At 46.3% G+C, this 250,423-nt stretch overlaps 2 protein-coding genes and 1 non-coding gene across 11 annotated transcripts; 2 read left to right on the plus strand and 1 right to left on the minus strand.

Moving 5' to 3' along the window:
• Positions 1–5,031: 5,031 nt before the first annotated feature.
• Positions 5,032–11,963, plus strand: ITPRIPL2 (ITPRIP like 2). The gene has a single exon (XM_067706529.1). It carries the CDS (start codon positions 5,756–5,758, stop codon positions 7,352–7,354), a length of 1,599 nt encoding a protein of 532 aa, XP_067562630.1. The 5' UTR covers positions 5,032–5,755; the 3' UTR covers positions 7,355–11,963.
• A 13,893-nt stretch (positions 11,964–25,856) lies between these two features.
• SYT17 (synaptotagmin 17) lies at positions 25,857–171,687 on the plus strand. Of its 9 annotated transcripts, none has more exons than XM_067706521.1 (11): positions 38,383–38,480; positions 58,099–58,116; positions 58,764–58,912; positions 65,108–65,256; positions 68,030–68,649; positions 101,000–101,120; positions 103,410–103,565; positions 159,023–159,188; positions 165,245–165,338; positions 168,872–169,004; positions 170,993–171,687. In XM_067706521.1, the coding sequence occupies exons 1-11, from the start codon at positions 38,421–38,423 to the stop codon at positions 171,070–171,072; spliced, it is 1,746 nt and encodes a 581-aa protein (XP_067562622.1). In that variant the 5' UTR covers positions 38,383–38,420; the 3' UTR covers positions 171,073–171,687. The 9 variants fall into 9 exon arrangements, with proteins under 9 accessions (XP_067562629.1, XP_067562622.1, XP_067562623.1 ...); XM_067706522.1 differs by lacking the exon at positions 38,383–38,480 and adding an exon at positions 54,355–54,515; XM_067706520.1 differs by lacking the exon at positions 38,383–38,480 and adding an exon at positions 56,580–57,958 and having other exon boundaries at positions 58,094–58,116.
• Positions 171,688–220,870: 49,183 nt separating this feature from the next.
• On the minus strand, positions 220,871–220,977 carry LOC137208261 (U6 spliceosomal RNA). The gene has a single exon (XR_010935577.1). It is a non-coding gene; the product is annotated as a U6 spliceosomal RNA (small nuclear RNA).
• Between the last annotated feature and the right edge of the window lie 29,446 nt (positions 220,978–250,423).

Genomic DNA, 250,423 nt, shown 5'->3' on the forward strand with positions numbered 1-250,423 from the left:
CCGGCAGCTGTAGTGCCCCAATATCAACTCTGACACTCACCATTCTCAGGTGAGCTGCTTACTCTCCTGGCTTCTTCCTACCCTCCCCTGACCTGCAATGGTTTCCGTTTCCTCAAGGCCTCTGCCTATTCCATCCTTCTGCTTATATATGGCTTCAGCTTAATTCTGAACTCTGCTTCCTCACGGCTTCTGTGTCCCATTCAGACTTTCCAAGACAGAAGATAGGTTTGAGTCACTTGGTCACCGTCAAGTACTGGATGGCACTGTTGGCAAAGCTGGGTGTCAGGCCCCCTTGTTACTGGCCGCCCTGATCCAGTCACTTGATAGGAAGTGTTCAGGCACATCTGCATCAACTTGACCTTGCCTTGGCATTCACCAAAGTGATTGATGGGCACATCTCTCTGAAGAGAGGATAGACCCGTGTGGGTACTCTGAGTTACATGACGTCAGCTGTGCAGTAGTCAAGCACAGTAGGACACACAGGAAAGTTTAAAAAAACGGCAACGGATCATTTATCACAGACACTTTCAGAACCACTGGGAAAACTGCAGGAAAGGGCTCTGAGCCCAACTTCCAGAAAAGATTCCTAAGCCACACAGCAGAACCGGGTCACCAAGGGAGCTGCTGCCTCTGGCCCCACAGCTGCCTGTGGAAGGCTTGTTGGAAGAAGGCTGGAATGGCTGGCCAGTGAATGCCACAGTGTCCATTCACAAACACCAGACTTCGTAACAACGTTGACATCCTGTTCACCCAGCTGTCACATGCTCCTCGAGCATTTGCACATTTTGTTTCCATTACCTGGAATGGCCTCCCTGAATTTCTGCTGGTCAAAATCTCCTCCCTTCCCTCCTCCCTTCCCTCCTTCCTGCCTTCCTTCCTGCCTTCCTTCCTTCCTGCCCAAATCTCCTCCCTTCCCTCCTCCCTTCCCTCCTCCCTTCCTTCCTTCCTGCCTTCCTTCCTTCCTTCCTTCCTTCCTCCCATAAAGCTCTATAAAGTAGCAGGCATGATGTTGGCTGATGGGGATACCAAGATGAATATGTCCCTGCCCCCAAGAATCTCATCACTTGGTTAGGGAGCTAGAGACAAACATAAATTAACCTGCCTTCCCAGAATGCGCTCTTTCTGTCCTATACGGGCACACCCCGGAGAGACCGCAGGTTCAGTTCCAGAACACTGCAATAAAGTGAATATCGCAATAAAGTGAGTCACATGAATATTTTTTTTTTATCTCCCAGTGCATATAGACATTATGTTTACATGATACTGTAGTCTATTAAGTATGCAACGGCATTATGTCTAAAAAAACAATGTACATACCTTAATTTAAAAATATTTTATTGCTAAGAAATGCTAATCATCATCTGAGCCTTCAGTGAGTCAAAGAAGTAACATCAAAGATCACGGATCAGGGCTTCCCTGGTGGCGCAGTGGTTGAGAGTCTGCCTGCCGTTGCAGGGGACAGGGGTTCGTGCCCCGGTCCGGGAAGATCCCACATGCCGCGGAGCGGCTGGGCCCATGAGCCATGGCCGCTGAGCCTGTGCTCCGCAGCGGGACAGGCCACAACAGTGAGAGGCCCATGTACCGCGCCAAAAAAAAAAAAAAAAAAAAAAGATCACAGATCACCATAACAAATATAATAATAATAAAGGTTTAGGGACTTCCCTGGTGGCACAGTTGTTAAGAATCCGCCTGCCAACACTGGGGAACATGGGTTCAAGCCCTAGTCTGGGAAGATCTCACATCATGCGGAGAAACTAAGCCCATGTGCCACAACTACTAAGCCTGTGCTCTAGAGCCCATGAGCCACAATTACTGAGCCCATGAGCCACAAATACTGAAGCCCATGCACCTAGAGCCCGTGCTCCACAACAAGAGAAGCCACCACAATGAGAAGCCCGTGCACGGCAACGAAGAGTGGCCCCTGCTCACCACCACTAGCGAAAGCCCGCACACAGCAATGAAGACCCAACACAGCCAGAAATAAATAAATAAACTTTAAAAAACGTGAGATATTGTGATAATTACCAAAATGTGACAGAGACACGAAGTGAGCAAATGCTGTTGGAAAAAATGGTGCCGACAGACTTGCTCACAGGGTGACCACAAACCTTGCTTGTTATAAATGCAATATCCATGAAGCACAGTAAAGCGAAGTGCTATAAAACGAGATGTGCCTGTAAAACCCTTTACAATGTGAAAGGGAGTGAAGCAGAGGGGTGCAGAGTCCAGCCCTGGAGTCAGCCTTGCCAGCTGTGTGACTCTGAGTAAGTTTCTTGCTCTCTCTCTGCCTCACTTTGCCCGTACGTAGAATGGCATTGATGGCAGCACCTCCCTCACTGGCCTGGTTCTGAGCATTTCAGGAGCCACCACAGGGGAAGAGCTGCGTCCAGGAGGCACACGGTATTTCTCAAAGGGCTCCCGGGACTCACGCCTCAAGCATCTTTGCACAGACATTTCCACAAGCATTTTCACTGCGTAACTAATTGGTCATGAGGCAATTTTGCTGTAAAAGATAAAATAACTGGATGACAGTTTGGTTTGACAGTTTGCTTTCAATTGGTTGACAGTTTGGTTTTATTTCTCCACTGACATAGAACTCTCATTTTAATATTCCATCAATCTCAGCCCTTATGATGGTTTGTACAGTGATGAGTAGACGTGGCGGTCTTAAAATAGAGGATGATAACAACTACATACGTGAACTTGATAGAAAATATGGTGATAAAAGTTACTGGAAGTGCGAAGTAAGACAGTATGCCAGAGCACATACTGTACCAGAAAATGATAACATATCAGTTTGCAAATCCTTCAGTGATTTGAAGGCACAGAGTTGAACCTACACCTTTCATAGAACTTTGGAACGTCTATCAGTAGACATGTGACAACCTGCCAAAAACAAACAGTTTTCCCAACTCGATACAAGGCTCAGGTGCAAATATGCATCCTGGTATTTGGAAGCTGATGCCCCTCTTAAGGATGGAAGAAATTTTAGAGAAAAAGTGCAAAGCTGAATGGGGAGATGAGTCAAAAGCAAAATCTCTCTAAAATACTATAAACAAAAGACTTGAAAGGCAATTGCTTAGGTACAACTTACAAAACAAAATCAATTATCTGTGCAGTATTGCCATAAATTGACACACATTTTAAATGTACTCAATATTTTTGCATTTTGCAATAAAGTCTTTTTAATTTTGTTATTCATTTCTCATGTTTCATTATGTCCTTTTTAATGCCCCTCTTTTCGTTTTCATTATTTTATCTTTTACAGCAACATTGCCTTAAGGCCAATTAGTTATGTGATGAAAATGTTTGCAGTGGAAATACCAGACATGCTATCAAACACACTGTCCCTTCCCATCCTTCAAAGCCTGATCAGATGTTCCCTCCCAGGAGCCTTCCCTGGGCCTCCCATGGGAAATGTCACCACCTCGTTCCCTTTTCCCCTCATCAATGTTGCCATTCTTCCTCCACAGGACACACCTCCGGGATATCAGAAATGTTGGGAGGGGTGTGTATATATATTTGCTGAGCTGTTAAAAAAAACCCAGGAGTGGCCTTTGTCAACTATTAAACATTAAAGGAGATTTTTAATGAAATAATGATCAAAAGTCAATGAAACAGTGGCAGTTTTCTGACTCCATCCACCCTGTGTGGCGTTTTAGTCCATAAGTGTAGAGCCCCCTCTTTTCCGTCACATCCCCCTCTGCCTGGCATTCTCTTACTTGGTCACTTTTAGAGTAGGACCCAACGTTATCCCTAGGCATGACATTTGCTACAACTCTCAGGCAACCGAAGCTCTCTTTTCTTCTTCATTGAGGAAAACATAAGGCTGGAGCAGCCAGGGGCCTATGGAGAGAGGCTCGCAGAGAGTGCAGCCCACTGAGAAGAAAGCAGAGCTAAGAAGTGGATTGAGCGTACCTAGATCCAGCCATACTGAAGCAGGAGCCCCATGGACGTCTCAGTTAATACGACAATAAAATGCTTTCTAAGCTGTGTTTCTGTCACCTGCAACCCAAAGAATCCTGACTAATAGACCGTGATCTCACAGCTAATAGTAGTGGGAATGCGGATCTGAAAGCATTTCTGCTCAGCTCTGAGAGGCTTTCCTGGGAGTCATCTTGGTGCTTAAGCCAGGAGCATCCTGAGTCCTGATTTCCAGATGGCATGTGGGTTCTGACATTTTTAATCTATTTACCCTTGCTCTCCGGGAGCAAGGAAGGTGCAAGAAGTGTAAATAAGTACAGTTAATTGTTTAAATAAATTCGGATAATTAAATAAATGCCGATCATTTCAGGGAGCTCTCCCTGTTATGAAACAAAACAAAGCTTCCTGGACTGAGGTCCCAGGGTAGGTCCTGACAAAGGACACTTCTCAGCAGTTGAGGAAGGGACTCCCCAGTCCCCTTCCCTGAGTCCTGCCTCCCAGCTTCTCTGGAGACAGGTGTTCAAGGCACAGCTCTGCTAAAAGCTGTGTGACTTTGGGCAAGGGGTGAACCTGCCTGCACCTCAGTTTCCTCATCTGAAAAATGGGGAAAGTAATAGTGTCCCTTTCATAGGATGAACCGGGGAGCGAATGTGTAAGGTGATCAGCACAGTACGGGCACACAGTATGACCTTTGTAAAGGCTGTGATTATTACTTCAAGGCTGGATCCTCCTCATCCAGGTCTCAGACCCACAGAGAGCCTCAGGCTTCCACAGGGCAGCCCCTACCTTCACACTCCCTCACACAGTTTTGCTTCTTTCAGAGCATTTTCTGCTGTGGATCCCTTGTCTTTCGGTTTCCTTTTCTCAAAAGGCAGTAAGCTTTATGGAGGGCAGAAGCCTTGTCTATTTTGTCAACTGCTATTTCGCCAGCACCTGGTCTCCCGCCTGGCACATAGTAGGTACTCAGTAGATACTGGTTTGAATGAAGGACAGCGGCACACTGGCAAGGGCAGCTTCCGTTCCAGGGCCTGCCACGCCACCAACACCACGCCACCACGACTTGCTGGGGGGGGCGGGGGATGGACGGTTCCGTCGTGCGCTCTTTTTCCCTCCTTTCAACTTCCCAGTATAACTTTGTGTGAGTACAACTGCAGAAGCTCCCTGGACAAGGCTACCGCCCCGCAATCAGAGCCTTCCTGGTTCTGCCTTCGGGGAGGGAGGATAGGGATGGCCCGCGGGAGGCCAGTTGCCAGCGCGTCCTGAAGTCCCTCCCGCCGCCTCGCGTCGCTTTAAGGCGGAGGCCCGGGAGGGGGTCGACCCCGCCCGCCCGCTCGCCTCGCGGCTCCAGACTTCGGCATTTCCTCCCCGCTAGCTGGCGCGGCCTCGCCTCCCCTCGGAAGAGGAAACTCCCGTGGCAGAGTAACGGGAACAAGAGCGGAGGGGAGCAGCGGGGGACTCCGGGGACCCACGGCGCCGGGAGGGCGGCCCGAGGTAGGAGGCGAGCGCAGCGGGACCAGAAGCTGGCCGAAGGCGGCGCGCCGGGGAGCGGGGCGGGGAGGGCCGGCGGGCCGGACGCAGCGCGCAGTCGGCACGGGGCGCGGCTGGGAGCTGGAGCGTGCAGGGCGGGCCGCTGCTGGAAGGAGCGCTTGAGCTGGGAGAGGAGGCCGAGCTGGAGGGCTGCTTTCCCCGGCCCTGCGACGGGGTCGCCGCCGCGGAGGCGAAGGGAACCGGGACAGCGGGGCTGCCCGGGCGCTGCGCGCATGCTGGGCCTGGGACGCCGCCGGGGCTCGCGCCCTGGGCTGTTCGGCCGCCGCTGCCCCGGGCGCCCGGCATGTCGGTGCACTACACCCTGAATCTGCGCGTCTTCTGGCCCCTGGTGACTGGCCTGTGCACCGCCCTCGTGTGCCTCTACCATGTCCTGCGGGGAAGCGGGGACGCCCGGACCGAGCCCCCCGAAGGCGCGGACGGCGGCTTCCCGCTGCTCAAGGTGGCCGTCCTGCTGCTCCTCGGCTACATCCTCCTGCGCTGTCGCCACGCTGTCCGGCAGCGCTTCCTGCCGGGGTCTCCCCGCCTGGGGGGCCACTCCGCCTTATCTCCTAGACACTTAGGAGAGCCCAGCCTCGACATCTTGCTGGAGAGTTATTACGAGCACGAGGTGCGCCTGTCGCCGCACGTGCTGGGCCACAGCAAAGCACACGTGAGCCGGATCGTGGGCGAGCTGGTGCGGGCTGGCCGCGCCCGAGGGTCCCCAGGCCCCATCCCCGGGGGAGCGCTGGCCTTGGCCTTTCGCGGAGATTTCATCCAGGTAGGCAGTGCCTACGAGCAGCATAAAATCCGCCGGCCCGACGGCTTCGACGTGTTGGTGCCGCTGCGCCTCCCTCCCCTGGTGGCGCTGGAGCCGCGGAGCCTGGGCGCGGAGCCCGCGCTGGCCCCAGCCTTCCACGGCTGCTTCGTGTGCGCACTGAAGGCGCCGCCAGGGGCTTCCGGGGGCCACTGGCTCCGGGACTGCAAAGCCTTCGCCGACGGCTTCTGCGTGGATGTGCGCGGGCGGCGCCATCTCTCGGCTACGCTGGTACTGCGCTGGTTTCAGTCGCACCTGCAGCGCTCCCTGGCCACCGTGCGCTACAGCCTGGAGGGGCGTTGTCGGGTCAGCCTGACCCCAGGCGGCCTGGAGCAGCCCCCTACCCTACACGTCCTCCCCTGCCGCACCGATTACGGCTGCTGCCGCCTTTCCATGGCCGTGCGTCTCATCCCTGCCGTCCACTTGGGCGACAGCGTCTTCCTGGTGGCCCCACCACTGCCACCCTCACCCGTCGGGCCCCTGTCGGAGCTCCCGGGAGGCCTGCGCGCCGATGCACTGTGGGGTGTGAACACGGCGCGCCAGGAGCAGAAGCTGCTGAGCTGGCTGCAGGAAAGGGCCCCTCCAGGTGCCTGCTACCTCAAGTGCCTGCAGTTGCTTAAAGCTCTGCGAGACCTGGGCGCCCGCGGGCTGGACCCGACGGCCGCCACCCAGTGGGGACGCATCCTATCCTCATACGTGCTCAAGACAGTGCTGCTGGCAGCGCTGCTACGCCAGGGGGCTCCCGCACAAGGCTGGGACGAGGCGCACCTGGGCGAGCGCTTGGAAGAGCTAGTACAGTTCCTCAGGGATTGCCTGCTGCGACGCCGTACACTCTTCCACTGCCTCCTGGGCCCTGGAGGGGCGGCCGCCGAGGTGGGCCCACTGCCCAAGGTACTGCGTGAAGCCACCCCGGTTGACCTCCTGGCCACTTTCGACAGGCAGGCCCGGGAACTCGCAGCGGCACGGTTGCTGTCCACGTGGCGAAGGCTGCCCCAGCTTCTCCGGGCCTATGGGGGTCCCCGCTACCTTGCCAGGTGTCCCCCACCCCGGAATCAGCGCCCCCAGGGGTTCCCTGAAGATGAACCGTAAACCCTGCCAGAGCCCCAGCCTGGCCTGGTGCTCCTGAAGCCCCACCCACCAGGTGGGGGTGGGGATGGCAGTGAAGCCAGTTTAAGGCAAGGAAGATGACCTGCAGAAGGTGTTGGAACATTCAGAGGATGACATTTGGTGGCTTCGGCATCACCCCCTGGCTCCACAATCCAGATAGCTGTGGCATCTTTTTCACGCCCACCAGAGTGTCCTGGGCAAGCTACGGAAAGACGTTCAACGTTAGCAGCTAAGAGTTGGTCCAAATGTTGGTTTGTGTGGAATGATTCTGTAGAAGGATCCAGCTTTTAGGGAGGATCAGGAAAGGAAGGGATTGTGGGTTGTTTAGACAGATCTCTCTGGCCCCCAAATTTAAAGAAGCTAATGTTTTTTGACACAACTACTTGGTAGGTCCTGGGTTCCTGATTGTCTTTTTAAAAATCTGAATCTTGATCTACAACTGGAATTGTAGTTCTATTCTAGAGGCTTATGTTCTGAAGAACATAGTTTCCACTGTTCAAATTGGTATTAATGTATTTGTTAAAGGCCCATCACAGGTGTTTGACAGGATTATGAAGAATTAAGTCACAGGTGTTGAAAGGCAGTCGGGAGTTGGTTAGTGAAACTTCCAGAGCAAATAGCACTTTATTTTGATCAGTTCTTTCATTTTGTGGTAATCGCTAGTGCCAAGTGTGGCATCTGAAAGGGAGGCCAGTTACATCGACTATTAAGAAGGGTGCAGTCTTGAGGAGCAGGCTTGCTCAACGTCCCTCTAGGCACGCGCTGGGATGTGCACCAGTCAGCGCTGATTCATTGAGCGTCTGCTGTGAGCCAATCACAGTGCAGAGTGGCAACAGGATACGTGCTTCTGACAACACCGGTGAGGGCATGAAACATGTTGGGTCTCGAAAAAGATGTACTGATATTTCACTCTTTGCCTAGCAAGATGTGTCACCAGGACTTGCTGCTGGCTGGAGACAGAAACCTTTTTTTTTTGTTTTAAGTCTTTTTGGCAAACCCCTTTGCATGGAGATTTCTTTCCGAGTTTAATGAGATAATGAAGAGGCAATGCCTGCTTTCAGCCAATGCTCAGTGATCCTCCGTAGTTGGGAAGTTTTGCTCTCATTGCCCAAGCGGCCTTTAATTGGCCCGAAGCCCACCTTTGAGGAGGGGTTGGTTCAGCACAGGTCTTGCAATGCATTTCACTTAGGGTTCGGTATCTTGAAGATCAGTTATTTCCCAATCAGCTGACAGAGGAGAAAGACAGCAGAGGAGGGCAAGTTAGGGGGAGATGGAGGGAGACATCCTTTGTCAGCTGTCTGTTCTTTCTTCTCTCTGGGCATAAATATCACCAGGCTGGGTGTATTTTGCAGCTAGCGCATTCTGAAATCCCTCACCGTCCTCCCAAATTTCTAACAGCTCTCAGTTGCATCAGTCGACATAAAACTCAGTTGAAGTTTAGAATGGTCCATCATCTGCTGAATAGAAAATGCAGCCAATCCCAGTGATATACTTTGGGATTTCTATAGCTTTGGGATTTTTTTTTTTTAACAGAGACTCTTAAAGGTAAAACTTGGAAGACAGAAGTAGCCACATGAATTGGGCCATTGTTTAATTTCTGAGCTATTTTGAGGGAACTCTTTAAACTTTCTTTCTTTACGGGACCTGCTTGGCCACTGTGGGGAAATCGTTGTGAACAAATGATTTATAGGGAATCCTTCTCATCAGAGCTACGGAGATTTCTTATGTCCTTTGCAACCTTGGGCTGTAAGAGAAACAGTTGCAAATGGTGTGCTGTGTCTTTGAGGTTGTTTGGGGACATTTCCCCTTGATTCCACAAAGTCATTCCTAGCTTTTGAGGTCAGTGTTAGGTCATAAGGTACTGCATTTAGCACAGGAATCAGTCTACCAACTTCCTGCGAAGATATAAACTGCACAGTGTTTTTTATAATTATTTTTAAAATAAATTCCAAGAGTAGGTAGATCTTTATATAAATCTATATATTTATAATGTTTCCATACTCAGCTACAATTTCCCCAGTAGTTGGAGTGGGGGAAAGCGAGGCTATTAGAGGATTTATAAAGCTTTAAAAGCTGAATTTTCCAAATATTTCTAGCTGAGTTGATAGGTTCCTCTTTTATCTGAATAGCATTTTGAACTTTGAATCTGGTAACATACAGTTCTTGTAGTTTCTTTGTGGGTTTTTTTTTTTCAGGTTAATTACCCAAAGCCTCATCCATCCTCAAGATTTTTAAATTTTATTTTTTTTAATGAATGGGGCATTGTGTTTGTGAATTTTTAAAATATTAATGTTTTATTTAAATGCCATGCTGAGCAATTGTTCTCTGTACATGGTAACCAAAAACTTAGAGATTTCGATCAATTTTGATCAATGTTTAGTAATCCAAAACATGTACTGTGTACAAAGAAAATAATACGGCATATTAGTCAGGTGTGATGGTTGCCCAAGGCACTTAAATTAAGCTCGATTCTGTATTTTATTAGGGCTCCATCATGTCCTTGATCTGAAATATATACATTTTTGGTGTATACTTGGTACTGGAGGTTCATGTATTGCAAATATTCTCATACAAGAAAGCTCAGAATTGTTCGTGCTTTTAAGAAAAGATTAACTGTCCAGCCGGTGTCCGAAGAAAGTGTTTGGGGAGATGACTCAGCCATTTTGCCTTAAGACACCCTTCAGTAACTCCCACTGACCAGTCTTGGGAGTCATCCCGGAATGCTCGTGGGCTGAGAGGAGGAGACTGTGTTTTTGCAAAATGAAACTGAAGCTAAAAGGGAAAATGTGAGCAAACCAAGAGAAATCCGAAGATTTCAGGAAGGAGGACTTAAGATGGACGTGAAACGAAGAGCTGGGCAGAAGGGGAGATGGGGTGGAAATCACATGAGGGTGCGAGAGAGGTCTGGGTTAGGAAACACATTTTCTAGATATGTGCTACTTCAAGCCAGGGGTCGCAAACTCAGCAGCCTGCAGAAGCAAGTTAGGGAGGTAAATAAGAGAAGGGTTGGGTGGTGATGGGGGGCTGTGCCGTCTTCAGGGGCCACGTGGCTCAGCTCCATGCGGGGAAAAGGGTAGGGTGGGGCTGGAAATAGAAAAAAAAAAAAAAGAAACTTTCTGATTTTTAAACAACATAATTAAAAAATATCCAAAACACAAGTGGGCCAAAAAACACATTTGCTTGAGCCTGGGGGCCACCAGTTTGCGACCCCTGCCTTAGACAGTAACCCCTCAAGTATGTATAAGGTTATATTTATTGTTATGGATATGATGTTGTTATACATGGTGGGGGGGCATGATATTTCAAGTCTGCTTTATCGCTCAGAGCTAAGCTTTATTGTAGAAACAAACCCCCCAAATGAACACGGCCACAGATAACACTTAACTCACAATTCCCGGGAGGATTCTCCACCCTGGACCCGTAGGAGTCAGGTGGGACATCAGACCACTAGGGGCCAGCTCTTGGCATTTCCTTCCTGGTGAGTTGGGGCCAAACTCCTTGGCTCTGTCAGAGTCTGCAGGTGAGTGATCAGGAAGGATTGCAGAATAACTTGTTTTCTTCTTTATTTGTATTTTTAAATTAATTGGTTTTTTTTTAGTAGTTTCCTAGCCTTTGCAATGATGGTTGGTGGCCATGAACACCAGCAAAGTAGTGCTGGGTCTCCCAGCCAAGCTTCTTAGGCTTGTTACCAGCCCCAGTGCCAAGAGAACTGTTCTGATCATATGTTTCTATCCCTTTCTGACTCCGTGGCTCCCACCAAAACTGACATCCTAGCCTTCTGAAGGAAGGAAACTAATAGCCTTCCAAAGTGTCTCCTTTAACCTCATGGAGTAAGTCACCTTTTCCGTAAAATGTGGCATTTGACCGTGACGATGCCTTATCGTATCCACGTGGAGGAAGGTTATTACCTCCCTCCCCAGTGGTGGGAAAAATGAACCTGGTGAACATTCCCAGTATCCCTTGGGAAGGAAAAAAGTTCAGTGTTATCATTGTGGCGTTTGTTAGTTTTTATAAAAAATTGCATGTCTGTTTCTTAGACACTACTGTTTATTTTTTCTGTACCTACATAGCACATGATTTGGTGGGGATGAAGCAAGTATAAGCTGGGAGAGGACGAAGATGTATGTGAACATCAGTACAGAGAGAACAGACTAAAACATGCAGCTAAATTATATGTAATCTGGTTTTTGAAGTATCAGATATTCAGGAATATTTTTAGCACCCTTTGCTTAAAAAAAAAAATGCCTTGATTCAGTCACTTGACTTTAAAACATTCCTCTTATTTTACTGTTATTTTTAGTGTGGATTTTGACCCCAAACTGTGTATTATGATGCAGTCTGTTGGCTGTGGTCATAGTGTATGTTTTGTTCCAATAACAGAGACCAAAGAGGTAATCAACTATGGTTCAGCTGCTACAGTTGTGTGATTAAAAGGCGTTCTAATCACACCAGATTTCCACGGCCCAATAGTCGAGGCCGGCCATTTGTTTTCTATTTCAGGTTGGAGTAAATTTGCACTTTTAATCATATGGGTCATTTGGGGACCTTGTTCTTTCATACTTTGCTTTATTAATAAAGGAACTTGTAGAAACCTGTGAACTGAACATCAGATTTGGGGAGGGTTGTCGTCTTCCCGGAGAGCAGCCTGTGGCTACACTGGCTTGTGATTCCTTACACAGGCCCACCTGCTTTCAGTGAGTGGGTGTATGGGACTTTTTCCCACACAGCAAAGCTGGGATCATTGTACAGAATTGGCACCGTACACAGGTGGGAAAGGATGCCAGTTCATGGCTCTGTAGGCATCCGGGGGCCTGCCTTCAAGTCTTTTTCTGATCGAGAACATTCTGGCCCTGCCCTTCCTCTGTCACCCACCTCCACCCCCTCCACCCTCGGCTCTCATACACCAGCCCAAACACAACTCAAGTCTTGGCCTGTGGCTAATTTATAGCTCAAGAATTTTGCCCAGAAATCTCTTAGGCCCCCAGGTCCTCTCCAAATGGTAAACATTTGCTAATACGAAAACCCACCAGGCTTCATGAGAGATGGAATCTTGGAGGCCACGTAGGACTCTTCAAAGCCTCGGAGCCAGGTGGAGGTTTGGGGAAACCTGCAGCCACTGGCTGGCTAAGCTGCTTGTGGAGAGCACTCTCCCAGGGGAAAGGTGTGGCCGGCTGTGTTTTGTTTAGTTTTCAACAATTAGTTCTTGAGTGGCTACTGTCCCCAGGCATTGAGGACACACAGAGGCAACCACAGATACGGCCTCTCATGAGCTCACAAACTGCTGTGACAGGGCAGGCAGTTAAAGAAGTCATTTCTGTGCAATGTGGTGGGTGCTAGGTGGGGGAGGGGGTCTGGAAGCACAGAAGAGGGGCACCTCATGCAGTCGGGGGTTTCAGGGAGGAGGGCTGCTCGGAAGAAGTGTCGCAGTTGAGATCCAGAGATAGATAGGAGTTTGCTGCGTGAAGGGAGCTGGGCTGGAGAGGAATGCATCGGACACAGAGGTGACAGGAGCAGTCAGTTTGGCTGGAAAGTGGGGGTGGGCGGGAGCGAGGAGGCTCCGGGGGCAAAGGATGAGGTGGGAGAGGTAGGAAGGCACCAGGGCACAGGGGTTCTGGAAGCCAAAGCTTCTCAAACTCGAATGTGCAAACCACTTGGGCGTCTCGTCCGAATGCAAGTTCTGATTCCGCAGGTCTGGATGTGACCTGAGAGCCTGCCTTCCTAATAGATAATGGCAATGCCACTGACGCAGGGGCCACTCTTTGATCACAAGTTTGTAAACCACACTGAAAGTCTGGACTGGTCCCCAAGATACTGGCAGTCCACCTTAGGAAGGAATGACAAGGTCACATTTGAGTTTGGCCCACTCTGGCTGCAAGGTGGAGAATGGGTTGAGCAGGGGGTGGCAATTCATCTATTTTTGTAAATAAAGTTTTATGGGAACACAGCCACACACATTCATTTACATACTGCTCTGGCTGCTTTCTCTCTCCATTAGCAGGGTTGAGTAATTGCAAAACAACACTGAAAAGAATTACTATCTGACCTTTTATGGAAAAGTTGGCTGGACTTAACCAGACTGGAAATCATCAGATGCTGCAGTGGTCCAGGCCCAGGCAGGGGAGTGGGGACAGAGACACAAGTTACTCTGGAGACAGACCAGTGTCATGTTAGGGCCAGCACTTTAACACCAAGAGGCCTGTCTTCAAGTCTTGCATCCTGCACTTCTCATCTGTGTGTCTCTCTGCAAGTTACCCAATCCTGTCTGGACCTCAATTCCCTCATCTGTAAAATGGAATTAATAATAGGACCTCCCAAAAAAAAAAAATAAAATAATAGGACCTCCCTCATAGGAGTGAATGAGATTAAGTTGATTGTGCCTGCAAAGGACTTGCCGCACTTTAGGCACGCAGTGTGCGTCAGTGTGGAAGCAGTTTTCGGGGTGGAATTTTCATTTAGTCAGTGTCTCCAACCTCTTCCTCTGCTCCCTTTGGGCTCATTCTTCCTCCTCTGCAGGGTGCGTTTCCCTTTTGTCCACCCAACCATCTCTCTGCTACCCAGATTTTGTTTATCTTGCTCCTTGATGCCCATGGTGTTCCCCTGTAGGAAAAGCTCTTACTCTGGGTACCGTGTAGCCTGATTACAAACGTAGCCGCCCCTGTTCTCCAAAGCTTCCTATACCTCTGCCCCTGGCGAAGTGACTTTGCAGTCTCTCCCGTCACGAAGGAAGCCTTTTTACCTGCACGTTGAAATTGGAATGGCTTTGTGACTTTCTTTAGTCAGTAGAATGTGGCGGAAGGGGCACTGTGCTAGTTCCCGGCCTAGGCCTGTCTGCCTCTGATTGTTCTCTTGGAAACCTGCTGCCCCCACGTGAATAACTGGCCTTGCTGGAGGATGAGGGACCACGTGATCCTGTCGCCAGAGCTGACAGCCGCCTTTGACACACGACCGAGACCATCCCAGACCAGCTCCGTTTCCCCTTCTCCCCCGCAACTGACCAGACAACAGAATGATTGAAACACTTGAAGGAGCCTGGCCAAGACCAGCCAAGCCTGGCCCAGATCAGCAGACCCACCCAGCTGGCCCACAGACTCGAAGCAAAAATGAACACATTGTTTTAAGCCACTGAGTTAGTGGTAGTTTGTAGCTCAGCTGTAGCTAAATGATTTGGAAACTTAAAAAAAAAAGAAGAAATCTGGAGAGGCTGCCGGTGGAGTAAATACAGGCAGCCTCGACTTCTGTGCGTTTGACTTTCAGACAGCCAGACTTTGATGCAACCCACCTTCCCGCAGTGAATCCAGGTTTCCCTCATCTGCTGAAGCACAGTGTTGGCTGAGTTGTGGCAGTGTTGCCATCTTTGGGGGGGCGTGTTTACACGGCTGTTTGTGTTCCTGCATTTGCCCTGATCTCATAAAAGCAAGTGGAAGCTGGAAAATGAAAGTGCTGATTCAGGTGACAACATGCCATAGGTCTCAAAGGTAATACGGTTGAGACACTGATTCAGTGTCCCCTCTTGGCTAAACTTCAGCTTCAGTCAGGTACTGGCTGGTGTTCAGCTGGTGGGTGGCGTGTTCAACTGTAAAGGAAAAGAACAGCAATGATAAAGGGCATGTGGGAAACTGTATCACTTAGGAAGACATTTGGCCACAACTTGTGAAAACCTAATCTATAGTAACAAATTCTTTTCTCTCATCATCCAGAAGCCTGGAGGTAGGCATCCAGCAGTTTAGGGATGAATCAGGGATCCAGGCATCTCTTTGCTCTGTCATTCTGGGTATTTTCACCTTTATCTTCATGCTTGTCCTATCAAGATCCCACAATGGCTACTACAGCCATGGAGAAGAGAAACTGGATTAAGGAATGCAGTAGACTTCCCTTACATCTCATTGGCCAGAATGGTGTCACGTGACCACTCCTAGCTGCAAGGGAAGCTGGAAAGAGAGCCCGGCACATGGCACACAGCAGCCCTGAGCAAAATATGAAAAAAGAATGGGTATTAGTGAGTAAATAAGATTCTGCCACAGAAATGCTAGAAACAAATAGCAGAAGATTATGTCACTGAAGTGAGAAGTAATTGGGGAATTTATAATTCCATAATTATATAATTTATACCCATCCTGAGTCCTAGCATATAGTAAATGCTCCATAAATGTTAGGACTGAAGTCCCAGCTCTACCATTCCCTGGCTGTAATCTTTTAGGCAAGTCCGTTAAGTTTTCTGGACATCAATTTCCTCATTTGCAAAATGGGGTTGATAATCCCTCCTTTTACAGGCTAATCGGGAGAATCAAAGGGTAATGCACATGGGATTGAGAAGCACTACCAAACGTTAGTTGCCGTATCTTAGGAGTGGTGCCCCAGCATCTCTGGAACAACAGGAAGGTGAATCCGTATCTTAAGGGGTAGGGGTCACCCTCAGGCACTCTGCTCAGAGCCTGCCCATCACCAAACTTCCTTTCCCACAGGACTGTGAGTGAGTTAGCACTTATGAATATTTGTTGTTCATGTTCCCAGGAGGGAGGACATCCAATGAGAGAAACGACCACCGTTATGTCTCTTTCTTTCTTTTGAATTGTGCCATCTTCTAAGACTTCTCCCCACTTCATTTCTCAAATGATATTTGAGTCCTGGTGGAAAGCTCAGGCTAGTAGTTCTCAGTCCTGGCCCTGGCTATACAAGGGGCTTTGTAAAATTATCCATGCTCAGGACTCTACCCTGGCCCAGTGATGTCAGAAACTCTCCAGGTGCAGCCCAGGCATGGCTACAGCTCTGTGGACGATTCTAGAATGCAGCTAGTGTTGTGAACCACTGACTTAGGTCAGATGGCCTCTCTGGAACCTTTCAGCAGAGAAACTGGGATCTCCCCACCAGGTGCTGTGGAACCACCAGCTGGTGTGTGTAAGGTTTGCTTTGGGACAGAGACAGGCAGCTGAAGGGTTGGCGGTGGTGGTGTAGGAATAAAACCCTAGGACAGAACTCTTCAGCTGGGGCATACAAGGCAAAATATTGCCAAGCAGGCGCAGGATTTAATCCCACTAGCAGTTCCCTTTTTCTACAACCCCAGGGATACGAAAACATTTTTTTTTTAATTTTGAATTAAAAAAAATGTCATCAGAGTCACCCTGAAACTTCTCAGCAAAGAAAAGCCTCTATAATAGAAGTGATAGTTCCCTCATTCTTTTTGTCATCTAGCCTGGAGAGGACATACATCATATACAGCCTAAGTTCACAAAATGCTGGCTCTTTTCATGAATATTCAGTGGTTTCTCCCACGCTTTATCTCAGTGTCTCCCCTCCCCCCACTGCCATCTTAGACGCAGTGACTTTAAGCCAGCACTTAAGAAAAAGTACAGTCCATCAGGTCACCTTCCAATGAAACCAGGAAAAAAAATACTAGGCATCCCACTGTGTGCCAGACTCAACCAAGAGCTTTTAAGGACCTTATGTCATCAAAAGATCTTTATCTTTATTGTTTATTTAATCATTGGTCTCCTGAATTAGGAGCTCAGCCTCTGATGGGCGGCTGTCGATCCTTATCAAAGTGAAACCATTAAAACGTATTTCAACCGTGGAGAAAAATGCTTTTGACATTTGGAGATGGGGGGCCCTCAGGGTCTTGCGTGGCAAGAAACTGCACTGAAAACACTGCTCCGTATTTTAGGCAAAGGATCTGTGATGATTGGTTATTTTTCCTCTGATAAATACCTGATTTTCAAAGAACAGTCTAATTAGTAGGAATCTCCACTTTCCAAGCCTTCAAAGTGCATTTGGCAGTCCTCACACCAGGACCTGGGAGACCTGGGAGTGGCCAGCCAAGAAGTCTGAGCCCTTCCTACACGTGGCAGAGACTCTTCGGCTACCTGCCGAGTAGCCCCGAGGAACCCAGTGTCTCCCAGCACCCCTGCAGTTTGATGGGGCTGACTGACTGGTTATGATCCTGCAGAGGCAGTAAAGGCCACACACGAAGATGCCAGCAGCACAAGATGGAACCGAGAAGAGCTGCCCTTGCCAGTCACCCGATTCATACTGGCCTTTGATTGAGTTAGAAATCCACCTGTGTGCTGTTAGGCCTCTGAAACGAAATGTCAGGGCTCTTTGTTTCAGCAGCATAGCCCAGCCTAACCTAACTAATACAAGAGGCTGCTGAAGAGGGCTCCTATCCTAACCCCGTTTTGGAAGACCCTATCGGAAGCCTCTCAAATTCATGTGTTGATTAAAAATGAGGAGATGTTCTTCCCTGGAGCCCCAGAAATGTCCAGATTATGAAGTTTTCCATCTCCATTCACACTCATTCGGTAACTAATCATTGAGTGCCAGGCCCTGTGCTGGCCCTGGGGACGGAGTGGTTAGCAAAACAGACACCATCTCATTTGGCTGCAGCTTTCAATCTGCTGGAGGAGGCAGAGGCTTAAGCCTGCCAACGAATGCTGAATAACAAATAGAGGTAGAAGCTTTGAAGGCAAGAAACAGGTTTCAATGACACTGTAAATCCAAAGGAGTTTAAGGCAGCCCCGGGGGGTTAGGGAAGACTTCCTGGAAATCTTGGAGCCCAGCACAGGAACCCATGGGGTCTGTGTCAGAGTGTCACCTTGCAGAGCATTTACTGTGTGCAAAGCTCCTTACCAAAGCCTGGATGCACAGTATCTTCATTTGATTGTTGTAACAGTCCTAGGAGGTGGCGCTAATATCATCCCCATGATACAGGTAAGGAAACTGAGGCTCAGCAAGATGAGGCTGAATGCCCAATGCCACTTAGTAAGCAAGTGCGGACAGGGATTTGAACCCACATCTACTGGCTCCCAGGCTAACACTTGATGCATTTCTGGCCCCTGCACACTGACCCAAGACGGTTAGTCATGCAGGAAGTAGCCCCTCTGGAGTCCCACAGTGGGAGAACAAAACGAAACCAGCAGGCAGATGTTTACAGGTTGCCTAGAAAAGCCACCCCCCGCCACCCCCTCCACACACAGGAGCCTCCCCCCAAGCCCCTCCTTAAAAGCTCTAGAGTTCCTTTTTCATTTTTATGGCCTCCCCTCCCCCTCCAACCAGAGAGCTTACTTCACCGTCCTTCCAGCAGACAGGAAGGCGTGGGTGTCACGCTACAGTAGCCCAGATGCAAACCATGGGACAGGCCAGCTCTCTCCTCTCTTGATTTTCTCTGATGCTTTGCTTTCTCCTCAGAATAGAAGCAGGAACCCCGGGCGGAGGTGCTTTGAAACGTCAGCTGGTACGGGCTAGTTGCTGTGTTTTTACAGAAGGACTAAACAGATTCCACACACGTTTCCACTCATCCAGTCACATGCAGACACGTGTGTACATGATGCACTCACAGACGTACACACTCTTGAACTCACACACGTGCACCCATAGCTAACACTTCTATAGCATGTACCGTGTCCCAGGCAGTTTTCTAGGTCTGGGCCAACAACTGCCTGTGGGCCAAATCCAGCGGCTGCCTGTTTGTGTAAATAAAGTTTTATTGGAACACAGTCACCCTCATCATTAATGCACTGTCTTAGCTGCTTTTGCACCGCAAAGGCAGCACTAAGTAGTTTCAACTGTGACCATATGGCCCCCAAACCTAAAGTATTTACTATCTGGCCCTTCAAAGGAAAACTTTGCTGACCCCATGTTCTAAGTGCTTAAAAACTCTATATAGTATCAGTTATCTATTGCTGCATAAACCACCCTAAAATTTAGTGGCTCAAAAATAACCACCACCATTATTATCTCTCATGAGTCTGTGTGTTAATGAGCTCTGCTGGCAGTTCTGCTGTGGAACTGAACTCAGGTCCACAGCACAGCAAAGCCAATCGACTGATACCAGCTTACAGTGAAGGAAAGTGCAGTGTTTATTGCAGGGCAGCGAGCAAGGAGAATGGGCAGCTTGTGCTCAAAGACTCAAACTTCCTGATAGCTTTTAGGTGAGGGTTTTTTGTTTTTTTTTGTTTTTGTTTTTGTTTTTGTTTTTGTTTTGCGGTACGCGGGCCTCTCACTGCTGCGGCCTCTCCTGTTGCGGAGCACAGGCCCCAGATGCACAGGCTCAGCGGCCATGGCTCACGGGCCCAGTCGCTCTGCGGCATGTGGGATCCTCCCAAACTGGGGCACGAACCCATGTCCCCTGCATCGGCAGGCAGACTCTCAGCCACTGCGCCACCAGGGAAGCCCCTAGGTGAGGGTTTTTAAAGACAACATTAGGGGTGAGGGTTGCAGGGTGTGTGATCAGCTTGTGGACTTTCTCCTGATTGGTTGGTAGGGAGGTAACGGGGGTGTTTCAGGAATCTCAGTCATCAGCCTTCTGGTTCCAACCAGTCTGGGGTCCACATGCTTGTGGTCAGCATGTATCACCATCCTCTACCCGGTTGGTGGGGGGTGTCTTAGTTTTTGCAGAACACCTCAAAGATGTGCATCAGGTTGTTATCTGTACCCCTTCAGGAGGAAACCAGGAGTCCTGTGACCTTATTGTTCTCATGTCTCCGGTCATTAACTGTTGAGCCTACTCTTTGGAACTCAGGGAAGACCTAGGAGACTAAAGTTTTTTCTACAAACAAGAAGTGGGGACGTCGAGGGGCTTGTACTCAGGAGGGCCCTGAGGGTCCTTCTCAGTTTCAGTTCTGCTCCTTGTGATGCCAACTGGGACCACAGGCCTGTCCGGGAGGGCTCACTCCTGTAGTGGGCAGTTGGTGGTCCTGTGGGCTATGAACTCAGCTGGTGCTGGACTGGTGTGCCTCAGTTTCCCTCCATGTGGCCTCACCATTTGGCTCTAGCTTCTCATGCCTCGGCCACTGGACTCTTCCAGGGGAGGTGTTCCACGTGTGCAAATGCAGAACTGCAGGTCTTGTAAGACCCAGATTCTATTGGTCAGAACAAACCACAGGTCTAGCGCAGGTTTAAAAAGAAGCGACATGGACTCCACCTATCAGTGGCAGGGGTATAAAGAGCTTGTGACCACTTTTAACCTACCACGGTAAGTACTTGTCTTCATTTTAGACATAAGGAAACTGAGACACAGAAAGGTTAAACAACTTGCCCACCAGCACCTAGTTCACCCTCATGCATACACCCTCATACACACTCACTCACACAAATATGCCTGTGCATTCATAGTCACACATTACCATTATACATATATATCCATCACGTATGTCCACAATTCACATATATACGTACACCTACGTCCTCATATAGATACAAAATCCTCCTGCAAATTCATACATACACACATTCATATTCGCACACAGGCATTCACACATACACACTCCACTGCATACACACACTCCTGGTATATATGCCCTCACAGACACCCCCCCCATATGTACTCACACCTGTTCACACGCATGTACACACATATGCCTACACTGTTTCCTCCCTCTCCACTGACCATAGTAATTTCCACCAGTGACTCAGAAGACCTTCTCCTCCCCTCTTTTGCACAGGGTATTGTTCTAATGCCAGAAAACCCCGCTGCCTTAGCACCATTGTGCAAAATCTCTCTCTACCACAGCAAAGCCTATGGGTCCAGGACCCTGGATCCCCAGCCCCACTTGGAGTGTCCATACGACTTGAGACCCAGGCACCTCAAGCTGATGTTGACATGGAGGAAATCACTGAGACACAGGAAGGCTAAGTATATTGCCCAGTGTCACACAGCAGAAGCCATCCCCCTGCAGCACACCCTGATCTCCCAGCATGCAGCTGGGTCAGGCACTGGGTGCTCAGTGGTGCCTGACGAATGAATGAGTTGGAAGCACTTCTTCAGTCTTGATTAAAAAAAAACAACAAAAAGACTCCATTCTTTTAGAGGCAGTTATAGATTCACAACGAAATTGACTGGAAGGTATAGAGATTCCCATGTACCCACTGTCCCCACTCCCTCCTTATCATCATCCCTCACCAGATGGTACATTTGTTACAACTGATGGACTTACACGGACACATCATTATCACCCACAGTTTGCATCAGGGTTCACTCTTGGGTTGTACATTCTTTGGATTAGGACAAATGTCTAGTGACACGTACCCACCGTTCTAGTATCATACAGAGTACGTCCACTGCCCTAAAAGTCCTCTGTGCTCTACTATTCATCACTCTTCCCTCCCCCCACCCCCTGATCTTTTTACTGTCTCCATAGTTTTGCCTTTTCCAGAATGTCCTATAGTTGGAATCATATAGTATGTAGCCTTTTTTTCGATTGGCTTCTTTTACTTAATAACACGCAGTTAAGGTTCCTCCATGTCTTTTCATGGCTTGGTAGCTCATTTCTTTTTAGTGCTGAAAAATATTCTGTCATCTGAATGTACCACAGTTCATTCAACTACTGCAGGACATCTTTGTTGCTTTAGAATTGATTTTTATTAGTGGCTGTAAAGAGCAGGTAGACCAGAAATGCTCTTCAAAGCTTATAAGTCAGACACCAAGGCTGTTTTAGAGACACACCAGGTGTGGAGAAGAAATGTCCCCCTTTCCTCCTTCATCTCGTCGCCCACTGCATCTGTCTTCAGCCCTAGCCAGACATTACAGCCACCTGTGGAGATTAAAAAATATAGCAACTCCTGAGTCCCACCCTCAGAGACTATGAGTCAATTGTTGTGGGCCGGGCCTGAGTATCAGGATTTTGTTAAAGCTCCCCAGGTAATTGCAGTGTAAGCTTGAGAACTATGGGTCCACTGGACTCTGCTGTAGGTAGACAATTGTTCTGGTGGCTCTAGAGTAGGAGTTGAAGGTTGCCCGTTGGAAGTTTAAAACAAGTGGCTCTGGTCCGATAGTGCAGCACTGCTTGTTATGTTTATTTCACCTGAATGTGAGGGTCCAGGTGGGACACGCTCTCTTCATCTGTCTGCTCTCAAACACCATCTCCTACTGCCCATTGCGGGCAACTTCAGACATTTAGGTACTGGCTTGATACCTGGAGACATTTGGTTTTGCTGCCAGTGGGACCTGGCTTCGGCCAAGGTAACCAACACATCTCAGTTTGCCCAGGGCTTTCAAAGTTTTATCACTGAAAGTCCCATGTCCCTGGAACACCCTCGGTCCTGGGCAAACTGGACAGTTATTTACCCTACTTTGGTCCTTCTTATGAGAAAGTGAAGACAGACCTCAATCTTAGCTGCACGTTGAAATCGCCTGGGGAGTGTTAATAAACACTATTGCCGGGCCTCCAGTATTATACTCCATCCTACCCCCAAGTTACTATTACACCCTCGGAGATTCTGCTGCCATTGATACAGAAGCAGCCAGGAAACAGGATTTTTTAACGTTCCCCATATGATTCAAACGTGAAGGCAGGGGCAAAGAGCCCTGGGCAAGGTAAGTGAGAATCAGCTCAGAGAGGGACCACGCAGGGAGGTGACATTGGACTGAATTCAGACTTGAGGGAAAGACGTGCCGGGCAGAAGATGCAATGTGGTTTGACTTCAGATCCTTGGGAAAGTCCCTTTGCCTCTCTGAATCTCATTTTCCTCATCCGTAAAATGGGAACCTCTCTCTCAACCAAGCATGCAAGCGCGGTATTTGGCACAGAACGTAATTAAGACTCATGAATAGTAACAGAGGGGTCACGTGTTGGTGCTCACTAGGTGCTTGGCTCTGTGCTAAATAATCCTCAGCCTATGACCCCTTCGAGCCTGAGAGAGCAGCCTGAATTTGAAGGAACCAGAGAGAGACTCCCGGACTGTTAGGTTATTTTCACAGAGAGCCAGGCCAAGGAGCAAGTGACCCAGATAGGCCGGAAACTGACCCTGGGAATCTAGAAAAGTGCAAACTGGCCCTGGATTGTTTTTTCAAAATGAAAATAGCTTTCTTGTTTGTTTTTGATCATAGAAATAATCTATGCTCGCTGTAAAAATTGCAAATATCACAGAAGCATGTGAGAAAGAAGTAAAGATCTTTGGACACCCCTGTGAGCGACCCGGAGTGGGAGAGAAGGGCTGCCCTCCGAACGCCCCTCCCCCCAGCCTTGCCATCCCTTCCGACAAAAACATCAGTTCCCATGACATCATTTCCTGCCTTGAGGCCAGCGTATCGGGGACAATGGCAGGATGTGGACTTCCAACTTAGAATTCTGACCTCAGCTGAGTTGGAAAGGGTTTGGCCTGGAGCTGAGACTTGCCTCTGATCAAGGCCTCAGTCTTCTCCGTGGCAAGCCTGGGCTACCAGCTGAACCTCCTTCTTAGGCTCTTTGCGAACTGGGAGGAGCAGATGAGTTACTAGATGTAAAGTCCTTACACAAGCCTCAGTGGTGAGAGTCTCTGGTATTGTTACTGTCACCATCATCACCATCAATATGGGAAAGAATTTGACGTTTTGGTGGATAATCCCAAATCAGAAGAAGAGAAAGCAGAATAGCTCAGAGTCTAGCAAGAGTTTCTAGGATGTGACTACTTTTCTTTTCGGCCCCGAGATGGTTTCAGTGTTTACTTATTCTCTCTCTTTAAAAGTGTTAGCAGCTCATTTCATCTGAAAAGGATGGAGCTGCCTTTGATCTCTTCAATCAGCTCACAGCTTTGCCCTTCCCAAAGGCAAGAGCCACCCTTGGCTTCCTGCCACAAGGCGGTGGGGTCTAATCTGTCATCACTCCTCTGTTGGGCTGGGGCAACGGGCAGGGCTGCCAGGCCCTCTGAGGAAGGGCCATTCCAGGTTAACCTACAGTAGAGAGGAGAGAGGGACTTTTCCTTTGTGTCCTCTTTTCCCTGAGGCTGGCGCCTCCCAAGGAGGAGGCAATAAAACGGGGGCATTTTGTGGCATAACCCAAGGCTGGGAAGGAGACACTGAGGTCTAGGGGGGATGGGCTGGCAGCATGTGTAGCGAGGCTGCACTCACCTCCACACTGTGAAGCCTGCGTCCTGTGAACACCTGCAGCTCCGCCGGAGGACTCTTAGCCAGCTGTGGCAGGACACTCCACCCACATGCAGCACCAGCAGAAGTGCTGGAGAGTTAGAGCCCCTAGCAGCCCTCAACCTCCTGAGATCAGATCCTGGCTTTCTGATTCACAGGCTGTGTGATCTTCAGCAAGTTACTTAACTCCTCTGAGCCTCAGTCATCACTGTGGTGAACATTCCTTGTCTGAGTCTCCTTGAGCAGTGGGCAGGAACTTCTCGAGAGCACATTCCTGAGGTCCAGAGGTGCTGAGTCGTGGGGTGTGGGCCACCTTGGCATTTTTAGTGAGGACGCTGTGCGGTGATTAACAATTCACACTCCCATCAGTAGTGTGTGTGCTTCCCTCCCCCCGCCCCCATGCTTCCGGAAATACGTTATAAATGGAATTACAGCATTTGTGTTCTTCAGCTTGCTTTTCTTCCCACTTACCATGTGTATTGGAGATTTTTCCATATCAAGCCATGTAGATACGCCTCATTTTTTAAAAACCATTTTTACTGAATTATAACATAATTATGGAAAAGTGCACAACAGGATGAATTTTCAGAGTGAAAAACACCTGAGTAATCAGTACTTCAATCTGGAAACAGACTGTTACTTTCATCCCAGAAGCCCCTTGCCTGTGCCTTCTTTCTCCCAACAAAATGGGTTTATAAATAATATGTACTCTTTTGTTTTTTTGGCCATGCCCCACGGCATGGGGGATCTTTGTTCCCCAACTAGGGATCGAACCCGTGCCCCCTGCAATGGAAGCGCGGACTGCCAGGGGATTCCCAATATGTACTCTTTTTGTGTGTGTGTTTTTATGTTTGTGAGATTTATCCATGTGGTTGCATGAAGCAATATTTTGGCAATGTCTGGAGACAGTTTTGGTTGTCACAACTTTAGGGGGCAGGGGTGCAACTGGCATTTATGGGTGGCACCCCGGGACGTCCATACATATCCTACAACTCACGAGACAGCCCCCCACTACATAGACTATCCGGCCCCAAGCGTCAACAGTGCCCACGGTGAGAAAGCCTGGTGTAGGCCAGGCTGAGGAATTTGGATTTTTTTCTGAGAGTGACGGAGGCTGAGGAAATCCTGGGTTACGTGTGAGTTCATCTTAACCAGACTAGTTCCCAAAGTGGCTGGGTCCTCGTTCTTTATTAACACTTGCGTCCTCTTCCATTCTGTGGGCATATCATCCTACCAGGTCCCATTGATTAATTTTATATTGTTTCCAGTCTTTTGGCCATTATACTAGCACCAGAATGAGAATCCTTGTAACCATCAATTTGAGAGAATATCATATTTGGATATAAACACACATACTCTCTCTCACACACACAGTTACTCTTTCTGGAGACTCTGTACAATGGGAATATAACTAAAATTTAATTTAAATGTAAATTTCCTTCCTCCAGCATGTTTAACATCAAACTGACTTACAGAAATAGCTCCTGTCATCTTGGCTTCTGCCACGGATTCACATCTTTGTGCAAGTGGACACACGATCTGGAAAGATAAACAGGAAACCCCTGAAGGCATGGGAAACGGTGCCGGCCTCTGCTCCTCATAGAGCTGGGACCTGGAAAAGCTGAGGGCCAGCCCAGTGGACCCTGGGGGCCCAGAACTGACCCTCCTCTCTGCCTGCAAGTAGGATTGACCTGCACTGGGAATCACTTACATTTTTTTCCCCCTAAATATTTCATCTGAGCTAATCCACTTTGAAAGTAATCTCTTACTTTGAAAGTAATCTCAGTGCCTTTTATCTTTGTCTAAAATTCAAGTAACAGGTAATGTTTTGATTTCAAATGTACTGCTTTAGCCTATATATAGTTGACATATAACTACATAATATGTCTTGACTATTTTTACCTACTTTTCAAGAGGCTGGATTACTAATTTTTTTATGTTAACTCTAAATGTTACAGGACAATAAAGTCAATAGAACAGAAATTTTAAAATGCATATAGCATAAAGGAAGACTAAGCCTAGACTCTGTTCTATCCAGTTACTATGAATAAGAATGGAATTTAGCTGTGAGCTTTCTGGTAGCCAAAGCAAAAAGGGAAACACAACACATCACACTGTTTCTTGTTTTCTAATCAAAGGATAATGACACATCTTTAGCTGAGATAATTATTTTTTGATCCTAAGCTCTGAAAGGGCAAAATATACAAAATTTAAATTTATTCTTTCTGTTTGTGTTTCTATCTCTGCTCTTCTTCCTTGCCCCCGTGCGGTGTAGATGCACTGTTGTTGCTGTCACAAAATGATAGATGCCAGGTCCTGGGGTAAGTGCTTTTCACTCGGGATATGGGCTGTTATTGTCTCCATTGTACAGCTAAGGGAACTGAGGCTCAAAGAGGCTAAAGAACAACCCCCAGCTCACACTTGGCCAGCACTGGAGGTGACAGACGGGCAGGGTAGTCCTCTGAGAAGGTAAATAACGTGTCCAAAGTCACACAGCTAGGAAGTGTCAGAGCTGGGATTCAAACAGAATTGAGATGCCTTAAATATCTTTAGCACCTGCTTAGTGCCAGGCACACCTTAGCGCGTTTTGTGTAATTATGAAAGGGTGTAGGTGGAAGTTGATTTGGGCTCAGTTCTGTCTCTTAATAGCCACATGACTCTGGGCAATTATTTAACTCCATTGAGCCTCAGTTTCTTCATCTAAAAAATGGGTAGATAATAGCTCCAGACTCAGAGGGTATTGTCGGGATTCAGTGAATTGATGCCTGGGGAGGGCTTAGTACCAAATCTGGCAAGGAGGGGGCCCATTATTGTCAGCTTTCGATACCAAGAATCCTTGATGATAAAGAAAATGTGGTATATACATATGATGGGATATTATTCAGCCTTAAAATGTAGGAAATCCCGCCACTTGCAGCAACATGGATGGACCTGGAGGACGTTATGCTAAGTAATAAATCAGACCACAGAAAGTCAAATACAGCATGATCTCACTCATATGTGGACTCAGACATAATCAGATTCACAGTAGCAGAGAGTAGAATGGTGGTTGCCAGGGCCTGGGGGCTGGTGGTCCAAGGGTTTCAGTCATACAAAATAAAGCTCTGGAGATCTACTGTATAACATAGAGCTCATGACTAACAGTGCTGTATTATATACTTCAAAATTCACTAAGCGGATAGATCTTATGTTAAGTGCTCTTACCACAAAAGAGAAAAAAAACAAAAACAAAGGGGGCAAGAGGAACTTTTGAAGGTGATGAACAAGTTTATGGCATCGACAGTCATGTTGGTTTCACGGGTATATACTTATCTCCAAACACATCAGGTTGTATGCATTAAACATCTACAGCTTTATATATGTATGTGTGTGTATAAAGGATCCTTGGTGAGGCAGGAATGGCCAGTTCTGCGCCTGAGATGGGGTCAACCTCTCTTCCCATTTTTATAAGCCTTTCTTCTCCCCAGCCTGCACCTTCCCAGCTCTCTGATGGCCCTGGGGATTGAGGGGAAACAAGCAGGACAGGGACTAGAGTTTAATAAACTCCCTTTGAAGTGGCCGGAAGGCCCCAGCTATGAGCTGTCTGCAGTAGTTTTCACTGCAAGCTTCACAGTAATACCTTCCGCTTTTATTTATATTACATTTCCCTGTTTACTAAGCCCTGTTGCTACACGCCCTCATCTGCCTGCCGATTGCCTCACTTCACTTCTCTGCCAGTTCTGTGAAGGGGCAGGATTCTCATCTCCATTTTATAGATGAAGCAGAGAGGTTAAGTGACTTCTTCAAAGTCACTCAGCAGAGTAGATACAGAACCCAGCTCTTCTGGTTCCAAGATCAGGGTTTTCCTCTGTGACTTCCTGCTGCAAGCCATCAGTTAATAAAACCACTTCTGGAAATAGTTGAGAGCCAGAGCCAGAAAAAAGCACATTTTGAACTGGCCAAGAGGGATTTGAAAAACAACACGTGTCAAATCCTCAGCTTTTCTCCTGATGTGGCTGCTTGTTCCTTGTCCTTTGTTTCTCTTCATGTTTCTCTGGCTACCTTCACTTTCTCACCCAGAAGCAAAGCAGCAGACTGGTTCATCTGTTCATTCATTCATTCACTCACTGTTATGGACTGAATTGTGTTCCCCTCAAAATTCATTGTGTCGAAGTCCTAATGCCCAGTACATCAGAATGTGACTGTATTTGGAGATAGGACCTTTAAAGAGATAATTAATGTAAAATGAGGTCAGATGGGTGGGCCCTCATCCAATATGACTGGTGTCCTTAGAGGGAGAGGTTAGGACACAGACAACACGTAAATGGAGAGACGACCATGTGAGGACACAGGGAGAAGGTGGCCATCTGCAAGGAGAGAGGCCTTAGGAGAAACCTGCTGACACCGTGATCTGGGACTTCCAGAACTTTTCAGAAAAAAATGTTTGTTGTTTAAGACCGCCAGTCTGTGTTATTTTGTTTTGGCAGCCCTGGCAGACTAATACGCTCATGTATTCCTTCATCACACTTTCCTATACATCTTGCCATTTGCAGGTATTTGCTTAACTGTCACCCAGTGAGGTTTCCTAACCACCCTCTTTAAAATCGCAACCCCACGTCCCCGTGCCTCATACCCACTAGTTTCCTTTTCTGCTTCATTTTTCTCTGTAGCACTTATCACTATCTGGAAATCCATATATTTGCTTATTTCTGTGTTTATTGCCACCCACTCCCCACACCGGTATAGAAACACAGTGAGGGCAGGGATTTGGGGGGCTGTTGAGTTCACTGCTGCATCTGCAGTGCCTCGGTCACAGAAGGTGCTCCGTAAGTGGCACCCCCCGCCCTGGTTTGCCATCCATGGCTTGCAGAACTTTGAGTTGCTCTTTTAGAATTATGTGTGTTTGCCTTTCATTTTACCCTTTTAGATATCTTTACAAAGGTGAAGATCAGCATGGATGAGAAAAGCAGGAACATGAGAGCACTTTCTGGGGTGATGGAGATGTTCTGTATCTTGATAGGGGTTTGGATTGCGAAGCTGTGTGCCTTTGTCAGAACCCATTAAGTGCTCTACTAAAGCTTTGTGCGAACTACCATTTGGAATTTTACCTATACACAAATATTGAAGTCTGGGGAATAATAATCTTGCTGGGAACGCACTGCAGGTGTGAATATCTGAGCTTCAGTTAGAGTAGTAATATTATTTGCTGAGCAATTACTATGTGTCAGACACTGTAATGTTATGATTATGATCAAATCATGAGCTCCATGAGGACAGAGACAATCCTTTACTCATTTTTGGAACCACAACACTGTATATGGCATATAGTCTGTGCTCTGTAAACATTTACCAAATAAATGAGGTATATAACTGTTCTCCCCAGGTCCATCACCACCAGTGTAACTGGTTTAAATGTTTAGATTTTAGATTAGTCAGGTGAGGCTAAGTTTTGTAGTGGCGATAAGTGAATCCCCGAATCTCAGTGGCTTAAGAAGACAAATGTTTATTTCTCGTTCCTGCTACACATCTGAATTAGGGTATAGGAAGCAGGGGTGGGGCTCTGCCTCACTCAGTCACTCAGAGACTCAGGCTGACAGATATTCAGACACCTCCACCCCTGCACTCTTGGTCGCCAAGCCAGGGGAAGAGAGAATGGATGTTTGCACCCTGCTTCTTCATGACACTGGTCACTTCTGCTAGAGCCCTTTGGTTAGAACTAGTTACGTGGCCCCACCCCCCAAAAAGAGGGAACTAAAAGGTGACTTGGTGGACCCATGGCGTTTTGTGCCATGTTTCGTCACTTTCCTTGAAGTGGAGCGCCCTTGTGATATGTGGCTAAACAGTTCCAAGGTGGAAAGAAATCGTCCATTTCTTTTTATCTATTTATTTATTTTTGGCTGCGTTGGGTCTTCGTTGCTGCGCGCGGGCTTTCTCTAGTTGTAGCGAGTGGGGGCCACTCCTCGCCGTGGCGCGTGGGCCTCTCGCCATGGCGCGTGGGCCTATCACCGCGGTGGTCTCTCTCATTGCGGAGCACGGGCTCCAGGCGCACAGGCTTCAGTAGCTGTGGCACGCAGGCTCAGCAGTTGTGGCACACGGGCTCAGTAGCTGTGGCATGTGGGCTCTAGAGCACAGGCTCAGTAGTTGTGACGCACAGGCTTAGTTGCTCCGCAGCATGTGGGATCCTCCCGGACCAGGGCTCAAACCTGTGTCCCCTGTATTGGCAGGTGGATTCTCAACCACTGCGCCACCAGGCAAGCCCAGAAATCATCCATTTCTCTTCACTTGCCTGAACTCCCAGCAGAGACTGGCACAAAAAAGGTGCATTGTCAGGGTTTGTGGAATGAATAAATACATGAATAAATCAAATGATCATCTAACTTTTTGCTTGGCTTTGAAAAGCACACACTCTGAGTCATAGTTAATTCCCTCACTCCCAGGCTGAACCCTTTAAAAGATCCTAATTAGATTCTTAGAAGAAATAATATCCATCAGACAAACAAATGACAGGAGGTTGCCTGTGGAGCTAAACTCCAGGCTGAGAAAATGTAATAAGAGGGCCTATGCCTCTGGGGACTAGACAGATATGAGGGGGAAAGGTCATGCCAATTCACAGCAGCCACCATGCCCAGGAAGAGTGTCCTTCAAGGATCAGCACCCTATTCGCTGCTAGTCTGACAAGGAAGAGGCATCACTTTTATGTGACCATAAGGACGTACTTGGTTTCTGAAAAATTAAGCTCCAGAGAGTTCTGGGTTGTTGACAAGGGTGTTTTACAACCAAAAGGGCTGTATTATGGGCAATATGGGGAATGTCAGAACCATCTCTACGCTGCACTTTGGCAAAGCACCAGCAAGGCCTCCTGGGAAAGCATGACACCTTCCTGTACTGGCCTATTTGTTATTCTCCTGTGTGAATACACATGGTTTGTCACAGTATCGTCAGGTCTCACAAGGGACCTCAGAATCATTCCAGAACAACCAGCTCAATTTGCAGATGAAGGAACTGGAGCCCAGACAGATTAAACATAGCACCGTTCGATATCTGTGGCTGGGCAGGTCGTGCACTGCACAACTTAGAGGGTGCTGGTAACACAGGTCCCGTGTGAGTAGCGCCTCCTGGAGGTGTGAGGTTTGATCGTCCTACATCCTTCCATTGTGAAGAAAAAACGATCTGCTGCTTTGAATGAAAAATGTGTACAAATTTCAAGTATCTTTGAACTGAGATGATTTAAAAATGATTAGATTCCCAAAATTCTGAAGAGTCGCATATTTTTGTTTTCTTTCTGAAAGTCAGTGTTTCATTGCAGCTAAGAGCTCAAACTCGGGAATCAAGGGAGAAATGTAATTTGACCATTAATTAGCTGTGACCTTAGGCAAATCAATTTACCTCTCTAATATCAGGCTATTCATTTGTAATATGGACGATGTTACCTACAAGTTACCCATCCCCCCTATTTCTTTGCCTACTCTGAATTAGTTCCAGGTAGGAGTGGGCTCATCTTAGACTATGGGTCACTAAGCCAGTCAGTTGGGAAATACTATTCCCTGCTGTCCCAGACGTCTTTGCAACCAGGGGTATCTGTGTGATCCTGTTTTGGCCAAGGGGAGTGCTACTTCCATTTCCAGGAGATTCGATGCCACTTGAGTACCTTTCATTCTTTTACAGAGTTGATAAGTCTTGGAGACTGTGTCCAGCTGGAAAGAGAATCCATCTGCCAAGCTCTGAATCAAAAATCAGAAACCCAAGTTCTCACTCCAGCTGTGCCGGTGGTCCTGTTGTGTGAGCCACTTTTCCTTTGGGGATCTCGGTTTTCTCGTGCAAAGTGAAGGGGGTTGGGTGGTGCCTGAGAGGTTATTGATTTATTTATGTCCACATAGAGGACTCTTCAGACATCATGCCTGACCCCAGTGCCCATCACCCTTTTAGTTCCTCTATGAGGGGAAGGTGCTAGTCGGCTCCCTGAGAGTCCAGGACACTCCCTGGGCCGTGGGTCACTAGTGGGAGGGGTCACTGTGTGGCGATGGCTGCAGCTCTGTTCAGCCCCTCCCCCACTCCATGAGGCTGGGCAGGCTCCAAGATTTATATTCATGGATGGGGGCGGGGATTAAGAAGCCAGTTTTATTCTAGAGCTTAAACTGAGTGCTCTAGAAAAGTGCTCCCTTTTTAAAGGGAGTTTTATTTTTTTCCTTTTTTAAGATGGTAGTATAGTTGATTTACAAGGTTGTGCTAATTTCTGCTACACAGCAAAGTGACTCAGTTATACACTATATATATACATTCTTTTTATATTCTTTTCCATTGTGGTTTATCCCAGGAGATTGGATACAGTTCCCTGTGCTATAGAGTAGGACCTTGTTGTTCATCCATTCTACATGTAATAGTTTGCATCTACCAACCCCAAACTCCCAGTCCATCCCTCTCCCTCCCCCCTCCCCCTTGGCAACCACAAGTCTGTTCTCCATGTCTGTGAGTCTGTTTCCCTTTTATAGATTGGTTCATTTGTGCCATATTTAAAGGAAATTTTACACTGGTGATTATTAGGTCTAGGTTCAACTATTAATAAAGTGTCTTGATTCCAGTCTAGCTACTATCCCTTGCACGTGGCTCCCTAAGTAACATTGGGAATGAGGTGGAGTGAGCGGGTGGTATAAGGAGATTGACAGGGGCAAGATTCAGGCATTCCTGGATCCCGGATCTCAGTAGCATCTAAGAGATGAGCAAAATCTCAACCCAAGCTAATTCCTGCTGTAACCAAGCAGGGTCCTATGAGGCCTTCCCAGAATAGACCCCATCCATGTCTTCTGCCCGCCTTCTGTCTATAGAAAAACTTTAGTCAAAGAAAATATTTAATCAGAGAAGTGAGAAAATGCAGAAAGAAAGGAAAACAGTCAAGCAAGACAAAATAATAATACTTTAGCCGTTAAACAAAGTCAAGGACCTTTAGCTCCTCCTCAAGCACTGTGGATAATATTCTGAGCCATGTCCTTTGAGCTGTTTTGCAAATACTGAAATCCCCACCAGGTGGAAGAAGTTAACTGTACGCTGCCCACAAGCACGTGGACCCCACATGAGTTAGAACTGGAGGGTTGATGATGCTGACTCCCGATTACCTCACCACCAACCAATCAGAAGAGTGTCCACAAACCGATCACGCCCTGCTCCTTGAGCACTATAAGACTCCTCACTACCCCCTCCAGGAGGGGACACACAGTTTTAAGGGCATTAGCCCACCGTGGCCCCCTTTGTCTGGCAAAGCAATAAAGCTATTCTTTTCTGCTTCACCCAAAACTCTGTCTCCACATTTCTATTTGGCACTGGTGAACAGAGGCTGAGTTTTGGCAACACTGCTAAACTTTTTTTTTTTTTTTTTTTTTGCGGTACGCGGGCCTCTCACTGTTGTGGCCTCTCCCGTTGCGGAGCACAGGCTCCGGACGCGCAGGCTCAGCGGCCATGGCTCACGGGCCCAGCCACTCCGCGGCATGTGGGATCCTCCCGGACCGGGGCACGAACCCATGTCCCCTGCATCGGCAGGTGGACTCTCAACCACTGCGCCACCAGGGAAGCCCACTGCTAAACTTTTAAGAAATATTTCTGAAACACTCATCTTATGCCATGTCACAGCCAGCTCTGATGTTTTAAGATTGTAAAATTCTTAATCTGATGTGCTATTCGACATCCTCATTTTCAATCCTCCTTCCCAGCAGAGTCCCAACGCGTCTCCTAGTGTAAAAATTCTGGGGCTACCTCTGCTGAGTAGTCTCCAAAGATTTACCCTTCCTAAGATAGCAGAATGGGTTCCATTCAGAAAAATTACTTTCCTGAAGAGCAAACATCGGAACGGCACAGCTGAGTGTTGGGCCCTGGCTTTCAACAACTTTGGGGGGTTAGCTCTGCAACCAGGGACTCCAGGGCATTGTCATGCCTTTTAAAGTGGAACAGGCTATTGCTGAGGACACAGGCAGATGTAGTAAATTGGCTCTGTGCAGTGGATTCTTGTTCTTTTCCCTAGGCAGGGTTTAAAGAAAAAAAAAAAGGAAGTAGGCTGCTTGATAAAAACTCTAATAGGCAGGATGAGAACTTGATTCAATACTGTTCCCAGCAGTTTACTGTGCGAAGCTCTGTAATAGGTGTTCAGGAAACAGAGAAGTGAAAGAGGTGCAGTATTGCCCTTGCGGGGCTGGTGGCCTAGGGATGAAACAGACATATAAACAGGTAACTAAAATACTGACTAGCCTCGGCCAGCACCTTTCATAATTTAATATTCACATGAACTACCTGGGATCTTCTAAAAATTCAGACTCTCAGAAGTAGATTTGGGGAAAAGCCCGAGATCTGCCTTTCTCACAAGATCCTAGGTGATGCTGCTACTGGTCTAAGGACCACATTTTATTAGCGAGGGGCCAGGCATTGGAAGCATGGCCTCTAGAGCCTGACAGCCCTGGGTTCAAATCCTGGTTCCTCCACTAACTAGCTGAGTGAGCTTGGAAGCTCCTTTAGCTCTCTGAGCCTCAGTTTCTTCCTCTGTATGAGGACAATAATTCCTACTCAGGGTGTAGTGTCAGCATCAAATGGTATAGTTCAGGTTATGTGCTCAGCCCAGTACCTGGCACACAGAAAGCACTCACTAAGTGGTAGCTGTTTTGGGGACAGGCTATTAAGAACAACTTAATTACTTTATTTTTGTGTGTGTGTTTCGTAGAATTTTAAAAAATATTTATTTGCTTATTTTGGCTGTGTCGGGTCTTAGTTGTGGCACACGGGCTCTTCGTCATGGTGTGCAGGCTTGGTAGGTTGTGGTGCACTGGCTTAGTTGCCCCACGGCACATGGGATCTTAGTTCCCCGACCAGAGATCGAGCCTGCGTCCTCTGTGTTGGAAGGTGGATTCTTAACCACTGGACCACCACGGAAGTCCCCTAGAATTTTTTAGTTTTATTTTTTAGAAGTTATTTCATTGAAGTATAGCTGACTTACAATGTTGCATTAATTTCTGCTGTACAGTAAAGTGACTCAGTTATGTATATATATTCTTTTTCACATTCTTTTCCATGATGGTTTATCACGGGTGATTGAGTATAATTCCCTGTGCTATACAATAGGTCCTTGTTGTTTATCCAGTCTATATATAATCATTTGCAGCTACTAATCCCAAATTCCCAATCCATCCCTCCACTGTCCCTCTCCCCCTTGGCAACCACAGTCCGTTCTCTATGTCTGTGAGTCTGTTTCTGTTTCATAAATAGGTCATATTTTAGATTCCACATATAAGTGATATCACATCGTATTTGTCTTTCTCTGTCTTACTTCACTTAGTATGATAATCTCTAGGTCCATCCATGTTGCTGCAAATGGCATTATTTCATTCCTTTTTATGGCTGAGTAGTATTCTACTGTATATATATGTACCACATCTTCTTTATCCATTCATCTGTTGATGGACATTTAGGTTGTTTCCATGTCCTGGCTATTGTGAATAGTCCTGCTGTGAACATAGGGCTGCATGTATCTTTTTGAATTGTAGTTTTGTCTTGATATATGCCCAGGGGTGGGATTGCTGGATCATATGGCAACACTATTTTTAGTTTTTTGAGGAACCTCCATACTGTTCTTCATAGTGGCTGCACCAGTTTACATTCCCATCAACAGTGTAGGAGGTTTCCTTTCCTCCACACTCTCTCCAGCATTCGTTATTTGTAGACCTATAATAATGGCCATTCTGATCAGTGTGGGATGGTATCTCATTGTAGTTTTGATTTGCATTTCTCTAATAATTAGTGTTGTTGAGCATATTTTCACATGCCTGTTGGCCATCTGTATGTCTTTAAGAACTGTTTTAGAATTCTAAAGTTAGTGCTATGGGCATTCGAGGAAGGCTTCACAGAGATGGCAACATTTGAGCTGTTGGGCAGAATGGGAAGAAGTATAGGGCAGGTAGAGAGCATGAGCAGATGTCTTACAAGCGGCAGAATGCTGGGCACAGTTGTTCTTGGGTCAAGATTCTGTGTGACATATGGTTGGTGGAGGCTCTGCTCTTTCTGCTCCTTCTGCTGCTGCTTTTTTTTTTTTTTTTTTTTTTTTTCTGCGGTACACGGGCCTCTCACAGTTGTGGCCTCTCCCGTTGCGGAGCACAGGCTCCAGACGCGCAGGCTCAGCGGCCATGGCTCACGGGCCCGGCCGCTCCGCGGCATGTGGGATCCTTACGGACCGGGGCACAAACCCGTGTCCCCTGCATCGGCAGGCGGACTCTCAACCACGGAGCCACCAGGGAAGCCCTCCTTCTGCTTCTTACTCACTCCTGCTGTCATTGTTGCTCTGGAAGGGACATGTGTAGCGGTCTGCATGGAGCTGCTCTGTCCAAAACAGTAGCTGTATGTGGCTCACCAACATTTGCAATGTGCCATGCCACATGGTGAAATGACAATATTTTGGATATACTGGGTTAAAGGAAATATATAATAAAATATGTAACAAGATATATTATTAAAATTAATGTCACTGGGTTTTTTTATACCTTTTTAGAAAATGTGGCTAGTAGGAAATATAAAATTAAGTATGTGTCTCATGTTATATTTCTATTTATTTGGAGCCTCTATCTGGTCCTGACTGGTTGCCTTGTTGAGCCTGAGTCAGGGTCAGTGGGAAGGTCTGATCTGGCAGGCTAAGGTATCCTCCCAGTGGCTGGGGCAGCTAGGAAAACAGGCATGGAACAGAAATGAGGGCTGGGTTTGGGGAAGTAAGGAGATCAATCACTGTTCCACCAGAAGTTCACACATGTGCTGTGTATCAGTTAGCTATTGCTGCATAACAAACTACTCCCAAACTTAGTTGCATAAAACAATGCCTGTTATTAATGCTTACACCTGTTATTATTGTTTGTGGGTCAGTTGGGAAGTTCTGTTGATCTACACTTGGCTGGGCTGATTTTGGTCTGGTCTCTATGGGCTTTGGATTTAGTTGGCCTGCAATGGGACTTAGCAACCACTAAATTTTAAAAGCTACCCAGGAGATCCTAAAGCAACCAGGATGGAGAACTATTGATTTAGACCTTAAAGTAGGGATTCTCAGACTTGAGCATGCATCAGCACCCCCCTGAGGGCTTATTCAAATATAGATTGCTGGGTCCCACTGTCAGAGTTTCTGATTCAGAAGGTTTGGATTGGGTCCTAATCATCTGCATTTTTTACAAGTTCCTAGCTGCTGCTGCTGCTGCTGCTGCTGCTGGTCTGGGACGACACTCTGGGAACTACTGAAGAGGAAGGAAACAGCTATGAGGTAATGATGAAAGAAGATTCCTACCAGACATAATGGGGAAGTAGAATCGGCTGGGAGGAGGAGGGGAGAGAAAGAGAGGAAGTGAGGTAAGAGATTAGGTTTAAGAGTCCTCACTGCTTACCTCCTGGAGGAAGTAGCAAAGGCCAGTGAGTTGTAGAAATCTCTAGAAAGGTTTTGGGGGATCTGAGAGAATCCAGCTTTCCGTGACACAGCCTAGAGAGACTGTGGGTCCCTAAGAGAAACCTGCTTTGGCGTGGCATCGAATTCAAGGTGGCTCAGGAATGGTAGATTGACAGAGATTGAGGAAAACCTGGGGTGAGGGTGGACTTGAGGGTGACCGCCCAGAGTCTCAACTGCTGCACAACCTCCCTGCCACCCAAGGGTTTACATCACCCTCCCCCCTGCCTTGGGGCTACCAAGGTCATTGTGGACCTTTAGAAGCTGGGGTCGGAAAGAAACAATCACAGGGACACGAGGATGGAAGCAGGAGCAGGACCCACCATCATGGGTAACGGATTCCAGCATGAAATCTAGGAAACAACACAATGCAGACTAGCGTAGACCTGCGACTCCTCAGCGGGAAGCAGCAAGAACAGAAGCTGACAGGGAAAGCAGGGCCCGCAGTAGGGTCAGGCAGGGGAGGCACTTTAGAACCCCAAATTTAAGGGTAGTTCAAGTGCAGGGTCAGTGCTCACCGTAGCCCCAGTCCCCACACAAAGACATGTGGGATGAGACCCCCCCCAAACTGAGGTCCTACAGACCCAACAATCTTCCCAGAATGCCGTTGGGATTCTTACATGTTCCATGCATCCGTCTTGGGAAGGGGTCAGGATACGGCACAGCCCTTGAGCTGAGGGAAAGAGTTCTGATCCCTCTGTTTCCTGGGAAAAGTCTGCTTTAAGTGAGAGGAGACTGGATTATCTTTAACAGGTAAGTTTCCTGAAACAGGAAGAGAATTTCAGACCCAAATGCGAAGAATGATGGGAAACAAAGAAACTTGCCGGTTTCGTACAACTGAACAATACTCTGTAAGTATCAAATTTGTTACAAGGTATTTCACAGTTGACATAAATTACATCAAAGGTTTTGACAAACAGAGCTGCCATATGACCCAGCAATCCCACTCCTGGGCCTATATCCAGACAAAACTGTAATTCAAAAAGATACATGCACCCCAATGCTCATAGCAGCACTATATACAATAGCCAAGACATGGAAACAACCTAAATGTCCATCAATAGATGAACGGATAAAGAAGATGTGGCACATATATACAATAGAATACTACTCAGCCATAAAAAGAATAAAATAATGCCATTTGCAGCAACATGGATGGACCTAGAGATTATCATACTAAGTGAAGTAAGCCAGAAAGAGAAAGACAAATACCATATGATATCACTTATCTGTGGAATCTAAAATATGACATAAATGAACTTATCTATGGAACAGAAACAGACTCACAGACATAGAGAATGGACTTGTGGTTGCCAAGGGGAAGGTGGGTAGTGGAGGGATGGATTGGGAGTTTGGGGTTAGCAGATGCAAACTATTATATATAGAATGGATGAACAACAAGGTCCTACTGCATAGCATAGGGAACTACATTCAATATCCTGTGATAAACCGTAATGGAAAAGAATATGAAATAGAATGTATATAACTGAGTCACTTTGCTGTACAGCAGAAATTAATGCAACATTGTAAGTCAACTATACTTCAATAAAAAAATTTTTTTAATTAAAAAAAAGCCTTTTTGGCCACCTAGAGGGGTGGGAGGGAGATGCAAGAGGGAGGAGATATGGGAATACATGTATGTGTATAGCTGATGTACTTTGTTATAAATCAGAAGCTAACACGCCATTGTAAAGCAATTATACTCCAATAAAGATGTAAAAAAAAAGAGAGAGAGTGATAAGAAGAAGGCAGAAGCAAAAGAAAAAAAAAACTTTTGACAAATGAAGATTTATCTGAGGCAAAAAGAGTTTGCTCCTTAGAAGACTTTGGTGAGGGGTTTGCTAGGAGGCTCAGACATGCCTAGTGAGGATCTGGGTAATATTTGAGTCAGATGGGGTGATGGGTAGGTAGGTGTGCCTCTGTCTGAGAAAACTGGCTGAACCGACAGTGTGAGAGCAGGTCTGGGATCAAGCAGACCAGGCCCCTTAGGAATTACTTGGTTACTCACTGGGTCAGCAGCATGTTTTTTGGAAATGGCGGGGGCCCAAGGGGCAGGGACAGTCTCTGGGTCGCACCAGATCCCGGGAAAGGCCTGGGGCGACCAAGTGAACATACCCCGTGTTGGGCTGTACCCCATAGGCCTGTAAGCACTTTTCTTGCCCAGCGTCAAGACTGAAGAAAGAGCCCAGAGTCAGTGACAGAGACATCCATGGTTTAATGGATGGGGGTTCATACATGTCTGAAGCAAGGTCCTGCAGTCACACCCCACTGTGCGCAGTGCACGGCGGGCAGGACATGGCAGCAAGCTTCGCTATGGGGGCAGCGTGGGGGGTGGTTTACCAGTTATAGAGGGACTTGACCTCAGGTTGGCTCATCAGTTGCCAGGGAAACCAGCAGAGGGGCATGCCTCTTTGATAAACTATCATAGTGGAGATAGTTCTCATTGAAAGATTAGAACAATCACAAGCTGGGGTCAGGGCAAGTATGTAGGCGTTTACTGATTAGGCTCCATAGTTAAGAGAGAAGGTTAGTCATGTGAGTAGGCGTAGGTGAAACAGGGACTGGCCGAGCAGGGGATGTACAGAGAGCAAGAGAACGGCCATCTCGGGTGGCCTGATCCTATAGCCCCATACAAGGGGTACAAGCTTGTGTGTCAGACACCATGCACTCTGAGACTGTGATGGGGCATCTGATCTCATCAGGGAGATCTGTGGTTCGGGCGGTCAGGAAGGCAAAATGTGGTTCCCACACAGTGACGTCAGCCCAGCCACAGAGATGAGCCACTGTTAACTGACAGTCAGGAGACCCTTCTCCCTTCCCAATGCCTGACTTCACTGTTAACTCAGCTCTCGCCCGTACGATCCCTCGCCTTCTCCAGCTTCGCATGCACTGTGTGCCTTCCCTCTAAAGATGGCATGAAGTCAGGTTAGTGAAGGCCTTGAATGCCAGGTCGAGGGGGTGGTATTTGTCCTGTAGGCAATGGGGCCCACGGGAGGCCTTTGGGCTGAGAGATGGCCCACCTTGAATCTCCCATTCCCTACACTCTGGCTGGCTCATAGAAATTTATGCTCAATACACTTGGCGGGATAAATGATTCAAACAGTGTTTTAGGGAAGACGGGGCAAGTTTCCACTATTTTAGTACAGCCTCTCCTCCAGCTCTCTAAAGCAATCTCCAACCCATCCTTTCTCTGCAGGGTGGTTTACACTTATTCATTTCTACTAATTGCCCATTTGCTTTATTCAGGAAGACTATCGCTCAAGCTTCAGAGATTTTAACTCTGAACCTAGAAACATGGATAGTCTAGTAGTGTTTGACATTGGTTCTCACCAAAAGCACTTTGGTTGACCTATCTTTGATTTTCTTTTCCATGGTAACCTTCAAAGTTGATCAGTTTTAATGGATTTGAGCACTGCAAAAGGCATCCACATGCATCTTAAGATAATAATGGCTTCATTTGCCCTGTGTCCAGTCTCAGGGACTCTGTGGGGTTAGAAATGGAATGATAAAACATTGTTTGGTGTCGCAGGAACTCTGCTCCCTGTCGGACCTGGACTCAGATCCCAGCTCTGCCACTGACTGGCGGTCTGACCTGGGATGATTTGCTGAATATCTCTTAGCCTCAGTTTTTTTCTTGAAAAGTGGATACTGCCTTTGTGCCTGGCTTACAGAGTTGTTGTGAGGATGGAATGGAATCCATGTATGTGGAGTGTGTAGGGCTGTACTTGGTCACAGGGTAAGGGCTCAATAAATGGAAATAGTTATTATTAAACATCACCAAGTGGTGACAGCCCTGGGGACTGGGATTCCGTTCAGGAAGCTACTCATCTTCAACCCGAGGCCCACGAAAAATGCTGGGGCCGTTTCTAGGCAAGGATGAGGAGAAATACTGTAAGACGTACTTTAAGGTACTTAAAATGCAAAACTCTTTCTCCTGGCAGAGCTCTTTAGCCTCAGAGATATTTGGATTTAAACTTGCAGGAGAGGTGGGTTTTTTGTTTTGTTTTTGTTTGGTTGTTTAGTTTTCAATACTAGATAAAAGTGGAGCCAGAGGTGAAGGAAGAGGGGGGCACAGGTGACTAGGGGGAGAGAGGGGTACCGGAGTCTTCTAAGTAGGACAAGAAAGAAGACATTTATGTCATGAGGACAGGGCCAGCTTTAGTGGCAGTGGCACAGATCCCATGCTCAGAAAGACCCTGTGCTTGCTTTTGATGAAGGGGCCCCTCATTTTCATTTTGCACTGAGCCCTGAAAATTATGTGTAGCCACTCCTGCATAACTGTAAAGGTCAGGGGTGGAAAGGACCCAGTGGACAATGCACTGCCTGGCTGTTGACCTTAAAAACTGTCAACAGTTTTAAAACTGACCTTAAATTATTAAAACAGCTAGTTATTTTACCAGCAAATGAGTTTATCTGGGAACAGCAAAGTACTGTGATTGGGGACGTGCAATCTATGATAAACCTTAAGCATGTCCAGAAAACAAAGGAAGGGAGCCTGCTTTTATAGGGGAAAGGAAGGAGTTGGGAGGGGCTGTTTTAAATGACAGTTCACTGGGGGAAAGGAGGAACTCAGGGTGGTGATGACGTCTCATTAGCTTAGCAGTGACATTTCTCATTGGCTGGGCTGTTGCTGTGCTAGGAGAAATTCCGCCTTGGCATTTCCTGTTCAGGAGTGCAAGGTACCTTCTTCCCTCCGGGAGGCGATTGACATGGAGTCATGTCAGTAGCAGGACATGAGAGCTCCCCCTTCTGGTTTCTCGATTTTATTTTATATAAGGTTGCTGTTTTCACACTGCCCGTGTGAATCATCCAATGACCACCAGCTTTGGACCACAGGCTATCCCAGAATCCTCAATACTTTTAAGTCCCCTTGAGTGGAGAGCGAGGACCTGTATGTGTATGGGGCTGGCCCTAAGAAAGGAAAAGCGTGCTGTCCTTGATCAAGGTGGATCTGAATATAACCAGGAAGGCATTTCCCTATGAGCAGATGTTAGACCTGTGCTCTCTGAAGCCCCTACTAGCTGCCCTTGCCCATAGGATATCTTGCCCTGTTGTGATTTTTCCACATGTGGGAGTAATGTAACGGCTCTCTGGTGCTGCTGCCTCCTCACCATCCTTACTTCCTTTGTGGGAACTTCCCTTCTCTTTTCCTTGTGTTTCCAGTGGGCTGCCATTCATGATGTGCCGTCCCTATGCTTACATGGGCACCTGACCGAGGCAGTGCCAAACCGAGCGCTACATCCCCCCTTGCATCTGCGCTCGCTCCAGGGGCTGCCGAAGTTGAAGCTGCCTCTGTCCTCTGATTGCATTGAGATGGAAACTGCAGGTCACCAAGAGACAGACTGATCAGAGTATTTCATTCTTTCTCCAACTCCTGTAATCACAATGCAAGATTTTACTCGTACTCTTCCGGTTCCTACATGAATGTGGATTCTTCAGTTGCTCTGATGGGCACAGACCCCTGGAGCTGGTGCAGTTCACGCAGTGACAGAGTCAGATGACAAAGGGTCTGCATACATGAGCAGAAGACCACTTCAAAAGGTCAGAATCTTATGACCTTTTTATTGCCATAGGGCAGAAACAAGGCCTGCTTGTTTATTTATTAATTTATTGTGTTCATGTATATTATTTAGGACACCAATGGGGGCTTTTCATTGATCTTTCATAGAAACAGGCATCTAAAAAGTAAAGAAGCATAAGCCTCAAAGAGAATTGAGAGGAGGTCCTTCAGACATAGAACCAAAAAAGGTTTTCAGCAAGGGCTTTTCATTTTATCTTCTTTTAAAAAATAGCTTTGTTAATGTACAATTTACACGCCATAAAATTCACCCATTTTTAAGTATAAATTCAATGATTTCTAGTAATTCGCAAAGTCATGCAACTATTACCACAATATGGTTTTAGAACATTTCTATCACCACTCCCCATTCCCCCCTGCAGCTGCGTTCATTCCCCATTCCCACTACCAGCCCCAGACAACCACTAACTCCCTCCTATCTCTATAGGTTTGCCCTTTCTGGACATTTCATATAAATTGAGTCATATGATACATGGGTTTTTTTGTCTGGCTTCTTTCACTTAGTAGAATGCTTTTGAGGTGATCCATGTTGTAGTTTGCTCTTTTTTTAATGACTTTAAATATATATATATATATATATTTATTTATTTATTTGGCTGTGCCGGGTCTTAGTTGCAGTGTGCGGGATATCATTGCCCCGTGAGGGATCTTTTAGTTGCAGCACGCGGGATCTAGTTACCAGACCAGGGATCAAATCCAGGCCCCCTGCATTGGGAGCACGAAGTCTTGACCACTAGACCACCAGGGAAGTCCCTTGCTTTTTTTTTTTTTTTTATTGCTGTAAAGTTAGGCATTACATGACTAACCCTCATTTTGCTTATCCATTCACCCACTGATGGACATTTGGGTTGTTTCCACTTTGGGGCAATCATGAATAGTGATGCTCTGAATGTTCACACACAAGTCTTCATGCAGGGCAAGGGCTCTGTAGACAATGCTGAATTCTCCTTCCTCACCTCAGAGAGGCAAGCTCTTTCTTGGAAGAAAATGTACCCAGGCCTCCGGGTGGACCTTGCTTGACAATGATGGATAGAGTGTTAAGACTTATCCGCTACTCCTGAGAAGGCAGGTTGATACACGGATGTCAGAAGGTCTCAGTCCCTGTATAAGGGATTTTCTCACGTTTCTCTTAATAAGGTGGGACAAGAGCCAGGTGGGACCAATTAGTCCTTTCCTGGATTGATACACAGTAGTCCCCCTTGTTAGTGGGGCATATGTTCCAAGACCCCAGGTGGATGCCTGAAACCACAGACAGTACCAAACCCTCTATACGCTATATTTTTCCTACACATACATATGATAAAGTTTAATTTATAAATTAGGCAGAGTAAGAGATTAATAACAATAAAACAGAACAATTTTAACAATATACTGTAACAAGAGTCATATGAATGCGGTCTCTCTCTCAAAATATTTTATTGTACAAATTTAATGCCTTTTCCACCTTTAAGCACTTATACACTGTGGCTGTAACTTTTTCAGTTTGAGGTGCAACAGCAAAACTAGTGCAGATTTATTTTTACTTCTTCACAATTTTGTGGATAGAAGATTCATTCTTACTGTAGATCTTAGCAAACTAGGCATACAATTTTTTTCTTCCCTTGTTAAGTCAGGGACTTTCACCTTTCCACTTAAAAGAAGCACTTTACAGCTGCTCTTTGGCACATCTGAATTGCCAGCCTTGAGGGTCATTATTAAGTAAAATAAGGGTTACTGGAACACAAGCACTGAGATAACCCAACAGTCCATCTGATAACCGAGCTGCTACTAAGTGACTAATGGGTGGGACATGGACAAAGGGATGATTCTCAGCCTAGAGGACAGAATCGGATGGCGCGAGATTTTATCAGACTTCTCAGCATAGCATGCAATATAAAACAGATGAATTGTTTATTTCTGGAATTTTTCATTTAATATTTGTGAACCACAGTTGACCCCCTGGTAACTGAAACCACAGACAAGTGAGGACTACTGTATAAAAATGTCTGGAAAAACCTCTTTTCTCACTGGGGTTGCTATAGTGAAAAACTAAGGTTGGTGCTACTTGTTCACTGTATGGAGGGAGACTGTCGGCAGAATTCATTCATTCATTCAACAAAATTACTGAGTGCTTTCTACATGCTCGGCACTACTCTAGGTACTAGGGATACAGGTATGGGAGAAAAAGACAAAAAACAAACAAGAAAACAAACGCTGAGATCAGAATGCTTACTTCTAGTTGGACAGACAGGCCATAAAAATATGAAAAATATATGTCACAAGGTGATATGTATTATGGGGAAAAATTAAGCAGAGAAAAGGAATAGGGTGTTCTTGGCAGAATGGAAAGGTTGCTATTTTAAAGAGGAAAGTCAGAAAGGTCAGATTTAAAAGGTGACATTTGAGCCAAACCTGAAGCGGGTTGTAGTACCTAATGCTGTCTACCAAATTACCACAGCCTTAGCTGCTTTAAAACAACACTTATGGGACTTCCCTGGTGGTCCACTGAAGAATCCATCTTGCAATGCAGGGGATGCGGGTTCGATCCCTGGTCAGGGAACTCATATCCCACATGCCACGGGGCAACTAACCCCATGCGCTGCAACTACTGAGCACACGAGCTACAGCTAGAGAGCCCTACAGAGCCCACATGCTCTGCAGCCTGTGCGTCACAACTGGAGAGAAGCTCCCCTGCCACCGTGAAAGATCCCACGTGCTGCAACTAAGACCCGATGTAGCCAATAAATAAATATTTTTAAAAAAAGAATTTAAAAGCAAGTAAGAGTTCATCAAGGCTGCTAATAGATCAATCTACTGAAAGCAGTCCATTTGTATACATCTGCCACAAACATCTAAACAATAAAAAAATTTAAAAAAACCCAACACATTTATAATCTCACAGTTTCTGTGTGTCGGGGGCTAAGCATGGCTTAACTGGACCCTCTGCTTCAGGGTCTCTCACAAGTCTTTTTTTAAAAAATAAATTTATTTATTTTTGGCCGTTTTGGGTCTTCGTTGCTGCACCTGGGCTTTCTCTAGTTGCAGCAAGCGGGGGCTACTCTTCGTTGCGGCGTGCACACTTCTCATTGCAGTGGCTTCTCTTGTTGCGGAGCACGGGCTCTAGGTGCATAGGCTTCAGTAGTTGTGGCTCACGGGCTCTAGAGTGCAGGCTCAGTAGTTGTGGCACACGGGCTTAGTTGCTCCGCAGCATGTGAGATCTTCCTGGACCAGGGCTCGAACCCGTGTCCCCCGCATTGGTGGGCGGATTCTTAACCACTGCGCCACCAGGGAAGTCCCTCTCACAAGTCTTTAATCAAGGTGTCGACTGGGGTTGGGGGTCTCACCCAAAGGCTCAGCTCGGGAAGGATCTGCTTCTAAGCTCACATGGTGGTTGTCAGAATTTCAGTTCCTCTAGGGCTATTGGACTAAGGGTCTCAATTCCTGGATAAGTACCCCCCATTTCCTTGCCATGTGGGTCTCTCCAACATGGCAACTTGGGTCATCAAAGCCAGCAAGGAAAAGCATCTGTTACCAAGGCAGAAATTACTGCCTTATGTAACCTAATCACAGAATTGATGTCTCATTGCCTGTGATCGGTCCCGCCCATACTCAATGGTAGGACATTATGAAAGGGTGTCAATACCAGGAAGCAGGATCACTATGGACCATCCTAGAAGCTGCCCGTCACAGAGATGAAAGAGTGAGCCATGGGGGACCCCAGGGGGAAGAGTGTAACAGGCAGAAGGAATAAATGCAGAGGTCCTGGGTGGGAGCTTGCCTGGAGTGTTCAGGGACCAGCAAGGAGGCCAGTGTGGCTGGAGTAGAGCGAGCAAGGTGTAGGGGAGAAGAGATGAGCACAGCAGGGCAGGTAATGGGGGCCAGGTTATGTGGGGCCTTTTGACTTTTACTTTTTTTTTTTTTTTTTTGCGGTACGCGGGCCTCTCACTGCTGTGGCCTCTCCCGTTGCGGAGCACAGGCTCCAGACGCACAGGCTCAGCGGCCATGGCTCACGGGCCCGGCTGCTCCGCGGCATGTGGGATCTTCCCGGACCGGGGCACGAACCCGCGTCCCCTGCATCGGCAGGCGGGCTCTCAACCACTGTGCCACCAGGGAAACCCCAGGGAAACCCCAGGGACCCTGCTTTTAGAACCGCTGGTCTACGGTATGCCCAGTGCCGGGGCTCAGGGCCGAGTAAGATAAAATCCCTGCCTTGAAGTGGCTCACAGCTTCAGGCCTTTCTCTGGCCTCTGCGGGGAGACAACACGTCAGTTCCAAAGCTCTTTCCTTGCCGTAAGTCCTAGGAAGGTAGATTTTATATGCTGCCCCTTGAAATCACATTAGTGATGTACGCTCATGACTACCCTGGTGTCCTGTTTTATTTCTGCAGTTAAATCCCATCTCCGTTTCTCCTAGCCATGGCAGACAGAGGGAACAGGTGGTCACCAGCTCCCTGCTAATAACTCTTCATATGTTTGCAGCCCATTATTAAATTGCCCTCAGATTTTCCTTCTTCAAGGCTAAATAATTAGCTACCCTTTTCTGAATCAAGGGGCGGAGAGAGTTTGGCTGACTATAGCTACCAGCCTTAGTCAGGAGCATATGTGGTAGAAATTCTTGAACCAGTGTGAGGGCTGGAGGTATTATGGGTTGGGGGCTTCAGTGGGGTTTCAAAGGCGAGACCTTCAGATTCCTTCATCTGAGCAAGACCCTTAGAAGTGATGCCAGCAGACAGCATGCAAGATAAGGAGATGGCCAGTGGGCTGCAGGGATCAGCTGGAGGTCAAGCATCACCGGTGAGTCAAACATCTTGAGGGATTATGGACACCATCAGGCCTACCCCTGCCTCCATGAAATCTTCCACCTGATCCTTTCTAGCCAATGGAACGACGCTCATGGGGCAGCCTGGCTGCTGGTGACCATCTTCCTCGGTAGAAAGTATGTGACCAACATAAAGATGATGTTCTTTTTTTTTTTTTAAATTAATTAATTAACTTTATTTTTGGCTGCATTGGGTCTTTGTTGCTGCGTGCAGGCTTTCTCTAGTTGCAGCGAGCGGGGGCTACTCTTCGTTGCGGTGCGTGGGCTTCTCATTGCGGTGGCCTCTCTTGTTGCAGAGCACGGGCTCTAGGCACGTGGGCTTCAGTAGTTGTGGCACACGGGCTTAGTTGCTCCACGGCATGTGGGATCTTCCCGGACCAGGGCTTGAACCTGTGTCCCCTGCATTGGCAGGCGGATTCTTAACCACTGCGCCACCAGGGAAGTCCAAAGATGATGTTATAGTGTGTGGAGGTCAAGGTCAAACTTTAGACTACCTGCATCAGCCTACCCTAGGAGGCTTGTTAGGAAATGCAGATTCCCCAGGCCCCACTGCACCAGAATCTCTGCTGAGGAGTCTGAGAATGGGAAATTAACAAGACAGCCCCCATCCTGCTCTTCTGTGCAGTCAGGTTTGAGCACGAATGTCCTAGTGTGTGGTACAGCTCTCCTTCTCTTTTTTGGCCATGAACAGAAAAGGACAATGGTTCAGGGTAAAGAAAGCATCTAGTGCAGCGACTAGTAAAAATAGTGACTTGTCTGTGTAGTGTGTATATATTTTGAAAATAAAAAATAATAATAGCTAGCATTTCTTGAGACCCCCCTCGTTGGCAGGCACTGTGCTAAGGGATGAATCCTCACTTCCATGAAATAGTGGCTGTTAGCATCCCATTCATGGAGGAGGGACGTGAGGTGCACAGAGAGACAGGTGTGAAGTCACACAGCTTCTAAGTGGCAGGTGGTACGACTTAGACCCAGGCCCGGCTCACCCCGGAGGTCAGGATTTTAATCTCCACATTATCCCTTCCTTCCCCCTGACACACTCTTCCCTTCCAACTGTAAAATAGGGTAAGAGGCACCGTGGCTGCAGATTAAATGTATGCTATGGCGGAAAGAAGCCACTAGTTTTGAACTATGCGCTCGTGTTTCACGTGCATTTTTCTCATTGGCCCCATCTCCTACCTGCCCTGGGAGGAAAGCATTATACCCATTCTTCAGGTGAGGAAAACTCAGGTTCCCAGAGATTAAATGGCTTACCTGAGGCCACACAGTTATTATGTAGGTGAGGTTGGACTTGAAGCTATCAAACCACACTACCCCTGGTGAAGATGGAGATGAAAGGGGTCTGACTCCAATGCATGGTCACTCAGAGGGTTGCCCTGTTATGTCAGCCCTGGGGCCGCCCTTCCTATTTCCAGACCAGCTATTTAATTAGCCCGGAGCCTTCTTACTTCCGTGGTGTTCAGAAACACTGTCCAGGGTTACGGGCACAGCTAAAACAGGACCTAAATGGCATGTGCTGGAAGCTGTATAATTAAAATTGACTTGGGAGACGATGCCGTCAGCCTGTATGGCAGAAATAGAAAGTCACCTAACCAGAATGTGTGTTGCCCATATGGACGCCAGTAACTGCTTTTGCCGTTCTGGTGCTTTTTAGTTATAATAGCTATCCTGAGGTCTGTGGTTTACAATGCCACCTCTAACTACCTTCTTAAGGATCCTGAAGAGAAAATCATTATTATGTGCCTGTGTCTGCCATCCAGGGCTGGGTCTCTGAGGGGAGAATGTGAGAGGCCAGGTTCCTTGTAGACGCTGCAGACTGAGATGAGCTTGGGCGTCCCACCAGGAGGTGACTGAAGCCTCATCTCCTGATCTGCAACTCTGAGTGTCTTTCTGCATTAGGAGGGGCTGAACTCTGGAACCATCGAACCTGCCCATTGGGCAGCTACACCTGGATGTTCCACTGCCGTATCATTGTGTGCATTTCTGTCTCCTGTAATCTCTTACAGAACCCCTCCTGCCCCTCTCTGGGTCCTTATGGGGTCATGGCTAATGATACCCACATATGTCTGGTCACCTGGTCCAGGCTGACTCAAGCAGAGTGCTGGGTCCTCTGGAAACACTGCTTGGTCCAGAGGTAGGCATGTGACCTAAGCAGGACCATTTAGAGTTTTTCCCTAAGATTTCATACAAAGTCTCTCTTCCTTTTGGAGCATAAACTGTTAAAATATAAGCTTAAGGCACTAGTGGCCATTTTTCTGCCATGTGAAACAAACCTACTCCAGGGGGAAAAAAATCCAATGTTCAGAGAGAAGATATGGAGAGAGAGTGAGTCCTCATGACTTCACCGCATCCCTAAATCCAGACATCTCTGTGGGATTTGCCCTTGGCCTTCCAACTTAATAAGCCCATCAGCTCTTTTTCGCTCAAGCTGGATTGAACTGGGTTTCTTTCAGGAACCCTAGACAATACACATCTGAGGTTCAACATATTCAAACACAAAACCCCAATTCCTCCCCCAGCAAACCTGCCCTCCTCCAGCCTCCCCTGCCTTCCCCACCTCATCACTGCTGATTCAGTTTCGGCCACTGATTCATGGCCATGACCTTGGTTCAGACTCACACTGCTTCTTACCCAGATTGCTGCAACAGTCTCCCTGCCTTCAGGCTTGTCTGCTCGGCGCTCACAGACACACAGACAGACAGACACAGACAGACACACAGACACGCCAGAAATCTGCCTGGGCCTGACCCTTCCTGCTCTTCTATGGGGTAACTCACAAGGCTGCCAGACTACCTGGCCCCTGGTCCCTCCTACCTGTTGAATTTCAGCTGGTACCACCCTCCCCTCACTTCAGCTAGAGAGCTACTTGGAGTTCGCACTCTCATCTCTAAGCTAATGTACATGTGACCTCCAGGGGTTCTTAATCCTTTCTCTGCCATGGACCCCTCTGCCAGTCTGTGGAAGCCTCTAGACCCCACCTCAGAATAATGTCTTTTCAATCATAGAGCAGGATACATGGAATTATAATGAAATTATAACATACTGATATACATTTTTCAAAATATTAAAACCAGTTTAAATTTAACTATGGTAATGCATGTGCTTCTTCAATAATGCATTAAATAGAAAGACCTAGTGCGGAGGCCTAATAACTGCTGTAATTTTCAAACAGTAAAGGGTGTCAATGAAGAGTCAAGTTATAAAAGCAACAACTGTAATGTGATAGGAACATATGTGATTTCTACTGGTGACGAAGTCCCAGGTCAGTGACCATGGAGATGTAACTTTATGCCTTTCTAAATTCATGGACTCCTCCACCCCAGTCAAGTACCACTGGGCTCTAGAATAATCTCCTCATCTCGGTTCTTTGGGACTCAGCTTAAGGTCACCCCTCAGGAAGGCTTCTCTGACCCTCACCACACTAGGTTAGGGCCCCTCCTCAGTACCCCGACAGCCCCCTGGGCCTCCCTTTATCACACCACAGGTCATATGCAATTCCATGAATTTGTCAGTGTACTGGCCTGGGGGCCTCTCCACTGAGGCCCGTGAAGGTGCCTTATCCAAACAGGCACAGCCTCGGTCTGAGTCCAGGTTTCACCTCAAAGCTGGACCGCAGGTCCCCTGTTGGGCAGGTAGAGGCTCGCAGAGCCGGAGACCCTGAAGTGACGTTCCCCTGATGAATGACTTAGGACCGATTTCTTGTTCCTTCTTTCATTGGAGGCAGGATGGTGCAGCCCTAAAGAAATGGGCCTTTGCAGCTAACCAGATCTGCATTTTTCTCCTGTCTCTGCCACTTTTCACCTGTTTACCTTGAGCAACTCCCTTCCCCTTTCAGATCTTCACCTTCCTTACCTGTAATATGGGACGATGATAGTACCCACTTTGCAGGGCTCTGGTGAGGATTACACAAGAATGCACGTGAAGGGATCAGCCCTCGATCATAATAATGACTCAAGAGTTGGAGGCACCCATCTCAGCTATTAATACCATCCATTTGTTCATTCAACAAGCATTTATTAAGCGCCCATTGCATGCTGGTGCTTGACATAAATGAAAGTATTTGATAATCCCAGAGGTAGGTTCTATTATGCCCATTTAAAATAACCCCCTTCATTGGAGGAGGGGTGCTTGGTATTCTGAGGCAGTTTTAAGTCTTTACGGATTAAGGTACCAAACTAACCCTAAGGATTTCATCCCCCTACCCCCAATATCCGGCACTATGCAGCAACGTGGGGCAGCGGCTAGGGAAGGATTTCCGTTTAAGGGGTCTAGGTTTGAATTCCAGCTCCTCGACGCTGTATATATAGCCCCTGGGCAACTTCACTGCTTTGTGCCTCCTTTTTTTCTCATTTGAAGAGTGGGACAGTAATAGTGCCCACCTCAAGCATATCAGAGAATTAAAAGATTGAATTTGCTGTAAAAGGTTTTAAAAGGTTTAAAGCCCTGCCTGGCACTGTCTCAAAAAGCTTAGCTAGGGCTTCCCTGGTGGCGCAGTGGTTGAGAGTCCGCCTGCCAATGCAGGGGACACGGGTTCGCGCCCCGGTCCGGGAAGATCCCACATGCCGCGGAGCGGCTGGGTCCGTGAGCCATGGCCGCTGAGCCTGCGCGTCCGGAGCCTGTGCTCCGCAACGGGAGAGGCCACAACAGTGAGAGGCCCGCGTACCGCAAAAAAAACAAAAACAAAAAAACTTAGCTATTCCTCATGGGAACACCTGGCAAACCCCTCCACCTCCCTCAAGTCCCCACAAGGAGCACCTATCCCAGTGGGCACCCCTCCTCTGTGAAGCCCACTCCCGACCAAGCACACTTCCCATCAGTGTCAAAGAAACATTGTGGATACATACCATGAAGTTGTTAGGAGTACAGACCATGGTGGGTTCAAATGCCAGTGCGACTAACTGGCAGCTGTCATACCTTGGTAGAGTGGCTTTACCTCTGTGCACCTCAGTTTCCCCATCTGTAAACTGGGGATAGTTGCAGCAGTTCCCTCATAAAGTTAAGAGGAGTCAAGCACTCTGCTAGATGTATAGGAGTACGCAAGGCAGAGGAGGACAAAATGAAATGCTTGTGAAGGGTTGAGCACGGTGCCTGCAGAATTATAATCGCTCAACATGTGTTACATGCCATGTGCTACAAATGAAATAGTATATCATACTTAGAAATGTATATGTATGCTAGATATTTACACAAAATATTTACACATATGTATATTACACCTTTTGTTTATAACTTCCGCATTAATTTCCTCATTTACTCCCACAAGACAGCCCTGGAGGAAAGGCAGGGCAGAGATTTTATGCCATTTTTACTGATGAAAAGACAGAGGCAGTGGGAGATTTAAAAAGCGGGTAAACTGGTGACGGGCAACTGGAGGTGACTGGCAACTGGAGATGGCTGGGCATTTTAAAAACAGAACCAGCGAAGGGCAGTGTTCCACTTCATATCCCTCAGTGGAGACCCAGCCTCAGCTCTGTGGCCTTGGGGTGGGAGGACGGGCTTGGGGGAGGCCTCCAGGCCCAGACCGTCCCAGCCACGAGGGCTGGCAGGCTGGCGGTGGACACGCCCGGGGGCGCACGCTCGCTGGCGCGGAGCTTCGAGCGGGCAGAGACGCAGGACGCTGGGCGCGACGCTGGGTGGCGCTGCTGGGCCGTCCCGCGCCAGACCTGTTGCGCCCAGGGCGCAAGTCCGGCAGCTTTAGGGTAAAGGGACGCGCCGATCTCTCCGCGCGCCCCTGCCACCCTGGCCGCGGTATCTCCCTCGGGGAGCCCAAGGCCCCACCTTAACTTGAGGCTCCCATTCGTTTGGCCTTTGCGTTCCTCACCGCAACAGTTCTAGGCGCGTCGAGGGGGGCGCGGGAATAAAGTTTTTCCAACCTGGTCTGGGAGACGGCTGGATGGGGAGGACTCTCCCAGCTCCAGACTACAAGGTGGGCTGGACCGTGCCCCTTCGGCTTCACGGCCGCCTCGGAGGCTCCGCTCTTCGTAGGTGCCAACATCGGTGCCGACCGGATGGGCTGACCCGCGCACCGCCCCCTCCCACCCCGTTCCCCTTCGCGGTCCCCTCCCCCGCCTCTGGCGCGCACTGGCCCCAGCGTCTCCGGCCCCGCCCGCGCCAGGGTCGCTGCAGTCTCCGTGGTTGCCCCGGGCTCCCTCCCCAGGCGTCCCGGCCTTAATGTAGCCTGGGGAGCGCCTCGGGGGAAGCGCGGGACAGCAAGGGAGGCCGAGGCGGAGGCCCTGGGCGCCCGCCCTGGGCGCCCGAGCTCTCCCAACCTGGGAGGCGGCCCCGACTCCGGGAGCCGGAACGCAGGGGAAGGCAAGGACGGGGCGGCCGACGGAGGGGCGGGAGCCGCTCATCAGCCACGCCAGTCACGTCTGGGGCCACCCGGCTGTCTTTTTCTTTCTTTCCCCCTTTGCTTTCTCCCCTCTCTCGGGCTGGCGAGGGCAAAGTGGCCGTGGCGGCGCCATGCCCGGGCCGGAGTGAGTGCGCGCGGGCGAAAATGGCGTACATTCAGGTAGGGCTGAGGCCGGGGGGCCAGGTCCGCGGTGTGGGTGAGGGGTGCCGCGCCCCCTGCGACTGTGAGCGCGCGGGAGGGAGGGCAGACGGCTGCGCTGCCACAAACTTGCCTGGAGAAAAAGGATGTCTGAGCGCAGGCTACCTGTGCAGCAGTGGGGGGTGCGCCCCAGGAGAAGAGGCTGGGGACCCCCGCACCCCGTGACGAAAGGCCCTAAGCGGACTCTTCACGCGCGCCCTCACCTCCTGGGGAAGGAATGGGGGTGGGGCGGACTTTTCTTCTCCCTTCCCCCACCTCCTCCCTCGTGCACCACTCCCCAGGGGAGGGGCCGCGGGCAGGGCGGCCCGGGGCGCGCCAGCCGCCCGGCCCGCCAGCTGCCGTTGCCTTGGTGACGGCTCCGGCTAATTGGCCGGTGGAGGGAGCCTGTTCCGGCCAGGAGGGACAAGGACGTCGTCTTTCCCGGGCACTGGGTGTTGAGCGGTGGGGGACACACCAGAGGCGCGCTGGTGGTGTTGGGGGGCAGCCGATTACTTTGGGCCATTGCATTGGGGTCTGGGAGTTGTGGACCACCATCATCTTGGGGACACCCCCCAAGAATCCTTAGGCTGAAATAATTTACAAGCACCTTCTTTAGGGGGCGGTGAGGGGGCGCTGCTTGACTGAAAGACCTTTCTTCTCGATACATGGGGGGGAAGTGGCGACGGGTCAGCGCCAAGGTCATGCAGTCAGACCCGCTGAGCTGCTTGCTTCTGGGGTTGGCTCCTCAGCCTGGCAGAGAAGCCTCCAGGCTCCCACAGTCAGGGTGCATCCGGGCTCACGTCTCCCCTCGGCTACAGCTGGGGTTGCTGCTGGTCCCCTCGTGCCCCTTTGGCTCACGCATCCCCTCGTCATGTCTTTAGACTTTTCCACCTGCCGGGAACTCTGCTCTGCCACCTAGGCCATAGCCTTCACATCCCTCTCCTTAGGTTCGCTCCATTGGAATCCCTAGGTCATCTTTTCAAGTTCAATGAAGGTCACATTTACTGTTCACCTACTGTGTGGATGTTGTGGGGCGGGGCGCTGGTCGACAGTTGCTCAAGAGACACTTGGCTAATCACCTACTATGTATGGGCAGTGGGGACACAGCTGAGAAAGCAGCAGGTCCCTGCCCCTCAGAATGCACAGTGCAGTGAGAAAGGAACAACGCTTCTGCGGGTCTTAATGACTGCCTTCAAGCACAGAGTAATTAAGGGACCTGCCCAAGGCCATACAGGTGCTTAGGGGTCGTGGTGAGGCCTAAAAGGGGGGCTGGTGGGGATCGGTGGGGGATTTGTTAAGCATCTGGTATGAGGATGGCCCGGTGATGTTGACTTTCCTCCTAGAACAAGGTGTTAAACTTTTTCTGTAAAGGGCTAGATAGCAAATACTTCTTTTTTCTTGGAGGGCTTCATGGTCTGTGTCACAGCCTCTTGACTCTGGCACTAAACAGCCATAGACAGTAGTAAATTAATGGGCATGGCTGTGCCTAAATAAAAGTCTGTGGACACTGAAACTGAATTTCATATACTTGGTATGAGTCAAGAAGTATTAATCTTTAAATTTCTTTTTCAACCAAATAAAAATATACAAACCATTCTTAGCTGGAGGGCCATGGAAAAACAGGCTGCAGGCCGGATTTGGTCTGCTAGCCATAGCTTGCACCCCCTGTTCTAGAATATCTGGGTTCTCCTCCTTCCTCCTTTTTTTCCTGGCTCGAATCAGTTCTCCTCCATTGGGTCAAACACATGAAACCGAGCCTCAAAGACTTGGCATTCGTGGGAGCCTCAGAGCATCTTCCCTTTCCTCTTTCTTCATTTTCCTTGGTTTCTCTTTGCTGCCCTGACAGTCACCTTGCACCTGGGCCTTGAGAAAGCTGCGTGGTTGTACCTCATTGGGGCCCCTGAGGTGGCCTTGCTTCTGCTCATCATGGTTTTAGAAATGGTTCTCTTTGGATCACTACATACCCAAGGAACACTTCCCTGTGAGCCTGGCTTGTTGTGAAGAAGCATCACTGTATCCTTGCACTTGACCGTAAGCATTTTAAAGCACTTTCTCATGTGAGCCCCACGAGGGCATAGCTTTTTCTGCATTGTTCACCTCACCGCTGTATTGGCCAGGACAGTCCCCGGTGCCTAGCAGGTTCCAACTGGACTTGACAAACTGTCTGGTTCTCATAAGCCACAGAAGGGGTTCAGATATTGTGCAGCTGGGCAGGACAAAGCATTTTCATAGTGTCCTAGCTTAGCCCTTCCACTAAAGAGAAGAGGTTAACTGAGGCTCAGAGTGCGCCCCCCCCCCGCCACCCCTACTTGCCCAAGTCACATGATTGGCCACTGGTGAGGCCAGGACTAGCGCTTCTTCACTCAGTTTCATACCCTTCTCCTCACCCGCCTCGGTGTGGTTAGTGCCCGAGACTTCGTTTCCCAAGCTGCAGTAAATCGCTTATCACTTCAAGGATTTTGAGTTTTTCATGAGCTGCGAACCACCTGTGCTGTTATTCACTTAATTTTTTTTCTATAAATGGACTTGCACTTTATTTTAACTTTAAAAAATAGTATGAAAAGGAAACTTTATGTCATTACCATAATAGAAAACCAGGGTCACGTGATATAAACAGAAGGCAACAGGAAAAATAAACACCATGAGAATAATGCCACATTCTTGGATTCTAGATGGGTAGGCTGTCTCCAAGGCTCTGAGCTGGGGTCTGCTCTCAGTTTAAAAAGGAAGGCGGGGATGGGATTTGCAACTGTTAGAAAAATGTCACATACAATGGTACCAAATTAAGACTTTCTCCTCCTTGCAAGAGAATTGAAAAAGACAGTTAACTTTCTCCCTCTTGACTCAAAGTTCTGAGTTCTGTGGGAGACTCCTCCTAACCTACCTGGTTTACTTGGCCCGTTTGGAAAGCCATTAAGACTCTCTCCCGGAAGGGGGTGGCGGGAGACTCTGCCTTGGGAACCGGAGAGAAGAAACTGGGGTGGAGGTGGGGCTGAAGAAGGGAGGGGCTCCCTCCCTTCTTCCCGAGGACCAGACTATGGCTTTCTTTTCTTTGGCTCCCTCTGTTTGTGGGTGGTCATGTGAAGCTCCCCACCATTGGAGCAGAATTGGAAGGTAGGGCCTCGGGGAGGGCGGGGGAGCCAAGTCACATCCACGCTGTGCCTGCCTGCATGTTAGCTAATCATGTCCTTTTGGGTTGGCTTCATGGCTATTTCTGTATAGGAAGGTTTGCTCCTCTCCTGAAGTGTGGCTGCATTGGATAGCATGACTATCTATCCACCCGCTCTGATTCATAACAGCATACGGTGCAAATCAAATCGAAATGCTAAAGTTTCCCATTTATTCGGTGTTGGTTAGCCGGGAGGCTACCAGCAACCCTGAAGGTAGCAACACCTTGTTAGGAGGTCAGCTCCCTTCCCAGGATGGTAAGTGGAAAGAAGCAGGGCTTTTTTTTTTGGGGGGGGTTGCTGGAATATTGCTAAACTGGTCTTGTCTCTCTCTCTCTCTCTGTCACCCCCCTCGCCCTCTGCGCCCCTTGGCTTCACGTGGATCTCTAAAAGGGCAGTTGGAACCTTTAAACGAGGTGAGTTAATTCGGCGATTCGTTTGGTCTGGCTTCTGATCAAGAAATGCTTGCTTGTCATTTTGGAGCCTTGTGTGGGGCTGCGGGGATATTGAATATTAAACAGCAACCGGATGTTGATAACGGCATGGTTTCGATCCCCTTCTACGGAAGGGAGATCCCGGTGAAAAGACACTAGTTGATGAGATAAGTTTTCCTTCCCACCCCCTACTTATTGCCATTTGATTATCTCTGTTTACTCTCATGTCATGAGATGATTTTTTTTAAAATATTTTTGCTTTGCTTTCAAGAAGACAAAGTAATATTCATTGTGTTTTGAGAACATATTGCATAGCCCTCACGATGTTGAATAAACCATCCCCATGTCAAGAAAGACGTTCACATAAACTGCAAAAGAAAATAACCTGCAAATATTGTGCTCGCTATTAATGGCTCGAGCGGGTTGGTGTTTGCCACATCTTTGTGCCTGCAGTTGGTAAATAGAAATGGAAAACATTTTGTTCTAAGTGATCAGTGGCGGAGGCAGACCTCCTGAATGTCGTTATTTCTCATCAGGGATCAGCTGCTTGTAATTTTGGGTGTTTTTCCTCTTTTTCCTCCCCACCCTTTCCACCCCTCTTCACTCCCCACCTCCCCCAATGGCCTCAGGGTTTTCTTTCTAGAATCTCCGATCTGCTGCTCTGCAGATGGACTTGCCGGCACTGCTGTCAGAAGTGCTATGAATCCAGCTGTTGCCAGTCGAGTGAGGATGAAGTTGAAATTCTGGGACCTTTCCCTGCCCAGACTCCTCCCTGGCTGTAAGTAAAACTGCTCCGAACTTCCTGGAAGGCAATCTTAAGACCTTTCTTTCCTCCGTTTCTGCGAGGGGGTTTGGGGCCCGGGAAGGAGGATTTGGGGTGTGAAAGTGGGAAAGGCTGAGTTTCCATCGACCTCTTAGCTGCTGATGGGATGTGCTCTGTGCCTCGCTGCGTTCGGCAGGCTGGCGAGACCAGCTGGGGGTGGGGCTTCAGTGTAGCTGGTTTCACATCGGGCCTTCTGAGATACGAACTGTGTAACGCTAAGCATGTGGGCACGTTTAATCACGCTGAGTGTCGTTCCAAGCAGAAAAAGAGATCTGTGAGCATCTATATTCTTCAAGGGATGTCCACATTCTAAAGGTTTCAATCCAAGTCAGTACGACAAACTGTCCTAGCACCTGGCCCGTGCCTGGCTCATGCTAGATGCTCAAGGAGTATTTGGTGTGGACAGCATGAACAAACAAGTGCCTCTCTGCTGGTTTGAGCAGGAACTTCAGAAACAGGGGAGCAGAAAAGCACCTCCAGTCGCCATCGTGTCCTCCTTCGCTGTTTATGTTCTCTCTGGCGTCTTTCGTTTTATTTCCAATTCGTTTTCCTCCCGCGCCCGCATACAACATCTCCATCTGCCAGTCGCTCGGATATTTTGGGAACGCAGTTTTGAAGCTTCTCAGCCACGTGTCTGGTCCACCTCTCTGTGGCTGGGAGAGGAATGTGGCCGGAGAGTCTGGGTTGAGTCTAGAGGGCCAGGGCCTGGGAATCACCAGGTGCCACTTCTCATGATACAGAGGGGAGGCTCAGAGAGTTGGGAAGACAGTGTGAGGGCCCACAGCTGCAGCCTCAGTGGGGATCCAGTGCTGTCTCAGCTAAACCCTTGGGCTAAGATTCCAGAAGCCTCTGGCGCCCCATCTTTCCCTCCAAGTTGGGGGTCATGCCTCAGTCCTCTTATTTTCTTAGAAGCAAGTATCAGATATTTCCATAGCCAAATGGCTCTGTGTCAGGCTCTGTGAGTTCAAATCCTGTTTCTCCTACTTTTTTCTAGTTCTGTTCCCTTGGACAAGTTGCTTGATCGCTCTGTGCCTTGATTTCCCATCTGTCAAATGGGGATGATAAAAAGAATAGTATTTATCTTATAGGGTGGTTGTGGTGATTGCATGAATTAGTGTATGCAAAAGTACCTCAGGCTGCTTGATACCTTGTTGGTAATCATAGACGTTAAGTGATTCTTTTTACCCTATTCTGGGTTTCCCCATCTGTAAAGTAGGAAAAGTAATAGAACTTACTTTATAGGGTCGCTGTTAGGCGTCATGAGATATGCACGTAACGTGCTGAGCACAGTAGTAAATATTCATCTCTGTTATTATTAGGTATAGATCAAGATTCTTTCAACTGATAAAGATAATGTTAAGGAACCTCCCATTACTCACAGGTTGTAGCCTGGATCCTGCAGGTGTGCACAGAGTTGAGATGTTTGGTGAAACCAACTCGTTAATCAAGGGATCATCCCCATTTTCCAGTGACGGAGGTTGGCTCAGCCCATCTGGCGTCTTTAAAGCCATGCTCAGAAGAACTCCAGCTCTGCTGTGCCAGGGCTGTCTTGTTCATTCCAAAAAATGGCTATTGACCAGCTGACTAACCTGCAGGCAGCAAGTGAGTCCTGAAAGTGGCAGTCATGCCCTTGAAAAGTTAATCTCAGTTTCTTCGGTAGTTTTTCTCTTGAGGTTGCCCTACAAGGCTAGATAGAGTCCTGTTCCCATGCTCAGGGGATTTAAACTCTAGTGTAGGAGGTACAGCAGGTATATAAGTTCAATTTGTGTATTCACACCCTGCACGCCCGTATGACGGTCTTGCATAGAGTTTTGTTATGGAAAAATCCTGGGAGAATGACTGCAGGCATAGCTGGATCCAGGGGCTCAAATGATGTCATGGGCGTGCATGTACGCACTCTCACTCTCTTTCTTTACGTTTCTTCTGTTTTGGCCTCATCCTTTTTTTTTTTTTTTTTTTGCGGTACGCGGGCCTCTCACTGTTGTGGCCTCTCCCGTTGCGGAGCACAGGCTCCGATGCGCAGGCTCAGCGGTCATGGCTGACGGGCCCAGCCGCTACGCGGCATGTGGGATCCTCCCGGACCGGGGCATGAACCCGTGTCCCCTGCATCGGCAGGCGGACTCTCAACCACTGCGCCACCAGGGAAGCCCTGGCCTCATTCTTAAGCTTTGTTTTTTCTCTGCCTCATTTTTAACAGCAACAAATGTATCGGGAAAGGCTCTCATTGCCCTGGCTCGGGTCGTGTGCCAATCACTTGATCCAATCACTTTTGCTTGGAGGAAAAAGTGCTGGGATCATTCCTGGGTTTGCTGACCATGCTGGAACCAGGGAAAGGGTTATTCCACCTGAAACACAAGAAATAATAAGCTAGTCGAACAGGGGTTGGCAAACTTTTCTGGTAAAGGGCTAGATAGTAAATATTTTAGCCTCTTGGGCTTAGTTTCTGTTGCAGCTACTCACTTCTATCCTTGTAGTACAAAAGCAACCATAGACAGTTCATTAGTGAATGGGCATAGCTGTGCTCCAATAACACTTCTACAAAATTAGGCAGTGGATTTGGCCCTGTAGTTTGCAGACCTGGGTAATAAACAATTTGGGTGCTGTGACTGGATCCAGGGTGGACAAACGCCACGAATCGGGGGGATCATAGAAAACGAGCCTGCGAGCTCAGGTCGTGTAGGGTCTCAAATGCCAGATTAAGGAATTTGGATTTTCTTCTGAACCAGAGTAAACCCCTGATAGACATTGAAAATCACAGCCTGGTATCTGTTTGCCCCAGATGCAGAGTGTTCCAGATGCACGGCCACTGAGTTGGAGGATAGTTTTGCTTTGCCCAGGCTGCTGACCCTTTGTACAAGCGGGGGATTTCTTCTGGGGTGGGACCCTCAGGGAAGACACTTGTTTTGGTTATGCCACAAGCAGAGAAGTGGGCTGGAACCTTCCAGCAGAGCCAGCACACCACACAGCTTCAGGAGGTGCCCTTCACGTGGTGGTCATTATGAATGGGACCACCTAGCGTAGTGCAGTGTACAGTCTGAGCAGCTGTACATGACCTTTGTGCTTCCTAAGATGACCCAGGTCTTCCTTGAATCCTGGGCACACTGAGTACATTTTTGACTGTCAAGATCATGCGAAATATTAAGAGAAATCGGTAAAGGGGAGGCCAGTTAAATCCTCCAGAAAGAGAATTTAGTGCTGTGCTTTCCTCAGATTTATTTACCAGGCAGGCAGTTGCATGTTATCAAACAGGCAGAGAGTAGAAATGTCAAGTGTACAGGCCTTGTAGCTGTTGCTACTGTGACATTAGAACCAAGAACCACAGCACATGCCTCTCTGTGGGGTGGCATGTGGCAGATGAGCTGGCCCTTTGTGTGTGTGATTTGGGGGGACACACCATTAATTGTCACATATGCTTCCATCACGTGGGTCCCCCCAGCTTTCTTGGGCTGGGCTGGGCTGGGCTGGTGAGGGTCAGAAAAACGGTACAATCCGACTGGCTCCTTTTGGGGCAGTGCCAGGAAGACCCTCACTGAAGAGTGAATTAGGTTATTTCTTTGTCCAACAAGCATGTGTTGAGTACCTACTAAGCGCAGGGCTCTTACAGGCCTCCCAGGGGATACCCAGCTCTGTAGCGTGGGGCATGTGATCTGGAGTCTGGTACTGTTGCATTCCACTGGGGTTCTGCCATTTCACAGTGGTGCAGGTCAATTCTCCACCCCTCCCTCCACCCGATTGGGGCCTCCATTTCCCTGTCTGTAAAGGGGGTGGGGGTGGTTCATAACGACTAACTCCTGCATTGATTCAAGGATGAAATGATGGTTCATACAGAGCATTGAGCACAGTGCCTGGCACACAGTAGGTGCTCAGCACCTGGTACTTTTGATCACAGTAAGTACAGATCCCACCGTTAAGATCTGTACCCTGTTATGGGAGGAGTGACAAGGCGTGTGCTCAGATCAGAGTGACACAAGGTAAGTCAGATGAGAACCACTGGAAGGGTGTATTCATTCACCCATTCACTGAAAAAAATAAACCAGAGCGCCCCAGACGTGCCAGGTGCCGTGCTAGGGCAAGGAGGGCAGTGGTGAGTAAGGCAGATACTGCCCCTGCCCGCGTGGAGCTGTGGCTTAGACGCAGAAGATAGGCAGGCAGGCCACACTGAAGAAGAGTTATGTGCTGAAGTGGGAAAAAGAAGGTGCAGGGATAAGGAGTGACGGGGTGGGAGGAGGTGACGGGACAGGGCGGGGCCTCTCTGAGGAGGTGCTGTTGCAGCTGAGATCTGAACAATGAGGAGGAACAAGACAGGTGACGGGGGGCAGGAAGAGCATTCCAGGCGGAAGGAACAGAGGGCACGGAGGCTTGATGGTCGCCAAAGGGACAGGGGTGGGCTGGGCATACACTGCTACCGTGTCTGAGAGGACTCAACCAAAGCTTCAGGAAGCAATGGCATTTAAGCTGATCCTTGAAGACTGATGGGACTTCACAGGTGGAGGCAGCGGCCTCAGTGAGGTATGACAGCCGGGAAACAGGCCATGCAGGCGGAGGGGCCCCAGTGGCCGCGTCGCATTTTGGTCCTGCCTTCCTTGGGAGGTGCTGCTGCTTCATTTACAGGAGAGAGAGAAGGATCTAGTACGATCGCATCTCTGTGCCCTCGCCTGCCCCCTTCCATGCCCCACATCATTCCATCTGCTCCATTCTCCTTTTTTTTTTTTTTTTTTTTTTTTTTTTTGCGGTACGCGGGCCTCTCACTGTTGTGGCCTCTCCCGCTGCGGAGCACAGGCTCCGGACGCCCAGGCCCAGCGGCCATGGCTCACAGGCCCAGCCGCTGCACGGCATGTGGGATCTTCCCGGACCGGGGCACGAACCTGCGTCCCCTGCATCGGCAGGCAGACTCCCAACCACTGCGCCACCAGGGAAGCCCCTCCGTTCTCCTTTTACAGACCAGGAGCAGGAGGCAAGCAAGGACTGGGAGTTTCGCCCCGTAACGTGCCCATTCGTCCTGGCTGTGACCCTAGCTTTGGAGGAACATCAGATCAGTCTCGTGTCATGCCCAGGCTGCATCTGCAGACCTTATAGAATTTGAAAGTTGCATTTTTCAAGACTAGTTTCGCCTCAGGTTTAAATGTCAAGTTGGGGGATGCAGTCTTGAAGGTATGGCCGAGGGGCTTGCTGTCAGCAGCATCAGTCTCACGGCCACTTTGCAAGCTGTCTCCCCGCCCCTTCCCCTTCCCAGCGTCCTTAGTAGCTGTGTGAGTATTGGGGGATCTTAAAGCCACCTCTGCTATAATAACATCAATTAAAATGTATTGAGCACTTACCTGCAACATACCAACCACTGTTCTAAGCATTTTATATTGTTAACTCAGTGTTCACAGCAACTGGGTAAGGCAGGTACTATTATTAGTCCCATTTTATAGACGGGGAGACGGAGGCACAGAGAGAGGGAGGGACTTGCCTTGAGCTAGCTCTTAATTACTACCTTGTACCGCCGCCCCCCGAAGTGCTTTCTATTTTTTCAGCATTTCTCATCCTTATTGGGAGCACATTGAGTTGTGGCTGCTGCTAATTCGCAGCTGTTTCTACACATCAAAATGTTGCTCTTAAATCATTGATTCTCAGGGCCATTTTGTAGCCATAGCCTTGCCATTCAAAGAAACTTGGAGTGACATTGTTATAGGATATTTTTTAAAGATCTTATAGACACAGTGACTGTTGAAATAGTGGGACACTTCTTACCAAAAGCCACTCGCAGAAGTTCTGATGCATATAAACGGCCACATTCTCCCTTCCAGACTGAAGACTGACAGGTCTTGTCTTGGTTTAGTCAAAGTGGTACCCTCCGTGTGGCAGCATCCTGAGGAAGTTTCCGTACCCCTCCCCCCACCCCAGCCTCAGCTCTGAAATTGTGCAAATTCTTGACGGATTGTTCTAAATTGGGAAATACTCATTTATATCATTTCACATTTTGTACAACAAGCAAGATGTTATTGAGAGTTAACAGCTATTGAGAGTTTATTTCAAATTTGCTTTATTCCAAGTTGCATAACCTGGGTCTGAGAGCAGTTTCGTCATGGGTCTGTCTCCCATGGGACAGAGATGCCAATCCCTGGGGATTCTCTGACAACCACTGAGACCTCTTCTCTCCTACAGGTTGGCCAGCCGGAGCAGTGACAAGGACGGGAACTCTGTCCACACAGCCAGTGAAGTCCCGCTGACCCCACGGACCAACTCCCCAGATCGGAGATGCTCGTCCTCGGACACATCTAAGTCTACATACAGCCTGACCCGGAGGATTTCAAGTAAGCGTCTCTGCCATGACGGTCAGGGGTCCTGGCTCGAGCAAGCCTTGCTGCTCAGCTGCCACTCAGAGTCTGTGAAGTACACCCCCGCTATCTGGGTCCCCAGGACAAATGGGGAAAGCTGGCATTCCCAGACACTCAGGAGCATCACCGGGAAAGACGTGAAGGACAGGGTCATCTCTGGGGAGGGGGTGGAGTGGTGTGACAGGCCAGGAGACAAGATGACAGAGATCATGGCAGTGTGACAAAGGAGGGCATCGCACCTGATTTCTTCCAAGTTCAGTGAGAAGCGATCATTTTGATTGATTTTTGTAGTATTGATCACAAGTTTCATTGAATTGGCTCAGTTGATGACATTGTCAGCATATTATCATTTCGGACCCCGAAAGGCAAGTGTTAGTTACCATGTTACGTAGCAGGGCTTGCAAATTCAAGTGACTTCAGGGGCCAAATGGATTGTGTCAGTGACTGAGTGCAGAGGGTTGGAGAGACATAAATATCACCCTAATGCAGTGACAAATGGCAGCTGACTCTTGGCCTTGTACTAGGGCAGGGTAGGGATTGGGGCCAGTTAGGAAGCTAATGTCTCATTGAACGGGGCCAGCTACTACTCAGCTCTTGCCATGTGGGATTGTATTGCCTGATCTTTGGAAAGGGAAACTGGCAGTCTGGGTTTTTATATGAAACTTCTTTACTTTTAAACTCAAACAGAATGTATCTCTGGGTTGAATGTGGCCCTCAGGCCACTCAGTTTGTCCATGTATAGCCTGTGTGTTTGACCAGATGGCATGATCTGGGTGGGAAGGAGAAAGCCCAGAGACTCCCAACCTCCTGTCACTCCCCAAATGAGTCTCCTCTGTCTCATTCAGCTGATGTCTGAAATTCACTTAACAGGGAAGAAGCTTAAATTCATGAAACTAATCCACTCAGCTGGAAATGACTGATGTCTGATCTTTCCCGGGACTATGGGGGGAAGAAGAAGGAAGTAAAGTTCAAGGGCTTGAAATAGTGAAACGGAGGGGATGTCGGGCTTCTGTAGCCTCAGTCTTTCCATCTGTAGAATGAGAGGGCTGTCCTGCCCCCCGCGCTGGTCACAGCGGCCACCACCCATGTGGCTGAGCTGAGATGCCCCGCACCTGTTACATACCCAATGGGTTTTGAAGCCAGTGTGAAAAAAGAGAATTTATAGTGTCTCACTAAAATGTTTTTACATTGCGTGCATATTGAAATGATTATATTTTGGATCTATTGGATATTAAAATTGATTTCACCTGTTTCTTGGTAGTTTTAAAAACTTGTGGCTACCGGGAAATTTTAAGTTACCTCTGTGGCTTGTACATGTGTATCTGGCTCGCATTTATTTTCTCTTGGATGGCGCTAGTCTAGATGATTCCTAAATCTCGTGCCCAGCTCTATACAGAGATGACTGCATTCAGCACACATTTATCAGAGAGTGCAGCCACGCACCGGCAAAGGCTCGTGATTTTAGCCAGCAAGACAGGCTTTGGGCAATCAACAAGATGCCATGAAAGGACAAATACCAATCCTATTAATACGAGGCATCTCATAATCAAACTCCTAAGCCCAGAGAGTAGAATATGGTTCCCAGGGGGAGCTGGAACCAGGCAGGTGTTGGTTTCACTTATGCCAGATGAGTAAGTTCTAGAGAGTCACTGTCCAGCAGAGTGCATAAAATTAACAGTACTGTATGGAGTACTTAAAAAAGAGGGTAGCTCTTATGTTCTTACCACACACATAAAATTAAATAAAGAAAGAAAGCAGGAGGAAACTTCTGAAGGTGATGGATACGTTTATGGTATAGGTTGTGGTGACGGTTTCATGGGTGCAAACTTATCTCCAAACTCATCAAGTTGTGTATATTAAATATAGACAGGTTTTTGTATGTCAATCATGCCTCAATTAAGTCCTTTAAAAATGAAAAAAGAATGCCATGAGCTCATTGCTAGAATAGAGGGATGAGCAGAGATTGGAATGATGAACTGGGAGCAGTGAACTCTGCTGCTTGCCGGGGAGAGGTACCCCGTAAGTGACGAGGTGTGAGTGTGATCCTTGAAGATGGGCAGTAGCTACCATTTAGTGCCTCTTAACCATGTGTGTGTTCTGTGCTGAGCCCTCTCTGCATTGCTCAGTGAATCTTCACCACAGCCCCTGAGGTGGGTGCTGTGATGGGCTCCATGTTTCAGATGGGAAAACCGAGTGTGTAAAATGTGCCTGGAGTCACACGGCTCATTACTAGAGATGCACACTCACTGGGAAGTAGCCGGGTTGGAATTTGACCCAGGCACTCTGGCCCCAGAGCCTACTCTGTGAAAGTGGAGGCAGTATAGGGTAATGGTTAGAGCCAGACTCTGGGGCCAGACAGGTGGGGCTTGACTCCTGGCTCCTCCTCTTACTAGTTGTGTGACCTTTGGTGAGTGACTTAAAGTTTCTGTTTCCTCATCTGTAAAGTGGAGATAACAGTCACTGGCTAATACCTTGTGAAGATTAGATAACTGGATATACGCAGTGCAGTTAGGGCAGTGCCTGGCGCTTAGCTGCCGTGATGATGGCGATGGGGATGGCTGTACCGCCAGGCTGCCTCCCATAGAGTAAATAAGAGGATTCCCGGGAGTGGAGAGCGCCTGGCAAAGAGCATCATGAAGCAGAGCGAACAGGTGTGAGGATCCGGGAAATGTCGTCAGTCTCACAGATTGGCCCAGGTCCGGTCCGGTACTTGGTGTGGTGTTCATTGTTATTTCTGATGGGTGTGTAGGTCTCGATTCCAGACGACCCAGCTCCCCACTCATCGATATTAAACCCATCGAGTTCGGCGTTCTCAGCGCCAAGAAGGAGCCCATCCAGCCCTCGGTGCTCAGACGGACCTATACCCCGGATGACTATTTCAGAAAGTTCGAGCCCCGCCTGTACTCCCTCGGCTCCAACAGCGACGACGTGGACTTTCTGACGGACGCAGAGATCCTGTCCAAGTACCAGTTGGGCATGCTGCACTTCAGCACCCAGTACGACCTGCTGCACAACCACCTGACGGTGCGCGTGATCGAGGCCAGGGACCTGCCACCTCCCATCTCCCACGACGGCGCGCGCCAGGACATGGCGCACTCCAACCCCTACGTCAAGATCTGCCTCCTGCCGGACCAGAAGAACTCCAAGCAGACCGGGGTCAAACGCAAGACCCAGAAGCCCGTGTTCGAGGAGCGTTACACCTTTGAGATCCCCTTCCTGGAGGCGCAGAGGAGGACCCTGCTGCTGACTGTGCTGGACTTTGATAAGTTCTCACGCCACTGTGTCATCGGCAAGGTGGCCGTGCCTTTGTGCGAGGTCGACTTGGTGAAAGGCGGACACTGGTGGAAGGCGCTGATTCCCAGTTCTCAGGTAAGGGATGGGTTGGCAGCGTCTCCTCTTGGGAGCTTTTTAAAAAAATGATTATTTTTATCTCAGTATTTAACTTTTTTTTTTTATTTGCATTTTTAAAACCTCTGGTTTTTAAAATAATTTTTGACTCCCAAGAAGTTGCAAGAACAGTACAGAGAGTCCTGTGTATTCTTCATCCAGCTTCCCCGATGATAAATCTGATACGATCCGAGTGCATTAGCGATACCAGAAAACTGATGTTGGTAACTAAACTACAGACCCTATGCAATTTTCCCATGTGTGTGGGTTCATGTGGCCACCACTGCCCTGGGAGCTGTTTGTCATTGATGCTGGGTTATTTACTAAGGAGAGTGATTGTCCTGGGTATGAAGCTATCAGTCATTTTGACTTTCAGAAATTGATTTGGGAAAAATAAAATGAAGGCTGAAGAACGGGATGATAGGTGGATTTTTTTCAGGCAAATTGTGAGATTAGCTTCCTTCCCTCTTCCAGCCCAGGGAAGAGCAATTGGCTGCTTGGGGAGCCACCCGTGGACCAGGCTGTCTCACCAGTGGGCTTTTAGGGTCCCTCCCTTGGGCATTCTGTGGGCTGGAGGACAGCACTGCCCCCACTGTGGGTGGAAAGATATGAGGGGAGTGTATGGGAAGGAAAAAACCCCACCAGTTGGAGGCTGGTCTAGCCCACCCACGCGGGGACAGTGATCCTGTGTAATGCAGATGGGATTATTTTGCATCGAATACATCAAGGTGCTTCTAAAGCCCAGGTCTACTGGCCAGGGGTTTGATGAGCTAGCATCACATTTGGGGTGCAGGTGTTAAACATGAGGGCTGGAGGGGCTGTTCCACTGTGTGTGTGTGTGTGTGTGTGTGTGTGTGTGTGTGTGTACACATCTTCAAAGCTATCACTCTCTTAGTTTATATTCCCCAAGAAAAAGAAGACCCTGAGGCAGGGGAAGTCATTTAATTGGGAGGTGACACCAGAGGAAACACCAGGAGGGGGTGGGAAAGTCGCATGAGGGGTGCAGTTATTGAGCCGACCACCACTGTGGGTGACTGGAGCTGAAACCTGCTGGGGGAACTGGGAGCCAGTGTCAGACACACACCTAAGAGCCTTTCCGCCTGAGGGGTGAAGGAGCCGGGGTCTTTGTACAGCACCTCCTATCAGCCACTGAATGAGGGCTGGGGGGATGGGGAGGTTCATTTCCTGGTATTTCTGTCCTGTTACACTGGCAGGTACAGAGACTTTTGTTGTTGTTGTTGTTGTTGTTGTTGTTGTTGTTGTTTTGCGGTACACGGGCCTCTCACCGTTGTGGCCTCTCCTGTTGCGGAGCACAGGCTCCAGACGCGCAGGCTCAGAGGCCATGGCTCACGGGCCCAGCCGCTCCGCGGCATGTGGGACCTTCCCGGAATAGGGCATGAACCCGTGTCCCCTGCATCGGCAGGCGGACTCTCAACCACTGCGCCACCAGGGAAGCCCGGTACAGAGACTTTTGACATCCACAAATGCAAAAAAAAGTACAGGAGCTGGCAGGCTGAAGTGGTCCCGGTCAGGAGAAGTGGGCACGGTGTTGGCAGTGTCTGCTATAATCCCAAATCCTCTTTCCCGTCACACGATCAGGATATATATGGTGCTTTCTGTGTATCCTCCTCGATATTTGCTATCACTCGGTTTTCAACTGTCAAGAAAATTATGTTGAAAGAGGGAGGCCCACCTGACAAAATAAATTCCAGATTTGCCAGCTCCTCCCTTCACGTCAGTGGAAGGCCCCGGAGGTAGAGCGTCCGGACATCCCCATACCTGGCTCTTGTAGGTCTTGGCTGAAAGGTTACCTTGCCTGAAATGGAAAGTCTTCCTGGCCCATCTGCCCTGGTGTGGTTCTCCTGAAAGCTGAGGCCAAGGCAGGGGCCTGGGTGCAGATCGTTAATTTAGGAGGTGATCCCAAGAAGCAGAAGTGAGAGCTGAGGAGGAGACGGGGAAGGAGGGGTCGTCAGAGTCAGTGGTGGTTCTGAAGGTCGCCCTTCTGGCACTGGGACGGGCATGGAGCCCGTCCTAGCACACTGGCCAGGTGGGCTCCCAAAACCTCACTGAAGGGCTAGGGCAGAAAAGAGAAGGAGCCCAAGTGTGCTGGTGTGCACCAGGTGTGCCGCCCTCTGCCTGAGCTGAGACCTCGCCCGACAGGACCATGGGAACATTTGTATCAGACGCCAGAGGCAGCCCCCGCCCCAGGCGCTCCCCGCCCGCTTCTCCTGCTCTAGTTTTCTCTGTGGCACTTGTCATCATCCCGTAGATGTACATTTTATGGTCTGTCTCCCCTGCTAGTATGTGAACCCTGGGAGGGCAGTGGCTTTTGTCTATTCGTTCACCGCTCTCTCACCTGCTCCCAGAACGGTGGCTGGCACGTGGTAGTGCTCAACAGTATTTATTGAATGAGTGGAGGATGGAGGGAGGAAGGATCCCCAAAGTAAATTTCCTTCTCCTCTCCCTCCCACCTTCCTCCTTTCCTTCTTCTTCTTCTTCTTTCTCATGTAAAGAAAGGCTCGTGGAAATTGAGGGAAGAATGGACTCACATCTGCCGTCTCAAGCTTGCTCTGGAATTTATACTCTTTGAGTGGGAAGGTCGGTGTCTGCGGTTGGGGTCCCGAGGAGCAGAGCTTGAGATAGCATTTCAGTGTGGATTAGTTTCCTTAGGGCTGCTGTGACAAAGCACCACAAATTGGGTGGTTTAAAACTACAGAAATTTGGGGCTTCCCCGGTGGCGCAGTGGTTGAGAGTCCGCCTGCCGATGCAGGGGACACGGGTTCGTGCCCCGGTCCGGGAAGATCCCACATGCCACGGAGCAGCTGGGCCCGTGAGCCATGGTCGCTGAGCCTGCGCATCCGGAGCCTGTGCTCTGCAATGGGAGAGGCCACAACAGTGAGAGGCCCGCGTACCGCAAAAAAAAAAAAAAAAAAAAAAAAACTATAGAAATTTATAGTCTCAGAGTTTGGAGGCTTTCAGTCAAAGAGCAAGGTGCTGTCAGAGCCGTGCTTCCTCTGAAACCCAGAGGGGATCCTTCCTTGCCTATTTCTAGCTGCTGGTTGTTGGCAGTCTTGGCTTATAGCTGCCTCACTCTCATCTCTGCCTCCCCCTCACTTAGCCTGCCTTCGCTCTGTGTGTGTCTGTGTCTTTTCTTGTAAGAACATCAGTCATGTTGGATTAGGGGCCCACCCTACTCCAGGATGACCTCATCTTCAATAATCCCATCTGGAACGACCCTATTTCCAAATGAGGTCACATTCTGAGGTACTGAGGGCTAACAGGTCAACACACCTTTGGGGGATACAATTCAATCCAAAATGGGACGCAAGAGAAAACCCTGCAGGGGTGGGCGTGAAGTGGTCTAGGTGAAGGGTGACAGCCAAGCAAGGCTGAGCCTCAGCCTGGTGTGTGGTGGGGAGGGGACTCTGGGTCCTGGATCTCATTGCAGCATTTCCTCCTTCAGACAAGGGAGCCAGCCAGCCCACATTGTCAGTCATTGGCGGGGACCGTACTGGGAAATCCGATTTTCAGCCGGGCAGCCCTGGGCCTTCCTGAAGCCTCTATAGTATGGAATAGTGGTTCTGAACAGGGACAGTTCTGGTCCCAGGACATTTGTCAGTGCTGGGAGACGTTTTGGGTTAGGTGGATGGGAGAGTGCTGCTGGCCTCTGGCGGGTAGAGGCTAGAGATGCTGCTGAACGTCCCGCAACGCACAGGATAGACCCTACAACACAGAATGATCTGGCCCAAGATGTCCGTAGTGCTGTGGGGTGAAGGGGAGGATGGAGGTTGGGGGGATGGAGCAGGGTCTGCCATGACAGGCAAGACGGGAGCTGGGCTGTTCCCTGTTGGGGAAGGAGGGTTTTCCAGGGAGAGACAGTTGTCAGGGGTCGGGGTCGGGCCAAGGGGAAGATGATGTGAGGGGTAGATCTCCAGGTAGCTGCTTTGGTTTTCATTCCAAATGTGAAAAAGGAGATAGCGGTTTTGAACAAAAATCCACATGAAGCAAAATAGACCTGCATTGGAGACAGAAAACGAAATCCTCACACAGTGCGCCCAGGCGGTTAGGTTGGCCATCACCGCTGACTTCCATTGGAGGCAGGCGTCTGCCTTCACCAGAGTGCTCCGAAGATGCAGCTGCGTGGGCGGGGGGTGGAAGCAGTTTCTCGTTTTCAGCCTGACTTCGCGGTATGTGGGTCAGAGCGACTCTGAGGGTTTATTAGTTCCACGGTCTCTGCCGTGGAGACCCCGTGGGGGCGTATAGATTGCTGGCTTGTAGGGCCAGCATATAGGCATCTTCTGGCTCACGGCAGAATGTCCCAGTTGTTTTGTGCCTTTGAACATTGTGTCTTTGATCTTGACATTCAGGAAATTAGCAGCTAAGGGATCTACTGCAGATTTTTTGGTCACATTGAGAACGCTGGGCCAAAAGATAATGGAAATGAAGACATAGAAATACCGAAGTGTGTGGTGTGATTGATGTGGTATGAAGTTATAGTGGCCTCTGAGAGAAGTTCTCTCATCCAAGTGGATTGAAGTGAATTGATACTTTGGCCATTTAGAGGTGAAATCCGTGTAGTCTCAACTCTTTTTTTAAAAATTATTAATCATTGTGACAAAACACACGTAACATAAAATTAACCATCTTTCAGTGGTGTTGAGTACATACACACACGTCATCACCCCCCACCCATATCCAGAACTCTTTTCATCTTGCAAGAAATGAAACTCTGTTCCCATTAAACAATAGCTCCCCATACCCCACTGGCCCCAGCCCCTGGCAACCACCACTCTACTTTCTGTTTGACTACTTTGGGTACCTCATATAAGTGGAATGACACAACGTTTGTCTCTTTGGGGCTGGTTTATTTCACTTAGCCTAATGTCCTCAAGGTTCATCCCTGTTGTAGCATGTGGCAGGATTTCCTTTTGAAGGCTGTGTAATATTCCATTGCGTGGATAGACCACGTTTTGTTTGTTTTTTCATGCATCCATTGATGAATGCTGGGTTGCTTCCATGTTTTGGTTATTGTGAATAATGCTGCTATGAACAGTGGTGTGCAGTTATTTCTTCAACCTTTTCTTGAGCCAGAAAAACATTCAGGATGAAGGACGTTCGTTTTCTCTTGAGATCATGTGGTTTGGGGAAGGAAGGGGGAGGGAGGTGGAAAGAGCAGAGGTCCCGTGGGCATGCCAGAACCTCACAGAGCATTAGGAGGAACCAGAGTTCTTGTTCCAGCCCTTTCACTCGTTCCCTTGTGACTGGAGTCACGTAACCCTGTAGGTCTTTGTTTGCTCGTGTCGAGTGGAGACATGGTGCCTGCTGCCCGCTCCCTTGCAGTGCCTCTCTAGGGCTATAAACTCTTCTCAGGAGAAAGTAGCTTCTGGCTGTGAAAGTCCCTCGAGTTGAGGAAAATGATAAATATACTGTACATTATAAATATACAGTCAAAATATTGTACATGTATAAACTATCCGTTTATTTAGTCAATGAATATTTGTTAGGTGATTGTCATGCTCTAGGGGCTGGGGCTACTAATTTCACTCTGAGTTTCCTGAGTGTCTACCATGAGCCAGGCAATGTTCTACATGTGCTCACTTGTCTATCTTCACAAGGGCCCATTTTACAAAGTGGGGAAACTGGGCAGAGAGAAGTTAAGTCATCTTTCTGTGCTGAGTGGTAGAACTGAGGTCTTTGGCTTACAAAGTGATGCACCATAACCAAGACATGAGACTGGTTCTCTACAGCGAGCAAAACAGAGCCCCTGCCCTCATGGAGCTTACATTCTAGTGGACATAGATACTCAGTGAACGAATTAACACATCATGCCTGTTGGCATTGTCTCTGCCAGGAGGAAAAAGAAAGCAGGATAAGGGGCTGGAGAGGGGTGGCTGAGTGGTGAGAGTGGGGAAGCTGTTCTAGGTGGGTGAGGAGATGGCATTTAAGTAGAGAGCTGGAAGGGTTGAGGGAGTGAGCCTGGAGGATGTCCAGGGGAAGAGCATTCCAAACAGTGAGTACAGGAAGTGCAAAGGCCCTGAGGCAGAGTGTGTTGAAGGCTGGAGGAGAGTGAGTGAGGGGAGAGCAGCAGGAGTTGAGGTTGAACTGGCTTAAAAGGCCCCATCACATTGATCTTGTAGGCTGAGGTAAAGGCTTGGATTTTATTCCTGTGGGTGACGGGAAGCCTTGGAGTATTTTGAGAAGGAGGGGTGACCCAGCCAGGCTGCCTGGAGAGAACTGTTCCTGGGGGACCCACAAGTACTTATTTCCAACATATATAAAGAACTCCAACTAACATAACATTGTAAAGCAACTATACCCCAATTTAAAAAAAAAGCAAAAGCAAAAAAAACCTCCAATGACTCAAAAATACAAGACAAAATCCAATTCTTAAATGGGCAACAATTTTGAACAGATGTTTCACAGCAGAGGACTCATGCAAATGGTCTAAAGGCACATGGGAAAGTGCTCAACTTCATCATCCATCAGAGAAATGCAGGTTAAAACCTTAGTGAGATACCACTACAACCCACCTACCAGAATGCTTAAAATCACAAAGACTGACAACATCCAATGTTGGTGAAGGTGTGGAGCCACTGGAACTCTCAGGCAGTGCTGTGGGTGTATCACGTGATGTAACCCCTTAGGAAGAAATTCTAGTGGTTTCTTGTAAAACTAAACCGATATCTACCCCACGATCCAGCAGTGCCACTCCCAAGAGAAATGAAAATGTTATGTCCACACAAAAACTTGTACATGCATATTCAGAGAAGCTCTACATGTAATAGCCCCAGACTAGAAATTGCCCAGGTGTCCGTCAACAGGATAAAGGATAACAAACTATGGTATATTCATGTAATGGAACATTATTCAGCAATAAGAAGGAAAAAGGACTGATACAGCGTGGATGACTGTCACAAACATTATGCTGAGGAGGACATCCTGCTGACAATCATTATGAGAAACAGAAGTCAGACCCAAGAGAGCCCGTATAGATGATTGCATATATATAAAGTTCAAGAAACGACAGAACTAATCTATGGTGAAAAATCAAAACAGTGGTTGTGACTGGGGAAGGGGATTGACTGGAAAGGGGCCAAAGGGAAGTTTCTAGACTAATAGTGATAGGGCGTTGGATACACAGGTGTATGCGTTTGTCAAAGTCATCACGTAAGGTTTGCACATTTCATTGCATATAAATTTTATCTGAAAAATAAAAGAGCCGTAAACCTCAAATTCTGGTTAATGATATGCCTGCTGAAGTGTTCAGGTCACTAGTGCCTGCAGCTTACTTTAAAATGCTCTCAGAAAAAGATTGCTAGATATGCGATAAAGCAAATATAGCATATTTTCAAAATATTAGTTGCAGAATTAATAACTGTTCATTGTACGAGCTCGGTGATATATTTAAAGGGGTTCAGTTATTTCAGCTTCTCTGTATTTGATAACGTTCATAAGAAAATGTTGGGGAACACCAGTTAGGAGTAATACGCTGCGGGCTTCCGGGTGGGAAGGGGAGCGGACAAGTGCCCAGCTTGGGAGACAGTTTGAAGGCAGCGTCTTTGATCCCCAGAGCCGGCCCTTAGCCTTTACACTCCAGCTTCAGGGGTGCTGTAAATGAGGGCTCTCAAACAGAGGGGGGATTCTCAAACGGGGGATTCTCAAACAGGGGATGCTGCTGTTGTCTTACTTCCCAAGCACCAGAATCACCCAGGAGCTGTGCCTGTGGGGTTCCCAGACCTCAGCCTCCTGGATTCTGATTTCTTAAGTCTTGGGTGAACCTGCACTTGAGTGAATGTGCTGGGAGAGTCTGACGTAAGTGAACTGCGCACCTCATTCTGGGAGGCACTTGGGTGGCCAGTGGCATGCTGAAGGGGCTGGGCTGTTGCAGCTGGACAGACAGGTCTGAGATGTGGTCTCGCTGGTCGGCTGCTGTGTTGGTTTAGCGAGCTGGCCTGGCTGCCTGCAAGCCCGATCTAGGCTGCCATTAGGATGGTATTTTATGGAGCCGTCTGGGAAAGGAGCAGGCTCCGGGTAGCGTGCTCTTAGATGTTCTTGGGGGATAATTCGGAGTCATGTGGGGTGTAGTATCTCTTATTACAAAGCCACACTGCCTGCTGGGGAACAATGTTTGATTTGAGCCCAGAGAAAGAAAATGTGCTTAGTCAAAAGTGGTATTTGCACATCTGGCTACTGGATATTTATGTTTCTGAAAACTGCTTTAATGTGAGGTTTGCTTTGTCCAAAGGAATGCCTTTTAGACCTTCAGTGCCTATAATTCAGGGCCCCGTGGCTTAGGAAGTGAAGTCTGTGTGTGTTGCCTTTGCAGCATAAGAGTCAGAGGTGGTGGCAATAAGCGTGTTCTGGTTCTCACCACGTACCAGACCCTGGGCTCGGTGTAATACTTAACGATTCCCCACCAGATGGATGGCACTGGCACCTGCATTTTATAGATGGGGACCCTGAGCCTCAGGAAGGTTAAGAAACTTACCCAAAATTGCACAGCTGGAGTAGGGACTTGAACCTGAGACGGACTGCAAGCCCATATCCATAACCGCTATGAAATAATCTATTGAGGAGGAAGTCCTGGCTGAGGACTTTGTAAATTGACTTACCCCGTGTAACTTGGATGTGATAAGACTGTATTTCTCATAAGTATACCCAGATTTTTATATCAGTGTGTATCTTGCTTCTTTCCACCTTCGGAGCCATTCAGAGGATTTCTGTGTTTGCTTGGAGCCCCTTAGGAGAGCCTTCAGAGTCTGAGGGGTGAGCTGGTGGCCTTCTTCAGGAGCACCAAACTGATTGGATCTTTGGAAGAGGCCAAAGGACAGTCTGATTTGGTAACCAAGTTGATTGTCAGTGTGGGAACTGCTGTTCTGATTGAGCAATAGAAGAAAAATTGCATGACTCTGAAGTAAGAGATTTACTTTCTTAGGTGGCTCCCAAAATGCTGGTTACAGCCGACAGAACCCATCACAGACTGGCTTTGGTCAAAGAGAAAAGTCTGCGGTTGTGTGGGCTCCAGGCTCCACTGAGTCTGGCGTCCAGGTTGTATCCTGGGAATCTCTCAGCTGGAATGTTCCTCAGCGCCGCCTTCATCCGTTGCCTTTCTTCTCAGGAAGGCCCTTTCCCCAGGGAAGCAAATCCCGGGCTTACCTCCTGCCAGCTGGGCCACACCAGTGGAAAGAGAGATCCCCTGTCCCGAAAGTTCCAGAAGTCCCAGGGAGGATTCTCAGGGGCCTGGCCTCCCTCATCCTGCCCTCCTCATGCACAGTGGAGCGTGGCTTTTCACAGCCTTGAAGTGGGAAGGAGTGCCGTTTCAGAGAAGGAAGCATGACTGTCTCCTTATTTCACTGCCATAGCCACAGTTTTTATTGCTGAAGCTTCTCTGGCTAATATCCCCACGGAAGAACTTGGCAGGCAGGGTTCAAGAGCTGGCCCTGGTGGCAGGCATGTGTCAACTATTTGGAACGTCCTGGTGGTGGGTGGGTGGACTCCTAGCCCTGGGAGTGTCTCCCATGGCCTCTTACTGTTGGGGTCCCTTCAGTGAGGAGCAGCCCGGGAGGGTGGGCCCTAGTCAGATGGTCCAATCCCAGCTCCCTTCTCTGGGGCTCACTGCCCCCTGAGAGAGTCATCTATTGGCCTAGGTTGAGCTCCCCTAGAAATAGACCCTGAGATCAAGATTTGAGTGCAAGTATTTTATTTGGGGGGTGATTCCAAGAAGAACCAGTGTTATCAGGCAAGTCCCCACTGTGGGCACGTGGATCGCGACCCTCCTGGACTCTCGGTGTAGGCTTCCCCAGGGGTGGGGGGCGCTGGGGCATGTGTTCCCCAACTCCCAGCAGGCACAGGTTGAAGGATGTTTCCAGAAGCGCTTAATTCCCAAGGCTCCTCCAGCCTGCCTTATGCATCTGAGGAGAGAGTGTTACCAAACCAAACCAGGGTCGACTCGCCTGCGTACAGTAAAGCCAGCCCACTGACACTGGGTTGTGGTGAAGGAAAGTACAACATTTATTGCAGGGCACCAAGCAAGGAGAACAGGCAACTCGTGCTCAAAAGACCCAAACTCCCAATGGCTTTCAGAGAAGGGGTTTTAAAGGCAGTGGGAGGGAGGGGGCTGCAGGGTGTGTGATCAGCTCGTGCTCAATTCTCGGGTTGGTCGGCATCAAGGTGAAGTTTCAAGCATCGTCAGCCTTCTGGTTTCAACCAGCCTAGGGTCTGCGTTCTTGCGATCAGCAGTTTCCATCTGGAGGGGGTCAGCTTCCTATAAAAACAACTTAGGACTGTGTGTCAGGCCTGTATCTGTGTCTTTCAGGGAACTGGGAGTTGGGTGATCCTGCTGTGTGGCGGATTTATAGTCTAAATCGGTACCAGTGTCCCGGCCCAATAGCTATTGTTTCTACATCTTCACGTTTCCTAATTATGAAGTCTTGAGCCGGCCTTTAGAGAACCAAAGGGAGGCCTGGGAGACTAAAGCAAAAGGCTTTTACTTCAAAGGGGCTTGTATGTGGTTCCCATCCCCCCTTTTCTTTGGTAGTCCTCAATCTTGAGGGGAACAGGTTCAGGAAAAGAAAGGGAGTAAAGTTTTGGATAGAGAGAGTTAATCATAAACTCAGAAGAAGAACTCAGTTTTAGGGGGACTGGGTTTCAGGAGGACCCTGGTGACCTGAGACTCTGTGGGCAGAGAGTCTGCGGGCTGGTCAGGGCCGGGGGCTGGGGTGCACCCTCAACATCGCCACACTTAACCTTGCCACGTCGAAGGCTCCGAGTGCAGGATCCTCCGCGTTCCCCCTTCCCTCTCCATTCTTCTTTCCTCTGGGCAGGAAGGTGCAAAGCAGATGAGCAAGACCCCTGGCTAAGTGGATGCCATGGAGAAAAAGGCGCCGGTCTCCCCTTGAGGAGGTGCCTGATGTTTGCAAGGGACCCTCTTGGCAGCCGTCTCTCTCAGTTTTGAGTGGGTGGGCAGGGAAAATCCCCAGCTCTCCCCACTCGGCCAGCACCTCCCCTCTGCTTATAGAGGTGGGAAAGGAGGATGGTTTTGAAAACTGCAGGACCAGGTCTCTGCCTCTTAAAAATCCCAGAGGGAGGTGTTGGGCCCGGTTTTTGCCAACCCCTTGCTGCCTCTCCCTAGTCCCCAGCTTTGGGCCCAGGCAGCCAGTTCTGGCCTAACAGGAAAAGTCCCCCTCCACGTTCTGTCCGTGCACAGCTAAAGGCTTCCCAGACCCTCCATAACGTCAGCTTTTGTTATTTATTCTCTGTACCTTTGGCACTTAGAAGGAACTTGATAGGTGTTTTTTGAATTAAATAAATATCATTGTATAAAGAGTGTTAGCTTTTGAGTTAGACTGACCTGGTGAAGGTCCTGGCTTCACCACTTACTGCTGAATGAACTTGGGTTCAACTCCTCACCTTTAAATTAGGAATAATAATGCTTACTGCGTGGAGAGTTGGGGAAACATCGTGAAGATAACAATAGCAACGTCTGACTTACATAGCACTCACCATGTGCCAGGCATGGTGCTAAGGCTTCTATTGTATTCACTACTCTCAGCATCCCATTTTATGGATGGGGAAACTGAGGCATGCATTAAGTAACATGCCTAAGGCCACAAAATTGGGATTTGAACCCAAGCTAGTCCAGCTCCAGGGTTGTGCACTTAGCCACTCTGCTGCACTACATCGCCTCTTGATAACCCAAGGTCTGGCACGCAAAGCGCCTGGCGTATAATATACACTGAATAGTGGTGACCAGGAGCTCAGGTACCAGGAGGTTGGGGAGGGAACTGAGGAAGGAGGAGGGAAAAAACGAGGGAGGAGAGGTTGGGGAGCAATTGAGATTGAGCCATGAGGAACTGGCCTTAGAATCCGATTCGTGTTTCAATTTGTGCAACTTTGGTCTTAACCGTGCCCCAGGCAAATGAAGTTAGAAGGAATTGAGGACATTTTTTAATAGCAAAAATGGTGATGATTTGAGGTACCCAGAGGCATGTGCTGATTGGGCCTAGTACCTGGAATCTGCCTGGGGCCGTACACGCCCCAGCCTCTCCTGACTGCATACTGTATTTGGTGATCACTGACCACCTGATACCTAAATAGTCAAGGCCCTTGACAAGGCATATGTCCGTTTTTTAATGAGAAGCCGTCTTTAACTTGTCCTGAGCTGTTGTCAGCCTTGACCCTCTCGGCAGGAACCTGTCCTCTGCATGTGTTAGCTGAAAGGTTTCCTGCCCAGGTTTGGTGAACAGCAGTGTTGGCACCACTGTGCAGCCAGGGCTGGGCGCAGACCAGAACCTTACAAGGCAGCATTAACTAGAAGGTTCTTTCTATGTGGTCCTTCTTGTTTCTTCCTCCTAAAATACAAATGTAGTTTACATTTCAGACCTTAAAGTGAGCTTTTGATTCCTAGTTTATAATGTGAACTGGAAGGGGAACCAGAGATGATTTGAACCAATCCTATTTTATAGATGAGAAACCTGCAGCACAGAGATGTTGAGTGACTTATCCAAGGTCACACAGCTTTCAGTGACAGAAAGGAGACTAGAGTTAGGTCACCTGATCAGCAGGCAGGAGGTCTTACTCCTGGCACATACTGCTTTACCCCACAAGGGAAGGGATCTATAGTGGCTAAGAGCACAGGCCCTAGAGTCATACAGACCTGGGTTCAAGTCCCAGCTTTGCCACCTTCTACAGATGTGGGTCCAGGAAAGTTAACTTTATCATTTCTAAGCCTCAGTTTTCTTTGTCTATAAAATGGGAATCATGTGGTGTGCTGGAACCAGCTTGAGCTGGCCTGTAGAGTCAATTGTTATTTTCAGGAATTTCACAAACCCGCTGACTTCACACTGGCAGATTGAAAATCAGCCACTGTGTATGAAATTGACAGATGCCGTAGCATTTGTAATCAGAGCCTCCACCTTCTGCCCCCCCGCAGAGCAGAGCCTGACACGTGTATACAGTGATGCCATGTCGTGGTCAAGAGCACGACCCAGCAGTCCCCAGATCTTCAGGCCAGAGTCAGTCCAGCCACTTCCAGCGGTGTGACCTTGGGCAGTTACTCAAGGTCACTGGTAATAATGGAAATTGCTGACTCTTCCTGAGTGCTTCCCATAGACCCGGTACTGTTCTGGGGCTTTCCGTGTAAGTCAGAAAACCACCAGGGACTATCATTCTCCCCATTTTACAGTTAAAGAAAGTGAGACAAAATTTGAGTAACTTGCCCGAGGCCATGCAGTCAGTGAAGGAAGGAGGCTCCGTTCAAATCCCAGCATCTGCTCTTGGCCACCACCCTGTCTCGTTGAGGTTCATCTTCCTTCTTTGGAAGATGGCAGGAATAGCAACCCTGACCTCAAAGGCTGTGGTTAGGGTGGGATGTGATAACGCCTGTGCTGTTTACACAGGCCCTGCACGTGGCAGGGCCTCAGCTGACGTGCGCTTACTGCTGGTAAGCACTGAGTAAATGTCACTGTCAATCGTTACCATGATGATTGCACTAAAATCTTCCCAGCCGAGGGACCGCAACTCAGTTTGACCCAGGAGCTTAAAGCAACATTTGCCAGCCGAGCCATTCATCCACTCCAGCTGGGGTTGAGAAGATGAGGCTGTCACTCTGAGTGGCTGGCAGGCTGGGTGGTCCAGGCATCTGGCGGTGCACCCCAGAGAGGATGCCGGGGCTCTCTTCAAAGAGGGAGAGGTTGAAAATTTCCACGGGCTGTCCCGATTGCTTGAGCACACGCAGAGGGCAGGTTCTGGGGCTACCAACATGAGTGAGACCTGATCCCTTCCTTTAAGATTCTCATCGTAATACAGTCGGCCTCCATATTACAGGAGTTCTGAATCCAGATCCAGTTGGTTGAATCCACGGATGCGGAACAGAAGACCAACTGTGCTGCACCCTTTTGTATAAGGGACTTGAGCGTCCGTGGATTCTGGTATCTGAGGGGGTCCTGGAACCAGTCCCTTGCAGATACCAAGGAACGACTGTGTAACAATAGTAAGCATTTGTCAGTGCTCCCTGTTTCCTAACACTGCACGAAGCGTTTTCCATACATGATCACGTTGAATCATACGAGCCTGTGAGGTACCGTGATCATTTTACACGGGAGTAAACTGAGGCTCAAGTCAATGAGTGACTTGCCTTGATGTTCAAGGAATAAATATTGGAGCCGGGATTTGAACTTAGGTGACTCCGGAGCTCAGTCCTTCCTCATTACCTGGAAGTGCCTCTGAGAAACAAGTCAGGGCCATCAGTAACTATGATACAAGGTGAAAATTAGTGGGACCAAAGGAGAACGGTCTGTTCATTTCAAGCAGCAGCAGATCTGACTGTGGCCACCTTAAGGGAAATGATAAATAAAATAATAGATCCACTTACTAAATGCTGGGCTCTAAGCCCTTCCCATATATTAATCCATTTAATTCTCTCATCAATTATATATGACAGGTGCTCTTACTGTCCCTATTGTACAGATGAGAAAACGGACGTCAGGGAGTTAGCGAACCTGCCCAAGGTCACACAGTAAATGACAGAGCCAGGCTTCATACCAGGCTCTCTGGGAGAAAAAGAGGGCAGTATAGAAAGGGTAGTGGAGTCGTTCATAACAGCAAGGGAAGAATTGAGCCCTGCAGGCTCCCAGGCAGCTCGGGGGTCCTTTGGAGCAGAAGTATAACGTGAGCCACTTGCGTCATCTGAAATGGCCTAGTGGCCACACTTAAAGAAACTAAAAGGAACCAGGTGAAATTGGTTCTGTGCTACTTTATTTAATCTAATCTGACTAAAATGTTATGTCCGTGTGTGATCATCAGAAATTATTAGTGTGAACATTTTTGTTTCAGTGTGAGATTTTGCATCTTCTTTCCACACTAGATCGTGGCCTCCATTGTCTCTTTCATGCTTACGGCACAGCTCAGGTTGGAGTAGCCATAGTTCAGGAGCTCAGTGGCCACGGGAGGCTGGTGGTGTCTGTTCTGACAGCGCAGCACTAGAGCGAGAAGATGGATTGACTTGGATCCAAGGGCGTGGGGTTGCTTTCTTTCTCTGACTCCATTCCAGTTTCAAATTTCCAGGACACAGGGAATCCAGTGGGCCCGCACCTTGGGCTGGGGGTCTTGGGCAGGTGCTGTCAGTCACCCCGGAAGGCGTGGCCCTGTTTGATCTGGACAGTTACTTCAGTTGGCTTTGGCCTCAGGGTGTGTGTAATCCCAGTGCTGGGGGCAAGGAGAGAGGGAGAGATGAGATGCCCATTCAGTTCCTGAAGTGTTTCTGCCCACACTGGTGACTCTGCCAGCTTCCTTGGCTCAGCTGCCCCTCTGAACTGGCACAGGAATTAAACTAGGCAGGCAGGTCGGTGCACGGAGGCGGAAGGTCAGATCAGCTTGCAGACGCATCTGGAAGAAAGGCTGTGCATCCTAGCGGGGGAACCCTCTGGGGAACAGCTGCAACTCCCCACCATCCAGGGCTCTCTCTGTGGCCCCTCACACGTTCTCAAGGCCCATGGCAGAGGTCGCCTTCAGCGCCAGGCCCTACTGAGGCCCCAGCCACCCCTGGATGGTCCAGGTGACTATACTACCTGCACTTCAAGCTTGTGTGATAGAAGAAGTTGGTTTCTGTGTGGCAGCAGGGTAAACAGAGACTGCTTATCTGCAGCACGGAGAGGCCGGCCGCCCCTCATCTTCTGGTGGGAATGGGGGCTGGGACTTGCCTCCTGTGACATTTGTGAAGTGTGTCGGGACCCTTTGGGCCACCAGGGACACAACCCCAACTCAGGCTTCCTTTATAGGAGATGGGAGGAGAGATGCCGGCTCAGGGAACTAAGAACCCCCGGAGTTTCCCGAGCTTCAGGCACAGCTGGATCCAGAGGCTCGAGCCTTGTTCTCAGGGCCGCCTTTCTCTCTTTCTCCATCCCTCAGATAGACTCTGTCATTAGACAGCCGCCAGCCAGCTCACAACCTGGCACCCTGTATTCACTTTCTATTGCTCCGTAACAATCACAAATTTAGCAGCTTAAAACAACACCCCTTCCTTATCTCACACTTTCCAGGTGCGGCTGAGCTGGGTGCTCAGAGCCCCACGAAGTTAAAATCAAGGTGTTGGCTGGGACTTTGATCTCATCTGAGGCTTGGCGTCCTCGTTCGGACTCCCTGGTTATTGGCAGAATTCGGTTTTGTGTGGTTGTAGACTGAGCCCTCAGCTCCTAGAGGCCTCCTGCAGTTCCTGCCTTGTGGCTTTCTCTGCAGATGACAGTTTCTTCAGGGTCAGCTTGAACCTGAACTGGAGAGTGTCTGCTGGTGCTCCTTATCTCTGACTTTGAAATCCCCTTTTAAATGGCTCGCCTGATGAGGTCAGGCCCACCCAGGATAATCTCCCTTTTGGTGAACTCAGAGTAACTGATGAGGGACTTCATTACATCTGCAGACTCCCTTTACGTTTTCATTAATGTAACCTAATCATGAGAGTGATGTCGGATCCTCTACACAGGTCCCACCCACTCAAGGGAAGGGGATTGATTGTTCAGGGAGGGTAATCTGTGTGTGTGGGGGTGTGCACCAATCTTGGGGACCATCTTAGAATTGGATCTCCCATATCCCCCATGGGGGAGGACTCTGACTGGGTGGTTTGGTCACATGGCCATCTCTGAGCCCGTCACCTGGCCAGCGAGAGGAGGAGTTACTCTAGTGCGGGGGGGGGGGGGGGGGGGGGGCGGGTGTCAAATGCCCAGGGTTAGCCCCACCCAAACCACAGCCAAAGAGGTTCTGATAAGTGGGAGGGATGCTAAATAGGCAGAAATAACAGGTGCATCCTATAGGGCCCCCCCAAAGCCTAAGGCTGAGAGAAAGTGTGGATTTTCATAAGTGAGGGCTTTTAAGGGCAGCAGGTGTAAGAAAGGAAATGCCCTTCCTTCCTCCCTTCCTTCCTTCCTTCCTTCCTTCCTCCTTCCTTCCTCCTTCCTTCCTTCCTTACTTCCTCTTTACTTCCTTTTTTCCTTCCTTCATTCCTTCCTTTCTTTCTTTCCTCCCTCCCTCCCTCCCTTCCTTCCTCTTTCCTTCCTTCCTTCCTCTTTCCTTCCTCCTTCCTTCCTTTCCTTCCTTCCTTCCTCCTTCCTTCCTTTCCTTCCTTCCTTCCTCCTTCCTTCCTCTTTCCTTCCTTCCTTCCTTTTTTTCTTTTTCTTTCTTTTCTTTCTTTCTTTCTTTCTTTCTTTCTTTCTTTCTTTCTTTCCTCCCTCCCTCCCTCCCTCCCTCCCTCCCTCCCTCCCTTCCTTCCATCAATAGATGTATTAGACTTACATCTGACAGACCTGAGTTCTAATCCAGACTTGACCAAGTGTAAGTATGCCTTCATCTATTCAATAAACATTTACTGAGCACTTAGGGCACTAGTGTTGTCATAGGGAACACTTGCTATGTGACCTTGGGAAAGTTAGTTGACTCTTCTGAGCCTTAGTTTTCAGTGGGGGAAATGGGGATAAAAGCCCGAGAGCATAGTTGTCAAGAAGGCGCAGTCTGGAGCCAGCCTCCTTGGGTTCATACGCCGTAAACTGCTTTTACTCATAACACTTCTGACACCAAATGTGTGGGTTTTTTTCTCCACACCAGCAAATTCTCCATTTCTCTAGACACCAACTGGGAGTCCTGCAAGTCTGTTTGATTCTGATACTAACTGCTTGGAGTCAGCTCAGACCCCACAGGTTAAGGGCTCAGTCCCATAAGCCTGCTCCCACTTCAGATGCCCAGTACGAGTCCCAGGTTGTCAGCCATGCTTCTGACCCACCCAGCTATAAATCAGGGGTGCTCACGACCTCTTCCTCAGGTTCCATAATTTGCTAAAATGGCTCACAAAACTCAGGAAGGCCCCTACTATTATCAGTTTATTATAAAGAATACAACTCAGAATGGCCAAATGGAAGAGACGCTTAAGGCAAGGTATTGGGTGGGTTGAGGGGGGAGAGCGTCCATGCCCTCTCCAGGGGTACCACGTTCCCAGTACCTCAGTGTGTTCACCAACTCAGAAGTTCTCTAAACCCTGTAATAAACCCTCTCCCCTTCCCAGACGATGGGGGTTGCGGCTGAGAGTTCCAACCCTCTAATCTTGCCTTGGTCTTTCTGGTGACCAGCCTCCATCTTGAAGCTATTTTGGGACCCCCAGCCTAAGTCAGTTATCTTGTTAGTGTCCAGAAGATACTCATCACTTCAGAGATCCCAAGAGTTTTAGGACATGTATGCCAGGAACTGGGGACACCGACCAAATGTGTATTTCTCATTGTATCACACCCTGGCTCTGCTCCCTGCTCACTATGTAAGGTCGGGCACAAGTCCTAACCTCCCAGTGTCTCAGTTTACTCATATGTGCAATGAGGATAATAATAGTCCCTCTCCCAGAGGGTTGTAGTAAAGATTAAATGGGAAAATAAAGGAAAGGGCTCAGAACTCAGGGCCTGGCACGTGGTGTGTTCTCAGTCGTGTTGGTTTTCATCATCATCATCATCAACATAATCACCATCATCACCATCACCATCATCAACATCAACATCACCGTCATCATCATCATCAGCATCATTATCATTATCAACGGGTTCTTTCGAGAACTGCATGAGATAACACATGCCACGTGCTCCACCCCACGTGTGGTACAGAAGTATTCAGTCAATATTTTCTGCTGCGGTTGTTCATTTATTTAGCGAACTTGTTTGCAGGGTTTCCCATGTACCAGCTCTAGTGCAGACTCTCAGTCTAGACAGAAGGTCTAGACAGTTAGAACCCAGTGTCCTAAGTTGTGCTCTGCACTGGTACCTCCCTGGGCTGAGGTTCCTGGGGGGACATGTTCACTGCTCTATGCCCAGTGCTGTGCCAGCGCCTGGCTCAGAGCAGAGCTTCTGTTTGTGGAATGAATGACCTGTTGGTAGCATTTCCTCTGAAAGTCTGAGGCCTGTGGGAGGGGCCTCTGTCCCCACTTGGGGGTGGGGTGGGAGCATGGAGGGAGCTTGGGTGGTCTGGGATGTTCTGTTTGCCTGGCACATAGTCAGACCCTACAAGGAATTTCACAGCATGAGATGGAGGGAAACTGAAGCTGGGGAGTGAAGAACCTCATAGATGGCGTTTATCCTGAGGCGGGCATGGGGGCAGGAGCCACTGAAAGATGATAAGTAACAGAGAAACCTGGCCAGGGTTACATTTTAGGCTAATCCTCTGGGGTGTTTAGACCAGATAGTTTAGAGCTCACTCTCAACACTACTGATCTTGGGCCAGATTATTCTCTTCTAGGCGGAACTGAGTATTATTAACAGCATCTCTGGTCTCTACCCACGAGATGCCAGTAGCACCTCCTACCCACGTTGTGACAACCAAAACTGTCTGCAGGCACTGCGAAATGTCCCCTGGGGGCACATAGCCTGGTTGAGAAGCACCCGTTGAGAGAAGTGTGAGAGCAGAGGCGGGTGGCCTGTAACTAGTGGGCGAGGCGTCCTGCTGTGACTGAGGGCAGGGGTGGGCTCGGAGTCGAGGGTGTTTAGTTGTTGGAAGTGACACGAGGGACGAGGGTGAAGGAGGCCTCCAGGAGCTTGTTCAGTTTGAGGGGCTTGCTGGCTGGGGGAGCTGGGCAGTGAGGAACAGGCGGGGATGAGTGGGGGTGGTGATGAATACTTCATTTTGGGATGCTGGGGTTGAGGATGACCGTGAAACATCCATGTGGAGATTTCCTGTGGACTGAAGTTAAACTCCCTAAGTGATTGTGTCTGATCCCATCACTTGAAACACCTGTGTTATCAGTTCTTCTGGGGCACTTGTTTAAAATACGAATTCCCAGGCCCCTCCTATGAAGAATCTGATCAAGTAGGTTTGGGGAGGCCCCGTAAATCCCCCAGGGATGCGTCTGATGAGGGAGGCTGTGGAAACATGGAACTTTGTAAGCCTAGGCCTGTCCCCTGCCTGGGTGGATGGCCGACACCTCACTCGTAATACGTTCAAGACTGAACTGCTGATTCCTCCCCAGATTGCTCCTCCACACATGTTGTCCATAGCCATCAGTGGTATCAGCATTTACCCCTAAACCTAGGAGTCTTATCCTTCAACCATCAGCAAACCATGCCAGCCCTACCAACCACTTCCAGTTTCCTCCACTCCGACTGTCTGGTCCAGCCCACCTTCACCTCTCACCTGGGTTATCGTAACTCTCCTATGGGTCTCCCTGCTTCATCCGTTTGCCTACCTCAATATATTCTCAACACGGCAGCCAGGGAATCTAGTAAAATGAATATCGGCTCAGGTCTTCCTCCTGCTTTCAACTTTCCGGTGGTTTCCCATCTCATTCAAGATAAAATCTAAACAAGATCCAATCCCTTCTCCCTCCAACCTGTTTTTTCCTGTTGGTGGCCTCCCTCACTCTGCTCCAGCCATACCAACTTTGTTGGGTTTCTCAAACACACCAAGCATGGTCCTGCCTCAGGGCCTTTGCACTTGCTATCTCTGCCTGGAATGCTCTCCCTCCGGATACCTGCATGGCTCCCTCCTTTCTTCATTTAGGTCTGCCCTCAGAGAGGCCTTCCTTGACTTCCCTCTTTAAGAGCAGCCCCATCACTTTCTATCCCCTTAGGCAGCTTTATTTTTCTTCACAGTACTTACCACTAGCAGACTTTGCAAACTGATTTCTTTATTATCTCTTCCTTCCACTACAATGTGAAGGTCAAGGGGATGGGGATTTTTTTCTGTCTTGTTCACTGCTGGTCCTCCAGTGCCTGGTACATAATAGATGTTCAATAAAAATATTTATGGAAGAGAAGCAAGTAAGGAAGAAAGGAAAGGAGAAGGAGGAAGGAAAACATATAAGGCTTAGGCAGGACTAGAACTCGAAAGAAATCAGCATGTTTGGGACACACAGAAAATATGATAGTTGAAACCCTAGGCATCAACAGCATTTACTGAGAAACACTGTATAATGTAAGAAGAAAAGGTGACCATGAGTTGAATTCTGGGGAAAACTGCATTTAAGGGCAGGGGAGAAGGATTAGGAACTATGAAGACCAGGAAACAGAAGCTAGAGGGAGAGGGAAGGTAGGTGAGAACCCTGTCGTGCATGGTGACAGAACTGCAAGAAGAGCTGGTCTCCACTACAGCTTCGTGGGGTGTCTTATTATGCCCCCCGTTTTCCCCAGGAGGAGAGGAAAAGAGGCTCAGAGGGGTTCAGCAGCATGTCCAAGGCCACACAGTGAGTACGTGGTGGAGCTGGCATTGGGTTGTAGGGCTGTGACTCAGTCCTACTTATACCACCACTGTATCAGTTTCCTATGGCTGCTGTAACAAGTGACAACAGATTGGGTGGCTTAAAACGACAGGAAAGTGTTCTCTCCCAGTTCTGGAGACTGGAAGTCCAAAATCAAGGTGTCGGCAGGGTCGGGTTCCTTCTGGAGGCCTTGAGGGAGGTTTGGTTCCATGATCTTTTTGAGGGACACAATTCAACGCATACCAACCACCCTACCTCCAAATACTGGGGTAGGAAAGAGAGGTGAGGGCGAACATAGAAGGTGCAGCCCTGCCCCGGAGAAATGATAGTACATGAAAAGTAAAATAGCCTCATAAAAGAGATTGTTACAAGAGGTGCAGAGAAGTTGAATAATTACAACGTGAGTGGAAGAGGGAGTCAGAAGCAGAAACAGCTTCCATCGGAAGAGGGAGGACGTGCAGCCAGAGAGATCTTTTAAAAATGCAAGTTGAATTAGGTGATTCCGTCTAAAACCTTCTGTGGCTCCCTATTCCTCAGGATAAGTCCAAACTCCTTACCTGGCTGCAAGGCATGAGCTGACCTGCTTTTTCCCCCAGCCTCAGCTCTGCACCTTGCCCTACCCCAGCCCTTCCCCCTTTACTTGTCCATATAGGCCTTTTCCGCTGTTCAGTGGACCTGCTCCTTGGCCCTCTAACTCCTTGGCCCTCTAACTCCTTGGCCCTCTAACTCCTGTCCCTACTTCTGCAGGGGAGTCTTAGGAAAGTCGGTTGCCACAGCACCCTGTTATTCTTCATAGCACACACCACAGTGCTAATTAAATCATCTCATTATTAATTAGTTCTGCATAGTAATTCATTAAATAATGTTTACTCTCAGGAACTGCATTACAGTGACCTTGACCGTCTTGCTTACTGCTGTGTCCTTTGTGTCTAGCATGACTGCCCAGTCAACAGATAATTATTGAGCACGTACTGTATGCTAGCCCTGTGCCTGACATGTGGTAGACACTCTATAAATATCTGTGGACTGGATGGTTGGGTAGGGGGTGGTCTAATTAGGTGACTAAGACACAGAGAAGCAGAGGGGGGCTTTCTGTGCAGAAGTGGGATGAGCAGACGAAAGAAAGGTCTGGGGCTGGACCCCGCTGACTCGAAAGCCCTCCCTTGGCTGGCAGAGCTTCTCCCAGCCACTTGCCTGCAAGTGCCCTGGCCCATCCTGGAAGCTGCTGCTGCTGCTGCTTCTCCCTAACTGTCCACTGTTGGCCCTTCATTATGGACACTGGGTAGCTGGAGGCAGGGCTTCATGTCTGCCATTCAGGTTTGGGTTGATAGTGTTGCATATTATGGCAGCATCTCTGCTAGAACAGCTGTCTTTGCTACAAGATGCTCACTGGGGGCCCAATTTAGAATAGAGTCAGTATCTCACTCTTTCAAGATGCTTGAGTGGATCTGAAGTAGGTTGATCTAATTTGGACAGCCAGTGAGCACTAGACATAAACTCTCAGACATGAGAAGATTGAGCCTCTCTCCCATCTTCCCTGGAAGGTTTAGCTTCATACACAGGATATAAACAAACGTTTCTCTTGGCCAACATTCACCCAGGGTCTGTTCTATACCTGGGGAGATGGACGGAGGTAACATAAAATCACTACCCTTGACAGCCTCATGGGCAGAAAGATAGGAGAAAAGAGGGTCACTACCTCAGAAATGAAAACAGAGCCTTACCTCACATCATACACCAAAATCAAGTCCAGGTGGTCCAAGGACTTTTTGAAAAGCCAAACTTTAAGTTTTAGAAGGGAAAAAAGGAGAATATCTTTGTGACCTAAGAATAGCAAAGCATTTCTGAAAAAGTCATAAAGTATGAACCATAGAGGAAAAAGATAAATGCATTCTACCACTTTAAAATTATAAACTTCAGGGCTTCCCTGGTGGCGCAGTGGTTGAGAGTCCGCCTGCCAGTGCAGGGGACACGGGTTCGTGCCCCTGTCCGGGAAGATCCCACATGCCGTGGAGCGGCTGGGCCCATGAGCCATGGCCGCTGAGCTTGCGCGTCCGGAGCCTGTGCTCCGCAACGGGAGAGGCCACAACAGTGAGAGGCCCGCGTACCGCAAAAAAAAAACTATAAACTTCTGCTCATCAGAAAACATGGTAAAAAAAAATGTAAAAACAAGCCACAGACTGGGAAAACTATACACATGTATTAGTTTGTTAGGGCTGTTGTAACAAAATTCCACAACCTGGCTTAAACAACAGCAATTTACTGTTGCACAGTTCTGGACATCCAGATGTTGACAGGGCCATGCTTCCTCTGAAGGTTCTAGGAAGGGTCTATTCCAGGCCTCTCTCCTGGCTTCTGGTAGTTCCTTGGCTTGTGGCAGCCTGACTCCAATCTTCACATGGCGTTCTCCTTGTGTGCATGTCAGTGTCCAAATTTCTCCCTCTAATTGGATTAAAGCCCTGCCCTACTCCACTATGACCTCATCTTAACTAATTACATCTGCAACAACCCTATTTTCAAATAATGTCACATTCTCAGGCACTCAGGAATGGGACTTAAACGTACGAATTTGGGGAAGGGCACAGTTTAACCCATAACATATAACTGGTGAGTAATTTCATAGCCATAATATTTAAAGGGCTTCTTATAAATCAGTAGATGCCCAATAGAAAAATGGGCCAAAAGGGACTTCCCTGGTGGCCCAGTGGTTAAGACACCACGCTTCCAATGCAGGGGGCCCAGATTCGATCCCTGCTCAGGGAACTAGATTTCACATGCATGCCACAACTGAGAGTTTGCATGCCACAACTAAGGACCCCACCTGCCGCAACTGAGAGACCCGGTGCAACCAAATAACTAACTAAATAACTAAATAAATAAATAAATAAAAGAGAGACACCTAGTTTTCTTTTTTTTTAAAAGAAAAGGCCAAAAGAAATGAACAGGGTTTTCATAGAAGAGAAAAAAATGAATAGCTGTTACTCAGTCCTTTTAGCATTCAGGGAAATACAAACTAAATCCACAGTAAGATATCCAGTGGACAGGAATAATTAGAAAGCCTGACAGTAACAGACACATACAGTCCAGTGCGAAGTGTGTATTGTTGACCACAGCGTGGGCATATATCGAGGAGGGGCATTGAACTCACACAGAAACTCAGTGTTTCCACGTAAAAAAGGAAATGTAATTAAATTGATATATGGCTAGATATTCAATCAAAGAAATGCAACCACACTGATCCCACCCGCATTTGTCAAAATGTTAATACCCGGTGCTGGTGATGTTGTGGTGATACTCCTGTCCTCTCCCTCTCCTGATGGCTGTGAGGTTAGTTCAGCCCTTTTTTTTTTTTCTTTTTTTTGCGGTACTCGGGCTTCTCACTGTTGTGGCCTCTCCCGCTGCGGAGCACAGGCTCCGGACGCGCAGGCTCAGCGGCCATGGCTCACAGGCCCAGCCGCTCCGTGGCATGTGGGATCTTCCCGGACCGGGGCACGAACCCGTGTCCCCTGCATCGGCAGGCGGACTTCCAACCACTGCGCCACCAGGGAAGCCCTAGTTCAGCCCTTTTAACAAATAGTCTGGCAGTTCATTACTGAATGACAGAAAAATATCTGGATATTTTTGATATGTTTTAATATATTCTTTGACCCAGTGATCTCACCCCTGGGTTTTATTAGAGGGATGTAATCTAAAAGAAGAAAAGTGCCAAAGTGCCCTATTTTAGACCATTAAAAATAACCTAAGTACCTAGTAATAGGAAAATGGTTAAAATAAATTGCAGTATTTCAGCCTAATGGAATATTCTAAGTAGACATTACGAATGATACTTGTGATGTCTGGGTAATAACTTGGAAAATGTGTGTGTCTGTTTATTTAAGTTTTAAAATGGTCAGGGGTGGTATTTCGGAATTCACCTGTGCTGTCAATGCAGCTATGCAAATATTGTTTTGATTATTGACAAGGACTGGAAAAGAGTCTGAAAGCGGGGCAGTGGAGAAAAGAAAGCATTTGATGAAATGTGTAACGTGCTGCGATTGTGGTTGGATTTCGCTTTTTTAAAAAATCCGTTCCTATTTTAATGTTGTTTGTGCAGTAAATTAAGAGACAAAAGGTTTCTGCTGACCCACGGGGACAAAGACAGTGGGCGCACAGCAGCTATGTTTGGCATCGTTCAAAGTACGTGCACACATCCGAAACCCCCTCTGCTAGGGGAGCAGGAGCCAGGGTGCCATTAGAAACACTTCAAAGGAAGTATGTCAGGAGGAGAGCTGGGCAGTTATTTTCCCCAGAACGTGTCTTTTGTCCCACATGGTTTTCTTTGATTTCCTTTTTATTGATTAGAACTTAGCTGTGTTCAGAGGCTGCAGAGAGACCGAAGTTCTCTCTGGGTGGAGAGTGGAGGAGCATTTGCACAAGCCAGCTGCTGGGGGGCTGGCAGGGCGGTTCTGGATTCATCTGAGTAACTTACGGGCGGTCTATTTCGGTTCTCCCAAGCCCACCCCACGTGATTCAACCAAATGAAGCTTATCAGGCTCTTAAAAAGGAAACGAGGCCTATTTGTGACGTTGTCTTGAAACGGGAAAAGGTAGAAGTGTCACCAGTCACCCAGGTCCTTCTCCCACCTCAGCTTCAATTCTCTGGAGGTTGGGTAGGACAGGCGACAGACACTGTGCCGATGACCCCTCTCGGACCAGGATGTGGTGCAGGAAGCCTCCACGTTGGGGCCGCATAGCTTGTTCTCGTGGCCCCTGGATTGTAGTTCTTCCACGTGCTCGGAATATAGTGGTGGAGAGACGGACACTGTCTTTGCCTTTATGGAGAACAGGAAAACATCCGACGAGGACGAGTGCCATGAAAGAAAGAAAACAAGGTGATGTGATAGAAAGTGATGGAGGCAGGGGGCTCTTGTCCCCTGGGTGGTCATGGAAAGCCTAGAAGAGGTGACATTTGAGCTGAGATTCCCAGGCTAAGGGAACAGCAAGCCTTGGGGTAGGAGCGGTCTTCTGTTTGCAAGGGATAGAAGGCAGAGGTGGCAGCTGGATGAGGTCTGAGACGTAAGCAGGGTCAGATTATTTAGCTCCTGGTAGACAAGTGGTTCTCAACCAGGCGCTTTTGCACTGCAGGGACCTTTGGCAGTGTCTAGAGACTTTATTTGTAAGGAGAATCCTCACTAATTTATTTTAGATCCAAATTATTCACCCTCTTTGGCTACTTTATTATGAGTAGCAGGTTACGCGGGACTTTATGTTTTGAAATCAAGAACCTTCAGGATCAGAGCGGCAAACGGTGCCAGGGCTGCAGTGAAGGGTTCCCTCATTCTGTTCCGTCTGTGTGGAGTGTGCCTCCCCGCAATAGTTGCTGGACAAAATCCTACTTATCTTTCTTTTTTCTAGCTTTATTGAGATCTAATTGATACAGAACATTGTGTACGTTTAAGGGGTACAATGTGATGACGTATATAGCTGTGTACATTTTGAAGTGACTACCGTGATCAGCTTAGTTAACACATCCTGTCTACCTGTTAGGGATTAACTCAAATGCATCCTGAGCGAAGCCGTCCCTAGTCATGCCCCTCCCAGGAGTGGGTTGTGCTTCCGTCTTGCACTAGGTCTGGTTCATATGGCTCATTAACAGTTAGGACCTATAACATTTTTTTAATTGAAGTGAAATTCACATAACATCAATTTAACCATTTGAAAGTGTACAATTCAGTGGCATTTACTACATTCTCAACGTTGTGTGACCATCACCTCTCTCTACTTCCAGGACATTTCTGTCACTCCAAAGGAGACTCTGTACCCACTAAGCAGTCACTCCCCATTTCCCCCTCCTCCCAGATCCTGGCAACCACTAATCTGCTTTTTGTCTTTGTGGATTTACCGATTCTGCCTATCTCATGAATGGAATTACACAAGATGTGGTTTTGTGTCTGGCTTTCACCTAGCATCATGTTTTTAAGGTTCATCTACACAACATTGTAGCATGTATCGGTACGTCATTCCTTTTTATGACTGAATAATATTCCATTGTGTGGATAGACCACATTTTGTTCACCCATTCATCCACTGATGGACATGTGGGCTGTTTCCACCTTTTGGCTACTGTGACTAGTGCAGCTGTGAAATTCATGTGCACATATTTCTGTTCTCTTGAGTATATACCTAGGAGTGAAATTGCTGGATCATATGGTATCTGTATGTTTAGCCTTTCATGGAATGGCCAAACCGTTTAGAGTTTACAGCAGAGCAGCTGTACCATTTTACATGCCCACCAGCAACGTACAGGATTCCAATTTCTCCACATCTGTGCCGACACTTGTTATTTTCTGTTTGTTTTTTTAATAACCATCCTAGTGAGCATGAGGCCCCTGGAATTTTTATTTTTTTATACCTTCCTTAGTCTTCCCCAACAGACTGACGTGTTGATGGCTGGGATTATGCTTTAATTGGCAGCAACATGGTGTGAGAGTTAATATAGGGGCTGAGCTCGCATCCTGTCCTACTTTATGATTTCTTGAGTCACTTGCCTTCTCTGAGCTGGAATCCCTTCGTCTGTAAAATGGAAATTTCTAGGGCTATTGAGGGGAAGAAGTGAGATTGAGCCTTAACTTGCCAGGGTCAGTGCCTGGCCTAGGGTGATTTCTCCATAAAGGTTTGCTGTAATTAACCATGTTCATAACTTTCCAGGCCCAGGCCCCAGTAACTTGAATAAATGTTTGTTAAATGAATCAGCCCTTCGATATTGCTCAATTAGCCTTCTTTTCTGTTTCTACCAACTGTTCCCCAAATTCCAGACAGCTGTCTTGCAAACTGATCACTCCCAAGACAGAGAGAAAGAGTGGCTCGATCAAGGGAACGGCTTCCCTGGAAAAATAGAACATGAAAACCTTGATATGCTTGTGTTGGGGGCGGAGCACCGGGAGGGCACAGGGAGCTTGTGTCCTGCTAAGGGAAGGAAGACTAAAAGAAGCTCTTAGATGACAAACAGCCTTCTTAGAAAGGTGATGACACCAGGAAGCTGCCTCGTTGAGGGTTCAGTCAGTGGCCTCAGGGGCGGGAAAGAGCAGCTCTCTAGCTCTCTCCACTCCAGAAAGCACTCTCCACTTAGAGAGGGCTTGAGGGCCTCTTAGGCGCTGAGGGCTCAGGAGCTGGCCTCAGGCCCCTCTCTCTCCATCCATCTCTTGAGCTGGCAGCCGGGGGTGAGCAGGCTCCCACCCGGTCGGCCGCCGGGCAGCTTTCTCTGGCTCTGGGGACGCTTCCAGAATCCACCTCTTCTCACCCTCCAGCCACACTGGCCTTCCCTCTGTTCTTGAACACACCGGCTTGGTTCTTCCCTCTTCTCACTTGCTGTTCTCTCTGCCTGGCGTGTCCCCCGCCTCCAAGCTCACCTCACAGAGAGGCCTCGCCCTCCGACCACCGTGGCTCACATAGGGGTCCCCGCGTGTGCCCGATCGGTCACCACTCTCTTGCCTGAGTTTTCTTGCTTTCTTTTTTAATATTTATTTTCTTTTTTAATTTTTATTTCTTTATTTGTGGTTCGCGGGCCTCTCACCGCTGTGGCCTCTCCCGTTGCGGAGCACAGGCTCCAGACGCGCAGGCGCAGCGGCCATGGCTCACGGGCCCAGCCGCTCCGCGGCATGTGGGATCTTCCCGGACCGGGGCACGAATCCGTGTCCCCTGCATCGGCAGGCAGACTCTCAACCACTGCGCCACCAGGGAAGCCCTATTTTGTGTTTTTAAATGAAATATTTCTAACGTGAAACAATAAAACAAACAGCCGTGTGCCCACCTCCCAGACTTGACAAGGGCTAATGTTCTGCGCTACTTGCTTACTTTAGATCTTTCCTTTTAATCAACTTTATCGAAGTATAATTTACATACAACAAATACATACATTTTAAATATATAGTTTATTGATTTGGGGGCAAATGCACCTGTGTAACCACTACCACAATCAAGATACAGAATATCTCCGTATCCCCAGAGAGGCCCCTCACCTCCCGTAGCCTGCAGGAGTTTTCTTCCTGGTACTCAACGTTATCTGAAATCACCTCATTCATGACTTTTTTAGTCTGTTTCCTGTCTGTCTTCACCGCCAGAGTGTATGTTCTACAAAGGCAGGGACCGTATCCCATTCCCAGTCCAGGCACATGGTAGGCCCACACGCAGTCTATGGAAGCCGTGATATTGTCTTCATTATCCTTGTGTGTACACATCCCGACACACATGTCTGAGGATATCTGTGGGGTAAGTTGCTGGGAATGGAACTATTGGGTTAAAGAATATTTACTCTTTTCTTGTTATCACAAAAGAGACATCTACCCCCCTTCCTCTTGTCTATCCAGGGTTTCTCAACCTCAGCACCGTTGCCATTTGGGGCTGGATCATTCTTTGGGGCCCAGGACTTACACTAGATTTGGGTATCCTACAAAGGGAAGGGTTCCAGGAGCATCCCTGACCCCAGTTGTGACAACCCAGAATGTCTCCAGACATTGGCAAATGTCCCCAGTTGAGAACCACTGGTCTGTGTACGTGGGCTAATTTCTTGCCATCCTAAATTGTTCCTCAGTTGAGCCCATCCCTAAACAAACTACCCTCGATGACTGGATTGGTTGAATCCATTTTTTGCCCTGTTTATGCAGCTCAGCTGACTGAATTACAAGTCCTGATCGCTGTCTTTACAGCTACATCATCAAAGGAGATGCTGGTTTGTTTTAGAAGCAGGGAAGGCATTACTCTGACTTATAAACCTGGGAGGAGCAAAAAGTCCACAGGACATGAATGGCTTCTCCATGGCCTGGGCACCAGCATAATTCACAGCATTCTTTGCCTGAGGACAAATATGTCTTCAGGGTCATGCTCTGAAGATGCGGCATCTTCCAGGCCTTCAAGAACAAGAATGGAAACCCCTAGCAAATGCGTAAAGGGCTCTGAACTTCTTTGATTACTCAGGACACTGAGTTGGCCGTTTCTTTCTTGAAAAATCTGCAAGCTTATGTGCCCAGAGCTGGACAGCAGGAACCTAAAGGGTGAAGGAGGACAGGTGGGGACCCAGTGACGTGAAGAGGCAGGTCCCATCTAGAGGGCACTGCATTGTGGCCAGATGTTGCCAGGTGGGAACGTGGGCCCAGCCTTGCCAGACCTTCCTGTTTTTCAAGAAAGACAAGAAATCCAGACTTTTTTAGTGTGAAAAATCTTGATTCTTATATTTTATAATTATCAGCGAGGAATTATCTGTTTAAACATGATGTGAACCAAACAAAACGCATCTACAGGCTGCCAGTCTGCAACCTCTGAGTTAATTTACAAGGTTGTTTCTCGTTTGGGGACTAAGTCGCTCGGTTCAGAAATCTTTTCCTTTGACTCTTCATCTAGTCAACAAATCTTTATTGAGTATCTACGGAGCATTGTTCTAGAGCTGCCGCTTGGCATTAATTTGCTCAAATGACTGACACCAAAAGGGATAGAGATTATGGGTGTGTGAGTGGGTTGGTGGATGAAGAATGGATGGATAGATGGATAGGCAGATAGATCAATCTGATCTTTTAGAGATACATGCTAAAATATTGCAGATGAAATAATGTGATGTTTGGGAATTACTTCAGAATAATACAGGGAGTTGAACTAGGGGATAGGTGAATCAGGACTGGCCATGTGATGATAATTGTTGAAGCTGAGTGATGGTGGCTATGAGGAGGTTCCTTATACTCTTCTACCTTCTTTTGAATATGATTGGAAATTTCCCATACTAAAAATATTTGTTTTAATGTCCTTATCAGTTAGAAATGCACTCTGAAAGAGATACAGGTAAAATGACGTCATGTCTGGGACTTGGTTTAAAATATTCAGCTAAAAATTTTCACAAGTCAGGGTATAGATGTGCTATGATCTGAATGTTTGTGTTCCCCTCCCCACCACCTACAAATGTGCATGTTGGAATCCTGACACCCAGTATGATGGTGTTAGAAGGTGGAGCCTTCGGGAGGGTGATTAGGTCATGAAGGTGGAGCCCCCCTTGAATGGGATTAGTGCTCTTACTAAAACTCCAGAGAGCTTCCCAGCCCCCTGCTGAGGATACAGTGAGAAGTCCGCAACCCTGAAGAGGGCCCTCACCCGACCATGTAGGCACCCTGATGTCCCAGCCTCCAGAGCTGTGAAAAATAAATTTCTGTTGTTTATAAGCTACCCTGTCTGTGGTATTTTGTTATTATAGCAGCCTGTATGGACTAAGACAAGATGAAACATCCTTCAGCAAAATGTTGATAATTGGTACAATTGGGTGATGGGTATGTGGAGATTCTTGGAACTGGCGTGTTTAATTTGTATACGGTTGAAATTTTCTACAGTTAAGAAAATGTTTAAAGGGATAGAGAGGTGGGGGCCTCTTGTTTCTAGGTACTTTTGGAAGTATGGAGTCATACACTGGGTGCGTATGTGAATTTCCCATGAGTGTGGTAGTGTTGACAGCAGAGGAATGGGTACTCTTTAACAAGGGATGTCACAGTCTGAGCTTGCCTTGGTGAGGCAAGAAGCATGGGCTCTATTGTGGACTCAGCCTGCAGCTTGAGAACAGATTTCTCACCTGGATGGTTTTCCTGCAGGGTGGTCTTCCTGTTACCCTGCAGGGAGGCAGAATAGCACAATGGTCAGAGAATCTGGAATCAGCCTCCCTGGCTCCAGGTGCCAGCACTACCACTTTCTAGCTGTGTGTAGCCTTGGACATGTTTCTGAGCCTCTGTTTCCTCTGAGCCTCAGTTTCCTCTCTCATTAAATGTAACACTCATATCTCACAGACTCGTTATGAAGATTGAACTAATAATTACATGTTAAGTACTTAGCACAGAGCTCGACATGTAGCATTTATTTATTCTCATTATTGATGCTTTTGTTCTTACTACATTGTGGCTGCTCTGAAACATTCTAAGAGCAGAACGAACTTTCTGAAATAGATGGAAGAAAATACGTGGGGACAGAGGCTAAAAGAAGTCAAAGAAAGAGGCACTTACTGTTAGCTGATCCACCCACAGAAGTCCATTTGTGAGCTGCTAGAATCAGTTTCCTGCATGATAGGTACAAAAAGAATACAAAAAAAATGCACCTTCCTGACCATATCCTTCCTCCGCAGAATGAGGTAGAACTGGGGGAGCTGCTTCTGTCACTGAATTATCTCCCGAGTGCTGGGAGACTGAACGTTGATGTCATTCGAGCCAAGCAACTTCTTCAGACAGATGTGAGCCAAGGTTCAGGTACTGTGTGGCCTCTCCTTCCCCCATTTCTTTAACAAGCCATCTATGTTTGTTTGGCACAAGGGACCTGATTTTCTTTTTCTGCATCCTGGATACTATTAATTAACGCGACCCTTTGAGGGTGAAATAGCATCCATATCTAGGTTGTTAGTTCAAGAGGAAGAATGAACGATCGGTTGTTTCTTAGGATGAGGCAGGTAAGTGATACCATTCCAGTTACTCCATTTGAAGCAGGGGTTTGACCGAGACCAGGTGTGATGACTACTGAAATCTAGATCCTCTTTGTACACATGCAGCCCCAAAGAAGTTAACTTGCCTTTCCATATGCTATGCATGTAATGCAGACACCATGCTCCAGGTGGCGGTAGCGTGCACTGACCATGCATTCTAATCTGTGAGAGCAGTGGACACACCCTGAGGTTCTTTTCCCAGCCCTTTTCAAGAGTAGCGTAAGTCTTTATAAATCCCAGCTCTGAAAAGGCTGTTGTATTTAAAGTGCCTATAACACACCAATTCAAACGTGACTTTTAATGAAATACAACAGATTCCATTCCATTTGTATGTAGCTTTCCCATGACCGCAAAGGATATTATCGTGAAAGCAGCCACGGTTGCTCAGTAGGGGACGTACCGTCTTCTCTAAGTGCCGTAGCTAAGATAAATTACTTTTGCTATAAAGTGACAGCTGAATTTAGAAGACAACTTGTAGTCTCAAAAACCACATTATAGGGCTTCCCTGGTGGCGCAGTGGTTGAGAGTCCGCCTGCCGATGCAGGGGACACGGGTTCGTGCCCCGGTCCGGGAGGATCCCACATGCCGCGGAGCGGCTGGGCCCGTGAGCCATGGCCGCTGAGCCTGCGCGTCCGGAGCCTGTGCTCCGCAGCGGGAGAGGCCACAACAGTGAGAGGCCCGCGTACCGAAAAAGAAAAAAAAAAAACACGTTATGAAAACAGGTTTTGAAGGGACCAGTAGAGGGAATGGTATTAAGGCTGGAGAGTTTCAGAATCACCACAGTGGGAGAGTCAGTATGATAAAATGATTAAAGGCTCCGGAGTCAAACTGCCTGGAACCAAAGCCTAGTTCTACTGTTTATAAATAATGTGGGCTTGAGGAAGTTATATATACTTCCCCATATATAAGTATATATACTTATAACCTCTATAAGCCTCAATTTCTTCATCTGAAAAATTGAGATAATAACAGTATTCATCTCACTGGGTTGTTTAAACAAATACAAAATTAGATAATGTACATGAATCTCTTTGTAAACCATAAAGTGATCTGAGAATGACAGTTATAATTCTGTTTTTCCCTGTACGGGCTATGGGCTCACTGACATGTTAATGGGTCTCTAAGGGCAGAAAACTAGGACAGGCTCTGGGTCTAGCTCTTCTTCCACTAGCCTGATCTTAAGCAAATCATTTCCTGTCTTGAGTCCTGAGTTTCTTCATCTGTAAAATGAACACAATGCCTGACACACGGGAGGAGCTCAATAAATTTTGGATGGCTAGAGTAAGAGAGAAAGGGGTGAGCAGAAAAGCAGCTGGATGGGAAAAAGGAAGAATATGTAATAGATGGATAGATGGGAAAATGGATGAATGAAAGGAGGAGTGGAAACCTGGAATGGATGGACTGATGAGAAACGAAAGGATGGGTCAGTGGTTGGGCTGTCAAATGGATGGGAAGTTGGATGGATAGGTGGATGGGTGGATGGATGGATAGGTGGATGGATGGATGGATTAATGGATGGATGGATGGATGGATGGATGGGTGGATGGATGGATGGATGGATAGATGGATGGATAGATGGATGGATGGATGGATGGATAGATGGATGGATGGATGGATGGATGGATAGATGGATGGATGGATGGATGGATGGATAGCTGGATGGGTGGATGGATGGATAGGTGGATGGGTGGATGGATGGATAGGTGGATGGATGGATGGATGGATAGGTGGATGGATGGCTGGATGGATAGATGGGTGGATGGTTGGATGGATGGATAGGTGGATGGATGGCTGGATGGATAGATGGATGGATGGCTGGATGGATAGATGGATGGATGGATGGATGGATAGGTGGATGGGTGGATGGATGGATAGGTGGATGGGTGGATGGATGGATAGATGGATGGATGGATGGATGGATAGGTGGATGGGTGGATGGATGGATAGGTGGATGGGTGGATGGATGGATAGATGGATGGATGGATGCATGGATAGATGGATGGATGGATGGATTGGGTTTCCTGATCTCCAACGCTATGATTCTGCATCCAATTCTCAGATCCCTTTGTGAAAATCCAGCTGGTACATGGACTCAAGCTTGTGAAAACAAAGAAGACATCCTTCTTAAGAGGCACAATTGATCCTTTCTACAATGAATCCTTCAGCTTCAAAGTTCCCCAAGAAGAACTGGAAAATGCTAGCCTAGTGTTTACAGGTAGGTAGTGTTCCAGACATTGACGAACTGCAGGTGAGGCATATTCAGTGTATTGTCCTAGGGACAGAAGGTGATCTAGAGAGGGTGATGTTTAAGAACTTCGCATCTGGTATTCAGCTACCTGGGTTTGAACTCACCATTTGTGGACTTGGAAAAGATTCATAGAACCACAAAGTATAATTGTTACAAATGTAAATTTTGGAGCCAGATTTCCTGGCCCTTCCACATAATTACTAAAGTCTTGGGCAAGTTACTTAGCCCAGGGGCTTCCAACCCCCAGTTTGCGGACTGGTACTGGTCTGCGGCCTGTTAGGAACCAGGCTGCACAGCTGGAGGTGAGCGGCGGGGGAGCAAGCGAAGCGTCATCTGCTGCACCCCGTTACTCACATTACTGCCTGAACCATCGCCCCCATCGCTCGTATTATCGCCTGAACAACCGTTCCACCCCCAACCTCCGTCTGTGGAAAAATTGTCTTCCATGAAACCGGTCCCTGGTGCCAAAAAAGTTGGGGACCGCTGACTTAGCCTCTCTGAGCCTCAGTTTCTTCCATCTATAAAACGTGAGCAATAATAGTACTTGCTTCATAGGTTTGTCGTGAAGATTAAGTAAATTGTGTCTTTGAGATAATAATAAGTGCTGTGTTAGCTTTGACAATATGATGATTCAAGTGGCTTACGGTCTAATAGGGAAACATGAGAAAATAGGATCACCTAACTCCGAGAGGAGGATTTTGAAAGGCTTCCCAGAGGACATGGTATTTAAGTAGAGGCTTCAGGTGCCACACTCTGGCTGAATCTATTGTTTCCAGCGTGTAATTTAATCTACTGTTTCCAGAGTGTATTAGTTATCACCCCAAACTTTAGTGGCTTAAAATAATCAACACTTATTATCTCATAGTTCCTGTAGGTCAAGAATCCAGTCATAGATTCACTGGGTGCTTCTGGCTGAGGTTCTCTGGCAAGGCTGCAATTAAGGTATTGGTGAGGGCTGCAGTCTCATCTGAAGTCTCAACTGGAGGTAGGGTGGGGATCTGTTTTCAAGATCTCTCACATAGTTGTTGGCAGGAATCGTTCCTTGCAAAATGTTGGCTTGAGACCTCAGTTCCTTCCTGGGTGTTATCCAGTGACCTTGCCCACATGGGCTGCTTCAAAGGGCAGTGCACAACATGGCAGATGGCTTCCATTAGAGTGGGCAAGTGAGGGAGTAAGAGAGGGTAAGCAAGACGGAAGCTCAAGTCTTTATGTAACCCAGTCTTGGAAGTGACGTCCTATCACTTTTGCCATATTCCACTCATTAGAAGCAACTCGCTAGGTCCAGCTCACATTCAAAGGGAGGGGATGATACAAGGGTGTGAGCAACTCGCTAGGTCCAGCTCACATTCAAGGGGAGGGGAGGATACAAGGGTGTGAGCAACTTGCTAGGTCCAGCTCACATTCAAGGGGAGGGAGGATACAAGGGTGTGAGCAACTCGCTAGGTCCAGCTCACATTCAAGGGGAGGGGAGGATACAAGGGTGTGAGCAATACGCTAGGTCCAGCTCACATTCAAGGGGAGGGGAGGATACAAGGGTGTGAGCAATTCGCTAGGTCCAGCTCACATTCAAGGGGAGGGGAGGATACAAGGGTGTGAGCAATTCGCTAGGTCCAGCTCACATTCAAGGGGAGGGGAGGATACAAGGGTGTGAGCAACTCGCTAGGTCCAGCTCACATTCAAGGGGAGGGGAGGATACAAGGGTGTGGATACTGGAAGGCAGGGATCATTGGAGCCATTTTAGAAGCTGCCCCCCCCCACCCGGCACAGGGTAATTAGTAGAAGTAATGGTTATTATTTCCCGTGTCCTTTTCATAGACGTCCCCTGTGTGGTTGCTAATATTCATCGTAGTGCACCCTGTCAAGTCAACATCATCCTCGTCCATTTACAGGGCAGGGGCCTGAGGCCTAAGACATAAGCAGTCCACCCAGGGTCTCAAGCTGGTAAGAGTCAGGCTTCAAGCTCTGGTCTTGCTAGCTCCTAAAATCAAGGGATCTGCATTTCCTCAAACACCCAAGTAGTGCTGGCATTAGGGATCTGACGTCATACTTTGAGGAGTCCTGCTCCAGAGTGGAAACCTTCATCTGTTTAGATCCAGTCTAGAATCCTTGGTGCAGGTGTCCCAAGAAAGCAGGCCATGGCTGAAAAATCCTTGCATGCAATCCTTCCGCTGCACAAGCTCATCGCTTCTCATCCCCAAGGTTGCTAATGTTCCGTGCTCCAAGACCCCTCCGAGGCAGACTGGTTCTGGGCTTTCTCAAGACCTGTCACCCAGAGAGTCTGCATCTAATCAGGGCCACCTGCCCTAGCAGATGTAATGATTTCTGATAGAGCCTGTGATGGCTTCTGTCCAGATTGAGTTACCAACAGACAAGGACCCCACTCCCTGGAAGGTTTCAGGTCAAGACAAGACAGTGATTCCACTGACTCCTTAAAAGTAGCCAGCAGGCAGTGGGAACCATATTGAACCAAGACTGGATCCAAGTATGGAATATCGATTCCTACATCCCTCCTGAGAATAAAGGACTTAACGTTGCACCTTTAGATCAGGAAGGGGTTCGGGCAGGGGGCGGGTTGCATTGGGAGAGCCTGCGTGGAAAGTCCTGACACTTTTGTATTTTACTTAAAATTTTATGACAAAAGTAGCACATGCTTGTGAGTGATACAACCGAAGGATGTGTATGGACGGAGAATCAGAAGAACAGAGGGGTTCATTGCATAGCCTGGGTGCTGACTTTGTGGCCTTGGGCAAGAGCTGCGTGCTTTGGTTTTCTCATCTGTAAAACAGGGATAACCATACAAGGAGACCTCAAAGGGCTGTTATGTAGATTAAATGAGATCCATTCATAATCAATGCTGAGCACTGTGCCAGGCACAAAGCAAGCCCTCAGCTAACTGTTAACTATTAGTAAAAGGAAATTTTACTCTCTTCTTCACCCTCCTTCCAGGCCCTTCTCCCTGAACTCGCCACCTTTAACGTCCCGGTGTGTCTCACTCCACACTTTTCCCCTTGTTCACACAAACGTCATCCACATATGGAAGAGTCAGTTCTTTGAAAAAGTTATTCATTAATCCAGAACTGTGTATTAAGCAGTCCCTGCTCTTGTGGAGGTTTCTGGACCATTCTGTGAACGTCACTCTGAAACTTGCTTCTGTTTCATTAACAATGAACATGTTCAGTCCCTCCAGGTCAATGCAAGTATGAATGGATCTAACTCTTTGTTTTTAATAACTGCATTATGTACCATCACATGGTATACTGTGATAAAACGCCAAGGTTCCTCATTCTGGGGGCAGGGGTAGGAGTGTATGACAGAGCTTCAGAGCATGTGATAGGAACTCTGGAGTACCCTCCCCAGAAAAATACACAATAGGACAGAAAATTTTGCACACAGTTCAGAGGTGTTTTGAACCCCCTGAATCCCATATGTGAGGCCAATATGGCAGAAGCCTCAAACCGGAGTGGCGCTCCCAGCCCCGCCTCCCCAACGTACATCTCTCATTTGACATCCCCCCTCCCCCAACTTTAGGGGGCAGTTGTCAGCTGCGGCCATCAGCAAGGCCTGTGCTCTCCATTTGTGGAAGACCTGCTTCTCTCCTTTAAAGGTTGGCGTTTCAGGCCCCTAGCTCGGGTTTCTCTCCTCAGGTTAAAAGCCCATTGAAAATATTCTTTGTAGAGCAGGAAGGATTGCAGGCCTCTGTGCCCCCTTAAGCAAGGAATTCTCAAGCCTGGCTGTACTTTAGAATCAGCTGGGAGCTTTAAACTGCTACCAGTGGCCAGATGCCACCTCAGAGACTCTGATTCAGCCGGGCTAAGCTGGGGTCCTGGGCTCTCTATAAATATCTATATTTTTAAAGCCCCCCAGATATTTCTAATGCTCAGTCAGCCTTCCGAGCCACAGCTTTGAGTGGAAATCCCAGCTGGGGTGGCATTTTACATAAAGGCCACTGGCTGGAATAATAAAGAAATGTAGATTAAGCTGGTATCTATCTAGGCAAAGCTGTGATTCTCCTGAATTCAAATGCATAAGGTTCTAACTTGCTTTATTTATCCACTGGGGGAAAGAGCTGTCACCTCTAGGCTAAGCATCTGAAAGCCAGTCCATTAGCATGTTTCCAAACACCTAACAAAAGGAAGGTTGATCTGCAGTTGAAGCATTTGTGGAGAATCCTGGTAAAAGCCTGTAATTAGCTGGTGGGCTGGGCTTTCTGAACAGTTCCTTTCCTGTGTGGGTTGAGGGTTCTTCTGCAGGTTGCAATCAGGTGATTTCTGCAGCTTACGTTTAAAAGAAAAGAGGGGAAAAATGGCTTTTTGACTCCTGAGACAGCAGCCTGAGGTCCAGAGGCCTTCCAGGTAGTCAAGTGGAGTCACTGGGCTTATTGGGCTGTTATTGGAAGTAGGAGGAAAAAAGAAAAGAAAGAAAAAAGGAAACGTAGCTTGATCACAGCTCTTCGAAACATTAAAAATAGAATTGCCATATGATCCAGCAGTTCTACTTCTGGGCATGTGCCCAAAAGAATTGAAAGCAGAACTCAGACATATTTGTACACTCGTGTTCAAAGCAGCCTTACTCACAACAGCTAAAAAGAGTGGGGATGGGAGCAGGCAACCCAAGTGTGCACTGATGGATGCATAAATGGGTAAACGAATGTGGTGTGTCTATACAGTGGCATGTTATTCAGCCTTCAAAGGAAGGAAACTGACGTCTGCTCCTACGTGGATGAACTAGAGGACATTATGCTAAGTAATAAGCCAGATATAAAAGGACAAATAGTGTGTCATTCCCTTTATATGACGTACTTAGAGTAATCAAATTGATAGGGACAGAAAGTAGAATAGAGTTACCAGGGGCAGAGGGGAGGGGAGAATGGGGAGTTAGTATTTAGTGGGTACAGAGTTTTAGTTCGAGAGGATGAAAAGATTCTGGAGATGGATGGTGGTGATGGGTGGCTGCACAATGCGAATTGTCTTAACGCCACCGTATACCTTACAATGGTTAAAATGGTAAATTTTATGTTACATGTATTTTACCACAATTTAAAAAAAGGAGAGAGACAAGAAATGTAGCTTGAGCTCCGCAGAACCCCAGTGGTTCAGCATAGCTCCTGGATGCTGAGGCCAGACCCTTGCAGACTGTCCTCCCTGAGGGGGTGAATGCAGTGGTTAGGGGCCAGACCCTTGAGCCAGATGCCCAAGGTTGAGTCCGTGATCTTGGCACTTTCCTTGGCCTCTCTTTGCCTCAGCTTCCTCATCTGTAAAATGGGGACAGTGGCCCTTACTTCAGTAGATGTTGTCAAGCCCGAAATGAGTTAATATATGTGAAGGCTTAGAATGGTGCTTGGCTCAGAGAAAGTGCTCCTTCAGTATTAGCTACTAGTATTGCTACTTGATAGACACCAGATTTATGCAGCCAGATGCCATCTTAAAGCTTCTGAAAGAAGACAGGTAATTATACATAAATAAATAATATGTTCTACCCACTTTGTCAATTTAGAGTCTGAGATTCTGTGGAAAGTCCAAAAAGGAAAGGACTTATTTTACAGACTTACCTGGGTGGGGTATTGTCTCATCTTCCTGTCCCTCTCCTTCTGAGTGTCAGAGGAAGACCCTCTGTCTGCTTGGAGGTGAAGTTTGGGGGAGATCGCTAGGTTAGAAGGAACTAAAGTTTATGTCATGCTCCTCTGGCCCTATGCCTCTGTCTGTTTCCCCTAAGTACCCTGGGCTTCCTGGCCTTCTGAAAAGCATTCAAAGCTCTTACTCATCTGGTGACCTTAGTCAGGAGGCACTTAGCTTAGAAAAGATTCCCAATGCCTGGGGGCAGCAGGAGTGGGGACCCGCTGCCTACAGGCGGCCTCTGACGGCAGAGCTGGGGGCGGGCAGGGTCCAGCTGCCCAAGACAGGAGCTAACCAGGCATCCGTCCCCACCAAATGAATTTTTTTTGAGCACCTACTATGTGCCTGGCACTGTGCTGGTTGCTCCTTATTCAGTAGGACAACCAGACGTTCCTGACACGTGTTCTCATGGAGCTTCCCTCTGGAGGGAGACATCAATCCAATGCCACAGCAAAGCGATGTAATTGTGAGTTGGCCTAGGGGTTATGAAGCAGAGAAGCAGGGCCTATTGTAGAAGTGCCCGAGCCAGTCTGGGGAGTGAGAGGAGGTGACGTGTGAGCTGGGAGCTGAAGGGTGTAGGGAGGGAGAGGAGATCAGGCAGGGCTGGAGGAGACATTTCAGCCTGGTGCTAACGGGCGCTAACCCATGCCCTGCTGCCCTCCCGTCCTGTTAGAATTTCTCAAGGCAGCTGCTGTAGGAATTGGCCTGGGCATAGGCTTCGAAGGGGGCCTGTCAGTGATAACCAGTGCCGGGCGGCTGCAGAACACCGGGGAAGGGAAGCCAGGCAATGAATGACGCTCCTAGCTTTTTGCCAACGCTTAGTGTCTCTAGCCAGGACTAGAGAACTTGGCACCTCAGACTTTCACATGCAAAGGCGTTCCCCAGGGAATTGTTAAAATGCAGATTCTGACTCCGTCTGGGGCGGGGCCTGGGATTCTGCATTTCTAACAGCAGCCAGGTGTGCCGATGCCGCAGGTCTGCAGACCATGCTTTGGGGAGCAGATATGGAGAGACCCAGAAAGTGCTTCAGGGTGAGTGACAGTCTTTCTGCCTGTGTTAGAAAGAATCAGACTCTCCAGCTGTGATCCTCACCTCTGCACATCATTAGATTCTTAACCCCATCTGTACATTCGTTATTACGTGGGGACTTAAAAAGACCCTGATGCCCAGGCCCTGGCCCCGAGCAGCCGAATCGGCCAGGGCATTTGTATCTGGGGTGTGTGTGGATGTGTGTGTGTGTGTTTATCAAAGCTTCCCAGGTGGATCTCTTGCACAGCCTGGGTTGGCAAGCGTTTGCCCGTCCTGTTCTTCCTCCCTCCCGACCCCACTGTCTGCTTGGAGGCTTCCCAGGGCCCCCTGTGAGAGCGAGTTCCAAGGCACCTGGTCTGTTTTCCATAATTGCTTGGCTTTCTGCAGCTGTAGCATCAAATTGGTTAATTGTATCTGCTGGTGAGATGAGACAGGTGGGAGGCGTGGAGGAGAATGAGAGGGGAGGTCTGGAGCACAGCGTGCTGCCCTCTTACCTGGAAAGACCTCAGGGTTGAATGGGCAACAGAGGACATGCTGGAAAAGTGTTGGGGTTTGAGAAGTGGAGCAGTGGGTTTCTAGCCGAGGAGAGAAGGGCAAGCCAGTCTGAGAGGGGCATAGCCATTCTGTGAGAGCCAGAAACGCCGTTGAGATCAAGATGCTGTGGGTTTGTTCTGGGACACAGATGTTCCCCAGCATCTGGCCTCGGCCCACCTATGCCCTGCCCCCTTTCTGCAGCCTCCGCAGGCTCTGACTTCTCCCAGCCCTGCTCACTCGGTACCAGGCCTAGCTCTGCCTCCTGGAGAGATGGTCGCATCGCCACTCAGAGTATGGATGGAAGTGAGATGCAATTTGGTTCAGATGTCACCTTTACCACTCAGCAAGTGCCTGTGACCTTGGGTAATTGGTATCCCTCTTCTGAGCCTCAGTTTCCTCCCCTGTTATAACATTCCAGTCTCAACAATTCATATAAAGAGCTTTAGGGGCTTCCCTGGTGGCGCAGTGGTTGAGAGTCCGCCTGCCGATGCAGGGGACACAGGTTCATGCCCCGGTCCGGGAAGATCCCACATGCCATGGAGCGGCTGGGCCCGTGAGCCATGGCCGCTGAGCCTGGGCGTCCGGAGCCTGTGCTCAGCAGCAGGAGAGGCCACAGCAGTGAGAGGCCTGCGTACTGCAAAAAAAAAAAAAAAAAAAAAGAGCTTTAGGCAGTGCCTTGTACATAGTTAGTGCTCAAGAAATACCAGATTGGGTTTCCCTGGTGGCGCAGTGGTTAAGAATCCGCCTGCCCATGCAGGGGACACAGGTTCGAGCCCTGGTCCGGGAAGATCCCACATTGCTGTGGAGCAGCTAGGCCCGTGCGCCACAACTACTGAGCCTGCGCTCTAGAGTCTTCAAGCCACAGCTACTGAAGCCCTCGCGCCTAGAGCCCGTGCTCAGCAACAAGAGAAGCCAGCGCAATGGGAGACCCTCGCGCCGCAGCGAAGAGTGACCTCCGCTCGCGGCAGCTAGAGAAAGCCCGTGCGCAGCAACAGAAGAACTAATGCAGCCAATCAATAAATCTATAGAAAAAAGAGAGAGATACCAGATTGATGATGATGGTGAGATTAATGGACGCTGCCATAGAGGAGTGGACACTGGAATTACACAGACTTGGGTTTGCATCTTGGCCTCACTGTTAACCAGCTGTGTGACTTCAAGCAAATGACTCCACCTCTCTGAGTCCCAACTTTCTCTTGTGTAAAATCTAGCAAATCATTCCTATTATGGGAATTAAAGGCAGATCATCATGTGGACCTGTCCATCCCAGAAGTGACCCCTTAGAAATCCATACCTACTGTTTTAAAAATCGCAGTGTGTGTGAGTTGAAACACTGGCACTTCTGAGGTTACTGGCTCAGCCCAGCTGCCTGTGGTTGTCTCCCTCACCTAATCACCGTCACCCCAGAGCTGCCAGCTGGTACAGCGTCCAGGAGCCAGGGATGGACACTGAAGCTGTGTGGACTCAGCCACAGGACCAGGCCAGCTTGTGCTGCCTTTAGTGCCCTGGGTTTGGCAGTGTGTGCGGGGCTGGCAGTAGGCACTTGGCTCCAGACCCAGTCACGGGCAGTGAGCGGCAGAGTGGGAAGACTAAAGCCTCCACTTTCTAGCCAGAGGGCCTTGAAAGTGGGCCCCTGGAAGCCAGAATGAGAAAGATTGCAGAGAGGAGGCGCTCCAGGAGGGATCCCATAAGCTTATGTATAAACTCCTGAGCTCATCCCAAGCTGCGCGTGAGTGGAGATGGCCCTACACAGTGTATCAGAGACTTTGAGAACTGAATCACAGGGTAGACCCCTGGGGGACACACGTGAGGCACACATAGGGATAGCACTGCAAAGGCTTTGCAAACTGAACTGGCATCGGAATGACAGCACATGAAGGCAGGTTAGAACTTGCAGTCTGAACCTAATCTTTGATCAGTTGCCTGCTACAGCTAAAAAAATCAACATATTCAGTAGGATTTCGACAAGACCTAGACTGTCATAATACAAGATCGAAATGTCCAGGATACAGATTACCTGGTTTATGAAGAACCAGAAAATCTGGCAAGTTCCTAGAGTAAATATAATCAGCAGACACCAACCACAAGATGACCCAGGTATTGGAATTATCAGACAAAGACATTAAAGCAGCTGTTACAACCATGCTTCGGGAAGTAAGAGTGAACCCTCTTAAAAAGAACGATAAGATAGAAAAGACAGCAGATCAACAGATATAGAAATAGAAGATATAAAAGAAAAAACCCAAATGGAAATTTTAGAACTGAAAAGTACAGTCACTGAAATGAAATATTCACTGGATGGACTCAATAGCAGACTGGAGGAAACAGAGGGAAGAGTTGGTGAACTTGAAGAGAGATCAAGCGAAATTAGGCAATCTGAACAACAGAGAATAAAAAAAATTCTCTGGGGGTGGGGGAAGATGAAAAGAAGGGGAAAAAAGACCTATGGAGAAATATTAAGAAGTCTAATATTTATGTCACATGAATCCCAGAAGGAGAGAAGAGAAACAGTGGGGAGCATTGGGATGAGGGTGGATGACCCCAGCTCAGCAGGACCACTACTGTCCTTCCCTTCCCAGAACACATCAGCAAGTCATGAGTAGACAGTATTGCATTGTGGACAAAGTCAGCCAGACCTGGCTTCACACTCTGTGTGATTGTGGGCAAGTTGCTTTACGTCTCTGAGCCTCAGTTTCCTTGTCTGAACAATGGGAACAGTAATACTGATACTTGTAGTTATCGTGAGGCTCCTATGTACTCAGTATCTCATTGAATCTTTCAACAACCATATAAGGTGTGATCTCTTTGATGGCCATCTTTCAGTTGGGGAAACTGAAGCTCAGAGAAGGGAAGTGCAATGAATTGAGTCAACTGCAGAGCCTGAGAGAACATCCCCACAAGACTGTCCTCGCTTCAGGCTCAGTGGTCCCCAGCTCAGGGGTCCCCAGGACCACCCTCACTTCATGCCAGTTGGCTACAAGTTCGCAGTCCCTGTGACCACCCTCAGGTTTAATAATTTACCAGAATGACACACAGAACTCAGGAAAGCACTACTTATGACTACAGTTTTATGATAGCGAAAGGGTACAAATTAAAATCAGCCCAGGAAAGAGACGCACGGGGCAGAGTCCAGGGGATCCCGTCATCTTCTCCCTGTGGAGTCATGGGCAGCGAGCGGTACCTCCTCCTGGTCACTAAGGGTGACAGTGTGCACAGAGTATTGCCAACCAGGGAGGCTTACCGAGCCTTTGATGTCCAGCCTTCTGACTGGGGCTTGATCACACGCTGTCTGGTGGCTGACCTTCCGTCTCGAGCGCCTCCCGGAGGTCCAGCTCGTGTCTTAGTCATCACTTTCTCCAGGGGTCTGAACTGAACTGCGAGGCCAAAAGCTCCCATCATAAATCACGTTGTTAGTCCCATGGCCAGAGCCCTGAGACACACAAAGGCACTCAGCAGGACATTCCAGGGGCCTGGAGATCACCTCCCAGGAGCCAAGGGCATTGACCACCCCTCGCTTTGGGTAGGTGAATTCTTCACTGCACAGCAAGTAACTAGTCACTTGTGCCAAGTCACCCAGCTGGTGAGTGGTTGAGCTGAGCTTCCCACTCAATCTGTTTGATTCCAAAGCCTTCCTGACTGTTCATCGTACACTTAGGTGTGTATGAATCACCTGGGGATCTTGTTAAAATGCAGGTTCTGAATCAGTAAGTCTGAGATGGGACCTGAGCATCTGTATTTCTAATAAGCGCTAGATGACCCCAGTGCTGGTGTGAGGCCCACAGTTTGAATAGCAAGAAGACCTTTCCTCTGTTCTCCCGTGTTACCCCAATACATCTAGAGCAAGGAAGCCAATATGAGTTTGGAGAATTAGCAGAGGACAGATCAAGTAGAGCCTGTAGGGCAAGAAGCTTGTAATTGTTTTCTAAGTGCTTCGAGACACATTTGGAGGGGTTTTGACCGGGAACTGATAGGATTTGGATAACGTTTTAAAGTGTCATTCCAGCTGTTGAGCTGGGTTGAAGGAGAGCAGGAGGGGGGAGCGAGGCTGCTCCCCACCATGTGCGAGGCTGTGGTGCTGGTCCAGGGGAGAGGTGATGGTGGCTTGGACCAGGGAGGTGGCAGAAGGGTTTCAGAGAAGTAACGTGGTAGGATGTAACTACACAGGCAGAGTCAACAGAACGTGCTGGTGGATTAGATGTAAAGGACCATCCTCTATCTCAGCAGGTTACTTCAGTCTGAACCACGATTTCCTTACCTGTACATCTCAGTTGCCACCTCACAGAGTGGAGTGTTGCAGGGACAAAAGGAAATCCTGTATGTAACATGCTTAGCACAGTGCTTGGTGAGGGCTCTGCAGATCATGGCTTTGACCTTGGATGTGCGCAGACGCGGAACTCCAGCCAAGTCATCAGGAGAGGGAAGCTGAGACCCGTCACCCTGGGGCTCCCCTGGCAGAGCACGGAGCCCGCAGTGGCACCTGCACTTTAGCCTCTTCTCCAGAGGCTCCTTGAGGCTGCCGGAGTCCACCCAGGTGGTAAAACCTGGCTGGATCTTAAACCTTCATTGTGGGCTCCAGTGGCAGCCTTTGAAGACCAGGCCAGCTGCCAGGGTTCCTGGGGATTTTTATTCCATTTGCATGGTTTTTTTAATGATTTTGGTGCCTCTTGATGAAGCCTCGTTCCAGGCAAGTCCCCATGGGGGAGACCATCAGCGGGCTGGGAATTTATCCAGCCATATGTGTGCCTGCAGGGCCTGAGCTACGTGGAGTGAGAAGGGGGCGCCAGTGGAGGCCAGGTTCAGCCTCACCCGTGCCTCAGTGCTGGCTGCAAGCAGTCAGGCCCAGCAGCCAAGGCCAGCACCCGGGGGCGGTTGAGGGGAAGGCTTGTGCGTGAAGTAAAATCAGAAATCGAAAGTATCCTTTCCAGATCTCCCTTCTGTCCATTGCTTTGCCCTGACTTCACCAACCCAGAGCCGCCAGTCAGCTGGAGAAGGCTTAACCTTTAGAATGCCGGGGCCTGCAGGGAACAAGCTGTAGTGTTACCTGTCTCTCTATATTTCGAGGAGAGCTTTCACCGTCATGGAAACAGATGTGGCTTAGAAATCAGAAAACCAGATTCCAGAGCTTCGTTGCTGTATCACGTCGTGAAGGACCTTTTAACATCTTTGAGCCTCCATTCTCCATCCTTCAGATGCACCTAGAATCTACCTTGGGGTTGTTCAGTTTTTTTCCCCTGGTTTCTTATTTTAGATTTCTTTTTTTCCCAGTTTTATTGAGAAATAATTGACCTATATCAGTGTATGTGTTTAAGACATATAGCATGATGGTTTAATTTACATATATTGTGAAATGATCACCACAGTAGGTTTAATTAACATCCATCATCTCATATAGATACAATAAAAAGAAAAGAAAAAACATTTCCCCTTGGGGTGAGAACTCTTAGGGTCTACTCTCTTAACAACTTCCCTGCGTATCGTACTATGTTAACTGTAGTCATCATGTTGTACATTGTATCCCTAGTACTTCTGTATCTTATAATTGGAAGTTTGTACCTTTTGACTTCTTTCTTCCTCTCCCCCCTCCCCTCCCTGACCCTGTTCATTCAGTTTTTAGCAATAATAATAGCAAATAGATATACAGCGTCTCCTACATGCCAGGAACTACTCCAACTGTTTTCATGTGAATTAACTTATTTAATCCTCATAGAAACACTGTGACATGGGCATCGTCATCATTTTAGTGAGGAATGAAGAAACTGAGGCAGCAATAGGGTGAACATCTGGTTCAAGATCCTGGAGCCCGGATTCCGACTCGGGTCATGTCGATCCAGAATCTGGGCTCTCAATCGCTGGGTTTTAACAGCCTCAAATATTTATCAAGCCTCTACTATGTTGAGGTGCTGTGCTTCGTTGCTGGAGAGATAGCAGAAAGACAGAAGTAATCCATCCTTTCACGATGCTGGCATTCTAGTTGGGGTGAGACAAACAAGAAATAAATGAACACCTAAAGATGAGTAAAGTAAGGCAACAGAGAGGGCCTGGAGCATTACTTTAAACTGGGTAACATAAGCTGAGAAAGGGGCAGCCCTGCAAAGATGGGAGAGAGGGACATTCTGGGCAGAGGAAATGGCAAATGCAAAGGCCCTGAGGTAAGAATGAGCTTGTTTTTTCAAAGAAAAGAAAGATGGTTCAGTGGCGAGAGCCTGGTTAATGAGGGGAGTGACTTATGCAGTGAGGTCAGAGTGATAAGTAGGGGCCATGGTCAGGAGCTTAGGTGATAACCTCCCGTGTGCCTAGGACTGTTTGGCACCGGAGAAACGGAAATGAGGAAGGCAGATGTGGCTCTGCCTTCACGAAGGATGGGTGAGCTGACGTGAGTGCAGGGCCCTTAGCACACAGCAGATGCTCAGTGGGTGTAATTTTCTCTTTCCCCGTTTGTAAGTTGACATGAAAACTGCTTCGCTGGGTGTCTGCCGGACCCCCGCCCCCTGCATTAAATCAGGACAGAATGTAGTTGACCTATGGTAATTATTTCTAGAGATGGCCTTAGGCAAGGGCATAATTTACCAGAAAAAAAAAACGACAGCAAAGCATACAAGTGGGTGAAGAATAAGCGGAGTGGGCGGAAGGGCTCATCCTTCCCTCTGTCTCTTGGAGCTGGTGCCCGGGAAGGGAGGGTCTTTGGGGGCTTAACTCTCAGCCACTCCCCTTAGGATCCTGAGTTACAGCATCCGGAAGGGTATCCCCTGGCTTGGTGCCAAACTTCCCAGATTTTATTCTACTTCATTTCATCGGGGCTGCAGAAGCAGAGGAGAGGCAGCCTGTGGATGGTTCGTGGGTGGGGTCCTCTTCCATCCTTGTGCAGGGTCACGTTGGCTTCTCAGTGGCCTCTTCGGTACGGAGAGGCCAGGATACTTAAGAGATGCCTGGACAACCGCGTGATAAAATGAGGGTCCCCAGCCTCATTACAAGAAGTATCCCTACAATCCCAGTGTGTCCCTAAGGCATTTCAGGACGGCAGCAAATCATTCTTCTCCAGGTTACTGAGTGTGACTTGGAAGAATTCACAGAAGAGATAATGGGAGGGGCAGGAATTCAGTTGTAACTCTTCTCCCCACTAATCATAATAGCCAGCCTTTATCAAGGCTCAGTGTGTTCCAGGCACTGTCCCAAGCACTCTCTCAATTGATCCTCACAACCACCAAGTGAGGAACGTACTAGTGTTATTCCCATTTTACAGAGGAGGAAACTCAGAGAGCTCAAGTGACCTCAAAAGGCACTGTATTAGTTAAGGTAAGACGAGCAGCTGTAATAGATCAAATGCTGAGGTTTTGTGGCCCTTCTTTCTTTTTTTTTTTTTTTTGAATTTTTGAATTTTATTTTAGTTTTTTATACAGCAGGTTCTTATTAGTTATCCATTTTATACATATTAGTGTATACATGTCAATCCCAATCTCCCAATTCATCCCACCACCACCACCATCACCCCGCTTTCCCCCCTTGGTGGCCATACGTTTGTTCTCTACATCTGTGTCTCTATTTCTGCCCTGCAAACCTGTTCATCTATACCATTTTTCTAGGTTCCACATATATGTGTTAATATACGATATTTGTTTTTCTCTTTCTGACTTACTCTGTATGACAGTCTCTCTGGCCATCCACATCTCTACAAATGACCCAATTTCATTCCTTTTTATGGCTGAGTAATATTCCATTGTATATATGTGCTACATCTTCTTTATCCATTCATCCGATGATGGGCACTTAGGTTGTTTCCATCTCCGGGCTATTGTAAATAGAGCTGCAATGAACATTTTGGTACATGACTCTTTTTGAATTTTGGTTTTCTCAGGGTATATGCCCAGTAGTGGGATTGCTGCGTCATATGGTAATTCTATTTTTAGTTTTTTAAGGAACCTCCATACTGTTCTCCATAGTGGCTGTATCAGTTTACATTCTCACCAACAGTGCAAGAGGGTTCCCTTTTCTCCACAACTTCTCCAGCATTTGTTGTTTGTAGATTTTCTGATGATGCCCATTCTAACTGGTGTGAGGTGATACCTCATTGTAGCCTTGATTTGCATTTCTCTAATGATTAGTGATGTTGAACATCATTTCATGTGTTTGTTGGCCATCTGTATGTCTTCTTTGGAGAAATGTCTATTTAGATTTTCTGCCCATTTTTGGATTGGGTTGTTTGTTTTTTTGATATTGAGATGCATGAGCTACCTGTATATTTTGGAGATTAATCCTTTGTCAGTTGCTTCTTTTGTAAATATTTTCTCCCATTCTGAGGGTTGTCTTTTCATCTTGTTTACGGTTTCCTTTGCTGTGCAAAAGCTTTTAAGTTTCATTAGGTCCCATTTGTTTATTTTTGTTTTTATTTCCATTTCTCTAGGAGGTGGGTCAAAAAGGATCTTGGTGTGATGTATGTCATAGAGTGTTCTGCCTATGTTTTCCTCTAAGAGTTTTATATTGTCTGGCCTTACATTTAGGTCTTTAATCGTTTTGGGTTTATTTTTGTGTATGGTGTTAGGGAGTGTTCTAATTTCATTCTTTTACATGTAGCTGTCCAATTTTCCCAGCACCACTTATTGAAGAGGCTGTCTTTTCTCCATTATATATTCTTGCCTCTTTTATCAAAGATAAGGTGACCATATGTGTGTGGGTTTATCTCTGGGCTTTCTATCCTGTTCCATTGATCTATATTTCTGTTTTTGTGCCAGTACCATATTGTCTTGATTACTGTAGCTTTGTAGTATAGTCTGAACTCAGGGAGTCTGATTCCTCCAGCTCCATTTTTTTCCCTCAAGATTGCTTTGGCTATTTGGGGTCTTTTGTGTCTCCATACAAATTTTAAGATTTTTTGTTCTAGTTCTGTAAAAAATGCCACTGGTAATTTGATAGGGATCACATTGAATCTATAGATTTCTTTGGGTAGTATAGTCATTTTCACAATCTTGATTCTTTCAATCCAAGAACATGGTATATCTCTCCATCTGTTTGTGTCATCTCTGATTTCTTTCATCAGTGTCTTATAGTTTTCTGAGTACAGGTCTTTTACCTCCTTAGGTAGGTTTATTCCTAGGTATTTTATTCTTTTTGTTGCAATGGTGAATGGGATTGTTTCCTTAATTTCTCTTTCTGATCTTTTGTTGTTAGTGTATAGGAATGCAAGAGATTTCTGTGCATTAATTTTGTATCCTGCAACTTTACCAAATTCATTGATTAGTTCTAGTAGTTTTCTGGTGGCATCTTTAGGATTCTCTATGTATGGTATCATGTCATCTGCAAACAGTGAGAGTTTTACTTCTTCTTTTCCAATTTTCCTTTTATTCCTTTTTCTTCTCTGGTTGCCATGGCTAGGACTTCCAAAACTATGTTGAATAATAGTGACGAGAGTGGACATCTTTGTCTTGTTCCTGATCTTAGAAGAAATGCTTTCAGTTTTTCACCATTGAGAATGATGTTTGCTGTGGGTTTGTCGTATATGGCCTTTATTATGTTGAGGTAGGTTCCCTCTGTGCCCACTTTCTGGAGCGTTTTTATCATAAATGGGTGTTGAATTTTGTCAAAAGCTATTTCTGCATCTATTGAGATGATCATATGGTTTTTCTCCTTCAGTTTGTTAATATGGTATATCACATTGATTGATTTGCATATATTGAAGAATCCTTGCATCCCTGGAATAAATCCCACTTGGTCATGGTGTATGATCCTTTTAATGTGTTGTTGGATTCTGTTTGCTAGTATTTTCTATCTATATTCATCAGTGATATTGGTCTGTAATTTTCTTTTTTTGTAGCATCTTTGTCTGGTTTTGGTATCAGGGTGATGGGGGCCTCATAGAATGTGTTTGGGAGTGTTCCTTTGGCTGCGATTTTTGAAAGAGTTTGAGAAGGATGGGTGTTAGCTCTTCTCTAAACGTTTGATGGAATTCACCTGTGAAGCCATCTGGTCCTGGACTTTTGTTTGTTGGAAGATTTTTAATCACAGTTTCAATTTCATTACTTGTGATACTTGGTCTGTTCATATTTTCTATTTCTTCCTGGTTCAGTCTTGGAAGGTTATACCTTTCTAAGAATTTGTCCCTTTCTTCCAGGTTGTCCATTTTATTGGCATAGAGTTGCTTGTAGTAGGCTCTTATGATGCTTTGTATTTCCGCAGTGTCTGTTGTAACTTCTCCTTTTTCATTTCTAACTTTATTGATTTGAGTCTTCTCCCTCTTTTTCTTGGTGAGTCTGGCTAAAGGTTTATCAATTTTGTTTATCTTCTCAAAGGACCACTGTTTAGTTTTATTGATCTTTGCTATTGTTTTCTTTGTTTCTATTTCATTTATTTCTGCTCTGATCTTTATGATTTCTTTCATTCTACTAACTTTGGGTTTTGTTTGTTCTTCTTCCTCTAGTTCCTTTAGGTGTAAGTTTAGATTGTTTATTTGAGATTTTTCTTGTTTCTTGAGGTAGGCTTGTATTGCTATAAACTTCCCTCTTAGAACTGCTTTTGCTGCATCCCATAGGTTTTGGATCATCATGTTCTCATTGTAATTTGTCTCTAGGTATTTTTTGATTTCCTCTTTGATTTCTTCAGTGATCTCTTGGTTATTTAGTAACGTATTGTTTAGCCTCCATGTGTTTGTGTTTTTTACGGTTTTTTTTCCCTGTAATTGATTTCTAATGTCATAGCATCATGGTTGGAAAAGATGCTTCATATGACTTCAATTTTATTTATTTATTTATTTTTTTAAGGTAGTAATTTTTTTTTTTTTTTTCTGACTGTGTTGGGTCTTCGTTGCTGTGCATGGGCCTTCTCCAGTTGTGAAGGGGCTGCTCTTCATTGTGTTGCGCGGGCTTCTCATTGCTGTGGCTTCTCTTGTGGTGCAGCACTAGCTCTAGGCGGGCAGGCTTCAGTAGTTGTGGCATGCGGGCTTAGTTGCTCTGTGGCATGTGGGATCTTCCTGAACCAGGGATCAAACCCACGTCCCCTGCATTGGCAGGTGGATTCTTAACCACTGTGCCACCAGGGAAGTCCCTGATTTCAATTTTATTAAATTTACTGAGGCTTGATTTGTGACCCAAGATGTGATCTATCCTGGAGAATGTTCCGTGTGCACTTGAGAAGAAAGTGTAATCTGCAGTTTTTGGATGGAATGTCCTATAAATATCAGTTAAATCTATCTGGTCTACTGTGTCATTTAAAGCTTGTGTTTCCTTGTTAATTTTCTATCTGGATGATCTGTCCATTGGTGTAAGGTGTTAAAGTCCCCCACTATTACTGTGTTACTGTCAATTTCCTCTTTTATAGTTGTTAGCAGTTGCCTTATGTACTGAGGTGCTCCTGTGTTGGGTGCATATATATTTATAATTGTTATATCTTCTTCTTGGATTGATCCCTTGATCATTATGTAGTGTCCTTCCTTGTCTCTTGTAACATTCTTTAAAGTCTATTTTATCTGATATGAATATTGCTACTCCAGCTTTCTTTTGATTTCCATTTGCATGGAATATCTTTTTCCGTCCCTTCACTTTCAGTCTGTATGTGTCCTTACGTCTGAAGTGGGTCTCTTGTAGACAGCATATATATGGGTCTTGTTTTTGTATCCATTCAGCGAGCCTGTGTCTTTTGGTTGGAGCATTTAATCCATTCACATTTAAGGTAATTTTTGATATGTATGTTCCTGTTACCATTTTCTTAATTGTTATGGGTTTGTTTTTGTAGGTCGTTTTCTTCTCTTGTGTTTCCCACTTAGAGAAGTTCCTTTAGCATTTGTTGTAAAACTGGTTTGGTGGTGCTGAATTCTCTTAGCTTTTGCTTGTCTGTAAAGCTTTTGATTTATCCATCGAATCTGAATGAGATATGTGCCAGGTAGAGTAATCTTGGTTGCAGTTTCTTCCCTTTCATCACTTTAAGTATATCATGCCACTTCCTTCTGGCTTGTACAGTTTCTGCTGAGATTCAGCTGTTAACCTTATGGGAGTTCCCTTGTATGTAATTTGTTGTTTTTCCCGTGTTACTTTCAGTAATTTTTCTCTGTCTTTAATATTTGTCAATTTATTTACTATGTGTCTCGTGTTTCTCCTTGGGTTTATCCTGCCTGGGACTCTCTGCACTTCCTGGACTTGGGTGGCTATTTCTTTTCCCATGTTAGGGAAGTTTTTGACTATTATCTCTTCAAATATTTCCTCAGGTCCTTTCTCTCTCTCTTCTCCTTCTGGGACCCCTGTAATGCGAATGTTGTTGTGTTTAATGTTGTCCCAGAGGTCTCGTAGGCAGTCTTCATTTCTTTTCATTCTTTTTTCTTTATTCTGTTCCATGGCAGTGAATTCCACCATTCTGTCTTTCAGATCACTTATCTGTTATTCTGCCTCAGTTATTCTGCTATTGATTCCTTGTGGTGTATTTTTCATTTCAGTTATTGTATTGTTCATCTCTGTGTGTTTGTTCTTTAATTCTTCTAGGTGTTTGTTCTTTAATTCTTCTAGGTCTTTGTTAAACATTTCTTGCATCTTCTCGATCTTTGCCTCCATTCTTTTTCCAAGGTCCTGGATCATCTTCACTATCATTATTCTGAATTCTTTTTCTGGAAGGTTTCCTATCTCCACTTCATTTAGTTGTTTTTCTGGGGTTTTATCTTGTTCCTTCATCTGGTGCAAAGTCCTCTGCCTTTTCATTTTGTCCTTCTGTGAATGTGGTTTTCCTTCCACAGGCTGCAGGATTGTAGTTTTTCTTGCTTCTGCTGTCTGCCCTCTGGTGGATGATGCTATCTAAGAGGCTTGTGCAAGCTTCCTGATGGGAGGGACTGGTGGTGGGTAGAGCTGGGTGTTGCTCTGGTGGGCAGAGCTCAGTAAAACTTTAATCCATTTGTCTGCTGATGGGTGGGGCTGGGTTTCCTCCCTTTTGGTTGTTTGGCCTGAGGCGACCCAGCACTGGAGCCTACCTGGCTCTTTGGTGGGGCTAATAGCGGACTCTGGAAGGGCTCACGCCAAGGAGTACTTTCCAGAACTTATGCTGCCAGTGTCCTTGTCCCCACGGTGAGCGACAGCCACCCCCCGCCTCTGCAGGAGACCCTCCAACACTAGCAGGTAGGTCTGGTTCAGTCTCCTATGGGGTCACTGCTCCTTCCCTCTGGGTCCTGATGTGCACACTACTTTGTGTGTGCCCTACAAGAGTGGAGTCTCTGTTTCCCCCAGTCCTGTCGAAGTCCTGCAATCAACTCCCACTAGCCTTCAAAGTCTGATTCTCTAGGAATTCTTCCTCCCATTGCTGGACCCCCAGGTTGTGAAGCATGACATGGGGCTTAGAACCTTCACTCTGATGGGTGGACTTCTGTGGTATAAGCGTTCTCCAGTTTGTGAGTCACCCACCCAGCAGTTATGGGTTTTGATTTTATTGTGATTGCGCCCCTCCTACCGTCTCATTGTGGCTTCTGCTTTGTCTTTGGATGTGGGGTATCTCTTTTGCTGAGTTCCAGTGTCTTCCTGTTGATGATTGTTCAGCAGTTAGTTGTGATTCTGGTGCTCTTGCAAGAGGGAGTCGTGGCCCTTATTTCTTGCACACTGATCCTTTGTGGGTCTTCTCACAAGTGGCCTTCCACTCCATGATTCAGTGACCCAGGCCCCTTCCATCTTGTGGCTCTGCCATCTTCTCAGGCCTTGGAGGGTTTCATCTCCAGCTGGTGAATGGGGGAGAGAGAGAGAAAGTTGAGGATTGTGTGTTGCCTGGGAAGTTTTTATGGGGCAGGCCTGGAAGTTATGAATATCACTTCTGCTTCCACTCAGACACTTTTGGCCACAACTCCCTGCAGGGAAGGCAGGGAAATGTAGTCCAGCTGCTTGTCCAGGAAGAAAAGGCTTTGGAGACCACACGATTGTCTCTGCCACAGGCACCCAAGAGGCAAACGAAAGAGCCAGCCTGGACCCTGAACCAGCTTGCTCCACTGCCTCTCTGAGCACCTGTTACCTGAATTCATGATCAGTGTCAATGGGCGATCCCACACCACCAAATTCCAAGCTTGGGGAATTCAGCCTAACAAGAGAAGTCCTTGCAGTATATTCACCAAATACGTTTTGGCTGGCAAGCTCCGGGCACTTACTCAAGTAGAAGAGCTGTTAGATGGGTGGTTCTCAGCTGAGCTGATTTTTGTCACCTAGGGGACATCTGGCAATGTCTGGAGGTATTTTTGGTTGTCACAACTTGGGGGAAGCTATTGGCGTCTTGTGGGTAGAGGCCAGGGATGCTGCTAAACATCCTACACTGCACAAGACAGAGGAGAACGTCAGGGATGCTGAGGTTCGGACCCCCTGAGACGTAGTAGCAGCTCTGCTGGTCTCCTTGGAGTTTGCAGGTGAGGTGGTGGCCTCCGCCAGGAGCTGTGAATGGCAGGTTGGTGTGGGCTCGGAGCCAGTCTGCTCATGTCATGTGCCTGTTTGGGGCATGTTTCTTCTCTTTATGGCATTTTTTTTTTTTTTTTTTTTGTGGTACGCGGGCCTCTCACTGCAGTGGCCTCTCCCGCTGTGGAGCACAGGCACCGGACGCGCAGGCCCAGCAGCCATGGCCCACGGGCCCAGCCGCCCCACAGCATGCAGGATCTTCCCGGACCGGGGCACGAACCCGTGTCCCCTGCATCGGCAGGCGGACTCCCAACCACTGCACCACCAGGGAAGCCCTCTTTATGGCATTTTAACCTCTCATCATTCCCAGCAGTTTCGCTTTAGCTGCCTAAGTGTGAAGAGTTCCGGGGCAGAGCCTGTTGGCTGAATTCGTGCTCATCTGTGCACGGTTTCAAACGGCTTCCCTGTTTCTGCCCATAATCACTGGGCCAGACAGAAACATCTTGCTCTGCAAACAAGCCCCGTGTCCCAGGTAGTGTGGCCTGGGCAGATGCGCTGTGGCCTGGCTCAGCGGGAGACAGGGCTGGGCAGCCCTCCTGGGAAGATGAGCAGAGTATTTTTCAATCAGGTCTCTACTCCACCCCACATTGTGGTTTATGGGTGCATGTCACCTGCATGTGGTGACGTGAAGGGGTTACATGGGACAAGGAGTACTGGAGGCTTTTTTATGTTGTTATTATACGTACATGTAAATGTATATTCATATATGTATGTATAATACATATGTGTGTATGATACAGACATACAGGAGAGAGTAGAATAAAAAGTAAAAATCCCTAAGTCCCCCTACTTAAAGGTAACTACTCTTAACAACTTATTGTAGCCTTCTTTCCAGGAATGTACACACCTGTGTGTGTGTGTGTGTGTGTGTGTGTGTGTGACATGTGTGCACATGTGTGTATGCATAGATCTCCAGCCTCTGTTGTTAACATCCAAAATATATAAATATACTTTCATGCAACTTACCCTTTTCACATAATATATCTTGGATATTTTTCCATATTAATGTATATATTCATTCAACTCAAATATTCGTTGAGTACCTCTTGTGAGCCAGGCTCTGTACATACATCAGTGAAAGAATCAGACAAAAATCCCAGTTTCATCGGGTGAGTGCTTGAATGTTGTAAACAGAACAGGCAGTAAACAAAACAGCTGAGTTATGTCGAGTAGAAATGATGTTAAGTACTAGGGAGAAAACTTTGTATACTTAAAAATGGATGGATTTTATCCTATGTAGGTAATTTTTTTTAATGAAACCACTGGATGTGATTTTAATTTGCGTTTCCCCAGTGACCCGTGGTGTAGATCATGTGGAAGGAGGAAGGCATTGAAGGCAGGGGTTTGCTCTGTGGTCAGTGGTCCACAGTCAACCTGAACCTTCAGTTTGGTGTTGTGAGTAGACAAGTCATCAGGGTGTGAGACCCCCCGGTTCAGACGCAGGAGAGTGTTTCTGGCCATGTGTGGTCTGGTTATTGTGGTCATTGGGATAAGCTGGCAGGACCCACTGGGAGGTCTGCACCGTCTCCCCAGAGAGTCTTGTCCTGCTCGCTCCTGTGTCCCTGATGATTCCCCAAGTTGCCTACCTACTGCAGGATCCAGCAGCCCTGTGACCAGCCTGTGAACTGAATGGGCGCACAGACCTGGAAATTGATATTTCTGTGGTATAAAGAAGCAAGCGAAAGCTATAAAATATACAAGTAGGACAATTAAGCTGTTTGTGTGTTTGGGTTTTTTTTAATCCCAACATTTTATTGAGAAACTTTAAAAATTTTTGAAAGAATGGTTCTGTCAACATCCGTATTCCCACCACTTAGATCCTGCAGTGAACATTTCCCGCTTGCTTTATCACACGTCTCTCCATCTCTCTATTTATCTCTTGATTCATTTTTTTTCCTATGCATTTCAAGTCAGTTGTAGACATTAGTCGCATTCGTTTGTTTTTTAAAGTTGACTTTTTGTTGCAGTGTAATATACATATAGAAAAGTGCATCAGTCTTAAAGATACAATTCATGAATTTTTATAAAACGAACACACCCATGTGACTGGCACTCAGATCAAGAACAAGAGCGTTCCCAGAAACTTCCTTGTGCCCTTTTCAATTACTGCTCCCTCCCCCAGGGAACACTGTGCTGACTTTTCTTATCATACATTCATTTTGTCTCTTTTTGACCTTTGTGTAAGTGGAATCATACCACTTCCTTCACTCAACATCATCCTTATGAAATTTATTCATATAATTATGTGTCCTTGTGGTTTTTCATCACGTTTTTTTAAAAGTCTTTATTGAATTTGTTACAGTATTGCTTCTGTTTTTTATGTTTTGGTTTTTTGGCCGCGAGACATGTGGGATCTTAGCTCCCCGACCAGGGATCAGACCCCCACCCCCTGCATTGGAAGGCAAAGTCTTCACCACAGGACCACCAGGGAAGTCCCCTTTCATCACATTTTTAATATAGTATTTCAGTGTGTAACTGTACAACAATTTATGTATCTATTCTAAAAGTAGGGTGATATTTAAACATACTAGAATGTGCCCATCCAAATGAACATCATCTCTTTCAAAGCATGATTTAGAATACTGCAAATGCCAAGAGAGGTTAAGAGTAGGGACCCAGGAGGTCATCAGGACCTGAGTTCAACCCCAGCTCTACCACTGTCACTCTGGCTAGATCCCAGCTGGGCCTCCATCTATCACTAGGATTTGACACCTCGTCTTGAGCTAGGATTCAAGACAATTGCTGCACTGACCCACATTGATGGTTAAGAAAGAGACTGTGTTGGGGAATAAGGGAAAATTATATAGGACAAGTAGATCTCCAGTAGATTCAGTAGCTCCCTGATGGCGCCTGAGAACTTGCATTCCTAACAGGCTCTAGGTGATGCTGGAGCTGGTGTTCTGGGGTCTATACTTTGAAGATCGCTGCCCTAGATAGATCAGGGATTGGCAGATCACAGCCCATGGGCTAAATCTGGCCCACTCCCTGTTTTTATAAATAACGTTTTATTGGAACACAGTGAAAAGAAAAAACTGTTTTTCTCTACTCAACATTTCTGACACCAAACGTGTGGGGTTTTTCCCCAGCCAAGCCACCAGTCCAGTGGGTATTTTGATCTGCTTCTAATACAGTGTGTCTAACCTGACCACACGTGAGACTCACCTGGGGAACTGTTGAAAAACACGGACATCCAGTCCCCCACCCCTAAACCAATCAGCAGGATCTCTTGGGGTGAGACCCCGGCACTGATACTTTTAAAAGTCTTCCAAGTGATTCTCACGTTCGTGGTCTCTCTCCTTTATTTTCTCAGTTATTTTAGAAGATGAGGGGCATCTTCTAAAGCTCCAGTGGGTGTCGTATAACTAGCTCGGAAGACAGTTTGCAGTGAACATTCTCTCCCAAAGCAATGCCAGCATCTCTTAAACAAATATTACAAAGATGCTCCTCATTCAGACGTGTGAGTTTCAGTTGTTCTTGTAAAAGCAAGCACGTTGCATTACAGTCACACTTCTAAATGCTTCCTCCTAGACAGTGTGATCCACACACAGATCTGAACATGATGCTTCAACCCATATGTCATCCCTGTAAACGCAGGCTCCACGTGGCTCAGTTTCCACACAGACACAAAGTAGTCCGGCCGTGGTCCGAAGGAATTTTAAAACATTGCAATCTTGAATTCTTTCTCTTGGGCAAGGAGGAAGATCTGATTCGTAAGCCACAGCGGCATTCTCAGCAGGCCCTGCCCCCACTCCCCGGTTTCCTCTCGCCCTGAATTTGCTCGGGAATTTCTTCTCTGTTGAGCTCCCAAACCCTCTTTATCTCAGACAGGTGACTTCTCTCCCTCCCTCTCCCCTCCCAGCTCTTTTTCCCTGCAGATCTTTGTAGCCACTTGGGTCACAGGGACTTCCCTTTGGTGACAATGGATTGGGTGTTAATGAAGGGAAACCCCCAAACGCATGCCTTTCCCTTAAGGCAGGATTTTTAACCTTGGCACTTGTGGACATTTGGGGTCAGATAATTCTTTGTCGTGGCGCTGTCCTGTGCAGTGTAAGATGGTTAGGAACATCCCTGGCCTCTACTCACTAGATGCCAGTAGTAACCCCCCATCCCCAGTGTGACAATCCAGATGTCTCCTGACATTGCCAAGTTTGAGGGCAGAATTGGCCCCAGCTGAGAACCACTGGATTAAAGGAACCCAACGCTTTAAGCCATCATTGCCTGCAGACCTGGGCAAGAGGGGCCTCTACCCTGGGCCTTGTCCTTTAATTTTTTATTTTATTTATTTATTTTTCATCTCTTCATGTCTTCTATTACTTAAAGAGGTCTTTTTTGTTAATTAATTATCTATTTTATACATATTAGTGTATATATGTCAGCCCCAATCTCCCAATTCATCCCACCCCCACCACCCCCTTTCCCCGCTTGGTGTCCATACGTTTGTTCTCTACATCTTTGTCTCTATTTCTGACCTGCAAACCAGTTCATCTGTACCATTCTTCTAGGTTCCACATATATGCATTAATATACGATATTTCTTTTTCTCTTTCTGACTTATTTCACTCTGTATGACAGTCTCTACGTCCATCCATGTCTCTACATATGACCCAATTTCATTCCTTTTTATGGCTGAGTAATATCCCATTGTATATATGTGCCACATCTTCTTTATGAGTTCATCTGTCCATGGGCATTTAGGTTGCTTCCATGACCTGGCTATTGTAAAGAGTGCTGCAATGGATGTTGGGGTGCATGTGTCTTTTTGAATTATGATTTTCTGTGGGTATATGCCCAGTAGTGGGATTGCTGGGTCATATGGTAATTCTATTTTTAGTTTTTTAAGGAACCTCCATACTGTTCTCCATAGTGGCTGTATCAATTTACATTCCTACCAACAGTGCAAGAGGGTTCCCTTTACTCCACACCCTGTCCAGCATTTGTTGTTTGTAGATTTTTGATGATGCCCATTCTAACTGGTGTGAGGTGATACCTCATTGTAGTTTTGATTTGCATTTCTCTAATAATTAGCAATGTTGAGCATCTGTTCATGTGCTCTTGGCCGTCTGTATGTCTTCTTTGGAGAGATGTCTATTTAGGTCTTCCTGGGCCTTGTACTTTAAATGGGGTGAGGGGGTCTAAAGGCAAGGAGTCCAGGGAGACAAGGAGATGTGCCCACCTGGAGCCCACATATTCCTTTCCAGATCACCTCTGAGTACTGGGATCCCAGAATTTTTCACCCAAATGACCGAAGCCTGCTTAGGGTTTTCTCCAGGTCCATCTTCAGGGAGGTAGACCATGATGCCAGTGTGTGACCTCTAGGCCCAAGGAGATAATAATAATAGTACTCTCTTTGTAAATAGAGTTGTGTGGACTAAATAATTTAGTGTATCCAAAGTCCATGGAACAGGGTTGGCACATGATAAGCTCTATATAAATGTTAGCTGCTATTATTATACTTTTCATATCAATAGTCCCTAAACATAAGACAACCTCCTTGTCTGCTGCACCCCTGAAGAAGCAGCCATCCATTCAGATGTTGGAGGTTAACCTGACCTTGCTGGACCCCAGAGAGATGGTGTGAAGGTCTCCAACCCGGCACTGTCGTGAGGGGGTTTTAGGGCCATTCTCCTTGACATGCTGACTTGAGGACCTGTTGTGTATATTTCTGTTCCTAATCTTGTCTTTGTCTTGTGTCAGGGTCAGTGGAAGGGGGGAATGGGTGAGAAGTCTCTTCTTTCTGAGACAGAAGGAGGAGAAATGATGCTGAGCTTTGAATTTCAATTCCGTCTATGCCCATGCTGGCTGTGTGACCTTGGACACTCAACCTCCTAAGCCCTCTGAGCCTCTAATTCCCCATCTGCAAAATGGGTGTATAGATAGCACCTTCCCTATAGGATGGTGGTGTTGATTAAGTCAAAAATGTATACAAAGTACTTTGCTCAGTGCCTAGTAAAAAGATGTCAGGATTCGGCATTGCTGATTTTAAATTATTGTAATACTGCTATCTAAATTGTCACGATGACTATTAGAAGGAAAGACATGGGGAAACAATTCCGTCCATGCAGCTGCTGTGAATCACAGAATGAGCCAAGAAAGCATGAAAAACGTCACCCTTAAATCATGGATGAAACTGGAACTGAAGAAATTTCAGAGCTGAAAGGGACCTTAAATCCTACATAAACCCACTCATTGTGTAAATGGGGAAACCGAGGCCCAGGGAAGTGATATGATCTCCCTGGTTTTAAAGAAAAACCTGAAACAGCTTCTAGGTTCCAGAGAGAAGAAAAAAGAGGTACTTGCGGGCAGTTGGTTCCAGACCCGCCTTGGATCCCAGACTCCGTGGACGCTCACGTCCCTTATATGAAATGGCCTCCGTGTCTGCGGATGCAGGGGACCAACTGTAATTTGAGGAAGTTTTGCAAAAGTTGAAAAGAGAATGGGTGCATTTGTGGAGTGGCCTGTGGGGAGGGGGAGGGGAGGAAGCAGGGGCGTGTAGACTGCTTTGGGCTCCTCCAAGGGCTGAGATCACTCCCGAACAGCCTGCTGAAGTGCGGGGATCCCTCCAGAGTGACGAGTTCAAGAGGACTGGGAAACAGCTAGGATGGGTTTTGGTAGCTTAGTGCAGCTTTTTCAGAAGTGCGGGAGCATGCTCAATCCAGCACCCAAGAGGTGGACTGCAGGGGACAGCGACGAGGTGGGGTTCCACGAGGCGGGGGTCTCTGTGCAGGTGGGGGCATCACCTTGTGAACCGAACCTGCAAACTGGGCAGCTGCCAAGTCTGCTCCCACTGGTAATGATCAAGATTTTCTTCCCTTTTCATTTGCAGTGTTTATCACACCCACACTCTAAGTCGTCCAGCTTCCCTTCCAGAACCGTCTGCCTTGGCAAACTAAATTAGCAACCAAAGGAGTTTAGCTCTTGTGGGAAAGAACAGAATCATTTTTCCAGCACATATCAACACGTGAAAGCCTCAACTTGCCCCTGACTCACTCAGGGCACGTGGATGTTGACTGGAGCAGGGATCTCCCTGCACCTCTGGGCCTCGGGCTCCCCAGCTGTAAAATGGGCCAGTGACAGCAGCTGCCTTAGAGCAGTGGTTCTCAGTGGAAGGGGAGGGGGTGGATTATGTCTGGCAATGTCTGGAGATACTTTGGGTTGTCACAGCTGGGGAGAGGACTGCTAATGGCATCCCGTGGGCAGAGGCCAGGGGTGCTGCTGGACACCCTGCAGTGCTCAAATCAGCCCCCATAACACGGAACAGTCTGGCCCCAAATGTCAGCAGTGCTGAGGATGAGAAACCCCATGCTAGTGGGTTGATATGAAGATTAAGTGAGTTAATCCATGTGATATGCCTAGCCCTGGGCCATACACATGGTAGGTGCTTCATAAAGCAGCGGTGCTCTCCGTGTTCCTTCAAAGCCTTGAGCCCATCGGCGCCTCTCATCATGCTTTTGTTTTGCCAGTTGTGTTTCCCTAACCTGAATTGCCATGGCAATCGTCACCACAGAAGCAGACAGATATTGATGTCAAAATATGGGCTCTTTTTACACGGATGCTGAAATAAGATATGGAGACAGAGTTTTGGAGGAGAAAGAGCTTTATTCTTTGCTGGACAGAAAGGGAACACAGCAGGCTAGCGCCTCAAGAACTGTGCCCCCCTCTTCAGGGAATTAGGAGAGGTCTTTTTTCTTTCCCCTCCTTGGGATGTATATCAAAGTGTGCATTTCTCTTTGACATTTTATTTGTTTGGTTGCTCTGGGTCTTAGTTGCGGCAGGCAGGCTCCTTAGTTGTGGCATGGGAACTCTCAGTGTGGCATGCATGTGGGATCTAGTTCCCTGACGAGGGATCGAACCCTGGGCCCCCTGCATTGGGAGCACGGAATCTTAACCACTGTGCCACCAGTGGAGTCCCAGGAGAGGTCTTATAGTCTGAGGTCTGGGATAGATGATAAGGATCAAAGCAGTGACAGCCTTATATTCTTTTTTTTTTTTTGCAAAAAGTTAAAACAGTCACAGCTGGCATCAGGCAGCCCAGTAATTAGGTCTGTTCATCTGTGGGTTATAGCTGGTGACCTTTCTGAAATGAAGAATGCTACAAGGGGTAGATTGTTACAAGGGAGTGTAGGGGATGTAAAGACTAGGTGCAGGATGTAATTCACATGAGTCAGAGAGTGTTTAAGGAGTTAGCTTTGTGAAGGACAAGTAACAGTTAAAGTAAAACTAGGATTGCTTAACTCTTTCAGGCCAGTTTATGTTGTTTCCCTAGCCTACCCATTGTTCCTTTATTTTCCTTGTTTGTCAGAAAAGAAAAAAACCTCATTTCTATTTTTGCTGCAACGTGACAAGGAGGCAGGGGCTCGTACATGGTTTCAATATGTTGGTGATGCTTTAGAGATAAATTTCAGAAAGTAGAATATGCCAGGTGTGTCCACGCCCCGTCTGAGGATAGAGCTGGACTTCAGTGACTCACTGGCCCACACGGAGGGTGATCCTTGGAGACTGTAGCCATCAGGGTGCATGGAGTTTGTCGAGGTTAGAGAGAGAACAGTGTGACAGGGCACAGAGCACGTTCCTGGCACGCCTGGTGCTGTACTCTGATCACTGGGGGAGGGGCACTAAAGGGATTTTGTGTGAGTAAATTTTCTACTCGCCAAGCGCGTTCCCCTTAAACTTTAAAAAAGGCTTTAGGGACTTCCCTGATGACGCAGTGGTTAAGAATCCACCTGCCAATGCAGGGGACGCAGATTTGAGCCCTGGTCCAGGAAGATCCCACATGCTGCGGAGCAACTAAGTCCGTGCGCCACAACTACTGAACCTGCGCTCTAGAGCCCGTGTGCCACAACTACTGAAGCCTGTGTACCTAGAGCCTGTGCTCCGCAACAGGAGAAGCCACGACAATAAGAAGCTCGCGCACCGCAACGAAGAGCAGCCCCCGCTCGTCACAACTAGAGAAAGCCAGCGGGCAGCAACGAAGACCCAACGCAGCCAAAAATAAATAAATAAATTTATTATTTTTTTAAAAAGGCTTTAAAGTTTTAACTGTTTGATAGAAAACTGTTTGTACTTCCTTTGACCCATTAACCAGGACGTTGAGCTTTCTTACCGATTCAGAATCTTAATTATAAAAATAAATGATCACACAGTGAATTTCCCCGGGCTCTATGAAGGAGAAAAGGGTTGTTTGCCGCTTCACCAAATAGCCCTGGTTCTGTTGTACTTTTTTAAGTTCTGGTATCTGTCTGGTAGTCACAGTCTACCAGATTAATTTAAATTACTCCAGATGGGGAAACCACATGACCAAGCTTATTTGAATTATGTCTAAAGCCCTGCAGAGTAAGTAGGATCTAAGAGGAAATACGAGGCGCCCTCTTCACAGGTTTTGTGCCTGGACTTTGTGACATCTATGCCTTTTTTTTTAAATTGAAGTATAGTTAATTTACAATGTTGTATTAGTTTCAAGTGTACAGCCAAGTGATTCAGTTACACACACACACACACACACACACACACACACACACACACACACACACACACACACACACACACACACACATGCTTTTTCAGATGCTTTTCCATTATGGGTTATTACAAGATATTGAGCACAGTTCCCTGTGCTATACCGTAGGTCCTTGCTGACATCTATGGCTTTTCTTCACTCTCTGGTTTGTAAAGGTTGTTTTGAAGTTCCCTCCAGATGATGAGGGTAAATTAGAGCCTGTACATTTTGCAGGTGTATACTGTTGACTGCAGTAAGACGAGTCCCCCATAACAGCCAGTGGGGATATTTGGGGTGCCTCACAACAAAATTCCTAGACGTTATTGTTTCTAAAGAGGAGAAATGTAGGGATCTAGTTATGAGGAATTTGCTTCCTTTACAGGTTTTTTGCTGCAAATACTGCGAGTGTCTCACCAGCTTACTCAGTGACTTGGCTTCCCTCTCTACAAAGTGGAGTGGTCAGGGGTATCTGGTCTCCTGTCTCTGAGCCCCTTTCTGGATTCAATAAATATCCAGTCTTAATTCCCTATTCTCACACTCCCTAACATTTACAGTGATGGCAAATCTTGATACTCTCCCAGGCAAATTTTATGATAGAAGTCATTAATTTTATTCAGCTTGTTATAATTTGCATTTTAAATGTATGTTTTTTAAAAGACTGTTAAGATTGCCATAACTTTACCCAGTGATTTGCAAGTCCCAAAGCCTGCCAATTAGGTCAGATGGCCATAGCAGCAACTGCTTCCCATCAGAAGGGCTGAATCACTGAGGAGCGACCACCTTTCAAGTGCTGAGTGATTTACCAAGCCAAGTTACTTTGCACCTTGGGATAAGGAACGTAGGCTATCAGATTTCCATTCATCCTTCTGCCCCTTCTGGTAATTTCGATGTTGATTCTCTAATATGAACTTATTTTTTCCTTTGTTTTCTTTCCAAAATAATATATTCTAGTAAGAAGTTCAAACTGTACATACTTATATAATAATTAGAAAAAGTGTCAAGTTCTCTGTTTCCTCTCTCTAGAGAGAGCTTAACAAAGAGTAGCTTAACAATTTTGTGAATATTCTTCCAGATACTATTTTCTATTCTATATGTTAACATTTTCTTAAGCAAAAAGAGATTGTGTTTACATATACTGTTTTGCAACTTGATTTTGTCTCCTAGCAATATGTCTTGGAGATGTTTCCATCTTGTATATATAGGTCTGTCTCATTTTTTACCATGGTTCTGGTTTCCATGGTGTTGTCACATCAGAAATTATTTAATTAGTCCTCTTGGGCTTCCCTGGTGGCGCAGTGGTTGAGAGTCCGCCTGCCGATGCAGGCGACACGGGTTCGTGCCCCGGTCCGGGAGGATCCCACATGCCGCAGAGCGGCTGGGCCCGTGAGCCATGGCCGCTGAGCCTGCGTGTCCGGAGCCTGTGCTCCGCAACGGGAGAGGCCACAACAGTGAGAGGCCCGCGTACCGCAATAGAAGAAAACTCATAATTAGTCCTCTCCAGTCTTAGTTTGGGTGCTCCCAAATCTGACCCTAAGACAAGGACATGGGTGCAAGCAGGCCACTAGGAAGGTGATCCCAGGAAACACCAACAAGAGGCTGGGGAAGTGAGACCAGGAAGGGAGGCAGGCCAATCAAGGACGATTTTTTTCTTAATTTATTTAATTAATTAATTGATTGATTTACTTATTTATTTATTTTTGGCTGTGTTGGGTCTTTGTTGATGTGCACGGGCTTTCTCTAGCTGTGGCGAGCGGGGGCTACTCTTCATTGTGGTGTGTGGGCGTCTCATTGTTGTGACTTCTCTTGTTGCGGAGCACAGGCTCTAGGCACGCGGGCTTCAGGAGTGAGTTGTGGCACACAGGCTCAGTAGTTGTGGCTCGCAGGCTCTAGAGCGCAGGCTCAGTAGTTGTGGCGCACGGGCTTAGTTACTCCGCAGCACGTGGGATCTTCCCAGACCAGGGCTTGAACCCGTGTCCCCTGCATTGGCAGGCGGATTCTTAATCACTGCGCCACCAGGGAAGCCCCCAGTCAAGGACGATTGATGTGTGGGTAACTGCAGCTCGGGAGGGCCCCAGGACCACCGTCAGGTTCAGTGATTCTCTAGAAGGGCTCACAGAACTCAGAAAAGCTGTTATACTCCTGGTTATGGTTTATTGAAGTGAAAGGATACAGACCCAAATCAGCAGAAGGCAGAGTCCAGGAGAGACTGGCCGTGAGTGTCCAGTTGTGTATGGACAGCACTTAATTCTCCCAGTAATGATGTGTGGCAGCGTGCTCGGAGGATCACCAACCAGGGAAGAGCACTGAAGCCTCGGTGTCTAGGATTTGGATTGACCCTAGTCCCCAGCCTTTTCAGAGGTCAAGTTTCTATTGAGTGGTCCAAGGCCCCTACCGAAAGTCACATTGTCAGCATACACTGGCACGTCCCATGCAGAGAGCACCGGGCGCTCATGGTAGGATGCCAGCAACAGAAGCTATGGGTAGCCTCTGGGGTGGGCTGAGGGGGCAGGCAGGGTACCAGCAAGCCTCAGCCACATAATGAAGTGTTTTTATTTCCGTTTTTCATTCTCACAGATGATGTTCTAGAGCCGGGGTTGGTGAACTTCTTTGTAAAGGGCCAGCTAGCAAATATTTTCAGCTTTGCGGGCCACACAGTCTCTGCTGCAGCTACTCAACTCTGCTGCTGTAGCACAAAAGCAGCTGCGGGCATTATGTAAATAAATGGGTTTGACTGGGTTCCAGTAAAACTTTATTTACAAAAAAGCGGTACAGACCAGATTTAGCTTGAGGGCTCTAATTTGCCAACCCCTGCTACAGTGGATAATTCTTGGGTGTTTATCTTTGTCCATTTGTGCAGATAATTCTATGGGACAGATCCCTAGAAGTAGAATTGCTGGATCTGGAGTAATGACATTCTTATTCTGAGCAGATACTGTGAACCTCCCCCAAAAGTTGAACGTGCTTCCTCTTTCACCAACAGTGCCTGAGAACCTTTGAGATTTCCTTTCTTAGGACCACTTGCCAAGGAAGCAAAACCTACACCTGTTGACTAGGATGTTTGTGCATTTTCATTCTTGAGCTTCGGAGAGGCAGAGGAAGACAGAACATTTTGCCCCCAGGAAAGAAAACCAAATGGGGCCTGAAATGGTCTCCTAATTTCTTACTTTAGATTTGAGGCCCACGGGGAAGGGGACTCTGGTGACTTGTTTTCATTTGGTGAAAATTAAACCTTACATTGCCCACTAGGTGTAGTTCAAGAGTCCTGAATGTTACCTATTCAAAAAAGATTTTTTTTTTTAAGATGCATCAGAGAGCTTCTCAGCAATTTCCTTTATTAAGCAAAGATTCTTTTCCTAATTTTTCTCTTCCATAAGGAATTTTCATATAAATAAGGTCTACCTATGCATAGTGAACACTTTACCAAATGTACAAAAAATATACATGGTCCAATTTTTGTTCGTGGAGCTGACAGGTACGGGACACTCTTGATGGAGATGGTACAGCGTTTCACTTAGCCTGGTTCACTCTAGGTCTTTTTTGGGTTTAAAAACAATGGATGGGATTTTTGGGTTTGTTTTTCCCCTTTTCTCTTTTTCCCCATATTTTTATGTTTGGAATTCTTTTTTTTTTTTTTTTCCTCCCGTTGCGGAGCACAGGCTCCGGACACACAAGCTCAGTGGCCATGGCTCACAGGCCCGGCCGCTCCGCGGCATGTGGGATCTTCCCGGACCGGGGCACAAACCCGCGTCCCCTGCATCGGCAGGCGGACTATCAACCACTGCGCCACCAGGGAAGCCCCCGTTTGGAATTCTTGATGTGAGCCCCACAGGGGGAAACAGAGATTTGTTAGCATTCAAGCTCTGTTTTGGGCTGCATATTTTAGCTGGTTTGTTTGATAATGGGCAGCCCTCCTGGGATCCAGCCTGCCTGTGCTCTGCTCACGCTGGGTGAATTTGTGATGGTCCCCTTTCTGTAGTCTTTCATTTGTAACACAGACACAGCCTGCTTCCCCGTTAGTGAGATGGCATGCCTGGACTACCCACATGCAGATAAGGAATTAGGCAGAACTCGGCTGGAAAGATAAATCAAGCTAACTATCTCATTAGGCTTGAAAGACACAAATTAAGCTTGCATGGGAATTAACAGCCTTCCAAAGAGACATGCAGTGCAACAAGGGGAGGAGAAATTGCTGGAGCCCTTTCTCTCAGGAAACTTGCCTCTGTTGCCTAAGTCCCTTTTGTAAAAGGTCAAGAGGTAGAAATTGAGGATCGAAAGAGCAGTGTAGTGTTTATTGAGCACTTACTGAGTGCCAGGCACAGTGTGCATTATCTCACTGAAAGCTCTCAAAGTACTGTTAAGACTCCTGTGTAACCGAGGAGGAAACTGAGTGCCAGAGGGGCTCCTTTGCTTGTCTCAGTGTCTCAGAGCTGTTGAATGACAGAGCCAGGATTCACCTAGGATGTCTGGCCCCATGGCCCAGTGGTTCTTATCTGGGATGAATTGACCCCCTGGGGATACCAGGCCATGTTTGGAGACTCAGGGGTTGTGACAGCTGGGGGCGGTGGGTACTACTGGGATCTGGTGGGTAGAAGCCTGAGGTGCTGCTGGACATCCTACAGTGCACAGGATGCCCCACAAAGAATTATCCAGGCCCCAGTGTCAACAGTGCCGGGCTTGAGAAGCCTGGTTTAAGTGCTCAGCTGGACTCCAGTGGTGGCTGGCAGTTCCACCAGGACTGTCCGGCTGTAGTGCCCTGAGGACAGTGTGGTGAGTCTATGAGTCAGAAGCTTAAATTTGCAGCCAAGGGACTCGTGGGAGGATGATGAGGGAATCCGGGAATTCTCATGGTTAAAAGTGTCCTGAGAACAAGGACCTCGCACCTGCAGTTGAGGAGTATGGAGACTAACGCCTCTGTCTTGCTCCTGCCTCCTGTCCTGCCCCCTCCTCCTCTCGCCCCTCTGGCTAGTGTTCGGCCACAACATGAAGAGCAGCAACGACTTCATCGGGAGGATCGTCATCGGCCAGTACTCTTCGGGCCCCTCAGAATCCAACCACTGGCGGCGGATGCTCAGTGCCCACCGCACGGCCGTGGAGCAGTGGCACAGCCTGCGGTCCCGGGCCGAGTGTGACCGTGTGTCCCCTGCCTCGCTGGAGGTGACCTGAGGGCTGCGGGGAAGGCAGCTTTCATTTGTGAAAAAAGGAAGAAAACTTAGGACAAAAAATATGCCATATATGTATACTATTACGTCCACATCTGCACACACCCTCCTCACCACACGCACAGCTCCTCTCAGAACCGAAAGGAAGCTGACTCTTGATCACAAACTGGCCGCCCTCAAGGAGCGAGGCCTGCGAACTTTCCAGAATTCCCCTGCATAGGTCATGAGCTGAGTGGGCTCCGCTCTGAGACTTACGGGCAGTGCTTGCTCTCGTGGATCCCCCTGCCCCAAAATGCACTTTCAACCTCAGGCCAGAGAAAGGGCCTCCCCAAAGGTGCCAACCTCCATTGAGACAGAATTTTCCAAGAGTTTGGCCAGTGTTGGGAGGCCTGACCCCCATATGCCCAACATGCACACCCACTGGGTGACTTCTGAATGGGCTGCTGTTCCTAGGGGTTCTTCAAACCTGGTACCTTTCCCCAAAAGTGTTAAGTACTCTGTCTTCTCTTTAGTAGATGTGATAAATAGATTAGACTATTTGGAGAAACCAAACGGCAACAAAAAATATTCCAGTGTAAGAAGGCGCTCCTGGCTTCATTGAACTCGTCCTCGTGGTAGCTTTTCTTCTGGGGACTCCCTGTGGGTATGTATGTGGACGTTCTGGTGTGTGTGCCCTCAGGTGAGCACGTGTGTGTGCCTGTGTGTCCCCTTAGTGAGCAAGGTGCTGGGCCGGGACCTCAGTCCTGAGTACTCCCTTCTCTCTGCCTCGCCCGTCAGTGAAGTTTCACCCAGCGCCCTCCTGTCTGTGAAGACCCCACCTTCAGTAACAGTAGCGTGTGTGTAAGTCAAGTAAACAAAATACGATAGAGCAGAAGTAACGTTTTTTGACCGAATCATGGCGACTGCGACTCACAGAAGACCGGCAAAGGACAGTTACAGGGAATAAGATGGCCACCACGGCTGCTGCATCGCCCCCATCCAAGACGATACCCCTCCTCGTCACACCCTGAGGATCGCTCTGTGTTTGTGTGTGAACCAAAGTCATCTCTCTCGTGCTAAGAAATTAGTGTAGTTAGAATAGATCTCTCTCTCTGTTGATGCTTCTGTATCTTTTCCCACAGCCTATTGTCTGGTATAATGGGGAGCTATTTATTGACATTAAAGATTATCTATTTGTGCCATGCATTTGAGTTATCTTTTTCTTCGTGAACGTGGGCATGGAGGGTAGGAGGGTGTTTCAGTTCCTACCACTGTGTAACACGTCATCCCAACGGCTCAGAGCGCTGGTATTTATTATGCTTACAGATTCTGTGGCCCCAGAATTGAGAGCAGACACAGGGATGGCTTGTCTCTGTCCCATGAGACCTACGGCCTCAGCTGGAAGACTCGAGGGCCACAGCGGGTATAACCAGACAACCGGTCGCGCTGGACATTGTTGGTAAGATGAGTGTGTGGTCTGGGAAGGAAGAACGGTCGAAACGTTAAGATGTATTCATCTGACGACTGACAGGAGAACCCATGCAAAGAGAAGACGAGGATTTATGTTAGGTCCCTCCCATTGCAAGCAACAGGAAATTAACACAAAATAGTTTAAGCAACGAAGGAAGTCCTGGCTTCAGGCATAGCTGGATCCAGGGCCTCAGATGAAGCGATCAGGGCTTTGTTGATCGTGCTGTCTCCTGGACAGGCTCTCCCCATTCGGTGAGCGTCATGGATACCAGCAGCTTAAGTTCCAACTCATACTTATCATCAAGACCCAGCTTAAACTACCACTTCCTGATTTTCCAAGACAGAAATGACGGCTGCTTCCTGTCCTCCCCACAAGAAGCTTATATTTCTATTTAACTCTTGGGGCCTTACTGTATGCTAAGCCCAATACCTGCACAGTCTTGTTTAGTTCTCACAACAACCTTTTGACAAAGAAGCTATTATTATCCCCATTTTCCAGGGGAGGAAAGTAATGCTTTTTTCTATAAAACTATTTGCTTGTTCAGGGCAAGAGCCATGGCTACTTAGCTTTCTATTGGCCATGCCCAATAAAAGGGGCTTGACCTAGGTAACCCCCTGTGGGCTGAGATGGCGTCACCCCTTCTGGCCACATTGGGCATTGCAGGGTCCCCTCGTGGGTCCCTCTGGTGTCTCTCACTCTGGAGTGGAGATGGCATGAAGGTCAAGGGGGAAAGGCTGGGAGGTTGAGTTAGGTTATGTTTGTTAGGAGACAAAAGGAGAAACTTTTCCCTCTCTATAAAATGGCTTCCTTCCTGTGGTTGTACAGAAGAGGATAAAAGTATGAGAGAACAAACAGAATGAGGAAAGACAGAAACAGGACAGGCATTCAGGACCAGAGATGAGGTTATACGGTGATTGGGCCCGTGGGCTTTGGAACCAGAGAGGCCATGGTTCAAACCCCAGGCCCAGCACACCCTACCTGTGCCCTCACACAAGCCGCGGAGCTGCTCTGGGCCTCAGTTTCCTCATTACCTTACATTGGGCACTTCAGAAGCCGACGTTGAGGCAAGGACTCGGCTGCCAGTGGGAGGTGAGCCCAGGACGCGTAAATGGAAGGATAAGTCAGGGGAAGGAGAAAGGCAAAGGCTGCTTTAACTGGCATTGTGGGCAGCTGGGGCTCAGTCGTGCTGGGGGCCCACATAGAATACGCTTGAGAATGATCGTTATGGGGAAGCTGGACTATTTAACTACTGCCCCTCGTCTCTCAGAGCCTGAGGGTACAGCCCCGGAGGCGTTCAGTGATTGGCAATTTAGGACTGTCCTGTGTGGGCTGAGCCAGCTTGGGTAGCCCCGAGAACTCCCCGGGCAGAGAATGAGGGGCATGTGCCTGAGCAAGTGAGCTGTCCCTCCACATGGCCCAGCCCACCTCAGCATCGGGGGAACTCAGGTGGCCGAGGGCTGGGAGTGGGGCATCCCCAGCATCTGCTCCCCTGATTTACAATAACCACAGGGCTGACTAGGCACCGTGCCAAGTGCTAAGCATCTCATTTAGTCCTCATGCAGCACCCCACGTGAGAGGTGTTCTTATTCCTCTTTTATAAATGAGGAAGCCGAGGTTTCCTGGGATTGAGTGGCAAGCGAGCATTAGAGCTAGAATGCCAGCCCAGGCCCAGCTGACTCTAGAGCCTGATATGGGCTAAACTGTATCTCCCCCCAAACTCACATACTTCATGAAGCCTTAACCCCCAGTACCTCAGCGTGTGACTGTATTGGGAGGTAGGCTCCTTAAAGGCAATTAAGATTAAATGAGGTCATCAGGGTGGGCCCTAATTCAATACGACTGGTGTCCTTATATTAAGGGGAAATTAGGACGCAGAGACAGACACACAGAGGGAAGACGGCATCTACAAGCAAGGAGGGAGGCCTGGAGACCCAGGCCAAGGAGAGCTCCTTCCTTCCCAGCCTCAGAAGGAAGCAACTCTGCCAACACCTGGACTTCAGACTTCCGGCTTCCAGAACTATGAGGCTATGAAGCTCTGTTATTTAAGCCACCCAGTTTGTGGTCCTTTGTTACGGCAGCCCTAACAAACTCATATAGAGCTGGTGTGGCTGACCGCTCTGCTGGGCTGCTTCATCTGAAAATAGGATGACCGTTCTTACCCCATAGGGTTGTATGTGACGTGAGGGTTAGCCGGGACAAATGCCTGCAAGGGCTTAACACACAGCACTTGATGGCTATTCCTACTGGGCGCACATCAGGCAATGTTTGCTGAGTGACTGGAGAGAGCAGCAGAAGCTCAGATGTCAGAGCCGTCCACGTCTCCAAGGATAGTTTGTCAGGTGATGAGGGAAATGTGTTGAAAGGTGAAGAAATGACTTGGTTTCTATAGAAACCTGGACCCCAGGTGCCTTATTGTGGGCCACCTGCCCGGTTTAATTAGCATCCTCCTTCTCCTCGGCCAGGAGGTGAGAAAGGAGGTGCATGGGCCACCTACACACCCTCTGGGGTGCGGGGACCTGAGTTCAAAGGAAGGAGGTAGAGGAGAAGCGGTGGTGTCAAGTTTTAAATCTGCATCTATTTTCCCAGGGCTCATCTTGAGCTGTCTCATCTCTGGGGACTCCAGATCCCCTCAGGACTCCAGTCTACCCCTGGGACTTGACAGAAGCTATGACCTCTGCCCAGCCCTGCCCAGATGTGCTGGTTCCCAGGGCACCAGGAACAGCTGTTTTGGGTACTGATACTTGACTCCCAGAAATCTGGGAATCACTGCAGGGAAAGAGGAAGAGTTCCTTTCCTTTCTGGGTGGCCTGTCTTCCACCGCCAGTGGGATACCTTTTCTTTTTTCATGGTCAAAAATACCATTTAAAAGAATCCAGGAATGAGCACCACTAAGTAAAAATTTAAAACTTATGTCTAGAAAAGAGACTGGAAGACATTGCCCTGAAGGTTGCAGGGGTTAACTTTTGGGAAGTGGTTTTGCTTCTCAATTTTATACCTCCCTATTCAGTTTTTTTGAAGGTTCCATAGTGATGTAATGGTAGTTAACATATATTGAGCATTTATGGGTCAGGCATTGTTCTAAGCACTTGTATGAGGAAAAGTATTGATTTGTCCCCATTTTTCGGATGAGGAAACTGAAGCTAAGATGGATTAAATAATCAGTGTGTGGTCACACAGAAGCAGGTCTGGAATTTGAACATAGATACAGATGTGCCTGGATTGAAAGGCATGAAATAAACTAGCCTCTATTGTCCCTTTTATGATGGTGGTGAGGGGAAGGGAACTTCGTTTTACTTACTGGTAAATAAATGACAATTTTAAAAAGCTAAGAAACTAAAGGAGACAGATAGATAGGCAGACAGATGATAAGAAGAAAGAAATAGATCTTCACCAAACCCCAGGCCACCATGAGCACAGTGTGTGTATGCGTGTGTGTACGCATGGGCCCGGGTGGGGGTGGGGGAGAGTAATGTCTTTAAGAACCCAGAAAATACATACTGTGTTACAGAGAGACCTCTACAACCTCCAAATGGCAGCAAAGATCCTGTTTGTTAAGTGAATAAATTGTCTATTTCCTAGCCAGTAAACTTGAGGTCTAGAGCAAGGGGTGGCAAGCTATGGCCTGTGGGCCAAATCCAGCCCACTGCTCGTTTATGTAAATAAAGTTTTATTGGAACCTGGCCAGACCCATTCCTAAAGCCTTTCACAGAGTTGTGACAGAGACCATGTGCGCTGCAAAGCCACTACTATCTGGCTCTTTACAGAAAAAATTTAAAGTTGCTGCTATGTAGGATGAATAAGTCTGGAGATGTGAGGTACAGCATAATGATTGTAGTTCATCACACTGTACTGAACACTGGAAATTTCCTAAGGAGTAGATTTCAGGGGCACTCACCACACACAAAAGGTAACCCTGTGAGGAGATAATATGTTAATTAGTTTGACTGTGGTATCATTTCACTATATATATGTATATCACATCATCATGTTGTACGCCTTAAATACAAACTATTTTTTTAAAAAATAGAATTTTTTAGAAACTTTGCCTACCCCCGTCTAGAGCAATGCTTCATAACATTAATGTACATAGGACTCCCTGGGGATCTAGTCAAAATGCAGATTCCGATTCAGCAGGCCTGGGGTGGGGCCTGAGGTTCTGCATTTTTAACGAGCTCCGAGGAGATTCCGATGCTGCTGCTCCGTGGACCACACTTGGGAATGAGCGTGTCACAAATACTTTACATGTTTCCATCCAGAGAGGGGGCATGAACCAGCTTACCCAAACCTCCAGCCGTCACATACTGTATTATCAGCACAGGTCATTTAGGAGGTTTATTTGCCAAATCAAAGGCTCCTCCACTTTTCAAAAGTATTTCCAGCGGCCTGTGTCTGACGACCCTCCTTTTCCCCCTGGTTCATTCACGCAGAGGGTGTTTGATTTCCATGACAGCAGGGGCCTCTAAGTGCAGTCAGCACACCCGATGATGGGGAGTGGGGAGAAAGCCTTCCAACTTTCTTCCATTTTTATAGTTTGTATCAACTTTTTAAAAAAGTCAGTTTGGGGGAGGGCTGTTTTATAACAGACACGATGCATATCACTTATATAATAAACATATGTCATTTATAAATAAATAAGTGTGCATGCTCTGGGGTGCCTCATCGCAAAGCTTTGAGACAACGGGTAGACGGGAGTTACGCCATGGCTGAAACTGGGCCTGGGCTGTGCTCGTAGCCTGAGTCAGGCCTTGGCAGGCTTTCAGCCCCATGTGGGCCGGCAAAACACGCTGCATGGGCACGAGTTTTATTCCTCATAGGCACAGCGGCAGGTGTTCCAGAGAGAAAGTGAGCGACTGGAACACGCTTGAGCCCTTGTGAATGCCAGCCACACGAAGTGTCAGGGCACCTGGCTGAGCACTTTGGGAGAGAAAGGAGGGAGTGTGCAGGGAAAGCCAGGAAAAGACCTGCACTGGATCAATGACAATCATAGCAAAATTTGCTGTCAGGTAGTCAACACCTACTACTAGCCAGCTTCTATGCTAAGTATTACAAATTATTACATTTAATCTTTGTGAGGTAGGTACTGTTATTATCCCCTATTTTATAAAGGAGGAAAGTGAGGCTCAGAGAGGCAGAGGATACACAAAGACTGAGTTTTAGAGGTATCAATTCATAAATGCAGTGAGATTCCAATGAAACACCAGCGGATCTATTTTAAGTTTGAACACGCTAGAACTGTACACTAATGATAACGTTTGCCTATTTTTGGTGAACACTTCCTCTGTGTCGAGAACCTTCTACCGGCACATCCTTTAACCTCCAAGAGACCCTGCAGGAGATGACAGGCCTGCCCTTCCTCCTCGCTGCGGGGAATCCAATGCCCTGGAGCTGGGCCGACACGTTGGGGCCCCGCTGAGCCAAAGCACTGAGGCCCCCCGCCCGCAGGGGGAGCCCTTTCTCAGCTCCGCGTAATTGTTCCCGTGTGCAAAGGAGGCCTAATTCTTGTCAGATCTTCGGATTCGTAGCATAGGCAGAAATCTCGACTTATACTTAAAATCTCCTGATCTTACACCCTGACAACGAATTTTTAGAAATTTTAAAACACAGCATGGACCCAACACATCACATCCACGGGTGAGCTCGCTTGGGCCCAGGAGGCCTCTGCCCTAGATGCTGACTTGTATTTTTACCTTCTGGTACTATTTCCTCCCAGGGCTCCATGATGCTTTATCTGCTGTGCCAGGCGGGGACGTGCGCGCCGCTATTGTCCCATCTTACAGTCTCAAGGGAGGCAAGCACGTGCCCAAGGCCACTCGGTGGCTCGGAAGCAGGGCTGCGCTTCCTCTGAGTTCTCCGAAGGGGGCCGGCCAGGGGCGGCTTTCAGGCTGTCACTCTGAGCTGGCCTCGGCCGTGCAGGGAGGAAACAGGAGTCAGGGGAGGGGCGGGGGAGGAGACTGGGGTCTACCCAGTGCTCCTGAGCTCTGGGCAGGAGAGCCGTCCGGACTCGAGCTCCCACGGCAGGGCCTCTCTCCTCTGCTCAGGCCGTGAGATGGCTTTCTCGGGGCCCAGGATGCAGAGGTGGGGACTGTGGGCCGCGGCCGTCCTGACCCTCCTCTCCGCACAGGCCTTTCCGCAAACGGACATCAATATCAGCCCAGGTGAGCACGGGGCCAGGGCCGGGAGGAGAGGAGGACACCCCGCAAATGCTTGAGCTGTCAGTGAGGCCTCGCTGCCTGGGCTGCAGGCCTGCCTGACCCAAGGAATGCTGGGGGGCCAAGCTGAGCCTCCTGACAGCCCCTCCAGCTGCTCTCCCTCCAGCTCATGCGCACTGTGCTAGGGCCAGACGCAAAGAGACCTGGTGATAAATCCCAGCTTTGCATCTTAAAAGCTGTATGACCTGGCACAAGTTTCTTAACCTCTCTGAGCCTCAGTTTCCTTCAGAAAACGGTGGTCACAGTGACACCCTCTGGGGCTACCGTGCAAGGGAGATGAGATCATCTGGGGAAAGTGCCTGGTACCACAGGAAGATCTGAAGATGGTATTTTTGTTAGGGGTTTGGCATCTGGGCTCCGCGGTCCCGCCTTGGCTGTGACAGCTGTTCCCAGGGAGCTGGGCACGCAGGAGGACATAGTTGTCCCTCTAGTGACCTCCCTGGTGGCCTGGCCCAGTGACACCCAGCTCTGCGGATATTCAGTGTCCCCAGGGATTGGGCTCCATCAGCCTCGGGCATGTGGCCTCCCAGTGTCCCACCTGGAGGACGCGGGGCTTCAAATGAGCTCAATTTCTTCACCCTTGCAATAGGGAGGCTAGGGTGCTGACTCTGGGGTAGGAAGAATCCTGAGTCCTTCAGTCCCTTCCAGGTGGAAGATCTTGCCTGTCACCTCTACCAGGAGGGTTCTTTCCAAACATGGTTTAAAAGCTATAATAATAATAATACCAATAACAACAAGTGGTACTTCTGTAGCCCTCACTATATGCCAGGCACTGTTTTAAGCACTTTTTACATATGGATTTATTTAATCCTCACAATAACTCTATGGCAGAGATACTGTTTCTATCCCCGTTAAAATAAAACTAACACTGTAATAAAACATCTGTACGATCCCCATAAAGCCATGTTATTGGGCAGTTACAGTGTTGAGGGGAATTTAAATAGTGGGGTGATAAGATTGAAAGATAAAATACCTGATGTCCAGGTAAATTTGAATTTCAGATAAACAAATCATTTTTTACTGTAAGTGTCTCGAATATTTCATGGGACATACCTTATGCTAAAAATTATTTCTTGTTTATCTGAAATTCAAATTTAACTGGGAATTCTTTTTTTTTTTTAATCTGGTAACCCTAGTGATGGGAGATAAAGGGTGGTCAGTTCATTTGGGCAAGCATCAGGGGCTCTGGTCTGCCATAAACTCTCTGAGTGTCTGTATTAGTCAGCTCGGGCTGCCATAACAAAATACCGTAGACTGGGTGGCTTCAACAACAGGAAGAGTTCTGGAGGCTACAAGTCCAAGATCAAGATGCCACCTGATCCGTTACCTGGTGAGAGCCCTCTTCCCGGCTTGCAAGTAGCCACATGGTGAAGAGAGAGAGTGCTCTTGTCTCTCTTCCTCTTCTTACAAGGGCACTAATCCCATCATGGGGGCCCCATGACTCCATCTAACCCTAATCACCTCCCAAAGACCCCATGAAAACACCATCACATTGGGTGTTGGGGCTTCAACGCGGGAATCTGGGGGGCACACAAACATTTAGTCCATAACAGTGTCTTTGCCTGCTTGCTCTTGTGCCTCAATATCCTCATCCATGCAATGGGTGAGCAGGAGAGAAGTTGGACAAAATATCCTTGAAAGATACTTGTGTGTTCCAAGATCTTGCCTTTCTGCCCAGCATAAGAGGAAAGTCCTGAGGCTGAGTTTGAGAGTGGGAGCGACGGGGAGTCCTCTCTCTCTCGCTAGCTTGTGACCATGGGACCTTTCTCTGAGCTTCAGGTTTCCTCCTGTGGAAAGTGAGGATGATAATGGTGTCCATCAAACATTTTGGGGAATCTTCAATGAGATCATGCAAGTGAAACACTTAACACATAGAAAGCACTTGAAAAATGGCTTATTACCTTACTACTTCTGCCACTGTGGTTGTTGATGTTATGATAGAATTGACCAGGAGACACAGTTTTCTGCTGTGACAAAATGCCTTCAAAAAGGAACTTCCAGACATCTAGCCCCATGCCTCAGTCCCACTCTACAGATGTGGAGACTGAGATCCCTTCCAACCCAGCAACTTTGGAGACCTCAGAGTTGGAGTTGGAAGGAAGGGTCCCGGAAATCCACTTGGCCCAATCCTTCCACAATACAGCTGTGGAAACTGAGGCCTACAGAGGCCCAATAATCTGGCCAAGGTCATCATCCATCCAGTCCAGCAGAAAGCCCAGTTCAAGCCTGAGTGGATAAATCTGCTAGAGGAAAGTGATTTCAATGCAGAAGAGAACGTGTGAGTTAAGTGTGTGTACGTGTGTCAAGTGGGTGTGTGTGTGCGTGTGAGTGTGCGTGTTGATGTGTGCCTAGGGAAGCCTTATCTGGGGTCTTGGTGAGCCGTTGGCAGACCATGAAGGTGGGCGCACAACCACAGCCCTCCTTAGTGACAGTGGGCCTGGTTCTTCTTCCTCTCCTGCATCCCGAGCCTTTAGGTACAAAACAGAACAGGGTCATTCCATCCTTCATCCCACTGCTCTGGACCTTTCATGAACATGCAAATATACGCAAATAGTGCAACCCAGCCATACCCTTAGATCTGCTTTGGAAACAAACCTTTAGACACTTCTGAAAGACTGAGAAGGATTTAGCCAGACTAGATCCTTTTCCTAAAACCCTTCTCTGAACCTGGCTTTGATCACTTTGGTTACACGGATTAACAAATATTCAGTGATTAAAAGAGGGCCTGGCACCTGGTAAAACTACATAAATATTTGCTGTTATGATTCTTCAACCATAACCATAAAAAGTTTCCTTTCCGTGGCTCCTGAGCCCAAGAACTTTCCACAGCAAAGGAAATTCTAGCAAAACGTTTTGATGCTCAGGGTCTGCTTCTGCAGGGCTTCAGGGGTGGGAAGGGAGAATCAGTCAAGTTCCATAGCCTCTTCCTCTCCCCTCCAAGAAGCTGGCATTGTGCACTCAGCACCAGGATTATTCCAGGGCCCAGGCTGTTTCTGTTGTGATATCTCATGTTTACTAGAACACCTACTATAAGCCAGGCACAGGCTTCCCTGTGAAGTAGGCACTATCATCATGCCCATTTTACAGATGAGGAAACTGAGGCACAAAGAGGTGAGTTTCTAACTGGAGTCATCTAACTCCAGAGTCTAAGCTCTGAGGCAGGAGCACAGAGGCTTGGGCAACTGGGTGTCCCTACTTCCTAGAGTACACCCTTCCCCACCCACCAGTCTGTATCATAGAGTCAGATCCTAGAGTACCCCCGCCTGGACACTCTGACCCATTCCCTACCCCTCCTCTATGGTCACAGAGCCCTCTGCCTATTTCTAGAATGTCCCTTAGTATATGAGGACTCATTGCCATGTGTGCTATGCATTCCTCCCTCCAGACTGTGAGCAACTTGAGGGCACAGACCTCAAACCAAATAAGTACCCAGGAGACATTGAATTATTACTTAATTATGTTGGTCTTAGTTAGCTCAGGCTGCTATCACAAAATACCATAGACTGGGAGGCTTAAACCCCAGGAATTTATTTCTCACAGTTCTAAAACCTGGGAACTCCGGAATTAAGGTGTTGACCAATTCAGTTCCTGGTGAGAGCTCTTTTCCTGGCTTGCACATGGCCACAGAATGGAGAGCTCTGGTCTCTCCTCTTCTCCTAATGGCACTAACCCCATCATGGGGGTCCACCCTTATGACATCATATAACCCTAATTTCCTGAAGGCCCCAGCTCCAAATACCATCACACTGGGGGGTAGGGCTTCAACATATGAACTGGAGGGGGACACACAAACATTCAGTCCATAATGCTGTTAAATTGGGTGTTTAATATATTTGTCTTGCCAAATGAGAAAACCAAGACCAGAAAAAGATGTTTTCTGGAGGCACTGTAGTGCTTAGGAATTTTCAAGTCCATCAGACCTTAATCTCATCCTGACGCTGCCACTTGCTAGCTGTGGGAGTGAGTGACTTAACATCTTTGAGCCTCGGTTTCTGCACCTATAAAATGGGGATGATACAGATACACCTCCCAGTTTGGTCTCGATGGTTATATTAACCACGCAATGAATGGCCACTGTTATGAGCAATATAGAAAATCACCCAGTGCTGTCTCCTCTGTATCACGTGACCACAAAAGCAGCCTGGAAGGAGGGAAAGCAAAGCTGAGGCATGAGAGGCCTGGGACCAGCAGTTCTGCACCCCAGAGCCAGGGCTCACAGGGAAGGGCCCACTGAAGGTGGGATGTGTGGACCAGGGAGACAGCAGGCAATGAAGGTGACTGAGACCTCCCAGTGGCCACCTTCCCAGCCACTGGGAGACACTTCCGACCCCCTGGGACATCTGGGGCCCAGTAGTGACGGGGGGGGTGGGGAGGCCGCCAATGTGGCCCCCAGAGCCTCCCACTCCACTCCCAGCTGGCTCTCAAGGCTGATCTGGGCAGGAGGAGGCAGTGTAGTGTGTTTGTGGGCAGCTGGACTGGGGCCAGGAGAGCGAGCAGCCAGATCGTGTGGGAAGGTGACAATTTATTCTTTTAAAAAGAGAGAGATTAAAAAAACAAGTCCTGAACTCCGGTGGCATGTCCTCTTTCCTTAACAAGCTCAGAGCTTCCAAAGGCTTTGACTCCCACCCCAGCTGGGAGACCTTGGGGGCCTTTGGTGCTGCTAATTGAAGTGAAATACCATGTAGTTTGGCCTCTTGGTTTCCAGAGCAACAAGCTTCTTTGTGCATCCCTCCCCCCCCCACCCCCCACCCCCCCCCCCCCCCGCTTCCACCCCTCCCCTCCGTCACCTCCAGCCTCAACCCTCCCTCAAATTCCCAGCCAGGCTGAACCTTTTGCAATTCTCCAAATGCTCCCTTCTCTCTCATGCCTCTGGGCCTTTGCACGTGCTGTGCCCTCCACTTGGAACCCTCTTCCTCTGACTCTTCCTCATCCTTCAGTTCTCAGTGGGGGGTCTCACATCACCCCCTCCAGGAAGCCTCCTGGATCTCCAAATCCGGGTTATGTGCCACTTTTGGGTGCTTCTGTGGCAACACCTTTATTTTCCCCATCCAGAAGGGGACTCACTCTGGTGTCCTGTCTTAGTCACCAGTGGACACCCTGAAGGCAGGGTTGGGGTGGCCACCAGTTCAACTAGGGAGAAAAAAGGGGCAAACAAATGACCAGTTTCCAAAATAATTTGAGCGCTGCTCCCTCAAGTTTTTGCCTGCATGACAGAAATCCATATTAATTGCATATTAATGACATTTTATTTCTGTGCTTATTTTTCTTAATGTCAGCCTCCAGAGAGTGTAAGATCCATGAGGGCAGAGGTCACCTCTGTGTAGTGTGCCACAGTAGCTCCAGCACATAGCCAACTACCTGAGACCAAGTAGGTGCTCAAATAAGACTTGTTGAATGAATAAGGGGGTGAATGAAGAACCAGACCATCAAGATTGAGACAAAAGGAAATGGGCTTAAATGCAGCAGGAATCTCTAAGTTAGGTCTGGAGCCACACAGCCTGGCTTCCAAACCCAGCTCTGCCACTTAGTAGCTGTGTGACCTCAGGCAAGTTACTCAACCTTTCTGTGCTTTGGTTTCTTCATCTATAAAGGGGGATGATCATGGTACCTACCTTGTAGGATGTATGAAGACCAAATGAACTGATATGTACAAAGCACCTGACACAACGCCTGGCTCAGGCGGAAGTTCAGTAGGGCTGGCCCTGATTGTAATGTCACCATCACTACCTGAGTGTCAAGCTGTAAAGCTATAGAGATCTCTTCACCAGAGAGACACAAATTAGCAAAGGCTACTCTGGGTTCCAGGTTGATGAAAGTCCTTTAAGGGACTTCCCTGGTGGTCCAGCAATTAAGACTCCACGCTCCCAATGCAGGGGGTTCGGGTTCGATCTCTGGTTAGGGAACCTAGATCCTGTGTGCGGCAACTAAGAGCCTGCATGCTGCAACTAAGACCTAGCACAGACAAATAAATAAATAAATATTTTTTTTAAAAAAAAAGAAAGAAAAAAGAAAAAAGTCCTAAGTCTAATCCTTGTTTCTAAAATCCCAGAGGTAAAGGAGGTAGGGGGTTGCCAGGCAGGGTGGAGTTCATTAACATCCCAGTGCAAGCCAGTGGCTCCTTTTTGCCTCCCAGATCCTCCCAATTAAAAGCCTTTGCCTGCCCAGGTGGAAAGGGGAGTAATTGAGCAGTGACCTGTCACAGCCCCATTTTCTGGTATGTTTCACCCCAGGCATCCATAACCACCACTTGCTCAGTGGAGAAAATCAAAGGGACCAGGGGTGGGGAGAAGGGCGGGAAGGTGGGGGCTGAGATTCTCCATTGCTAACGAGCTCCCTGGTGATGCTGGTATTGCTCCAAACAGCAGTCATTGTGCTAAGTAATCTGGAAAACCAGGGTCAGTCAACTGCCTTCAGTGCTGAGTTAGAAAAGTCCAGGCACGCCATCCTAGAGTCAAGATACACCAGGTTGGAGGCATCAGGGCACATGGGCGGTGCCCACACCCTTCTCACCACTGTCCCCCAAAAGGGGCAGTTGACCCCAAGAAGCAGCATTTGATTTCCTAGCATGCACTTAGTCATTCAAAACTAGTTATTGCACACCTACTATGTGCCAGGCACTGGGGAGAGAGATGATCACGGCAGACCTTGTGCAGGGGGAGGCCAGACTGAACAAGAATTCACGGGGATGTGTGAAAGGAGGGATGAGGGGCTCTAGGAGCTCTTAGAGAGGCTCCTACCTCGTCTTCCCTAAAGAAGCCACCACGTGGCTGAGACTCAAAGAAGAAACTCGAATTGGCCGAAGACAGGCCAAGGGAAGTATCTGCAAAGATCTGGACACCCTTTGAGAAATGGCAAGAGCTGAAGCAAATCTGGAGCATGTTGCGAGCGACAGGGGATAAGCTGCAGGGGCAGGTGGGAACCCTGTTCCCGAGGGTGATGGGCACTCCTGGAGGGCTTCGGTGAGATGAGATCAGGGTGTTGGAAGGATCCCTCTGGATTTGGAAGGTGAGATAAGGCAGGAAGAACAGCCAATTGAGGAGGTCTCTGTGAGAGACGACAGGGAGAGGAAGAATGTGGAAGGGAAAGAGACAGAGACAGAAGTCGGGGAGGGAGAGGGAGGGAGGGAGGAAGAAAGGAAGGAAGGGAGGAGGGAAGAAAAGGAAGAAAGAAAGGAATTGGAAAGGTACTGGGAGATGGAATAAACAAGACTTAAAAATTGATTCGATGTGCGTAGAGGGAAAGAGAGGAGGTAAAGATGATTTGGGGCAAATATCCAACAATGCTAGACAATTCTGGTCAGTTCCAGCCAATTCTTGTCAGTTTTGTCTAATCAAAACTGTGTGTGTATGGGACTTCCCGGGTGGTCCAGTGGTTGAGACTCCACGCTTCCACTGCAGGGACACGGGTTCGATCCCTGGTCTGGAACTAAGATCCCGTATGCCGTGTGTGTGTGTGTGTGTGTGTGTGTCTGTGTGTCTGTGTGTCTGTGTGTGTCTGTGTGTGTGTGTACACTGTGCATTTTTCTGGGGAAAGAAAGGAGCAGTAGCTTTAATCAAGACAGCTATACTATAATATTTGATATCAAATAAATCACAAAGGTAGAGCAAATGTAATGGGGTATCCTAGGTTGGATCTTGGGAACAGAAAAAGAAAAAACTGGTGAAATCTGAATAAAGCCTGTAGTTTACTGAAGAGTATGTACCCATATTAATTTCTTAGTTATGACAAATGTACTGTGGGAAGTTTACATCAGGGGAAACTGGATGAAGGTTATTCAGGGACTCTGTATGGTATTTTTGCAACTTTTCTGTAAATCTAAATTTATTCGAAAATAAAAAGTTTATTTTTTTTTTTAAGTGAAGGAAAAGAAAAAGAGATAGAGGACAACGAGGGTGGAAACTTCCAGATCAGACCTTATGGTAAATTAGAGAACAGAAAACGTCTCCACTATAGACATCCAGAAATACAGATAAACTTTACAAACATCCTTTGAAAATTAAGCTGGGCTTCCAAGAAAGTGAGGAGGGCGACCAGGGGCGGGAAACAAAGTTAGAGATGGAAACCAAAGCAGTGGGCACATGTGCGGCAGAGCACTGGGTGCGGTGTCAGCCTCCCTAATACAGAAGCTCGGGCTTCACATCCACACCGGGGAGGGAGTGATGAGACTCAGACCCTCTCACAGAGAGGAGACCCGTGAAGAGTCCCACCTTACAGGAAAGGATGCGCCGAGTGGGGAGGGGGCAGTCCTCCCTCTGTCAGAGAGATGATGAAGAAGTTTGTCAGCTTCATCCCAAACTCAGGGAGGAAATGCAAGACTTCCCCTCTGCAGCATCCTTTGGTGAAGTGTGTACCATTAAATTTAAACACAGGGTTCTAGCAATGCCCCGGGGCTTTTAAGCCGTGGGTTTATAACAGTTATATATTTTAACTCCAAAATTAGAAAAATAACACAAACTCTACTTCTAATCGGTTGTGTGGCTTAATTTTTGTTAAAGAAACTACAGATAGGCTGAGAAATGTGGACGTTTGCTGTGATGTTTTGTGGTGCTGCCCTGTGGGGTTATTTTACATTTTGGAGTTCTGCCTTCCATCTAGGGCGAGGAGTCTATTGACATTTGGGGTTAGAAAACCCTTTGCTGTGGGGCTGTCCTGGTCATTGTAGGACGTTTAGCAGCATTTCTGGCTTCTACCCGTTGGATGCTAATAGCACCACCACTTCTATTTTTGACAACCAAGAATGTCTCTAGGCATTGTTTAATGGCCCCTGAGAATCAAAATCACCCCTGGTTGAGAACCAGTGCTCCAGGGTGATCGACTTAGGGGGGCCTGGGATGTGGCATTTTCAGATTTAGAACTGGGACAGTCCTGGGCAAACTGGGGTGGTTGCATCCCCTACTTCCATCTCTAATATGAATAGTTAGGGTGCAAAATAATTATAGGATGGGTGAGAGTGGGGAAAGTGGTTTAGCACCAGCAAGTATCATACTCTTGGGCTAACTATTCCAGCCAACACCTGACAGACGTGGCCACGTTCTCACCAATGAGTGTCCTGGGTTACAAGTGATGGGTGGAAAGCAGATGGAAATGATTTGCTGCTTCTCATCCATGCAAAGGGGCAACTGCTCCAAAAGCAGACCCCTGGGAATGATTCAGCCGAATCTCTTTGTGTGGAAGGAATGGACAAAAGTCCCCACAGGGAGCTCAGCAATGCCCAGCATCACAAGGGGTCCTTCAGCCCTCTCAGCATCGAGGCGATATCCTCCTAGACCAATGCTCTCAACTGAGAAAGGAGGAGACCGAAGTCCGGGGAGGGGCAGGGAACAGGGAAGGGCCGAGGTCCTGCGCCCCCTAACTCCATAAGCAAGAGTTCTCTCGCTTTGCCATGTAAGGGAGGGTTAAGAGAGCCAATTCTGAACCAGCTGGCTCCAGTTTGGATACTGGCACACACTGAAAGACGGTTGGCCGGGACTGGTGGGGAGAGGTGGGACAAAGCAGGACTGACCAGCGCAGCTGCCTAGGATGGGGGAAGGGCTGGTTCTGATCAAACAGGAAAGCCCAATGGCTCTCATCAGGGACAGGTAGCCCAGATGGAAGCTGCCTGCTTAGCATAGCTCTATTTTTTTTTTTAAAGCTTTACTTATTTATTTAAAGTAAATTCTATCTATTTATTTATTTGGCTGCCTCAGGTCTTAGTTGCGGTACGCGGGATCTTCATTGCGGCACGCGGGATCTTTCGTTGTGGCAGCACGCGGGCTTAGTTGCCCCGCGGCATGTGGGATCTTAGTTCCCCGACCAGGGATCAAACCCTCATCCCCTGCATTGGAAGGCGGATTCTCAACCACTGGACCACCAGGGAAGTCCCAGCATAGCTCTAGTGACTAAAGCAACTGTCCCGTTCCTACCCCAGAAAAATTCATATTGATGCGTGTGTGTGCACATACATGCATACAAACTTCTGATTTTGCATTTAATTTCGAGGGATTCACTGGACCCCTGAAGCCCATTAACCTCAGTGATGAAACCCTGAGCTAATCGTTAATAATCATACTATCATGGAGCATGCGTACATGCCAAGTGCTCGGTGACTTTATTTGACCCAATTAGTTGGCCTAGCAACCTGATGAAGTAGGGGCTAACACATGATTAACCATGCTCAGCCCTATTGGTTTCCCATGATGAAGTATCATGTGCATTTTAAAATCAAAGACTTTGGTGTCAGGAGGCCTGGGTTCAAATCCCTACTCTGCCTACTACCAGCAGGATGATCTTGGGCAAGTCACTTAACCTGTCTAAGTCTCAGTTTCCCTCTACGTGCTTGACACATCATAAGTGCTCAGTAAAGGTGGTCCACTACTTCCTTATTCATGAGCCCAGCCAGCTATTACAGTGGCTTTGAAGGCAAAATTTCACACCCCTGGGCATCACAAAAGGGACCCCAAAGATCTTCTAGTCGGACAGCTGAGAAGGGAAGGAATGTACCAGCATCATATGGCATGTCAGGCACAGAGCTGGAGCTGGGATCCGGGCTTCTGGATCCCAGTCTAACAAGTTCACCACTGCCCGGTGCCTGCTCTCACAGATGAGCCACCCAGCTGAGTTCCAGGCAGGTTCTCAGCATGCCTTTCTCCCCCAGTCAGTCATCTTCAATCGTGGTTTCCAAAAAAAGTATATGCTAAGAGGTCTCCAGAGGGGCTGAGACTTTGGAGAACTTTAGTGTCTCAAACATGGGGTTTTTGTTTGTCCCTTTTCAGAATTAAGAACACATCCTGAACCCCAGTAGTTCCACGGGCTAAAGATATAAGTAGTCTTGACTACAGTAGGGAAATATACACCTTGGCCAGACAGCCCAGAAGTGCCGATTGAAATAAGATGCCATTTTTTTGCTTATAAAATTTGCAAAGATTGCCATTAAAGTGGTAACACTCAGCGCAGGCAAGGGCGCTGTGCGATGGGCACTCTCAGACATCACCGTGGGAGTATAAATTGCTTTCAGGAGGTAATTTAGCAAATTGTATCAAAGCCTTAAAAATCTATCCCCAGAAAATCATCAGAAATGCTGCAAAAGCTTTATGCGCAAGGCTTTTCATCTCAGGATTATTTCTAATTGTTTTTTAAAAAGAGAAAACAATCTAATTATCCCAAAATTGGGGAATGATTAAATAACCTCTAGGGGGACCACTAGGGAATATTAAAGAGCTATTTGAAACAATGTTTACAAAAATTTATAATGACATGAGGGGAAATGCTTATACTCTTAATTTTTAGAAATCAGAATACTGACAGGGGTGTATGGTCAATAAAATCGCAATTGCATTTTTTAAAAAATCTTTGCATTCAACATGACAAGAAGAAAAACACTCTAATGTAGTAACATTTTCCAAGGATTCTATAATGAGCACATATTACTTTTATTATTTTGTAAACTTTAGGTATGCGTTAATCATAAGGCGACACTTTTTACTTTCATTCTTAAAAAGATGTCATAAGCTATAGCATCAACGTTTGCACGGCCAAGCTTCTTCCCAACCCGTATTCTCTCTGCCCCCAGCCATGCCAGAGCTGCCCCGGGCTTCCCTGTGCCCACTGTTCTGGATGGAGTTCAAAGGCCACTGCTATAGATTTTTCCCTCTCAATAAGACCTGGGCTGAGGCTGACTTCTACTGCTCTGAGTTCTCCATCGGCAGGAAGTCCGCCAAACTGGCCTCCATCCACAGGTGAGTGGACTCCTCTGTCCTCTGTAGCCCAACCAAACACCCCCTCTGGAAAGGGGTGTGGGGAATGGTGTGTCCCACTGGTGTTCCTCTTTGGTAATTGCAGCTTTTATTCAGCCCAATTTCTCACTGAAACTGGCCTTGGCAGTAGAGGACAAAGCATAGCAAGGGTAGCAAACAGCAGGCTGGAAGGTCCATTTTTATAAGTGCCGATCTTGTGCTGTGCCCTGTTCTGTATAGCAGGGGGTTTGACCCTATGATATAACTCACATAATATGTATGTAAAGAACATAACATAGGACATAATAACTGATATTTATTTGCTAAGAGTTTGTAAGCATCAAGTTCCCTCAAACCATATTAGGTAAGTATCCTCATTTCACAGATACGGAACCTGAGGCTCAAAGAAGGTAACTCGCTATAAAGTGGTGGAGCTGGGATTTGAACCTGAGCAGTTGGGTTCCATAGCCCACCCACCAAGGCCTCCTTCAGTGTTCCTCCATGCCTCCTAAGCCCCAGCCATGCTCACCATCTCGAAGTTCTCCAAAGCGGTCCAGCCCATTTACGCCTGCATACTTTGCACATTCTGTTCCCTCCACTGGGAATTCCCATCCCTATCTTCTCCTCCAGGGAGACACTTCCTTAACCTTCCAGACTCAGTTCTGCCATCTTTCCACCGAAGTCGCCCCTGACTCAATGGCACCTGACTGCACTCACCACCCACCTCTCAGGAGCACTTTCTTCATCACTTTAGTGACTTCTTTTCACATCTGTCTTCCTTGCTGATTCGTGGGTTCTTTGAAGCCAGCGGTGATGTGTTCCATTGCCACTAAACTACAAATTTACAATCTTACCTCATTTTTCAAGAATCTCAGAGACTTGAAGTTACAATGACGGTTGGTTCTTTATGCTTTCCAGTCACAGAGTTTTGTTAAGAGTGGGGAAGGGGTCCTCAATCTTAGTTTCCAAAGAAGTCTTGAATCCTTGCATCAACTCATCCAGCAGATTTATTGAGCACCTACTGCATCCTTGGTGGTGCTGAAGAATATAGTGAGGTAGTCAGGGTCTGACCAGGAAAACAGGAAGCACTACAAACATTTAACACAGAGAGAATTTCGTACATACACAAGTGATGGACTCTGAGAACTTAAAGAAGCAGTAGTGTATCTAGAGATTAACACTAGCAGGAAGCCAACTCCACCCCTAACTGGAGGGCGGGCCAGTCCTATGGGAGCTAGAGCCACAGAAGGCAGGCAGCCCCTGCCAGCACCTCCCCAGGCAGAGAGGGAAAGATACACCCTGGCTTCTCTCTCCCTCCCATCCTTCCCATCAGTGCCTCCCGTCACATGGAGGGCAGCTGACATGGAAGCCTGGGAAAGGCGATCTTCGGGGGTCAAATCCCCTGTGATACAGAGCACAGCACGTGACTGGCATTTATAGAGATGGATAAAATAAGTTCTCAAAAATAACCAACCTATAGAGGAAAATGAAATATATGTAATAAACAGTAAATTTAAAAGTGATTCCAAATGAAGATTTCCCTTTGGCCAGTCCGCAGGAAGGACGGCTCAGCCTGCCTCATGGTGCTTGTAATCTATCCCTTGGTTTAATAGGCATTAGAAAGGATTCCAGGCAAATTCAGGGGTTTTCCAACAGCCCCTGACCCAGATCCTGTTCCTTTCTTCCTAAACTTACCTCCTTCCTCTCTTCTCAAGTCCTGACATCCCTCTTTTTCTGTCTTATACTAACGTTTCCCAAATGTTATACCAGCATTTCCTCTCTTATACAGGTAGTTTTCCACTTTGGTATATAATATAATACTTTCCCAAAAACATGTAGAAAAGTTGAATTTGCACAACGCATTCATCTGTTATAAGTTCAGTTCCCATAAAGCCAGATAATATTATAAAATCTCTAATTACATCTTGTCTTTGAGACACAATCCAATTTTCTAATTCTGGCATTTTTTCATGCTTTGTAATTTTGTTCTTTTCCTTCATAATTAAGCACGCTATCAACTTATGTTCATCGAGCAACTGATTAAAGCATAAGGTTTTCATACTTTCAGCTTACCTAATAATTTCCATCTTTGCTTCAAGTGACGGTTGAATTGAATTAAGTTTATTTGATCTCTGCTTACTACTTGCAGTAGCACCTTGGGCCTTTCTATGTCCCAGTTATTTTGAACAGATATGGGGAAAATGCAATAAACTATTGAAATAGTTTCCTGAGCAGGTGCCGCTGAACAAAGATGGCACTAGTGCTAAAATGGCTGGGCAGCCACTCCCCCAGATGACCGCTCACCATGCATGTTCAGCAGTTGCTGTAGGACACCCCAAATTGCACATGAGAGGGGCACTTGGGGATGCCAGTGCCTCACTGGGTAGGACCAATGGCAGAGACCCATTGGACTGGAGAGCACTTTGTCCCCAGAAATCTACCACTCTGATATTAGACAGAACACACTGTCTTGGAACATCGGCACTGAGTAGAGCCTGGTGATGGTGTGAGATAAGATGTCAAATAGAAAAAAGGCGTCGTGTGGGTCCGTATTGGTCTCTCTCTTTGGGGAGACCAGCCCATCAGAAATAGAAAACTAAACCAACCAGCCTGCCCTGGGGAGCATGGAAACTTTGTGCTACAGGTGGGCAAGAATTGGATAGAGGGTGCTCATGGAAGGTTTCCTGGAAGAACTAGTCCTGGATCAAGATCTTGAAGGCTTGGGAAGCTTAGGGAATGGGGGCAGCAGATGTTCTAAAGGAAGAAACCTGTGCAATGTTATGTGCATTGATTGAGGGCATTAGAGTCAGTCAGCCCTAAGCTAGTCCCCACTCCACCACTTCCCACCTGGGCGACCTCGCCCAAGTCCCATAAACTCTCTGAGCCAGAGTCCTCAGCTGGGAAATAGAAGTAGTCACACTGACTTTAAGGTTGAGGGGCTTTAGAGGAGATAAAAATGGATCTGAAGTTCTTACACAAGTGCTTGGGTAACTCAATGCTCCGTGGTGGGAGCTGTTATTATTTTTATTAATTATAATTACGAGTGTCTCAAGAGGTCAGTGCTTACTTAGCGTGCGCACGTCAGATCATCTTTCGGAGGGCAAGTAAGCCTTGGTTCACCCGCCCTGTTTCCTTTCCATTGCCTCTAATAATATCTGTCTTCGTCCGTTTAGGCTGCTATAACAAAAATATCACAGACTGGGCAGCTGATAAACAATAGGAATCCATTTCTCACCGTTCTAGAGGCTGGAGTCCAAGATCAGGGCTCCGTCACCGTCAGGTTCTGGTGAGGGCTCACTCCCTGGCTTACAGATGGTCATCTTCGTGCTGAGTCCTCACATGGCAGAAGCGGCAAGGGATCTCTCTGGGGCCTCTTTTATAAGGGTGTTAGTCCCATTCACAGGGCTCCACTTTCATGAACTAATCACCCCCAAGGGCCCCACCTCCTAACACCATCACATTAGGGGTTAGGATTTCAACATATGAATTGTGGGGGCAGGGGACTGACATTCAGTTCATAACAATATGTGTTTAGCAATGCCCAGCATGTGACTGCCTAGAGCACTGCGTTGAGAAGGATTCTGAGAGCCAGAATTCTGGGTGCTTCTGGGATGGATTAAGAATGTCTTCCACAAACACAAAATTAAGGAGAGTAGCTCTGTGTGCTTTGACTTGCCACCAGCGTCTCAAGCAAAAGGAAATCTATTGGTGGGTGTTCTAGACAAGGTGGCAGCCTGTAGAGAGCGGTCATTTAGAACAGTGTCTCCAACCTTTTTGGCACCAGGGATCAGTTTCGTGGAAGATGATTTTTCCGCGGACCAGGGCGGGGGTTGCAGGGGTGATGGTTCGGGCGGTAATGCGGGCGATGGGAAGCGGCAGATGAAGCTTTGCTCGCTGGCCCGCCGCTCACCTCCTGCTGTGCAGCCCGGTTCCTAACAGGCAGCGGACTGCTGCTGGTCCACGGCCCGGGGGTTGGAGACCCCAGATTTAGAAGACGCCAATGGGAGCAGATATACACCGTTGTAACGTAAAGGGTACCTCAACATAGTCCTGTGTTTTGTTTTGTTTTGTTTTGTTTTTTTTGCGGTACGTGGGCCTCTCACTGTTGTGGCCTCTCCCGTTGCGGAGCACAGGCTCCGGACGCGCAGGCTCAGCAGCCATGGCTCACGGGCCCAGCCGCTCCGCAGTATGTGGGATCTTCCCGGACCAGGGCACGAACCCGTGTCCCCTGCATCGGCAGGCGGACTCTCAACCACTGCGCCACCAGGGAAGCCCCATAGTCCTGTTTTGAAGTGAGTTATTGGTTAGGTGTTTGTTAGGTCTGGGGCTGATTATTATTACTACGTAATGACTTCTTCAACACACCAATGTTCACCTTTTAGTGTCATGTGGAAGCCAAAAATGTGGAATCCCTTGTCCAGTGGGATCTGTCCCTCTGGGTCTGTGAGCTGCTTGAGTGAACTGTGCCTGTTAGTTGTTCGTTTTCTGTCACATCCCTTGCCCACCCTTCTCATCTCTGCAAATGACACTCCCCAGGTTCATGGATATTGGGGCACTAGGTGAGTGGTTACCTTGGCCCCCCCTCCAGGGCCTCCAATGCAGCAGCTCCAAGTATCATGTCCACACACAGCTACAACCCCAGGAAGGGAGGCAGTGGTGGAAACTGGGACCTTTTCCACACACCACTCTCCATTTATAGGGGAGGAGAATGTTTCCAAGACGTCCTCTACCAATTCCCCCATACATCTCACTGGCTGAACTTGGTCCGATGGCCAATGTTAGCTGCAAAGGAGGCTGAGAAAGTGAAATCTGGCCTTCCTAAATTTGGTTGTAGGCAACGGGCAAAAGGATTAGGAATGACTGTGAGGCAGGTAACCTGTAGCATCTGCTGCTGTGCCTGCTTGATGTGAGGATGAAATGAGTTCATGTATATAAAACATCCGGCATAGTACCTGGCATGAAATCAGTGCTCAAGAAACATTTTAATGACCTGAAGAAAAAAATCGCTGTGTTCCTATCTATCTATCTATCTATCCATTCATCCATCCCTATTTCTCTGTTGTTTTTGGCAGCAGACTGCCTCCAGGGTCCTCCATCAATTTCTTTTGTTGGGTGAATTACTTTATAAGCTCTTTAAAATAGGAGGTGAGAATTCCCCAAGAAGACACCAATGCCTTCTGCTATGGTTTGAATGTTTGTGTGCCCCCCAAGATTCATATGTTGAAATCCTAATGCCCAATGTGATGGTATTAGGAGATGGGGCCTTGGGGAAATGCTTAAGTTCTGAGGGTGAAGCCCTGATGAATAAGGTTAGTGCCCTTATAAAAGAGGCCCCACAGAGCTCCCCTGCCCCCTTCTGCGATATGGGGGCACAGCAAGAAGTCTGCACCCAGAAGGGGCCCTCACCTGACCGTGCTGGCACCCTGATTTTTCACTTCCCAGCCTCCAGAACTGTGAGAAATAAATTCCTGTAGTTCATAAGCTACCCAGTATGTGGTATTTTGTTGTAGCAGCCTGAATGGCCTAAGATACCTGCTGAAGAGGGTGGACTGATAATTGCAGGATTTGGTTTTGCTGAGTCGTCTATGCAGGTTCAGGCCTCGAGCTAAATTTTCCAGCAAAACAAAAGATTTTGAAGATGTTCTGTGAGAAAGGATTAGGAGAGAGGAAGCTATGTAAGGACTGGCGCCGTAAGGAGGGCTTTTGAGAAAGACCAAAAACATCCAGTGGAGATTTTCGTTATTTGATGTGTACAATGCAAAGTCAGCTCCTTTCTTTGTGTCTTCAATGTAATCCACCTTGTTTGCTAGTGTTTTTACATTTCTAGGATGAGTAACAGTGTGTGCTGAGTCCTGCTTTGGACCAAATCCAGAGATGCCCCTGAGAGGACAGCCCACATGCGTGCCTTAGTTTAAAAAGGAAAAAGAGAAAGCAGGACCGCATCACATCCTCTATTTACTTTGGTCTGGGAGGGCTAACAAAGACTTCTGTCCATTTTCAACTCAATCCTATGGCAAGAGGCGATGAGTAACAGGCTACCGGGTTTCTTACCTTCGCAGCTGGGAGGAGAATGTCTTTGTGTATGACCTCGTGAACAGCTGTGTTCCTGGGATCCCAGCTGACATCTGGACAGGGCTTCACGATCACAGGCAGGTGAGGAAGTGCTGACCGTCAAGCCCTTTTGGAAGTTCCAGCCAAGATTCCATTTTGATTTAACCAGCCTTTCACATGGAACCTGTGTGCCAGGTCACTGCTATGTGCCCAGCACACAGAAAGATCAGACACGAGGATGCCCCAGTTAGAATATGATAATTGTTGTGAAAGAGGGTATTATGGGAACATACTGGATGGCCAGGGACGGCCTCTGTTTAGGTTTGTGTTCTCCAAAAAGCAGACACAAAAACATGATTGGATGGGTAAGAGGCTTTTGAGGGAAAACATTGGCGAAGGAAAAAAGACAGGAGGGTTGAAGAGGCAGGGAAGACCTTCAGGCCATGATGTGGGTCTGAGCCCTGTGAAAGAACAGGGGGAGGGAACGGCTGAGTGGGGAGAGCCTTAGATCGCAGCTCACCCTGGAAAGTCTTAGCTAAGCCAGTGGGGTGTCCCCAGGCAAAGGATGCCCATTCCAGGAGTCCCACCTTGGGCAGGAGGAAGCCAGCACTAATACCTCTGACATGCTAAGTCACTAACTGGGAACAGCATGGAGGAAGCACAGTCTCACTGTGAATACAGTGCTGGGTCCAAGGGGCTTTCAGTCAGCCATGCTCCCTCAGCTGGTCCTCCTGAAGGAGCTCTGAGCAGTGCACGTCTACAGCTGCCACAGCCTCCCTGGGTCAGAGATATTTAAGCTAACGTCTAGTGGATAAATAGGAACCAGCCAGAGGAAGAGCATTCCAGGTAGAGGGCGCAGCATGGGCAAAGGTCCTGAGGTGGGAGAGATCACGGCACACTCAAGGACATTAAAGACTAGTGTGCCTGGGATGCAGAATGGCGCAGGGGTGAGTGGAATAACGGTGGAGAATAAGGCCAAAGAGGCTGGCTTGGGCCAGATCTCATACCTGGCAATATCACGGCACACTCCACCTGGAGATTTGGTCTCCACACTTTCCATGGACAAGTTGTATCCTGAGCGTCTCTCCTGCATGTATGCCTCCAGCCCTGCCTCAGATAGGGTTCCAGTTCCAGCTCCTGTTCTGCCACGTACCGGATGGTAGGTGACTGGGACTTTTTTTTTTTTTGCGTCTCTGAGCTTCAGTTTCCTCAGCTGTAAAATGGGATGACAATAATAGTGCCTGGTTGTAAAAAGTAAATGGGCCAAGGTATGTAAAGGGCTTAGCCTGTGCTCAGCACACTGTGAGAGCTCATTAAGGGTGGTTGAAGTTGCTGTCAAAGTAACAGAAGTGGGACTTCCCTGGTGGTCCATTGGCTAAGACTCCGCGCTCCCAATGCAGGGGGCCTGGGTTTCGATCCCTGGTCAGGGAACTAGATCCCGCATGTATGCTGCAACTAAAAGCCTGCATGCCACAGCTAAAAGATTCTGCATGCCACAACTAAAGATCCTGCATGCCGCAATGAAGATCCCGCGTGCCACAACTAAGACCTGGTGCAGCCAAATAAACAAATATTAAAAAAAAAAAAAAGTAGCAGAAGTATCAATAGTGGCCAGACTCAGTATAGATATTTTTAAAAATCAATAGAATTCATCTGGCAAAAACTTGTATAGAAGTTGTAACATTAAAAAACCAAAATGTCCCATTATAATAGTAACTTTAAAATTGGCTTATGAGTTCCTTAACTTAGAGTTAAGGAACTTGTATAACAAGACCTAAGAATAATAATAACAAATGAAACTGTAAAAGGACTTGTTTTTTTTGTTTGTTTTCTTTTTTGCGGTACGCAGGCCTCTCACTGTAGCGGCCTCTCCCGTTGTGGAGCACAGGCTCCGGACGCGCAGGCTCAGCGGCCATGGCTCACGGGCCCAGCCGCTCCGCGGCATGTGGGGTCTTCCCGGACCAGGGCACGAACCCGCGTCCCCTGCATCGGCAGGCGGACTCTCAACCACTGCGCCACCAGGGAAGCCCAGGACTTCTTTTTATAGTTTTCAAGCCTAGGCACCGCATGCCAGGCACTAGCTAAGTCTCTTAATGCTTTTAATTCATTCACTTCTCTCAATAATTCTCTGAGGGAAATATTAGCTCTATTTTATAGTTGTGGAAACTGAGGCTCAGAGAAGTTAAGTAACTTGTCCAGATTGCAGAGCTAGGAAGTAGACGGAGCTGGAATCCCAGGCTCTAGTCTCTCCCAGAAGGAGCATGCAGTGTCCATTACATGACATGGCCTCCAAAATCATCAGTGCTTTGGGAGACACTTCTCTAAAAACTTGAATAAATGGAGAAATGACTTTTGTTCCAGGACATTGCAAAGAAGTAGTTCTTTCCATAGTTAATTTGCACATTTATTGCAACACCTGTCAAATTCCCAGCAAGACTTTTCTTGTAATTGGACAGACTAGTTCCACAGCAGGCAAGAAAAATACACACTATTTGGACAGAAAGAAAAGAGATGAAGGGTGACTCGCACCCACTGGTAAACAACATTTTCTTTTTAATATGGTGGTTAGGGTCTTGAGTGCTGGAGTCAGATAGACCCGGGTTTGAATCCTAGCACTAATGCTTTATTAACTGTGTGAATTTGGGTAGACTAATCTGAGCCTCAGTTTTCTCGTCTGTGAAATGGAGATGACAACGCCTGCTTTGCAGGATGGTGAGGATAAAATGAGTAAAGCACACCTGGCATGGTACATAAGAAGCCCTCAACAAACGGCGGCTTGTAATGTTACCAGCCGGAGCCAGAACCACACTCCAGGTTGGCTGCTCAGTGCTCAAAAGACAATGTTCGAGAGACAGGGTTGGTAGAACAAGAAAGATGCTTTATTCCAGAAGCCGGCAACCTGGGGAGATGACGGACTCGCATCCCCCAAACCATCTCCCGGTTGCTGGTTAGGAGACAAAGGTTTTAAAGGGGAGTTTCAGGGGTGCACAGGCAGGGGGCTACAAGCAGAACAGCACAGCCAGCTCCGACAGTCACCTCGAAACTGGTCATGCGGTGGTTGGATCAGCATCATCTTGATGGTTTTAAGCATAATCTTCAACTCCAGGGTCAGTTTGTTCTCACTTCCTTGAGGCCAGGTCTTGGCACTGAGCTAGCCATAGATTCAGTGCTGCTCAAGACGGAGCAGCTTATGTCATGGCTACAGTCTGGTCATCAGGCAGTTAGCTTTTTCCCTCTGGCGGCAGTCATAATATCTGCAAAACTACTCAGGAATGTACATAGGACACTGTGATCTATATCTTTCAGGAAGGAACTAAAGATTCTGTGACTCTAGTGTCCTAATCATTAGCTGTTTGAGCCTGCTTTTTTTGTGACTCAGGGAAGGTCTGGGAGACTATAGCTTTTCTGCAAACAAGAGGCAGGGGACATGGAGGGGCTTTTGTACCTGGGAGGGCCCTGGAGGGTCCTGCTCAGTTTCAGTAATGGTGGTTAATAATAGTATATCAGATAAAAGTGAGGGCTTCTGCACTGTTAGATATGGAGGTATTAGAATGTTACCCCAAGCTGGAGCTGGCTCAAATGCCTGACCTTTCTCTCCTTGGCTTGCTTCCTTTCCTCTGGGTGCAACCCCCCAGGAAGGGCAGTTTGAATGGACAGACGGCTCATCCTATGACTATAGCTACTGGGATGGGAGCCAGCCGGACGATGGCATCCACGCGGACCCAGAAGAGGAGGATTGCGTGCAAATATGGTACCGACCCACCAGCGGTGGGTGCCCTCGAGACCAGGGCTCTTGCAGGGGTGCTGGGGAGGTGCCAGGGGTAGCCAGGAAACTGTGAATTATTCAACACCTTGGAGAGTGACCAGAGGTCACTGGGGGGTGGGGGTGGGGTGTTTGGGGCGTGGCAGTTCCCTATGGTGGATGCATTTTTTGTTTGTTTTTTTTCTTGTTTTTCTCTCTTTCTTTTTTAGCTTTTTTTTTTACATCTTTATTAGAGTATAATTGCTTTACAATGGTGTGTTAGTTTCTGCTTTATAACAAAGTGAATCAGTTATACATATACATATGTTCCCATATCTCTTCCCTCTTGCGTCTCCCTCCCTCCCACCCTCCCTATCCCACCCCTCCAGGCGGTCTCAAAGCACCAAGCTGATCTCCCTGTGCTATGCGGCTGCTTCCCACTAGCTATCTACCTTACGTTTGGTAGTGTATATATGTCCATGCCTCTCTCTCGCTTTGTCACAGTTTACCCTTCCCCCTCCCCATAGCCTCAAGTCCATTCTCTAGTAAGTGTGTGTCTTTATTCCTGTCTTACCCCTAGGTTCTTCATGACATTTTTTTTCTTAAATTCCATGTATATGTGTTAGCATACGGTATTTGTCTTTCTCTTTCTCACTTACTTCACTCTGTATGACAGACTCTAGGTCTATCCACCTCATTACAAATAGCTCAATTTCGTTTCTTTTTATGGCTGAGTAATATTCCATTGTATATATGTGCCACATCTTCTTTATCCATTCATCCGATGATGGACACGTAGGTTGTTTCCATCTCCGGGCTATTGTAAATAGAGCTGCAATGAACATTTTGGTACATGACTCTTTTTGAATTATGGTTTTCTCAGGGTATATGCCCAGTTTAAACAATGTTTAATGGTGCATTGTTGACATGCAAACTGTGATTTGGATGAAAAGACATTAGAGATAGAAGCATGAAAAAAAGAAACTTGTATAGAGACCAAAGGATGGTGCTTTTATGTCATCTCACCAATGCACCAGAGGTGGCTCGTGCTCCTGGACATTAGAACGAAGGGATGCCTGGAGGAGCGCCCAGGTGTAGTAGTGAAAAGAGCACCCAGATGGGTACAAGTACTGGCCCTGTTGCTTTCTAGTTCTGTGCCCTTGCAGGCAATTACTTATTCTCTCTGAGATTCCCTTTTCTCTTCTGTAAAATGGGTTTAATAATCGTTGCTACCCACAGGGCTGTTCTGAGCATTGAAGGAGATATAGTTGACACAGCACAGTGGTAAGAGCATGGACTCTGGAGCTGAATGTCCTTGTCTGAACCCCAGCTCAACCACTTATGAACTGTGTAGCCCAAAGTAAGTGCCTTAACCTCTTGGTGCCTCAAATTCTTCATCTGCAAAATGGGGCTAATGACACAACTCACAGGGTTGATGTGAAGGAAAAAGAAGATAAGAGACATAAAGTGACTGCAATGGTTTGCATGTGGTATCAGCAATCACCACCATCATCGTGAACAACAACGTCACTGCTCACACCAACCTTAAGAAGTAAAAACTATTAATATTTCCATTTTGCAGATGAAGAAATCAAGACTCAGAGAAGTTAAGTGATGTATTCAAGTTTGTCCAGCAAGCAGATATGGAGCTGGGTTTCAAACCTATATCTACTCCAGATGCAAGTGCTGAACTGCTGCCATTCCTACTTTGCTCCTTTTTCTTTTTCTGATTATGGGAGGGAGGCATGGAACAGCGACTTGCTATCCTGGGAGCCAGAGCTGGGCCAAGCCTCTGGGTGAGGCTTGTCCTGTTCCTCCACAGTGACAAGTCAACACTAGCCTTATGAGAGAGTAAGGCTGGACAGCAGCCTCATTAAGCATCTGCAAGAAAGGAATGCCAGTGGAGACACCAGGCCTCTCCAGGGAGAGGACTTTTACTCTGGTGGGATGGCGGGGTGACTTTTACTGTGATGGATGGACCTTCACACAGAGTCTCTGCTTTTTCCCGTCACAGCTCTGAGGTCATGGAATGATAACACCTGCAGCCGAAAGTTCCCCTTTGTCTGCAAGATCGCAGCTCTGACCATTCACTGATCCAGTCTCGCCCTCTCGGAGCAAGCCCAACTCCAGCATCGACTTGTAGATGTACCTAATGTAAAGTCGGCACTCAATAAATGTAAAACACACAGAGGAGACAAATCTCCCAGACAGATTTTATACAAGCAAATCTTAAGATACAGAGTGATCACTTGGTGACGAGTGACGGGAAAACCAACTCAGCTGGCTTTATAAATAAAGGATGGTGGATTTATTGGTCCAAGTAATAACAGTCCAGGGCTTGTTCTAGATGGAGTTGAATCTCACTGGCCTGGCTCAGGGCACATGCCCATTCTTGAAGCAATCTCTTTGGCATGTGCTGGTCGGCTAGACCCTGCTTAGATGCACATGGCTGGGCAGGAGGGGTGGGGTCAACATCACCTGAACCACATGGGCCCAAGGAGGAAGGTGGTTCCCCAAGGAAAAGGAAAATACCACCAAACTCGTACATTGCCGGTGGGAATGTCAAATGGTAAAGCCATTCTGGAAACCAGTTTGGTACTTGCTCAAAAAGTGAAACACAGAAATACCATATGGTCCCAGCAATTCCAATTCTGGGTATACACCCAAGAGAACTGAAAACAGGTATTCAGATATGAATGGTCATAGTAGCATTACTCACAATGGCCCCCAAAGTGGAAACATCTTTGGGGGCACCACCCAGATGACCCCATCCCATCGTCAGGATCCCAACCAGGGCCTTGACGGTAGCATAACACGCTGCCTTGGTTGAGAGCTCAACTCCCTTTGAAGTTCGGACACTCTGAGTCCCAGGCTTGATCTGCCCTCCTGCCACAAGAGATGAGAACTTCTTTGTCTGCAACCAAAGAGACTCTTTGGCTTTCACTCTTGGAGCAAGAACCTGTTACTTGTCCTCGGCTGTTTATTTTATTATTATTATCATATATATATATATTTCGGGGGGGGGGCTGTGTTGGGTCTTCGTTGCTGCCCACTGGCTTTCTCTAGCTGCGGTGAGCGGGGGCTACCCTTCGTTGCGGTGTGCGGGCTTCTCAATGCAGTGGCTTCTCGTTGTGGAGCACGGGCTCTAGGCGCACAGGCTTCAGTAGTTGTGGCTCGCGGGCTCAGTAGTTGTGGCGCACGGACTTTAGTTGCTCCACGGCACGTGGGATCTTCCTGGACCAGGGATTGAACCCATGTCCCCTGCATTAGCAGGCGGATTCTTAACCACTGTGCCACCAGGGAAGCCCCTCGGCTGTTTATTGTCTTTCTGTAGAACATCAAAGTCTTAGCAACAGCCACAGTCTAGTTATGCTTATAGGTGCTCTTCTCTGCTCATCAACTACCTGCTACCTCACTCCTCCTAGTGCATCCCCTTCCCGTAAACCCTCCCAGTTCACTCCATGGAAGTCTGAACAGTTGAAGACCACCCCGTGCCAGGGGCTGTCTGTTCCACACACCACCACTGATCGCCAGTTGGAAGGTAAGCGATCCAGCTTCTAAGCCCCATCTTGTCACTTGCTCCCTCGACTGCTCCCGACTGGGTTCTCTGGAAGCAGTTGCTGAGACAGGGTTTGTAAAAGATGTTTATTAGGGATAAGTACCTGTGAAGGGAAGGCAGAGGAAGAAGCGGAACTGAGATGCAGCCTGACAAATTATCGGTCCACCTGGCAGGGAGATCGGGGCAAATAGAGGCGATCAGAGTGGACCACATAGGACTGAAATGGCCAAGGCTTTAGCCGCATACTCCACGCAGTCACTGATGTGGGCTCCCCTGGAAAGGAGTTGACTTTGCTTTCTTTTTTGGCTGTGTTGGGTCTTCATTGCTGCATGGGCTTTCTCTAGTTGTGGTGAGCAGGGTCTATTTGTTGCCGTGCATGGGCTTCTCATTGCAGCGGCTTCTCTTGTTGCAGAGCACGGGCTCTAGGCACGCAGGCTCGGTAGTTGTGGCACTCGGGCCCTAGAGTGCGCGGGCTTCAGTAGTTGCGGCTCATGGGCTCAGTAGTTGAGCTGGCTTCAGTAGTTGCAGCATGCAGGCTCAGTAGTTGTGGCTCGCGGGCTCTAGAGCGTAGGCTCAGTAGTTGTAGCTCACAGGCTCTAGAGCACAGGCTCAGTAGTTGTGGCTCGCGGGCTCTAGAGCACAGGCTCAGTAGTTGTGGCTCGCGGGCTTAGTTGTTTTGCAGCATGTGGGAATCTTCCCGGACCGGCGCTCGAACCCGTATCCCCTGCATTGGCAGGCAGATTCTTAACCACTGCACCACCAGGGGTGTCCCAAGGAGTTGACTTTGATTAAGGCAGCTCTCTGCAGCTGAGGCTGACCCTGTAGGAGCTGACAGCTGGAAGCCACTCTGCCCCCTTCCTTGAAGGTGGGGATCTGGGTGGTACATCTCAGTGTTACCACATCTGGAATCAGAAAGACATGGGGTTCAGACTTCCCTGGTGGCTTATTTGCCACAACTACTGAGCTCGCACGCCTCAACTAGAGAGGCTGCATGCTGCAAACTACAGAGCCCACACGCTCTAGAGCCTGCGCACCACAACTAGAGAAGAGAAAAACCCGCAGGCCACAGCTAGAGAGCAGCCCACGCACCACAACAAAAGATCCCACATGCCTCAATGAAGATCCTGGGTGCACAACTAAGACCCGACACAGCCAAAAATAAGTTAAATAGATAACAAATAAATCTTAAAAAAAAAAAGACATTGGTTCAAATCTCACCATTGCCACTTACCATGTGATCTCACGGAAGTGGTTTAACCTCTCTTGAGTTTCAGTTTTCTCCTTTGTAAAATGGAGACACAGTCCCTTCCAGCTCTAACTGATTTATCAGGCAGCTTTGGGAAATGAAGAGCTCTGCATAGGTGACGTTTCCAGAAAACTAAAATTCACTCCTCAAGCATCACAACTATCTCTACTTTTTCCACTTTGGACAGAAATCTTCTAAACCATGTTATACATTCTCCTGCTTCCTTAAACAGAAGATACTCAAGGGGATTAGTCTTTTCGTGATGACTCAGGGTCATGTGGGCTGCATCAACTTCAGGTATTTTTGTCTCCTCTTATCATATCTGGGTGTCACTGTGCCAGTCTCTAACAGCCCACAGAATCCCCCATCTTTTCTAGGTTGTTGCTGCTGAGATGCTGTGGGCTGGGAAGCCAGGCAACGAGGCCTGAGAATAATTTGAGGGAGAAGAGAGAGAGAGAGAGAGAGAGAACTCGCCTTAGACTGCAGGACAGTCTAGGACGCCTCCACGTTCTCTGCTTCACTGGGAGTCAGACTTGCATCCAAGTCTGACGACTTTACCAGCCTTCCCTGGCTCCCTTCCTGTTTTCTTTCACACAGGCATTTCCTCTAATAAAATCTTTGCATATACTTAATTTATCTTGGCACCTGCTTCTCTAAGGACCCAGATTAATACATACAGTATATTCAGATGGCCCTCCCAAAAGTCTGCCCTAATTTACACTCCACCTGCAGGGTAGGAGAGCCCCTCTTCACCTGCACTTTTGCCAACACATTGGTCCCACCTTCAAATTGAACCTCCAATGAGCAGGTGGACACTCCTTCCACTCCCTTGGCAACCCTCAGGGGCATTCTGTCGGCAAATGCATCACTGAGACTGATTTAATTGCTGGTGACAGAAAACCCAACCCCAACTGCCTTAAACACAAAAGGGCTTTTATTTACTCATAGACTTGAAAAGTCCAGAGGTATCTACCTTCAGGCTCAGCTTGATCCAGGAATGTAAGTGATATCGCCAAAGGCATTTGTGTCCATGCTCTGCCTCCATGCTGTTGGCTCCATCCTGAAGCTGCAGTCTCTCCCCTTAGGGAAGCAAAAATGGCCAGGGTAATTCTAAATCTTACACCCTTCAAGAGAATGAGGGGCCTTTCTTTCCCAGAAGCCCTTGCAGTCACCTCCTCTTGCCTCACTGGCTGTACCAGGTTACTCGGCCAACTTTTAACCAATCACTCTGGCCGGAAGACAAGCCTGATTGCTTTAGCCAATCAGGCTCTGTGCAATCGAGGCTGAGAGCTGGCTTCCCCAAAGGAATTGGAGGTGCTATTTTACCAAAAGAGAGCTAATGTTGAAAGTCATGTTGAAAACAAAACAAAATATCTCTGTTACAAGAAGGCAAGGAGGAGCCAACTTTAAATTTCAAACTCGGGGGGAGGGTTGAAAACATGGAAGAGTAACTGCAGCCTCAGGAGAGTCTTCTTAGAGAAGGGCAGGACCGCATCTTGCCCCATCAAGAGTCCTTGCGGGCTTCCCTGGTGGCGCAATGGTTGAGAGTCCGCCTGCCGATGCAGGGGACACGGTTTGTGCCCCGGTCCGGGAAAATCCCACATGCCTCAGAGCGGCTGGGCCCGTGAGCCATGGCCGCTGAGACTGCGCGTCCGGAGCTTGTTGCTCCGCAACAGGAGAGGCCACAACAGTGAGAGGCCCGCGTACCGCAAAAAAAATATATATATATTTTTTGGCTGCGTTGGGTCTTCGTTGCTGCGCGCGGGCTTTCTCTAGTTGCGGCAAGCGGGGGCTACTCTTCGTTGTGATGCACGGGCTTCTCATTGCGGTGGCTTCTCTTGTTGCGGAGCACAGGCTCTAGACGTGTGGGCTTCAGCAGTTGTGGCACGTGGGCTCAGTAGTTGTGGCTTGCGGGCTCTAGAGCGCAGGCTCAGTAGTTGTGACGCACAGGCTTAGTTGCTCCGCGGCATGTGAGATCTTCCCGGACTAGGGCTTGAACCCGTGTCCCCTGCATTGGCAGGCGGATTCTTAACCACTGCGCCACCAGGGAAGTCCTGAAAAGGTTTGAAAATGTCACTAACTCCGCCCCCTGTCTCATGATTACCATCCAGTGCAGGGAGCAAGCTATGAGCCACAGGCCAAGTCTGGCCTAGCACCTGTTTTTGTAAATAAAGTTGTATTGGCACATGGCCATGCCCATTGGTTTACATGTTGTGTTCCCACTACTCAACTACATCAGAGTTGAGTAATTGTGGCAGGGACCACCCGCCCCACAAAGCCTAAAATAGCATCTTATCTGGATTTTGACAGAGAAAGTGGGCTGACTCCTGCTCTAGTGTAACCCCCCAAAAAGTTATTGCTCCCTCTAAATCTCGAGAGAAGCCTGCCCAGACTTCCAGTGCCAGCCGTGTGGTGGAACTCACACAGGCAGCTAGTTTAATGCTTTGTGCCTCAGGATCCCCATCTGAAAAATGGGTGTAAGTGTCTTTCTATAGAAGCCTGCCCTGGAGCTTCAAGATTGTACTCTTGCATGTAAAGCACCTGAGGAAGGAGTTGGCGCTCAGCAGAGACCTGCTGGTTGGGGAAGCAGAGCCTGAGGCTGTGCCGATTTGAACGGGACTCAGTCCCAGTTCGTTTCGCTGGATTCTCATGGCCTCTCAGTTTGTGTAGAAGCCACCCTGGGGTCTGACCTTGGGGAAGTAAATTCCTGTTTCTTTTTTTTTTTTTTGCGGTACGCGGGCCTCTCACTGTTGTGGCCTCTCCCGCTGCGGAGCACAGGCTCCAGACACGCAGGCTCAGTGGCCATGGCTCACGGGCCCAGCCGCTCCGCAGCATGTGGGATCTTCCCAGACTGGGGCACGAACCCGTGTCCCCTGCATCGGCAGGCGGACTCTCAACCACTGCGCCCCCAGGGAAGCCCAAATTCCTGTTCGTTAACCAAGCCATTCCCAAATTGCCCTGGATTGGGTCTGAGGGGCTCACACACCATGTCTAGTCTCCTAGATGGGTGGCCAGATGCTGCCCCCACTGCTGCACCCCTCCCAGGGGCCTCCTCCCTCTGAGTGAGACAGCCCTTTGCCCATCCACAAGCAGACTTCCCTCAGTGATCCTCTCAGCCACCACATCTAAGGCCAGCTGAACTGACCTAGAAGGTTCTGAGGTCATAAGACTCCAGGCCTCACCTCAGACTTACCACATGTACACATGGAAATCTTGGCAAATGGAGATGGACTAGGGTTTGGAGTTAGAGTTTGGGGCCAACAATCGCTACCTTAAACAAAGAAGCAAAAATTTATGGAAAGTATACAGAATATCTCACGGGAAGGAATGAAAAATGGGAGAGACAAGACTTGAAAAGGACAGGCACAGTCTCAGTGTGGTAGGTAGAATTCTAAGAATGACCCCCACATTCTCCTCCCCTTGAATGTGGGTGGAATCTGTGAAGTTGCTAAGATAGCACATTGATGATTATGTTATGTTATATAGCAAAGTTGATTTTGCAGATGTAATTAAGGTTTCTAATAAGTTGACTCTGGGTTCCTAAAAAGGGAGATTATCCAGGTGGGGCTAATCTAATCACATGAGCTCTTTAAAAGCAGAGTTTTCTCTGGCTCATAGCGGAAGAAGAACTCAGAGAGACTCCCAGTGTAAGAAATATTTGATGCACCGTTACTGGTTTTGGAGAAGGAGGGGACGCTCAGAGGTGAGAGTGGCCCCGGCTGATGGCCAGCAGGAGGCTGGGATCAGTCATATAACTACAGGGAAGTGAATTACCCAACCCACCTGAATGAGCTTCACCAGGGCCTCCAGAAAAAACCTCAGCCCGGCCGGCATCTTGATTTCAACTTTGTGAGACTCTAAGCAGTAAATCCAGCCAAGCCTGCCCGACTTCTCTAACCTGCAGAAACGTGAGATAATAAATGATTCTTGTTTTGGTTTTTGTTTTAGTTCATAGATAATGACTTTCATGCTATCTTTGTTACAATTTAAATTTTATATTATTATTACATATTTATTACAGTATTTTTAAGCACAATTTGAAAACACCGAGTAACAATTTTCTATGCTGCACGACAAATTACCACGAATGTAGGGGCTTAAGCCAAAACAAATTTGTTATCTCACAGCTTCTGTGGTTCAAAAGTCCACGTGTGGCTCTGGGTCTCATCTGGCTGAAATCAAGGTGTCAGCTGGGCTGTGGTCTCATTTGAGGCTCGGGTCCTCTTCCCACCTTTACTGGTTGTTGACAGAGCTCCTTGTAGCTGTAGGTGTGAGGCCCTCAGCTCCTGGAGGCTGCCCACTGCTCTCTGCCACATGGCACTCTCCACACATGGCAGTTGGCTTCTTCAAGGTCATCTGGAGAACATCAGCGAGGCTTGAATTTCTTGCCTTCCTCTGACTCTGACCTCTAGAACCAGATTCTAAGGGTTCCTGTGGTTAATTCAGACCCACTCAGGATAATCTCCCTTTTGATTAACTGAAAGTCAACAGATTAAGGGACCCCAATTATATTTGCGAAATCCTTTCACCTTTGCCATATAATGTAACTTAATCCATGAGGTCCCAAGTATTCACAGGACCCACCCACACTCAAGGGGGAGGGGACTGTACCGGGAGTGTACACCAGGGGGCGCCAGTCTTGGGAGCCATCTTAGAATTCCACCTGCCAAATTTATTGAGCATTTACCAGTCTCTCTACCAACTGCTTTATTGTATTCATTTAACTTACACATCAATCCCATGAAGGAGGAACTATTGCTTTTCCCATTGCACACGTGAGCAAGGCCAGGCACCAAGAGGTCAAGAGACTGGTCACACAGTTAGTGAGCGGCACAGCCAGGGTTCAGACCCTGCTGTCTGCCTCTCCTATTTCTCTCTCTGTCTCTGTGTTTGTACCTCTCTATGCTCATGTGCACGTCTCTGTGTGTGCATGTCTGTCTGTCCCTCTCCTTTTTTCTTTGTGTGTGTCTCTCCCCCCTCTCTGTCTGTCTCTCTTTCTTACACTTACACACACACGCATACACACACACACTCAGAACACCTCCCCTCAATCCTTTCCTTCCCCCACCTTTTGGTGAATGTTTGCTTTCAGAGAGTTGTTTGGAAGGGCTTGAAGGGATGAGGATGTTTAACAAAAGGAATGGTTAGGGAGCTCGTAAGTCTGATCTTATTAATTGCTCACAATTACTGAGCACTTACTGTGTTCCAGGTGCTGTGCTAAGCTAAGCACGTTACATCCATCATCTCACTCATCCTCACAACAACCCCAGTCGCTATGATATCCCTTTGACCGACAAGGAAATGGGGGCTCAGAGAAGTTAAGCTACTTGCCCAAGGTCACACAGTAAGTGACCAGGTCAGGATGCCCACCTCACATTAGTCCAACCAGCTGCTGGCTTTCCCCTACTCCCTACCGCCTCTCCATCACGGTGAGCAGCTGAGGCCGTCCTGCTGCCTGAAACCTCAGCTCACGTGGAAGGGGAGCAAGAGACACACAGAAGTCCCTGCCTCTCCCTCGCTCTCCCTGCCTCCCAACCCCACAGTTCTCTCGCCCTGCTTTGCATTCACGACAACATCAATCTTGTTCCAACCCCAGAGCTTGGGAGCCCCGCTGGGCAGGCAGTCTCTGAGTCACTGCACACTGGCAGACGATGCTAAACTAATTTCCCAGCATCTTTGGGAAGGATTTGGTTTCTGTCTCCCCAGCTAAGAGCCACACAGACGGTGGCGGCAGGCTGGCAGGACCCAGGGGCTCCCTGCCTGGTCTGGGAGAGCCCAGTCTGAGATGTGATAAGATCCTGATTAGCAAAGTGGCTGGGCTTGGAAAGGATCCAGGCTGCAGCCTTAACTGGATTAAGGGATGGGACATTTGGTGCCAAACCACAGGGATGGCGCTAAAACATCCCTAGAAATCTAACCAGATAGAGAAAATTGTCATTATTTTTTACAGTGACTTACAGGACTCCTACTACATGGAGAGATGATTTAATCTTCATTACAACTCTACAAGGTAGGCATCATTTATTATTGCCTTTTTACACATGGAGAAAGTGAGGCACGGTGTTCCAGTCACTTGCTCAAAGCCACAAACCTGGTAGGTGATGGAGCCAGAGTTTTAATCCTGACCACCTGACTCAATAGGACACCAAATCATTAGCCTGACCGGGTGTCCACACATCTTGGTCCAACCCTGATGATAGCACCCATAGAAGGAAAAACAGTAAGTCGGGGGAAAAAAGCCATCCTGGTATTTCCCAAAGTCTTTAAGAGACTTCCTATTTCAGACTGTGACTAGGGTTAAGGAGTTTCAGAAGCACAGCACAGTTTCCTAAATAGAGATGACAGCTAAAATGTTTCTCTTTGGTGAGTCAAGAGGAACCGAGCAACGGCCTGAAGAACAAATCCATTCCTGGCAGCTCTTTTCTTCCCCGTTTGCTTTCATTCTCTCTGCATCACAAATTGGACACAGCTTTCAGGGGCAAGTTCTCTAGGATTAAATGATTAAAATGGAAAGGTTTCCCAAACAAGAAATCCCTGTATTAAAGATCACTTTTTTCCTAAGAAAAATAAATGAATAAATCACTCCAAAAAACAAAAAACAGTAAGTCGGTCAACATCTTTCTCTCTCTGGAATTGGTTTTGAATTGGTCCCCAAGTGAGTAGTGATGCTGGGTTTCAAAGCAGGCCTAGCCATCTTCCTGACCTGCATCTTCCTGCTTCTCCTGCAGGGCTCAGGGTGCTACTTTCCATTAGTTAATTCCATCAACAGAGGCAGTGTGGGCTGAGGAGCCAGAGCAGAGCAGCCAAGTTCAAGTTCCAGCTTTGCTGCTGCCTATGGCCTTGAGCACTTAACTCCCTGAACTTCAGTTTCCTTGCCTGAAAAAAAGGCATCGATGATGCCTACCTTGCTGACTGTTCAGAACTGGCCTAGAGAGGTGTATATATATGTTCCCTCGTGTGGATAAAGGCATATGGTCAGCTCTCAATCAATGACAGTGGCAGAAGTGACACAGCAGTAATTGTTGCAGTAATCCTATTGGTTAAGTACACAGACTTTAGAGCCCATCTGGGTTCAAAGCTATATAGTCCTCTATACAGTCATCTGTAAAGTGGGGATACTATTAATACCCACACTTTATTTTTTTTTAAGATTTATTATTATTTAATTTATCGTTTTTGGCTGTGTCGGGTCTTCGTTGAGACATGAGGGGTCTTTTCGTTGTGGCGCGCGGACTCTTCATTGTGGCGCTCGGGCTTCTCTCTAGTTGTGGCACGCAGGCTCTCTCGTTGAGGCACGCAAGCTCAGTACTTGTGCCGTGCGGGCTTAATTGCCCCGCGTCATGTGGGATCTTAGCTCCCTGACCAGGGATCGAACCCATGTCCCCTGCATTGTAAGGAGGATTCTTTACCACTGGACCACCAGGGAAGTCCTGCCCACACTTTAATTAGTTAAAATATATAAAAGTTTAGGACACCACTGCAAACTAAATACTCATAACGTTACTTAAAATCATGATAGCAAAAAGAAAATCATGATAGCAGAAACACTACATGTCCATTTCAACCTTGACCTTGGCTTTGGCAGATGGATATTAAGATTCTGCCAAATGGACTCATTTTAACCAAAGTCTTATTACAGCAAGGCAATCAGTAATGGAGTGGATATTGTGTACAATTCAGTGGTATTTAGTATAAAATGGTAAATTTTATGTTATATGTATTTTACCACAAGTTTTAAAAGTATTCTACCCATTCATTTGTTCATCCTAGCAACGTCACAAAGTCTGGACTATTTCGGACAGATGTTGAGTGATCTTTGGGTTATAGTATTATTTTATTCAAAGGATATTGCTGGCCATACAGTGATATTTGAACAAGTGGAACTGTTCCCTCTGCTATGAGAGAAGTTTTCCCAGCCTGCGGTCTGGTGAATGTGCCGTACTGACTGACAGTGGGATCGTAAGTAAACGCAGCCCAGGAGAGCTCGGCTCTGTTCGGATCCAGGGCCAGCCGCAAAAGGCGTAACTGTTCACAGCCCCCTCCAAGCATCATTGCAAGCGTGTTTCACGGCCATGGGAATAGCCCTTTAGAATCCGTTTTCTTAATGATTCTCTGTGGTTCACAATATACCATAAATTTATGAAGTTAAACACGCCTCTGCCAGAACATCAGGCTGGAAAGGATATGACAGGCACCAGTTGAAACCCAGTTTATTTAAAACCCAGTTACCCAGGGGCTTCCCTGGTGGCGCAGTGGTTGAGAGTCCGCCTGCCGATGCAGGGGACGCGGGTTCCTGCCCCGGTCTGGGAAGATCCCACATGTCGCGGAGCGGCTGGGCCCGTGAGCCATGGCCACTGAGCCTGCACATCCGGAGCCTGTGCTCCGCGACGGGAGAGGCCACAACAGTGAGAGGCCCGCGTACCGCAAAAAAAAAAAACAACCCAGTTATCTGAAACAACAACTTTGGAAGAATGCAACTTATCTCATGGACCTTCTCTCCTGGTTAAGAGCTACCCCATGGCTTTTGGAACTGAGGACCCCAAACCTCAGGTGTCTGAAAGTTGGCCATTACAGGCAAAATGCCCTCTGTTCATCTTACTTGGCATCATTACAGTTTGGCAAGGTTTCTTCTCAGAGAAACACTAGTGGTCCACGAGCCTGGAGCATTCATGTGGTAGCAGGTAGGAATCAAACATGCCCAGCAGCACCACCTGACATTCCCAAAGCCCCACTGGAGCACATATGGGTAGCAGGTGCTTTGAATGTGATGGTGGGTTTCAGTGTGAAAGCTGGACTCTGAGGTCCACACAGGAAAATCCTAGCACTGTTTAAATTTTTTTAAAACTCTTATAGATAGCAAAGAACTGTGTCTGTGATTGCCCGAGATGTTGTTTAGTTTTTATTTTCAGAGCTAATCACAGGTTTTATTCCTTCCACTTGGAGAAGGCAAATCCCAGCTGAGTCCTCTTGATCCTTTTCTTGCTTCTGGACTGCATCCTCTTTGGATAATTGGCATCAGTGAGCTCAACAAATTCCAGCCTTTTTCCTGAGAGACTGGGGAGCCTGAGTAATACATGGTAGTAAAAATACTTTCTTGATTCTGTAGGGGATGTAGCCAGGCTCCTGGTTCTCTGGGAGATATAAATCTTAGGCCTCATCAGGCCACCTCCCTTCAATCTCTAGCTCTCAGTATCTCTGGGAACATCAGGGGCCTCCCAGGAGCAAAGAAGCTGTAATTCTCACATGGAACCCAACATATCTGCAACTAGAAGTAACTTGGGATGTTAATATTTTAACTGTATCACTGATAACTCTAACCTGTATATAACCAAGTCTTCTTGGATCAGTCTTTTCTTTAATCATAGTGTCAGCTACAGCGCTTTCATCTGGAAGCATTAAAGCTTGCAGAAAACCCATTTCAACTGACTTAAAACAATGATAAACATATAATCTCATATAACAATATGAAATCATGGGACTTCCCTGGTGGTACAATGGTTAAGACTCCATGCCCCAATGCAGGGGGCCTGGGTTCGATCCCTGGTCAGGGAACTAGAACCCACATGCATGCCACAACTAAGAGTTCGCATGCCACAACTAAGGAGGCTGCCTGCCGCAACTGAGACCCGACACAACCAAATAAATAAATATAAACAATACGAAATCATAAATAAGGCAAGAATGCTTATTCTCACTACTTCTATTCAACATTGTACTGGCAGTTCTAGCCATTGCACCAACACAAGAAAAAGAAATAAAAGCATAAAAATTATAAACAAAGAAGTAAAACTGTCTCTATTTGCAGATGACATGATTATTTACATAGAAAAGCCTAAAGAATCTACAAAACAACTGCTAGAACTAATAAGTGAGTTTAACAAGTTTGCAGAATCCAAGGTCAATATACAAAATAACGTAACAAGATGCCTCACGAGGGGAGGGGTCCCAGTGGCTCAATAGTATCATCAAAGACCAAAGTTCCTTCTAGCTTTCCACATTGCCAAATATAACGTTGATCTTCATGGTTGCGAGATAACTGACACAGCTCCAAACATCACATCCCCACAAAACAATATCCAAATGTGTACACTTATGAGATGAGAAAATTTTCACAGAGCCCCACCCTCCAGGCTTTCCTTCATTAGCCAGAACGATATCACATGCCCATTTACGAACCAGTTGCTGGCAAAGGTAGCAGAATTACCATGATTGTCTCGAAATATTCAGTATTCACCCTCCCTATTCAGTGGGGCTGGGGAGAGGCACTGTATTCCTTAAAGCTCATGGCCACAAGATATCCGACAAAACCAGAATTTGACTGATGAATAAAAAAGTAAAAATAGTTACCAGGTAAGGAACCAATAGTATCTACCATAATATCCCCCACAATTTCCAGAAATGAAGCCACTGGGTGGCTCGAAGCTGGTCATTTATGAGATTTTATCTTCTGTGGGCACTGATGTCTATTTCCTGGGGGTGGCATACAGATCCTTTCTGAGTTTCATCTCAACCAGAAAAACCCTTCAGCTATTTATATATTCCTGAATGATAAAAAAAAAAAATTCTTCCATTCACAAGTATGTTTTTATGAATTGGGGGCTCAGATGTCTACCTGAACTTACGTCTTTGATGATATTGTTGAGCCACTGGGACCCCTCCCCTCGTGAGGCATCTTGTTACGTTATTTTGTATATTGACCTTGGATTTTGCTACCTTTTTAAACTCACTTATTAGTTCTAGAAGTTGTTTTGTAGATTCTTTAGGCTTTTCTATGTAAATAATCATGTCATCTGCAAATAGAGACAGTTTTACTTCTTTGTTTATAATTTTTATGCTTTTATTTTATACCTGAGCCCCCAATCCCATCTTCTTTAACCTCTAAATTAGATTTCTTTTTTCTTTTTTTTTAATCATCTGGTCCCAAATGCCTATGCTCAGCTTGACTTTTTTAGAGATTAACTCGTCCAATAATCCCCTTGAAGTTTCTGCCCATGTCATCACAAATAAGAATAGTCTTGGAAGGCAGAAACAATGGAATAGGGAGGAGGGAGGCTTTCCTTCATTTCTTTAATCTGCCAAGCCCTCTTCCCCAACTCCCACCCCACCATCACTCCACAACCTGCAACTCATCCACAGGCCTCCAGCAACCACACATCCTACGTGATCTTGGTCCTGTACTATTTGCCTCAACTTGCCTTTCACTCACAGGTGATAAATTCTGGACTTTCCTGACTTCCAACTCTGAGACTGCCAATTTTTCTTCTTGCCAGCTGCATGTCACTCTTTGATCCCAATTCTTTTTTTTTTTTTTGAAGTATAGTTGATTTAAAATGTTGTGTTAATTTCTGCTGTATAGCAAAGTGATTCAGTTATACATTCTTTTTTTAATATTCTTTTCCATTATGGTTTATCATAGGATATTGAATATAGTTCCCTGTGCTATACAGTAGGTCCTTGTTGTTTATCTGTTTTATACATAGTAGTTTGTATCTGCTAATCCCAAACTCCTGATTTATCCCTTTCCCGACCTTTCCCCTTTGGTAGCCATAAGTTTGTTTCTTCTGTGTCTATGAGTCTGTTTCTGTTTTGTAAATAAGTTCATTTGAGTCATATGTTAGATTCCACATATAAGTGATATCATATGGTATTTGTCTTTCTCTTTCTGACTTACTTCACTTAGTATGATAATCTCTGGGTCCATCCATGTTGCTACAAATGGCATTATTCCATTGTCTTTTATGGCTGAGTAGTATTCCATTGTGTATATGTACCACATCTTTATCCATTCATCTATCGATGCACAGTTAGGTTTTCTCCATGTCTTGGCTATTACGAATAGTGCTGCTATGAGCATAGGGGTGCATGTATCTTTTCAAATTAGACTTTTGTCTAAAAATATGCCCAGGGGAGGGATTGCTGGATCGTATGGCAATTCTACTTTTAGTTTTCTGAGGACCCTCCGTACTGTTTTCCATCGTGGCTGCACCAACTTACATTCCCATCAACAGTGTAGGAGGGTTCCCTTTTCTCCACACCTTCTCCAGCATTTGTTATTTGTAGACTTTTTTTTTTTTTTAGATGTTGGGGGTAGGAGTTTATTAATTAATTAATATTTTTGTGTGTGTTGGGTCTTCGTTTCTGTGCGAGGGCTTTCTCTAGTTGTGGCAAGCGGGGGCCACTCTTCATCGCGGTGCGCGGGCCTCTCACTATCGCGGCCTCTCGTTGCGGAGCATCGGCTCCAGACGCGCAGGCTCAGTAGTTGTGGCTCACGGGCCTAGTTGCTCTGCGGCATGTGGGATCCTCCCAGACCAGGGCTCAAACCCGTGTCCCCTGCATTAGCAGGCAGATTCTCAACGACTGCGCCACCAGGGAAACCCCTGTTATTTGTAGACTTTTTAATGATGGCCATTCTGACCAGTGTGAGGTAGCACCTCGTTGTACTTTTGATTTGCATTTCTCTAATAATCAGTGATGTTGAGCAACTTTTCATGTGCCTATTGGCCATCTGTATTTCTTCTTTGGAGAAATGTCTATGTAGGCCTTCTGCTTACTTTTCGATTGGGTTGTTTGTTTTTTGTTGTTGAATTGTATGAGCTGTTCGTATATTTTGGGAATTAAGCCCTTGTCGTGCACCCAGTTCTTGATGCACTTTTTCTGCTCGGCGCTCTGGGAACCTGGTTGTGGTACCGACCCCTCTGTAGGCAAAAAGGCTGCTCAGGTCTGCCACACCTCTGAGACCACACTTCTGATAAGATCTCCTCCCTGTCAGAGTGGAGGAACCAGCTGTATTCTATCCCATTCTTTCATATTCCATGCTTAAATATTTAGCTCAGAAGCTCTCACAGATCTATGAAAGCAATGGCAGGAGGGGGAGCAGTTTTAGGTGAGCAAAGGGCTGCACATGGTCAAAATATCTCTTCTCCCCGTTTGAAAACTCACTGCCAGCCCCCTCACTCCTTCCTAACTGCTCGCCCATCTCTGACTCTCCCGTTAGCTGGTCACACATAGCTTTTCCCACACCCCCAAACAGACCAGAGGCCAGGCCCCTGTTGCACCCACTTTTTAAAGAACACTTTCTATCTTCAATTTCATTAAAAAGGATAATATAAAAATATTACTCCACGTGTCCTGCCTCCTATCTCTCCAGCACAATTTGAATTTAATTTTGCTGGGAGAAAAGGAAGAACTCTCAATATCCCTCTTTTATCCTCTGATTTCATTATAAATTGTGAGAATTAAAGCAGTATAATTGTATCATTCAGGGATGTTTTCAGGAAATTGACATTAAAAGGGAATTAAAGGAAAAAAATGTCCATTTTTTATCTAGTTAGTGAAAATTTGGAGAGAATAATATTCTTTAACCAGACTTGCCTGTTATCTCCGACAGATTCTTTCCAACACCATTTAGAGAGTAAATGACATCAACATGAAAAGTGGAAATGTATACTGTACAAATATTCTCACTATACTAATCAAAAGGAAGATAGTTCAGCCAGAAGTTTAAAGCAGTTAAGGCAATTTGGTGCCTTTCAGGCTGGATTTGGTTCTTAGACACAGTTTGTTTGTTTTGTATAGTGGGAACTTTTTTTTTGGGCTGCCCTGCACAGTTTGTGGGATCTTAGTTCACCCCACTAGGGATCAAACCCGGGTCCACGGCAGTGAAATCACCGAGTCCTAACCACTGGACCGCCAGGGAATTCCACTGGAAACTTTTTAAATAATTAGTTGCTATGGTTTGTTACCCTGATGACTTCCCAACTCCCTTCTCGCTGCCCATATCCACTACAGAGACTGGAAAAAGCCAGATACTTGTGTTTATGTGTCATTTCCTGATTTTGATTATTCTACTGTGGTTTTATATAAGAATAAACTTGTACTTGGGAAACACCCTGTGAAATATGTAGAGGTAAAGCGTACGCTGTTTGCAACTTATTTTTAAATAATTCAAAAAAATAGAGAATAGTAAAGCAAATGTGGCAAAAAGTTAATTGGAGAATGTGGGTGAAGGATAGATATATGGTTGTTCTTTATATTATTCTTGCAACTTTGCTGTGTTTGAAATTATTTCAAAATAAAGTTACCAAAAGTGAGAAAAAAAATTTTTAAGAAAAAGAAAAGGAAAAAAGTGAGATACCCACTGTCCTAGCCCACCCTGAAGCTAAATGTGGTCATGTGACCAAAGTTTGGCCCGTGAACTATAAGTCAAGACCTGCTGGGCTTTTGTTGACCCTCATGAGGAACACTTAAGGATGCTATCCCATCTTCTTCTGCATTCCACAGCTGGAATGCAGATGTGATGTTTGAGCTCTGATAACCATATTATGATCATGAGACAACAAGACTAAGTGCAAAAAAAGCCAGTATTTGAAGGATGTGTGTGTAAAGAGAAAGAGCCTGGTCCTTGATTACACTGAGGAATTACTGAGTCAGCTCTGTGACTCCCAGTCTCTGGTTTCTTGTGTCCTTGGCTTTTAAGCTGTTCATAGTAACTTGCAGCCAAAAGCATTCCTAATACAGTTGCTGTGCTCAACTCTTCTTATTTAAACTCCACAGATAAATCCTTACCCCTTTTCAAAGAATGAAAAAGGGCAGATATTCCCTCTCTCAGTTCCCTGAAATCCAGGGTGCTGGGACATGCAAACCAGGTGCTGCCAGTTGAAGATCACACCCAGTATTCTGAACACGGGGGGCAGTTGGAAGATGCCAAAGGCAATGGGATTGATGGTCTAGGGGGGTGTTGCTCAATGTCCCATGGCAGGGGTGCCAATGTTAGCTTTCTCCCAGCCTGCTCCCCTCACGTGACCTGGCTGAGTTCCCAGCTGCTGGGCCTCTCGTGGATGTTGCCCATCTCCTGAGTCCAGTTCCCCACCTTGCAGTTAATTTTCTGAGCCACCTAATATACCTTTCCCATAAACCCTTTTTCTGCTAAGCCATCTTGAGAAGATTCTGTTAGCGGTTGGTATCCCTGATGGTATAATTGCACACATCTAAAAATCAGAAAATTCACATCAAAATCCACATTTCTGACTTGTCTTGAAAAATGAGATTATGCCATAGTGGGGCTGAATGGCAGCAACAACCTCCCTTTAAGTGGTGTATTGTAGTTACCTAAGCGGCACTTGGGCTTGTGTCTTCCAGTCCTAGCTGTCCGTATTAAATGTTTCCTTTAAAACTTTTCTTCATTTATATCTTATCAGAAATACTCAGCACTTTAACATCCAGTTAACCCATTTTAACTCTGTCAAAATTTTTTTGAGATAAGTCAGATTTGGTAACTGCATGTAGTAGGTACCGATAAAAACATACAAAGTGGATGAATAAATGAATATAAAGAACGATTGTAGCATCTGGAGGTGTTTCACCTGGAGAAAAGAACATGAAGTCTGTAAATAACCAAAGGGATATTAGATGAAAGAAGAGTATGTGTGCTTTGGATTGACCCAAAAGTCAGAACTAGAGCTGTCGTGTGGAATTTATACAAAAGCAAGTTTCCCTTTAGACTAAGAAAAACCGCAAATAATTTGAGCTGCTCATCATGGAAGGGGCTGGCTGCTGAAGCACAGAATAAGACCCTGTGACTGAAGGTATTCACACCAAGACTAGATGGGTATTGGGCAGGGATGTAGGAATTTCTGCGCTCTGTGAATGTTGCGGAGGAATCACTTGAGAATCTTGTTACTGTATAGACGGATTCAGTTAGTTTGGGGGTGGGGCCTGAGGTTCTGCACTTTTTTTTTCTTTTTTAATTTTTTGCTGCATTGGGTCTTTGTTGCTGCGCGCTGGCTTTCTCTAGTTGCGGCAAGCGGGGGCTACTCTTCATTGCAGTGCACGGGCTTCTCATTGCGGTGGCTTCTCTTGTTGCGGAGAACAGGCTCTAGGCATGTGGGCTTCAGTAGTTGTGGCACATGGGTTCAGTAGTTGTGGCTCATGGGCTCTAGAGCGCAGGCTCAGTAGTTGTGGCACACGGGCTTAGTTGCTCCATGGCGTGTGGGATCTTCCCGGACCAGGGCTCAAACCTGTGTCCCCTCGATTGGCGGGCTGATTCTAAACCACTGTGCCACCAGGGAATTCCCGAGGTTCTGCATTTTTAACAGGTTCTCAGGGGAAGGCTGATGATCCTGGTGCACAGACCACACTTCGAGTATCTAGAAATTAGATTAGCTCAGAGCCGCCTTAGGACTCTGACATTCTATGAATCTACTGTGGATGTCTCTAAGCTCTATAGGATCATATATATGATCCTATAGGATCCATATCTGCCCTATCTTTTGTTTTGTCCCAAATACCTAGCTCAGTGCCTGGTACATAGTAGGGTGCTCAACATACAATGTTATTGAAGAACACTATTCGGTAATAAAAAACTGAGCGACAGAGGCCAGTCTCCAAAGATCATCTATAGAAGATGACATCTACATGAGATTCTTGAGAAGATAAACCTGTAGTGACACAGAACATATCAGTGCTTGTCAGGAGTTAGGGCTGGGGGAGAATGTAATTACAAAAGAAAAGCACAACGGGGTTTCTGGGGGTGATGAAATGGTTCTGTATTCTGTTTGTGATGGTGGTTATAGAAATCTATACATGTGTTAAAATTCATAGATCTGTACACCAAAAAGTCAATTTTAATGTATGATAATTTTTTAATAAAATAAGTATTTAAAAAATAATTATTGGGCTTCCCTGGTGGTGCAGTGGTTGAGAGTCTGCTTGCCGATGCAGGGGACACGGGTTCATGCCCCGGTCTGGGAAGATCCCACATGCCGTGGAGCGGCTGGACCCGTGAGCCATGGCCGCTAAGCCTGCGTGACCAGAGCCTGTGCTCCGCAACGGGAGAGACCACAGCAGTGAGAGGCCCGCGTACAGCAAAAAAGAAATAATAAAAATAAATAATAATAATAATTATTATTATTGAAAACATATGTTTTCTGAATCACATTAATTGAATACCTACCCTGGGCCAACCCAGAGCCAGGTACTGAGGATTTAAAGACAAATGAGACAAACCCCTCACTCCCAACCTGTTTCCTCCATGTTGTTAAAACTGCTCTGTGAAAATAATTATCCAAGAGTCGTAAGGGACAAATGGTGGTGCAGACACCATCTAAGTCTTCATCAGTTTGTAATCACCGTTGTTTACACTGGGAATTAAGATGAGTACTAATTACATTCTGTGTTTTTGATGGGCTTGGAAGAAGTTCCAGGAAACCTGCTCAAATTGCCTTATTTATTAACCTGTCCCCACTTAACAAGTCCACGTGTTTGCCTCCAGACTTAACCTTGGAGATTGTCAAATCCATCCAAGAGGAAAGCCAGTTTGCATAATCCAGTCTAGATGCCAAATGACAGATGAAAGAGATCCAGCCCAGAGCAGAGGGAATCTTGACTCAGAACTTGTAAAAATTCAAACAATGCAGAAATCTAAAATGTGTGGATAGCTGCTGCTGACAGTTTGGTATATATTCCTCCAGTGTTTTTTCCTATGCACATACTAACATATGTCTATAAATTATTATTATTTTTATTTTATTTATTTATTTATTTTTGGTACACGGGCCTCTCACTGCTGTGGCCTCTCCCGTTGTGGAGCACAGGCTCCGGATGCGCAGGCCCAGTGGCCATGACCCACGGGCCCAGCCACTCCGCGGCATGTGGGATCTTCCCGGACTGGGGCACGAACCCGTGTCCCCTGCATCGGCAGGTGGACTCTCAACCACTGCGCCACCAGGGAAGCCCTTATAAATTATTTCTTTTACAACAATGTGATCATACTGAATAAACTGCTCCACGACGTTTTTTTTTTACTTAACAATATAGACTTTTTCCATCTCAGTAATAAAGACAGAACTTTTTTTTTTTTGGCAAGGGCTGCACTAATAGACTATTGTTGAAAAACACCGTAATTTATTAGCTTAGTCCCCTAGTGCTAGATATTTGCATTACTTCCAGTTTTCAGCGCTACAAACTCAGTCAGGATGCTAGGTTAGGCTGCTATAATGAATATTTCAAGTCTTAGTATCTGAGAAAGGTTTATCTCCTGCTCATGACACATTTCCATACTTGGTCAGCTGGGGCTCTGCCCTAGGTCATCCTCGCTCCAGGAACCAGGCTGATGGAGATGCCATTATCTGAAATTAGCAGGACAGTGTGGCATAAGGAAAGAGAGTGTGACGACGCACAAAGGCTTAAAGCTTCTGCCAGATAGTGACACATGTGACCTGTTCACATTTTGTTTTGGCCCAGACAAGTCACCTGGTCTTGCCTGAGTTCAAATGACAGAGAAGTATAATCCTCCCATGGAAAGGGGAGCCAAATTTTGGCAGAGTCAGTCTACCCATGAACTTCCTCTCAGGTGCACCTTTATATTCTTGGGGGAATTTCTCAATAGGATAAATGTCTACGGTTAGAATCCCTGCTCAAAACAAAGGCACACACTGCTATGTGTTTACTTGAATTGAACAGCTAAGTAGATGGACGGCAATGGTGAGAACCGAAGCTCTCATTGTTGGAGTGGGAGAGTGTAGATCAGCAAGCAGAGAGGGCTGGAATGATCCATGTGGTGTTGCATTAAAGTTGGAGACCTCAGTCTGCACTCATATTTAGCTTAACATACATCCAGATGGTTCCATACAGAAACATTTACTGTTATGTGTATATGTACAGATCAGTATACAGATACTTTTCTTTGCACTGTCTGCTGAGAAGGCTGAGAAGCAAGGACACCTCAGTAGAAATAAGCACTTTGAGCTCTCAGATCTAGGTGTTTAATACCATTCTCCAATACAAGGAAATAGGGCTCCTTGGAGAGATGGCTGATTCTAGGACAGGGACAAGAAATATACAAGATGACCCTAGAGCATCTTGTAATAAAGAAAGTAAGGAAGCGCTCAAACGAAAAACCACGATGAAGGGGGATGTCAAAGGGACACGGGAGCCCAGTGGCCAAAGCTGGAATGATTTGAACACCAAAATAAATAAAGTAGTATTGGATTATAACCCAAAGCAAAAAAAAAAGTAAAAAATAAACTCATGAGCCCATACTGATATAAATAAATGATTAAATACATAGCATAGACAAAGGATTCTCTCAGGCAAGAGAATTGTGACTAATTTACACAGATACTCTGCCCTCGAGGAGATAGAGCATAAGGCTGCACTTTTCAAGTGTGAGCTGCACGCAGTGACTTCCAAAGAGCACAGCACGGAAAGGGGGTGGGAAAGCGAGCACCCTTACAGCGGAGAAACCTAACACGTACTGCCCAGCCAGGTGTTAAAGGCCAGCATCACAGTGAGAATCATGATGGTATTACACACCCATGGTGTGATGCGAGGAGAACGACACCACCTGCGTGGTCTTCCTCCCAAAACCCATGACCACAGTATAATTATAAGAAAGACATAAGACAAACTCAAATTCAGTGGCCTTCTACAAAACACCTGTCCAGTACTCCTCAAAACTGTTAAGGTCATCAAAAACAAGGAAAGTCTGAGAAACAGTCACCGCCAGGAGAAGCCTAAATGTAACGTGGCATTTCTGGATGGGATCCTGGAACAGAAATAGGACTTGAGGTTGAAAACTAAGGATGTTTGAATAAAGTATGAACTCTAGTTAATAATAATATATCAATTCATTAATTGTGACAAATGTACCGTATTAATGTAAGACGTGAATAATAGGGGGACTTGGGTGTGGGATATACGAGAACTCTGTACTATCTTTGCAATTTGTCTATAAATCTCAAGCTATTCTATAAAAAGCGTTTATTAAATTTTTAAAAGAAAGAAAATGGAAAGAGGTGGTACTAAGGGCCCCAGACAAGTTAAGTTGGAGTTCAGAGCAAATACCCAGTTTTAAATGGAGACAGGACAATGGGTAAGGTAATCAGGAAGACAATTGAGCAAAGATGAATCCAAGTCTTAAAGACAGTGCCAACACCAGGGCTAGCGGATTCTGCGGCTCAGTGGGAAACGAGCTGCCCAGGTGTGTTTCTTCTGTGTTCCAGGATCGTAGTCTGATTGGTTGCCTGGTTGTGTTGCCAGATTAAGCAAGTAACATTCCAAGACATCCAGTTAAGTTTGAATTTCAAATACACAATGAATAGTTCTGTAGTATATTCCATGCACGGTTTGGGACGTTGTGCTAGAAGATTGTTGTTTCTCTGAAATTTGGGTTGAACAGGCATCCTGTATTTTATCTGGCAACCCTATGCCTGGGCTTCATTTAAAAACCCACTGGAAAGTAGTATTTCCATGTAGGAATTCCTTCTGAGTATTTCTTGGTACATTTTTCTGAATCACTAGAAAAATTAGTCAAGAAATTGGGGAAGTGGGAGAAAGCATTGTAATTTTCCTGTGAGAATTAAAGCTTAACAAGCAATCTGGTGACATAAGTAGTTTGAAGGCATTCTCTGATGTCAAAATTTGTATGATCATGATTCACTAAGCTAGTCATTTGTGTGTGGTTTTCAGTATGTTTCATTACAATAAACATTTACAACAAAATGTTAAAAGAGAAAGAAGGGAGAGGGATTTAAGAGGCATAATAGTCAAATGCAGTGTGTAGACCTTGTTTAGATCTGGATTTGAACAAACCAACTGTAAAATATAACAACCATTGAATTATTCAGTCTAAATGAGTGAACTTCATGGTATATCGATATCTTTTTTAATACAATTTTAGAGGTTACACTCCATTTACAGTTATTACAAAATATTGGCTATTTTCCCCATGTTGTACACTACATCCTTTAACCTATCTTACACCCAATAGTTTGTACGTCCCGCTTCCCCACCCCCATACTGCCCCCCCATATATCTTTTTTTTTTTTTTTTTTTTTTTTTGCGGTACACGGGCCTCTCACTGTAGCGGCCTCTCCCGTTGTGGAGCACAGGCTCCGGACGCGCAGGCTCAGCGGCCATGGCTCACAGGCCCAGCCGCTCCGCGGCATGTGGGATCTTCCCGGACCGGGGCACGAACCCATGTCCCCTGCATCGGCAGGCGGACTCTCAACCACTGCGCCACCAGGGAAGCCCCCCCCCCATATATCTTGATACAGCTGTTTTTAGAAATCCAAAGTAAAAGAAATAATCAATGTTCTATGAATTAATCTAATTATTTTGAAATTTACTCTTATTATCTGAAAAAATAGATGTTTATTTAAATAAGTAATGCATGTGTGAGGGAAAAATACCTAGCAGTACAGAAGAGGAAACAGATTATCTCCCACCAACTGCCCAGGTCCTGCTGCTTTTCTCATGGGAAATATCTCATCACTCCTTTTGCTTCCCTATTTCTTGTCGGACCAATACCATGGGCATGGCTTTGGTTTAAACAATCCTTAATTCCCAAGAAAAGAAATACAAGAAACTGATGAATGGTTGCCTCTGGGGAACTACAGGACTACTTCCTTTTAAATATCTCTCTATTTAACCTAGAAAAAGTTGGTTTTGTTTTGTTGTTGTTTGTTTTTAATTAACCACCACATCTAAATCCCCAGATCAAGGTTTTCTCAGCAGCTGCCAGTTCCTGTCTGCCAATTAGCTTATGAGAAGGAAGTCTTAAATGCTAGCTCTGCCAAGTTATTAAGTGCATTGTGCCTCAGTTTTCTTATCTGTAAAATGGGGGTGTTAAGAAGAGCACTACCACACACATATTTTCTGTGACTTAATAGGGTAGAGCTGAGAATCATGTCTGGCACAGGGTAAGCCATTCTCATCACTGTCTTTTACTAAATGGACCACTTCCTGCATTTGGAACAGGTGAGGCAGCTTCCCTGGGGCAAAAAATAAAAATAAAAAGAGTGTTGTACAGCTCAGATATTTACTAGCTTTGTGACCCTGAGCAAACATTTCATTTCTCTGAACCTAAAAATGTATGTGCAGTGCTGGGCGCGAAGTGGATATGCAACAAATGTGTAACTAGAAACCTCCCGGAGCACTGCACGGTGAGAATAAGAGATCTAAGCTATTGGTCTTGAGACAAACTATAACCAATGGGATAAACAGAGACTGAAATTAGCATGTGTGAGCCAGTCGGGATGATCCATCTGCAAGTACGAGGAAACCCAGGTGCCAGTGGTTTAAACGGAGGAATTAGGGCAGCAGAGAGCATCCAGGGCCAGTTAGTTCAGTGCTCAACAAAGTCATCAAGGGACATCCCTGGTGGTGCAGTGGTTAAGAATCTGCCTGCCAATGCAGGGGACACGGGCTCAAGCCCTGGTCCAGGAAGATCCCACATGCCACGGAGCAACTAAGCCCATGAGCCTGAGCTCCAGAGCCACAACTACTGAGCCTGTGCGCCACAACTACTGAAGCCTGTGCACCACAACTACTGAAGCCTGCACACCTACAGCCCGTGCTCGGCAACAAGAGAAGCCACTGCAATGAGAAGCCTGTGCACTGCAACGAAGAGTAGCCCCCTCTCGCCGCAACTAGAGAAAGCCCGCATGCAGCAACAGAGACCCAACACAGCCAAAAATAAATAAATTAATTAATTAATTTTAAAAAAGAAAAAGTCATCAAGTCCTTCCATCTTCCGGCTCTGCCATCCCCACGTCCCCTCTTCTGGTTGACCTCAGTTTCAAGTCTCGTGGGCAAGCAGGACAATGCCCAGAGCAGGAGGAATAGGACCTTTTCTCCTTACACATCTCTTTTTTTTTTTTTTGGCAGTACGCTGGCCTCTCGCTGCTGTGGCCTGTCCCGCCGCGGAGCACAGGCTCCGGACGCACAGGCTCAGCGGCCATGGCTTGCATGTGGGATCCTCCCGGACCGGGGCACGAGCCCACGTCCCCTGTATTGGCAGGCGGACTCTCAACCACTGCGCCACCAGGGAAGCCCTCCTCCTTTTTTAAGGCTGAATAATATTCCATTGTGTTGAGACCACATTTTGTTTATCCATTTATCAGTTTATGCACATTCAAGTTGCTTCCACCACTTGGCTGTTGTGAATAATGCTGCAATTAATATGGGTGTGCAAATACCTCTTCAAGATCCTGTTTTCAATTATTTTAAATATATACCCAGAAATGGGATTGCTGGATCATATGATAATTCTATATATAATTTTTTAAGGAACCTACATACTGTTTTCCATAGCTACTGCACCATAAATTTGTGTTGCGTTTAATTTGTTAAGGCAGTGATAGGAAACTCATAGCGGACCTTTATTGGTTTTGCTTTTTTTTTTTTTTTAACTTTTTTGAAGTATAACATACACACATAAAAGTACACCTATTTTGACTCACAGACAGAAAACAAACTTATGGTTACCAAAGGGGAGAAGGAGGGGGAGGGATAAATTAGGAGTTTGGGATTAACAGATACACGCTACTATATATAAACCAGATAAACAACAAGGACCTACTGTATAGCACAGGGTACCACATTCAATATCTTGCAATAACCTATAATGAAAAAGAATACGAAAAAGAATAGATATATTATAAAAGTGTAACATTATAAGCATACATCTTTATACACTTTCACAATTTGAGCACACCTGTATAACAAGCCCCCAGTTCAAGAAACAAATTTTTAAGCGCCCCTAGCCCACCCAAGATCCCCGCATATGCCTAGAAAGGGACTTTGGAAACCATCTTTTCTCCTCCGTTTTACAGAAGGAAGGACAGAGGCCAAGGATAGTGTAGGCAGTACCACCATATTTTTATTTTTTAAATATACCGAGTACTTTTCGAAAATACTTAGAGGAGATTGTCAGAGGACAGAAATTCATTCCTCTTCTAGGGATATTCATTTAACATTTCCATTTTTAACTGAATTTTAAAAGGATCCCCGAGAGGATTTTAATGTGCTGTGAACAGAAATTATTCCATAAATTTGTGGAATTGTTCGTAAAAACAATTTTTTAAAATGGAAACCCACCCGCGACCTAAATGAATGGGAACACGGGTTTGTAATTCTCAACCGTGGCCTAGCCTCTTGCGCCACCTGCTGGTTGACTGAGAGAGCTTCACCACCACACCCTGTTCAGGAGGCCAGTTCATTTTTTCCACAAACACACAGTATTAAACATGCAGTGTGTGCTGGACACAGTCTTATGGCCATAAGGCTCAAGATCTTGCAGAGGAGACAGACATTCATCCACATATAATTCATGTAAAATTACAAGTGTAATAAATTCAGTAGTGACAACCTAGCTATTCATTAAATCCCCTGTGAAAATCTTGTTAGAATAACCTTTACAAAAACTCACTCCCAGAGATCTGAGTCCATAGGCCTCGGGTGGGACCCAGAGAACATCTGTGTTTTCTACTAACATCCAACAAGATTTTTAATGCACAGATAAATATGGACACCTTAGATTACTTTTGGAAGGGTTAGGTGTAAAGGGAACTTTGAAAACTGAATTTGATTTTAAACATGCCAAGAGTAAAAATCTGAGTTAAGCAAAGATGTCAGGTGGAAATCACCAGGGTAGGAGGGCAGTTATAATTAGAGAAAGTTGTAGAGTATTTTGGAGAGACAAAGATAGAGTCAGAGAAGTAAAACAGAGCACAAAGTACAAATCAGAGAATGGAGTTTTATGTGCAGGGAGAGGAGGGAGAGAAAAAGCAAGAGAAAAATTAGATCTTCAAAAACACAGTCCCTCACTACTTGAAAACCACACCAGGTTACTCAACCCCTACTACTGTAAATCACCGTATCGTGTATATATTATAAGGGCCCAAGGGATCAAAACAGTAACCATAACTTCGGCACCCGCTGGAACATAGGGGCGTTAACAGGAAGTGAGCTCCAAGATACATATTTTGGACATTTCTCTACTCTATTATGCCAAAGGCTAGCAAGTTCCCCAAGACCACACTAGACTGTAAACTCCCGCAGGGCAGGGACCCACCAGCCACTTTCTATAGTACACCACACAAGGGTGTTCATAGAAAAGACCCACTGCCTGTCCAGCTTGTACTACCACCCTCCCTGCTGCAGGCGCAAGTGCGTGAGCAAGTCTGAGCCAATCCAGCAGCACTTTGACTTTCTGACACACTGATTGGTCCAAGGTGTTGTCATGTGATTCAAAAATGAGCCAATCACTGTCCTTCCTTAGCCTTGTGGCAACTGAGGCTGGGATACTTTTGCTGAGCACCTACTTTGAGAGGCTTGCCCCTCAATGTTTCCTCGCAGCTCCACACACAATCCATGAAACTATAAAAATAAATCCCTTTTGAATTTCCACACTTGAGAACAATTACTTACTAAGCACTTATTACACTCTGAGAAGTATGCTATATGTCTCTCAACAACCGTACAAGATAAGTAATTCTTTTGTCTCCATTTTTCAAATGAAAAAACCAAGATTTACCAAAAATTAAGCAATTTGCCCAGGGTCAAATAGCCAGTAAATGCCCAAGTTTGGAATCAAGCTTAGCTTTCTTTGACTCCAGAGTTCAAGTTCTTAATGAATGGCTAACCTGATTCTCATCTACATGACTGCTTTAAACACAGCCCCAGTACATTATGATTTCTTCGAAGACACCATTTTTAATGGCTACATCATTTTCATCTTCTGGATGTAGTATGATTTAAATAATTCCCAACGGTTGACTATTTAGAATATTCTCAATACATGCCATTATAAATAACATTTTGTTCTCAATTTAAATAACAAACTCTGGCCTGATGAGCCAAATCCAGCCCTTGGCCTGTGTTTGTAAATAAAATTTTATTGGCACATAGCCACACCCATTCATTTCCATATTGTCTACTGCCGCTATCACAGCAGAGTTGAGTACTTGCAACAGAGACTATATGTCCCACAAAGCAACAAATATTCATGATCTGGGTCTTTACAGAAAAGATTTGTCAATCTCCGTTCTAAACATTTGTCTACATTGTTGATGGTAACCTTAGGATAAACACATAAAGAGTCAAGCCAAATCGTTTTCTAGAAAATTGGTTTTGAATAACATTGCCACCAGGAGTTTGCTTGAAGGGTCCATTTCTCCTACCTTCCACTTTTGCTGGCAATGGCCATTATGCAAATGGCTGTCAAGATTTTCCACGGCTCTAGGCACCAGAGAGACAGCAGTGACAAGCAGGCACAAGCCGCTGCCCTCAAGGAGCTTGTAATCTAGTGAAGGGGTGAGGAAATATAATAAACTGCTTGACAGGTATATATACCATTTGTCAGATGGTGACAGGTGCTCTGATGAGCACTACAGTGGTAAAGGGTGTTGAATCTGAGCACGATGGAGTGGGTGCTGGTTTACACAGCGTGGTCACCACCTGTCACTGGTAAGGTGACATTTGAGCAGAGACCTTAAAGGAAGAGCATTCCAGGTGGAGGAAAAAGCAAATATAATGAAGATGGTATTTTCAGAATTCAGCAGGAAAATGGTTATTTTTATCTCCATAGTAGAGCTGTGCTATGGTGTAGATAACTTCATAGAGCCTGTAAGTCAAAAGTTTTTTCTATTTGACTCTGAAGTCCCTTGTACTTATTCAATGGCAGCAGCTGATTTGCTTCGAGGTTAGGTTGTGCTAAAGCTAACACTAAAATTAGTTTTCATTTCCTAAGTAAACAGCAGCTGGTAGTACATTTGGGGGTGGAGAGCATCCCGAGTGAGCTGGAAGAAGAGAAGAATCATCAGAAGGCTCACATTTTCCAAGGAAGGAGAAGTACGTATCAGTGGCTGAGGGGGAGTGCGTGTTCCAAACCCCCAGGCAGGGCGTCTGCTTAAAGGACAACAAGAAACCTCATTGTCATCTGAGGTGCTTCCCTTTCCCTCATTCATTCAATCACTGAATTAATTCTGTTATATTTCCCTCAGAAAGAGCACTTGATTCTGGCGCCTTGTCTCCCTCACCATTGTCACTCCTGGATAGAGAGGGCTAGTTGTCCTGCATGACTGATCTCACCTTCTGCCTCCCTAAACACATGGCCAACCAAAATAAAGACTACATTTCCCAGCCTCCTTTGCTGCTGGTGTGGTCATGTGACTATGACCACACTATAGTACTTCTAGAATTATAAGTTCTGACCTATGAAGTGTGGAGCAGAGGTGATGCATGCAGTTTCTGGGTTGTGCTTCTAAAGGCCAGGAGCTTGTCCTCCACTGTCACCTTTCCATCTTCTCTCTGGCTGGAATGTAGGCATGCTGGCAGGATCTTAGCTCATAAGGTGGAAGCAGGTGTTGAGAATGCAAAACAAGAAGATGGAAGAAGCCTGGGTCCCCAACCCTTTCATGCCGCAATTCCAGCCCTAGATCTCCAACATGGACTGTTATGTGAGAGAGAAAAAAAACATCGTATTCTAAGGTTTCTTTGTTACAGCAGCCTACCTGTCTCTTAATCATTTACTCTCTCTCCATTTACACTATTACAATAGCTCCCAAATGGATCTGCTGCCTCTAATCCCTCACTTCTCTCTATATCTTCGGGAGATATTACCAGCAGCACCGGCATCCTAAATGCAAACTGATCATGTCACATCCCTGTAATAATTACGTTTGTTGGTTCCCAGTTAAAACTGTTAGACTTGGCTTTGATAGGCCTCAGAACCCTAGCCCCAAGCTGCTTTTCCATGCACAACTCCTGCTACATCTGCCCCAGATTCGCTATACTTCTACCAGACTCAGCTTCTCCCCTAGAATGTGACTGTGGTGGCCAGCCTCCAAGACGGCCCCAGTGAGTGTCACCTCCTGGTGCTCACGTTGAGCAGGGCTGTGGAACCAGTAGGATGGTGGGGAAATGGCAGCATGTGACTTCCTAGTGGAGGTGCCCTCCTCCTTGCTCTGTCTTGAGTCTCGCTGGAGGAAAGTCAGCCCTCTTGTTGTGAGGTCACTCAAAGAGCTCTGTGGAAGTGTCCCTGTGGTGAGAAACAGAGGCCTCCAACCCAGAGCCAGAAGAGTGAGCCTCCCTGGGAGGCTGATTCCCCTCAGCCACGTGACAACTTCTGATAGGTCTGCTGAAGCACGAAGCTGTTTAGCAACGTCTGTGTTTGGGACATATTTGTTCACTTGCATCCTAGGCCCCTAGAATTCAGCAGTGGGGTGGGAATCTCCAATCATGTCAAATTATTTGGGGTTCCAGTTGATGCAACTGTCATCAGCAAGGACTTTCTTAAGTGCAAATACCCAAAGCTCGAGTCGACCTGGAGTGTCTGCCACGCCTGCCGTTCTGATTGTAAAATGCAAACCTAATCGGTCAGTAATTATTCCCATGTAACTTGAGGTCATCTGCTACAAAGAACTATTCTATGGTTCCATAGTTTGGCATCTTCTGATGAGAAAAGAAGGCTCTCGAATGGCAGTGAGTGCTTGGTGCTCTCCCTTGAAAGTGGACCTCTCACCTGGAATTTCCATAACCGCTCCAGAGCTATGCACTTGAGGCAGTGCACTCAGTGATTGAGGGCACAGCTCCTGGAGCTGAAGTCCTAGTAGAGGTTAACAGGCCTCTGTTTTTGTAAATAAAATTTTATTGGGACATAGCCATGTCCATTCATTTACATATTACCTATGACTGCATTCCTACAAAAGACAGAGTTGGGTAATCAGACAGATGTTTGACCCAGAAAGCTTAAATTATTTACCATCTGGCCCTTTACAGAAAAGATGTGATTGATCCCTGAATTAGAGCATTTACTAATTAAATAGCTTTCTTGTCCCTCATCAGACACTTTGGAAAATATAGCTTTTTCTGTCACAAGATTTTGATGAACAATGCACAATTGATCAAACGCAGTCCCTTTACTCTCCTATAAGAGTATGCTCAGCTATAATTTTACAGGCCATTAACAAAGTCAACCTCAAACATGATTTTTCGTTTTTGCCTTTTAGAAAACTAGCCGTTCTTTTATCTAACTTAGCAATCTTATTTCTTGCATTTTTTCCCCCTGACTGATATGTAAACTTTGTCCCTCAAATACTCTTCAGATCAGCTTTTTTGGCTTCTGGCTGGTACTGACTTAAATAAACATTGACACCTGCTAATGAACAATTGTGTATTTATGACTGCCAACAGCAAGGTTCTCAGGTTTTAGTAAATCTAAAAATGGCCCAGAGAGTTGATTTAAAAAACATAGATTCCAAAGATCTGTCTCCAGAGAGCATGCGTCAGCAGATCTAGGTGGGTCCTGGGAATCTCCATTTTTAAATAAAGACATCCTTCTCCCATAGAGGATTCTGAAATTGGTGGTCTCCAGAGCCCACTCCGAGAAACCTTGTCCTACAAGATGAGACCCAGACTCCCTGGAGTGATTGACAAAGCCCCTGATTACCTGGCCCCGCCCCTTTCCTGACTAGCTCCTCCCATCGCTCAGCCATATTGATGTACGACTCCAGGGGCATCTGACCTCTGCGCATGCGCAAAGAATTTTTCCTCCTCTTTCTCTCTTCTCCAACCCGTATCGCCCCTCCGCGCCCCATCCTAGAAAGTTCTTATGACACCTAAGTGTTATCGCCTCTTCTAGGATGCCTTCCTGACTTCTCCCAAGCTTGATCACAGCCTTTTTTTGTGTCCACAGTACATTCCATTCTACCTCTTATGTAGACCGTGGACTGTATTATACAGGTGCTTATTATATTACAGATGTTTGTTTGCTGACTGGTCCATCTGCCCAAATACACTGTGGACAGCTTAGGGAGGGGCATGGCTTATGGATCTATGTACCCTCAGCTCCCAGTCCAGCAATCAGGAGGTGCTCAGTGAATGCTTGTGAAAGGAAGGGGATTGGGGCGGGGGGAGCGGGGAGAGGTAACAACAAGGTCCTCAACAGCCATTTCAACTTTATCATTTCAACAGTAATGTGCCCACTGCCAGGAATATGTGCACAGATATGCAAAAATACAAAGATATCCAGTGCTGCTCTGTTGTAATTAAAGAGAAGCAGCTGCAACAATCTATGTGTTCATCAGTAGGGGACTGGTTAAAACAGTATGGTACATCCATGACATGTAAGATGATACAGCCTTTAGAAAATATAAACTGGATCTGCATGTGCTCACATGAGACTCTCTCCAACGTATACTGTTTTTTTTGTTTTGTTTTGTTTTTTGGGGGTTTTTTTATGCGGTACACGGGCCTCTACACTGTTAAGGCCTCTCCCGTTGCGGAGCACAGGCTCCGGACGCGCAGGCTCAGCGGCCATGGCTCACGGGCCCAGCCGCTCCACGGCATGTGGGATCTTCCCGGACCGGGGCACGAACCCGTGTCCCCTGCATCCGCAGGAGAACTCTCAACCACTGCGCCACCAGGGAAGCCCTCCAACGTATACTGTTAAGAGGAGGGCTTGAAGAAGAAGCAAAGTGCCAAACAGTGTGTATAATGTGGTCCCGTTTATGGGGGGGAAGGGAAGATGGGGACACACTTGACACGCGTGTATATGCAGAGGAAAATTCTGGAATTTTCTGAAATAACATGTGATACTATTTGGGATGTGAGAAAGTTGGTCGGGGAAACTGGCCTTTTACATTATGATCTTCGAAACTATTTGAAATTATAACCATAATCATAATTAACTTTATAATTACAATTTTTTGAAGTCAGTTGATCTAGACAGCCCTTCCTACAGCCCTTCCTCCCCCCTCCCCCAAGTGGCACATGCTGAGACGGACTTTCCGGTTTAAGTGTGACAAATTAAGTGTGGCTGAAATTGGCCCCTTGCTCTTGCACACTACGCTGGAGAACGGAGGACAATTGCCGAACTTTCCACACATGGCCACGAGAGGGCGCGCCGAAGTAGCCAAACTCGCTAAGGAACCGGGCGGGCCCCTGGGAACCATCACGAGCTAAAAAGCCATCTTATTTTCAAAAGGCTGATAGGGGTCCCCACCGGGTGTTCACAGTCGGTCTCCTCCTAAGTAAACGAACATAATTGCAATTTAATTTCTTCTGAATTGCATCAACAATTAAAGAGAAATTACTCCCCTCGCCCTTTCTATTTTTTTTTTTTTTTGCAATAGGCTCCTGGTAATTTCAGCAATTTAATGAAGTCCTTTGTGGGCAGACAATTGGACTTCAATGACTTTCTCCCTAGAGCTGGCCTGGTAGGTAGAATCTGCCTTCTCTGCCTACTTGTTGACTTACTGTGAATCTGCCAACATCTTAATGCATCATTTTGCTTTTGCTGTCTGATGATAAATAACCTCCTTCCTCAGAACTGGGCATATAAAGATGTCTCTCTGTGGCCATCATGATTCACTTTTTCAAGTTCAAAAGGTAGAAAATAGAAAGCTTTTCTCCAGTTGGGCCCCTCCCTTCCTCCCTCACAGTGGCTTCCACTGTTACTGCCTCTCTGGTCATTTATTCTTTTGATCTCAGATCTACAAGCCTTCTAGTAATGCCCATTATCTACTGGGGAGGATAGAATGAATAACACCTGGCCCACTCTTTATTCCTCAGTTCTAGGCATTGGAGGATAGGAGTGGACAAAAAAAAAAAAACCTACCTGTTCACAATCACCAAAAACTGTTAACAAATGAATGGATAAACAAAATGCAGCCTATCCGTACAATGGAATATTATTCAGCCATAAAAAGAAATGAAGTACTGATACATGCTACATTGCGGATAAATCTCAAAAACATCATACTAAGTGAAAGAGGCCAGACACGTATTGTATGACTTCATTTATATGAAATGTCTACAACAGGCAAATCCTTAGAGACAGAAAGTAGATTAGTGGTTGCCAGGGGCTGGCTAGAGGGATTGATGGGGAGGGACTGCTTAATGGGTATAGGGTCTCCTTTAAGATGATTACAATGTTTTGGAACTGGAGAGAGGTGACGGTTGCACAACACTGTGAATGTACTTAATGCCACTGAATTGTATACACTTTATAAAGGTTAACTTTATGTTATGTGAATTTCATGTCATTTGAAAAGAAAAAAGCCCAGCCCTTATAGCGTTTGCATCCTAATGGGAGTTGATTGGAAATAAACCAACAGGTAAATAGATAATATGTCACATGATCTTGGAGTCATGTGGGAGAGACACACAACAGATCCTTTCATTCTAGTGTGAGCAATGCCCTGGCAGACACATGCTAAGGGAAGGAAGAAATTCCAAGTGACGATACTGCACCCTGGGGTTGAGTTCTGCAGAAGTTTCCAGCGGCCTCAGATGGCACCCTGGGGTTGAATCCCAGCCCTGGCCAACCGGCTGTATGACCTTGGGTAGGTCATGTGTCTTTATTAATTTATTCACTCACATGAGATACACTGAATCTACAGAGATGCTGGAAGCTCCCAAGTCATTCTGTCCTTTCTGCATGCATCCATTGTCTCTCTCCATTTCCAAAGTCTTAAGTCCTGTTTTAACCAGTCACAATCTGATACCTCTGTTGAGTGATGTTACTCGGGGAGTCAGAGGGCGCTGGTGTTTGTGAGAAGCAGTAGAGCTTGTTTATCTGCAGGATGCAGAGAGAGAAAACAGAAAGGGAACTCATTTGGCTGGACCCTGAGAATTCTCACCTTCCTGGTCTCTGCTTCTTTACGGGACTTGGAGGCATTGGTTTGAGTGACTTGACTGTGAATCTCAAGCCACAGCTGATGCTCAGAGGCCAGTGAAGAACCCTAGGCAGGACCTGCTGGAGAGCAACCTGCTAGTCGGTAGGGACACAGAAGATGTGCAAGTCCAACCCTGCTGCAACCTTCACCCTGGTTTATTCTAGGTCATGGGGTGACAATAAACAGTGGCTGGTCCTGCTTGCTGAAACTCCGTGGCTGTTGTGGCATAGGGGTAGGTTATATGTGTGTATAAATATATGTTGTATATAAGCTGAATTAGGGCTCACCCTCATGACCTCATTTTACCATCATTACCTCTTTTTTTAAAAAAAATAAATTTATTTATTTTTGGCTGCTTTGGGTCTTCGTTGCTGTGCGCGAGCTTTCTCTAGTTGTGAAGAGTGGTGGCTTCTCTTGTTGTGGAGCATGGGCTCCAGGCACATGGGCTTCAGTAGTTGTGGCACGTGGGCTCAGCAGTCCAGGCGCACGGACTTAGTTGCTCCGCGGCATGTGGGATCTTCGTGGACCAGGGCTCGAACCCGTGTCCCCTGCACTGGCAGGCGGATTCTCAACTGCTGTGCCACCAGGGAATTCCCATAATTACCTCTTTAAAGGTCCTATCTCCAAATAATGTCACACTCTGAGTGAGATACTAGGAGTTAGGACTTCAACATATGAATTTTGGAGAGACACAATTCTGCCCATAACGCTCCCTACCATCCATAAGCATCTGGTAGAATTAAGTCCTAGAAAACCAACTCAGAAAGATTTCTGACTCTCCCTCTCTCACCTCCTCCTGGTCCAAGCACCTTAGTTAGGCGGACAGGCCACTGAACACCGATGTCCCTGGAAAGGGATCATCTCCTCTTGGCCACTCCTTGAGTAATGTTCAACATGAAAGGGGTAGGGGTGATTTGTTTTAAAAATCAGAATCTCGGGCTTCCCTGGTGGCGCAGTGGTTGAGAGTCCACCTGCCAATGCAGGGGACGCGGGTTCGTGCCCCGGTCCGGGAAGATCCCACATGCCGCGGAGCGGCTGGGCCCGTGAGCCACGGCCACTGAGCCTGCGCGTCCGGAGCCTGTGCTCTGCAACGGGAGAGGCCACAACAGTGAGAGGCCCGCGTACCGAAAAAAAAAAAAAAAAATCAGAATCTCATCTTAACCATTTCTGGGCTAATTGCAACGCAGGTTATCTTCTCCTGGAATATATTAGTGAGACTTCTCCAGAGAAACAGAAACAGCAGGAAATACATACATGCAAACATAGATAGATAGAGATATATAGATATAGATGATATATGATATATACAAGAGAGATCGCTGTAAGGAAATGGCTCACATTACTGTGGAGGCTGAGGTCCAAGATCTGCAGTCATGAAGCTGGAAACCCAGGAGAGCCGCTGGTGATGGGGTTGTTCTAGTCTGAGTCTGAAGGCTTGAGAACCACGAGGGCCAACGATGTGAGTTCCAGTGCGGGTCCAAGTCCAAAGACAGAAGACTGATGTCCCAGCTGGAAGACAGTCAGACAGTCTCATCCAGAGACACCAGCACAGACACACCAGAATAATGTTTGACCAATTGTCTGGGTACCCCAGTGGCCCAGTCAAGCTGACATATAAAATTAATCATTACAAGATAGAAACCTGGCTAAAGGGGGCCTAGGAGAGTCACACGTAATTCTGCTTCAGCCGCCTGGACTCTCTTGTTGGATTAATATGGTCCTAGATCATAAGGTTAATGAACGCTTCATTGAGTACCCTGCTCACTGAGTCCCCCGCTAGTAGCCCCCTAAAGCGAGGGCCATAATGGTTCTCTATAAGTTTGATAAAACCATCCTTGTCCTTGCACCAGCCTTTCAGACAGAGGTCTGGGTATGAGCAGGGGGTGACTGGAAAAGGTGAGGTTATAGCTCCTGGAAGGCGCACAGTGATTTGTGGCAGTGGAGGAAGAAGGTCAGCCCAGGCACGGGGGAGGGAGCACCTTGGTCTCCAGAAGGTATGGGGAAGGAAAGGCCGTTAGCAATCTTCTGTCTTGCAGAGCCACCTCTAGAGCTTTCCTTACAAAGGAAAGTGCCCTGATCTCAAACCGCTGCAAATGCCTTAAATCTAACTGTCAGCTGGTCTGCCATCCCCCACTAGCTGGCTCTAACCGTGATTTGATCACTGGTCTCCTTAACCTTACAGAGAAGTCTATTGGGAACAGCAGGGATTGGCCCCAGCTCCTGTACCTCCCAGGGTCAACCTCTTGTCTATCTCCATTCCCATAGCCATTGCTCAGTAATTTGGGTGAATGCCCCAGTTGGTGGCATGGATGGACAAGACAGGTTGCCCTCAGGCAGTTCCTTAATTACTCAAACTGAACTGGCATCTTTAGGCTACCAGTTTGTCACCTGCCCCCTCTGAGTGATGTACGTCCCACTTGGGAGGCCCCAACAATTGTAAACAACACTCTCTTTCCAGGAGCACCATGGGCAACCCTGGGACTGTACTTCTTGTGTTTAAGTCAGGCATTGACTTGTCTCCCTCCTGAAAACACCATGACTTGCACCATAGGGATGGTCATAAAAGATCTTCAAGTATTTAAGAAAATACTGGCACAACTGCAGGGATCTCTCCAAAATGAGGCTATTTCCAGAATGAAACCTGGCTCATTGTTTTTCACACTTATTATTTTTCACAATTATCCCCAAAAAGGAAATCATCCAATTGGAATAGATGGTATGAAACCAGTCCCTGACTTTAGCTAAACTGATCGGTGATACGTCCTCCTCATCCCTGGGAGACATTCAGGTCAGCCTCCTCTCACTGGCCAGGGTTGTTATGGTGATGTGATTGCTGTAGGCTTCTTTTCTGCAGGTCACAGTGGAATCTGTGCAACCTCTAGTACCTCCTGCTGTATCTGAACCAATTCCTTGGGCCAAGAGGAAAGGTCAGCACAACAATTTAAGGAGAAAGCCACCTGGCTTTCTAAGGGTGACCCAGATGGTTTATGGGATTTGTTCAGCCGACTGAGTCCACGACCATGGGTGGAGGAACTGCCAAGGACAATACTATTGGTTGGAGTCCTATTGAGAGGAGCCTTAACTAAGTGCTGTATGAGACAAAGTGAATGGACTCGGTTCTAGCCTTTGTCGGTTAGATGAACTGACGTGGCCAGTGGAGTGGCATACTCACGGGAGAATTTGCCAAAAGCCAGGACAGTATAGAAATGAAGGCTGGGTGTTGTTGGGAGACAATTCTCCATGAGTCTCGTGTTTCTGCATGTTTTATGAACAGAACTTTTCAGGACTGTCTTTTTAAGAATGTTTGTATAACAAACAGCCTTGGAAGATTGAGATAGTATCTCTCTCTGGAGCAAAGGGCAAATTAGTTTACTGTCCAGTATAAGAAGGTAATGTCTCAAAAAAGAAGAAGAAAGAGAAGGAGGAGGAGAAGGGGAAGAAGGAGAAGGAGAAAAAAGGAGAAGAAAAAGAAAGTAATGTCTCCCTCTGGGCAAAGTTCAGGCAGGCTTGTTGCTCATTATAAAAGATAAGAGGTCTCTAAGCTCAAGCTTCCTTATCTGCAACACATCCTATTGTGTGTGCCGGGATCCCCTCTCCCTTTTGCATCACCCTTGGGAAATTGGGGCTTGGGGAACTGGCACAAATACTGTACACCAACCACTGCTATTGCAGTGAGTGGTAAGGTCCTTTGTCTCTGAGCCGGGAGTCCTGTTTGCTCTGCCAGCATCCATGAAGCTGTGGCAGGCCACCTTGTTCACTTGCAAGTAGAATAAGGTCTCAGGCCCTTCAAAGTCCTTGACAAATCCATCTAGCAGATTTTTTATTGAGAACCTACTCTTTTCTAAGTACTATTGTAAATATTGGGTCTACAGAAATGAACAAAATGTCTATCTTCCTGAAGCTTCTATTCCAACGGGATGGAATGTGGGAGCATAAATTGGGCATCCTTTATGCAGAGCAGTTTGGCAGAACATATTTAAAAACTTAAAAATGTGCCCAGTATAACTGATTCACTTTGTTATAAAGCAGAAACTAACACACCATTGTAAAGCAATTATACCCCAATAAAGATGTTTTTAAAAAATGTATTTAAATAAAGAACTAAAAGGAAGAGAATTAAAAAAAAAATGTGCCCACCTCTTGAGCAATTGTAAGAATTCATCCTAAAGAAAGCATCAGACAAGTACACACAGAGATATGTACCCAGGGATATTTATCATAGCACTGCTTGCGGCAGAGTTTTCTAAACTTGTCTCATTCAAGCACTGTGCTCATGGTCTGTGTTATATCTACATACCATACCATCCTACTCTTTTTTTTTTTGCGGTACGCGGGCCTCTCAATGTTGTGGCCTCTCCCACTGCGGAGCACAGGCTCCGGACGCGCAGGCTCAGCTGCTATGGCTCATGGGCCCAGCCGCTCCGCGGCATGTGGGATCTTCCCGGACCGGGGCACGAACCCGTGTCCCCTGTATTGGCAGGCGGACTCTCAACCACTGTGCCACCAGGGAAGCCCATCCTACTCTTTTCTTATTCTTCTAACTGACCCAGGACATTTAGTTAAATTAATTTTATTTTAAAATTAAACATTACATGACTACCAAAAGGCTAGTTACACTGTTTCTAATAAATATATCATATATAAGCAAATATATATAATATGTATACAAATAAATATATAACTATTTAAGCGTTTAAGAATTCATCAATGTACTATCCAAATGCACATTGCATTACTCCAGTTACTTGTATCACATTATGGCAAATTACCGCTTTTTAACATCAAAAAGTTGGAAACAACAGCAACAGTTAAACAAATTGTAGTATATTTGCATAAATCAAAGGAATGTTAGCAGGCATTGCAAGTGATGATATAATGTATATTTATTGTCGTGGAAAAATCCTTATGATAAAATATAAATTGGAAGCAAAGCAGATCCAAAATAATATATATTATACATATTTCATGTATTTATTTTTATACATGTGTATAAAATATTCTAGAAGCATTTATTATCATTGAGTGATTGGAACCATGGGTAAATTTTAATTTCTTTTGGTTTCGCTAAAAAGAACCTTAGTTTGGGGTTTTTTTTGGTAAGACTAGAGAGAAGTAATTCACTAGGTTTATATGCTCTGAGGGAAAATACGATGTCTGTATTGATCTAAACACCAATTTTTCTATAGTATTAGTTTCAATAGATTGCCAAGTAATTGAATAGAGTTGGAAGAAACACTCTTGAAAGTTAATAAACTTGAAATATGAAATTAACAAACCTGGTGGATCAACTTACTCTTCAACCTCAAATGTATAATAAATGACTGAAAACACTGCAGGAAGGAAGGGTATATATCTTCATAGATTATATTAGAAGTAGCACATAAAGTCACAGAATATTCAAGCTTGAAAAAGAACTCATAAAGTTATTCTACTGCCACCTGGACATTGGAAAAATGCAGAAATTGAGACTCACTCATATTGGTTGATACATCCAAAGTCACACATTTGCATTAGTGGCAGAGAGAAAGACAAGAACCCAGGTGTCTTGGGCCCCAGCTTAGTGAGAAGGAGTGAGTTGTTGTGAAATGAATGTATTACGTCCAAATCTCAATCCTGTTATATCCTTATATCCTGGCTGAGGCAACTTGGATGAGTTAATTTAACTTTTTGGAGCCAGGATTTCCTCATTTTTGAAATGGGAATATTACTTATCACAGAGAATTTTTGTGAGATTTCAACAGCATGGCAGACACTGCAGGCTGCCTACCCAATGTCCATTACCTCTCCTTCCTGAAAGGACCCCGATTTTGTTTGGGGGCAGCAATGGGCCTTTGTAAGCATGCTCATCTCCATGATGGAAGTGACACAGTTTCTGTCAATGACTAATAAGCTGAGGGTTTCTGGGAAAGCTTTTGCCTTATGAAATCAGGCTCTGTCCCTTCCTGCTTCCTGCTTGTTCCTGCAGACGATGCAGATGTAGGGCTGGAAGTGAGTAGCCACGTCCCAGTCAGGGAAACTTATGCACACAGGCAGGCTCCAACATGCTGAAGATGGTGAAGAGGAATGAGAAAAGGCCTGGGATGGCACTGTCATTGAACAGCCTCACCAGCCATGGGCTGCCTGCTTCTAGACTTCCTATGGGAGAAAAAAGAAAATCCCCATTTAGCTAACCTATAGAGGTATATTGGCAGGTTGGTCCCAATTATTTCCTGTTCTGTGGTGAAATTAACCATCTACACTCTTGGCCTCATGAAGGGCATCCTTCCCCATGTCTTAACTTTGGGCTTGGTCAGGTGACTTGAATAGACTATTGAGATATTGACCAATGAAATGCATGCTTGTGTAGCTGGGCTTGCCCTCTTAAACCTCTGACATCTCCTTGGAAGAATGTGCCTCAAGAAACCTGCTTGTCTCAGAAGAGATGTGGGAAGCAGGATTTAACCAAACTCATGAACTGGTGCTAAGCCCAACCTAGAACGGTCAACTCCAGCCAATCCACAGATGTATGAGCAAGAAAAAAAAAATGTTTACTATCGTAAGGCCACTGAGATTCCGGGATTGTTTGTTATCCAGCAATAACTGATGAATACATCCCAGTCAAGTATTCTCTTACTCATACCCAAAAGCCTTCTTAACAAATATAAACAAGGCAATACATGAAGAATGCCAGGTACCTATTGGATGTTTAATAAAGATCAGTTGTTTTCTTTTTACTTTCCACACAGTATCATTTCTGGAAAAGGAAGAAATTTCTTTGAGTGTTAGTTGGCCTTTAGTTTTGGTCTGTGGCTCTTTCAGTGGGTTTTCACCTCAGATTCAACTATTTCTATTGTGTTTATTTTTCCAATATAACATTATTCCAGACTTCAAAAAATAAATTAAAACAAACCCTCAGCAACATGGGCCATGGACTTAAAATTCAAAGAACCAAGATTTCTGGGATGGGATTAATAACTACAGCCAGAAGATTTACGGAAAGCATCAAAATGCTGACTTTTTTTCAGTCATGAGAAGCAATAACTTAAATCAGCCTGTGAACTTTCTCATTTATTTTATTTTATTTGTAACTTTTATGTGTGTACTGAGACCATAATACAAGGTGACTGCTATGCAATGGTCTCTTGCTGCTTGTGAATGCCCAGGCCAAGCCACAGAGATTATTCTCATAGCAGGAGACATTGATCTCTTGACACTGTCCAGTTACTCTGACTGTGCCTATTATACTAGGTGACTGAGGGGGCTGAAGTACACTTGACTTCAGGGTCCTGTTCCTGGGCAGCTGCCCTTTCAGGAGCTCCAGAGATAGAGCTGTTGTATTTGTGTAAGCTGAACTGCTAAGTCAAAAGCAGGCTAGAGCCTCAACTTGCTACTTAGTATGGTCCAAGGACCAGCAGCATCTGCATCACCTGGGAACAGGTTAGAAATGCAGAATCACAGGAGCAGCCCCAGCCCTACTGACTCAGAATCTGCATTTTAACAAGATCTCCAAGTGAGTCTTTTTTTTTTAATTTTAAAAATTGAGATATAATTCACATAAGTTCACACTTTTAAAATGTACAATTCTGTGGTTTTTAGTATATTCGAAAAGATGTGCATCCACCTCCACTATCTAATTCCAGAATGTGTTCATTGCCCCCAAACAAACATCACTCCCATTAGCAGTCATTCCCCACTGCCCCCTCCCCCAGTCCCTGTCAACTACCCTATGGATTTGCCTACTCTGGACATGTCACAAACATGGAGTCAAACATTCTGTGGCTTTTTTTGTCTGGCTTCTAACCCTTGGAAGGGTTAGATGAAGGGTTAGAAGGGTTAGATGAATCTTTTCAAGGTTCTTCCATGTTGTAGCATAAATCAATACTTCATTCTTTCTTATGGAAGAATGATATTCCATTGTATGTATAACATTTTTTCATCCATTCATCAGTTGATGGACATTGGGGTTGTTTCCACATCTTGGCTATTATGAATAACGTTGTGTACAAGTTTTTATGTAGACATATGTTTCCACTTCTTCGGAGCATATATCTAGGAGTGGATTTTCTGGATCACATGGTGACTGTATATTTAAACTTTTGTACAATTGCCAGACTGTTCCCAAACTAGCTGCACCATTTTACAATCCCACAGCAGTGTTTGAGGGTTTCTCCACATCCTCGCCAACACTTGTTATTGTCTTTTTTTTTTAATTGTGGGTAAATATATATATAACATAAAATTTACCATTTTAACTCTTTTTCAGTGTACAGTTCAGTGGTATTAAGTACATTTATATTGTTATGCAACCATCACCACCATCCATCCTTGGATGTTTTCATCTTGCAAAACTGAAATTCCATGCCCATTAATCAATAACTCCCCATTTCCCTCTGCCCAACCCCTGGCAACCACCAATCTACACTTTGTCTCTATGATTTTGACTACTCTAGGTACCTCATATTAGTGGAATTATATAGTATTTGTTTTTCTGTGTGTGTGTCTGACATTTCATTTAGCGTACTGAATTCAAGGTTCAACCATGTTGCTGTATGTGTCAGAATCTCCTTCCTTTTTAAGGCTGAATAATATTCCATTGTGTGCATATACCACATTGTGTTTATCCATTCATCCATGGACAGCCACTTGGGCTGTGTCCACATCTTAGCTATTGTGATAGCTAAACATGGGTGTACAAATATCTCGTAGAGACCTTGCTTTCCGTCTTTGAAATAATTGAAATTCAGAATTTCAAAAGTGGAATTTCTGGCTCTTTTGGTAATTCTATGTTTAATTTTTTTAAGGAACCACCATACTGTTTTCCATAATCACTGCACCATTTTACATTCCCACCATCAATGCACAAACGTAACAATTTCTCTACATCCCTACCAACCCTTGTTTTTTTCGGTTTTTGTTTGTTTTCCAGTAATAGCAATTGTAATGAGGTGGTATCTCATTGAGGTTTGATTTGCATTTCCCTAATGATTAGTGATGTTGAGTATCTTTTCATGTGCTTATTGGCCATGTGTATGTCTTCTTTAGAGAAATGTCTATTCAAGTCCTTTGTCCATTTTTGAATTGGGTTGTTTTGTTATTATTGAGTTATAGTTCTCTACATATTCTGGATATGAATCCCTTATCAAATATATATTTGCAAATATTTTCTCCCATTCTGTGAATTATCTTTTCACTCTGTTGATAGTGCCTTTTGACACACAAAAAATTTTAATTTCCATTAAGTCCAGTTTGTCTGTTTTCTCTTTTTGCCTGTGCTTTCTTGGTGTCATATCCAAGCAATCAATCTGATGTCATGAAGCTTTTGTCCTATGTTTTCTTCTAAGAGTTTTATAATTTTAGTTCTTATATTTAGATCTTTAATGCATCTTGTGTTAATCTTTTTATGATATTAAATAAGGATTCAACCTCATTCTTCTGCATGTGAAATTCTGTTTTCAGAGTCAGCACAGTATAAAGTGTTCTGTCCTTACCCTTAACCCACTCTCCACATTCAGTACCTTCCTCGGCACTCCAACACTCTTTTTATATCTCCTTCATACTGTTGCAGGAAAATGGGGTGCAACAGGATGGTCATGCCCCAGGTCTGGGTTAAGTCCCTGAGGTGGGCCCCCAAGTGAGGGTCCTTGGCTTCGCACAGGAAAGGATTCAAGAGTGAGCCATGGTAAAGTGAGAGCAGGTTTATTTAGAGAAATACACATTCATAGGCAGAATGCAGTCGATCTCAGAAGGCAAGAGCAGCCCTGGGGTGCTGGGATGATTAGTTTTTATGGGCTGGGCCATTTCATAGTGGGAGGATTATTCCAACTATTTTGGGGAAAGGGTGGGCATTTTCAGAAATTGGGCCACAGCCCACTTTTTGGCCTTTTACGTCAGCCTCGGAACTGTCATGGCGCCTGTGTATTACATGCTAAGGTAGTACAATGAGCATATAATGAACCTCAAGGTCTACTGGAAGTTGAATCTTCTACCATCTTGGGCCTAGTAGGTTCTAACCAATTTTTGTTGTATCTTCAATGGCTGTATCTTTCTTTTAACGGTTGTGCCTCGCCCCCTTTCCTCCTGTCTCAATACCACTGATAAACTTGAATTGTAATTGCCTGTTTAGTTATCTGTCTCCCCAACTAAATTTCAAGCTCAGTGAAGTCAGGAACCATGCATTTCTTGTCCCCCCCCTCCCCTCCCACCCCACCCTCCAGTGTCCACTGCACCTCCAGCCCTTGACCCAGTCTCTGGCATAGAGTAGACAATCAGAAAATATGTACTAGTGTGACATAATAATAAGAAATATATTGGATCTTCGTCCTGGATTACTAAAATCCTTCGAATCTCCTGAGTGATAGGAGTCTTTTGCTATTCGTTAACAAGCCCATTTCCTCACATCTGAGTGTATGCTAATGAGATGATTTAGGATGGGGTCTTTAGATAGCCTCAGGGTGGGGCTCGTTACCCAAAAGACCAAACATATTCATCCCGTGGTATCCATGGGGGATTGGTCCGAGGACCCCTTCAGATACCAAAATCCACCAATGCTCAAGCCCCTTATACAAAATGGTGTAGTATTTGCATATAACCTATGCACACCCTCCCATCTGCTTTAAATCATCTCTAGATTACTTATAATACCTAATACAATGCAAATGCTATATAAATAGTTGGAAATACAATGTAAATGATATGTAAATAGTTGCCAGAACACAGCAAGTTCAAGTTTTGCTTCTTGGAAACTTCTAGATTTTTTTAAAAAATATTTTTGATCCTCAGTTGGTTAAATCTAAGTGTTCTGAACCCAAGGATGAGGACTGACTATCTGTGATTAGAGGGTGAGAACTTTCAGCCCCACCTACGGACCTCCAGGGAGGGGAGGAGGAGCTGGAGATGAGCTGTATAAAGACTTTTACAATAAGATTGAGATTCCATGAGTTTCTGGGTTGGTGAACACACCAAGGTGCTGGGAGGGTGATTCTCCCAGAGAGGGCATGGAAGCTCTGTGCTGCCCTCCCCGCAAACCTTGCCTATGCTTCTCTTCCATGTGTCTGTTCCTGAGTTTTATCTTTTACAATAAATTGGTAAATATAATGAAGTGTATTCCTGAGTTTGAAACAGGAGGGAAGGGGGCAGGGTACAACCTTCAAAAGAATGACATATGTATAGGACATGACAAGAACTGGTAAGAACTAACTAGATTCAAGATGGCAGAAGATTTGACTCCCAGTGGACCTTGAGCCTTGTAATACGTTAGCATAAGCTAAGTGACACACCCACCAGTGCCATGACAGTTCTGAGGCTGACCATCAAAGATCAAAAAGTGGGCAGTGGCCCAATTCCTGGAAATCTCCACCCCTCCCACAAAATAGTTGGAATAATCTTCCCCCTCATTAGCCTATGAAATTACCCACTGCTCTGAAAGCTGACAACTCCTGGTGCCTTTCTTACCTCCAGAGATTACCCACGTTCTGTCTGTGGAGTGTGTTTCTCTTTGAATAAATCCACTTCTTACCTATCACTTTGTCTCTCACTGAATTCTTTCTGTGATGAGGCATCAAGAGTCTGAGCTTCATTAAGTCCTGAGACCAAGCGTGTGATCTCAGTTAAAAGACTATGGGTTCAAGTCCCAGTCTGGGTTTTGGCTGGGTTTGAGTCCCGGCGTGTGGGTTCAAGTCCAATCTTAGTTACACGGTTTCAAGTTCTGTGAGCCATCCTAGCAAATTATTGAACTTGAGGAGGGAGTTGTGAAAACCCCCAAATTTGTAGCCGTTGGTGAGAAGTATGGGTGGCCCAGGCCTTGTGGCTGCCATCTGAAGTGTGGGCAGTCTTGTGGGACTAAGCCCTTTAAGTTGTGGGATCTGATGCAGGTAGTGTTCAAAGGGAACTGAATTGTTGGACACCCAGTTCATGTCAGAAAATCAGAAAACGTGTTGGAAAGAACACCAGGCAGCAAGGCATGTGACAGGTGTTCGGTAAATAGTAGCTATTTTTATAATCATTGTTACCAGTCCCCTACTCCAACCTTTGCAAACTTCTTCAGAAGTATCTGAGTGTTTTCCATTTGTCTTTCCTTCTACAATTTTAAGTCAGTTTAGACATCTATATTTCTGATTAATGAACCAGAGATAATGATTGAAACTGGAGCCAGATCTTAAAATGGCTCTTTGAACTTTTCTTTTTTTTTTTTTTTGCGGTACGCAGGCCTCTCCACTGTTGTGGCCTCTCCCATTGCAGAGCACAGGCTCCGGACGCGCAGGCTCAGTGGCCATGGCTCACGGGCCCAGCTGCTCCGCGGCATGTGGGATCTTCCCGGACCGGGGCACGAACCCGTGTCCCCTGCATCGGCAGGCGGACTCTCAACCACTGTGCCACCAGGGAAGCCCTCTTTGAACTTTTCTGAAATTGCCTACTCCAACACCTTTGGAAGGAAAATGCACCAAAATGATAAAATCAAAGCAATGAAATTCATATCCATTTATTGATTAAAAAAAAAGTAAAGGATAAAAATGCATCTTGAGATTAAAGCAGTCTTCTGAATATGGAAGGGGAGAGTGGGGTGGGGGAGAACATTTGCAGCTAATTTACTTGAATATTTCCTTCCCATCCTTGGCTGCTAAAGATTAAAGCTGCTTTTTAAAGGCAGGACGCAAGTGGCTGGGAGAAAATTCAGCATGAAGTTTGCTGGAGACAGCTATAGAGAGTGTAGGGACATCAACTTAAGTGGGACCAGAGGAGCAGAGATTTCATTCAACTCAAGGCTGGATTAAGCCCTTCCTATACTGCAGCATGCAATGCTGTGTGTCCTCCTGAGGTGAGGCACTCTGATGGGCATACCACCTCTGAAGGGTTCTTGCCCCAAAACAATTAGCCTGAATCCAATCAAGCCTCTAGAACTAACTTCCAGTTTGTCAGAAAGACAGGGTAGGAAGTCACCATCAGGAAGAAGCAAGAAAATTCAGAAGGTGAGACATATTTGAAGACAACTGGCCTGAGGCTTTTAAAAGTCAATGTCACTGGGACTTCCCTCGTGGTCCAGTGGGTAAGACTCGGAGCTCCCAATGCAGGGGGCCTGGGTTCAATCCCTGATCAGGGAACTGGATCCCACATGTGTGCCGCAACTAAGAGTTTGCATCTGCAACTAAAGATCCCGCATGCTGCAACTAAGAAGTCCACATGCTGCAACGAAGATCCTGCATGCCTCAACTAAGACCCGGCACAGCCTAAATAAATCAATAAACAAACAAATAAATAAATAAATATAAAAAACGTTAATGTCATTCAGTTCAGAAAGTTCATTGTTAATTTAAAGAAGCCCTACTGGTCTTTTATGTTCTATCCTGCAGCTTTACTGAATTTGCCTATTAATTCTAATAGTTTTTTGGTGAAGTCTTTAGGGTTTTCTTCATATAGGATCAAGAACAGTACAGTTAAAAATGGTTAAGGGACTTCCCTGGTGGTCCAGTGGTTAAGACTCCACGCTACTACTGCAGGGGGCATGTGTTCGACCCCTGGTCAGGGAACTAAGATCCTGAATGCTGCAAGGCATGGCCAAAAAAAAAAAAAAAAAGGTTAAGATGGAAAAATTTATGCTATGTATATTGTACAAAAATTTTTTAAAGTGAATGTCAATTAAAAAAAAGATGGAAAGAGATGAATGGACAGTTTTGAATAAAAAGGGACTAAAAAGACAATACAGGCCAAATATGAATTTTAATGGCATCCTGGTTTGAGAAAACAAAACAGTCATAAAAGGCATTCTGAAAGACACCTGGGGAAATTTGAATGTGTACTGAATATTAGACGACAGTATAGAATTACAGTTAATTTCTTTGGCTATGATAATGGCATCGACATTGTATAGGCGAATGTCTTTATTCTTACAGATGTATGCTGAAGTATTTAGAGATCAACTGTCCACAGTGTCTGCAACTTACTTGCAAATGGTTCAGAAAAATATGTAAAATAAAGGAAAATAAATAAACAATAGAGAATAAAATCGACAAAATGTTAATGATTGTTGAATCCAGGTGGAAGGTATACTGGTGATCATTCATTGCACCTTTAGGGATGTTTGAAAGTTTCCACAATAAGATGATAGGATAAAATGATTGTGATTCCTCTCTGTCCTTTTTCTTATGTAATTCAAAATGGAAACAAAACTAACAGCAAAGACAGCGAAGTGTGGAGGTGGGGAAGGGGGGCAGCGGAAAGCACCAGGGATTTTTAAGGCAGTGAAACTCTTCTGTGTGATACTGAAATGTTGGTTACATGATGTTATACATTTGTCAAAACCGATAGAACTGTACACCTCAAAGAGTGAACCCTCAAATGAGTTATGAACTTTAGTTAATAATAACGTACCGATATGGGGTCATCAGCTGAATCAAATGTATTACACCAATGCCAGTTTCTTTTTTGAAAAAATTAAAATTTTTATTGAATTAAATTTTATTAAAAAGGTAGAATTATGGGGTCAATAATTTCTGGTCTTAAAATTTGCTTGGTGGTTAATACTTAACAACGAATAAAAATACGAAAAGATCATTCTATCTTCTCCAGCTAATTTAGTTGTGTAAGGCCCAGAGTCAGTTTTAATGTCTTCAGCAAAAATGCTTCCAACAAAAATGCTTGAAACTCATTTCTCTTAAAAATGTGGAACGTTTCACGAATTGGTGTGTCATCCTTGCACAGGGGCCATGCTAATCTTCTCTGTATCGTTCCAATTTTAGTATATGTGCTGCTGAAGCGAGCACCTAATGCCAGTTTTTAATAACAGGGGAAACTTAAGGAAGAGAGAATATATGGAAACTCTCTGTGCTTTCTGCTCAATTTTTCTATAAACCTGCTGTTTCTGTAAAACTGCTGTAAAAAATAGTCTGTTAACTGAAAAAGCAGCAACAACCATGGTACAGTTAAGCTTGAAAAGTAAAGTAATAAAAAAGAAAAATGAAGGTTAAATAATAATCTGAGAAGTTAGTAGTCAGAAAAGTATTGCATAATTATAAAATATGGGCCACAAATTCAGTGCAGACCTTCATGGAAGCTAGGCAAAGAGGGAGAGAAAATTTAAAAACATACATCTGCTCAATAGAGGTTAAGATTGTATTTGGAAGGAAGGGAAGAACTATGAAAGAAATCTTTCCTGCAGATCCTAATTTTTTAAAAGTTAATAATGAGGGCTTCCCTGGTAATGCAGTGGTTAAGAATCTGCCTGACAATGCAGGGGACAAGGGTTCAAGCCCTGGTTGGGGAAGATCCCACATGCCGCAGAGCAACTAAGCCTGTGCGCCACAACTACTGAGCCTGAGCTTTAGAGCCCACGAACCACAACTACTGAAGCACGCGACCCTAGAGCCTGTGCTCCACAAGAGAAGCCACCTTAATGAGAAGCCCACACACTGCAAAGAAGAGTAGCCCCCGCTCGCCGCAACGAGAGAAAGCCCGCACACAGCAGCGAAGACCCATCGCAGTCAAAAATAAATAAATACAATTTTTAAAAAAGCTAATAACGAGTTATATAATTGTTCATATCCTCAGTATTCCTAAAATTTATTCAAAAGCAAGTTTCATGTGTCAAGTATTACAAATACAATTGAGAACATAATAATAATAAAAACCCTAGACAGTTATAAGATAAAGGAGCACTAGGGGTGTAATGTACAACATGATAAATATAATGAACATTGCTGTGTGTTATGTATGAAAGTTAAGAGAGTAAATCCCGAGTTCTCATCACAAGGAACAGATACTTTTTTCTATTTCTTTACTTTTGTATCTGTATGAGATGATGGATGTTCACTAAGCTTACTGTGATAATCATGTCATGATGTACGTTAGTCGAATCATTATGCTGTATACCTTAAACTTGTACAGTGTTGTATGTCAATTACATCTCAATAAAACTGGAAGAAAATTAAATGACATAAAAAAATAAATAAAACAGGAAATATGGGCTTCCCTGGTGGTACCGTGGTTAAGAATCCGCCTGCCAATGCAGGGGACACGGGTTCAAGCCCTGGTCCGGGAAGATCCCACAAACCATGGAGCAACTAAGTCTGTGCGCCTCAACTACTGAGCTTGCGCTCTAGAGCCCACGAGCCACAGCTACTGAGCCTGCGTGCCACAACTACTGAAGCCCACGTGCCTAGAGCCCGTGCTCTGCAACAAGAGAAGCCACCGCAATGAGAGGCCCGCGCACCAAAACGAAGAGTGGCCTCCGCTCACTGCAACTAGAGAAAGCCCGCGCGCAGCAACAGAGACCCAACACAGCCAAAAATAAATAAATAAAATAGATACAACATTAAAGAAATAAAAATGTTCTAAAAAATTTCTTCTAAATTCTTCTAAAAAAATAAATAAATATAAAATAAAATAGGAAATAAAAAACCTAGACAGCAAGAGGAACGTAAGGAAGTTCAACAAAATCCTCATTTCCTCTATTTTCTCAGAATGATGACCTCATTGCTTTTATTCAACTATCACATATCAAAATCTTTCCAAATAATTTGGGGGTGGTTCCCCTCTTTCACTACCAGCCCTAAGGTCCGTTGGGTAATCCAACCCCGATACGGTTCTTTTCTTGCGCAAACATTTATTTGCTCAACAAGTATTGACATTTTGATATCTGCCAAGTGTCAGGCGTTGTATTTGGTTCTGAGATGACAAAGGTTAAAAACTAAAATTTCTGCCCTCAAGGAATTTACACAATGGGGTGGGGGATGGGGAACTGACCAGCAAATCTCACCCTAGTGTAAGGAGCCCAGAATAACTGATCCGGTAAGAGGAGGGGATCATGGCAGTCAGGACGAGGCTTCCCCACCCAGGCAGTGACTCACTGAGGCTTGAAGAAGAGGAGCTACCTGCCAAGTTAAGCGAGGGGAGGGAGGGAGAGCAAAGAGTGCTGTTGCCTGGCGTGTTCATGGTTAGAGTATAGGCTGGGCCAGATTTAAATCTGGGAAGGTGGGCAGGGACCAGGTCTGGGAGGCTCCAGAAAAACTCTTCTCGTAGGTTTATTGTTTGTTTATTTATTTATTTATTTATTTATTTTGGCCGCGTGATGTGGTGAGCAGGATCTTAGTTCCCCAACCAGGGATGGAACCCTGTGCCCCCTGCACTGGGAGCGTAGAGTCTTAACCCCTGGATAGCCAGGGAATTCCCTTCTCTTAGGTTTAGACTCTAATCTGAGGGTGGCTGGAAGGTCACTCTGCAGGGGCATCTCCTGGTCAGAAATGGGTTGTTCAGGGGAGTGTCCCCTGGCTGTTTTGGAAGAGACCAGACTGAAGGCAGCTAGACCAGTTCTGGGCTGTTGCTGCAACGAGGGCCTGTCCCAGGAACGGAGCCAGAAGAAGGGGTGGATTCACCAGGCATTCTGGAGTAGAACCAACAGAACTTACTGACAGATTATTGGTTGGGGAGAATGAGAAGGAGGTAGGCTGACTCCCACGTTCCAGGCTGGGCACTGGGGGGACCCTGGGCGATAAAGCCAGGTGAAGAGCTGTAGAAGGAAGCAGGGGAGGTGGCCAGTAGATGTGGGACACATTGAGTCCCAGGGGTCTGTGGATGTCCAGGCAGAGATGGCATGTCAGCTGCTGTGTGTGCAGGTCTGGAGTTCTAAAGAGAGAGTGGGGCTGGGATAAGACCAGAGAGTGCGCTGTGGGCTTGAGTATCCAGGCAGGGGACTGTGATAGGACCACACAGGCCCTTTCTCAGCAATGTGTGTTCACACCATCAGCAGTTACTGACCAGGCCCCCTCTGTGTGCCAGGCCCTGTCCAGGAGATGGAGGTTGTGGAAATAGACAAAGACCATCCAAAGGAGAACATAATGAAGCTATGTATTCAGAGCTTGCTAGAGCAAGAGAGTCAGCCCTCATCATTTGCCTTTTGGCAGAGACTCAGAAGCAGGCAGAGGAGTGGGAAAGCTTTAGAGTTAAAGAAAGGGGGGGGGGGGGATGAGAGAAGGAGCCAGGTGTGTCCGATTGGAGGCTGTTGGCACAGGGAAGTTGGAGGTAGGCTAACTAGAAGCAGGGCATCCTGTGTGATTGGTTAAGCATGAACGTTTGGCTTTCTCTGGTTGGTCCCTCTAGTTAGAAGAGGGGACAAAAATTAGGGAAGCTGTCAGTTATGAATCAAGTCCTAGACATTTGGGGCTGATGGTACAGGGGTTATTATTTGGCTTCTGGGCTGGCTGCTGAGGACGGTGGTCCTCCAAGTCTGACTTAGAGAGAGCAGACTGGCTTCCTAGGCTGGTTACTTGTGATAATGGGTTGGTTTCCTGGGCTGGTTGCTGCAGATTGTGAGTCAGAGTTCTATTTTTATATGTGGTCTGGGCATTGTCTGTTTGTATATTCAATCTCTCAAGGTACAGCAGTGAACATACCTACAGTCCTGGCCCTCATGGCCCTTGCATTCAAGGAGGTAAGACAGGTATTATGCAAGCAAGCAAATGCATTATCAAGACCCTTTTCATCCAGGTCTCAGTCCTTTTACTGTCCATGCAGCTCATTTTTTTTCAGACACTTAGCACTGTCTGAAAGCGTCTTGATACTAGAACTCCTGACAGATTTTCATGTACATGAATGGTCATCACCGCACTGGTCACACTAGCCCTAAAATGGAGACAACCCAAATGTCTATCGGTGGATGAATGAATAAACAAAACATGGGATATCCATACAACGAAATATTATTTAGCCACCAAAAAAAATGAAGTACTGATACATGCTACAGTACAACACAGATGAACCTTGAAAACACTATGCTAAGTGAAAGAAGCCAGGTACACAAGGCCACATACTATATGATGTCACTTGAATGAAATATCCAGAATAGGCAAATTCATGGAGAGAAAAAGCCAATTAGTGGTTGCTAGGCAATGGGGTGAGGGGGAGAATTGGAAATGAGTGCTTAGTGGGTACCAGGTTTCTTCTGGGGATGAGGAAAAAGTTCTGGAACTAGGTAGTGGTTATGGCTGTACAACATTGTGAATGGTACTTAATGCCACACAACTGTACACTTTAAAATGGTTAAAATGGTAAGTGTTAAGTTATGTGTATTTTAAGCGTATGATCAGTTCTGATGATTTAATTAGATTATAAATACGTACAGCCAAGTCTTTTATTTGGCCAACTTTGATCAAACAGAGGAAAATTCATTTTGGGGGGAAATTGACAATATCAGCTTCTAGATAATTAATAAACTTCCAATGTAAAATATAAAGTGATATCCTAGAAAAGACAGTTTTCACTCTGTATGGACAGTTCACTTTCTAATCAAACTAAATTATTATTAATGCTAAATGGGTGATTATTTCCAAGGCTTTTATACGATGACAAAGCCAATAATAGTGTCGAGTAAAAAGGTGATTTTGTATTTGATAAATATTGCAGTTTTTACACTTAAAAGATATCTAATGTAGAACAATAACTCCACTTGAATTGCCGCAAAGTGATTTTAATGACATAGTAATGTAACCTCTTTAGGAGAAGAGCAATGAACTTTTTTTTTTATAGTTAAGGACCCCTGGCTCTTTTTCTGTTATTCATTGAAAAACACTATCAATCTCAAAGAGGGTGATTTTCAATCTCCCTCTTCTGTTGGGTACAATGTATTGTGCGCTTTCTCAGCACTAGGCTGGAGGCCGAACATAGTCACCTAGTAGACATCATCACAGTCCCCTGCAGGGTAAGAGTTCTTCTCTGCATTTTACAGAGAGGTGATGGAATTTGCCCAAATTCTCTCTGATAGCTAATAATAGATACAGGGTTCAAACTTAGCTTTCTTTGATTCTAAATCTTATTCTTTTAATCAACAAACTTGTAACAAGTGACAGGTAGTAAATATCTGAGGCTTTGTGACCACACAGTCTGCTGTTGTGGCACAAACGTAGCCACATACAGCACATAAGCAAATAAGCATGGCCATGATCCATGTACCAATATGGCACTGAAATTTGAATTTTATTTAATTTTTCATGTGTCATGAAATATTGTTCTTTCACTTTTCCCCCGCCAGTTTCAAAATGTAAAAACCATTCTTAGCTTACAGGCCATACAAATACAGGCGGCGAGCCAGATTGGGCCCAAGAGCTATAATTCACTGACACCTGCTCTTAATCCCTGCAAGGTCCCCAAATCCAATGTCTGCAGTGGACAGGGAGATAACAAAGTGAGTGAAAAAGGCAGGGCAAGACATTAGGGGTTAGAGGGGACTGTGGCCCAGTATTGCTATTGCTTCTGGGTTTTCAAAGGAAAAAAGCTGGAAATTTAGGTTTGTATTTGCAATCTCCCTGTTTCAGTATTAGCAGTAAATTCAAATTTCTGAAAGAAAATAGTGTCGTCAATCAGATATGGCCCACAGGACTTGGTGGTCCAGTGGGTAAGACCTCTGGAGGTCCAGTGGGTAAGACTCCACACTCCCAATGCAGGCAGCCCGGTTCAGTCCCTGGTCAGGGCACTAGATCCCACATTCATGCCACAACTAAGGGTCCACATTTTGCAACTAAGAAGTCCACATGCCACAACTAAGAGTCCACATGCTGCAACTAAAAAAAAAAAGATCCTGCAGGCCACAACTAAAGGTCCTGTGTGCCACAACTAAGACCCAGTGCAGCCAAAATAAACAAACAAACAAATAAATAAAGATATGGCCCACAGGTCCCCTTTATTGCAACCTCTTCACTGTGATTGAATGGATTCTCCACACTGGCTACTCTTGGGAATCACTTTGGACTAAAAATAAAACCACCACCAAGATGTCTGGGCCTCACACCCAGAAATTGGATTTAAATTGGTCTGCAGTGGGGCAACTGGATATTTTTAAAGCACCCCAGCTGATTCTGAAATGTAGCCACTAATGCCTGCTTCAGCCAATTACACGTTCTCCTCCCCAGAGCCCTGTACATCCATCCTGGAGGAAGGTAGATTTACAGCTGCTCTTGGTGAAAAGTCACCCCATTTAACCTACTCCTGTGGTTGCCCCAAAGCTGCTGCGTATAAACACCACTGCCATAAAGCACTGGAGTTCTTTTCCCTTGCACATTAATCCTTCTACTTGTTAGATACAAACACCAGCTCTTCTTGTCAGGACTGAGGGGTCAAGTGATAGTGACCCCCGGCCAGTGAAGCAGGAGGGCACAGGGCACCAGGCGTGGGCCTGACTTGGGAAATAGTCTGATGGCAATATTTTCTGCACAGTGCCCTGCTCCGTTTAGAAGCCCAGGGGCCTTGAACCCTGGCTACAGTCACAGGAGCCCCACTCGCATATGTAGGCCACTGCCTGTCTTAGAGGCCTTTGATAGCTTCCTTTGTTCTTCACCTTGGCCCAGGTGGTCTGGTCCACTGTATCAGTCAGGGTTCAACACAGAAACACAATGGGTCATGGGATAGGAGATTCATCCTAGGGATTAGACCTTACAGAGCTATAGGAGGAGCGGGGAGGGGACAGTCCAGGAGGGAAAATGCAGGATCAAAGGAGGCACTAGCCAGTCCCTCTGGGAAGCCAAGCACATTCAGTCACCAAAGTAGGAGAACCAAGGGAAGGCCCTCTGGCAAGTTGTACCTCTGTCAGTGCCACCACCAAACACCTGCTGGGACAGCAGGAGGCAGAGCAGAGGAGAGCAAGCTCAGATGGAACCTCTGGGCATCTCTGCATCTTATCAGCCACTGCATCTGACCATAGTGACTTTCAGTGATGGTGATTGCTGCACTTGCACTTGCCTCTTTCTGCCAAGTCTTAAAGGGAAGAGGAGTCTAGGAAACATTTCCAGCTGAGTCGAGTTGACACAATACAAACCACACATCCTTGCCCACCTCTCTTGCCTCTTCTTGCCATCATCCTCTCTGATGGTTCATTTTAAGTGTTGACTGGGCCACAAGATGCCCAGATACCTAGTTAGATGTTATTTTGGCAGTATATGTGAGGGTGTTTCTGGGAGAGACTAGCATTTGAATGGGTAGACTGAGCAAAGCAGATTGCCCTCCCCAGTGTGCGTGGGCCTCATCTAATCAGTTGAGGGCTTGAATAGAACAAAAGATGCAAGAAGGGAGAACTCCTTTTGTTTTTAAACAATCCTTTATTTTTTTTAATATTTATTTATTAGGCTGCACCAGGTCTTAGTTGCAGCATGTGTGATCTTCGATCTTCATTGCAGCATGCAGGATCTTTAGTTGTGGCATGTGGGATCTTTTAGCTACAGCATGAAGACTCTTAGTTGTGGCATGTGAGATCTAGTTCCTTGACCAGGGATCGAACCTGGGCCACCTGCATTGGGAGCGTGGAGTCTTACCCACTGGACCACCAAGGAAGTCCCGGAAGAAGGGAAAATTCTTGATCCCTACCTGGCTGCTTAATCTGAGGCATCAATCTTCTCCTGCCCTTCAGCTGGGACTTACACCATTGACTCTACTGGTTCTCAGGCCTTCAGGATGGACTGGAACCACACCACCAGCCTTCATGGGCTTCCAGCAGATTGTGGGACTTTTCAGCCTCCATAATTTCTTCATATATATATATATATATATATATATAATTTGTTCTCTTTCTCTGGAGGACCCTAATACATCCTCTTTTCTATATCACTCTTCTTTCAGTTCCCAGAAGTCTCCAAGTTCTTTCCCACCTCAAGGACCTTTTACTTCTAGCTGAAATATTATTCCCCTCACCACCTCCTTGCCCAGCTCCTTTTTCCTCATCCTTTAGATTCAAGCTAAAGTCATTTTCCCTGGACTTCCAATATAAATTATCTTCCTGTTATTTTTCTCTTATATACAACTTGAGGATGTATATATACAACAAAGAGACACGTCTCAACACACAGCTTGGGGTGTATATTTACTTGTAACATCTCTTTCTTGTGCCAGCTCTGAAGCTCTTTGAGGACAGGGATCGTGTCTGTTTTGTTCTTCAGTGTAAACCCAGTGCCTGGTGTGTTGTAGCTCCCAAAACATATCTATTAAATGAAAGAACATAGTCATTTTCAAGGCCAATGTTTGATATAGTATTTTAGAGAAAAAAAATAGGTCCCTTGCCTAATACATGGCTTCATTTTGCTATACAATTTATGGTCGACACAGTATAATTTATTATACAGAGCAACAAAAAATACAATACTTAAAGTTTCTGCCAGGAGGCAAAAATTAGCCATACCACCCACTAACTCTGGGAGACCCCATAGACTTGGAAAAACCATTGGAAGCAACTGCTAAAACTTTGTTTGTGATGTGATTAAATAACTAGCTCTCAGAAGGAATTTTAATGCTCATCGTACAAGGTCCAGAGAGTTTCTGTGGCATAATGGCCCACATACATTCAGAGCTCTACGTGCTTCTTTAATGTCTACATCATTTTCTCTGTGAGAAAGAATGATTTATCTTTAGTTTGCTTAAAAATTCTTTTCCAAAAATTCCAGACAATCATAATCTCAGTGATAGCAGAGCTTTCTACTATAGTACATGAGCTAACGAACACAAAGAGGTTTGTGGAATCCCTGAGACATAGTGCATGCTTAATAAATGATACTTTCCTTCCCACATCCCTAGGGATATTTTCTTCTAAGGATTAAACAAACTTGCAATAAGTAATAAATAAATCCTAGAGAGCTAATGCATAGTATAGTGAATGTAGACAACAACACTGTATTATGATCACCAAACTGGCTAAGAGACTAGATCTTAATTGTTCCAACCACTAAAAGGAAATGATAACTGTGTGATGTGCTAATTACTGCCACAATAGCAATCATATCACAATACCTAAATGTATCAAATCAACATGTTGTACACCTTAAATGTACATAATGTTATATATCAAATATATCTTAATTTTTTTAAAGTGCTATTTAACTCAGACTACTGATTATGAAAATGTCCCTGAAAGAAAATAGATAGGTAAGTAAAGGAATTTTCTTTGGGGAAGATAAAAGTGAATATTTAAAAAGAGCTGCTGGGCCTTACCTCTGCTCTATCTTGAAGCTTAGCTATAAATCTATAGCATGCTTCTTTCTTTCTTCCTTTTTTAATTTAAAAAGCTGGAGAAAACATTAAATTTGGAAAATAACTCTTTGGAGTAAGGAGCTCAGTGTTTTCGGGGACAGTCCTGGACGTTGAACATTCTCCCATCTGGTCCCCATAGGAGAATTCTCTCTTCTTCTGCCACATCTCAGCATCCCTGTGGTTATAACTGAGCTCTTCCACTCTTTACATAAGAACCAGGCTAGCTAAACCATCTCTGTGGAATGGGATCATGGGCTTTTCCTGAGGCAAAGGTGGATGTTCTACCACTGTCTGGACTTGGTGGGCGATCTGCAGCTTGCACAGGTGCAGCATTCATCCGCCGCATCAGCATCACCTCTCTGAGGATGACGCCACCACCCTCTACTCTAGAGGGTTACAACTGGCCTGAACTATGGCAAAGGGGGTCATCCACATAGATTGGACAGATTGGAGAGCTGGCAAGTCTTGTGCCATGAAGCAGGGGCCATAGGCTGGATGTAATGGGTGGAGAGTCCTCTCCAGGTGGCAAGAGAAGGACAGTCAATGCAACTTCTAAGCACTGGTAATTTATGCTTCCTTAAGTGCTTACTTAAGTGAAGATTAATGTCTCCCCTTAGTGACACAGCTCTGTGTTCCTTCTCAGCCCACAGACAGTGGCTCTCAAAGTGTAATCCCCAGACCAACAGCATCGACAGCACTTTGTTAGAAAAGCAGATTCTCGGTCAGTCCCCACCCAGACCAACTGAGACCCTTCAGGGTGGGGTCCAGCAATCTGAATGTCTTAACAAACCCTCCAGGTGACCCTGATGTGCACTAAAGTTTGAGAACTACGGCTCTAGTCTAGGGCAGTGCTTCCCCAGCTGTGCTTCGTACTACACTCTCTTGGGAAGCTTTGAAAATCCTAATGCCCAGGCTTCACCCACACTAATTCAGTCAGAATCTGGCAATGAGACTTGGGCATCAGGAGTTCTTAAGGATCCCCCAGGGTAATTCAAAATGGGCAAGCGAGTTTGAAAACCACTGCTCTATCTGGGGCCTCACTGCTCAATAGTGTGGTCTCCGGACCTGCAGCATCCATTGGCATTACCTGGGGGCTTGTTAGAACTGTCAGATCTCAGGGCCCCAGCCCAGACCTGCTGAATCAGTCTGTACTTTAACAAGATCCCAGGTGACTCATAAGCACATTAAAATGTGACAAGCACGGGCCTGGGGTACAAAAAACGCAATCTGAAGTGCGTGTCTCAAACTTTCTGACTTATAGATCAATGATTTACTGAACCGGGTCCAGAGGTTGCTGATTTTGTTTTTCTGGTTCTCTGGTGACACTCCCCCTCCCCCCTTCAATGGGGGAGGGGGAGAGCACCTGGGGGAAAGGAAATAAATTCAAAAAGCACCTCAAGGGGGCCCTACAGAGTGAGTAAGGGAGGAAGAAACACTTTAGTTACCATTTGGGTGTATTCTGGTCATATTCTGTTCACCATATTATTAATCACCACTTTGTCCAATAGCAACTCCCAGGAGGCCTCCCCATAAACAAGCTGTTTCTTTCTCTCTCTCTCTCTCCACCCCACCCTCCAATTTCTTATTTCATTATTTCTCAACATCTTACCAGACCACTACTGAATGATTTAGAAAGTGAAACCAAGGCTGATTCAGAATTGGAATAAATATTAACCATGACTTACTATTAAAGAAGTGGAAGGAGGTCCAGATTAAAATAGGCTGACGCTGTGAGCAAAGGCAATAGAAATTTTATTGCCTTGCAATTTTTTTAACCTATAAGATCTTTTTTATTAACCCAATCCACATAGTCAGCTTTTTTCCTCATCTCTGTATATGTGTGTTTGTGTGTTGTCATGACGAATATGAATTTTCAGGATGCCTGTGTATCCTGGGCAGCAGGGTATAGAAGGAGCCTTCGGCTGGGAGTAAGTGTCCTTCACAGCAAGTCACTTTACTGGGCTGGACCTCAGTGTTCTTGCTTCTACAGTAAGGGAGTTTACAGTTGTGGTTGCAGATTCAGATACCTCCAGGGGCCTAGGTAGAAATCTAAATGGGGCAAGGGCAGCCCCTCTCTCTCCTTATTAACCTGTGAAAATGTGCGTCCAATGCTGCCAGATTTCAAAGGAAGCAAGAAAAGAAAATCTGGACTTTTTTGTTTGCAATTTCTCAGTTTTTGAATATTGGTAACTAATAGAAATTTTCCCCCAGAATTTGGAAACCACACCAAACACTCCTGAGGCCATAGTCCACCGGCGCTAGCTAAGTAATGTCCTCCAGCCTCAGTGATATCTCAGCACTCTTTAAGAATTCCAATTCTACCCCTTTAATGAATTTGTTGTTTTTTGTGTAGTCATATTTTTGTCTCTAGTTTATTCTTTCAATAAATATTTGATTACCCATTGTAAGCCAGAAACCATAGTTGACCGGAAAAAAAAAAAGAATGAGATGGGGCTTTCTACTTTTAGGTGAGCAAATGGGAAAGCTAAGTGAGATACTCCAATAAATAATAAGGCTCAGTGAATAATTAGGCTTTTTGAAAAGTCTAAGGAAAGGCAGATCTGGTTCTTTAGTCAGACACACAATCTTTTTGAGGCTTGGTATTTTCATCTGTAAAATGGGGGAGAATAATACCTCCCCATCAAGCCTGCGTGAAGATTAGAATTCTGTCTGTAACGTACTTGGCATATAGATGATGCTCAATAAACAATGCTATCTAGCGCTACTACTTTTATTGTTACATTATAAACTCCTAGGTGTTAGGCATTGGGTCTGATGGAAATCATGTGACGGCAGTTCTTAACTTGGAAGCAGCTGGTTGTGTTCCCAAATGTATACCTTCAAGTTTGTTTTCCTGTAGAGATGGCATCAGTTGGTTACTCCCCCAAGCAAACCCCAAAAAGCCTATTTAAACTATAGGATGGGGACTTCCCTGGTGGTCCAGAGGTTAAGATTCTGTGCTCCCAACGCCGGGAGCCCAGGTTCAATCCCTGGTCAGGCAACCAGATCCCTCACGCCACAAGATCCCGCGCACCTCAACGAAGATCCCGCAAGCAGCAATGAAGATCCCGTGTGCTGCAATTAAGACCCAGCACAGCCAAATAAATAAATATCTAAAAATTAAAAAGAATAATAAACTATAGGGTGGCCTAAATATTGCACAACTGCAATTTTTTAAAAAATCAGAAAACCCTATTGATGTGATGCAAATACAACAGAAGAAGCCCTTTGGGGTTCTTTTCAACAAAGTTAAAGGCTTTTGGCTTATTGTGAGTGGTGCTTCTAGTTACACATGCTAAGCCAGGTTTAACTAGAAGACCAAGAGCAAAGAGTTGCATACTTGGTGATTCCGAAGTGGGCTTGTAGGGAGGGCCTTTAAGATGGATGATTCTAGGTTTTTTAATTTGTTTGATTGCGCTTAAAAACATATAACTTTCCTTTTGTTTGAGCCAATTATCTCTAACATTGTGTTCACACTTATCCTTAAGGCACCATCTTTAGGCTGATGACTCTCAAATTTGCATCTCCGGCTCTTAGCTTGGCATCTCTAGTTGGAGATCTCATATGTATCTTAGATTTGACTTGGTCAAAACAGATCGCTTGACCCAAATTTGCCTCCTCCCAAGCCTTTCCTATATCAATAAATGACAATGCCATATGTCAAATTCTGGAAAACATTCTAATTTTTTCTTATTCCTATCACACCCCATATCAAATCCCTCAGGTAGCCCTGTGCACTTTGACTCCGATATTCCATGGCATTATATGAAAAATGGGATCACTCCTCGCCTTGTGCACTGTATAGGTAAATTCAAGCCACCATTTTCTCTACTCCAACAGCCTGCTAACCCATCTCTCTGCCTCTCCCACTTCTGACCTAACACAGCAGCCAGGGTGATCTTCTGAAACCATAAATAACATATCTTTTTGGCTCAAAACCCTCCAAAGGCTTTTCATTGCAAGTGGAATAAAAATCCAGACTGTTAGCCATGCCCCAGAAGTCTTATGTGATCTAGCTTCCACCTGTTTTCCCCCTTACTGGCAACTGAGGTCGCTTGCACATCTGCATCTCCTGCCAGTAAGTTCTTTCATGACAGCCTTCCTTCTCATCGTCTCTTCCTTAGAAAGGCCTTCCCTGACCATCTCTTTCACAGACTTCTAGCCGTCCCCCAGTATCCACTCTTCCCCTTTTCCAAAGAAATGGAACCTCCTATTTTTAGCTGAGTCCGTAATTGGCCAGTCTCCCTTAAACTGGTTATGGCTACATGACCAAGTTCTATCCAATGCAATATAAACAGAAATATCATGTGGCAGTATCCAAGAACCAGCCTTAAAAAATCATTGGTACATGCCTTTAGCTTCTTCTCCCCATTTATTCGTTCTGCTGGCTGGAACGTGAACTGATGGCTGGAGCTGGAGCAGCCACCTCAGACCATGAGGTAACTTTGGAAATGGAGGCCAAGCACGGCAGAGCAACAGAATGGAAGGAGCCGGATCACTGAGGACTTCATGGAGCAGAACTGCCATAACAGCCCTGGATTACTTGCTTTTGGACTTCCACTTGAGAGAGAAACAAACTTTTGTTGAAGTCACAGTTATTTTGGATCCTGTTACCAACTTAATTCCAACTGATAGACTACTCTGTCTAAGGCAGCCCTCTTTCATATTTATCTGCAATTTTTCTTCAAAGCCCTTAGTGCCTAAAATTACCCTCTATATTTATTTATACTTTTATTTATATTTTTAATATCTTGCCCCCTCTGGAATATAAACTCCTTGAAGCCAGGGATTACCTGATGTTCAGTGCTGTATCCCTATCTCCTGCAAGAGTGCCTAGGACATAATAGGTGCTTAACAAATATTTGTGGAATGAATTGGTGAGTGAACACCTCCTGTGTGCCAGGGAGAGAGATACAAAGATGATTAACATATGTTTTCTGAGTTCCTTGTCTGAGAAGCTCACTGTCTGTTGGAAGTGGTGGTCATCCTCCTTGGGTTCATCTAACCATGGTTCTCAGCCAGGGGCAGTTTTGCTCCCCAAGGGGCATTTGTTGATGTCTGGACCTATATTTGATTGTTACAAGTTAGGGGATGCCACTGGCATCCGGGGAGTAGAGGCCAGGGAAGCTGCTAAACGTCCTGCAAAGGACAGCCCCCCTCAGCAGGTAATTATCTGGCCCCAAATGCCAACAGTGCTAAGGTTGAGAAACCCTGAGCTAGTCAAGGTCAGTGTTGATTAGATTTGCCAGGGGGAAAATTGTTTGGGCTGCACAAGAGTAGAAGCCATGAAATGTGCGGGATGGCTGAATTGCCGAGGTCGGCTGAGTTGTCAAATTCTGCAAAGCTCTCCGCTGAGAGGCCAGCTCCAACCATTAACCATTGCTTGTCACTGGGCCCACGTTTGGAGGACACTGTGCATTCAGAACAGTAAAGTTATGTCCAGAACTCTAGAAACCAAGCCAGAGAAGCTCTTTGAATGGTATCGTCATGAGTAGAAAGAACTCTAACATGAATACTCACTTTGCCCACTTTCCCCAGGGAGGCTGACAGAGCTGAGTCTCTCTCCCACTTTCTGCTGTAATAAGTCTCTTCTTTATTTCTGTTGGATGAAAGGAGTGTGTCCACATTCACGGGCCTCCCGCAAAATGTAATTTTCTCTTGCAGGTAAACCAAGTAAACAAATGAAAGATGAGGGTAGTCTAAGGGACAGGAGATTATGGAGGTGATAGTTCTGGGCCACTTCATATTTTAACTACCCCCCCTTGTTTTTTTTTAGCTTTCTAATTTGTTAGACACTGATACGCTTCGTGACTTTGGCTAGGGCACTTAATCTCCCTGAGCCTCAGTTTCCTCATCAGCAAACTCAAGGGGGTGGATCAGGCCATGGCTTATCTGTCTTCCACTCTAAATAACCATGATGATTCATCTATCACCGGTTAACCATCAATTAAATGATGGCAACAAATGCCCGGGTTCAAAGAAATAAATTTGAAAATAAAGGAAAGACTACGGTGATTCTTAGCATCAATGTTCCTCCCTCCCACCCTCTCCTGAGCCATTTCAAAAACAAAGCATCAGCGCTAATCTTTGGAACAGTATTTCCTAAAATATGTTTCTTAGAACGTAGCTCCTCAAGATGTGAAAATGGGACTCTACATCAGAAAAATTGGGGAGTATACTAGATCCTCTTTTTGGAGAGTAACAATAAATCATTTTAACGTTTTATAAACCCAATGCTTCTCACTTATTTGACTAGAGATTTCATTCTTCATTGAATATTTATTAGCATCCTAGAGAACTACAGAACTAGTGTTCTGTGAAACTCACTTTTGGAGACCCTGACGTGGTATATAATGCCAATACCTTTTGTTCAGTACCTACTTGGAGAGGGAATGATGGACCTGCTAAAAAGATTCCCAAAAAAGACAGACATGTTTTACAACTTCCCCGGTCTTCAGTAGACATATGGGCATTACCCATACACCTGGTGTCAGGCAACAATAGCATGCTAAAGACACACTATTAATAAAATCCACTTATTGGTCTCATTTTTTTGTTATATAGCCTATGATGCAAAGAGAGAAAACTTTAAACATATGCTTCTTTGCTGAATTTACTCTGTCAATCTTATTCACTAAGACTCTATTACAGGGTTGACAAATAGGTTTTTTCTCTCATGACAATTTTGATCAATGGGTAGTGGCTGCCTAGAGCTCTGTATTAAAAACAATAATAAGACCTTGAATGGGCTTGGAGGGCAAATATGCTGTGATTGATTTTTTTTTAATGTGTTTATTTTGGCTGCATTGGGTCTTCATTGCTGCACAAGGGCTTTCTCTAGCTGCGGCACACGGGCTTCTCATTGCGGTGGCTTCTCTTGTGGCAGAGCAGGGGCTCTAGGTGCAAGGGCTTCTGTAGTTGCAGCACACAGGCCCTAGAGCACATGAGCTTCAGCAGTTGTGGTACGAGGGCTCAGTAGTTGTAGTGCACGGGCTTAGTTGCTCCACAGCATGTGGACTCTTCCTGGACCAGGGATTGAACCTCTGTCCCCTGCATTGGCTGGTGGATTCTTAACCACTGCGCCACCAGAGAAGTCCATGTGATTGATTCTTAATGTCTCTTGTGGGTATAGTGCTGTGATTGATTGTTGATGTCTGTTGTGTGTATAGACTAGTAGAAGACATAGGGTGCTTGTTGTGTGTTTCCTCACCAAAAATCTTACAAACCACCCACATCGGCTTGATAGGGGAGTTAAGACTTAATACACTTAGGTGTCAAAAGGAATGGTTAAGATAATTCTATAGGGTCAGGTCTTAAAGATAAATTGAATGCAAGATCTCATTTGGGCCTTGAAGGTTAGAAAGGTTGGGTCTTGTGAGGAGACCCTGGGAGGTAATTCTCAGCAGAGATTGCAGATGAGCGGCCAAGGCCCCAGGAATAGCTTGTATCTCTAGAGCTGCCCAGATACAGTGTCAGCATCCCTTAGACAGTGCTTAATAAAGGTTCATTCTTATCCTTTATCTAGCTCAGCTCTGTCCAATAGAAATATAATTTGAGCCACATATATAATTTGAAACTTTTAAAAAGTAAAGAGAAAATAACCACATTTAAAAAGTAGAGAGAATTCCCTGGTGGTCCAGTGGATAGGAATCCATGCTTTCACTGCCCAGGGCCTGGGTTTGGTCTTTGGTCGGAGAACTAAGATCCCACAAGCTACACAGTGCGGCCAAAAAAAAAAAACAAAACAAAGAAAAAGTAAAGAGAAACAGGTGAAATTAATTTTAACAATATAGTTTATTTAACCCAATATATCCAAAATATTATCACTTCATACAATCAATGCAAAAATTATTAATGAGATAGTTTACACTCTATTTTTGGTAATAAGTCTTTGAAAGCTGGTGTATATTTTACTTACATCATATCTCAATGGGAACCAGCCACATTTCAAGCGCTCAATAGCCCCAAGTGGCTAGTGGCTACCATGTTGGACAATGTTAGTATAAACTACCACTCTTATTCATATGTTCTGTCTTCCAGAAAGTTTGAATACAGTTAATTTGGTTCCAGCAGTTTTCCCAAACTCTATTCTGATGCTGGTGTTAGCAATATTTTCTTTTTTTTTTGCGGTACGTGGGCCTCTCACTGCTGTGGCCTCTCCTGTTATGGAGCACAGGCTCCGGACGCACAGGCTCAGCGGCCATGGCGCATGGGCCTAGCCGCTCCGCAGCATGTGGGATCTTCCTGGACCGGGGCACGAACCCGTGTCCCCTGCATCGCCAGGCGGACTCTCAACCACTGCGCCACCAGGGAAGCCCAGCAATATTTTTTAATCTAAAAAGTATTTCTATTAATAGCACATAAGAAAAATCCATTATTCATTACTTTAAAAATAATTTAAATTATTATTTTTTAAGTTAGAGATTGTTATTTTTGCTTCGTGTTAACATTAGGAAGGCAGAGTTATTAGGTAGAGAACAGTAATAGTTCCTACGACTTGTTCTTTCTCTACTTTTTTTTTTACCATTTTAAAATTGATGTAAAATATACATAACATAAAATTTACCATTTATGTGTATAGTTCAGTGGCATTAAGTACATTCACACTGTTGTTCTACCATCACCACCATCCATCTCCAGAAACTCATCATCCTCCCAAACTGAAACTCTACGCCTGTTTTTTTTTTCCTACACCTATTAAACAGTAACTCCCCATTCTCCCCTCCTCCTAGGCCCTGGCAACCACCATTCTACTTTCTGTCCCCATGAATTTGATTACTCTAAGTTCCTCCTATAAGTAGAATCATACAGTATTTGTTTTTTGTGTATAGTTTCTTTCACATAGTATAACATCTGTAAAGTTCATCTATATTGTAGCATACGTCAGAATTTCCTTTCTTTTTAAGGGTGAATAATATGCCATCGTATGGATTTACCACATTTTATTTATCCATTCATCCATCAACGGACACTTGGATTGCTTCTATCTTTGGCTATGTGAATAATGCTACCATGAACGTGGGTGCGCAAATACCTGTTTGAGTTCCTGCTTTCAATTCTTTTGGGCATATACCCAGAAGTGGAATGGCTGAATCATATGGTAATTCTATTTTTTAATTTTTTGAGGACCCTCCATACTGTTTTTCACAGTGTCTGCACTATTTTACATGCCCATCAGCAACTTACAAGGGTTCTATTTTCTCCAATTCCTGGCCAACACTTGTTAGTTTCTGTTTGTTTGTTTATAAACAAACAGAGGCTGTCCTAATTGGTGTAAAGTGGTATCCTATTGTGATTTTGTTTTGAACTTTCTTAATGATTAGTGATGTTGAGCATCTTTTCATGTGCTTATTGGCCATTTGTGTATCTTCTTTGGAGAAGTGTCTCTTCAAGTCCTTTGCCCGTTTTTTTTTTATAATTGAGTTGTATATTTTGCTGTTGCCCGTGTTGAGTTGTAGGAGGTCTTTATATGTTAACTCCTTTTCAGATATATGATTTGCAGATATTTTCTCCCTTTTCACTCTGTTGATAGTGTCCTTAGAAGCACATCATTTTGGTACTTTATGGACTGACCAGAAAAAATATTCCTCCATTACATGCCCCTCAAGTGGTTTTCAGGTTTTCTTCAACATCAGATAGCCCAGGGTTTAAAGCCAGGTTCTGCTACTTACCAGCTGGGTGGCCTGGGGCAAGTTACTCAGGAAACTTTCTGAGTACAGTTTCCTCTTATGCAAAAATCAGGATTTGATAATATTTACCTCCCAGCGTTTGAGGAAGGGTGGCAGTTAGAAATAAATATAATTAAAATTCCCAGTAAGTAGTCACTATTATTTTAACAAAATGGTGAAAAAGGTGGTTTCTGAGTTTAAACTGGGGAGCTCAAGGCCAGGCTTTGTCTTTTTTTTCTTTTTCTTTCAGGCTTTGTCTTTTATTAGCTCTCTTCCATCCCTGGTATTTGCTAGGAATAAACACTTCCCAAACACTAGCCAGTGATTTGGAGATTAGGCTATTATTTTCCTACAATCCTATTATTTTCATATTTCTGTTTCCCTTACCTCAGGTGATGTCATACTCGGCCATCTGCTTCCCCTGCATCCAAAAGCCACCTCAAGTCATGCTTTTACTGAGAAGCTTCTTCCGGGGCCCAGCAGGAGGGTCCCCTGAGAGGTGGTATGCCTGGGGGATGTTCCAAACACCCAGGCCAAGCAGAGTGACCTTCAAATCATTGTAGCACAGAAGACCTTCCAGAATAAGCCTGCGTTTGCCTCCTTGGCATGGGATGAAGGAATCGTTTCAGTTTCAGTAACGCATATAGCAGTGCACTAAAGAGGTCAAAGAGTTCTATTTCAGCGAGAAGCTCTGCAGGGAAGTATTTATCCCTCCCTTATTTGGTAGGCTCTTTAACTATAGTGAATTTAATTTGCAACACCTGTTTGCTTTTTAAAAAATGGCTACTCATAGAAATTGATGCATTAAGTCGATTGTTGGGTAAAGTAAATTATCCGGGCAACATGGGGACAGGCATGTGAATTTAAGCTTCAGCTCTACTGTATGCTACCTATGTCACCTTGGGCGAGTTGTGTCCACTATAAGCCTCTGCATCATCTGTAAAAGGGGAATAAGAAGAGCAATCAATCTTAAGAGATCATCTTGAGGGTTCCATGAACGATGAGCTAGTTATTGTAGAGCCTTTGTACCATGACTGGGGAGGAGCAAAAGCCCAGTAAATGTCAGCTATTGTTATTATCAACTGTATCATCATCATCATATCAGACTTGGGTGACTTCCAGGCAGTGACAACAAGTACTAAAGGCACCACTCTTCTTTGCCCTGGGTTAACTTCCATCTCTACACCTCCTCTTCCCACCCCCAACACATTAATATCCTTTCTCTTCAACCCAATCCTGGTGGGCCCTGACTTCAGGCAAAACGTTTCAGAAGGCTGAAGGTGGATAAGAGACCAGGAAACGACACTAGAAGTCACAGATTAAAAAATGAGGAAAAACCAAATTCTACACTGGTAGGAGCTTCTACTAAAGGCCTGCGAGAACGGAAGATAAACTATCTTTGGCCGGAAAATACTTAACATTTAGCATTTGAAAAAAAAGTTTTGCACCCCTACAATCCAGTTCTTCAGAAAGACATATACTAGGTACAAGAAGGAGATATACACAGGACATCTTTTTATTTATTTTAAAGTTTTATTTATTTTTGGTTGCATTGGGTCTTGGTTGCTGCGCACGGGCTTTCTCTAGTTGCGGCGAGCGAGGTCTACTCTTTGTTGCGGTGTGCGGGCTTCTCATTGCGGTGGCTTCTCTTGTGGCGGAGCACGGGCTCTAGGCGCGTGAGCTTCGGTAGTTGCGGCTCGCGGGTTCTAGAGCACAGGCTCAGTAGTTGTGGTGCATGGGCTTAGCTGCTCCGCGGCATGTGGGATCTTCCCTGACCAGGGCTCAAACCCGTGTCCCCTGCATTGGCAGGCGGATTCTTAACCACTGCGCTACCAGGGAAGTCCAACACAAGACATCTTTTTAAAATGTTAAAAGATGACTGTACAAACAATACATGGCAATGACTTGCTGGGGAAATTTTATTTACATAATCTGCATTTTATTTACATATGTGCCTGATATTGCTTAAATCTTAAAAAGCAAAGGAGCTGGCTCCTTTAGAATCATCATATAACTTCCTGGGCACCTCAGAGCCAAGCATGGGGGAATCTCACCCTCATGTTTCCTGCACTTTATGTCACAAACAGCTTTGGATGGGCATCATTGTCCTCCTATTTTATTGTCTGGAGTGTGCACGAGTCACTGGGCAGCACATCTTGTGCCCTGATTCACAGAAGTTTGGCCTTGCCTCAAGCTGAGGCAGCCTGAGGGGAGATTTCAAATGTGTCAAGAGGTTTCCCAGCCAAATTCCTTCAGCACCAACTTGAAAACTGGCTATAAAAATAGCCCTTACTGAGGGAGCCTGACCTGTGACAAAGCTTTCCTAGCTGGGAGCAGGAATATGAGGGCTGCTGTTTTTCTTTTCAAAAAATCTGCTTTAATGTCTCTATGATGTGGGTTTACTTTTTAAAAATCCCTCTTGTACTCCAGTCTCCTGTTTGAGAATGACATCCCTTGATTTTTGGAGACGAATTGGGGTTAATCCTGCACCAGATCTGGGGATTATAGATCCCCAGATTTGTTTACTCAGGTTATACATTTGAGTGTCTGTCTAGGAAATTTGGAAGATCTATCTAGGAAAATCCTGGTGCCTGTGTTCAAATCCTGATGCCAGGGTCTTTCAGAAGTTAAAGGCTCAGGTCAACTTATAGTTTTGGAGTTTCTGAGTGTATTAAAAAATTAAGAAATAGCGAACAGGACACAGCATTTATGGTATATTTTAACAGTTTTCTTTTTACAACTGACCACTTTTAACACAAGAGGGAAGAAACTACAATGCAAAAGGATTACCTATTCAACAGGTGAATAATGTAATACAATTATAAAGGGTAAATGCACAGCCCCTCGAGGTGTGTGGGCTGGTAAGGGGACACAATTGTTAAAATCCAGGCTACTTCCTTGTCAGTGTGTTTTTGGGACTTTGTGTATAGCCTCATTAGGCAATAACGTCAAAGGTCTAAATCTGAAACCTTGATGAATGTGAAGTCAGGCGCAGGACCAAATGTCCCTTCTGTTCCTGCCTATGACAGTCCCCTGCCTGCTACCAGCTGGGTGATTTTGGACAGGCTGCTCAGTTACTCTTGGCATCAGAGATACCTACCGCATAGCGTGGTTTTGGAGAATTCCATGAAGTAAATTAGTAAAATAGGCATTAGCAAATGCTCAATAAATATTACCTAGAGTTGGTCACCATTATTAGAGCTAACACTCTATGCCTTGGCCAAAGTTTATTTAATTGTTCTATGTCGGTCACTGCCACATAAGAGTATTGGTTCTCTGTTCGTTCATTCAACACGTATTTATCAAATGCTTTAGCTTTTTAAAAATTGTGTGTTTCTTTTTAATTAATTAATTTATTTTTGTCTGCATTGGGTCTTCATTGCTGTGCGAGGACTTTCTCTAGCTGTGGCGAGGGTGGGCTACTCTTCCTTGCAGTGTGCAGGCTTCTCATTGCGGTGGCTTCTCTTGTTGCAGAGCACAGGCTCTAGGTGCGTGGGCTTCAGTAGTTGCAGCTCGCAGACTCAGTAGTTGTGGCACGTAGGCTCAGTAGTTGTGGCTCTGGAGTGCAGGCTCAGTAGATGTGGTGCAAAGGCTTAGTTGCTCTGTGGCATGTGGGATCTTCCAGGACCAGGGCTCGAACCCGTGTGGCCTGCATTGGCAGGCGGATTCTTAACCACTGTGCCACCAGGGAAGTTCCTTAAAATTGTGTTTTCAGGGCTTCCCTGGTGGTGCAGTGGTTGAGAGTCCTCCTGCCGATGCAGGGGACACGGGTTCGTGTCCCGGTCCGGGAAGATCCCACATGCCGCGGAGCGGCTGGGCCCGTGAGCCATGGCCGCTGAGCCTGCGCGTCCGGAGCCTGTGCTCCGCAACGGGAGAGGCCGCAACAGTGAGAGGCCCGCGTACCTCAAAAAAAAAAAAAATTGTGTTTTCAAATACTATTTCTATATTTTAATTAGAAAACGAGCAATAAGCAGGGGAAAAAATCACCCGTGATCCCACTTATCACAGGATATCAATATTAAGTAAATTTAATACATTTTTTCTAATCTTTTTTCTATAAAACCTTCCCCTCCCTTTTTTTTTTTTTTTTTTTTTTTGCAGTACGCAGGCCCCTCACTGCTGTGGCCTCTCCCGTTGCGGAGGACAGGCTCCGGACGCGCAGGCCCAGCGACCATGGCTCACGGGCCCAGCCGCTCCGTGGCATGTGGGATCCTCCCGGACCGGGGCACGAACCCGCGTCCCCTGCATCGGCAGGCAGACTCCCAACCACTGTGCCACCAGGGAAGCCCTTCCCCTCCCTTTTTTAACTGAGCTGAGGTCATAGCACATGTTCACATTTGGATCTCATGCTCTTTTTAATTTAATTTTTATTTTACATTAGAGTATAGTTGATTTACAATATTGTGGTAGTTTCAGGTGTACAGCAAAGTGGTTCAGTTACACATATACATGTATCCATTATTTTTCAGATTCTTTTCCCATATAGATTATTACAGAATATTGAATAGAGTTCCCTGTGCTATACAGTAGGTCCTTGTTGATTATCTATTTTATATATAATAGTGTGTATCTGTTAATCCCAAACTCCTAATTTATCCCTCCCCTCCACCTTTCCCCTTTGGTAACCACAAGTCTGTTTTCGAAACTGTGAGTCTGTTTCTGTTTTCTAAATAAGTTCATTTGTATCATTTTTTTTAGATTCCACATATAAATGATATCATATGACATTTGTCTTTCTCTGTCTGACTTACTTCACTTAGTATGATAATCTTTAGGTCCATCCATGTTGCTGCAAATGGCATTATTTAATTCTTTTTTATGGCTGAGTAGTATTCCATTGTATATATGTACCACATTTTATTTTTTTTGGTTCTGCCACTATTTTATTTTATTTTACTTTATTTTACATATAAATGTATCTATTCTTTTTCAAATTGTTTTCCTATTTAGGTTTTACATAATATTGAGTAGAGTTCCCTGTGCTATACAGTAGGTCCTTGTTGGTTATCCATTTTAAATATAGCAGTGTGTACATGTCAATCCCAAACTTCCTAACTATTCCTTTCCCCTACCCTTCCCCCCAGTAACCAGAAGTTCCTTCACTAAGTCTGTGAGTCTGTTTCTGTTTTGTAAATAACTTCACTTGTATCATTTCTTTTTAGATTCTGCATATAAGTGATATTATACAATGTTTCTCTTTGTCTGACTTACCTCACTTAGTATGACAATCTCTAAGTCCATCCATGTTGCTGCAATCGGCATTATTTCATTCTTTTTAATGGCTTAGTAACATTCCATTGTATATATATACCACATCTTCTTTATCCATTCCTGTTTTGTATTTTTTCATTTTAAAATTAATTAATTAATTTATATTTTATTTTTGGCTGCGTTGGGTCTTTGTTGCTGCGCGTGAGCTTTCTCTAGTTGCGGTGAGTGGGGGGCTACTCTTCGTTGTGGTGTGCAGGCTTCTCAATGAGGTGGCTTCTCTTGTTGTGCAGCACAGGCTCTAGGCACGTGGGCCCAGTAGTTGTGGCACACAGGCTTAGTTGCTCTGCAGCATGTGGGATTTTCCCAGGCCAGGGCTCGAATCTGTGTCCCCTGCATTGGCAGGTGGATTCTTAACCACTGTGCTACCAGGGAAGTCCCCTCCATTCCTCTGTTGATGGACATTTAGGTTGCTTCCATGTCTTGGCTATTATAAATATTGCTGCTATGAACACTGGGGTGCATGTTTTTTTTTTTTTTTTTTTCGGTATGCGGGCCTCTCACTGTTGTGGCCTCTCCCGTTGTGGAGCACAGGCTCCAGACGCGCAGGCTCAGCGGCCATGGCTCACGGGCCCAGCCACTCCACGGCACGTGGGATCTTCCCGGACCGAAGCACAAACCCGTGTCCTCTGCATCGGCAGGCAGACTCTCAACCACTGCGCCACCAGGGAAGCCCCATGTATATTTTTGAATTATGGTTTTCTCCAGATATATGCCCAGGAATGGGACATGGGACAGCTGGATCATATGGTAGTTCTATTTTTAGTTTTTTAAGGAACCTCCAAACTGTACTCCATAATGATTGTACCAATTTACATTCCCACCAACAGTGTAGGAAGGTTCCCTTTTCTCCACACCCTCTCCAGCATTTATTGTTTGTAGACTTTGTTTTTGGCCATGCTGCATGGCATGTGGGACCCCAATTCCCTGACCAGGGATCAAACCTGTGCCCATGCCCATTGCAGTGGAAGCACAGATTCTTAACCAGGGAAGTCCCTGTTTATAGACTTTTTAAATAAATATTTATTTATTTAATTTACTTGGTTGCACCAGGTCTTAGTTGCAGCAGGCGGGCTCGTTAGTTGCAGCTTGCTGGCTCCTTGGTTGCGGCATGTGAACTCTTGGTTGCAGCATGCATGTGGCATCTAGTTTCCTAACCAGGTATTGAATCTGGGCCCCCTGCACTGGGATCACGGAGTCTTAACCACTGAGCCACCAGGGAAGTCCCCCTGTTTGTAGACTTTTTGATGATGGCCATTCTGACTGGTGTGAGGTGATACCTCATTGCAGTTTTTTTTTTTTTTTTTTTTTTTTCGGTACGCGGGCCTCTCACTGCTGTGGCCTCTCCTGTTGTGGAGCACAGGCTCTGGACGCGCAGGCTCAGCGGCCATGGCTCACGGGCCCAGCTGCTCCGCGGCATGTGGGATCTTCCCGGACCGGGACACGAACCCGTGTCCCCTGCATCGGCAGGTGGACTCTCAACTACTGCGCCACCAGGGAAGCCCCTCATTGCAGTTTTGATTTGCATTTCTCTATTTCATGTTCTTTTTTAAACATGTAAGCATAATATCTTCCCGATTCCATTAAAATCTTCATAATTATAATTTTTAATAATCTGAAGAAAATTACAAGTACGAATGGACTGTCTCCTAATGTTTCCTACTGTTGGACACTGAAATAATGCCTCCTCTTTTTTTGCGTGTGCTATTTATAAGTAAAACTGAGACCAATACTTCTGTATCAATCTTGGTCCATATCTTAGTTAATTTCCATTTCATTCCTTCCACTAACAACTATTTTTTGAGTGCTTACTCTGAGTCAGGTGCTGTGCTGTGTGCTGGGGATGGAGGCGGTAAAGGTGAGACAGGTATGGACTTGAATCTCACAGAGCTCATATCCTAAGGGTGAGACAGATAATACATATGCAAAGAGACACAATACTTGCAGATGGTGATGGGTGTTACCAAGGAAAGAAATAGGGTGTGTGATAGAACACACCTGGAAAGGGCACTGGCCAGCTTTTTTGAGCAGGGAGGTCAGGGAAAACCTCTCAGAAGACTTGAGATGGTATACCCTGAGAAAACCATCATTCAAAAAGAGTCATGCACTACAATGTTCATTGAAGCTCTATTTACAATAGCCAGGACATGGAAGCAACCTAAGTGTCCATCGACAGATGAATGGATAAAGAAGATGTGACACATATATACAATGGAATATTACTCAGCCATAAAAAGAAACAAAATTGAGTTATTTGTAGTCAGGTGGATGGACCTAGAGACTGTCATACAGAGTGAAGTAAGTCAGAAAGAGAAAAACAAATATCGTATGCTAACACATATATATGGAATCTGAAAAAAAAAAAAGTAAGTTTCTGAAGAACCTAGGGGCAGGACAGGAATAAAGATGGAGACGTAGAGAATGGACTTGAGGACACCGGGAGGGGAAGGGTAAGCTGGGATGAAGTGAGAGAGTGGCATGGCCATATGTACACTACCAAATGTAAACCAGATAGCTAGTGGGAAGCAGCTGCATAGCACAGGGAGATCAGCTCAGTGCTCTGTGACCACCTAGAGGAGTAGGATAGGGAGGGTGGGAGGGAGACGCAAGAGGGAGGGGATATATGTATACATATAACTGATTCACTTTGTTATACAGCAGAAACTAACACACCATTGTAAAGTAATTATACTCCAGTAAAGATGTTAAAAAAAGACTTGAGATGGGCCAGGAAAAGAGAGCCAGGACTAGGGTGAGACAAAAGAGGTGCCTAGAGGCCCTAATTTAAGGAGGCACTCACCCGCAGGCTGGTGCAAGTGCAGGGTTGGCACTTGGACAACCTCAAGAGTGAGTGCCTCCTTAAATTTGGCCCCAGAGGCACTCCACTCTTTACCCCAGTACCAACCTTGATGGGAGTAAAGGCAGGAAAGGCATTCCAGGCAGAGGGAACAGCAAGTACAAAAAAGTGCAGGGGCTGGAGAGGCTAAGTGTGTTTCAGGAACTGAAATTCTGTCTCTATTATTGGAGTGGAATGAAAAAGTGCTAATGGAACCAGTGAAGCAAAACTACTAAAAGAAGTGAGAAAAAATTTTGGAAAGTTTTCAGAGTTGATCATATTTGATGTGTATATATTTTTAAGTATCCAAGTAGTCATCATGGGAAAAACCGGGCTTTTAATTCTTTCTTCTCAGTGGTTTAGAATTGTCTTTATAGTCCACATGTATTGGGAGGTGAGGATGTCGTGGGGTCCCCAATAACTTTTTCAGTGCTTAGGTGCTCAAAAGTGGTGTTACTCAATCTTGGCTGCATATTAGAATCCCCTGGGGAAGTCAAAAGTATTGATGCCTGAGAGATCCTGATTTAATTGGGGTACAGCCTACATGAGGGCGTTTTCCTATAAGGACAAACTTTAGAACCATTGTTAGGATCCTGTTTTGGGTATGAGCAGCCCTGGGATGTTTGCAATGCAGGAGAAGCCAGCTTTTACAGGCTCTTAGTAATGATGAGTCTGGATTTTATCCTAAGAATGGGAAGCCATTGGTGCATTTTAAGTAGGATGTTCGCATGATCTGATTTTTATTTTAAGAAAATCACTTTGTCTGTAATGTGGCACATTTCCTTAGGATAGTTTCCCAGGAGAAGAATTAGTGGGGGAAAGGGCGTTAATTTTAAGTCTTTGGACACACACTCTTAAATTGCTTTCCAGGAAGTTGCTGCCACATGACACTCACCCACCTCCCATGTCCTCACACCTCCCCTGTGCCAACACTGTTTTTGAGGGTTAATCACTTCCATGAAAGAAGTAGAAAAAACAATGATAAATAAGAAGGAATTGTTTGAGCAACTGGGCACAACCCCTGCCAGCTACTTTTCTTTCTTTTTCTTTTTCTTCATTGGTCAAATATTATCCAAATAGCCACGTGCTTCAGAGAAGTGGTGAATCTGATCTTTAGGTAATTTTTTTTGATTGCTTACCATGTGGAAGGCACTGTGAAAAACACTTTACATGCAAGATCGCTATTAATCCTCTCAACATCCTCAAGAGGTCAGTGCTAATATTATCATCTTCATTTTACAGATGAGAACCTGGGGCACTGCGAGAGTCAGGAGCTTTGCTGATGCTCCCTCAGCTCTTAAGTGGAGTTGGAATTTGAACCCAGAGCCCTTCCTTGAAGTACTCTGCTGTTGTTCTGTAATTTGAAAAGGTTAAAGGACTCCTGACATTTTTCTCAGGGGTCTAAGGTTCTGATTATTCTGTTGGGAATCATTTTGGAAGCTGAACAATCGACATAATTTGGTCATCACTGCACCTTTGTTGCAATCAACTGTTGAAGCAAGTCAAAATGATTAATTGGCTACATCAGCCATTTGCTCATGGGTCTGAGGGTCCCAAAGAGGAAGAGAGCATCAACTTACCTGGAGCACAAAAAGAAAAGGATCTGAGGAAGACAGGTCCAAGAATCGTCAAAACTTAGAATTAAGAAAAGGCTTTGGGGGAAGGGGCCTTTTTAGTCAGATTGCAAGACAGGCTTGCAGAATGATGGAGAGAGGGGAGATTGAGCAAACATAACAATTCCAGACATTTCTAATAATAGATCTATCTCTCTGACCCCTACTCCCAGAGTTGCTTAAGGACAAGGATTGAGTCTGGATCTCTGTCCCTGTCCCCAACTGCTTGGTTAGTAGATGATCAATAAATTTTGCTGAATGTTGAATGAAAGAATAAATGATGATTAGGCTGCACATTAAAAACATACTTGAGGACAATATGTTCACTGTTGCTTATGTAATTAGACATTAACTACAAACAAACCAAAATAACTTGTGGCAGGATTAACAATTTTCCAGAGAGAACCATACTGAGTGAGGGGACCCTAATCTTGGGACTCGATTCAAGAGGGACTTTTTCTCTTCATCAGAGAGTAGGGAAGAAAGGCTACCTCTTGTAGGGCCCCGTTTACAACTGGTGGGATCCTTCCTCACAGCAAGTGCAGGGGAACCCAGGGCAAATTTCAGGGTAGAGTGTGTACCTTCCAGATGCATCTCTCTTCACTCAGGTATTTTATTAAAAAAATTTCTTTTTTACACATGTGGGTGACCATGCTTGGGTCTGACCTAGTGGGAATTTCTGTGTTGAGTCAAATAGCCCCAGTTCAGAGGAGTTTCTTTTTTCCTGAATGGGTGGAGGGGAGAGGGGAGAAAAGTGCTTTTGAAAATCTAACTTTCTATCCTCTAGAACTGGCAGGATCATACCTTTATGAGGGGTTGCTGGGCA

The sequence above is a fragment of the Pseudorca crassidens genome, chromosome 15, assembly GCF_039906515.1.
Source record: "Pseudorca crassidens isolate mPseCra1 chromosome 15, mPseCra1.hap1, whole genome shotgun sequence".
Taxonomy (NCBI): Eukaryota; Metazoa; Chordata; class Mammalia; order Artiodactyla; family Delphinidae; genus Pseudorca; species Pseudorca crassidens.

Coding starts and splice junctions, on each gene's coding strand:
- SYT17 (XM_067706520.1), top strand. CDS start 57,856: ATGCTAAAGTTTCCCATTTATTCGGTGTTGGTTAGCCGGGAGGCTACC. Junction 103,566..159,022: donor TGCTAGCCTAGTGTTTACAG/GTAGGTAGTGTT, acceptor CTCTGCCCCCAG/CCATGCCAGAGCTGCCCCGG. Junction 165,339..168,871: donor GGCTTCACGATCACAGGCAG/GTGAGGAAGTGC, acceptor GCAACCCCCCAG/GAAGGGCAGTTTGAATGGAC.
- ITPRIPL2 (XM_067706529.1), top strand. CDS start 5,756: ATGTCGGTGCACTACACCCTGAATCTGCGCGTCTTCTGGCCCCTGGTG.